We start from the raw sequence: 288,358 nt of genomic DNA, 5'->3' as shown, positions 1-288,358 counted from the left end.
AACCAGGAGCTCTCAGCTGAGATTCTGCGCTAATGCTCACATTCAAATCAGACAGTTAAGCTTCAACTAATGAACCCTCAGGGAAGACTTTGTAGTCCTTCCAAATAAACATTTTTACTGTTTTTAAATAAAAGCTGGTTGGGGTCCTATGGAAGGTCCTTAACAGCTTGACTTGCCATCCTGGCATATGCTATACAGCTCTGCTCTGGAAGAGGAAAGGCTGATGGCAGAACCCTCACTCACCCGTTCCTCATGTTCTCCCTTCACATCCTGCAGAGGATCTGCTTTCCTCAGTGGGTGACTTTTGAAGGACAAGTTTCTGACACTGAGAAGGAGGCAGGAAAAAGGACAGTAGAGATGAGAAGAAGGCATTCCCCAGGGATTTCTTCCAGTTTTCTTCTGTACATTCAAGAGCATCTCAACCTTGCTGTGTTCATTTAAACTGATTTTTCTCTATATAAACTAGATCCCATAGGTACAAGTAGGCTTATAGGATCCTAGCTCCCGACTAACCCTGCTGTCTGGAAGCTTAGAGGCTGGGGTGATTTCTGCTCACCCTTTACCTCGCTCCAGCTAAGCTCAGGGAGTGGGAATAGATACTCATCACCCTTCACAAGGGGAGCTTATTCTGCAGCCGTCTGAGACGGGACAGAGGTGCTCCATGGACAGTGCTGTGGGGGTCTCACAGAGCCAGAGCAGAGAGGAAGGAGCAGGGAGGGAGAGGAAGGAGCAGAACCACCCCACATGCTTTCCCCTGCCCGCAGGCACCCCTCTCCCTGGGGAGGGATTCACAAAGGGGTGCTGGTGGAGCTGCTCCCCCACCTTGGGCCGTCCTGCAAGGTCTCCCCTGCAGAGGCATGTCTAATGCTGCACTGGAGCTGCCTGCAGTCATTCTCACCGTATACTTTGACAATTAACGAGACAGCCTAATTTTAACTGCACGCTGCATTACAGCTCTGGAAAAATGAGAATCTTTCCACATTACATGAAGTTTCCCCTGCACTCGTAGTATAATGGAATTAGAGATAGACATCTATTAAGTACCATTCTGTCATTCATTATTAATATAGTTCCTAAAAATCTCATTTTATTCCTATTTTCTCTCATCAAGGGACATGTTACTGCAAATCCTTATATAACCCGTTAGTAAGCATAGTGTATTCTTCTCTGCATCCTGTCCAAAGAAGCCTTTGCAATGCCAGCTAGAAAGTGTTCACTGCTCACACCAAGTCCTTATTGAATTAGCCAAGGTGGGAGCAGGCACATTCACAAATAACTCCTGAAAATTGTCCAAATTGTCCCTCTGACTTAGGAAGTAATAAATTTTAAAACCACCACCAAAAAAAATATATATAAAAAAATGTAGCAGCCATGCAGAATCGTGACTTCATTGGTCTGAGTTGTTCAGAATCACATAGAAAGATATGATGTCTGCCCAGAACATCTTACAATCTCTTTGATGTCACAAACTCATAAGGGAATGACAGAGATGATGTTATCCACCTCACAAATCTATGGGTGGCTAGTACAGACTTAGCAGTTTTAATTCAAGGAAGGTTTTTGAAATCCATTTGCCTATTTCCAATTTTATTTCTATTATTCTAAAACCTTAAAAAAGAACAGCATCTGTTGCCATTTTTTTAATCTTACTTAATTTTAATGTTTCTAGGTTACAAAATTTACTTGATTTAGCCAAGGCTGTGACTGTATGGATCATACCATCATATGCATACACATATATATGCCTTCCTATCACTGCCACCTCCTACGATGCTGAGTGGGATTTCCATATGAGGAAGGACTTCAAAATTAAACAATCTCAAAATACTTCTGAAAATGTAACTGTGGTGCCACTGAAATCAATACGAATTTAGTGACTGGTTTCAGTATGATATTTGGTCCCTTCTCTCTTTAATCCATCCCTATGTGCCTTCAATTATTTTCTTTGCCCTTCTTCTGACATTTGCTATTTTGGTTTTGGTTAGGAAAAAAAAGGCAACAAAATACTGGTATTCTCTGTTGGGTTAGCATCAGACAAAGGATAAGAAGATCTGTGGATCAATTATAGTATTTCTATTTTAGAACTGCTCACAAAAATGTGATATATTAGACTATACATACAAAAACTATTTTTCCATCTTGTTTTTCTTTCTGCTGTGCAGTCCAGTATTCAATGGTATTCATCTATCTTATTTGTAAAAATATGTGGCTGATCTGTGTATATTTATGGTAGTACTTTAGTAAAGTCTATACATATTGCCTTTCTTTTAACATAAGGAGAGATGTCAGCAAATCAGCAACAGAGGGCCCAGCCTTACTGTTATTGAAATTCACTGCCAAAATTACCACCGACTTCAAGGATAGAAATGAATTTTCCTGCAGTATGGTTCAGGATTACAAAAATTGCAGTGTACTGCTTTTTTAACAGATCCATTGCACATTTCCATTCCAAAGCACTGAAGCGCAATAGATCTCAGTAATTTATTAGGAACACACATATTCAAATATATAGTTTCATAATCGTTTAAAGACATGAGCATCTTTAGCACATTGCATCAAAACACAGAGCTCTAATACTGACAAAGCTCTTCATGATCTTACTGGCATTTTTTACTGCAAAGGACTATAGAATACATCCCCATTCAAACCACATGACTTCAATTAATGTTCAACCAAATCATATCCAAGCGCTGTATTTCATAATAAAAAGGGCAAGCAGGAGTATTCAGGTTGAAAAATCGGGCCCTAATCGATAATGAAGTGTGTAATTCTTTCTCATGCAAATGCAGATGGCAAAACTGAGATTCCATTTTGTATAGGCTTGATTTTATGAAATTTCAGGGGATTCTTGGGAGATAAGACAATAGAACAGCTATTTTGAGACCTTTGCAATTGCATTACAATTAGCTTCTCAGTTATTACATGCTGAATTTGATCTGAGGAAAGAACAGTATTAGAAGGCTGACTTGGCTTTCTCTACTGAATATTGCATTACATAAACACGTGATTCACTCCAAATGGTACACAGGAGTGTTAGGATCAGATGAAATCAGAGAAATCTATGAATCTATGGAGAACCACCCCCTCCCCCTGGAATATAAACCGAATGCTGTCATTTCTAGAATAATTTTTACATCTCCTGTGCTCAGTAAGGACCCAGATTTTGCTATCTTCACTCCTACTCTCATAGTGATAGCTTACTCCAGGAATATCCCCCTTTCCTTCGAGCTGAGAACAGGGTACTACGCAACACAAGTGAAGGTGAAAGGAGCAGGCCCTAACTGATTTTCATTTATTTCAGATATGATTTATAAGATATAACGGGGGTTCTAATAAATCACGCTATAAAAATTATGCATAAATTTCAGTCCGAGGCTTTTTGCAGTGATTGCTTATGATGTAAGACCCTTTAATGATAGTAAGTTAAAATTGCATTGTAATGGCCCTTTGTAAATGCAATAAATCTCCGACTCCAGTGCACTGCGGACAGGCAGCGATGTGTGTGCTGCACACGAGCTCCCAACACAGGCACACGCTGCTGGCACACGCTTATGTAATTATGGTGATACTTCAGGAGCAGCACTGAATCTTAGCACCACTAGATTTACTTTGAGAAAACGTTCGGTCAAAACCACTGTGGTGCATGGAACAGTTTAAAATATCCTACTGCTTTTTACTTGAAAACCTGGGAAGAATGTTCCTTTTAGGAAGCAGTAAAATGGATTATTTGGTGGTAAACAGCAAATGCAAAAACTGTTCCTACTGAGTCTTATAATTTCTCAGAGACAAATATGAGTTAAAACAGGCATTTTTATCCTCACAACCAAACTGAGTCCATCTTTTTTCCTAAAGTTCCTGGATCATCTACTCAGCATTCACCAAAAAAAAAAATGAGAAGCATCCACAGAAATGCACCAACAGAATAATAGCTCCTTGTTTAAACTGCATCAGAATCCCTATTCCTGCCCACTTTTGCCCTCAAAAACCCCCACATTTAAAACACTACCCTATTCAGATACAGAAAGATCTGCTCAGTTCAGGTTGCTTATTATTTGACATGCATCAGAAACTCAGCTGCAGGTTTCACTTTGAAAATTCATTCCAATAACCCTGTTCTATTTTTCAGTTTGGATTCTTGCAGTCTTCATTACGCCAGATCAATTGACAGGTATAGATGGTGGAGACTAGTTTTGTGATTTTTCCAGTTGTTAATTAAATGAAAATCTTCAATCAAAAGGCTTCTAATTTGATAACAGACTTGAAAAAAATGAATAGGGAGAAACCTGTAAAAACGCTGAGCACCTACAACCTCCAGCGGAAGGGAGATCATGACTTATGGCAGAAAAGGACACGGCAAGGAGTTATGAAACGGTCAATAAAATCCCACCCCACCTTCTGGGGCCACAGCCACAGCTCCCACTGGTTCTAATGGGATCCAGCCAGAGACCCATGCAAACCTATTTCAGGCAAATTTTTTCAGGACAAGGACAACTGTGTAACTGCCAGAACACGCAATGCAAAAGGGCTTGCCTGCACAGCAGCCTCTGTTCTCTACTCTAAAAACAACACAACATGATGTCAGCTACATTGTGCTATTCTTGATTCCTTTTTTTTCTTTTTAGCATGGATCTCCCCAGTGCCTATAGTGTGGAGTTTTGCAAGAAATCTAGTGACATTACGTCTTAGCACTTCTTGGGAATGTGTCCCGCATACTGCGGAACTGATTTTCACTCGGGCTTTTTCAGTAAAGCGCTTGTAAGGAGATACCAAGAACAACCTAAGCATAGCTCAGCCAATACCAGACTGAGTCAATTGCTGGGGGGTGGCGGTGTTCGATTTTCTTTTTTGGGGGCTGTAGCAGATCAGCTATCTGAATTTTGCTTAAGCAACATTGAAATTCTGCGTTCAGCTGAGAGGAGTTCAGTGTTTATCCTACCAAGAAGTCCCAAAGGTGCTAGTGATTTCATTAAAAGATCTAATGTAAATTTCAAAACTGTATAGATTACTTGAAATGTTAGTTATGTCTAAGAAGCAGGAAATCAATAGTGCAAAAGTGCATTCACTGTTCTAAAGAAAACATCTTTTGGAGAACCTGCTCCACTAAGAAAAGCAGCTCATTTTTCCTTGTGCATGTCAGTGACATGGACTAAAGGCAAATGAAAAGTCTGAAATTCAATAGCAATTCTACAGCATCTTCAACTCCAAAACATAAATTTATCTTCACATATGTACTACCATCAGCTACAGCAGCTCCTAGAGTCACACAACTTATTGTCCTCAAAGGCTATCTTGGCTAGGACAGCAGCGTAAGTCTTTGTTCTTATTAGCTGATATTTAATATTCATTCAGCACAATTCACACATGTCCACAGACCTACATGGTGTGAGTTTACTAGAAAGCAAAAAACCAAAACCCAACAACAAAACAAAAAAACCAAACTCAAGCAAACAAACAAATCCCACAACCAAAAAAGACCCAAACCCTAAGATCTGGACAGGTGATTGCAAGCAACTGAATTAATGCATCTCATCAAGTGAGCATTTGCTAGCAGATCATTATCTGTGCACCCTACTTGCTTGCGTGTGTTAGTTCTGAAGAATCCTCTCAGAGGTTTCATCCACAGCATACTAGCAACACGAAGGCGGACCGTATTCATATAGCTCAGCAAATGAACATTTACAGTGGCACAAGCACAAAACCAGCACATTTTATTAGCTCATTAAGCCACATCATTTGGGTGTGCTTCAGCCCTTCTCATTTTCTCCGAATTTTACTGTGTGGGGAATCACAGAAGACGTTTAATCTTGGTACGTCATTGTCAAAATAGGAAAACAACTTTTCTCGGGTTACTTGCTTTGCATTTTTTCAGCTCTCCCTTACTCTGTGTTCTTTGCAGTAACAAGCACAATAAGGTTATAATCTCTATTGACACCTCTAAATTGCCATAAAACCAGCAAGTAAACAGTAAGCATCTCTGGGAAGAATCTACACAATACTCAGATGTATTGTTTCCCAGACCAACCTGGAATGAAGCAGATCACTCAAAAGCTGCGATTCTTCAAAGGGTGCAGTGTGCGTATAAGCTGTGCCAGCCAGTGCAAAGGCAGGAGGGCTGGGCACCCACCGTCTCTCCAGCATCATGGAAATCCAGCACTCCGTTCCAAATCTTCACTTCTGACGCCAGACTCACGAAAGGACATAGCCATGTGAGTTCAAACTTATGATTCCCAAAACACCAACCCTGCAGGTGTATTTTTTTTTTAAGTGCATATTAAAATTTCCCAGTGCCTGCAGTATTGTTTCCGCCTATGTCCAGAACTGCTGTAGTTGGCAACTGCCTTATACCAAAACCTTGTTAATGCCTATAATTTTTCTTCACTAACAGGCACAGGCCTGAATATAAGCTGTTTTCAAAAACATGCTCCAATGAAAATGGGAGATATTGGTAGTGTGAAAACATTCACTGGATGCAATAATTCAGTGGCTACGTGTTTTTGCTTCGAATGTGAAATTTCAGGTTTAATATCTTCCTCCAGCCTCAGGATTTCAAATTTTCATCTGTCTGTGCTCAAGAGACTTTCCAACTTCTGACAGCTGCATAATCCAGGCAGTTAATGAAGCTGATCCAGTCTGCATGGCATGAGGAATTCACAAACCAACACACTGGGTATGTGGCAAAGCAGCATTTCCCAGTAATGTGGAACAAAGAAGCTGTTCCAGTGTGGTACTTCTGTGGTATTGAATTCAGCAAGATTAATAGCAGAAAACAAATACATGTAGTGATATTATCAGAGACAGCGTAACTTTAGTGTGTGTTATTTTCAATCACTCAGTAGTTTGAAGCCAGTTCCTGTTAGGAAGAAACCGTATGTCAGCATCACGCGATTGACTCCATGATGAGCCACGTGCAATGATTTAGTGCAGCCACTATGGAGAAGGCACATACAAAACACCCCAAAAATTAGGAGATTATACGGAAAAGTAAATGACACGCAGATATCAATAAAACTTTTTCAGCCCAGAGTCTGAGCAGTTCTGTCACAGTGGAATGGGAGTCACTGTAAGGACACCGCATCATTTGTTTTGTAAAGACCTGCGTTTCCCAGGGCTATCAATCTGCCACTTCTCAGACTCGTCATGTAAATACAAGCATTCTTAAAAATCTCTGAAGGCTGCCTTTTCATCAATATTTTAACATAAACATTCTTTTCATTTAAATGGAAATTGATCACTTACATTTTATTACTTTTAAATATTTTAAAGTGCATTGTTACCATTAAAGGAAACTTATCTAAATTAAACTATTGCCAGGATAAATTTAACTTGGAGAAGCACTAGAACAAGTCTCTGCAAGATTAGGGCCTTTTACAGCATGTATGATTTAGCTCTGGCATTGACAACCAATGCAGAAGTGATCAATAAACATTCTGGCTATTGCATTCACTGCCTTCACGATACACATAATGCTAGTTCAAAATCCTAGTGAAAACTGTGAAGGGTATATAGTTAAATATCCCTCGCTAGTGTAGTTTACCTTATATAGGAGTCTTGCCAGGGGCTCTAATGAAGCAGAGACAGTTTTTGCAGTTTACCATCTGTTATCAAATGTACTCCTGCTATAGCAGAAACAAAATTGTATTAGAATTTAGAAGTGACAAATATTGAAAAATATATTTTCTCATTGTTTAAATAGCTTTGCTGTGCCGTCTAAAGAACAAAACGCTTGGATAATAAACACTTTAAAACTGATTTAATTAAAAACCAAGATATAGAAAAAGAATAATGATAGCGTTGTCCTACATAACTACAACACAATAAAGAGGTATAAATAAGAAGTCATGTTATATTCCACAGCTTTCAGATTTAGATTTTAATTCAGGGTAACATGTCCTATTTTTATACCCTGAAGAAGAAAAAAAAATCTACAAAAAACCACTTTGAAATATAAATGGCATTGAAAATTTTTTAAATGCTACATCTATGCTATTTAGTATAGGACCAAATTGTAAAGTACTCAGGAACTTAATCCTCGTATCCTTCTTTCCACCCTAAGTAAGGACCTGCAGGGTAAAAGCTCCAAAGAACACTACAGTTTAGCTTCACTTATGTGCAATGGACTAAAAATGAATACTTAATATTTATATGAATCATTGTCAGTGTCAAGTAAGACGAAGCTTATAAAAATAGAACCAAATCAGGGAGTGAGTTTTAAGACTCAGTGGGTAAATGCCTCTTTACGTACGGTATTGTTTATAGATATTTTTCTAAACTGTTCTGTCATCTTGTCTCTTAAATTGTTAGAAAGGGGGAAAAGAGGAACTACAGCAAATGCAGATGAAAGAGAAATCTTACTGTGAACTGTGGCAGGAATATGCGCAAAAGCCGGGAAGTTTGCAGCTGTGTTCGTAGGCCTCTTGTTCTCTGTATGTTCATTCAATATGCACATTTTTAAACTACTCTCTTGCAACAAGAGGAATGGTGTTTTCAAGACTCCGTGTTTGGCATCCAAAAGGCTCACTGCCGCATCTGAAAAAATGCTGAAAACAAGCTGATGACAAGCAGGTTTCAGACACTGGGTTAACTCCTGTGTCAGCGGTCTCGCTAAACCTTGGATATCTCGCAGCAGCACAATTCCCCTTTAGATATCAACACAGACCTTACAAAGAAGGTCACAATAGGAATTTCAGCACCAGATCCTGATTTTCATAGCTCCCCTCGAAGTCAACAGTAGCTGTTGATCCCCAAAGGTTCTTGAGCTAGGCATTGAAAACCTTTAAAAATGTCCGTTGTGATAGCTTGGTGCGTCTATTTATCACAATCTGATAAGGAGACTGCCAGGACCAATATCTGCCGGCATCATGAAGGTTCTGCGAGTCTTAAGCATTTATGAAAACACTTTAAAAAAACTTCTGCAGAAAGGGCAAGATACAAACAAAATAGAATTTTAAACAAGTATTCCGTATTGAAGTGCAAAACGCTCAAGACAACTACAACGAAAATCACCTTGTAAGAAAATTCAAAGGAAGGGGGCACGTCCACAAAACTTCTGCAGGGTTCTTGCAAATAGGGGAAGGTTATGTTTCACATGTAGACATCTGGGGACCTCATCCTTATTGTCATTCTGCTAGGAGGTGGAGAACTCTGATATAAAGCGATTACAGCCGTTTGTTCCTTAATGCAAAGACTCACATTGCGCATCCTCCACCAGACAGGAATTAAAGCTGGGTAAAGCCGCACCTGTCCTGTCCTGGGTCTGTGTGGTTATGGAATATTGCCCAGGGGGACGATGCATCCAGAGGCCTTTGGCTTGATCATCTGAGCACCATTTTTATCAACACCAATGTGAAGTACTTTTTTTGTGCTCTCTTCATCCAGCTAGGATTTTGAAGTAGCTGTATGTCTGTATGTCTGATGAGAGCACCACACACAACTGCTCTTTGATTTTTACGAAATTTCTTGTAAATATAAGCTTTTCCTGCTCTTGGCTTCAGCAGCAAGATCTAATTCAGACCAGTGAGAAATTTCATCTAATCTCTTTTTATCCTGATTGTCATAAATATGTTTTAGATGTAAGATGTACACATTTACAGGTGTGAGAATTGTGGTAAATTCAAGCAGAGATCCTAGATTTGAACGTTAGGAACAAAAGCTCTTTTTTTTAAAAAAAACAAAAACACAAGGATATCTGATCACATTGTTCATCCCAATAGCCAACCAGGTTTTATTTGACAATGCCAGTCTAACAGATGTAATTTCCACTTATGGTAGGTGTAGGCACATCATTCATTCCAGTAACTACAAACCTTATAGTAGAAATCCCTCTCTGTGGCCTCCCTTACTCCTCACTTTGACATCTTTAGCAAAAGAACAAAATAAAGATATTTCTCCTATGAGCTTGTACATGACTGTCCAGATACAGCAGCAGTTTGGTCGAAAGATCTCCCTACAAGAGCTGTAATGTACACAGATGGCAAAGGGCTCAGAAATACATTCAGAAAAATGCAGTAGACAATTTATGTGCAGAAAATCCATTCACAAGCCCTGTACCATGTTTATTGAGAGACCAGAAGCTGCATTTCGAGAAGCATATCAATAAACTTTTGGACAAAAAGCGGAAAAAAATAACTTCTCATTCACTGCCTGCACTGTATATGATACTATCTGTAATCAAGAAAAATCTCAAGATGACACGCAGCTATCAAGCTGCATAATTCCTGCTAGGGCTCATTGCAAGTGCTGACCACAGTCCTGCTCTTAAAATGCCCACAGGCCACAAAAACATTCTTAGGCCAACTCAGTAGCCCAAATTACAAATTCTTCTAGTTAACAAAACTCACCACAGGCTTGCAGCTTACGGTAGAATACATTTTTTTTTTTTAAACTAAATCTACCTTCATCAAAAAGCTAAATAGTCACTCATGGTTCTGAATCTCCCATTATCCTGAGGAAGTGATTTTGTTTTTTAAACACACACAGAAAGAGATGAGCCCAAAGTCACCCTGCATGTCACCAGCCTCTCTTCAGCATTTATTCCACAGCCTTTTTTGTCTTCCAAATGCAGCTGCTCATAACGGTTGCAAGGGAGGGAAAAGGCTCATGAATTTTTGGGGGTTTGTGGTTTTGGAAACTTTGCAGACAGGTTTTGGAGTATCAACAGTATTACATGCATTCTGCAGTTTCAGATCTAGGGCTGGTCAAATACATGTAGATAGATTTTCTTTTTGGTGAGAAAATATTTTTTCTCCCATTTCTCCCCCTCCTCTCGAGGAAGGTTTGTTCAAAGTTTCTCCCTTTTCTCCATGAGAAAAATACCGACGTTTTTTTCCCCCTAGTATTAGTTTATTTTTCTCCCCTCGCACTTAATTAAAAAGTGAAAAAGTAAAATGGTTATCAGAAAGAAAGAACAAACCAACAAAGTTTAAAAGGGAATGACAACGATAACAAGCAATGAATTGTCTGCACAGAAATTTTGCTAAAATATTTGGATAAGAAAAAAGCCTTGCCAGTTAGAACTCTGCAGGACAAATACAGCAAATATTGTTGAATATTTTCAAGGGGAAAAGGATCTTTTTTTTCCAAATTGCTTTTATAATTTCCACTGAGTTATTTACAAATACAGACCTTCCACTTGCAGTCCTTTAGCTTGTTTGAGGTAGGGTTGGTTTGTTTGTTTTTAGATCAGTTGAGAATAAAAATGGGTTATATGTAGATCAGGAAAATACAGGCTTGCTCACTATTTTTTCCTCAAATGATTCTCAGTGTGGGTCTGTGTTTCTCTAGGCCTTTCTAGAGGTGAAACCACTTTTCCTTTTAGAAAGATTGACGTCACCTTGTCCTTCTGATTGCCTCTCTTTCACCCAGAGGCTGTGGCATCAATTCTGTTTTTTAAACAGTTTAATTCTTGTTGGATAACTGATCTACTCACGGAGCATGGGATGCTATGCAGTGCAGGAACTGCAGTCATCATCTGACATTAGAAGGATGCTCTTGAAGTGGACCTTCAGAAAACAGTGGTTCCAATGTAAGCAATGAGAAGGATGTAGCAACAGTAACTAGGAGATGAGAAGAGGCTTCAGAATTAGAAGAACAATCACTGTGGGGAGAGGGAAGTCTCACCATTCAATGTTTACTAGACATTGAAGAAACAAATAGTGTTGAGACCCTGGAAAGGCAATGTAGGATGACAAATCACCAGCCTACTAGTGGAGAAAAAGACTGTCAAGAGCTTGAAATCTGAGATTGTGCAACTCAGAGCAAATCCTTTTCCAGCAAGGTGAGAACAACCTAATCAGAATAATTCAAATGAGTTAGCAATATGCCAGCACATTCTGTGTGTGGCACAAGCAAAAAAGCAGCCCTCACAAGAGCCTAGGAAGAAGGGAATTTGCAGTAATTGATTTTGTGGTCAAAAGAGCACATTGTGCTGTTGTGAGCTTGACAAAGAATAAAAAAAAAGGTTAGGCTCCACAGTGAAAAGCCTCATGTACTACCAGCAGTGCTAGCACTGGAGAAGACTGCTGTAAGGACATACGAGGATTTTGGACAGCATGTTCTGATGCCTTCCTTTTTTTCTGTGGCCTGTGAAGGTTAAACACCCTGATGGCTGGCACAAGAGCTTGGCAGGAGAGGAGAAAAAAAGAAATAAGGGCCAACTTCATCTCTTTAAGAAGTCTAGGGCAGAGACTTCAGTGTTCCAACCCAGCCAAACCAGCTTTTCCTCTTAGGAGTCCTGCACAAGAGTTGTGGCCTGGACCACACACACAGGCTCCTTTTCAGCTGTGATTCAAGATTAAATGCAGTTTCAGGAAAAACTTCAGGGAACTTGTGGAAATGAGAGTGAGCCACAGGCTCTTGCTCTGTCAGACTAAAAGATGTTGTATGGCAGTCCCTGTAGGTATTATTCTAGGCATGATTTTCATTGTGTGTTAAATGCACCCCTTCACCCTTGTTCAATCATATATCCATTTAAAAAAAGTCCAGAATAAGTGGACAATCTTTAATTGAGAATATATGCTGTCTAATGAAAAGATGTGGCTTGTTAATGTATTCTGTTCACTGAGGACTCCAATGGGAATATATGTTTAAGATTCAGTGACGGATACAGTGATGGAGCTGAAGCAACCAGGAGAGACAAGGCAGCAGACAGAAGCAGTAGGATCTTGTGTAGGAAGAACCAACACTTGATCTGACCTCAAATGTGACCTCTGGCAAGTCACAACTTCTTGATAGTGATTTACTTCTATAGTAAGGGTAACAGAACATTATTTATCTACCTCTTCTGGGTATTGTGGAGACTAATTAATGTTTGCATAGTAATTTGGAGATAAATTGGAGATACTGGATGAACTTCCGGTATCATGTTTGCTTTAAGCAGGTGAAGTGAGGACATCTTTTAGACACAGAAAGAACTAAAGTTGTTCTCAAAATAAATCAGAGGGATCAGAAGGCAATCTTATCTTTGCTTCGTTCTGATTATTCAGCATTCTTCACAAGATTGACAGAAAATGAGAAAGCAAAGCTTTCATGGATCAGGGAGGTAAAATTTAGGAGTATTTAACACCGCATCTACAAAACCTTTCTAAACAATAGTTAAAAATTAAGAAGATTCTGGTCTTTCAGATGAAAAATTAACACAAGACACACCCAGTAGAATGTGCATAACAGATTATTGAAATATCTACTAAATAACTTTTAGTAAAATAATGATGAAGTGTAGAAATGGAATACATGTATTCCCAAATAGACATTTTAAAGCAAAATATACAAAATTAAAGCACTGAGTTAATCATACCCAGCATTTTAACTGGCCTCAGTTTGCAGCAACCTCATAAAGCCAGAAAACAGTCTAAGTGAATTAACCCATTGTCTTCATAATCTGTGTAGTCTGAATAGAGATCTCAAACTTGAAGGAGCAAGTTATTCATCAGCCCTGAAGTGGCAATAGAATGAACCTTGATTTTTATCTTGGCTGTTGTCAGAAAACACGTTGCCTTCCCAGAACAAGCAGGCTAAGTATGAGATGAGCGCTGTGTCTAGCAAAGTGGGTCTCTTCCAAGAAGACCAACACCGATGCTGTGTATGCTGAAGCCTGACATATGCTGAAGCACCCTGAGCAATCACAGAAATGCACAACGCATACTGGGAGCAGTCACCTTCTTCTTGGCTGGATTGGCTTTGTCTCCAGCATCATCTTTGCATTGAGACCTCTGACACAAAGGTATCAGACAGATACTGAAGATAAGCTGTTTGGTTCCTGAGGAAACATCCAGCCAGACGTGGCAGAGGCATTGCTACAGATCAGGATGAGCGGCAAAGGAGTCAGGACAGACACAGCAGAATGACACTTCTTCTGTCACTGGCAGCCTGTTGGGACAGGGAGTATCCTCCTTATTCCCTCGAAGACTCAAGGAGTGAGGCAGATGATACAAGAGTTGCACATCTGCTTTGTAGATAGCAATCTCTGAAAATACCCTTGCAGACCACAGAGTGAGGTGGAGATGTGTGAACAGCACAAGACGCACTTGCTGGTGGCTCCTTCCACTGTTATAGTCTGGTAATTCTTGCTACAGGCGAGCAGAAAACAGCTAGGCACCTTTGATACTGCTCAGTGGCCATTGTGTTCCTCAAAAAAAAAAAAAAGCACTGCTTTCAAAGCAGCTAACTCATATTTGCCACGGTTTTGCTTCTCTATGACATAAAGGGATGGCCTGAAATTGCTTATATCCTGGTTGTCTAACTCAAGGGTTTGGTAGTGTCAAATTTGACCTCCCTGGAGCAATTCCTGAAGGTAACAGGAATTACTCTTCTTCCAAATGGAAGAACAAGGGAAAGCTGCTGGAATTTTCACAAGAAAAACCTTTCTCCTCCAGTGTTCACTGATTATAATCAATGTGAAATTAATCAAAACTCAAAGCAAAACAAACACAAAAGGCTGGAAAGCAACTTATTAGAAATATGTTCCCCAGTCAATTGCTTGCTTTTCAGGCTTTAGCAATGCTGTAATTTCAATACTTATGCAACCACCATAGAATTTTCTAGGTCTGAATTTTACTTCAAAAGCAGAAACTTCTCACCAACCAACCCCTTCAGGGCCAAGCCTAAGAACTTTTTTCTCATAAGGGGAAAAAAATAAAAAAAGAAAAAGGAATGAGCTTCCTTTTAAGTCTCCTTCACACTTTCAGCCTCCTCAGATGCCACTACTGCATCACAGAAGAAACTATCAGGCACCTTCCTTCTTGCTTACTGCAGATCAAGTCAAGGGCACTTTGAATCATCCAGGAGACACTGCCTCATAGCACACAGCCCCTGCAGGAAGAAATCCTCCTGGGAAATCAGATTCCATATTGTGCCAGGTTAACAGCATAGGTATCTCTGTCCATTTAGCAGAGACTGGAAGAAACTGTATTTGCTAAAGATACATAGCCAAAAAGCATATTTTAAAAATACACACTGTAATCAAATGTCTGTTTGTAACATTTATGACTTGGCAGATTGACTTGCACATCAGGCACACATTTTGATGGTTAATTTTAAGCCGTAATGCAGCAGAGCAGTCTTCTATCTGGCTGGTGTCTATCATTTTCAAAAGGCAAAGGAGTGCATAAATTATGTTTAAAAAGAGGTAGGCATTTTCTACCCACACCATAGAGCCACTGTAGGTGGATTATTATCCAGGAATACTGAAGAGGTAGGAAGTCTGTGATTTAACCCATTCTTTTTAGTCTCCTTGCCTGCTATTGTTTTTACTGCCGACAGCCTGAAATTATCCACGATAGGATTTTTCAGACAGTTCGGCAGCACAGCAGCTTTATTTCAGACAGTCAGCAGGAGTTAAAGCCCTAAAGCAAGGATTTTATTCTGAAATGATAGCAGGTAAGCCCTTTGGTGGCATCCAGTTGCCTCTGGATGAGGTCGGTCCAGTTAACTCCTGTTAATAATTTCCCTCACCAGACCCTGCACTACAAATGCCATATATTAGCAGAACAGGATGAACTCTAAACCATTTTACAGATGACCAGCTGGATTTTGAAGCCTATCTCTTCTGCAGTATCTTTACTACTGGGAAAATAGAAAGCAATAGCTTTCACACTGCAAACAAAGACATTTGTATGTTAGGATAAGGGCATGACCTTTAGCTAATAGAAATAGGCATAGAGATGTCCAGCTGAACAGAGCTAAATGCACTGACTCCAGCTGAGAACTTGGCCTTCTACATGGAGCTCAAAGAAAATATACTGAATTGTGATAAAGAAAAATAATCAGCATGAGTGCTGAGATCACTAAATTCCAGTGATTTGCCTACAAGTTGCCTCAGAAATAGGACCTATAAGAATAGCTAAAAAAGAGGAGGATTTATAAATGTTTCAGATGAATTTTAGATTGTTGGGTATCACTATTCTACTACTACATTTAGTATTTATGCACATAGAATAATATTTTCTTTGTCCATAACATCTCTTTTTCCAGAAATTCCAAATGCTTCCCAAAAAGGACTTAATCCTTTCAGTACCTCTAGAGAGATATGCAAGTAGTCTTCCCGTTTTCTCACAAAATGTGCAAACTGAGGCACAGAAAGATCCCACTTTTTTTCCTTGAGCTATTTAAAAGAAAACATTAACAGAAATGAGAAAGGAATCCTGTCTCCTACTGCTTAAAAAACCCGAGATTTCACTAAACAGGTCTAAACAGGTCAAAAGCAGTAATACTAAATCCAGGAGTACCTGTGCCATGCTTGGTTCCAATGGATGCTGCTCTAAAACCTAGTATTTCTTCTCCCTGAGAATGGTAGCAAAGTCTCTGTATTTTCCAGGCAGACTGGCATCTGTCACATCTTTGTCTTCTTCCCTGAACGCCAGGCTTTGCTCTCTAGAAAACAAACAAATGTCTTAGTAGACTCAACTGAGTGCCACCGAGATGCAGGCAGGGACCTAGGCTGGACCCCGTCCCCTCCTGAGCACGCTCAGGGGGGACCAGGCAAGGTGAACCAGACCCACTCTTTGGGAGTGGAGAGATGGGATACTTTGCTGTTGCGATGAAAATAAAAGCTGCAGCATGTTAATCAGAGCTGGCAATGCTTGAGGACGGGAATGAGAGAGGAATCCTTCAAGAAGGGACGGGAGGACAGAAACATTTCACTCCTCTTCTTGGCAGCAGCAGAACTGCCCTCCCCATCCCCTGCAGGTGCTGCCCTTCCTGACCTGGCCCTACTGGCCTGCAAGGTGCTCGGTTGAAAACTATCGCTATTAAACTGAAATTCACATTTCTATTCTGAACCTCAGGGGCACTCGGCAGAATTTCCACAGTCAGGCATCTCCCATAACAAAGGATACTAAATAGTACCAGAACACCTTCCCCTTCCTTCAGCATGGGATTGCCTAAGGGTCCCATTTTAAATCCCACATGTGTGGAATTTATCCCTTCACATTCCCATTTCTGCTTATAGCAATGCTTCAGTTAATCAGCTGAGATCAGCTGTCACACAAGGAGCGCTCAAGTTTAGTCTCTTTGCTAAACAGAAGTCTGGGCAATGACTTTCTGACTACCTTAAGCTCCTGAGGTCAGTCTCTGTTAAATAAAGCGCCGCTCAGCTCTTCTGGAGTTCCTGAGTAGTTGCATTTTGTTTAATAGCTGACCCCTGCCACCCTGCACTTGCTGTATAGCTGAGCTAAAATTCTAATCTGTGATCTTGTCAGGACTGAGATTTTTATTTTGCAACTATTTCCACTTTCCACCCAAACGAAAGAGAACAAAAAGGAGAATTTTCCTAATTTGTTGTAACACAAATTACAGGGAATTATTTTAAGATGACATATGAATTAAGGGCACCATCAGCATAAACCTAAATTCTGTTTCAAGACTGCCAAATGCTGCTGCTCAGGAATAGATACAGATATTTCCAAAAATAAATTTTCTGCCATGAAAAAAAAATTCCCACCAAAAAATCCCAAATTATTTAAAAAGCATACCACAGCCTTTATCGCCCTGGATGTTATTCACTATTTTCTTGGAGGGACATCCAGATCCCCAGTAAAGAATAAGACCATGCTATGCTAGCTCATTTAACTAGGGAGACTGAGATTTAATATGAGTAAAAGCACCCTAATTTATGTAGATACATACATCCATATATACATTTAAACTCTGAGAAACATTTCCATATTTTCTACAAATGTGTAGCTATAAAGTATAAAAGACATTTTTCTACATAAAATAGAGCAGAGATCCTCTCCTATCATTAACCATTGGAACCCGAAGGTACTGGGATTTTTATTAAGTTTTCATACTCTTCTTCAACCTTGAAAGGATGAGCCATTTATTTGGTTCTATAGGTGTGACTTATGAATCATTAATTCCTACACATTTCTGAATATTTCTAGAGCATTCATAAAATAGTTGTCTACCATACTCCACAGACAGCCCTCTGTGGAAAGGCCTCCAGCCTCCTAGACCAGAATCCACCAGTCAAACTAGTTGCATATTCCAAAGTTCGTACCCCTCTGTAAGAAAAGGATAACGCCAGTGGAAACAGGCAATTAAATGCTGTTTATCAATCTCTCTAGCTGTATTTTCTTCTATTGCTTATCTACTGTACCTTTTTCTCAGCAGAATGTTTTCCTATCATAAGACAAGAGAAACTAAGGCAGTACGTTAATGCCATGTATCCAATTTTAAATCCCATGCTACTCCAACATACGGAAATCAGTTTTCCCAGGGAGAATGATGCTTTCCCCAAGGATGGTTGTCATCCTGGGCCTTGTCAGCTTTCAGATCTCTTAGCTGACCAGTTTTTACTGATACTCCAATTACTATTTTTTAAAAATCATCTTTTGTCAAGAACCACCCCAAGTAAAAACAGATTGAGAATCTACTGGTTTGAGAAACTGAAACAGAAGGAGTTACAGCTCGCTAAGGCATCTGATGAATTCCAGCATATACTAGAATGTGCTACACTATTTCTATAGGAGAATTAGATGCCATGTTGCTCATATAGTGCACACAGTTATTGTGACTTTCTCAGGAGACTGACTTTACACACCTCTGGTTTGCCCCCTGTGTTAGGGGAGGCGAGCGAGGAAGCGCAGCTTTGGGTTCTGACCGAAACAGGACGTGCTGGCAACCGCAGCACTGGGAGCTCGGATCCAGCGCAGCAGCCTGGATGTTATCCATCTAATTTCAGTATCTAATCTCTCTAGACACTTATAATATGCCACTCGCTGCTGTGCTCCATCTTAGCTGATAGTGAAATCATTTAATACAAGTGGGTAGTGAGGTAGGTGACAGGCTGATTGATGGCAATGTCTTCATTTAAAGCTATACAACAACACCAGGTAAAGGTCTAGGGCAGCTCAGGCGTAGAGCTCTGCCTAAATTTGTTGGTATCCATGCAAGTTTGTCACGCCAAAGTCTGACTTAATACAACCTACTAAATCATTTTCTTAAAGGAAGTTGAGCTACTTCAAATCCTTTTCTTAAAGCAAAGAGCATCAGCATTACATGGAATACTTAACAGTGATATTATGGCAAGAAGCAGACACACACCAACACTGCCCGTGCTTGGTGCCGCAACTCCATCCTGCATATCATGTGAGTGGGAATCAGACAGACCCTTTGAAGCAAATTTGGTGTCCATCAAATAGACAAGGGAAGCCAGGAAGCACCAAAAGCACAGATAGAAATACAGAGGTGTTCCTGTAGAGAGTGGTCCCTCCATATTAATACCCATAATCACACCTTGGGAAAGCCTTTGCCTCTCTTTTTCTTCATGACACTCCTGCTCAGAGATCCCAGGACAGACGGGACCCCACAGGGAATGCCATGAAAAGTCCATTCTTGATGAGCCTCTAATCAAAGCCTGACAAGCAAGGTTTCATGTAAAGGCAAAGGGGACTGTACTGAGTTTAGGGAGCAGGAAGATCTGTTCCTTTCCTTTCATAAGGCCCTTGAGCATGACAGATTAATAATTCATGCCCACTTTTCTTAAGCCCAACTGGTTCTAGGAACAGTGATGGCAGAAGAGTCCCTGTCCACCCTTGTATTGCCATGGAGACACAACCTGACGAGAACCACAAATTCCCTCAATCCAATGGGTTTTTTAGTCCATAGCCAACCTCTTGTTCTGCCTTAAGGAAAAAGATAGAGGTAACTCAGGTCCTTTTCACCTCCACCAGCACTCTGATGGAAATGGTCCAGGCAGTTTCAAACTCTCTGTTCAGGAATGACCGGCACAAAAGCTCCTGAATGCATTAAATAAATATGCTCCTGTAGAAAATCAAAACACATTCCCCTTAATTCATGAAAGAATACCTGGAGGTGGTGGCAAATTCTGTCCTGATTCTTCCATGCTCCATTCAAACTCTACATTGTGGGGCTGTTTCCAATCCAACAGCAAAATAAGACAAGCTTTCAGGAAAACCTGTGTTGTCCAAGGTGTTCAAGTGGGCATAACTAAAAGCATTTCCCTACGAAAGGCTGACTTTATGTTATTTGCAATGAGACCAGCATTTTACACCCTTCAAATGGCAGGGTTAAGATGAAGAGAGTTTTTATGCTAGTGATTGTCTTTCTTAATGAAGGAGCTTTATCTCTCCCAGTGCCATGTGTTGTTGCAGTTTCTGTGGTAACAACTGACTGCACAGAGAAAGCAGCAGTGGCACAGAAGTCAGTGTAAATTGCTGGCATGTGAACAACAGCTACCTTGGGGTCTGTTTTACATACGTACTTTTTTGACTTGGTTTACGTTCAATTTCTGGAAGTTAATTGTTAGTGTCTACAGTATTTATTACTTGTACTTTGGAAGCCATTGAGTAAATGTCCTATGTGACATACTTTATGTGTCATATTTTGCTAATACGCAAATGCAACTTCTAATTTAGGATAAAACCCATTTGACTTTTATTCATACAGGGAAAATGCGTTTTTTAGTCCAGCCTATAAAATCAGGTGTAAAGTCTCAATGAAAATCACAAAACAGAAAATATAAAAGCATACAGTATAAAAATGTAAAACATATACATGTAAACCAAAGCAAAGATAACATGACGTGAAAGAGCAGACAAAGCTTTTTTCTATTCCATTTTCATGGAAGAAGTTGATGTGTTTTAATCTTAGGGACCAAACTCATATGAGAACACTAAAGCTGTGTAAGCACTTCAGGAGACTGAAATGAAGTGATGAAGTTTCCATTTTGAAAGAGAGTTCATATTCAGAGTTAGAGTTTCAGTAACCATACACAAGACCTTTAAAATAACTCAGGAAATGCCTTCAGAAATGAAGACTGCAATGGTTGGTGCCATTTCTTTCACTACCCACATCTACTCGCACCCTACTTCTCTACAAACACATTCTCAAAATGGAAGCAGCTTCTCAAGCACTAAGCTGTCTTTCTGCTTTGCTGAATTCCTGCAGACTACTGCAGTTTCATTGAGTAGAAACTAAGGCATCCAGACCAATTTGTTTAGTCATAAAAATAACAGAAGAATGGAAGACAAACAAGTTGCAAGGATGGAAACTCCCGAACTAGTTTTCTACCAGCTTCTCACAATCCACATATGTTTTATGAAATGTGTTTGTGTTGGCTAGGAGACAGGCCTAGCTGCTTAAAACACAGGGCACAGTCATTCATTTCTCTCAGTCCAGCTCTGAAGAGCGCTCTTTAACACAGAGATTTCAGGCTGCTATAACCACAGCATTTGCAATTAAATCGTTACCTGAAGGGTAATAGCAATACCAAACATCCCATAGAAATACATTGATATATACCAACCACTTTACAGCCCAAATCCTACTGCAGTCAGTAACAGATTCACAGTAGCAGAAGCAAGATTGAGCTATTTATGGACATTACTTGATGCACTGGTTACATGGCCAAAAACAAACAGCCCCAGAACAATATATTTTGCTTGAAAACCCTGGTTCTGCTGTTAGATATCTCCATGGCAAAGCTGACATCGCTTGTTTGTGGTACCCATGAGCCAGGCACTATAAAGGAGGTCTCCAGCTTGTCCTGCAGCACTCAAACTCAGCGGTGCTACAACTGCATTTCCAGCTGGTACAGCACACTCTTTAATATTACATTACTTCAGTTTCCAACCTGAGGTGGACCTTGAGTTGCTTTTCACAGGGGAGCCCTCCTAGGCAGTGCTGCTCTTTGGCTCTTAGTATTTCCTTTCACAACAGGCAAGAGCTACTCCCATCACCTCCTGGCTGTTTGTAGTTGCTCTCCATCATATCAGGCTGTCACCACCAGGATGGCTACAGGGCTGCAAGCATATTGCAGTCAGCGAGGGTGACGGCCCTGGAGAGGCAGGCAGCAGCCCTGCTCTTCCAGCTCGACAGCTGCTCCGCTGGGGACAGCCCCAGGTCACCCAGAGGCACCCAGGCTGCCCAGTCCCAGGGCACAGGCAAGAAGGAAGAAAGAGCGAAGCCCCAAAGGCCAAACTAAAGATGTCCCCTACGGATTAGCTTTGTTTTAACCACTTAAAATTACACATCTGCCATGTGTCAACACAGCCTTCATTTCTCCTCACTGTAGCTTCTCCTTCGTCTCTCAGTACTAGCACAAAATCTCAGTCAGTTCAGAGGGACAAGCCTGGCCCACTCCACTTTCAACGTGGGACTGTTCCTACCCAAGATTTTTAGATAATCCCTTGTTTGAAGGTAACCATCATCCAGTTCATGTCTTGGAAAAGGATGGTCTGCAGCTTGTCTATCCAGAGGCCTGATTTTGAATAAAGAAGTCAGTGCTCAGTTCAGGCATCTGTTTCCATGAAATGTGTTACCCGGTGGATGCTGAAAGGCAACGCGTAAGGCACCTGGTGGATACTGAGAGTTTTAAAGCATCCTAAAAGTACTCGGTGCTTAAGTTCCCCCAATTTAAATAATAAAGAATGATTTCAAGAGGAACTGGCACCTAAATTAACAAACCCCATTGTGGATTTGTCCTTTTAAGGAATTATACTATGGTCAAGTTTTTAAACTGCAGAACAACTTTACTACTTGATATTTTCTAAACAAAGGACAGAGATAAATATCCATTCTTTTACGAATTGCTGACTTTCATTGTACTGAAGTTAACTTTTTCAAATATGAATTAATGTAATTTGCAGGTTAACTACAAAATTGCTGATTATTTGGCCAGCATTCCGCTAGATAAAGAGAAACACTGCTCCCTGGTTTTATCCAGTTAAAGGGGAAACATATCTCACTGCTTGAGTACATAAACCGTTACCTACCCTTTGGTCTAGGCGATAAATTTTTAAAATTATGATTGGGTAATAGGCATTCCAGAATTAAAAGAGTGATCATATCCATGCCATTCCTCAGACTTAAATAATCAGACCATTATCCCAATACAAACAGAAAGAAGCAAAGCATGTGCAAAATAATCAGGCATTTCAAGATACTAATTAATATTTCAAGATGCCGTGGGTTTAAAAATTACCCCAGGTATTAATTACACTGCCCTTGGAGACCAGCAAGCATTTCATTATTGACTGCAATGGGAACAGAACCTCACCTGTATTCTGTTCTCCATACTTAACCAAACAATTCATCTGGTATTGACAGATGTCTGGGACAGCAGGACTTTTATGCTGCACTGATGCTAAATACAGCTATTGGCAGCATTCTCCCTTGCCAAGTGAATTTAGGCCATCAGAGACAACGTTTCTTTAACTACTCCTGACAGGAAGAATTGTTTCCTTGAGTATTTTGCCCAGGATTTTAAAGTCTATAATAATAATTTGCATGCTCCTAAGCTGAATGACAAGTTAGTGCTGATGTTTTCTTACGGTCTTGTTCAGAATCCCTCAGCAGTCTAACTCTTCCTTAAAATGCAGATGTCCTTCACAGTTTCCTGTGATTTATGAAGACATGTTATCAGCATAACATCCCCAAAGTCTTTCAAGACAACATCCCTGCCCCCCCCCTCCTTCATATTATCAAAGTGCTGTAAGGAAGAAAGGCCCTCAGACGAATGCCAGCTAGGAACAGGTGCCACAACTACCATCATTTGTGTAGCTGATGGTCCATTTCTCACATATTCAGATGTCACCATGAGAAAAGGAGACTGCTTCAGGCTGCTGCTGACCACACTCTGTCATGGAGCAATGCTGGGGCACACGGGGATACCCTGTGCTCTTGTGGGCAGGTCAATGATGAACAAGCACCTCAGGTGTACTACTGACATGTCATCTGCCTGCTCTGCCCACGTGGATGGTCGGAGTGCAGTCTTACCCTGTGCTTCTGGCTTAGGCAACTATTTCCTTCTGGGAACGAAGATGTCCAGTAGAACACTATATTAATGACCAAGGTTTCACATTTCTGTTCAGCAGGAGGGTTCTGGCCAGAAGCAAGCCTTGGATGCCAAGATAACTATATAAAGAACGTAACCTTAGCGATTAGGTCTTAGGATGTGGCATGCAAAACAAAACAAACAAACAAGAGCAAGAAGCAAAGATCTGGATTTATGGCCAAACCAAGAAGCCAAGAGCACTCGTGAAGATTCCCATAGCAAAGCAAAAGCAATGAGAACACAACGTACTACAAAATTGTCAGTTATTTAAGACAGAACTGGTAAAAAAGAATTGGAAAGTTTCCAAGGGATGCCTTTTTGCTTTATTATTTATAATGGCAACTGCTTTGTATAAACTACCTTACACAATTGTTTTTGCCTTCACCCTGATTTATCTTCCTTTCCTTGACAGATTCTGCCAGACCTATTTAAATAATAATTTGAAGTGCTACATGCAGATTTTTCCTCTGTCTTCTCTCTGCAGTCACATGCACACAACCCAGAGTCTTACTGCAAATTGTGTAGGGATTCACTATGCAGTTTCTCTACATAAGAAATGCTCCTTTGCTTTCAGACAGAAGAGGTTTGACTTTCTAGAATGCCATCCAGAGACACAAGAAATTGAGGGGGGAAAAATAGACATCACTACTATGGCACTTAAAGACAATTGTCTCCTTAGGGATACACCACACTCCCCATTCACATTCTCTGCTTCACCTGCATGCAGAGCTTTCAGGAACACAAGACGAAGAGCCAGACAGGGAGAACTGAGAAATGCTGAACTGGTTAACAAAGTAGAGTTTTTTGCCTTTTGAACACATTGCCCAGTTAAGAAAATAAATCAATTTATCTTGCATAGACTCTAATTAGTATTTTCTAAAGTGCTTTGCAGTGTTTGAAAATAATATGAAAAAAAATAAAGAAATTGACAAGGAGTACAAAGATACATCAATTCAACATAAGTATTAATTTGAATGCAATCTGAAATTTTTAAAAATCACTAAATACATAGAAGAGGATAGAAATGACAGGAGCTGCAGGAGCTGATAGCAATGAATGATGTGGAACAGCTGAGATATAAGTCCATTTTTGGACAACAGAACAGGCATGGATGCAGCCAGAATTTGCTGGACAGGTTGGAGTAAGACATGAGACAATTTGCAACATGCCAAATGTTGATATAAGAAGAGGACAAAGCTGAATAAGTGTATAATTTTCCTGCAGTTGACAGTAATAGGAAGCCATGAGCCTGTTATTTTAAGCAGGGTGGTCACAGAATTGCCCAAACGTTACATGCAAAACTTTTCAGTTCAAGTCACGCATATGCGCACCCCTAATTAACTGAATGAAATCGGTTGGACAGCAATTTAATTTGCCCATAGAATAATTTCCAGACTAGACACGTGTTTGCTTGGTTTTTTTTTTAATACACTGAATTCAGATTTTCTAGGATGGAAGGAGATAAAACGGATGTCAGATGTTGGTGTGACACTAAATTGAGTAGGACAACAACGGTGCTTTTGTATACACAACCTGTTAGCTAAAGTCACCCAAACTTATGGTTAGAGTCAGCAGACTGTTAAAGTCTACGTGGTGCTTGACAACAGAAAGCTTTCTTCTCCATGTCACCAAGACTTGCAGATACTTGTAAAGTTCATTGAACCAAAGGCTAAGAGCTCTCAGTATACTTGAAACCGCAGCACACTTCAAAGGTCATTATTTATCATCATTCATCAAACAAAAAGCAATTAATTTTTAATGAAAAAAAATCAAGTAAATACATCAAGGGCCTTTTTTGACATGCCACAGTTTTATGAACTGCTGGGAGAAAATGAGGTAGCCTGTAGGGAAGGAGGAAAACTGTTATTTACTAGCGAGGAGAATCCTAACAGTTTTCTCTTGTGTTGTGGTATGTAAGGTAAAACACAGCCAGATGTAACAGCAACATTCAAAAGCACATAGCTCAAATATTGCCCCCTCTCACACAGCCTATTTTACCTCTTTCCAAATATTTACAGTGAGAGTTCATTTTTCCCTCCTGCTTACCCTTTCACCGAACAAAAATAATGCTAGCAAAACACACTGCACACAATCAAAACGAAAAAAAACCAAAACAGCTAACAAATAAAACATAGTCAGAATAAACTAGGCTAGTTTAATCTCATTCTGATTTAATAAGGCTGCTTTGTTTCACAATTATCCGACTTCCTTAAGAAAAAACAAAACCAGTGAGAAACAGGCAAGCACGCTGCTTCCAAGAACCAGTTCACAGAATGGCTGGGGTTGGAAGTGGCCTCTGGAGATCATCTAGTCCAACCCTCCCAATTTGTTTACATAAATCTCTTCTGAATAGCATGAGAGGAATGGAAGGGTCTTGCAGCATCTCCCCTCTTAGGATATTCCTTTCTAGGCCTAGTGCCTTCAGAGGGACACTAACCTGGAACACTGCCACAAAGTGCTCCTGCCCTCCTGAGGTCTGGCCCTCAGGCCTCAAAGTCATTAGCGCCTCCATAGGCAACAACTCTCCAGAAAGATCACATTTGTATCGGCTTCGCTTCAGATAGGCCCTGCAACCCAGCTTGGGCGACGGGTAGAGCAGGAGAGAGAGGAAAAGTCCTTTTGCACATGGTGATAGCACAGCCTCTGTTGCAGATGTAAAGAGAGGCAGCTCAGGGACCGCCTGATGTGGAGGCAGGTGTTCAGCATCCAGCACGTGCCAAACAAAGGGGATGGATAGTTAAATGTGCCAAAAATGCTGTATCAGAGAGATCTGGAGAAACTCCAAACTCTGCTGATCCTCCCCCAAGATGCAAAATGGAAAGCACTTCGTTGCAGAATGGAAATCCCATTCCTGATTCCTCTTGACTGGGAAGGAGAGAAATACTGCACAAAGAGTAAGGTAACTTTTCCTCTTCTAAAGCATCTCTAAAATATCAGGAACTAAGGTATAATAGAAAGCCATCAAGTCTCATCTTCCCAGCCACTGAGGGGTGTGGATCCTGGGTCTGGCAGATATACAGAAGGGCGGATGAATATAAACCCAAAGGGTGAGTCTAGCAGACACTTGGGACCACAGGATAAACTGGCTTAGAAGCCAGAGCCATGGCCTGGTGGTGGACAACCACACTCCAGAAGCAGGCATGAGGCAACCACAGCAAGTGGGCATGGCTGTCCAGCTGTGGAGCTGACAGGTGACACCCTACACTGGATGAGGGCTCCAATGACCAAGAGTGAGACTTGCTCATGATCACTGTCATACCCATATGGTTAGGGCTTGCTCACCCAGCAGCTCCTACTTGGCTCCAGTTGACAAAACACTCACAGACCCTGATGGTTTTCCATGCTAAGACAGAAAATGAAAAGGACTTCTAAGTTAGTAAGGACAAAGCTATTAGCCATATCTGGAGTAAGGCTTCCCTTCCTCACCTTTAAATCCAGCTTTTCTACCATCTTTGGCACTTCTAACATGTCTGTCTCCCTGGAACAACTACATAGCTGGGACAGGATGGAAAAACATGATACTATATTTTCCAGCCACAAGGGTAAACAGGATGCTAAAATCAGATTAATTCTCACTAGGATCATCTTACAAAAAATAGCATCAACAAAACCTTTCTTAGTCCCGCGTGTGTTGCAGAGTACATCTAAATCAGGGGCTCTGTTACTGGGCTCAGTGTTAAGCATTTTACCTCAAAGATCATAGAACATTTTTTTTTCTCAGCTTGCTTTGTGAAGGGGCAAAATTCTGAAAATATGTTAGTGATGATTTTTTGACACAAAAGGAGAAGAAATTAATTAGGAGTGAGACTTTTCATTTGAATCTAACAGGAAGCAATGCTTTGTAGGGAGAGAAAAAAAAAAAAAGATAAAAAGTAGAAAGTAATTCCACTGCCATCAGCATATCATCTTTACAATTGCCACTCCACAGTATTGCATGGATCCTCTGAATACCTAAAGCAGGGGGAAAGCCAGGCAGGCAGACAAGTATGGAGGAGGGAGTACTGATGGCATTGGCTGGACCAGCTGGGTATGAACCGCAACTGAAAATGCAACAATGCCTTTCAGTGTTTTAAGCAAATGCTATAGTCTCCATAGCAGCCAGAATTAGGAGTTAATGCATTCGAGTGTGTTCTCACACCACTATTACCATGGTCACTGCATTAATTTTAGATTAGTGCCTTACTGATTTACAGGGAGTCCCAAGAGATCAAAACCAAACCACTGATCTCCCCGCTCCTTCCCTTCTTATATCTTACTGCCAGAGAATCCATAACAGAGCTGGTCAGATTTAGTCCTACCATAATTCTACTAAGTTCAATCTGAAAGCTCCACTGTAATGTGAAATTTGGTCTTGTTTACTGTACTTAAAGTTCTAAAGAGATTATTCTAAGCTTAGTGTAAATCACTATGGAAAAAAGTCTGCACGCAAGCGTGGGGATTTACAGGCTACTTAATGACTTATCTGCACTCTCCATTTCATTCTAATGAAATAACTGGAGCTCTCTGACCCTATGAAATTACTTCAGTACCAAAGAATCATTATTAAAGATACATAACTTGGATGTTACAAAAAACCCTAACCCCGTGTCCCTTGTTTTGCAGTTCTAAAACTAACTGAAGTTCAATGTGGTCCATAAGTATCAGAAAGTATTGAAAGTCTGCCAATGTCCACGGGAAGATTAGTGCTAATTGGCAGTGATCTTTGAAAAGAAATCAGTCTGGAAATGTTAAAAGGGAAATATAAAGTGGCGACTTACCAGTAAGTCATGGGAAATATCTTTGCTAAGCAGTTGCACTAATTAGAGAGAGGCAAAAGAAAAAAAAAAAAAAGAGACCCCAATTTAGCAAAGGGCTCAAGTAACTTAAATCCATATGAACTGTGTATCAAAGTTATTCACTCTTCAGAATTAAACATGTACTTCTTACTTAGCTGGACCAGGGCCCAGAAAAAGGAGACATAACATATCTCTCCCTTTCATTTTGAAAACTGCCTCCACCAGCCCGGAGCTGAGGCTGCTGAGGCACCATAACGTTAGTTATAGGGCAAAAGCCTGGGATGGGACCCTTCTCCCCATTAAAGGATCAGTGATAGGCATTTAAGATTATTTTCTGATCCCAGTAAGAAGGGAAGATATTCCAAGGTTTTTCAAAGCTGGGCAGTTTTATCCAGATACCAGCTTGCATCCCTAAGAGCCATAAAAGCCAAATTAAAGGAAACATTCCCTGATGTAGCATCCTATTTTGCACTCTTGATTTCAAAGGCAGGTATTCAGTATCCTATAGTTCACTGAATTCCTTTGTCATTTAGCAATTAAGAGAGGATTTTTCACAATATGCTCATTTTATCAACTACTTCCTCCCTTTCAGAAGGCCTACAGTAAAAGACAGGTTTCACTGAAATCAATGACGACACTCAATGATTTGAAGCTGGGTCAGTATTTCAACTCACCTGTCTTATTGAGGCTAATTTCTAAATGTGCACAAGGGTTGCATGATGGTATGGCTGCTTTATAAGAATGTGAAAATTCAAGGCTAGCGGTAGGTCTGATACTCCGATTGTGCCCTGGTCAATATTCTTCATCCGAAATGCAGACTTCATTCTCACCTCTAGCACAGAAGTATGGCCAGCACCACTTATCTGCTTGTTCTTAGACACAAGAATATCAGTGTTCTTGGCTGTGCATACAAGGTTATTTCTATATATTATAACACCATTTAAAAAACACTGAAATGTAATAACATTGTGGCACATTTATTGCTTTTAACCTACTATAAAAACCAAAACGTAAGCTTTGTTTCCCTCCATTGGTTTTGGGACAACGCCAACTCTCACTCCACAAAGTGTTATTTGCAAAACGCTCCTACCTTGCCAAACCATTAGATGTAAAACTTTTTAAACAATGCACAGGATATCATAAACCCTAGATAGGATTTGAATGACTCTACATCTCCCTTTTTTCCCATTGGAGTCATACAAGTGCTATTTAAATATGATACATGTTTTAATACACCGTCATTAGTTCATATCTTTAGTCAATTACTTCCCAAGCACAACCAAAGTAATCCTTTTCGCTTGGCGTTAAGGACTTAGAGACAAGACTGTTATGGAGGAAGAAGATCCAAGATTTTCTAGATACCCCCAGAGGAGGGATGAGGTGAGGAGTGGGGTCTACAAGTCAATTAAACCACTTTCAATCCACAGCGTTACATTAATTCTAATGTTATATTAACTGTCCATTAACTGGATTGTCCCAAACAGTCATTTGTTCATTATGAGGTATTTTTATTTCATCACTGTAATAAAAAAGAAAGAAAATGAGTAGAACCTCAAGTCCAAATCATTTAATTTTTAAAGCAGCTTGACATTTATTTCCAAATTCAAATCCATAACCCATATAATTTTGCTTCCAGGTTCCACATTTAAAACTGCAAGGAAGCATACCTACTTTTATTGAAGAATCTAACAGATTTATGCTTATTTATGCCGTGCCCTTACACACAAAATATAGCTGGCAGGATTTTAATTTCTATCAAACTCAAATTGCAGTAAGTCCTTCCAGCCTGATGTAGCATCAGTACCAAGACCTATTGTGAACTCAATCAGGACTTTAAAATAACAACAGCATCTGGTAGGAAACTTGAAAAAATCTGCCATTCAGAAGGTAAGAAAAAACCCACTAAATTCCAAAAACATTAGAAAAAATATCCTACCAGTAATATTTTCTTGGCTTTCAAGGAGAACGCTCTTCCTGCTTGAAATCCATTCACTTGGCAGACCAGAATTGCCTCGATGCAGTTCTCTACTGCATAAACTTTACATTTTTAGTCTCTTTTAATTACTTTTATTTAGACAAAATGAAGCCACTTAAGACCTGGCAGAAAATAACCCAATTAATATTTCCCTTCTCATCAAGTCTGAAGATTAATTATGCATTCTAATAAAGGCTTAAGGACTTGTTTCTAACAGCTGCTGATGATTTTCATCTTAAACCAACAATGCCTTTAAACACATGCTTAACTTAGTTGCTTGTAAAGTCCTTTCAGAGTAAATGCGTCTATTGCTGGTCATAAGAAGTTAGGCAGAGGAGATGACCAGAACCTGACAGCGAGAACCATTAAAAAAGATAAAATAATCTAACTGGAAAAAACTTAATAAAGCAGGCAACAATTCCTGTTTCTCATGTCTTAATACATTATAACACTTGTATCCTCTACTCTAGGTATTCCTTCTGGTGAGATTTTCCAAAAATTTTGTATTCCCACTTTATAAAGGAGAGAAAGTCATAGAAAAAAAGATGAAGCAATAAGAATTAAACATACCCATTTCTTCTAAAGTCTCTGAATACAAAAAAAAAACTTACCAAAAAAAAAAAAGTATATTTTTTCCCCACAGTGAGGTATATAGACACTGTGGATCTCATCTCATTGTCCTTTGCGAAAGGAAAATTGACACAGAGAATTTCAATCAAATAGCCCATGTAAAGGATGATGAAGAAATATTATTGCCTTGTCCCTAAAATGAAAAAATAGCTGTCCAAGCCTATCTGCAGCCCTGAAACCTGGCTGCCCAATAGCCAGATCCAATAAACAATCTCCTCATGAAGTTCCCATTTACTGCCAAAGGAATTCTATGTTTAATATTAAAGAATGAGAAAAACGGGTCAAAGAAGGTGTTTCTAAATAGAGTTTAAAATATAAATATATGTATTCTGAGTTCAGTACAAAATACAAAATTAGCAAATTAACACAGTTTGTGCTGCTGGTGAGTGTAAAATCAATTAGCTAGTGGAAATTAAGATAACAACTGACCAATCAACAACAAGTGTATTACTAAGGACATGAGATTTGCAAAAGGCTTGGATAAGTTAAAATTTTAAGAGTCTCAATCTATTAAACATCAGTGAAGCTAGACTTAACACAAATCTTCCATTAATCTTAATGGCAGCTGCTTGTCAGCCATAAGAGTATGTACAGTCTTCCTTCCAATTTCAACAGAATGAGCAGGACAAGCATACAATGTCCTGCTCAGCCAGGAATTCAGGGATTGTATTCCAAGTCCAGAGATTAATTAAGTACCTTCTTATATGTGTTTACAAAAGAATAACTGGTAACAGGTTTAAAAAATATACAAACCAAAAACCAAACCAATAAACACCACCACCACCACAAAACCCCCCCAACTTTTGGCACATGTAGTTTTGCATGAGCTGTTGGTCGGGAGGTAGCAGCTATAATCCCTCTGACTGCCTTCAGCTCTCTTAAGCAAATCACTTAGAAGTAATCCAAATCAGAAATACAAGACATTTTCATTTCTGTTCTTTGATTTCCTTGCTACAAAACAGGGATAACTAATCCCTGTAACTTCCCCATTATAAGAAGAGCTAAGGCTTTTAGGCACTTCAAATATTAGCAGTTTTCAATGAATTTAAATAATGGGAAAGGCCAGTGAAACAGAACTGAATCTAACCTGGGCTTCAGGATTTTACCAGCGCACCTCTGTTGCATCCACAGCAGAGTGCCAGAAAGTAGCAGCTACACATTGCTATGAGCAACACCACCATGAGAAAAGTGTGCTCTGCACCTCCTTCCCACCCCCCAAAACAAAAAAAAGGCAATGAAAACCCTGTGTAATTTCAAGAGAAAAAAAAAAAAAAAGGAAAGCAGAAGCAAGATTACCAGCCTCGTGATTTCACAGAGTAGTCAATATGAAGCTTGCTACAGTGAAGGGCAGTCTTTAAACCAAACATCATGAGAGCTCTGCTGGACATGTGCATTAAGGAGAGTTATTTTCCAAAAGAACTCTGCAGCTTTTTGTTTGCTGAAGATACGTGAAAAAGATCGGTGCCTCATGTTTTCCACCAGCAGAATGCTCAAAAAAACAACCACCACCACACAAAAAAACCCACCACACCACAAAACCCACACCCAAAAACCCCAAAACAACCCACCACCACCCCAACTAGAATCCTCAGCTTTTGTTTTTATTTTTCATGGTGAGAAACAGTTGGTTTTCACTCTGGGAGGATGTCTCAATACAAGCACAGGATTATCTAACAATGGCCCACTACAATCTCCAGGACAGCTAAGAATACCTTGATAAAACCAGTAATAACAAAGTGACTTGAAGTTTTATTTCAAAACCCTGCCAACATATGAAGCAAAACCATTATTCAAGAAATATTTTGCAGTTTCTTGATGTGGCCTTATGCTTTCAGTGTTTTCAATGTATTTCTTTTTAATTAGAAAAAATATTGCTTTCCCTCCTCACTCTCCTACGTTGTACTAGCTCACTGAAGTTCGACATTGCATGGGCTAACACGAGGTTCTTAGTTTATGCCCAGGTATTTCAATTTGGTCTGAAGCCACTGGTGCCAGGTCATTACTTGTTTTTGCGCTGTGTTCCTAACGCTACTAATGGGACGCAACCTGAATGGAAAACAGCAGGAGCCCAAGATTTAATAGTGGAAGTTCACATCAGCGCTGTAAGGGGAAAAGTGTTCTGCACTGCTATTGTCAGTAATTTTTTAAGGATCCTAAAACTGACAGGAACCGTGTTGTTTTATATTAAGACAATATACTGTCCACTGCTCTCAGGAATAGTTGAAGATCTGTTACGTTTCTTCAAGATGATGTTGCTGGAGAAGACCTTCTGTTGGAAACCTCAGTTCCAGTTTTGGACTGCTGAAATTCAACAGTGTTCAGATACAAAGGCTTAGATTAGGACCCATACGAAAGGCAGGTGTGGGTCACAGTATCCAAATTTCCTTTCTTAAAGATCTAAATGGAAAGAATAACAAATCAGGCTCAGTGTCTCCACACCCATCTCTAACTGAGAGAGTCTTCACATCAATAGAATTATTCTGGATGCAATTTAAACTACTTTCCTAGGCTACAGAAAATAAAATATGTGCAGGAAAGAAAACTCATCTGAATTCACTGCAGTGACTGAGTCTGGGCTGAGTTCCAGTCTCATTAAAATCAGAAAATCATGGACCAGTCCAATATGTTGGCACAGGCACACGAGCAAGAGAAGATCCTCCCTGCTTTCCTCATCTTGACATTCACATATGAGGACAAGGACAAGTGTCAGTATTGCCCCACATATAAATATAGCAAGAAGGACAGTACAAATAAACTGCCATAAAGATTCGTAACTGATGGTCAAAGAAAGCAGCAGGTAGCTCTTCTGCAGGTATATGTAGTTAAAAGGCTCAATAGTTTTGCTGTTCTGGAGATGCTGTTCTGGTCTTTGCAACACATATAGCCTCAGCTTTTTGGAAATCTGAAGGTGGTTGGGTGAGGTTTTTTGATCATTGGTTTTTGGTTTTGTGTTTTCATTTAGCCAGCTAAGACACAGTGAGGGAACATGGGCAGGGTATGGCTTTGAGGAAAACATCAGTGTCTACAGATCAGTTTCTTTCTCAGCTCTGCTTAGGGAGACAGAGCTGCCCAGACTCGGGGCTGTTTGCAAAGAACAGCATTCTAGCAGAGAGAACATTCTTCCCCCATTTCTATGGCAATACATGAGCTTCAACGTAACATGATCAAATGATCAATAGCTGTTCTTCTTCCACAGATACCATTGATCTTAAAAGACAATTGCTTCCTCCATGCCCTGCACTGAGAAAAGATACCAGATAGGGAAGTTGGGTATGTTTTGTGCTGTTCATAACATGATTGCTCCTGTCTGAGTGGAGATCCCTGCTGAATTAGAGCCAGTCATTTCTGACAGATCAATGCTACTGTGACTCAACTGGTTGTGAAGCTGCTATGGAATATCATCGCTTCAAAGAATCTAATACAATTACTATTACTATCCTAATTTGCTTTCTTATGACGCAGATTTGTAATGGAGAAGATCTTTTGATGATTGATCCTTAACTAATGTGAAGGAAAAAGTGGTTTGCTTTGTCCTTCAAGCCCTTTCTCCTTTCATCTAACACTCAGAGCTGTTCTCCAACTGGAAATAATGCTTAAAAAAAAAATTAAGACGTCAAAGACAGTTTCTGATACAAGTGAAGAGATCCTTTGAAAGACAATATTTACAGATGTACCCTGCACAGAGAACTTGTCATTAATAACATCATAAACCTGAAGCTGAAATTAGGAGCAGTTGTAACACGCAAAAGGAATCCATAGATCAAACTCTACAGAAGAGGAGAACGTAACGTTGCTTTCAAACTGATCTAGATGGAGCTGGCAAGGGAGAGGGTAACTTGGGTTAGAAACACAAACTGATAGATCAGGGCACGTGACTTGTGTTTTGGTTCATTTCTTTATCTGGGCTTTAGTTAAGTGATTCTTTTCATTTAGATACTTTCACAGTGACTTTCCTGTCCTTTAAAAATTCTAGTACTGTAAAAAGAGGAAGGAGGGAGAGAAAGGGAGAAGTATTGCTTGTATGAACACAATCTTTGATAAAGTTCAATTTATGTAAAATTATTCATCTGAAACTCTTAAATTGTTTTCAAACATCTATGTAAGTTATTAGAGCCTATGAGACTAAAAAGAGATATTATGCCAATTTTACTAAAGGGAATATACAACTTGGTTGAAACTCAATGGCAGAATTGAGATTAGAGGGAGGACCTCTCTTTGGAACAGGGGAACTGGTAAAAATCATTGGTTTCTCAACAATGTTTAGCTTTAATCTTCCTTTGGGATCGGAGAAATGTCTCAGAGCTAGTCTCATTCTGTTCTCCAGATCAGATAATTTTTAAGTCATGCTGCATTTTTTACCTTTTTTACCTATCCCCAATTCTTATTTTCACCAGTAATGAGATACCCCTTGTAGGAATTACAAATATTTGTCCTAAAAGTTCAAAGAAACCTCTTTTCATTCTTGAGTGGAACTTTACCATATTCACAAGATCTTTACACTACCACCCCCCAAACAGTCTATATGCTGTCAAGATTTGCCTGTGAATGTAATCCCGTGGTTACAATCAAGCAGCAGCTTTAACAGTCAGAGAGGGTGGGGGCCCATCTTAATCCATGCGAGTTGCAAAAGTTCACCATGCAAAACAAGGACAGGACAAAAGCATTGAAGTCAAAGAAAGAACAGTAAGTTGAGAAGAGGTTATACACTTACCCAAGTGAAAAAAGGCAGAAATTTATAGGGGAAATAGATACATTATATGTTCCTATGAAATGGTTTAAGTCCTGCATTTACAGTGAAACTTCTGCAGCTCAGCTCCTGCATTGTTAGCAGCATAAAAATGCTGAAACTGCTAGATTTGGGGGACATTAATAGAGCTTCTAACCCAATAAATACAGCTATTTCTGAAGACTTTAGTAGGCACCCTTCACTGGGAAGCTGGGGATATATTTTATGCTGTTAACACTGGCTTTTAACTGAATTTTCTTGATGCCAGCTGAGTGGGTCTAATTCATTCTCAACGCCTTGTGCAATACCCACTTTGTGGCTCAAGCTGGGAACACAAACACAGCAAAGAGAAAAGTGGAAAGAACAGTGTAAATAATGGAAAACTGCAAACTCAAAGTCACATTAAAATACTGCAGAAATAATTCTACAGATCTTCTAAAACAAACAAAAACCAACAAACTTGCTCACTAATTACCCTAAACTAAAGTTTTCCATGCGGTCTTTTCGGAACAGCTTATGCACAATGCCAACCTCCAGCTATTTGCAGGCTGGTTGTTGGCTGTGTCATAACGAACGGCAGCAAACCTGCTTGTCACACACCAACAGCTGCAGCTCCTGTGCTGCCACGACAGGTCCATCTGCCACCACCACCCGTGCCAGTACAAAGGGCACGATTATACAGCACTGAATAAAACACCCGAGGATGGAAATACCTCTGGCAGCAAAACATTCCCGCTCTCAGTGCTCCTCTTTGTTTCTCCTTTTCATCAGCGTTCAGTTCTCTGCCTGCTGTCCAGGGGTGCTGTGGTGAACGCTGGTGAAAATGAATGCAATGCAATATAAGGCAAGCCACAACCAAATAGGCATTCTTGGGTCGTGTCTACTCACACCCTGAGAGAAGAAGGCAAGCAGATGTATTCTTTAGTCTGATGCTTAAGGTCTAAAGGAAGAGACACAGTAAGGAAAGCGGGGAGGATTTGAGGCATGTCACCTTTCTCAGAATCCAAAGAGGAGGGGCCTGGTAAAGCTGGAACACAGCAATTTTTCTCTACCCCAGACAGAGAAGAGAGAGAGAGAGAGAGAGAGTGCGCCAACACGGGTTACATCAACTCACCGAACAGCTTGGTTAAAGAGGGACTGTTGTGTATCGTGGGAGACAATGTGACCTCTCTAAGTAGACTGTAAAAGCAAGAATCAAAAGAAGTACCAGTACAATTTCGCCAAACACTGAACTTCTACCATGTAAAATCTAATTCATTTAGAATAGATCAGAAGTGCTTTACTTCAATTGCTGTTTCTCTGAGAGAAGATTAAAATATTTTGATGGAATTGAAATTTTCTGGAGTAATACAAAGGGGAATAAAAATCAGATTTTCCAGAACATGCAAATTTAATTAACTGAAATCTACTTCAATGGAAAATTCCTGAGTGTTGCCACCTAGTCTGGAAGGACAGACACAGACAAACCCTCCACCGCTGCCAGTGTTGGGCTCCTGCCAGCCAGGCTGTGAGCACAGGGGTGCAGGGAGCTGGGGTCACAGAATCACAGAATGTCAGGGATTGGAAGGGACCTCGAGAGATCATCCAGTCCAATCCCCCTGCTGGAGTAGGAACACCTAGATGAGGTTACACAGAAATGTGTTCAGGTGGGTTTTGAATGTCTCCAGAGAAGGAGACTCCACAACCCCCCAGGGCAGCCTGTTCCAGTGTCTGTCACCCTTACTGAGAAGAAGTTTCTTCTCAAATTTAAGTGGAACCTCTTGTGTTCCTGTTTGAATCCTTTATCCCTTGTCCTACCATTGGTTGTCACCAAGAAGAGCCTGGCTCCATCCTTGTGACACTCACCCTTTATGTATTTATAAAAATTAATGAGGTCACCCCTCAGTCTCCTCCAAACTAAAGAGCCCCAGCTCCCTCAGCCTTTCCTCATAAGGGAGATGCTCCACCCCCTTCATCATCTTTGTTGCCCTGTGCTGGACTCTCTCCAGCAGTTCCCTGTCCTTCTGGAACTGAGGGGCCCAGAACTGGACACAATATTCCAGATGTGGTCTCACCAGGGCAGTGTAGAGGGGCAGGAGAACCTCTCTCAACCTACAAACCAACCCCTCTAATACACCCCAGGATGCCATTGGCCTTCCTGGCCACAAGGGCACAGTGCTGGCTCATGGTCATCCTGCTGTCCACCAGGACCCCCAGGTCCCTTTCCCCTACACTGCTCTCTAACAGGTCGTTCCCCAACTTATACTGGAACCTGGGGTTGTTCCTACCCAGATGCAATACTCTACACTTTGCCTTGTATTTCATTAAATTTTTCCGCATCCAACTCTCCAGCCTGTTCAGGTCTTGCTGGATGGCGGCACAGCCTTCTGGCGTGTCAGCCACAGTGCTGCTGACAGTGAACTCTATTCCCTCATCCAAACCATTGATGAACACATTGAATAATACAGGCCCCAGTACCGACACTTGAGGGACTCCACTAGATAACAGGCCTCCAACTGGACTCTGCCCCATTGACCACAACTCTCTGTCTTCTTCCCTTCAGCCAGTTCACAGTCCACCTCACTGCCCAATTGTCCCTGTGGGCTCTGCCTTCACTGCCCAGCGCTGGCTCCAGGGCTCGGATGCCGATAGTCAGGCCCTTCTTCCCCTCTCCCACACTGCACCTCAGGGTAGGACGGTGGAGCAGGAGATGAAATGGTCAGCTAACACTCAACTGGCAGTCCTAAGCAACACCAGATCCCTACTTCTAAGACTGCTAATCCAGATTCTCCCAATCAAAAATACTATGTTTATTCCTCCATTAGTAAGAATAGCATGAGTCAACAGACAAATACATTCACTTTTCAAGAAAGATATAATAAATGTAATTTCACATTTACATTGCAAATTCACCCACGTCAAGAAACCAGCTTTGTTTTTAAGGTAGCTGAAATTAAACATCAACAAGCCTCCCTTGCCATTGCTGAAGTGGAGCAAACAGGGATCAAGATACAAACTTAAAGCTTCACAAATCACTTTCGTACCAGATGCTCAAGATATCGAGGGCTGAGGTTGATACAGCACAGCCAGCTGAAAATTCAAAGAGAAAAACTAGGAAGCTTTGGCAATTTATGGTGATTAAGGATCTGACTCATTGATTCCAGTCCTTCTTTCCCTCTCACTAATGGAAAGCCAGAAGTTGTCTTACAAAAACAAGAAAGGGAGGCATGCAAGCTTAATTGAAGAAATGGACCCCTTGTTTTTGGTAAATACTGATCCACTCTTCTCTACATGCATTGGTTGAAGTATTTTAACTTGGTAGTCAGGATTTCATTTAATTTTTCAGTTACGTCTGGACAGATTGAAATTGGAATAAATTTGCCTTGAGCAAACTTTAAAAAAAAAAGAAAAAGTTGTTCCTTGCTAAGTGATCTCAAGAGGCATATGTCTTTATAAAACAGTTAAAGGGAAGCTGCTGACTTGCACTCACTGGGTTCAACAATTCGAAAATGATTAATCTAGTTTTAAATCTTCGAGACCCACTTATGCGACAGCAAGAGAGAAATTCAATTTTTTTAGAAACTTCCTATTTGGAAGATTAAGAGATGGAATCGATGGTCCATTACAATGAAATTTTAATTACCAGAAGTTTGGCACGGTGGTGGATTTCACTGCATTGCTTTGCCAGTGCTCTCTGTCTTTCAAAGGATCAACTTCACACCTGGCCTTCGGCTCTGGTTCACTCAGTTTGGAGCTTGCCTCTCTACAAGGTGCGCTGCTTTGGAACTGATGAGGAAGCGAACAGTCATTTGCCGTTGATAAAGACCTCATGGTGGCCTTCTCAGTGCAGCTGTATTGGCTCTCCTGCTGTCACAGGGGAGAGGGATGTGTGTGCCTCTGATTGCGAGGGCCCATCGCTCTCAGGAGGAGCTTCTGCAGCATGAAGCTCTGCAGCACGTTCTCTGTACTGACGGAGGATTATCATTGCACGCACCCTCGCTCGCCTCTACGCAGAGAAGCAGCGGGACAGCTCGTGCACTAAGCAGCTCCACGAGCTCTGTGCCAGCACACGACTCCTTTGTGCCAACTGCATTCCCAGATGGCCATTAGCACCCGGCTATCTGACTTGTAGACTTCCAAAGGCTCAGAGCGCAGATTCTGCACTCACGCCAGATTCTTATAGGGTAACTGTGACCATACCAGCTCTACCAGCAGCTTTGTTCAGATGTGGAGCACGCTTAATTTTCACGCCTTAATTACAGTGGCTAAGCATATGGTGTGTTCACTCTATTTGATTCCAGAGGTGAGACAACTCACTCGCGTATCTATTTTATACCATATGTTGTATATGGGTTTTATATTTATCAGGGTAGGATTCTCAGTTGAGATAAACCAGAGTAGGTTTAGAAATGCTCTGCTTTATGGCAAAAGAATTCTTGCAGATAGAGGCTTCAGGATAAAAGGCAGTACAGAAAAGACTGGCATTCTTATTAGTATCTGTTTTAGCCCTCCTGCGTAAACAAAAAATTCAATGATGTGGAAGCAATTTAGGAGAAAACACTGCTTTAATAGTAAGGGCTAGAGATTACATATACTATTAACTACATGCTCTCTGCATGTTCTTGCAGAGCCTACTGTGCAATTCACAGCCACTTTGTCTATTTAGGACAAAGCTCTTCCTGGGAACCTCACCCAAGAGTAAACAGGGTTACTTCAAGAATTAAAATAAACGGCTGGAGGTATATCACACTTCATGGGAATTGCAATTTCCCTCTAAGGTATGAATCAGAGAGACAAAGCCAAGGGCTGCAGTATGAGCGGGGCTGGAAAGGGGCTGGCCACAAAGCAGGTAGGATGCCAAAAACATTGTTTCTGGAAAAGTTTCTCATGCAGACCACCTCTGGGGTTCCTGGGCTGTGTCAGCCCAAGGGGATGCCTGGGGTTGGAGCTGGGATAGAGACAAAGCGGAGAGCTGCTTTTAGAGCAGTGGAAAGGCACTGCCAACCCTGCTGTTTAACTTTGGGTTTAGTTAAGGTAACTTGGATGGAAGGGTAAGAAATGCACACTCCTCTTAGGGCATCCCAGATAGAAAAAACCCAGAGAAAGAATGTTGATAAGGTTTGATCTGGAAAGAAGATACAGCCTTCTGTACACAAGCAGAGCTGAGGAAATTCAAGTACTCTTCCCAGATTGGTGGGAGTGAAGAAAAATAGCCTGTTATATTAACAAGGAAAGGCAAGTAACCAGAGGGACTTAGAGAATCACATCTACTCACCTGCAAGGAAGGACAATTTTATACATAGAGCAGGAACTAAATACAATTGTTGTTGACCTCCTTAAGAGCTGGATATAGAATAAGTCAAGTGGATCTGATTGCAGCTTTACAATTTATATAAAGAGAAGCCGATTTCTTTTTGAATAACATGCTTATATTTAGGATCCTAAATCTGTATTTGGAAACCTAAGGAAATGACCTGATTTTCTGAAGTGTTCAGCACTCAGTGAATGAGTGGAAACATAATTTTAAGAGGCTTCTGTGGGAACTGCTGGATTCAAGAGCTTTGGATGGGAAGAAGGAAATAAAAGTTTCACTTTATTTCTTAACTTTGGGCTTATGAGTCTAAGACTTGCATTTTCAGAATTCATCACTCTGCAGGAGTGTTTGGTTTTCCTTTAAATATTGTACTGCTAAAACTACTAAGTGTGTGTATTTTTAAAAAAGCTTCCAGACTCTTTTGCTACCATTTGAATAAGGATATTTAACACAAAGTAAACACAGCCCCACTTTGCTGCTATGCTAGTTTGAAATCTGAATAAAATAATTCCTACAGCAAAAGCAACGCTGTATAAAAAAGCCATAGCAAAGTCATATGAAAGCCAGTAGTAAACTACATTTGGGAACATTCACATTATGTAAAAAGTAAATTTTTAGTATCTCAGTTGAAGAAAAATAAGAGTTCTAATGATTAAGTAAACTCTGGAGGCCTCTATTTCCCCCCAAAATGGCCTTTACTCAGCAGATTCTCAACTTTTTTGAGGTTACTCTGTTCAGTGTCTTATAAGGGTGCTGGTATCAGTGTCCCTTCCATTCAGAAACTTACGTTTATCCTCTCAAGACCACAAGATTGTATAGACCTGTTTGGAAAAGAGACTGTATAAACCTACAGCCTAACTAATCCATATCAAATCACAAGGGCACATAATGAATTACCACTGTATTATTTCCTTTAATGGCATGAGAGCATTAAAATCCCAGGGTTCATTCTACACAATATTTGCAAGTGCAAATAATTTTAAAAAGCTTTACTGTCTTTCTTTAGAAGTTCTGAAAACTAGAAAAAGACATTCTCACTGCATTCTTATTTTTATTTCACAGTGAATATTTCAAAGTTTTAGTGTAATTCATAATTCCATTAAGATTTGGATGGAATCCCACGAAGAAAGTCTAAAAACAGTCCTCTCTGCACACCCTTAACAGAAGCAGTGGGGTCTACAAGTGTCATAGAGCTGCCTGATAAATGACCTGTACATTAAAGCCACTTTTTACACTCTAAATTGGGCATCTTTCTGCAGAAAGAAGTTTTACAGTTTAGCGTACTCTTAATAATATAAAATTGTCATACACGCAGGGTACCGTTATCAGCAATCACGAAGCAAAGCTCATTTTAAAAAGTCAATTGGAGTCTTACTTTCCTCAATGCAGAAATGCAACTACCCGAACAAGAAAAATACCAAGACTATTATTTTTAGCATAGAAATGTCTACAGGCCCCAAGAGCAAGGCTGGCAATGCTTTGTGATAGACTCTGCACAAATACCAGCTAGAAGTGGTCATTACCACCAGTCGTCACATTTGTAAACTGACAGGCAAAAGACAAAAAGTGGAGCAGAACAGAGATGACCCATCAAATGAGACCAGCGAGGAATTAAACAGACCCCTCAAGTCACCCCTCCTGCAACACCAGCAACTTTTAGCAGGCCCAATTTTCCCCCCCCAAGAGGCTTGTGTCGTTTCTGTGCTGTCTGAAAATGGGGGTGTCTGTGTGTGTGAAGCGCTTTCAACACCAAAGAAACACAACTTATTTTTCGACATCAGAGCCTAATCACCTGTTTCCAAATTCCCTATTGACTGTAGATTGCCACTATAGCCAGGCAAACAATTTTCTGCACTCTGAATAATCCAGTGGCATATGGATAGCGAATTCAGGCTCTCTGCTGTCTGAAAGCTTTTCTATCACTCTGGGGCAGAATTTCAAGGCAAGGTTTTCCAAGCACTGCAAGGAATATAATAACTTCGCCTTATTCGCAGTGGAAAGCACATGAATCAAAGCCTGCAACCCCTCCAAGAGCTCAGGCCAGGCTTTCCTTCTAATTCCTGACCAGTGCTTACTTGTGCAGAGTCTTTCAAGTAAACCCAACCTGAACCTATATGAGATTTACTGTTCATGAAAATAAGTAAAAAAATGATTACTTTAAAAATAATAATTTTTTTTTAATTTTATTTTTTACTTTAGCCAACACAGTTTTCCCTTAAAACAACACTAGAAGAAATATATGAACATGATATCTACTGATCAGTTTATTTACAAGACCAGTTGCTCAGTGACCATGGAGAGCTACAACAAATACATATGCATTCTAGGGCAGGTGATATACCCAAACACATGCATTGGCTGGATAGCACAATTACCTTGCAATTGTAAAGCTGCTCAAGAGTGTGATACTTCCAGTACTATAACTTCCAGGCAATGTAAAGCAGCGATTGAATAGAAAAGCTGGCTATTAAAAAACTTAATAGTCTTAAGACAGAAACCAAGCTTCACCATTAGACAGTAGGGTCCCAGCTGGGACTGAAAATTTCTTCCCTGGGAACCATTGAACTCATAATTCAGCAGTGACTGCAGTTTCTGCAATTAGGCCAAGAAGGAAATATGAATAGCCCCACTACTGCCTCCTGGCAAGGGTGTCACACACAGCAGAGGAGAGGGCAGCTCTCCCACAGCCGGCTGGACACCTTGCACCTCCCTAAAATGCGTGAAGAAGTGAGCGCTCCTCTGCACATGACACAGACCCTCAGGGACTGATACATCTCCAAATGCCTGAGAGCACTGGAGGAGAGGCTTGAATAGGAAAGGGAAAGGAATAAAGAGGAAGCTTTAACTCCATGTTTCAAAGCCATTTCCTAATGCCATTCCACCACATTACTGTACAGCCCAAACCACTTCTGTCTCCAGGATTAACAATGTGTGCTGCAGAAGAAAATAATTGCTCTTGTGGATGTCAATAAGTCACACGCACAAAGCCCAGAAGGAATGCGTCAGAAATAGACTGTTGTTTGTAGAGCCTATGCAGTGCTGCTTTGTCCACTGAAATGCAGCAAAATTTTCCATTAAATTATTGACTGATCTGCTAGAAGGGAACCTATTAGAGAGGAAGTAGATTTTCCTGTTCAAAGGTGCAAAAGTCAAATGGCAATGCTGCTTAACCGCAGAAACCCATGGTAGAACACATAAACCCAAGGGATTAGAGTCCACACAGCAATGCCCAGAGCTGACCATCTTTCACTCCATCCCTCACATAAAATACCTAGTGAAAGGTATGGAAATAACCGCTTTATAATCAGACAGCTGGTGAAATAATACTGAGCTAGACTTTAAGTGACCGTTGCCTGTAACTCCCCTTCATATTTTATATCAACTATTTCCAGCCAGATTTCTGAACTCAAGCTCACAAATCTCGGTACAGAAAGAGGACCAGCATGATCTGCAGATACAAAGCTCCCCACAGCTGGTAACGAGCCATGAGCTTGAGGTCCTCTGCACTGCAAAGGGGTGGCTTGGAGGTGTTTAAAACAGTCAGTAAACCACAGTGTTTCAGACCGAATCCTCTAATCAAAGGGAACTTCTCTCAGGCAAAAGTGCTACGGGATGAAGGTCTGCCTGACAGAAGCGGAGCCTTCCTTCACTGTAGATGGCACAGAATTCCTGTGTAAGGAGGACAAGATGATACCTACAGTGACTGCCTTCTAAAGATACTTCAATACAACAAAAGAGAAATTGCAAAAGAGACAGCCAAGTTCTGTTTTCTGCTGGGGTATGTCTGCTCAGCCGGTTCTTTAGGACACAGATATGATTGGCAAAGTCTATGGAGAATCATCTGACAACAAGACATTAGTCAGGGGAATGCACAGATGTCACAAACACCTACACTTATTCCAAAATTAACTTTTCTATTAGCAAACATTTGACGGCCTCAGGTCTGCCTTAGAACAACAGTCTGCTCATGAATGCTGATCGCGAAAACGTTACCTATTTAGTTCAGGTAATTTGATCTTAGAAGATGCTCATATAATATTAACTTGAACCAATAGGTAGAGGAGAAAAGAACGAGCTATGTAACCATGTACTCAGCACCACTAATCACTTCTCCCTTGCCTATTACCACTGATGACAGTCATTTATTGCACACAGTGATGTGTCCCGGACTGTTCAGATATGTAATTATAGTGATAAAGCCATTTCTGATGAAGCTCTGAAGGCAGTTCTCCTGCCAGGTTTAGTATTTGCTTATGGTCCCAAGGTTTAGACTCTCCTATACTAACCTTCTATATGCAATTGCACTGTCTTCCGGGACATTTGGTCAGACTCTCATCTGATGTAAGTGAACCTGGCAGCGCTGCGGGGAAGAGAATTATTTCCTTTTCCACCTGCTGAGTGTCTGGCACATACTTTCTTCTAATTAGTATTCATCTTTAGGTCTGATGAATTTGTGGGAGGGAGTTAGCTGCCCATGGAAGTCCTAATTGTTTAGAAGCCTGGACAATTTCCCTTGTAGCCTGCAACCCTGGCTTGGAGCACCTGAATTATTAAAAAATGAGACTATTATATCAATTGTCCTCAGTAAAATGACACTATGCAAACTAACATGGATCTAAGCAGGTATTTGTAGTGCTAAGCAAAAAATACGGTAAATGAAACATTTTGACAACATCTGCAAAAGGACATATATTGAAGATACCTGAGTTTGAGTGGCAGAGCTGCCACACATTTTTTGCTCCTGTTGATTCCAGGTAGAGTCATGGATTGTCAGCACTTCCTACTAAACAAGGTTATGCAAGCAGCTCTCTAGACAGCAATGACTGGAAAGTGTTGATGGTAACTATAGAACCTCCAGCTCTCTGCTCAGTTCAGCAGCTTAAGAAAAAAGTGAAATTAGTCATACGTTTTGTCTTGAAGTCAAATAAATCTTTTTCAAAAGCATCTTTTGGTAACAAACATAGTGAAAATGCATTGGTCCATGGCCTTGAAAGTGCCATTGCATGCACCAAATGCATCAGAACCCACATAAAAGGAAAAAGAGGAATACAAGCCTCAAAGAAAATACAGATCTAGGTAGCTTATGGAGTCTGATAATCCCCTACACATACTAAGTTACTACATTATAGCTCAAAGGAGTTCATCAAGCTAGCTGTATCACTTAGTAAGGATTAGAGCTCCATGCAGAAAAGGATAAGAAATATTTAAAGAAATCACTGAGGTACTTCTTAATTATGCTCTCACACTCCAGAAGTCTAAGTAGAGCCGATTCCCAGGGCAGCAGCTGAGGGGACAGAAATCCACTCAGTGCCTACTGCCCAGGATCATTTCTGAATGAAAACAGATTCACCCAAATAAAACATAACTTCTACATAATCCAGTCATTTCCAGGTCCTAGAAAACTCCAACCATATTTGGAGAAAACCTTTATTTAATTTCTTAAATAAATTTGTGGGGAAATTATGGCAATTTGGTAAACAGAAAAGTAAACAGTTCTGTAAAGATTTAGAATGTTTTCTAGAAGCATTGAAATAATGGAAGAGTCAATCCAATTATCAAATGTGACAGACCTCTAATCCCACAGGTGTTAAGTCTTCTTGAAGTTGCTCTTAGACTCCTAAGTCACTTGGGCACATTTAACATTTTATAAGTGGATACACAAACAATACTCTAGACTTTCAAAGTCACAGGGAGAAACATTTATGAATGAAGAAGAATGACAGAGACACTCAGGAATTCTGTCTGCTCTCTCCCACCTCCTGTCAGCATTGTCATATAGCATCTAATTCACAAAAATTCTACATTTTCATCTTTAGTCCACAGGCCATTTATTTTTCTTTCAAAGAAGTACCTGTCACCACTTTTACTCCTTTTAAGTCATCATTTTCTCTGCCTTTCCTTTTTCATTTTCCTCTCTTTTCTCATTTTTCTACTTTTAGCTCTTCCTATCTAAAGAAAAAGACTTTCAAAGCCAAGGGACAAAGACCATCTGTAACAGGTGTGTCAAACCCATTTCCACTGGGGGCCACATCAGCCTCACGGTTGCCTTTAAAGGACTGAATATAATTTTAGGACGCTATAAATATAGGAGTTACAGGTAATGTAACTAAAATTGCATTTGGCCCTTTGAAGGCAACCGTGAGGCTGACATGTCCACCAGTGAACATGGGTTTGACACCCCTGATCTACAACATGGGTGACTTCCACAGCCGCTATACGCAAACGCTGACTCCAACAACTTGAGTTGAAGATTTTGAAGTCAGAGTCAAACCAGCTGGAAATGCCATTAGCTTCTTGAGGCTTGGTACTAGATTTTAGACACTCAGCTGCAAATTCTTTCTCTTACCTCTCCCTTTCCCAACATTTCTTCCACTGTCAGATTTGAGGGAGTTCTTTACCTCCAATTACCCTTCCAAAGGGGGACACTGAGGCAACATATAGGGTACAAATTTTAGAAGAACATGCCACCAAATGAACTGGCAACATGATTTCCAGCACTAAGGCACACCTACATATAGTGAAAGAATCTTTAATTTTATACAGGTGCTTTAGAAGGCAAACAGCCTTTCAAAATGACAGATCTGTAGCTCAGTCTGAATGAATGCATTGGATACCACTGCAAAATAGCACTGATTTTCAAACTCTCTGAAAAAAATTCATTTGCTAGCAGTCAAAGAGCTCAAGACACATGCAGCACAAATCCCGGTCCCACAACAAATCCCAGACACTTCTTTAATCTTGGTTACAATCACACGCAGCCTCACGTCAAAAGAGAAGCTGTTAAATAAAAAAAATGTACATTCACTGTTAGAAAATAATAAGCCTGGGAGTAAAAGTTAGAAGGGTTAGAAGTAGTAGCTTCCATCAAAGGTTATCTTTATAATACTCCAGCTCGTGATTCATATAGGAAAATTGCAGTGACTTGTGAAATTCTATTCTGTGCATGACAAATGAACTCTACTGTATATTTTTTTTCTGGGAGAAATAACTACTGTACCATAGAGCTAGGATTGACTTAAGAATTCTGATTCTGGATATCTCCAAATAGAGGCCTACGTGTCTTTACATTAAAAGAATAAATAAGTGCAGTGTTTTGATAAATAGAGTCCCAGGCATGGCAAAGATCCAGGTCTCTTACAGGATGCTAATTAATGGCTCCTTAGCTGATAATTACCCCGTGCTTAAAGTTTTAGGATTAATATTTTATTTGAGTTTAAAAAATGTATACTTAATTATATTGAATACTTCATAATAAGGATTTAACTTGACCTCTCTGACCAAACTTGCACCTCAGGAGTCAGAATTGTAGAGTGGTTTGGGTTGGAAGGGACCTTAAAGATCATCTACTTCCAACCCCTGCCATGGGCAGGAACACCTTCCACTAGACCAGGCTGCTCAAACCCCTATCCAGGCTGACTCTGAATGCTTCCAGGGATGAGCCATCCACAATTTCTCTGGGCAGCCTGTTCCAGTGTCTCACCACCCTCATGGTGAAGAATTTCTTCTTAACAGCTAATCTAAATCTGCCCTCTTTCAGTTTAAAGCCATTACCTTGTCCTGTCACTATACCCCTGAAAAAGAGACCGTCCTCATCTTTCCTGTAGGCCCCCATTCAGGCCTGGAAGGCCGCTCTAAGGTCTCCCTGGAGCCTTCCTCCTGCAGGCTGAGCAACCCCAGCCCTCTCAGCCTTTCCTCATAGGAGAAGAGTTTCATCCCTCCCATCATATTCATGTCCCTCCTCTGGTCCCTCTCCAACAGGTCCATGTCTTTCCTATGCAGAGGGCCCTAAAGCTGGATGCAGGACTCTAGGTGGGGTCTCTCCAAAGCAGAGTAGAGGGGCAGATCACCTCCCTCAACCTGCTGTCCAAGTTCCTTTTGATACAACTGCCTTTCTGGGCTGCCAGCACACATTGCTGACGCATACTCAGTTTTTCATTCACCAATATCCCCAAGTCCTTCTCCTCAGGGCTGCTCTCAATCCACTTATCACCCAGCTTGTACCCGTGTTTGAAATTGCTCTGACCCATGTGCAGGACCTTGTTGAACTTCAGGAGGTTTGTTTGGGCCCACCTCTCCAGCCTGTCAAGGTCCCTCTGGATGGCATGCCATCCTTCAGCCATGTCAACCGCACCACACAGCTTGGTGTCATCCAGAAAGTTGCTGAGGGAGCACTCAATCCCACAGTCTGTGTCCCGTACAAAGATGTTAAATAATACCGGTCCTGATATGGACCTCTGAGGGACAACACTCATCACTGGTCTCCACACAGACATTGAGTCATTGGCCGCAACTCTGAGTGTGATCATCCAGCCAGTTGCTTATCCACCAAGTGGTCCACCTGTCAAATCCATATCTCTTCATCTTAGAGACAAGGATGTTGTTCAGGACAGTATCAAATGCTATGCACAAGTCCAGGTAGATGATGTCAGTCATTCTTGCCTTATCCACCAATGCTGTAATCCCAGCACAGAAGAATTTTCAAGATTTGAGTGCAGATAAGTGAGATAAAATTACCTTTTTTATTTTTAGAGGAAATCTCAGCTCTGATCTTAGCAGCTATCTTGATTTTTAGCATCTCTAGATCATTCCTTCCCAATCATCATCTCAGTTCTTTAACTGAAACTTTTTTGGGCAGGAATTACACCTGGATACAGTATTTGGACGGTTCCTAGCAAAACAAGGCTCCAGACTTGGAAAAAGGAGGAGATTTTCCCTTGGCACACAATGAGCCAGTCAAATAATTAATATAAGGTTTCTCACACTGCGAATCAGCAAATTCCCACCTAGGGACGGACCCTGCAGCTCACAGATTGTCACTAGAACTTCTGCAGCAAGGAAGAGACCAGAATACACAAATCACTGTTACAGAGTGGTTGAGGTTGGACCACTGGAGACCATCTGGTTTGACTCCTCTGCTCAAGCAGGACCATTTAAAGCCAGTTCCCCAGCAACACATCAAGACAGATTTTGAATATCTCCAATGTGGGAGACTCCACAACCTCTATCAGCAACCTGACCCAGTGCTCAGTCACCCTTGAAGTAAAAAAGTGTCTTTTGATGTACAGAGGAACTTCTCCTGTGTTTCAGTGTGTGCCCACTTGTCCTGTCACTGTGCACCACTGAAAAGAGAAAAGAGACTGGTTCTACCTTTGCATCCTCCCTTCAGGTATTAATATACATTAATAATGCCCCCTCAAGCCCACTTCTCTCCAAGCTAACTGGTCCCAACTCTCTCAGCCTCTCCTCACATGAGAGGTGAGCTTAATCACTTTTCCCATGACATCCCACACAACATAACATTTCATTTTTTTGGTAAAACTACTTAAAAGGCTCACCTGAACTACCTAAGCATTTAATTTAAAATGACCACAGAATATTTCATCTGAGTGATATGTAGCCTACACTGCCTCAGGGATGAGCAAGGAAGAACATGAGTTCTCCAGAAGAGAGTTCCTTCAAAGCACCCTATGACAAATAATCGTATTTTGCATCTGTTTGTTTTTCTCTCTCACACTTGAAAGAGAACTTTTAAGCAGAAGGCATATACAATTTGTTAAATCTACATTTTGGATACTTGCAATTAAACTATGAGGATATATTTTTTCATCAGAGAAAAATTATTTTAATAGCCATAATCAACACAATCAAATATAATCAGTCTGTCAAGTTAATCACAATTTAGAATCATTTACAATAATTTTGTACCCTGCCAGCTCACATCTATATGAAAATGATTACACCTGGAAAAGATGTGCAACTGTAAAGGCTTCTACCTCTATTTCAATAAATGTGCTGTGTTACTTATTTTCATTTTTGTTCTTCTGTATCCTCACCTTTCCTCTCCCACTCTGTTTTAACTTTTTGAGAGTATTATTCTTAGTCTTCTCCTCCACTCTCTACATTCTCCTCTTTTTTTATGCATAACTATACCTTTATGCAAATGATTAGGATAATACATAGAAATTTTATGCAATGATTAGGATAATACATAGAAATTTTCAAATAATCGTAAGCATAAACCTCACAAAAAGTGAGGCAAACATATCAGGTTTGCTTCCTAAAGCTATTATTTTGGATTTTTCCCCCAAATCTGTGTATCAGCATTCCTCATTTATCTCCAACCATGCCTGAGACATATCCTGCTGTGTTGGCCAACTTCTCCATTTTCATTTTATTCCAAACACCCCCCCAGTGCTCTTACTTTGAATCTGCCACAACCTGGATATTATCTCTTGCCTCTTACTCTTCATCTCCTCGGTCTCTTGCTGAGTTCCGCTCTTGTGTTGCTGTCATTTTTACTGCACTCTTCCACTCTCAATTCTTACTTTCTTTAAGAAGTCTTATTGTATTGCTTCAGTCCCCTTACTTCTGCCCTGCACATTAAAATACCTTTGTTTTCCACTGGCAACTAGAAATATTAAATTCAAGCTTACTTTTCTTTCTAGAGCCTCTTATTTTGTCCCTGCTTTTGAGCCTGCACACCCTCTGCAGAGGCTTCCCTGGCTGTGGCTCAGACCTTTGCCTGTCCTCAGTTCCTCCTAAGCTCCTTATCTTTGCTCCTGACACCCCACAAGTCTTTTTTTCTACTTCTGTCTTTCATCTTTCCTTTTAAACTAGAACAGCTTGTATTTTCTTGGTTAAGAGGCACTCCCATTTTTTTTTTCTTCAAAACGGTTCTTTAAAATCTTCTCAGAAACCCTTTCTTAGCTTTTCAAACAAACAGCCTGTGTGTCTTGAATTTAACAATGCCACAGTCCCTTTGGAAGGAATTAATTTCCAATGAAATGTGAGCACAGACATCTTCAAAAGATGCTTCACACTCCATCAGGTATAATCCTTTGGGTATAAATACTGGGTGGCCCTCAAGTCCACCTGCGATCGGTCGTCTTAACGTAAGATGCAAGACCAAGGTAGTTGTTCTTCAACGCTGCCATGTTTGTAACATATCTGTTGGATCTACTTCTCATGGACATATTATTTCATAAGAGTGTCACATTGATGGAAAAATCACAGGTCACTGTCAGACCCATATTGTGTGATTTTTTAACAGAACTCCTAGAAGCAGTCCAAGAAACTACCAAAATGGGCAGTTTCACGGTGATGTTTGTTATTCTTTGTTATAACAGCCTTCTTTGCTAGTCATTCAGTACGCAAAAAAAACCTCTTAAAATGCTTGCAAACGCTAATGCATATTGCTTATTATTGATTCCCCCCTATGGTGAATGGGAAGGAACAACGAGTATTATAGGAACTGTCTGCATATAAACACTGATGACAGCCCAGTCTTGGCTATAGTTCCCTTTTTGCTAGAAGGAGTGCTTGAGTTCTTTCCGAAATCTTGGTGCCAAGAGCAGACCTAAGGTTTTCTCTTTGACTGGTTTTAATTTGCAAGAGTGTCTGTCTTGAAAGCTCAAACATTTAATGTATGGGAATGGATAGAGAGTTTAAAGAAAAACAAACAAACTCAACCACACACACCCTGTGCCCTCCCCAAACACAACCTAGTGATTTGAGCATCTCAAACATTTTTCAGACCCAGATGACCTCAAGGCAGAAGCACAGGTTCATATTCTAGACATGGTTGCATTTGGAATTTATCTTTAAGGTACATAGAAGCAGATATGCAGACATAAATGTCAGTGCATTCCTACATACTTCAAGGAAACAAGATCTTGTCATTAAATCACAAGACCAAGAGTCAGAAAATCTGTATCTGCTTCCACTTCATCTCGCACTTCAGCAACTCTAAAAAGTTGAACCACATTCATTTCAGTTCATTTACTTACTGCTCTCTTTAAACTTCCAATATTTAAAATCAACTTCTGGAAATGGTACTTTCCTTGTGCCTCAGTTTCTTCCTTGAGTAGCAAATAATTCATGGGAAGAAGGGGAGGGGATGGATGACTTCAAGATTGTTTCCTTGCTGAAAGAACTCATTTCCATTGTTCTAGGGAGGTTCATGACCAAGGTCATTGCAGGCATTCTGGAGACAAGTCACTGACTTTGTGTTCTCAGCCTGGCAAATGGCTTGACAACAATAACATTTCAAAACACAACCTACCATTATATATAGCATATATATAGCAATGACATTCATGTAATGACTTGAAAATATAGTCTGAACCATAAGAATTGAATCTGCCATTTAGGATGAGAGCTATCAATGCTAGCTTGAATCCTTAATATTCCTGTAGAATAGAAGACATCATCTAAAATTTGAAGATTACATACTTACTTTCGAATTCATTCTCTGTTGTCACCTAGACTGCCCAATGTAGCCCCTAGCTCCTAATTAGAAAGGCATTTAGATATTGCCAGCACCAGTTTCACATTACATGTTCGGAAACCTTTAGCAGACTGTTAACTAGGTGCTGTAAGCCAGGTGAAATCACAGCACCACCAAACCTTGTATAAAGCAGCAGGGACGGCTTTTGCCGCAGTTCTATCTCAAAGCAGGCGGAGGGCAGGAAAGTCTGACTGGGAACAGCGAGGGAAAGCAACACTGTGATTTGCAGACCCAGGGGACTGGCACAAAAGACCAGACGAGAACCCAAGAAAGTGTAAGGAAGGAAAGAGCATAAAAAATACAGGGTAGGATATTCTGACCACCATATATTTAGCAAAAGCCCAAATTCTAGAATAAAAAGAGGCAGCAGGGTGGGGGCAGAACAACAATTTCTACCCTGCTCGCTGGACACTGCAAAAATAGGAGAACTTGACTGAGGATGAGATTTTATCAGAAGTAAATCTTCAAATGTACTGAATTAGATCATCAGCCAGTATAGGTCAATGCAGTGGAGCTCCACTCACACAAAACCCCAATATCACCACAAATAACCCACTCCCAGCACCCCCTATCCCCAGCTTAGATTATGAACTCCTCAAATGTATTTAAAAATCTTCGGTCTCTGAGAAACTTCATGATGAAGGTACGTTGGTGTGTCTTAGAGATGGCCCATGCACTCTGTCAATGTTAAAAGTGACATTCAAAACAGCCTAAAAATTAGGAAAACATAATCAGAGGAATGGCTTTTGCCAGAAAAATAAAACCTACAAGAATAAATCTTGACTTTTCCATACATGGTTTCATACCAAGAGAACAATCCTAGTTTTCTATGTAAGTAACACACTTACCTTCAATCTATGTTTCAATTTTTAAAAAGCTTAAAATCAAGTAAGTTTTCTAAGTTAAAAAAAGAGCTTGAATTTTCAAAATGGAGTCTGCTTTTCAAAAAAATAAATCTATTCTTGGTTTAATACACTAGAATATATCTGTGCGTTTATTAATATCATGGAGATAGACACCACACTACCAGGGAGGATAGCTTCTCAATGTGAATAGTGAATTTAAACATCCACTAATAAGTAATTATATCTGAAATGACTTGCGCTGGCCTCCAATTTGCATATTGAAGTGAGGTGCAATGCTTCCACCCTATTAACGGCAGAAACATTTTGGCCAGAAGGTGCAACGGTTCTTATTCATTGTATAGGCCCCGCATGACAATCCAGAGCAATGTGAAGCACAGATTTTTGTAAGTGCCACACATATTCCTTCTGTCAGATGGACACCTCACCTCGATGTACGTAAAATCCAGTCCAGAGGTCTTGCTCTTTTATGCATACTGCAGCAGATTTATAAATGGGTTTCTACTTCATGATCATTTTGTTGGGAGTAGAAGGGGCTGTCATGTAACATTACTGCTCAATTTTCAATGACATCCATGTGGCCGGCAACGTCTCTTAAAGAAAACAGGTTTTGGTGCTTTGCTTTAATGCGTCTTTATTGTTTTAATATATCAGACTCATTTTTACATGTAAAAATAGTATCTCTGTCTGCTTGGGTGCTGAGAATGCAAAAGGATAGCTGAACATTCAAGTCCTTGCATCGCCTGAGCAGATGTCAGTTTTGGGAAAGCAACTGAATATTCGTATTCCCCTGCAAGAGCTTTAGGCAACTCAATATAAAATCTATTCCTAAAATGAGAAAGATCTGCTAATTATGTGCAGAGTTACTATAAATATAGGAGAGAAAAAGAGTGTAAGTCCAAAATGTGTTCAGTAGATAAGCAATTGCTCAGTTCTTCTGCCCTTATCAATCTGAGGAAGCATATAATGCTGAGGTGGAATGCAAGAGGTGGTTAGGTAGAACACAGATAAACTTGGAGCTAATTAGAAAACAGGCTTCACATTATTCATCCACTCTCTAGTAACAGCTGTTTTGCGATATTGCTATAGGGATGATCCCACTGCAATATACTGGCTTTTGAAAGCCTTCCAAATCCTGTAAAATGTATTAATCTGTGACATTCATATGAATAGCACAGACAAATGACAGCAATTACTTTATCCTCTTTATTCTGATTTGTTATCTTTGTTTGATGCGCATAGCCTATGCCAAATATCTAGCCGTGATACTCTTATGATTCGATTTAAGATTTATTTATTTTTATTTGGTCTATTTTGGGGCTTCAGCTAATGGAAAAATGAAGAAAACTAAACAGCCTTACTACATAAGAAACAACATAACTGCCCTACTTCGACACTGCTTCAGGAACCCCAGATTTGGAGGCCTTTGCTAAGTTAGTTGTTGGAATTAAAAAAGCGATTAGGTACACCCAGTCCCACTTCGCAGTGACAAGGACACACAAGCTGCCCCAGAGGCTGCTAATCTGAGCTCTGGGTTTTGGCTTCACATACCACAGCAATGAGACCTCTCCTCTTTGGGAAATGCCTGGAAAAGCCAGAGGAAGGTCACCAGCCATATTTTGAAACAACAGAAGCAAGAACCATTTCCTAATAAGCAAAAGTACAAGGAGTTAAGAAGAAAAGAGGACTGTGATAAGGAAGGACCTGGAGGAAGACAAGGGAACAGCAAGCTCAGAGGGAGCTTTCAGAAATCTCAAAGCCCCAAGGCTCCTGGCTCTTGCTCTTTGTTTTCTTCATCCTTGTAAAGCAGCCACATTGGCCTGACTCTAATGTGGATGATAATGTTTTCTCCTCCCTGCAACACACAATTTGTTAAGGAAAATGGAGAAAATGTTTTCTTTAGAATGCTGCCTGCATTCTCCTTGAGAAAGTCAACATGCCTGAGAGATCGCTGCCATCACAGCTACATGAACTAGTACTTCATAAAAACAAATAAATCGGTGACCTGAAGCCAAGCTTGCTCAGTACAGAGGGCCCAGCCTTGCTGCCAGTTTTTAAAACAAAAAGATTTGATCCAAAAGCCCAAATGGCTTTGGATCATACGCTAAGCCTGCAGCATATCGTATGTCCCTGGCACTTTGAAACGGCATGTGAGGGGCAAGGCTTCCAACTGCCCTGGATCACAACGCAAACAAATGGCAGAAAGGGAAAGGGCAGCCCAGGACAGGAAAATCGGACAGATGCCAGTCAGTTGGGAGTGCTGTTCTCCATGGACATGGCCAAGGGGACAGGAGAGAAGGGGGTGTGAGCAAGGGGGAGAGGGGAGGACATATTTGCATTAAAAAGATAAATCATTGTGTCACATGTTGCGTACAAGGCTCAAAAATAAGTGTTTGCTGCTGACAGGGGTTCTATGGAGGTTTCTTGTTGTGCCTTTTTGGTTTTTTTTTAATGCATACATCACATTACCCCAAACTGACAACTCCAGTCAACCGTTATGGCAGAGCGGCAACCCTGCAGATCCCCTTCTGTGCATTCTGCTTGCCTGGGCACCCTGACACTTCCTTCGTGACAGCTCTGGAGACCTTAGGACATGCTCTCCCTCTAATGCACACACAGACTCCCAGTAATGCTGATCATCAGCTACCCACACGAATCACGCTTCCCCTCCACCCTCTTCTCTTTTTTTGGACCACAACAGGTATCCTTTCATGGGAACCTGCAATGCCATGTTGGTAAGTCACTCAGTCTTTCACTACGTGCTGGAGAGGATGTCTGATGTTTCTGTCTGCTGGTGCTATTCCTGGCCCAGGTTTCTCACAGAACCTTTAGAAAATTACATCCGAGAAATAGCTCTTCATAGTCTGCCACAGAAGGCAAGTGCAGATATATAGGAATAAAATGCATGACTGGCTTCTCAGATTAGATTCCAGTCATTACTTTAAAACACCTGAATACATCCAATTGCATCTTGCAAACTTATACAAAGTCAGATTTTGCTAGGCATCTTCCGAAATCCTATGGCAAATCCCATTCAGCTGGAAAGAGTTCTGGGTTCCTAAATCACTTTGATTCACTTAGAAAAATTCCAGCTCCTACATCTAACACCGTCAAATCTTTTATTCTATTTCTGGGGCTGTCACCACCTGTAAATTTGGACAAAGACAGAATTTTCTGAATGACTCATCCCTAAAAACTGGGAGCAGCAAAAACTCAGCTTCCACTGCAGAACAGCTAAGAGTACCCTCCGTTCTGGGCACAACCTTAACATTTGGGTGGATTCTGAAACCAGAGACAAGCTCATTTTGGAATACGGCTTTTAGTTGCTTGGCATCCACTGTTCCCCTCTGGAAAAGGGGCACTTATTGCAATGTGATTATCCGAACATGCCTCCAACGGTCATATTACCACAGCTTAGTGTGTCATCACTTGCAAGTCAAGTCATTACTAACCACATTTATGAGTTAAATATACTCAAGTGGATTTATACCCATGAACCCTTCTTTGCATTTGCGGTGGGTTAAGGGCACTCCCAGTCACCTAGAGCTGCTCAGATGACATCCAAAAGTCATTAGGGTTTTGGTAACTCAACAGCTTTTGATGCTCTATGGTTCTCCTATGAGAGTCATGTGCCTTCATTAATCTGTCAAGTGCTTCAATATCCATGGAGAGAATGAGCAGTATAATGCTAGGAATTGTTATTTACAACTCTCCCTTCCTTCTGAAAACAAAACAACAACAACAACAAAAAAGATTACATCCTATTTTAATGACAGCAAAGTTGAAAAAAAATAGTGCAACTTCTGTTAACTGAATCCATTCCAGACATCCTAAGTTTCTTGTCCTGCCAGGTCAGGAGACCAGCAGGTTCTGTCAACCTCCTGCTGCCTGAGCTCAGCACATGTTTTGCTTTTCTGAGCTTCTTTTCCAACTCATCTCTCTAGAGACGTTCTTCCTGCCAGGGTTTGTCACCGTGTGCGTTTACTATGTAGCAATAGTTATTTTGTCAATAACAAAGGAAATTTGCTGTTGATCTTAGCAATAGTCTTAAAATAGTTTGTGTTCATTGCTTTTCTGAAATAAAAACAACTGGAGGGCAAGTTTAATTTAAATCCAGGGAGGCACGTGTGGAGTGCAGCACATCGCAGTATGTATGTAGATGATAACATGCTTGAGCAGCCTGGCCAATAGACTACTTGCAGTAGCCCATTCATCAAGACTTACGTTCTCACAGATGATGCAAATTTAATGATGAAAAATAAAAGCTTAAAATGCCAGCTAGTAGCAGCAGCTTACAGTGAGGGGGTGGGGGAAGGTCGTGAAAGCCTGTCACCTAAACTTCATTTTACACTGGAAAAATATCTTCCTGGAGCAAGGCAAGCGCATTAATATTACAGCAGTGCTAGCTAAGGAAAATGGCTGGTTTGTAAAAGCAATTCCAACTGCAAGGGTCCAGGAAATGGAATCTCAACAGGATAAGCAACACTTACAGGCTCCTGCTAAGACGACTCCTTTAGCAAGCCAGAAAATAATTTACAAACAGGTCACAGTTTGCACTTTAGTAGCACACTTAATATGTGTTCAAAGCGTCCAATTTGGAGGGAGAAACACTGTAATTACAGAGACAGTGTAAGTTGTTCAGGCCAGGCCACAAAATGCCTGTTGTGGGTCTTTCAGAGCTTCTAGTTTTACAGGGCATGACATTAACAGAGAGCTCAGAGTGGTTTTATTGCAGACCCTGTAAGGCACATAGATTAATCACTTTCTGTGATTTTTCTGCTTACTGATTTTTAGGATGTTTACTTCTTCTGAGAGCCTGTTTTGCCATTTTTTGGTGATTTTAGCTGGTCCGAAGATAGTTGTCTATGCTTAGACTCTAAGTGCAGCTCTGTGGTGTTAAAACTAGGAACTGAAATTAAATGCAAGGCTGAAGCAACAGAATGTGAGCTGGATTCTCTTGCTTTTCCCTTAATTCAGGGTTCAGTTGCCCCTCATCTGTTTCTTTTTCCTGATCTGTCACATAAGGTAACATTCCTATCCAAGAATCTCAGAAGTAAATTGTAAGGATCAGTTTGTTAACACTCGCTTAAATCCATATAAATTGCTTTGAGCATACGAAGCACTAAGATGCTGAGCAGGTTCACTGCTATGATACCCAATTGGATCCTTACAATGTCTTGCATTGCAAAAGCTCTTGAAAAAATAAAGTCTCTATCAGTAAATGTCTTCAAATAAAACTAAATGCTGCATAGTATATAAATGGTGTGCTGTGGGTGCTCTCCATCATAATCAAACACAGGAAAGTGAGGAGAAAGAAAATTAATGCATACACAGAAGACCTCTCTCCAGAGTTACCAGGTGGCTGTTTCTTTAGTGTAGATTTCTCTTGCAAGCTAGATTATTTTTAATTACTCCACTATTTGGTGAGCTTCCCGTTTTAATTGGCCTGCTCACTGCTTTATTACACATGAAGACGGTTTGTTTTGTTTTGTTTTTGTTTTGCTACACATGCTATAGCTTTAGCAGCAGAGATCAGCTTTTCAAAGAACACCATGAGCCTGCTACACAGGCCACCAGGTGTACATACAACAGTGCTTGAATGTGTATGCCTTTGTTCAGAATTACACTGCCCTGAGCAAAACACAATCCAGCCACGGTTTGTTTTCCTGTCAGGAAGCTGAAGTGAGAACAAACATGAGACTTGCATAAAAAGATAATGCAGCTTTTCTAGGTATAATAAAAAAAAACAAGCAAATAGGATATGTCCCACCACTTATTTACACTCCAATTCACTTGTGTATCCGCGCTGCTCCAGAATACACTCAGCTAGCACGCATTTCTCTGCAGCTCCCCTACCACACGCTGCACAGAAATCACCCCTTCCACGCCACACTCAGCCCCTCTGACTCTTCGTCACTCCCGTACTGAACTCCACATTGCTAGGAGTTCTGCTGTGGCTTCAAGGAAAACTAAGGGGAGAATTTTTTTTGTCAAATGGAGTCACACCACAATTTATCCAATGCAGAACTTCTCACATCACTGCGTGACATCAGTTTGCTGTGACAACGTCTACAAATTTGCAGGATGCTGGGGGAAGGTGGATGGTATCAGGTTAAAGGCATTCAGACTGAGAAGTTGTGGATCAGGGGTAGGTGGTTGAACCTCTGTGTTGAGAGATGGGGTCTAGGGGGTCTGAGGACTGCTGAGGGGTTGCTGCTTCCACTCTCAAATATTCACTTTAGTCCATACAATTGTAGCAGTTCTGGTCATGTTTCGATGACCCCTTCCTCCCCACACCATCACCAATTTCAATTTAAGAAGGATTAAAAAGGCTACAGCATGCTGGGGAAACACAGGACTGCTCCAGGTAACAGCTAGGAGGGTTGACTTGCCTTAGAATCAGCAGAAGATCAGTGCAGACTGTTCTTCTGATGCTTCATTTGTGAAAAGAGATACACGAGCTCAGGTAGAGATACTAAGCCTAGGTATTTCTCCCAGTTTATTGAGATCATCGGTACACAGGTGAAGTATTAGCTATGAAGTTTGTGCCTTCTGCTGCCTGCTGACAAATGGCCTAGTTTGGCTAGTGAAAAACCAATGCCAGCTGTAACCTAATAATAATTAAAAAAAAAGCCTTGGACTTCACATGCATAACCAAAACCCGTCTGAATGACACTATAAACCTGCTGTTGCAGCATTTGTTCTCTCAAGAGTATATAGTTCAGCATAAAATGGAGGACAGAGACACAGAAACATTAAATCCAGTATTTTGAAGCTGAAGCCAACAATGCCAACTTGCTACATTGGTTGTGAAGTGGGAATTGGTTAGCACATGTTGTATATGTATATTTGCTTTAACTTTGCCTCTCTCTTCACCTGCAAAAAATCAGCAACTGCCAATTCTCCACCTCCCTCCTGCCAGGATCTGGCCGCTTTCCCCCAGCCCTGGCATTACCCAGTCCCGAGCGTGCCCAGGAATTGCACTGCCTGCCTCCCTGGTGGTATTTCTTGGCAGTCCCTCGTAAATATGGGACATCATGTTCTGCCCTCAGGAGACCCGCAGCATGAGAGTCAGGAACCTAGTTTAAAAGGACAGGTATTCCCTACCACAAAGGGCCAGTATTTCTGGCTGACTGTCTGTATTTAAGTGCATATTCTCTGGCAAAATAAGATAGTGGAGAGGGGCTGAAAACAGGACTTATTTGATGTTCTAGTCCTCAGGCCTGGTAAAACCAAATACTTGACAGCTGCTGCTCAGAAGGGAGGGAACAGACCAAACTGCTTGCTTTACATAGCAGTTTAGAAGGATACCTCTGTAATCACTTGCTGTCCTAGCCAGAAGAATGACAAATGGCATCCACTAGTTCTCTTCTGATAGTATAGCAAATTTCCATTTCAAGATATGGACATTTGCAGATGCAAGAACTTTGGCTGTAATACAGAGCACAGGTTTATCTCAAATGAATTGTCCATCCTCTTAATTCATCAGCAACATGCACCCAACACATTACACAAAGATTTGCATTTTTGGTATCACTTCAGCAGCTGCTATAAAACATAGTTAATCGATTACAGGTAGAAAGGATAAACTTCCCATGCACTGCAAACTCAATGTCAAACACATGATAGCGAGGAACTGAGAAAGGGAAAAGCTATAGGCTGAGTGTTTAGGAGTGAGTCTGGCTCAACAGTGAGAGGTTCACAACTATCCTAGTGACCACAAAGAGCTGTGGACAGAGCACACAGTTCACTGCTCCATGGACACCAGAAGCTGAATTTTCTACACACTGAAACAAGCCACAAAATATCTACCAGTTTCAATAACAGCATGATTCTAGCCTAGGTAGATGTTTCCTCTGAAAGGAGGAAGGTATGGCACGAATAATAGTCTTGCAGTTAAAGCACTGAACTACAAGGCCTTGCATGTAGCTCCTGACTCTGCAAGAAACTTCTTGTTTAACTCAAGCAAGTCACTTCAGAGTAAAATCATCTCCCTTGGGGGTGCAATTAAAAAATTATATACTGATAAATTGCAGAAGTAACGACATACATGGGTTTCTTATTCTCCCATGTGACTAGGAATAAATTGACCACAAAATAAAGCATTCCTTAAATTGTCTTTGTATGCTTCTAAACACGTAGGCCTGTGCAAAGAGCCTACAAACTCCATAATGTTTTTTCTTAGGCCCCTTTAGAAATAACAACTTATTTTTCCAGGTTAAAAAAAAAAAAGTGTGTGCGCTGTTTTGTAAATATAACCCTCTATGACAAAGAAGTCTATTATGAATATCTTGATGCCCAAGTTAAAAGGACAGCCTGCCAAGAAAAATTTTTATCATCCAGTTTGCAAAGTCTTTAACTATTTCCATAAGATCTATTCTGTGCACCAGCACAACTTGAATTTTCCCAGAAGAAAGCCAGTGAGCAGACTCACAAACACAGCATCCGCACGTACAGTTTGTCCTTGCTCTCCCACCAATCTCACCGTTCACCAATAGCTACTTGGGAATTTATTTCCCACGGGGCTAAATTACCTTCAATTGTGATATTCCTGTAATCTCACCAATCTCCTTTGTCACCGTAATTTGGTCTGATGTGGACATAGGGCAGATAAAACATACACACTGTACATAATTTTAAGCACACAGTTGAGAGTTGCACTCTGAATACAGCCTTAAACACAAAGTGCTTTCCTCAAATCTGCTGGATTTAGGATCACAATGAGGATAGAAAACCAAAGCAATGTCTTGGCCAACTTCACTGGACAACTATGTTCTTTTAAATAAGTTACAACCCTACAAATGAAATTCTGACACGAAGCTTGTATGTTTTAGCACTCTCACCAGTTCTTCAAATAATGAGTCGGTGAAAAATTACCCAGCAAGCCCTAACAAGCCCTAAGCTTTTTTTTGAAGACACAACATCCTTGGATATCCATAAGAGTGTTCTTGTTCTCATTTACAACCAGCATGAAATGCACTACAGAACTGACATGTCTATCAGGCTAAAGCTACTAAAGACTGGTGTTTGTGTTTTCTCTTACTGTACCATTAATACAGCAAATTAATAGAAGCATCATAAGCCTCAGTGCTCTGCTGTGCAGAAGTTGGCTGGATCCTACCCCATTTACAACTTCTGTCTTAACAGAATTTTCAAAGAAACAGACTTAATGAATCATGTTTAGTCATGCCTGAACGCTACTGACATTGCAGCTCAAAAGCAATACCTGCTCTCAAAGAGCAGTTTTGCCATATCTATGTTCCACACTAAGTTCTGGGTTATACAATTTCCTATAAGTGTGTACACAATTCCATTTCTGCGTCTCAGTTCTCCCCATCCACAAACGGGCAATTAATGCTAGCCTATCTCTTTTGTTAACTATTTTGAGATATGCTCATGGGAAAAGTTGCTTAACACAAAACTATTAATCGTTGCCACTGATTTGTAGGGAAGAAGGAGCAGAATACTCTTATTATTCTCCCCTCTCCAACTATCTTCCCTTCCCCACCTTAAATTAAGCCAAAGACCTACGAGTAATCAATTAGTAAAAGTTATTAGCTGAAACTGAGAGGCCAGTTCTGCAATTCAAAATAAGTTCCACAGGACTGATGTTTGTGTGAGTAGATCAGAACCTAGCTAATACAAGAGACAAACTAATAGGCCTCATTAATATAAATCAATATGCACTACTACTGAACCTTCAGACACGGTGTCTCAAGTTGGGCTTGTGTTCAGGAATCCTGCTGCCTCATTACACTTTGCTCCAGGTACAGAGACCAACAGCAAGAGCGTGACCTTCAGTGCCAGTGGGAAAAGGGTGCAGAAGCATCAAATCCAGTAGAGTTGCTTCTAGTACGTGTGTGGTCAATGTGGCCTTGCAACTGAAAAACCGATTTCTAGAGATCACTGAATACCACAACATAACACTGGTCTACAAAACTTTCAGGAATGCTTTGTTTTCCTCACTAATGCATTGTTTTCCAACAACTAAGAGTTTTTCTTTAACCTCAGTGTAGTTTGGTTGCATTTGATGTTCTTTTTCACACAAGCATAACCCCACCCCCCCACACTTATTTTATTTAAAGCAACAAAGCCCATCATCATGGATGAAAAAAGCCACTATTTTCTGACATCTAGTAGACAGCCTTACATATCTGAGATTCTACAAAGCATTAATATCAAACACTGCCAGAAGCATACCGTGTGCAGTAGGTTTTTAACAAACTGAAAATTAAAATGTCATTTGCAAATAGTAAGGGCATAAAAGTGTCTCATCTAATTCCATGGAGCAAGGAACAACTGGAGCAGCAGAGGGCGAAGGGTGTGAAGGGGGAGCCAGGAGCATCCTTCACTGTGGCACCACTGGGGAGGTGGGCTGAGGATCAGCTCAAGCCATTCCAGCCAGCGAAGCTTAGCTGAAAGCCCTGCAGATAGCTCTCTCTGAGCAACATGCATAAGAATACAGATTTATCTAATAAGCTTTACTGGGAAAATGAAAGCAAGCAAACAAATAAGGTTGGATAGCCAAAGACAAGTAAAACGCTGTCACACTAATGAAGTAATCTGTATCTAGACATCTTCAGCATTCTGGAAAGGAAAACCACATCTCATCAAACCCCCACCTGTGTGCAGCCCTTGCTCGATGCACGAGGCTTAGTATACTACTGAACGTACATTCCTTCGAAGTTATATGTTGCCAAAGAAAACACGCCAGGGTAGGGGATAATCTCAGATCCTTATTCTTCCATTTATGTGTTTAAAAAAAGAATAAGGAGCAGAGGATATATTAAAAAGAAATGTGTCAAAACCTAACTCGGTTCAGCTACCGTTTTTCCTTTCAGTCTTACTCCTGTTGCTCCCAAGTAGTATGTATCTGTTGCCAAGCAGCAGAGAGCTAATTAGTGCAATGTCATGTTTCCTTGTTTTCATCACTTGCTCCTTCCCACTTACATGCACACCGCTCCTCAACGCAGCTGTACAGGAAGAAATCCCAGAACAAAGAGAAAGGGAAATTGGCTGCAAGAAACAGAAGAATTGAAAGCATAGCTTGCACTTAACCTATAGAAACACCCTCTCCCACAAAGCACTTGCACTTATTAGCAAAAATCACCCCTTAAGCTTCAGGCACAGAACACACATGATCACCTCAGCCGAGCAGCTGGCGGGCTGGGGCTGGGCTGCAGACCTGCCCGCCACAGCAGCCAGCGAAAGCTGCAGCAGGTCTTCCCACAGGAGATCCAGCCACTGCAGTACTGCTGAAGCTCCTGTTGAGGGCAATTCAGAGAATTCAGTGTTTGTGCTGCAGTGAACATAGGAAAAAAGGCTGTCAGAAAAGCCTAGCAAAAGCTCCCATCAATTTATTTGCTAGAATTAAAGAGATGTGTTATTTTAAAACGACCCACTATAAACCATTTAGACACAGCACTTTCTTCCCATTTTGTGTTTCTCTGCTTCCTCTCGATAATAATCTTTTTCAGAGTTGGGGAGAGCAAAAAGATTTTGTCTTCCAGTATACAGACTAGCTTTGTATGAGCACCCTGTTTTAGCCCAGTGATACATGTCCCTGATATTGTAAGAAGACTTTACTGCCAGGCTCCAGTCTATTTCTCTACTTGAAATAGCAGAAAGACCCAAGAACAAATATTCCTCCCCTTTCACATACACATGCACAGATGAGAAAGGGATCCCTGAATGCAGAAACTGACTGCACATACAAATAAAATAAAGAGAGGGGGTTTAGAGGGTCAATATAAGGCAGCCAGAACAATGCCAAGCAGAGACTGAATGCATTGGAGACGGTAATGTCTAGCTACAGCACATCAAGGAAGGTGTTGTTCCAGCTCCCACGGCCACCATTCTTCACCATTAGCCAAGAGACTCTAGTTCTCCACCTTGTTTTCCACCCCTAGTACTTTCCTCAAATGCTAGAAAGTTATGATAAACCAGAGGCTTTATCTGAATTTCTGCTTACAAGACTGTGGCTGAAAGAATCAACCCAACAACTATTTATAACCTAGAAAAATAAACAGTTATGAAATTCATTGTGTCAGGAGTGGAAGGAAACTCCAGTGTTGCCTTTCAGCAGGAAACCAGCAGTTAACCTCTCTTTTTCACAATTCCTGATATACCACCTTCCACTACAGCAGCAGCTTTTTTTTAAATAGAAAGGCAGGTATTACGAAGCAATACCTCTCTGCTTCCCCATTTTCGACCCAATTACCTTCTATCCGAGCCATAGCCTTAATGACCTTGTCACATCCAGGGTCCCTGACCCACAAGACTAATGCAGCCAGGCCACTTCCCAAACGTCTCCCAAACAGCAAAGCCTGCTGGCATTTTCAAAGCCTAGAGAGGAAAGTTTGGCCACGTGACTACCATTAAACTTAAATGAGAGCTGAGAAGAGAAAGCCTCTAGTCCATGTTGAAAATATTTAATCCCCGAGAGCAAGTCAGAAATTCAAGTGCATTTAGAAGAGCATGACACTGTAATAAACACATTGCATGATACCTCTTGCATTCATGAGCCACTAAATCAGTCTAGATATTCTTTATGTTCAGACGGCTCCACCACGGCGCTGCAGTTCCCTGTCTGGCAGGCGGCGGGGAGGGCTGGGGAAGTGCAGCGTAGCTGTCAGTTGCAGCAGACAAGAACATCTTGTACTTGAGCTGCTTGTTGACTAGGTTTGAAAGGCAGATAAACCAGCAGACTAATTAGCTTTTTAAACCGTGGTATTGAGAAGTAAAATCATTATAAGTTACTATCAATTTACACATGTCTGTGCACAATACCAAATTATCGCCATTAATAACAACAATAACATTTCAACTCCAACTCAAATATCAGAGAAAGGGTTGATATTCAAATTAAAAATATTCTGATCTGAACTGAGTTTTGAAGAGATCCCAGCATCCTCCATCCTTATTTTTTAGGCAATCACCACTAAAACCAAGAGACAGTTCTGCAGGCTGGAATAACTGAAACTAAGACGACAGGTTGAACTAAGTCAATATATCCATCTTTGCTAAACAACTGACTAAAGAGGTTAAAAAGTACTTTGCAACCATCTGAAGGGCATTTCAACAAAGGAGGGAAAAGCTAAGCAAAACAAAGAGGCATGTAAATAGGAATAATGGGATGAAGAAGTATGATGGGTCTTAAAAAAAATCCAGTCTGGAATCCCCCCTTCAATGAAAATGAGGTCCTTCCTTCTAATCCCCTGAAAGACCCTGGAAAGGGTTGCAGCAGCATGTACAAAATATACCTTTTAACATTTCTCACTTCCAAGATTTGTAAGAATAATGTCTTATCTGATATGCCAAAAACCCAGGGTTAAAGCAACACCTATTAACTGATTTGCTCATCTTTAATACTAATGGAAGTTGTCTGTGCATGTGAAGAATTAATAGGATTTTCTGAGCAAGCAGCAAAGAGAATGACTCATGCTGATGGTCATTACACAAGAACACTGAGAGGACTGTAGCATTACACTCATGAGCAAGCATATGTTGTCCAGAGAAGATAAGCCAAGCACCTTCAAAATACAATGGCTGCATTAAATCCCATGACATCTGCCTAAATATCTGCAGGTTTTTAAAGGCAGTTTCTTAGCCTTGCCAGTCTTACAGCATTGCTGACACCACTACTCAAAATAAACAGATCTGAAGGAACTTTCTACAACTCAGGTTTTCAGTAACTCAGGCAAGTCCTGGACTTTGTGGCACATCCATACCAGGACACGGGTGTGTAAACCTATCTCAGAACTTACACTGAACTCTGCAGTCCTCAAGTGTTTGTTAACGAGCAGAGACCACCACAAATTATTAGCAAAAACAATAAGGGGAGATCCTGAAAAAAAACATGATCTGTTTTAATAACAGGCAAACCATGCTTTCGGGCCAAGAAATTATGCATATTATCCCAGGAATAAAAGTTACTAAACTATAAATAGTAACAGATCCACTACTAGTATTAGAAAAGACAAACCTAGGAATACGCTTGTTTGCATAAGTTGCAGTTGATCTGATCTGGTAAGACTACAAATGTCCTAATTTGGTTTTAAAAGTAAAATCAATTGTAAATTTATTTAGACCAATTTACCTGCTTGCCTGTTGTACATCACTGGGCCTGTATTGATTGTTTGAGATAGAACTCATTCCAAATTGTATTGATTTAATTCATTAGGAAATTTTTAGCAAAACATATTTTGTGGTTTCAGGGCAGAAGTACATAAAGCTCCATTTAGAGACTGCAGCACTGGAGGCAGGGGTATTGGGAGGGGGCAAGGGTTTCTCCAATGAGTAAGATTTACAACCAGTAATAATATGAATCATCTGTTTCTGATAGAAGAACCACTTTCTAAACAATAAATGAGAAAAACTAGGAGAGAAGAAAGCCTAGATACATTGATAGGGGGAAAAAAAAATCCAGTTGGTGAAATAAGAATGGGGTGAATAATTCATAAATAGTATAGTGTATTGGTTGTTTTAACAGACATTTTGATTTATGGATTTAAGTGCCTAAAATAGCTCAACAATTTATAAAGCATCTTAAAATCAACAGATCATGAGTAGATTTGTCTGGCTTTACAGCAAGGCAGTTGAACTGCATTTGTTACCATGGTAACTGAAGGTACCTCAGTTGCCATGGCTACAGCTCCTTTAAAACACGGTTGGCAATTCCTCACTCCCCAACTTTTGTGACTATTTTGAAAAGGGAAAAAAAAAATCCTAGTACTATGTCAACACTGGCACTGAGACAAAAGCTCTGCAAAATGCAAATTTCCTCAGCCCACAAGGCCAGGTTAAGAATAAGCTAATTTTTCTTCTGCAAATCTTTCACTGAGAGACTGTGTCATGAAGAGCTTGATCATCACATATTCAGTGCAACGCCTCACATCAAAAAACAGCTCCACTGCTCACTGGAAGAAACGGTGCAGAAATGGACTCCTACCTCCTTGCACTTCCTCTGTGTATCAAGGTTTCCCACAACAGGGCAGCTGTCTGGATTGACTAATGAAACATGGGAAAAAGAGTCAGAAACCCTAGGTTCTTGTTTCTGAGGCAAAGGAGGTGGCAACAGGGAGCACATTCACCTCCCCTGACTCCAGTTAGTAGCTCAGACAGGCTTCCGATACAGCCCAGAAAGGGCAGCTTTACGCAGGAAACCATTTACTAAACTCAAATCAGGGTCCTCTGAATTATCCTGAGGTTAGAGGGACATTTATATTGCTAAGTTGCAAGTAGTGTGTTTAGGGAAGTTGCTTGCACCTAATGCATCAAGATGAGAAAAAGGCTTTTCCACCTTTCTGGAAAATTGCGTACCTTGATCTGAAGCACAGGGCACTCCAGGAAGAGGTCACAATGGGAAGCTGCTTCTTTCTCTTCACTGAGGTTATGCTGCAAGTTAAATATAAAAATACATCAAGCTCTGACTAATCAATAAATAATAATCTTTAAAGAATAATCACAAACTTTTATTTTGGCACCTTTTAGTTACCCAAGTAACTATACATTTTAAAATAAACTTTAATTTTTCCTTCCTGGGAAGCAGTTTCTTGTGCTCCCCTACAACATTCAGTTGCACATAGTTCGTGCACCAAGCAGGCCTGTGGCAGCACACAATTGGCCACAAATCACTCAAGAATTAAAAACTGAGTGGGTGAAAATAACCCCTCTGGGGTGAATGCTGGTTTCCATCCTTGCTGGCTGACAGAATATCCAGCTTGAGTGCAAGTCTCCTCTGTTCTTTCACTTCACCCTCAGCCCCCTCTCCCCAGCTCTTTGTTTTCTGTAGCTGACTGTATTCACCTTACTTACTATCCACAAGTCTACGAATTGCTTTTTTCAAGAGCAGTCAGCATTACAGACCATTTTTTATTTTTAAAAGATCTTATTCATAAATAGACTTTTGTATGTAACCATTTGCACAAGCTCTTCTTTAAGCAAAGAAGGGCATGCTACAGAAAGGACATGGGACAGCAGTCTGTCTCACATTCAGGAGGGAAAAATACAGCTCATCTAGATGTTCCCAGAGAGAAATTACATTATTGGAATCAATGCATGTCTAATGTCAGTTCATTTCAACCATTTTCCCTTATTTTTTAATGCGGTTTTGTGCCTATTATATAGCAATAGTTGCTAGGAAATATTTCCTAAAGTGATTAGTGATTCCTGGTGATTCACAGTTAATGAGTCTCCAAACAAAAATCTCCTTAAGGGCCAGATTTTTAAAAGCTGGCAGTCTGATCCTGTTAAAAATATCTGACAAGAAATCACAGGGTTGAGAACTTCAGAGTCTTGTGACAAAATACTGAAGTCATTAAAAGGAGTAGTGGAAAAGTTCTCACCCTTCTCTAACGCAGAGTGGCCATTTCTAGAGATACTGATGTAGCAGAGTTGCACAAAGAAGAACAAAACCCTGAGAGCCTACACAAATCTACAGCACTGCCCACCATCCTTTACACACCCACACCCCTCCTCACCACTTTCGCTCTGCGCTGAGATTCACTGCACCCCAAGGTTAAAAGGAAAAGTGACCCAGCTGAAATGTCATGACTCGATGGCTTTGAACTCCGCAAACACAAGTTCAGGAGGACCGTATCTTGGCCAACAGACATGGTATCCTAACAACACGTCAGCACCCAGAATCTCAAAAATCCATCCCTGGGGAAGTCTGGGTATTATTAATAAGACATATATTCTAAACAACATCCCCTAATTTTGCCCCAGTATAAGACCTCAATACTAGTAGCTGTGTGGTCAAAGTTAAAACCGCATACCCAAGAAATACAGGCTCTAAGCTTTGAGCCTCACAGCCACCTAGTCTGTGAAACAGAAGTAGTATCTATTTGTTTTGACTTGCAAAAAAAGCTGCAGATTCGATACCTATATTAACATTTCAATAGCACTTTGAAGGCATAAGGAGTTCCACGCTGTTAAACGCTATGCAATATTTCAGGTTCTTTGTAGCACAGGTAGATGCATAATATTCAAGCAAAATTATTTCAAATGAAGGGTATTTCCTTTATATTGGAGGATAGAATTCAGAAACTAAGTTGGTTCTTCAACCACAGTTCACATCATACCTGCATGTGCTCTTGAATAAACTAAAGAAATGCAAATACACCATGGACGATACAGCCAGCATGTAGCAAACAATAAAAGATGAGAGGATCCTATTATCCCACAAAATGTTGAGTGTACTGCAGGATGCAAGCTAAACACAGGGGCATAACATTGCTAACACACCTCTTAAAATACTGTACATTTCTTTCATCTTATGGAGAAAACATTTTCCTCTAGGCCCTGTCTATGACTTACCTTGTGTTCCTTTTCTGATCTTTCCATCTTTCTTTTAACTTTGACTGCACAAGAGCTTGTTTTTAGAAGTGTTTGCTTTTTGCTCATGCAATATACCTCACAGCAGGTGTTTAAAGGCCTCCTTTAAACCCACCTAAAGGAGATTAACAGAGCGAGATACTTAGTGCAGCTCCCCAGCACCAGATGAAATGGTAGCTCCCACAGTAGCTACCTACAAAGGGCTCTTGGGAGACCTTTTGAACTGCTGTGTGTGGCAAGAGGACAATGCTGTGCCCTGGAAAGCTTCTCCTGCAAGAACATCACAGCTGCTAACAATGAACTGGCATCTGGGTGGGGTGGTCACTACACCTAACCAACACCCAGGTTAGTACAACAGGTGTTATATGTGACTCATCAGTTTAGCCTTAAATACATCAGAATAAGGACTTTTTTTTTTTTTTTTTTTTTTAAAGTCAGTCTCTTGAATTTAAACACAGAGGTTTTGCATGTCTATAGGTAGAAGTTGGGTACACTGAATACACACAGTAGGAAAAAATATTTTACCAGGGAAAGAAAGGATGATACAACCCTCTCCTCTAAATCAAGATAGTGCTGTTAGCAAGGGAAGTGGGAACATGCACTGACTGTCCATACCCTGATAGGTGCTCGTGGGTTGGCAGGTGCCCTCACCAGTTTGGACTGTAGCTGTCCTATCTCTTCTGGAGGTTTTCTGTGGTCACAGTATGCCTTGTGATGACTGGAAGTCCTGGACGGGGACATGATTTGCTACAGTATTTTAGAGGTACCTTCACGGACAAATAAAGAACTAGAGCTTCTATGCCAGGCCCAAAGTGATTCTTTTTATGTAGGGAAACTCAAACTGGGGAAGGCCTCTTTGAAACATAAAGTGCTGCTTAAAAGATTTACTAGAACATCGTAGAAAACAGGAAACCTAACTAGTGTTGTCAAGCTCCACAGCAAAAGGATGTTTTCCTTGGTTATCACAGATGAGAGCAACAATTTCTTAAGGCAAAGATACAGAGAGTATTCAAAGAGCTTAAGGAGATACCCTAAGATACTTATAACAGGCTAAGGTGCTCACTATAGAGAAAAAAATACCTTTCCCTAAATATAATTTTTAAACTTGACCACAAAATAGTGGAAACTCACCACAAAGAAAACAGGCCATTTTCCATGAAACATAAGGAAAGATTTATTGTTGAAGTAAAGTACATGACCACCTGAACAGGAGGCTGGAGCTGGCACAAAGTGGCTGTTGTATGTCTGCACTTGTTTACTGCTGGCACATTTAAGAGTCAACCCACAGAAGCAGAGGCATAAACACTCTCTTCAGAGAGACAGTAGAACTGATGTTGACAAAGGGTGTAATACAATCCCAGATATCACCACCTTAGCCCCTTTGTTCCATGATATGGTAAATGTGGAAACAGAGCAGAGGAGGGATATTTAGTTAGGAGACTATAGCAGGTATACATCTTGTACCTGGGAACGCATGAAGCAGAACTCCACAAACGAAATTTATTAGCAGTAAAAGTGGAGTCAAGAATTTGCGCTGCAGAGGGCTTGTGTTCAGGTTTTTTTAATAGGAATCAGAGTGTGTCTTGTGCAGCAGCACTGCCAAGGAGATCAATGGTGTCATTATTCTACAGGACAAAATACCTGGAAGCCCATACTGCATCTCCAGAGCTGGGAGTGAGGCAGTGAGCCTCTCAGCTGGCCCCAACTCTGTCCTTCTGGCAAAGCCTCCTTCCAGACAATGGTGTCCCCAGTGTGATGCCTCTCTGCCTGGGAAGAACAGCCCTGGCAGACCTGGAATACAGGAGGGGGCATGTGGCTAGCAGAAGGAAAGGCAACACAGAACAGGAGTCAAGGGCTAGGAAAAGCCCTTCCTCTCCTTGTTTATAAGAGGAAAAGCCATGGAAACACAGTGCTGTGGAAAGAGTTACAGGAGGGATTTGTGGCTGCAGAGATCCAGTGACACTGAGGCCATTTCTGTAAGGCCCTTGGTCCCCACAAGCAGCCTCTGTGTTCCTCTGGGTGGCACATCCCTCCAGTTCAGGGGGTTCTTCTTAATCCAAGGCCACCTCTAGCAGGTAGCTGCCTTGGCAGGGCTGTGCACAAGGGAAGAGAATTGGCCCCTTTGCCAGCTCTGCATGCTACAGCCAGGCATTCCCACAGCCCTTGAGGCAGGTATTAGATACCTAATATATAAACATATATTGATATTTAATGTATTTCTATGTGTGATTTAGAATATTATGGTTTTTATATATATTATACAATAGTATGATGTCTTATTGTGCCTATATTATAAATATGATGTAGGATATTATATGCAATGTATACCATATAGTATTGTAATAGAATACGGTATAACTAATACATATGCAAATATATATTTGTGTCTGTATTTATAATTATATTTATATATTAATCTGACTCTCTACATATATATATATATACAAAAGATTGATTCTCTTTATTCCACCATCGGTGACACACATCTTCATATACACTTAGGATTTTATTACTGAGTGGAAATTTGCAGGCACTGTGCCACAGCAAGTGAATTTTAAAACTCTTCAGCTGCTTGTGGGACTAGCACTGGGGAAGAATCATGTATTTTGAAGGCATTACTATGAATACATGGATTACCATTCCTAAGGCAAGAGATCCTGTCTTGTGAGCAACATAACACCTTACTAAGAACTTGCTCTTGAAAAAAACAGCCAGCAGTCACTGGGTCCAACACCTTCAATCTTGTTGGACTGAGCCAAGACAGACTATATGACAAAGGCTATTTTGGAAGCTGCCTCCAAAAAAACTACCAAAACAGTTTTCTAAGTTATTTGGTCACAAATGTGGATATCTAAAATGGCTCCTAGCCAGTCAAAACCTAGTCTTGGCAAAGATTTTTGTCAGTGGAGATTTTGTATAAGCAAGGATGCTCCCATCTTGTGCATTATCCTTGCAAAAATTAAGCTGTGCAACAGACTGCCTAACTGGGGAATTAAAACATTCTTTGCTTTCCAAAATATTTGCTTTAATAGTTGTTGGAGTTTCTTAATGTTTTATAGCAACTGACTAATGTATTGGGACTGAATAATTTAGATATTTGATATTTAGGTTTTGTAGAGCAAAGACATAAAAGTCTCAATATTTTGTAACATATTTAGGCCATTCAGGAGCTTAGCAGGGATTTTCTGCTACACACTGCACAATGGTAAGGAAGGAATTGTGGCCATAATGCTTTAAAAATCAAACTGGTAGCTATGTCTTAAGCTCAGTGACCACTATGGGAGGAAGAGTGTCTACAACACACTGTTAGTCATGCTCTGGAAAACAAAAAGGTTAATGAAAAATTGTTTTCACTGAATAACGTGAAATTGTCTAAAATGCAGCAGTCATTGAAATGCCTGGGGTTTAACACCTCCTTTTCAGCCACCTGGTTAAGAAGCCTGGCTTTTCAGGGACTCCACCATCTGTGACATCCATCCACATAAACTGCAGTGAAAACGGGAAATTGAGAGCTCGACATATAGTGACACCAAAGGGATCCCAGGACTTGCAGTTTTTCAGAGTGATGAAGTTATTTTGCAGTTACTTTGAGTGCCTCAGTTCTGACAGAGGGTAAATACTCAGCTGCTCCCGAAATTTAAAGCCCTTTGGAACATCACTCACAGAGCGGTCAGAAACTGAGGTTTCAAAAATCCACAGTCAAATATTAAAAAGGTTGGTTTGTGCCTCCAAAGAGGAATCCTGTCACAATTACTTTTGCTACAATATTGCTGTGGGAGAGAAGCTGGATTATGGGCCCCCCCATTGCAGGCACTGCAGACCCAAACTGCTCACCTCTGGGGGCTGATGCCTTCTGGATCTTCCCCTATAGGAGCTGCCAGCATCCTGTTCAAGAGTGGTTATATAGCCAGCCTACCCACGTTTTAAACCACTAAAGATTTGACAGCCAGTTATTTTAATTTGTCTTGAAGCAGAAGCATTATTGTCTGAATACAAATGTGATCTGGAACACACTCTAAATATCTTGGCTTAAAAACCACAGCGAGAAAAGTCAGTCTTGTATGTTAGGTTAGGAAGTTCTGTGTTCAGGATAAAGCCTTGCTGTGGATTTCAGGTGTTTCCTTGTGGAGTTTTGCACTCAATACTTCCACACATTGGAGTGTTTCCTCTTGCAAAAAATAAGCAAGCTTATTCTAATGGAGCTGGACACCATTGAGCACCCTCTGCCTGCTTCATACTTGTAACCATTTCATTCCTTCTGTGCTGGTGCACAGCTGAGGCTGGTGGATCAAACCCCACTGAGAGTGGACCCTGACAGGCTGCAAAAATATGTCTCCTGCTCTATGAAATGCTTCTAGCACCACTCGAAAAGTAGCTTTGGGAGAGGCTGTACTCCGTATAAGCATGAGCATGTGAATCAAGCCACCTTTAGGCAAGTCACACTGCAGAAGCTGTAACAAAAAGAGAAAAAAAGAGAGTCTTGCTCCTCCACAAAGAATCCCAGGACACATGTAGCATACAGCTACATTCAAGTCAAAGGAATGCCTCAGCAACTCTAAGACAGAGGATCTGTGTGTGTGTGTGTGTGCACGCATGTATGCATGCAAGAGAATAAAACCTGTCAATCAATTATCTTTGTAGCTTCACATTTCCAAAATCAAAATGTGAGGTTTGGTCAGAGATACATACCTAGCTTCATCTGGCTGCACTTGATCCTAACCATGAGCATGTGTGTGATTTTTTTGTTGTTTGTAAGGAGAAAAAGAAAAATCACTTCTAAACCATAGGAAGCCTCAGGACTAATCTGATTTTGCAAGTCTTTGTGCTTTCCCAGTGGGATTCTGCCCAACTCTAGTCAGGAATTCCCCTTTGTCAAGGAATTGCGTAAGAAGTGCCTTTTCCCACAAGGAAGGACTGGCAGCAAGTTAGAGAGGAAGTGTGATTTTCTCAGGAGATAAAATAGCATCCAGAACAAACGTGGTGAGGCGAGATCCTCAAAATCCTAACGCATGACACTACCATCAGTCATTGCTACAAAACTCTCCTCTTCAGTTTAGAACAGTAACCACACAGAGGCCAAAAAATGTTACCTTCTGCCTAACAGAAAAAGACTGAAAAAACTAGCAATAATGGGCAACTGAAGTTCCCTGCTTTCATTTGCCATGTGTTAGGTTTATGTTCCAGTATATAAGATGTTACACGACTTTCTCAGTTTCTTTAATTCTAGAGTATTTGACAGAACTGACAGCATGAAAGTGTGTGGCACCATCTGAAAATAAGATTAATAATTATATTGAATTTATGCAGCAAACGCATGAGCATATGAAAACGGGAATCTAGGACTCATAGAACATTTGAATGTTTCATGGTCATTAGCTTATAAAAGAAGGAAAACATCTGCAGATTTCTAAATGCTTAGCTGTAGATGATGGATAGGATAAAAGTAAACAACCTTAAAATGTAGCAAAGATGACTTAGATTAGGCATTGGGAAGAAAAAAATACAGGAAAAAGAAAAGGTGAAGCACTGGCAGAAATTTCCTACCGAATTTCTAGAATATTCACCATTGGAGGTCCTTAATAACAGCCAATATAGCTGGCTTTCAGGAATTATCAAAGACCATGCTTTGGGACAGGAGCATGACGTTTGGAGGTCCCTATCAAATGTACGTTTCTGCAGTCCCTCGAAGAGACGAAGAATCACTTTCAACACTTACAGCTCCTTCTGCAGTGTCCCATATACCTCACTGCAGAAGCCTTAGGGCCCTTTTGGATCAGAAATCTATGAATGTTAAGATAAGAATTTCTCATTGAGCTATTGCTCAGCAATATGAAACATTTCTTACTCCCACCATACTGTCTTCATACAGTTCTCAGTACCAGCCAGACTAGGGAGCTAGTGAGGAAGATGCAAAATAAATTCACATCTCTTCTGTGACAATGTTCCTATTAAATCACAAGATTTAATCTAGCATAGATGAAACTGGAAAACTTGCATGTGACCTAGAAAGAACCATTGCAACCTTTGCCTGGTGACCAGCTGGGTGGCCATGTGGTCACAGAGAAATGCTGCACATACCACACTTAGAGTTCTGATGCAGTCTTGCTTATCCCAGTAACTACCTTGTCAAAGCACATGGCTGCCTGCTAGGACTAACATTTGAGAGATCTGCTTCTAATTTATTTATTGCAATGTCAACACCGAATAACTTAAGCATATTTTCCACAGATGACTGTACATTTTTTTAACACCCTGTTTCATGTCTGTGTGCCGCTAAGCATTCCAAGATTTTTTTGCAAGCTGTCATATATTTTTTGGCATTACATAACCATTTCATCCATGAGCTGCTAGTGGACTTTTTGTCTGACTCTGGAGCAAGCTTTGTCTATCTGCAAGCCTACTTCTTCCATTTGTCTCAGCTAAGAAACGTGAATAATCTTGTGAGTGAACCAGTATGTTTGCTGATGTGAGCTTCTGTATTGATTGTCTTATCATCTCACTTAAAGAAGGCAGATTTCCAACAAGTCATTTCATCCTTCACAGAGAAGAGCTTGCTGGTAGCATCTGATTGAGCCCTCATATACTTATGTCACACCTACAAAAGCAAAACTGGATTTTTCCCCTTGCAAATAATTTTGGTTTCATAATCATTGCTCAGAGGACCTCGAAACATCTTACTTTAGGATTCTGAATGAAATATTGCAGAGATTGCTTTTTGAGAGATTCCTAGCTTTTGCCCACTTCCGCAGCATTATCTGGTTGCTAGAGTCATGTGCCTACATTTAGTCATTTGATCAGTCATACACATACAATATTTCTTTCAAAAATTCAGAAGAATAACTTGCGCATTCAAAATGAGTCATTTGTTTGAATCAGCGTCCATGTCCTTAAGAAAGCCTGGAAAATCAGTCTTGACAGATAATTAAGTGGTTATAAAGCTAAGTATTTTAAAGCAGCTTTCTTTTAACCCCTACTTTGGCTGAGATACAGCAAAAAGATTTGTCTCTAGTGCTAAACGTTTTGGTGATACATGGACTAAGTTTTAAATGAAGAGTGGTTAAAGTACGCAAAGCTTTTTGATTCAAGTCACGGATAGGCAAATGTTGGCAGCTTCATGCAGGTGTAATAGTTTTCAGAGAAAAACCTTAAGCAGATGAACTACTGTAAAAGAAAGTTGGTATTGGAAGAGATGCCTTGTGAACGGAAACCACGGGGTTTTAGGCAGGTCTAGCAAAAAGCATGGGGCTCTGGGTATATTTGAATTACTGATGCTTTGTAGAAAACCAACTCATGGGTTGCCAGTACCAATCTGAAACTCTTCTGATACTAACTTGTTCCTGCAAGATGTCCAGCATTTACCAGACATAGACTTACTGAAAAATTACTGGACTTGGGACTTTTTTATTATACTCCCTGCCCACTCCCCAACTCCCCTTCCTCTCCCTGCCAAAAAACCCTTCAACCCCAACATACTAGATCTCACTAGACTCATAAAATACTTTTCCAGAAGCCCCACAGCACTAATTGCTCTATCATTTCTCCTTTGGAGACGAAGATGCATGGCAAGAGTGCTCTCATCTCTCATTTTGGTCTTGGCAAGACATGGGTTTGCCTATAAGAGAGGCAGCAAATCTCATGCTGCTCAGAGGCCCTACTCACACAGACTAAAACAACAACTGCTTACTCCTGTGCTTTGTTGGTTCAAGAGGACCAGGAGGGTAAAGATGTAGTTGTTTAAATATTTTTGTAATTAAAACCAAAACTCACCAGAATAGATCAGTAGAGAGTGCCACTTCTACAGAAAATTTCCTGATGCTTCAACAGCTGTAGTTCAAACAGAATGCAATCTTCTTCTGCCTTTCACCCACAGGATCAGGGAAGGGTTGAATTTCCTGATTTCCCCTGCAAAAGGATGGGGATTAAGAATCCCTTTTTAAATACTTCTGTTAGCAGCTGCAAAGGGAGAGGCTACCAAATCTTCTCTGAGTATGACCTGTTTCTTTTCTCCCATCTAGCTTGAGTCAGGATTGTTAAATGATTCTGGGCAGTATTAAAGGAGAAGGGCACCCATCTGTGGCATGCAGCTTCTACTAACCCACTCTGAATGTGTGATCTGGAATGAGTTATGAATGGCGTGTCGTGTAGAACTCTGTTTCCTAGAAAACAAACTCTGGAATTACTGCAACCTGACTTGCAAAAGCGGTGCTTGCTTCCACTGCCACCACCTACTTTTCTTGTTATCTGTGGCCCAAGGTCTCCCTTTCCAAGTCCTCACTCCAGGCATACATTGGGCTGGACACTGGGCAGACATGAATTGCAGACAATCCCAAACCCCAAGGAGTTTACTATCTCAGTTTTTAAAAAGTGGACGAAAGATGGTGCAAAAGATGCGGGCACACATGCCTGAAGACTAAGAACGTGTCAATAGCAGAAGTTGTAAAAGAGCCTCAGTCATCTGATTTCTGTCCCGGTGCTTTCATCACCAGCCTTCACTGCCCATCTGCATTGAAGCCTGGTAATTCCAGGCGATATATCAATGAATTCTAGTGGGTTACTGGGCTTATTTGTTTAAGACGAAGAATAAAAAAGGTTTCTTATCTCCAAGACCAGAACTATCTCAGAAATGTAGGGTAAAGTGTTGTTTAAAAACTGATTCCCAGAAGTAAACAGACACATCTGTGTATTCAATACTGTTTCGCCCAATCCTCAGGCTTTTTTTCTCAGTGAGCCTAGCCTCCTAATTGTCATGTATTAGAAGGTTTATTTGTGTTTTTAAGGTAGTATGACTTCTGATTTCTTTCCATTATTCTTGAGAGGCTAGGTCTAATTCTGTGACCTTGCTCCTTTTACAGCTATGCAAAGCTAATGTGAAACGTTACTATTCTGCATTAATTGGCACTTCGTATTCACACTGCACTGGCCAAAATGGCTAGGTTAGACACAGGGTAGTGGAGACACAGGGAGAAGCAGGCCTTTGACATAGGCATATACATGACAGATTTAAGCAGAGGCAATATAAATTAGATTTTTAAATTCTCCACTTCTGGGCATGATGTCTTTTAAACTCTTCCAAAATAAGCTTACTCAAACATATCCACTATTAACAAAAATTATTCAGGAGTGTAATTTCTTCTCTCTCCAGAATGAAGACATTTTAACGTAACCTATATTTTAATAAAAATATCCCCTTTTAAAATCTCCTCTCTGCCTTCCCTTATGGCTTCTGTGGTTTTGGACACTCTGAGGTTTTTTTTCAGTTGTTATTAGAGCCAGAAAAAAAGCAATGGCAACAGCATCTCTAGTGAAATAGGAACCATTCACATGTGTCAAAGCAGATAAAAGAGTTTTGGTCACTTCAAACACTTTACCTAGGTATTTTCTTTAATAATAGAAAATTTTAGCTGCCATTATGTAACTCTACAGCACATGACATTGCTTCATAAAATCCTCACTCCTTTCCCTGAGCTCATTCAGACACGAGGAAGAAGAGATGTAAGGAGGAAGAAGATTAAGAACCACTAAATAATGCAAGAGCAATCCATTGGTTTGATTAGTGTTCAGGCAATTATTAGTGAAATAAAAAGAGATAGCCCTATTTTCAAACATGTTAGAATGTATTATCCATTGTCTTCACTAGATTTTACCAGCATTGCTCATCTCTGGACTTGGCAAGCTATCACGTTAGGCATGACGGCTGATCTCTGTTGGCCTCTCACGGTGGGCCAGAGAGAGCTCTTTTTTCAACCCCTTTGGCATGAATGAATGCTGGTCTCCTTAGAAAAACACTGAATTTGGTGCTATTGGATTTTGCTTACAGCTTGCTAGATCTTATATCAGATCATTAACAAAGAAAAATATTCAGAAGCAAAAAGAGGTGGGGGCAATATGAATCGGGAATCATAAACTTAAATCTATGCTAATGATATATTACATGTTCATTTGCTGCAAGATACTAAATGTATGTGTCCCAAGCAGCTGCAGGTGATAAACCCATCAGAGATGGGTGCCAGTGAATGAATTGTCAGGCCTGATTCTCAAACATTTCTGCACTTCTTCGGATCAGCCAAGGGACTGGGGAACTGTTACAGGACCTTTCTTTAAAGGCTGTGCTCCATTGTTTTCTCCTTTTGGCCGGTGCAGAGTTTCTTCTAAAACAGAAAACAAAGGCCTTTGAATATTGAAACATAGAATGACTAAGGAGAATTTTACTTCCCAAATATAAATCAGAGTTTAGGATTAGATAGTAATTCAAGAGAGAAAAATAATGAAATTTGAGAAGTAGTACTGGGATTCTTCCTGTCAATACCGTTGCTCAGACATGTTTTTTTGAATTCTTGAAAGCAGACGCACAATTCCACAGCTGCAAAGCATTCAAGAACATGCCTGTCCCTGGGAAAGGGCGTTGGATGTTGTTAAATACAGAAAGATGGAAGGAAATGCTTCACGTTCCTTTAGCAGGTGCTTCCTGCCCTAATGAACGGGGGACTAAAAGTTCTCAACTCCCCTCTGAAGCCAAGATGTGCACACACAAGGACTAACAGCATGAGAAATCATGGGTGTGATGTTCTCTACTGATAACAACACTAGAATGTACCAATACAGAGAACTTAAATGTCCTGTTAGAATTGGTTATTTCTTCCCTTTAATACAGCAAAAAATCACTTTTCAAGATACTTGCTGTGCAAGGTCAACCTGAAGGTTGTCCTAAGCAGGAAAAACTCACTCAGGAGAGATATTAATATACACCAAGAAGAGAATTGCATTTTGAGTCAGCATAAAGAAAGGGGCCTTTTTCACAGACCTCTTAAAATGCAAAATGGTTCTGTTCCCCTCTGCTTCTTGTCTGTGAGTTCTACCTGACTTAATGAAGTGTCAGCATTTCCTTCTACAGCTTGAATTCTCAGGGCTCCATGAATCTATGGTAGAAATCTGCTCCAGGCTGAAACAGAGCAGACATGCTGAGGCTGCTAGGAACATTTTTGCGAGCTCTTGGTGCAAGATGCTTTTTGTTTCTTGTTTTACTTATACTCAGACAATTGGAGTATTAACCTTTATTTAATTAAGCTCTGAGTGTTAACAATATCATACACAAACTGACTTTGACCACTCTTCAACTTATTTTTCAGGGGGACTGCTGATATACTGAAGTCAGTAACATTAAAATGAAAGCATATAGAACCTGTACATGTTTATCTAGGATCACAAAACTCATGACAAACACCAGCTGATATTTTTTTTTAACTATTTTACAGATGGAGAAACTGTGCACGGGGAAATTTTCCTGTTTAACAAGAGAATCTGATAAAAAGCAGTCCTACTTCTCAAGTTCCCTAACCTGCAGATTGTTCATCTTCCAGACAACTATTTATATTAGGCATTCATTTTAGCACATATCAACACATATATTAGATCATCACATAACAACGGGTTGATAGCTTGAAGCATTTAGGGGGAGGTACTGGGCTTTTTAAAATCTGTGACGATGGCTAGGCTCTGATCTCTTTGGCAACAAAGTTGGGTTTGAAAAGAAGAAGAGCCTGTTTGCATCTGTATCCTCACAAACTTATTTGCTCTTACTGACCAAACGTTGGAACAGAATGCCCAGAGAGGCTGTGGGATCTCCAGCCTTGGAGACATCACACCTGGACTGGACAAGAGCCTAAGCAACCTGGTCCAACTTTGAAGCTGTACCAAATGACCTCCAGAGGACCCTTCCAACCTAAACGATTCTGTGTTTTTATTCTCTGCCAGTTTCTCTGTAACCTGTTAAATGGTTCAACCTCGAAACTGTGGCAAATCTTTGCTTTTGACTTTGTTTGCTAACATGGAAGTTCAAGCATAAGTCTGCAGGAGGTGTACCCAGAAAAGCGGACAGGAGGAACTTCTTGATTGCAGGCGAGCTTTGGTACCTTGAAGCGTAGGTTATTTTTAACTGGTCTGTTCCTTCAGCAGGAATTTCTTTTAGATTATTGCACTGCATTTACTGGCAACAGACAATTAGAAGAAACTATTTATTGTTAACCTCCTTTCTGGCTACAGTGCTGAAAAATTGACATTACGAATAACACGACACTATAAAAATATTTGAATAATATTTTCATTACCACAGTTTGTCACACTCATGAAGACAGTGAAATAATATGTTACACGACACCTCTTGTCAAGGTGACACACAAGACAAACAAGAAGATAACAGATGTAAGGAATGAAATGGAAAGAGGTACTACCATTACTGTACCATTCCAACACACAAAGAGACTTCTTAGATATATGCAAACTACTTAATTGATTAAAGGAGGATTGAGCAGAGGAACTGTGGTTACAAGAGTTGTCAATTTTGGCCTGACTGTACCCTTCAATTATCCTGGAATACAACCAAGAGATCTCCTTTAGGCTGAGGAAAGCCTGAGAAAAGCTGAGAGAACTGGTGTTGTTGAGTGTGGAGACAAGAAGGCTCCAGGGAGATGTTATTGCAGCCATTCAGTACGTAAAGGGGGCTTATAAAAAAGATGGGGACAGACTTTTTAGTAGGGCTTGTAGTGGTAGGGCAAGAGGTAGTGGTTTTAAACTAAAAGAGAGGAGATTCATACTAAATATAAGGAAGACTCTTTTTATGATGAGGGTGGTGAAAAACTGGCACAGGTTGCCCAGAGAGGTGGTAGATGCCCCATCCCTCAAAACATTCAAGACCAGGTTGGACGGGGCTCAGAGCAACCTGATATAGTTGGAGATGTCCCTGCTCATTGCAAGGGGTTTGGGCTAGATGAGCTTTAAAGATCCAACCAAAACCATTCTATGAAAAGCAAGAACTGAAGCAGAAAAGACAAATACTCCTACGATAAACACTCATTGACTTAGGGGCTGCCAGCACCTTCACTGTAAGTTGATTAACCAAATTGTAAACCAATAGCCTTAAAAAAGATTCATCTAGTTCCAGTACAAGTCTTACGCTGTAATGAGAAAACTTCAAGAAAACTTTGTCTGGTAAAATCCCATAGATCTATCTCCTTTTGGACCAGCTGACAGGCTCACTTGAAACCTCTTTCTTCCCTTCCCTGCCCCCCACCCCCAAAAGATCTGGAGAAGGGAACTGAGAACAGAGAAGACTTGTACTCTAGGAGAGCTCAGTTTGATATGTGGCTGTTCCTCAACCTGCCCCAGGGATTTGTCAAAAAGCCTGATGATGTCAAGCAGGACTGCTGCTTGCTGTAAAGCCCACCTGAGACTGCCACCAGTATTTACCAGCACCTTACTGAGATCTGAAATACCACAACTGTCACTAACCCGGGAGCAGGAGTCAGCCACCATACCACTGACATAATGCTGCACAAAAACTCTTACGTGACTGTTGTCCTAGAAGGTGTGCTCAGTCTTCAGGAAGTAACAGGACCAAGTTCAGGAAGGTACAATTTCAACACATCCTTAACCTTAAATCCCAACAAAAGCTCTGAGATTCAAGTGATTGCATAAATTTACACTCACACAAAAGTGCTATCTGTACAGGAATGGACGTTAGCATGTACTTATATACTGCTCTCCCTCCAAGTTTGAATGTTAGGAGGTCTTTGCAGGTGAGACTTGGCATCTTAATCCCACAGGAAGAAGGCCTGGCATTATATTTAGTTTTAATACAGCTCTTGTCTCTCCCTGATGTTTCAGAATCAAAGCCCCTGTACTTAACCTACTGTTTAACCTTTCTCTCATATCTTTCTTTCCACAGTATGTGGCATTTGCTTCTCTCTTCTTCATTCTGGTCTCCATCACCACCTTCTGCCTCGAGACCCATGAGAGATTTAACCCCATTGTGAACAAGACAGAAACTGAATTCATCGGGAATGACACCCAGGTGCGGCACTACAGGGAAGCAGAGACTGAAGCCTTTCTCACCTACATCGAAGGCGTCTGTGTGGTCTGGTTTACATTTGAGTTCTTGATGAGAGTCACTTTCTGCCCAAACAAGGTGGAATTTATCAAAAACTCTTTGAACATCATTGACTTTGTGGCCATACTGCCTTTCTATCTAGAGGTTGGACTCAGTGGCCTGTCTTCCAAAGCTGCTAAGGATGTCCTGGGCTTCCTGCGCGTAGTCCGTTTTGTGCGAATCCTGCGAATTTTCAAGCTGACCCGCCACTTCGTTGGGTTGCGGGTCTTGGGACACACTCTCCGCGCCAGCACAAACGAATTCTTGCTGCTCATCATATTTTTGGCATTGGGCGTCTTAATCTTTGCCACGATGATCTATTATGCTGAGAGAATAGGTGCTAAACCAAATGACCCTAGTGCCAGTGAACACACACACTTTAAAAATATCCCCATCGGCTTTTGGTGGGCTGTTGTCACCATGACGACCCTGGGCTACGGAGACATGTATCCTCAGACTTGGTCAGGCATGCTGGTGGGGGCCCTCTGTGCTCTCGCTGGTGTGCTGACCATTGCCATGCCTGTCCCTGTCATTGTGAACAATTTCGGAATGTATTACTCCTTAGCTATGGCTAAGCAGAAGCTACCAAAGAAAAAAAAGAAGCATATCCCGAGGCCACCCCAGCTGGGATCCCCCAATTATTGTAAATCTGTCGTAAACTCTCCACACCACAGTACTCAGAGCGACACTTGCCCACTGGCCCAAGAAGAAATTTTAGAAATTAACAGAGCAGGTAGGAAACCTCTTAGAGGAATGTCCATCTGACCGTTAACCTCCATCCCGTGTAGTGATTTAAGATTCAGCCAGACTGCTTTCTTAGAGCAATGGGTAGCACATTTATCCATTCTAGTCCCACCATCACACAGTGAATAATATGTGTGAAGTCTAGGTTGCAGGGACAAATGGTACAGTGGAGGCTGATCAGCAAAACTAAGGATAAGAGCACGCTCTAGGAGCCCAAACTTTGGTCCTGGTTAAGGGCATACAAGTCTCAAGATTTCTGAAGAGCTGTTACATCTAGTGGAAGAATTTTGAGAGTTCTACAGCTATGTTGCTGGACTGTGTAATGCATCTCAGAGGCTCCTGAGAGCTGAATGCTTCATAGAGCAGAGTAGGAGCCAAGTACTCAGCAATTACAGAGTTTTCTGACAAAACAGGGCTGGAATTTGAAACAGCCAGATGCTTTCTCATTTGTTCCCATTTGGGACCTTTCAGCTGTTTTAAATGGCAGATATTGTACATCTCATTACAGAAACTAGGTGCCTAGTAAGTTGAAGGGACAACTATACCACCATGCATATTCATGAGACAATCCCGTCTCTTTCTGATGATTAACTGCAAAGTAGAACAACAGCTCAAATTCTTGACACTAATGCAAAATGACTCACTCTGAGACAAGACTAGATGTAAGGATGTTTATTCCATGGCATGCAAATCAATCTATTCTATAATATTCCACTAGAATTTAGCATTTAGAACTATAAAGAGTTTTGAACCACGTTTTCTAAAACATGCTCCTTTTGCAAGTATGGGTTGGTGAGTTACAGCTCTTTCAACCTCTAGCAGCAAAGGCCAACTGGAAAAGGTCTGACTGGTCATTACTGGTCAGTTCGGCCTAAACAGTGATCGCCTCTTAATATGGTATTCTTATTTTTAATTACACTGATTCATGTTAGCAATAGATGAAACCGGAAGAAAATCAGTCATACTAATTCTGTCGGGAGGGGGGAGGGAAATGGAAAAAAATACTAGTCACCGTGGAATATATTATAATATCCCATGGCTAGTGGTTAATTATGGGAATATCTCAGTTTTATGAGAATCCTCCTATAGCACATAAAGTTACGGGGCTCCAATTTGATTATTTAAACCCCATAATCTACCTCTACCCATGGAATATCATTATTTATTCTATGGAGTAATTTCGAAGTAGATACGTTGAAAAGAAAGCCAACTTCATTTTTGGCAGATGTTCCAGCCAAGTTGCATAGTAGACTTTCTTCAGCCTATTCAGAATATCCCCCTGCGTTGTATTAGAGAGATTGCCAGTCAAGTGATTTTAATTAATATCTAGTCAAAAAGAAATGTTTTGAAAGAGCTAGCATATACCTATGATGGTCTTGTGTTATCATTTTTTTTACTTTTAAGAAAATTCAAATTTTTTACTCATTGTGAGTGAGGTATTCTCTCGTCATCTCATAGCCATGCATGTTGATGTCATTGTGAGAGGCACAAAGAAAGTGAGACTTTCCTTTGTGTGTGACTTCACCAATGCCAATGCTAATTTTGGAGGGGAAGAGCTGGTGGGAACCTTTCTCTTCTTTTCTATTCTCTTCTCTCTTCTTTTCTTATTTCTTTTCCCTTTTGTGCAACTATGTAAAATCCATTCAGAAGGTGAATACCTTTCATTTTTTTTTGTTAAAGGCTATTCCATTGCAACAGGCCAATCACAATTCACGTGACTGATAGACTGTCTCTTTCCTCTTGTATATTTGACGCATAAGCGTATGGTTTTATCATCCATTCCCTCAGGTTGCAAATGCTTATCACAACTCATGTGCAACAGCAAACTTCCTCGTAAGTAGATGTCTTTGTGGCATCACATATCAAGAGGGAAAGAGGGCACAAATCATATTGTGTGTCTCCTACTGTGAGCAATATGCCAACTACCCAATTGTAATGCGCAAGAGATGCCAGACTCTGGAGTACTTTAGCGGTCAGCTACAGAATAACTTTTTTTCTCAGAAATCCCTTGCTTTATAAAGTTCCTTGCATTACCTACCCTGGTCCTCTTTGGGAACTAGAGGACTAAGAACTCTACGAGTTCAGTGCAATTCCACACTGGTATCCTGAGAATACGTGTAATTTTGGTTCAATGTGGAACTGTTTTGCCATCAGCAGTGCTCTAAAATCAGCTGTTACCACAATATCGATGAAGTATTGATAGTAACAGCTACTTATCTATTTCTGCAATAATTAAGATAGACTATTTTTATATACGTATAGAAGCATATATATTTTAAGAAGTAAAAAAGCACACTTATACTTCAGCTAACAAAAAGGACTCAGTTGCTGGAGTTCTGTTTCTGATAATTATTATGCACCACCAACAGCAAAAAATATTGCCTGGATTTCTTAGCTTCCAAAGCTTCCAAGCGAAAGATCTATATGCGTGCAAGAGAAAAGTAAAATTAATAAGTAAGATCAGAACCAAACTCTTAAACCAAGATCTGCATTGCCTTGGATATTGAGATTCACTTATGTAATATGAAGTATTCAAAGGCATCTATTTGTTCCTGAAATGAAATTCTGCACATTCTATGAAAACAGAAACTTGCAAGCAGTGAATGTTTATCATATTGTAAAACATTAGGATTAGTTAACAGCACCTAACTGTAAATAACCAGTGAACAATGCACTAGGAACACAGAATGGGTGCCTAATGTTTCTAAAATAATGCCCAAGTTGTCCAAGATATTTCTTGTCATTTTTAACTGTAAAGCTTCAGTGTGACAGCATCTAGGTGATACAAGGTAATATCGTGTATATCTAACACGTTATCCTAAAAAACGCCTATTTGGCTGCTCAGGTGTAAAGGACATGACATGAAGTTATTAATTCCATATATTACGTGTGGTAGAATGATTAAACACTTCACAAAACTGTGATGAGTATGAAATAGTTCCACATGTGACTACCTCTCTATAGCCCCCTCGCGCACCAAGGCAGCAGTGCACAGCTGGTCTCAGCCCACACAGGCCGGGCCAAGGGGGCTGCAGGGAGAGCTCTACAGAGCTCTGCTCTGCACAGCCACGGCCCGGTGCCTCCGCTCAGGCCAAGGAGCGCTTTCTGGCACGGACATGCAAACAGCAGAACTTTGCCCACAGGGTGCACAGCTGCTGCCAATGATGCTATGGTCATTTGTAGGCAAACTGAAGACGGTTTGCATGTAGATTGTGGTAGGTTTGAATTGAATTTTTAAATTGTCCCCAGAACTCTCAGCAGCTCAGTCCTGCACTAATCTACACCTGGCAGGAGGGTATCTTTAAATAACAGCACTTGATTTTAATTTGATGTAAAGAATGTCAGAGTTTGATTCTACCATGCCTCCCTTTTACTGCAGCAACCCTTCCTGCTCTCTGTCCTCTCTGATCCTGTCCATGGGTGGCTGGGAAACCAGCAGGAGGTGAGGAAGGACACGTCAGAGTAGAGGATGACAGAGTCACTTCAGGCAGGCCTTCACCAGCAGCATTAAGAAAGTAGAGATTTCCTCTATACAAAAAAATCTTCTTCAAGGCAGTTTCTGATGTCTGTAAATTCTCAAGATACAGCCTATATAGTGCCTGGAGGAACTGGGCCTGATACAAAGGAGCAGATCTCACCTGACCAATTTGACTAAAACTCCTAGACGCAAGGATATCTCAGAATATAAAGGACCAGGTGTCCCTTCACTTAAAATAAACACACCAAGTTCTAGCATCACTGTGCCAAACTATTAACTTGGTCATGTTGCAGTGTTGTTTACAGGGCCCATTCAAGATCAGGGCTTCATTTTGCAATTGTTATGTATGTGGCAACTACTATATTACAATCACATACCCAACAGGCTAAGTAGACAGCAAAGAGAAAATGGAAGTAATCTCCAGTATTCTCATTTGACACAGGGCTTAATTTAATTGAACAAGGTCACTTGAAAGGTCTGTGACAAAGCCACTAGTTGAACATAACTAAATAAGCATCAATCAACCACAGTCTGCTGTGCTGCAGTGTCTTTTTTCTAAAGACTTTGAGTATTCCAAACAGTCAGTATCATAACAGAAGCAAAATGGGGGAAAAAAAAAAAGGCAAAAAAAAGGCAAAAAAAAGCAAAATTTTCTTCAAACAGAAGCAAACCAGAAGCAGCCAGCTTCAACCACTTAAACTTAGCTGATTTCTGTCCCAAACCCCAATTATTGTGAAATCTCAGTACACATAATGAAATACGTTAAGGTACAAGTTTGTACAAAAACCTCAAAACATGCAAAGCAAATCTTGAAAGCTCTCAGTTTTGATTTGAAAGTGTTACTCAAGTCTTCAGTCCCTCTCTTCTGTGAGGTAGTGTGCTTACCTGAAGGACAGGTTGACTGCATGGTTATAGTCTAAAGTTGCCATAGGATAAAGCTGTGAATGTAATTTTCCAACACTGTAAAAGAAATCTAGAATATGAATGGAATTCATAACTTCATTTGATGTCTACGGTACTGTCTGGTGCCACAGAGCCATGGTCTTAAGAATGCATCCATAATACATAAGCACAGGTTATTTTGGGTTTGTTCAGAGATCTACCCTTTTATTGTTTTCATATATGCATTTAAAATACCAGCACACACGGTGTTCATATTGATTTTAATATGGCCAAAATAAGAATTTCTCACCTCTCTGATCCTCTCTGCATGCAGCTTCCCTGAAGCTATATTCCAAGGATGTCGTATCTTCACACAATTGTATTGTGCAGCCTTTTTCACAGTGTACTGCTGGCAAAATCCTCTACTCATTGCATAGCTGAAAAATATGGAAGATATATTACTAGATTTCAGACACCTAAGAGGAGAGGGAAAATGTCTGTCATTACTAATACAGTTTTAGCTTCAGAAAAACTTCTGTGGTTCTTACCTGCCCAAAGAACAATTTTCAATAACCCACTCCCTGACTATCCCTAGTCTGAATAGTTAAAGCAATCTCAGTCTGTCACTGGCAGATGGGAACTACATAGTTATAGTGACTCCAGTGTACCCCATGGTCAGATGAACTGGAGCAAACTGTGGCGTTAGGAACCTATTATTTCAAAGTAATTTCCTGAGAGAGAGCTGATCTCCTTTTAGAAATAATGTGGAATTACCCATCTCAGTTTTATTACTCATGCTTTCTGAAGGAGCTGCTCTTTTCTCAGGGCTTCATTTTTCATCCCTTCTGTCACCATAACCTAAATAACCTGTATTCCTTGTGCGACACACCAGCTCTAACGTCAGAAGTGTGCTGAGCACTGTAATTCAAGTGCCAAAGCTCAGTGGGAACTGGGAACTCTTGGCAGTTCTTGTTACAGGCCCATTATATGCTGCCTAACATTTCATTGTAGTTTGTGAACTTCAGTGGCTTTTATGGATAGCGAAGCATTGTGAAAGCCATAGGTATCTAGTCATGGTGGTGGTCCTTCAGTCCATGGGGAAGCAAATTCTCTGATCAAATGCCTTTGAACATTCAAAGAAAAAAAAATCTCATCTAATTTTAGCATCATCAAACCTTTGATCCTCTCTGTAAGATGGACAGTAGACAGCAATGTAACTGCAAAGAGTTTAGGTCTGTTTCAGCTCAAAAGACTTTCATGTTTAAACTTGTTGGATGTAAGAAATACTAAAAAGGCAGTGGAAAAGGTAATAGGGAGGTGTTTTTTCTTTCCTCCCATTACTTAGCCTTCCTAGCCTTTGAAAATTCAAAATTCGTCACTCCAAAATAGCAAATGAGGTAAAGATCACATCTTAGTATCACTGGAGATTGAGTCCTCTGGATCTAATGTAGAAATTGTAACAGCTCAAAATAAAAGGAATAATGCTAATTTCTTCTCATCTAACTTAAGATGCATTTGCCTGAGGTCCTCCTTATATCAGAAGAAAAGTCAGGCTATCTCAGAGAGTAATTCACTCATCTATGATCTGAATTGCCCTGTGGGGGTGGCTTTCTGCAGCTCTCGCTTAGGATCCTCAGTTAAGTGCCTGAAGTTAGGTGGAAGCAATTTGGATCTATTCCTTGCCCCCTGCCCTGTGTGGCATATCTGCAATCTCATAGCTGTGAATCACAGGCAAAGCAGAATTTATAGCTAATATAATGTAATACTTCATTGTATGATTATTCATTTGTCATTTCCTGTAGAGATACAACTGGTGGGTGTCACTTGTACTACAGTGCCTGTTTACTTTAGAATTTGAGTAAAAAAATAACATCCTCTAAACCAAGTCATTTGAAAACAAACAGGAGGAGCTATGAATTCAAGCACAGTGCTCTGGGTTTCTTTTCTCTGGCACTATATGAGACGTCAAAAAAAAGGAAGAAAAAAGAAAATAAATCTCCCCACACGCCCCTCTGTGGTCTGGCCACAGCCAGCGATGAGTGTGTGTAGGGGCAGGACTGCACTAAGCTGAAAAAGAATCGTAGAACTAAATAACAAATCTTACGACTTTTCATAGCTTAATAACTTAATGCGCACAATGCACTTTTAGTGATGGGAAAACACAGATACAAGCACTCCAGCCAAACTAGGCCAACTTGTGCCAATCCTCCAGCACAAGGCAGATGTAAATATGGTAAATCTTTTTCAAACACGTGCCTGCTACTACAGCTCCCATGCCATTTGGGGCAGAATGCATTCCTGGGATACAAAACTGGTACTCTTGGCATCTCTCCCTTCTGCTGTACTGAGCATGACTGGTGTTTGCAGGATAGATACAAGAAAAAGGCACCTCTGTGCAAGAAGTACATCTCTGCTGTAGTAGAACTAGACAGCTGGGATGACTTACCTGTTACTACAAAAGGTCAGGGACAAAAGACTTTAAAGCATGAGGTCCCAGTTCTGTGCCCAGTCCACTTGCTTATATCCCTCTAGCACACAGCCAAATTAACAAGCAATCTACCATTCCTGCTGTCATTGATCTTTGTATTCATCCATGCTCCATGTCTCAGACACCTTCCATACTGTACAGATCATCATACTGTATTCCTCAGTCAGAGCGGTAAAGTCAGATTGTAGCGTGACTCACCTGACTGCATTTTCCTGCAACCTCTACTTGACCTGTCAACAACCCACAGTGTTCTACAGAGTATAGTGTTAGTGAGACTCTCGGAAGTCCAGGATGGGTATAAGTGAAACCCCAGAAGTGTCAGGATAAAACTAGGAAGAATCTTCTAGAGCTTTTTGCAGTGCAGCGATTCCAGGAGCAACAGTTCTCAGTGCTGCATTAAGCACATATCCAATAATACCCATAATAGCAAGATGCACTGGATCTACTTAACTAGAGCTCCTGGATTTCCTCTAGTGGTACCAATAGGTAGGCAGCCAACATACTGTCACCTCACTTCAAGAAGTAGTACCTCTCAAAGGTGGTATTTTCTGGGAGTGACGTTACTATGTTGGCCAGTTAGTACTGGGAGAGGCGGTCACCACCGTCACTGAAGTGCCTTTACTGGGGGACACGGCTTCCTGGAGGGACCCAGGTCAACACGGTGGTGAGTAAATGCTGAAGAGGTAGGTTGGGTTGGAAGGATTCCGCGTATTCACGTAGCATACTAAATTCTGCTCTCGTGCCAGTGTAAAGTCCATCAGTGTGATATCTACTTACAAGAGCTTCATAACAACTTTCAAAATATGCAGTAATTTAAAGATCAGGAAACTTTAATAAAGATACCTAGAATGAATAAAGGTTTTTATTTTAATGGCCTTAGAATATTTGGGTAACTAAAACTAAGTTGTTGTATAGGAATCTTAATTCTTTTACATGTTCCTCACATTTTCTCTCTCTTTTTCTCTTTCTCTCTTTCACTCTGTTTGTTAACATTTACTTGTTATTACTGTACGTTGCTTGCAACTTGTGTATGTTACAGACTGTCACATTTTATTCTGTGAAGTTTTTCTCCAATTCCCATCAACCTGAGCTCCATGTTGGGCAGCCGAGGAGATTACTATACAGTTCTTTAGTGCAAAAGAACAAGGAATGTCACAGGCTATAGGTAACTTCAATGAGGTTGTGACACAAAACCTGATGCGAGGTATTAATGCAAAGAGTAAGTACTTGGTATGACAATAGAACTACTTAGTTAAATTACCTTCTTTTTTTTTTTTTTTTCAGATAGTCTGCATGGAAAATTAATTTTCATTACTCTCCAGCAGAAAAAATTCCCAAACCTACCAATTTAGGGTTCTTTTCACTGCCATTTTGAAAACTGGTGATGCCCATGCTGATGCATCATTACTCATTTTCAGAGGTTTAAACCCACATTTTCTATGCTGTTCTTCTCTGTGTGATACTTCCTTCCATACTTTCCAAGCCTTCATTTCACCATTTCATCATCCTTTGTCTGTGGTTTAATGTATCTTCTCTATAAATCTTTTTTTCTAATTTAATATAGTTATATTCCTTTCACTCCAAGGACCTGATTTAACACCAACAAAAATGAGGCCCTGCCCATGGGATCCACATTTCTTAATCCTGAATGAGGCTCTGGAGCCCATAAAAATTGATTTCTGTAGCTGAAGATGGTCTGGCACAGAAGCATAATTGTTGTTTTGCTGAATCAGGTCCTGAAGAAAGCATTTTGTTTACAATGTCCCCCAATTATGCCCAAATGCTGCTCTGAAAGAATGATAAAAGAAAGCTGATAGACATTTCTGATAATTTTCTAGAGGGACAGCATGAACTTTATTGCTACTAATCTTGTCAGTAAATTCTATGTTAACTCAGAAATCACCATAGCCATGTACTAGCTCAAGAAAAGCGTATTTTTCTCAGTGTGCAGTTCCTTTGGTTCCTGGTTCACTATTATGCTTTGACCCTCTCTCAATCAGTGAAGAAGCACAGCAGAGTTTAGATGAAGTCTAGTATAAAAAATAAAGTGATCTATACTGGTGCAATTGATGAGTGGCCAATGAATATTAATGGACAGTAAACACTGTCCAGTCAACTAAAACAGAAACAGCTTGCTAACAGGAGTGAAATTTGAATTAAAGAGACTCAAGAGAGTAGGGAATTGAACTGTAAATATTTCCTTCCCTTCCATACTATCAGAGAGAAATTTAGGGATATAAAGTCAATGGGTATTTTCAAATGCTGAGCAGCTCGTAACCCTCCACAAATCAGAGTAAATGTCTTTGAATACTTGGATTCATCCTCTTAACTTCATCATAAGCATTTGCCTAGCACAAGAGGTATCAGGCAAAAGTGATGCTGTAAAAATAGGATGCATTTTCTCTAGAATAAAGACAGCTGGGAAATTCTGTCCTGCAGTAGAAACTATAGCAGCCTCACAGCTGCTGAGCTTCCCCCTTCCACCTAACAGGCTTGTAGCTCAGACAAGCTAGAGCGCAGTAGTTCTCCACTGTCACCTGGGCCATACCACCTCTGTTCCTGTACCATCCTGTCACTTGTCCAAGAGCCAGGGAAAACCATCAAGAGAGTTTCCCATTGCCCACATAGTATGACACAACTGATGTTGTTGCATTTACAGCCCTTTTATATCACTAGAAAAGTGAGAGAGAGATGAAAACCAGAAGAGTAATTAACTTAATGAACAATGTACCATTACTTCAGGGATCCAGTTGTATTAAAGGCCTCTGCTGTGAGAGATCTCATGGAGATCCTTCTTCCTAAGAGACCTCAGGCAGCTACTGTGCGTGTTTGGGTTAGCAACAGCGGTTTAAAATAGGCAAGTGAAAATGACCCTCAAGCTCTGAATGAGAACCAAAGGACACTCTCCATTGGTCAGGAGTGGGACTATCCACAGACCATAATAATGGCAATCCCAGCGCTATATGAGCACAGTTGAGATCTAGACAAGCTGTAGATTCATTTTTAGGTGTACATGGAGTGGTGGTGTGGAATGCAATTTTAGTCAGATAAAGCCTCGCCAGTAGAAAGATCTTCATCTTTCAAGCAACTTCCTTTCTCAGTTCTGGCCCAGTTATGCATTCAACTGCTCTACCTCCTTCCTGCTGGGCAACCCCTTCCCTTATAAGAGGGCTGCAGAACCCTGAAGTTCCCTGAGCCTTTGCAGATTGGCGAATGTCTGTTCAGGGAGGTTGTAGGGACTCAAGCTGGGTCCTTGTCTCTTTTAATCCTTAAGCAAGGGTAGCCAGGAAGAAGACAGCCTGTGTTCTTCTGGAAGAGACTGCCTGTGACCTGATGTGACCAAAAGCAACAGCACTATATCTCTCAATTGCTGTGTTTCTGACCTAGGGCTGAGAAAACCCCAACTTCTTTAACACAGTATCAAAGAAACTGGCATGGTTCAGGTATCCAGATACTGACTTCTGAGTAAATATGCATGAACACATGCTATGAATTGTGGAGTTGCTCTCAGCCCTGTTTCAGTCAAAGTGGTTACAACCTACAGATGTTCCTATAAGGACTGGAATGGCACTGGATATCCAGTCCTGTGAGGACAGAAAATGGTCCATACTGGAAGTGCCTTTCAACTCATCCAGTCTTTGGGGTAAGTGACCACTTCACAGCTCTGTAGACACATGGGAAACAAAAGAGAGGGGACAGCTACAACCCCAAGTGGAAACAGTGTGAGTTGGGACTATCCCTGGCTTGCACAAAATTGCTGAAGACATCTAAGGTAAGAAGGGTAAACCAGGAACTTGTTTCTTGGCAGGTGTTGGAGAATGGAAGTGTTTGCTTAAGGAAAGAGGACTGAGGTGACTTTCCCAGGGCACGAACCACTTCTGTACAAGTGCCACATTTCCGAGCATAGACTGAGGTCAATGAATATATCATACAATTATGTCCACCGATACGCTGAACATAAGATGCTGTTCAAGCAGGTGGAGATTCAGTGTCAGACTCTAGGTTATAATCAAAATAATCAAACCCAGCAGCACTGGTGAAGTCACTGTGACAGTGTGCAACCATTCACTATGACAAAAGAGCCACATACACATAGGCAGTCTCTACTGTGCTCCTCCACAATAAGCAGAGTATACTAATGCAAAATCCAGCAGTTCTCCTAAGGTTTGTTGGGATTTTTTTCTTTTTTTCAGAATCCGTCATCCCCCCCCAGTTTAGAAATTCAATGTTTGCTTGGAAATACCTGAGGCATTTTAATAGTACTTTTCTGCAAATGGAGACAGATGAGATGAGAGAAAAAGAAAGTGGAAAGCACATAAATGAGGTAGTTGTGAAACAAACTACTCACCTGAGAGATCTGCTGAATACCTTCTTTAGCCTCAGCAGAATCTCTGCAAGAGAATGTTTAAAGCTGGTGCAGTTAACTAGGTATGCACAGACAGGACAATTATGGAGATATGGTGCCTAGCGGAGAGTCAGAAGATTTTGTTGTTAATAACCCCTTTTGTAGTAGTGGGCAAGTCACTTCACAGCATGGTAGTTTTACCCATCTGTAAAACATAGATGCTAACATTGACTTTTTTTTCATGAAACAGAACCTGAAGAACAAAACATGCAGTACAAGCCTAATTCAAATTCTGCAAGCAGGAAAGAAGACACATGTGAATTTGTTAGGCCAGAATCAAGCCTTAGAAGTTTTAAGAAGCTAGAAGTAGTTGTCCTTGGTATAACTAGACCGGTGGTCACCAGACAGTAATAGTTTCAGTAGTTTTGCTTTATCTGGAGTTCTCTCAAACCAAAGTCAATCTTAGAAAAAGCAAACATGCAAATTGAAACTTGCTAAATTGACCTAAAATAACATCACTTCATTCCATCTTCAGACACCATTCCTGAAATTGTTTAGCATGTAGATTTGCTAATGAAATAATGGGGAGTTCTAGCTGTGGGCTGATGACCTCAGTCATGTTTTCTTTATTCCCATAACAGGCCAGTCACATATTTAATATCACATGATTGCCAAGTCCTGCCTTCAGAGAATTAGGTGCTGCGGATAGTGGTTTGGAACACAACTACTCTACTTAACACTTGCTTATATAGGCCAGCAACAGATACAGTCTTCTGTGCTCGTAATTTCTCTGCTTCCTAAACATTTAGCAAAATTGCCATTGTAGATTAGCATTGCTATCCAGAATGTGATCCCTAAGGCATGGCACATACATGGAATATTCAAGGGGCATTAGTAGGACAGTTCAGTAATTTGTCCATGTTTCCAGCTGCTCTTTTCTCTTGCTGTTGAATAGAAATAAAATAACCAGGTTGTGGATTTTCAACAAGTATAGAGAAAAATTGGTCAGTGCTAAGGGACCCTGAGCAGGCTGCACGAACAAGTTCCTGCTCAAGTTGATCGCGATGTATAATGCAATTTAAGAAATTAATTCCAAGAAGGTCCACTTTCTTGTCATTCAAGCACAACAGTCTGCAAGCTGCTTCCAAAATCATGAATGGTTGTTACCAGTGAGCAGCCTGCCCACAACCACTCTGCCCAGAGGTGTTTTAAGCTCCAGAAATGGACCAGTGCCCCTCCACCACTACCAGTTTAGTTTGCAAACCCAGGCTCAGGTGTAGCAGTGGGAGTCTCAGAGATTTCAATGCAGAGCTCTGCTGACACAGCTGCCTCCTGCATTTCAGGATTAGAGTCATCAGCTTGTAGCAGTAGAGGCTTAGGAAGAAGCCCAGTTCTCTGCTCATCCCCATGAGAAGAACAGCTCTCCTCAAGCACAGTTAAGTGATTTTCAAATCAACAGCTCAGTATCTGCAATGTCGTTACTATGGCAGCTGTGCCACGTTTCTGTGCAGAGTGGTATTAAACAGCAGTGAGTATTATGAACAGAAAAGAATTGCAACCCAGCGTAACCTTAAAACTTTGGAATCCTATTGAAATTAGTGTCTACAGGTATCACAATGCACCTATAGCTTTTGCATTTAAAAAAAAATTGAGAGACCTAATTACTTCATTGCTCACAAAACGAAACATTACTACCTCCCTTTTTGGGGACATAATTGGCTAATTCTGCATGGAGCAGAAAGGAGGCAGAGGTTAGATCTGCAGAAAAGTTTGTTTATGTTGTGACAAACCAGTGAAATCTAAGTAAAAGGCATAGAATGCAACTACTGGCGCATGGGCAGATGCATAATATGTCATATACATATGTGTGTGTGTGTGTGCAAAGCAACAAGCGCAACTTGAAAAGGCTTTTGCCTACTGCTCGTCATTGTTGTCCGTCTGAAGCCAGAGGATCAGAATCGTATCTCCAAACTCTACCTAATGTATTTTTTGTTTTGGGCGTGTTTTATTACTTGGCTTCAAAACTATTGCAAAATAAATGACACTATCATGTAGCATTCAGAACAAGCTAGTACACGAATCTGGAAGAAAGACTGAAATTAAGTCTATCCATTGAGTTTGTCTTTCCTTAAAGACTTGCAGGACCACCCATTGCCTTACAGTGTCTAGGTTATAAGCATTGTGCAACCGAGGTGTAGGATGCTGCCAATACCACTCAGTTTACATATCTCAGCATTTGTGAAGCTTCAGAAAGCATATTTGACTGTTTTTTCCTCCCTTCAACCAAAATACTCATATCAAGCTGTGCCATATTTCGAGTATATTCTCAATACTCTAATTTGCACTTTAAAACCCTAAAATAAATCCCACACTAAACAGCACTTTAAATTGTTTTATAAATGTCAAACAAGTCACACAGAGAAAACATACTATTCTCAGTCTATCCTCATGGGAATGTGTGGAGCAAAATGGGCAAATCTGACAACCTATTTTCATTATTTACTCTCCAAATTCATGGCCTGCTGTAGTGCTTTCTGTATGTAGTATCCCATGCTGGCATTGCAAGTACTGTATGTGTTTCAGAGAACACCAGAAAATGGATTGCTTTTAAAAAATCCACATTCTGATGTCGTATTTCCATACGTAATATACTCTGTGTGTCTACAACGTGTACAGCCATTCTGCATGACCGGTACTGGAAATGCCATAAAACAATCTGTGTAAATTTTGGGGAGGGGGAAGAGCAGGAATTTTCCCCTCAGTGATATTACACACAGGTATAAATCAACACAAACAGAATATACTCAAATACTAATAGACAACTCACAGTCCACTGCCTCTCCAAAGCTCTGAGCGACAGTAGGCTTCATGACAAACGAGTCATTCATGTGCCATCCAATGTCATGCAAAAACATAATCCGATTTCTAACCGCGGTCTTCTGCTCGCAGGACTAGGAACCAATGCACGCCCGTTTCTGAAACTGCCCCTCCATGTGGAAGTACAGGTGGCTGCTGTTACACCTAACGCGATCATGTTTTGTTTCTCCTCCCACTTAACAGACTTTATTTTATTTTGGTGCAGTGCACGTGAACGCAGTGTCTAGGACAGATGTGCTACCTTTTATAGTGTCGCTATAGAACTCTTTAGCTGTGAACCCTTAATTTGCAGATGGAACTCTAATAAACAGTGCATAGTGTTTCAATAGCCTTCTGCTTATATGTTTGAAGATTCGAAACTGAATGGGGAGGTGGCCAAGGCGGCGCTGGCAAACGAAGACTGTCCCCACATAGACCAGGCTATTACGCCTGATGAGGGCCTGCCCTTTACCCGCTCTGGCACTCGGGAGAGATATGGACCCTGCTTCCTCTTATCAACCGGGGAATATCCCTGCCCGCCTGATGGAGGAATAAGAAAGGGTATGTAGCTGGGGTCCTGTAACCATGTAGTTAGTAACCGTTTTAAATAAATAAGAGAAAGTCAGCCGTAGTTGTAGCACGCAATAGTGCGCTTGCTGTAGAGATGCACGTTTGGGCTGGAAACCACCACCTGATGTCTGCATTTGGAGTTTCTAACCTATTTTTTTCAGAAAGAAAAGCCTGAGGAGCTGTAACTACGCCATGCAGCTATGCTAGGCAGTCAAGTCTTCCACCCCAGCTGGTGCAGTATGCGTTAGTGGAGGATGCTCTACAGAGTCCTTAAATTAGCTCATCCTCCAAGGAGAGGCCAATTAGCACTTCATAGCAATGAAGGTTTGCCACTTGGAAAGCTCACAGTTCTTACCAGACTCTGAGGAGCACAGGCTGGAGGTGGCAGACAGAAAAGGCAAAACACAAAAGCAAAACATCCTCAAGGACTAGGAAATAACTATTCGGCTACCTTAACAGAGCACTAAAACAAATTATTTGAACATTCATAGCTGCTCAGTTCAACAGAGAAAGAGAAGCATACAAAACATCTGTTAGCACAGGTGCCTTACAATTGGAAAATAATCCATCTAAAATCACTTTCATAAATAAATCATTACTAGTTAGTTTCTCAGACTTCTGACAGCTTCAGATCTCTCAGAAGTAACTGCATTTTAGTTTGCTAATGGTCAGAATAATGTATTTAGCAACAGAAGTCAAATCAAATGAAAAAACCTTCCCTTCTTGAAATAAACTGTTTTGTTTAAATAACTTAACATGAGGAAACCATACAAACCAAAATTAGAGTTACATATATATGCATCAGAGTTGACAAGGAATGGGAAAATTGGAAAAGAAATATCTTCAAATCAGTGTTTATCACTGGTGTGCTGTATATAGTATATGATATAGTCAATATTTTAAAACTGCAAAGATTGTATCATGTAACCATACACTGTGTATGGAGTATAGAATTCCCATGTGCCATTGTATGATGGGCAATAGTTATAGTAAGTGCAAGTTATAGATAGTGTATGTATTTATAAGTTTAGAGCTTATCATCAACAAAGATATAGTTGGACCACAAGACTTTCATATGAAAGTATATTCTCTAAAATTTACCTTTGTAGCAAAGTGTTTTACTTGATTCTGTATTGGATAAGCATTGGCCATGTTCATTCAGCCTGGGCGAGTTCGGGTGGTTCCAGTGGATCAGGGGAACACTCCAAATGGCACATCCTTTGGGATGAGGAATGTATGGTTTTCACGATGCACTGCAACCGCCTCTCGTTACTGAATGGAACAGAGGCTGGTTGGCTAAAGAGTAATATACGTCAGCATATTGTTGGCCTGTTTGAAACACGTTGAGAGCATCTTAATTGTTGTTCCAACAGAATTTCATCCATAGTTTGTGCAACTCTCTGTACACTTGCTGAGCTGTTTATGTGCATGTCTGAAAAAGAGGTGGGGGGGCGGGAAGGGAGGGAAACCAAATGCATGCAATTTTGGTTGGGGTTTTTTTGTTTTGTTTTTTAAATGCTGAGAACAACTGAGTAGTATCTCTATAGCAACAAAATAAATTCTATGGATTTTGCTGCCTTTTCCCCCTCCTGCCCCCGAAGATACCAGAAACCTTAATCTTACCTGAGGTCAAAATGCATTAAGTGGAAGGGAGAGGTATGTGTGAGTGTATGATGGAGACAGAGAAAATCCCTCCCACTGACTCTTTTTTTTCTTTTAGGGTACAACTATGTTGCTGCCTGTAGGATCAATTACATAGCCTGACCATCCTTGAGAAATTATGATTTTTTTAAAAATACATATATTTTTTAAACTTGTTCTAGTGGCCTTCTGAGTCATGTTGCAAGCGATACTACTCTCGGCATGTCTGTGCATGCGGATGCTATTGAACTGGCTACAATGTTGACCTCATTCTTAGTCCATTCTGTCATTGATCCAATGCTGTACTTTGCATTTTTCTTTTAAATGAAGGTTACGAAATGTCACGGAGCCTTAACAGCATAGCTGGCATAAGTGGAAAAGCGATAGGATTATCCTCAGTGTCTGCGCCCTACAGCTCTCCTAGTCCAGTGAGACGTTCTTGGTCTCCCATCCCATCTATTTTGTAGCATGGATCAGTAGCAGAGAATGGTCTAAAAAGCTTTATTTTCAATTAGCCTATGCTATGTTGCATATAATCCAGGTGACTAAGTCTGAAGATGCAATGTCTCACAGTAGCACCTGCTGGGAATGGTGTTACTCCTGATGCTAGGTGACAACACTCCTAAATAGCACTCAGATGACAATAGGCAGGCACTCGCGTAGTACTGGTGGGCCATACGTGCTGCATGGTATCAGTACATAGGATGAAGGGTAGATGCACCAGAGAGTTTCCTTCCTCGTGCATCCTGCTAGTCTATGCTTATTTTGGCTAATGGTGGATCTACTGGCTCTGTATGGAATGGGTTGGGCATTTAGTTGATGCTGAAACATGCCAACGATGGAAGATTTTGCTTTTCTCAGGATATTTTTGAGCCATAGGAACCCTGCAGGAGTTTGAGGAAACAAGCACAGTAGGATGAAACTTTGCATGGGCGCCTATTTTAAGCTGAAAGCAATACTCAGACACACTGTAGAGAGGTCTCAGTCTGGCTGACTGCATGGAAAATCAATCCTGTTGAAGAAGAATATGGCTGCCTCTGCATGTAGCTATTTCACCTTTTCCTCCTTACTTTAAAACTAAGATGCCAAGCTTGATGTGAAAAGCGCAGGGAAGAAGCTCAAGTACTGATTGTATTCTTTACATGCAGATCTTTGCAAAGAAAGTCCAGTCATTGCTAAATATATGCCAACAGAGGCAGTCAGAGTGACCTGACAAGGCAAGATGGAGATGAACATTGATGGCTAATAAACATCTGTGTGGAACTGTGCAGGCACAGAAGACCTTCTCATTTGGACAAAGTTAACTCGCTCCATGCAGGTTTTATGGACGATTCTTCATGGTTTCGGAGTTGTACCAGAGATGCAGGCTTTTTCTACGGCCAAAATGTAACAAAACTGTAGAAGATCCTTTTTTTTTTTTTTTTTTAATCTATTTTTTTTTGTTCCATAGCATGAATTGCATGAAGACAAAAAGAAAAGAAAAAAAAAAAAGAAAAAAAAACACAAAACAAACAAAAAACAGAAAACAAACAGAAGAAGAAAAAGCAAAGTTATATATTTTCTTTCAAAGCTCTTTACTTTTACATACATTGTTGTAGCCAAAATGTAAAACATTATAAAATTGTACATTTCTTTGCTATGGATCGCTTCTTTTTGTATACAAGATACAGAGTAATGGTTTTAAAAAGTGCAATCAGGCAGTCATCGGTCATATTGACCATGCCTTCACAGTTCATCACACCAACATGGAAATCAAGAACTTTTAATCCAACTAGAAGTGTATAAAAATAAGAGAAACTTTTTCCTGTCTGTTTTTGTTGGCATGCTTGTGACACATGGGACCTTCCTTCGGACCTGACAGTAACAGCTGGTCTAGATTTAATTTTCCAGCTCTCGTTATGTTGTATTTTATTGATGTATAGATCCAACGTAAAGACCCTTCATAAATTGTTCATATTAAGTAATCAGTATGAATTTTAAACAAAAGAGGTGTTATTTTAAAACTGGGACTTATAGTACAAAATCAGGAAAATACTCAAGTATAAATGGTCTCAAAGTTTAAGAAACAAGACAACAGCATTGTATGCAATTTAGTACTGAGTAAAATGCATGCACAATGTTATGCAAAACAATTCTAGCATGAAATAAATTTTGTATCATGGTTTCAGTGCCTGCTGTATAGTGTAAAGGGGAATCCTTTTCTGAAGCGATCAGGGGTTTCCAGAGACTTGCTTCTAAAATCTTGAATAAATACAGTGTTCTCAACAGAAATGTAGGAGAAAAGCTTGGTATTGCTTTGGTTCTACAATGCTAATTTTGGTTAGTAGATAGTAAATGAAGCCTGCAAACACTTGATACAAACGATGTCTCAAGAATTCACACCATTAGTAATTTTACAAGGGAAGATTAAAAAGATGATTAAAATGATCTACGTATCTTCCTTTTCTTTCCCCAACAATAATAAAAGTTTGTCTTTTTAGCTGATTAAATGAATTCAGTTTTTCTTACTTCTTTGGGCCCCGTCCTTCACTTGTTCTTCACTGAGTCGCAGCAGTCCACCTCATATGAAACTCTGAAAGAAATCCAGGTGTCCCAGTCATGCTTCATTTGCTACACAAAATACGCAGCTGTAAGAACTGAGAAACACAACGGGATTAAATTTCATTTTAGATGCCACAAATTACAACTATGGACAGCATTCTAGTTGCTTGAGCATTTTTGGTAAAGTACTTCTATAAGGAAGGACACGCCTTTATACTTACATGAGAAACTTCAAAAGAGCTGTCGACCTTCCAGGGAAGCTATGGCACCTGCGACTGCTGATATAAATGGAACTGTAAAGGAATATTATCCCTATTGTCTCTAGGAAGTAGACATCAAGCCCCCCAAAACAGAAGAAATACACTCATGGCTCTGGTAAGTGCTAAATTATAAACAAACAACAAAAAAAAACAACTTCAGCTGGACCTTGTCTCCCCAAAACTCTACTCCAAAAGGAAAATCAAGGAAAACCTCAAGCTGTGTTTTAGGAATAGAAGAAAAGCTGATCATCTGAATTTGTATGTAATTAGAAAACTCCTTTGTAGTCCCTGATGAAACATTATGTACTTGATTTCTACTTGAGTTGACTATCCATTCTCCCAAGAACTATTTTCCTCACACTGTTTCTATGCTGTTATTCTCAGCTGATAAATGGGCAATTTCCTACCTCCAGAGGCAAGATCCAGGTTAATCCAGGATCCAAAAGTTGTCTAATGAACAACTCTTCTTCTTTCAATGTATTAAGAATCCAGAAATAGGTTTATCTGTTCCATTTTTTATTTAACAGTAACTCAAGGGCCCAGCATGAAGGCTGCTCAAATTCTTCATTACCATAAAGAATATTAACAGTTCAGCCCTGTAAATCCTACATAAGTCTTTGCCTTCTAATGCACTTTGCATACATATGAGCCTTAGCTAACAGGTTGGGTACATGTGCCCTAGAGCAATTATCGTTCTGTGCTGCTTTTTAAATCTACCAGTCCCATTTTCATTTAGGTACGCCTCTCAGCTTATTCTGATTTGAGGTAACATATCTCTTGGGTGACTTCTGTAAACCCTTCAGGAACAGAACAAGGTTTCCCATCCACTGCCCTTCAGGAGATGCTCTAAAGCTTAAGGGCCATCTGACCCCAGAGGTCCCCTTGCACAACAGTGGCAGCTCTGACAACACAGGGAAAGAGGGAGACAACTGGAAAATTTCAGGACCTGTTGTGCTGAATCCTGACACTGAATCCTAAGAGAAATTTACCCCATCATCTCAGCTGCCTTACATTTAAGGAGCTTTTGCTGGGGTATTATGATTAAAACATTAATTCCTTCAATCCTGCCCATTCCCAACACAGGAAGTATACATCTTGATTAAAGCACTAAAGCTATACACACGGGTAGATTCTGACCTGAGACTTGCAATAATGCCACCAACTACTTTTGACTTCCCACCATTGTAAGTAAGAGCAGAAGCACATTATGTAGTTCAGTCACACTCTACCTCTTTACAGCTGGAAATGAACATCTGGGTTTCCTCCTCTGCAAACTCAGCTTTCGGCAATGGACCCCCAGCTATAGGACACGATGCTGGTCCTTCATCTGAACCCACTGGCAACTGGTGGTTTATTAGTTGCACACCTCAAGCACACCTTCTACACATACAGCTTTTCCTCTGGCTGCATGAAGATACTGTTTTTTTTTCTGGACCAGCCTGATGTGCCTTCACAACTACAATTCCAGACAGCAAGGATCTGAGATGTGGTTTCTGTGCTCTCACTCCAACAAAAAAAAAACTAGCTAATACCGCTGTGATAACAGTCAAGCGCAGTAGTCATTAATCTGGATAAAGTGATTTTTCACATAAATTGCCTTCTCTCTCCTCAAAGTTTCAGGCTCAAAAAGAAAATACATCACTGAAACAAATGGCTGCTAGGACAAATGAGCAGACTGAAATACAGAAAAGAGCAAGCAGGGCTAAGGCAAGGGCATCAGAAAGGAACTGAGCAGAGAGGTGCTTCCAAAAAAGATATCCTGAAGAAAAAAACAAGTGCAGTTTTCACCTTGCCACTTTGCATATACTTTTTATGGTTTCAAAACAAGACAACCTACCTCTCTGCTTTCCATATATATCCTAGAAACAACTTAGTCTCTGAGCTCACAGACAAACTAACTTCACTTCATGAAAATGTGCTTAAATTATGCAGACTATTTTCAAGTCAATCACTTATTTGAGTTTGGGCATAAAATACCTGTCTGCTCAGAAATCCCAAAGCCTCTGCATTCATCTAGGACTGTAGGTGCAACATTTCTCTCTTAGGGGAATACAAATGCTTATTTGCAATCAAGAATAATATTTGAATTCAAATTGAACTTCAAGTTAGAAAATGGATCCAGAACTGCAACTTTTGACTTTCCTTATCTGACAGAACAAATGCTTTAAAACTAAGGACAGCCATCTTCCCCGATGGAGAGACCTATTCCTCAATTCAGGCTGACCAAGCCAGGTTTTCAACCCTCAGCATTCTCTTAAGCTTTTAAAAAACTTTATGCAAGTACGTAGGTCCAAACATCTTCAGGTATCAAAGGCTTCCACTGGTTTCTCTGCTGCCCATGGAGCAGGTTAGAGATTCCTTAGTCAGCAAAAGGCAAAGTATCGCAGTTGTTTTAGTTCAGATCACAGAATGGTTAGGTTTGGCTGGAAGGGACCTCTGGAGATCATCTAGTCTAGATATCACTCTAAGGTACCCAACACACCTTCTGGACCCAAAGGGCTTAGCAGGGGCAACACAGCCTATACAGGGGCTCCTGACCCTGAGTCATACCAGAATGACCGGGAGACACATGCGTTGAGCCCAAGCAGATAAGCTCGGTAGGAACCATGCTTTACGGTGGTGGTGTCAACGCAAGTGAGTGACTGGAGAAAGAGTGGCAGTAGCACAAGAGGTTGGAAATGTGGATGAGGACACAAGATGAAGAGGCAGATGAAATATTTTGCAGGCAGCTGGGAGAAGTCTCCTGATCACTAGCCTTTGTTCTTGTGGGGGACTTAAACCTAGTAGATGTCTGCTGGAAACAGAACACAGCAGAGAGGAAACAGCCTAGGAGGTTCCTGCAGTGCATGGAAGGCAACTTGCTAACACAGCTGGTTAGTGAGCCTACCAGGGAAGAAGCCTCACTGGATCTGTTGTTTGTAATTAGAGAAGGACTTGTGGGTAACATGCCAGTTGGAATTCGCCTTGGGCATAGTGATCGTGAAATGACTGAGTTTTCTATTCTTGAGGAAGTAAGGAGGGTGGTCAGCAGAACTGCTACTTTTGACTTCTAAAGGGCAGATTTTGATCTGTTTAGGAGGCTGGTTGGCGGAGTCCTTTGGGAGGCAGTGCTGAAGGACAAAGGAGTCCAGGAAGGCTGGTCTCCCTTCAAGACGGTAATCTTAGAGGCTCAGGAGCAGGCTGTCCCCATGTGCTGGAAGGCAAGCCGTCAGGGAAAAAGACCGGCCTGGCTGAATAGAGAGCTGCAGCTGGAAGTTCAGAATAAAAGGAGAATTTATAACCTTTGGAAGGAGGGGCAGGCCACTCAAGAGAAATACAAGAAATCTGTGAGGTTATGCAGGGAGAAAATCAGATCGGCCAAAGCCCAACTAGAGCTGACACTGGCCACCACTGTGAAAGACAACAAGAAATGTTTCTATAAATGTATCAGCAACAAGAGGAGGGCTAAGGAGAATCTCCATCCCCTGATGGATGCAGGGGGAAACATAGAGACAGAAGTTGAAGGAAAGACTGAGGTACTAAATGCCTTCTTTGCCTCAGCCTTTAATAGTCAGACCAGTTGTGCTGCAGGTACCCAGGCCAAAAGACAGGCATGGGGAGCAGTATGAAGCCATAATAATGCAAGGGGAAATGGTTAGTGACCTGCTACACCACTTGGACACCCACAAGTCTATGGGGCCAGATGAGATACACCCAAGGGTGCTGAAGGAACTGGTGGAGATGATCACTAAGCCACTTTCCATTACCTATCAGCAATCCTGTCTGACTGGGAAGGTCCCAGTTGACTGGAAGTTGGCTAATGTGACGCTAGTCTACAAGAAGGGCTGGAAGGAGGATCCAGGGAGCTATAGACCTGTCAGTCTGACCTCAGTGCCGGGGAAGGTCACGGAGCAAATCATCCTGAATGTTATCACGTAGCACATACAAGACAACCAAGTGATCAGGTCCAGTCAACATGTGTTTATGAAAGGCAGGTCCTGCTCGACCAACCTGATCTTCTACAACAGGGTGACCCAAATAGTAGATTAGATGAGCGAAAGGCTGTGGATGTTGTATACTTAGACTTCAGTAAAGCCTCTGACACCGTATCCCACAGCATTCTCCTGGAGAAGCTGGCAGCTCATGACCTGGATGGGTGTACTCTGCGATGGATAAAGAATTGGCTGGGTGGCTGGGCCCAAAGACTTGTGGTGAACGGAGCCAAATCAGCTGGTCACCAGTCACAAGTGGTGTTCCCCAGGGCTCAGTATTGGGGCCAGTTCTGTTTAATCTCTTTATCAATGATCTGGATGAGGAGATTGAGTGCACCTTTAGTAAGTTTGCAGATGACACCAAACTGGGTGGGAGTGTTGATGTGCTGGAGGGTAGGATGGCCATACAGAGAGATCTGTACAGGCTGATCATTGGGCCAAGGCCAATTGTATGAGGTTCTACAAGGCCAAGTGCCGGGTTCTGCACTTGGGTTACAACAACCCAAGGCAGCGCTACAGGCTCAGGGAAGAGTGGCTGGAAATCTGCCTGGCAGAAAGGGATCTGGGGGTGTTGACTGACAGCTGGCTGAACATGAGCCAGCAGAGTGCCCAGGTGGCCAAAAAGGCCAACAGCATCCTGGCTTGTATCAGAAATAGTGTGGCCAGTAGGACTAGGGAAGTGATTCTGCCACTGTACTCGGCACTGGTGAGGCCCCACCTGGAATACTGTGTTCGGTTTTGGGCCCCTCATCCTAAGAAAGATACTGAGGTACTAGAGAGAGTGAAGAAGAGGGTGACGAAGCTGGTGAGGGGCCTGGAGCACAAGTCTGATGAGAAGTGGCTGAGGGAACTGGGGCTGTTTAGCCTGGAGAAAAGGAGGCTGAGGGGAGACCTTATTGCTGTCTACAGCTTCCTGAAAGGAGGTTGTAGCATGGAGGGTGTTGGTCTCTTCTCCCAAGTAGCAAGCGATAGGACAAGAGGAAATGGCCTCAAGTTGTGCCAGAAAATGTTCAGATTGGATATTAGGAAAAAATTCTTCCCAGAAAGGGTTGTCAGGCATTGGAACAGGCTGCCCAGGGAAGTGGTGGAGTCACCATCCCTGGAGGTGTTTAAAAGGCGTTTAGATGAGGTTCTTAGGGACATGGTTTAGTGCTAGAGTTAGGTTACAGTTAGATTTGATGATCTTGAGGGTTTCTTCCAACTGAAATGATTCTATGATTCTAAGATGGCTCTGGAACATGCGTTATGCAAGCAGGAGAGAGAGGAGCATATGAGAAAACAACAATTAGTGGTGAGGGGAAAAGAAGAGCGAGGAGAGAATGAAGTAGAAGCAGTGAGGCTTACCTGAAAAAAAACATCAGGAACACTCATCAGGACCCACTATAGCCTAGAAGGTAGAGCCTTGGCCTGAAACTCAGGATATGGGAATTTTATTCTTGGTTCCACTGTGGACATGCTGGGTTACACTGCTTGGGGCTTCTCAATTTTTTTGTGCCTCAGCTTTTGTTTCTGTGACATCATCCCTTTTTAAACTCTTCTGAGGTCAAAAGAGGAAAAGCAGCATTTAAGTAGAAAAAGTTATTATAATCTGTCTACTTGGAATTAAGGCACCAAAGGAGAAGCATCTCTCAATTATTTAAAAGATGCCATGTTTCCTTGTCTGCAAAAGAGCACAATGCCCCTATGGAATCCCTTTTCTTCTGTATGTTAAAGCAGAGGATTATTATGGAAAACTATTTAGCACCCACACAGTTAAAATGACAGAGCATCTTCATTACTGATTGGCAACTCCTCTGCTGCCCTAATTTAGGTACCACGTCTTCATGCTTTCAAATCAGTAAAAACAAAAGAAAAGCTAAACTCAGTTGATATTTGCAGCAAAAAACTAAAATCATGTCAGAACACTGAAAATCTCCCAAATTCTTGGCCCCACTTCTAAATATATATTTAAAAGAAGTTAAAATGAGGTATTGATGAGTAAAAACTGCCTGCGCATTAAAACCAGGTGAATGTAGAGACAAGCGACAGATGAATCTGAATGAAATGCACAAACAGCTAAAGAACGTTCTTTACTTCAGCCCCTTCAATCTGAGTTACAAAATAACAATGGCTTTAGACATGCAGTTTCAACAAACTAACTTCAGAGGCACATTTGGTAAACAACTCCCTTTACAGTTATTTTTTGAGACATTTATCCAACAGAAGGCCGTTTCCATACAACCAAAGCAGTTTAATTCAAGGCTATTAAATAATTATTTCTAACCTGGAGCAAAACATCAAAGACCATCGTTTATCAGGAATTAAGAAAAGCACAAAACCTAAAAGAAAATAACAAAGCATGTACTACCCATTTTTTTTGCACATAAATCAAGGTATTGATATGTCAAAAGTTCAAATGTCTGGTTATTTTTGTGTCAGCTAGAGTTTTCAGCAAATTCCATGTAAGCTCCATTTTTCTACTGTGTGCATTTTTAAGTGCAATCCAAACCACACATGATGATTCTGTACCACAGATCACATCCATTCCCAGCCTTTGGAAAGCAAAACTTAGGTTTTCCGCTGCAGTATTTTCTTCTCCTCTTTACAGAATTTTCAGCTGCTCTGAACTATACGCTGATAATAAATACCACAAGCACAACTCAAATACTGATGAAAAATTCTGGAGCCTTTTTTAGGAAAATATCTACCTAGAAGAAAATGCACAAGACTTGCCATACGCTGTAAAAATACCAAAATTGCTAAGAGAACACAAGCAACTTTTTGGTGAAAACATAACATAGCAATTTCACATACAAAGATCTGTCATCATCTTGATTTCTAAAAAAGGGGGAAAGGAAGTGGAAGTCCCGAACTTACTTAATTCTTCTTTAAATTAGATCCAGAGTTCATGGAATTTAATGGAAAAAATAGTAAGTATTTGATTAAGTGCTGGACTAGGTCACAGGCCTGATCTAAAGATTTCTGAGACTGGAAGGTGAAGACAGACGTTGCTGTTCCAACTGAAGAGAACTGGAAATTTCAAGATGTGCTATGAATGAGAAAGAAAACCCACTGCAGCTCAATAATTCATGTTATTCGTAATAAACAGTGGGACAGGGGGAACAATAACATCCAAGAAATAGAATAGCTTGTCCCTCACCTCGCTCCCACCATACCAGTAGGCTGGAATGCTGCTATCCCTGTGTGATTATTCAGTCTTCAGGACCTGTATCTTGAATCTGTGCTCTTCCTCACCCCTCCTTTTCCTTTCTGTTTTAGCTGACAATATCAGGCTCTCTACTGCCATTCATCTAAGTATTTTTCTGTGTTCACCTTTCTCCTGTACATTCAAACTGATCTCCTTGTCTGTTTTCCATCCTCAAGTCTTATGACTCAAAAAATGTCATATGCAGCAAAATCAAATCAAATTCTTCCCCTCCCCCTCAACTTCTCTGTGCTCAGGCATGTAGCCGAGCAAAGCCTCCTGTCACTCATGCAGAAGTGGCCTTTATGGCAGATGCAGATGGCAAGAACCAGTTAGTCACCAACAGGACTGACAACACACAGATAGCGGAAGGAAGCCAGTGTCATGTAAGAAATGGTGACTGTGCAAACGGGAAGGAAGTCAGAACTGAAATTTTCTTTCAAATGAACACACTTCAGACACAGGGTCTGGCATTCTAAGCAGAAAAGCATCTATTAACAGCCACTCAAGAATGCAACGCAAAGTCAAATAACATCAGTGACTGGCAAGCAGCCTAAACAAATTATCCAAGAGCCAGGAACTTCTGACACAACACACTCATCTTCCTACCAACATTCTTAAAAATGGCACAGGAGAGTCTTGCACAGGTGCACATGGAGCTTGCATGAGTAACAACTGGAGATGCCCTACGATTTCAAACACCAGAAGTACACAAAACAGCTTCTTTCTCCCCTTTCACCCAAGAGCCTGAAAGGTCTCTGGTCTGAAGGCCGACAGTTCACAACTTCTTCTCCAGCAAACCTGTGATATTAAGTTCCCCTCTCACTCTTCATGAACGTCAGCTCATTGGCAGGTTTACTTGTTTTCAGAAAACGGGAGGAGAGAGCAGCTGCCCAGACACCTGCTTATCTTGCTCCAGTATTAGATATATATTACAAACCTTGTCTGTTTGTTTGCATGTGAATATGAACACAGAATGCTCACATAAAAGACTTGCTTTGTTTAAGTGCTGAAGACCTGCATCAAGAAGTCTGCCTCTGCATACACCGCAGGAGCACTGGCATAGCCCACTGGCTCTGCATTTTGCCTTGCAGAGACGGACATTCTCCATCAGGACATCAGGAGGGAACCACCACTAAGCTCTGGACACCAGCAAGCACGGGAGTTTCTCCACTTGATGAGGAACTTTCCACTGTGTGCTCCCTTCCTTCCAGTAGAAAGCCTTAGCTGACTTTGTACGATGTTTTATTCTGCAAACAAAGCGTACTGACATACAAAACAGGGCATTCATTTCTGAGTGAATGAGCAACAATTTGTTTTTGACATTCAACCATGTACCATCTACAATGCATTATTATTCACTTTTCATGCTACAGCAGCATCTAGAAGTCCTGACTGACAACAAAGCATTTAGTACATCAAGCTCTCAAGACAAGTCATTACTTCCCAAAGTTTTCAATCTATACAGGCAAGGCAAAGGAGAGAAAATGCAGTTCTTGCCCTTTCAAAGATGAAGATCAGATGCAACTATGAAAACACAAGATCAGGACCAGGAACAAACCAAAGTATTCCTTTCTTTCCTCCTTATCCCCCCAGGTCATTCCTTGCTTTTCCAAAAGTGTGTTCTTGTTACAGATGTGAAAAATTAACAACATTTCAAATAACCGAGTTGCATTTATTTATTACACAATTTGTTGAATTCCTCTGAAATGAACTGCAGCAACATTCATACACATTCAAAATACATTCAATACAGTAACCCCTGTGTCACAGGGCACACATACTAGCTGTGGTTAGTCAAGGAACAGAATTATTTAGAAAGTATGTATGCTGAAACAAGATAGCATGTTCATTTGGTACACAGATTTTGGAGGAAAACAAAGGTAGAAACCTCAGACAGAACCGCCAAAAAAAAGCATGACAAGCTGTTCAGTGCATTTAAGAGGCTGTGGTATCTAGAAAATGGAACTTTACAAAAGAAGTCTCAATTCTGCACTTTTCGCAGAGGACCCATTTGATTATTCTTACAGATTCCTTCAGTATCCATAATACAGTTGTTACAATCAGTGTCATAGTCAGTTCAACTTTCTCATGCATTGAATAGAAAAAGAAAACACCAATGAAAATTAGGCCATGAGCTATAACAGCTGTAGAGTCAAGGGGGGGAAACCCTCACAGCCCATATTGCCACCTTAGTTCCTTCCCCCTCAAGCGTATGCTGACACATCATTAGAAAGTCTGCCTGTCCAATTTCCTAAGAGCCCTTCTCTGAGGATTTTTGTAATTCTGTAAGGCTTCTTCACTGGCAAGCTTGCTTTAAAAATTAAAGCACTGTTAAGCAACAGTAGGTCTCATTAAAAGGTGGATTTACCACACAGTAGCATTCTCTACATTTAGAACTTGAAATACTTCAAATACCAAAGCAAATGCAACTATCGTGGGAGGCAAACATCCAGTTTAATGGCATCCACTGTATTTATGTGAAAGACAGTTTTGTAAATAGCTTTCAAAATTCTGCTCAACATAGGCAGCTAATAATATCTGAAGATAATATACACTTTTTCATTTCTCCTACCAAAACAAGTGTTAGGCCTGTGTTCTCTGCTGAGCACTCACCTGGAACAAGTGCTGTGGGCATGCTCTGAACAGCTCAGCTGGGCTGCGAAACGGATGTGAGAACTAACTTGAAATTATCAGGAGCATTCTGGTCTGTGTCTTAGCTGGAGAACTTGTAAAAACTTTCTGGTTAGATTTTGATGTATTCCTACATAACACAGGAGCTATGTCAGACCAAACTGTCCTCAATAGCTACAACTGGACTTAGGACTTTTGTCAAGAACTTTTCTACTGTTTCCAAGAGCCCTCAGAAGCTTTTCTTCCCTAAGTGGTACCTTCAGAAACTTCAGGTTTGGTTTGCAAGTTAATGATAATTCATGTGGATCTGCATCCCTGTAAATCTGTAATAAACTGATGTCTGGCACAGAAGATAATTTCTCAGAAATAATGCTCCTTTCAGAATTTAATCAAGATATAGCTAGTTCAGAAGGGCCTCATTTTTGCCAGCCTTCTAAATTATATCTCCTTTTTTTTTTTTTTAAATCCTAATCTTCTGTTTAAAATGTGCGTATATGCATCTATTTATGTTCGCTGGCATTTCTCTGTGATGCAAGCTGGATTTTCTGAGATGCTGGAGCTCACAACTCCAGTAGAAGCTGGCAGGCACAACAAGTGCTCATCATGACAAAGATACAATAATAAAAGACCAGAAGGGGCCCTGTGCCTCCACCTTCTCAGACCATTTCCTCAGACCAAATTTATACATCAATAAGCGATTATGCCGTCAGTTTCTTCCTCAAAGACTTCTCAGAAGAACAAGTAAACATCATTCTTTCTTTGATGGTACTGTGTCATGGCAAAATGTCATTCTATCTGTGGGTAAGAAAGTCAATTTCTGTGAAAAAGGCCCATGAAACAATTTAAAAAAATATTATAGGTTTTTATGCATATTCTTTCCTTTTAGTCTTAGAAAAAAATCTCTTCTGCACTTTCCAACTAATGTGTAAATCATGGGCAATCCTCTTGTAGCACTTCTGAGCTACGCAATCCAAAAATGTCCATCCCCATCTGTGATGCTACGATTTCAGGTGTGCTGAGTCTGATGTGGAGTTTGACAAAGAGCCATAGAATGTCCTGCCCCGCATCCAATTAAGATCTGTTTTGCGTAACTAAGAGCTTTGATAGGCTTCGGGACGTGAACATTTGCTTCTGTGCCATCACCACACATCCCATGTTCGTTCCATCCCCAAGACAAGCATCGGTCACCTAAAAGAGAGGATACAAAATACAGAATAAAGACCACAGAAAGACAACAGCTTTGGTCAGTTTTGGGGAGCAAATTCATCAAGTCATCTTCTAATTAGGTTCTAAGAAATTCTGCTGAGGAAAAATCTTCTGGTTCTCTTGAAAATGTAAATAAATCCAAACGAACTATTCTCTGTCTTGTTCCATATTGTTAACAAAAACAGTTGAAAATCATTAAGTAAATACCTGGTTTAGTATTTACACAGAGCCCACAGAAATTTCTCTGCAATTTAAGGACCTTCCCTGAAATTATGTGGAATCCCTGTCTTTCAGGATCTCACTAGTAAGGAAAACTATAATATCACAAACCAAGCTTAGTCACTCTAATCATTCACAGCATGATCTGTAGGACTGGGGAACAAAGAATAACAGAGCAGCCAAATCCCATTTCATTCCGATTTTCAAGTTCACATCTCACTCTTTTTCCTTTAAAAACAAGTCTCTGGCAACTTACTCTTAATCATCCTATCTCTTCTGCTTGCTTTGACACCATTTCACTGTTTTTATTATCCTTATTTTCCCCTCATTATTATTTATTTTGAAACATCTACTCTTTTATATCCCAAATTGTGATCCCTGTATTATTATTATTACCCTATAGTATTCTTCCTTGAAGCACAATATGTAAATTTTGTCCTATAAATGGCTGACATAATAAAAAAATCCATCAAAAACCCCTCTTATTCTGCACTACAAGAGATATTTCAGCCCTATTTTCTTTTCTTTACTTGACAGTCACAGACTGTGCCTGTGAATTTCTGCAATAAAAAGAAAGTCATCCCACAATATAGTCATGTTTCTGATGCCATTGTTATTTTTGAAAAGCAGCCGGTACTAACAGCATGAAGCACCATTCCGGAGTCCAAGTAATGAGAAGAAAAACGCCAAAACTCACAAAATCCAATCCCAATCATAATTCTAAAATAATTTTACCTTTCAAAATTCAGAAACAGATTATTGCAAAGCAAGCAGGACTGTCTTTCTCTCCTGCAAATCCAATAACATTTCACTGTCTTCTGTTTTCATATTAGTATATTACATTTCTCTTCTTCTGTAATTAAGTGCAAACATTACTTAAGTCAGATGTAATTAAGCAATGACTTTTAATTTTCTTGACAACAAAGTGCCACTAGAACGTCACAGAAGGGTAGATAAATCTCACCTAATACAGCAGTTCTGTTATTCTTATCTTGGAAGGCAGCAGGTTTTCTTATGCCTATGCACACACAATATTGACAGCCCAACCTACATCACAAATGCACATACATGTGCTGCAGAAAAGTACTAAAGAGTACATGTGCAGTATATCCTATTTAAATATGAACAGATCAGAACATCTAGGAGGTTAATTGGATTTTTTTTTAAGGTTCCTGGTAAAAATATTTATGCAAATATCAACAAGCTGGAAAAACAAAACCATTGCAAACCAAGACTAAAGATACATCACAGAACAATTATTAAGGGAAAAAATTCAAAGAAAGAAAACCAGCTGTACCTAAGAAAGGCATCCTTTCCCACAGTTAACACACGGAACCTGCAGAATAAGCCTACTTAGAGTGGGAAAACTACCAAGTTTAATGAAAGGGGACTATAACATGCCCTTATATTAATAAGATGTCTGTGGTAAGCTTTTTGTTACTAGCCCACGAACAATTAGTACAACAACTTCCATGTTTGCATAAAGACTCACTACATCAGAATAAAGGATTTTTTTTTTCATCTTGTTCCATCAGGACAAGACAGAGGAAACCAGGAAGTTTTTTGGTCGCCTTGAATTAGAAACTGCTCAATGGAACACAAATGACATAATAAATATTAAATGAAACAGTGCAGTAGGATATTAACCTTTCAAATTCAGAAATATGTCTAGTCAAACATCTTTTGAAAAACATTACAGAAAAATTTACAAGCTAGGAAACTCCCAGACAAGAACATCTCCCTTAAAATATGGATCACTGAGTATTTTCCAGCCTTTATTTCTCCAAGCCTGTAGAAAAGCCACCAAAGAGATCTTTCTACATGACTCAAGGCTACTGAAATAGGCCAAGAGTGAAATTTGGTAAAGAAAAAATAGAGTAACTAGGACTTATGAATGGTCTTCTAAAAAAAAAGTCTGTGTGTATATGGAGAGCCAGGAAGAAACCTGAAAGGATGAAAGGGCAGCTGACAGATGCAGAATGACAGCCTACAAAAACTGTTCTCATCACCGTCAAGTCAGAAGTCAAAGCTAAAAGGCAGAGAACTATTGTTGCAAAAATAAAAGGTACACTGTACCACATCTGCCTGTAGAAGATTTAGAGAAAGGTTTGTACATGTAAAAGCCGGCTGCTAGATTTGTGTCAGAGAAAACAGAATTTGCTGAAAACACACAGAGTACATTTTTTTGTAATAACTGGGCAAAATGACTGTGGTGACACTGCCCAGGAGGGAACAAGCAGCAATGTGAATCACTGGCACAGGAGCTGAAGTCAATGAAGAATGAAGATCGAAGATAATGAAACACCTATTAAAAAAATGACATAGAAGGCATATCTGCAGAGTTCAGGAAAGGCCTTCATTAAAGTGAACTAACGGCTAGCCTCTGGACAAAGGGCACCATTTCATTTCATTTATTTTTCCTTCCCACACATCCCCTCTCCTTTTTTTTTTTTCCTTGTTTTCTTTTCAATTGCTTCTATTCACAGTTTATTGCTGATAAAAACCTTAACACAGGCCCAGTAGCCCTACAGCACTACATGCTTTCAGAAGAAAATTCAATTTTTATGCCTGTGCCAGACCTTCCCAGGATGAGAGACCATTAGAATTATGTGTATAAATACAGCTATAAATTGCTTCCAACTACATTTAAAACAAGCATTTTAGCATGTTCTCAAAACAAATTATTTGTGTTCGGTGAGGTGAAGAGGGAAACCTGCTCCATGTCACCAGTTAAATGAAACAGCATAGTACATCACATTCACTTTTTCCTTTTTAAAATGTAGATACTCAAAGTACAAACAAAACCACAAAGCTCACATGGCAAATCAGAGTAATCTCAATGGAATTTCATTAAATATATAAAAAGTAGAGGAATAAAAACCTTAACAAATCCATCTGGTTTGGCTGCTGCCCTCCTATTTGCAGTAAGTATGTAGGCTTTTTTCAAAGTAACTGAAGTGACAACTGCAATGCACTGGTTGATTAAACTGAATTAAAGTACTTCTAGGGAAAACAAAGCTGCAGCATATTGGACGGAGGACAGGTTTCTGGGGAAAGTAGAAGATTTAGAATCGGTCTTCATTGCTGAGTATTCTGTTCTTCCAATGAGAAGAATCAGTGTTAGCAAATAAGATACTCTGGGTAAGATTCACTGCATTTAATTTCAGCCTCCGAAAAATCAAGTAACTCATCTATAGATCATCTAGTTTTCATCAAGAGCCAATGAAATCATCTACATCTCTCCAACATGCAATTCATCTTATCCACTGGTGTCAAAAGCAAATCTGTCTCACTCTAGTCACTACAGAGGGAGACCAAGTGATTGTCTTAGTCTAGGCGTATCACTTTTAAACAGCTGAAGACAGGTTATGATAAATCACACCCTCACATTCAGTCTGAAGGTAAAACAAGGAAAACTGGAAACAAGGAAGCTACAAATATCACTGCAGCCTAGTTTGACGCTACAAACAGTTTGCTTCTAAACCAGCCTGTGCCCTGGAGGCTCATCAACTGCTGTCTTTAAAAGCTTGTCTCCTTTCTGCTTCTCCTCTCCCACTCTTCCAAGCACACAAAGGAAGTTGGCTTTAAAGACAATCCAAGTATGTTGAAGCTGAGCTATTAATCAGACAGCTTCACATTTTAAGAATCCATTAAAATGTTTTAGAACAGCTCTACTGTATAGGCTCTGTGGTCTTAGCATACTCCACAGTATCTCTTTAAAAAAAAAAAAACACACCTTAAATTAGTGTTACTATACACATGGTTATAGATAAAGTTACAGTAGACAAGAGATCAGCTTAGGGCAAATCAAATGACTTTAAACAGCATCAGGGCTGGACCATGAACAAAATGTAGGTGTTTCAGTCATCTCCCCTTGATGAGTTGAAAGCATTCAAAACCTCCCAAAGAACAATTTAATGCTATACAGAAGGAGATTTAGACCATATTTCTCCCAAGGGGTTAGAAAACCACAAGTGAATAAGCCTTCCTGTTTTTTCAGGACATCTAGCAATCCAGAGTATCATGTAAAATAAAATGAAAGAAATATCCTTCTAAACTTTTGTTAGCAACAATCCTGTCATTACTGCAAAAGATTTGTAATTTTAGATTATAAGAAACAGGGTTGATACCAATTGTTTTCTGTAGAAAATCATGGAAACATACTAGTAACTAAAAGGAAAGTCTAAGCATTCTGTAAGATGACATGATCCCAAAACATTATATGTAACCTCCAAAAGTAGAAAACAACTAAGAGGTTGATATAGTGCCAGTTTTATTATGGAACTACATTTATGCTCACATTTTCAAGGAGCAAGCTGTTGTGCCCTCCAGGCAGCCCATCCAATTGCTGCTGGACCACAACTCTCAGAAATATGTGTCCGACTTTACAGTGAGTAAGCCAGATAAAAATCACAGGCATTGCAGTGCTAATATAACATACAGATAGGAAACAAGATACTTTTTTTTATACTAAGTACAAACTCATGATGCTAAAGACAAGCTGATGCCAAAGTTAGCCTGCGGTCAACAACCTGTCCTCACTCCACCTTTACATCATTAGTAGCTCTCCCCAGGCCGCAGACCTAGAGCACTCAGTCCCCTCCCCTGAAGGGGTTTTACACAAGCGAAAAATCAGATGACTTTAGGTTACGTGTCTGTGGTTCATCCTGGTACCTGGAAAGAACAACTTCCAATGGCCTCGAACAGCTGCTCATAACAAATGCATGAAGCCTGTGTAATATGGACTTCTCTGACTTAGTGCTCTAAACTAATATGTCATGTGAATTATTAATTTTTATAGCAGAAGCACTGTCTTGCTAGTTGGACTCTGCCTATATTCCTATTGTGTAATACAACAGGCTCTTCAAACTAGGTCAGGGCCTCAAGGCCAACTGTCAACATATCCAATTACAGCACGCAACTAACTACTGAAGGGAGTCAGAAAATCAACTTGAGCATGCAAGATGCCTGGTATGGCTTAAGGAGCCATGGTGCTACATGGAATATAATATAATGGAACAATAAGGCTACACATCTCCTTTGAAATTAATTTCATTTGGGAAAGTGTAATTTCTAGATTCTCTTTGAATATCAGTATGTATCCTACAAATGGCAAACAGAAGAGCAGTACAGAGCACATCTAGTATTTTCTATCCTCATTTCCATAGCATACAAATAGCGAGTTATAAAACAGGAAGAGGAAAGAATCATGTTTATGATAATATAATTTCTGAGTGTGCAGTGAAGGGCAACGTAGCACATCTGGCACAGCCTGAAAACTGTGTATGAGGACAGAGTCCAACATACAGCAATGCAGAGAAATAAGGAAAGATATTTAAGAGTGGCACTTACCAAAAAAGGCCTTAGCAGTTTCATACAAACATACTGTGCATTCTCCTATGTGCTGTTTTAAGCACCAGCACTGAGCCCGTTCCCTAGAGGTAGTGCTATCTTGATACTATACAATGACAATAGAAATCTTGTTCTGTTCTCACAGCGCACTTCAAAGCAGGAGCTGAATGGCTCACTGCACAAATTAATATGCATCTATTTAAAATAATCACTTCACATTATATCAAACAAACCACAGTTCAGGTTACCATTCAGGCTAGTTTATGACAGATTTTGCTTTTTTCTTCTCAGTTATACATTGCCATTTTGAAGATAAAAACATGAGGAAGAAATTCACAAAACTATATCCTAGCATTTAAAAACAACATACTTGCAACTACAGATTTCTTAGGCCGCTGTACCATGACAGTTTCCGTGGTGAAACTGAAGTCCTTAAGATGAAGATGTTTGCTTTGCTGTGAGTACGTAGCAAGGAGAGAAATCTATTGGAAGGATTAACTGTTTGCATTTCTGTTTTCACAGGGAAACACAAATGGTACTTTTATGACTAAAGCTCACGTGTGCTGCACAAGGTTTTCCTTTTGGTTTTACTCAAAAAATGTCAATTCCTCCCCAACAGGAAAGCATCTCCAACTCAACACAGAACAAACCCTGGGCTCACGACTTTGTGCAAGACTGAACGTATCTGGTCCACTGACAGTACATGAGGATTATATCATACATGAAGCAGCTGCAGTGCAGAGAGGATTAAGCATTAAAGATGCTTTTTTTTACACCTGCAGAAGACAAGAAAATCTTTAAATTTTGCTGTCTTAAGCACAGGACAAAAACATCTGACAGAAATTAGTTAATGGAGAGATTTTTCTTGAGGCTCTGAATGTGGCACTAATGTCTGCTCCATCAGAATATCAGTCATGGCAGAGAGTGACATTCATTCAGGACTTATATCACTGCCTCACAAAATGACAGGCATTAAATATGTCACAGTGCTTCAACTTTGTGTGGCCGGAATGAGACAATCGTGGTCTCATCACAGAGCCAGAGACCGCAGTCTCATGACAACTTGTATGATGTGAAACAGAACATGCAGAAAATACCTTCTACTACGTGCTTAGCCAGAGGTTGTCCATGCAAAATAAAACTGGATGACGCAGTATGTCAAAGCACATTTAGAAGGGTGCGAATTATTCAAGTGTCCCAGGGGGACCATATGGTGCCATGGCCATTTGCACCCTTGTATTCTGGGTATAAAGCATTACCATTTCAAATTTACACACACTTTTAAACTGATGGAAATGATTATACAAAGAAAAGGAGGGGACAGCTGAGATTCATTCTGACCTAGAACATTACATCCAAGACCTGGAATTGAATGGCATCTTCAGCTCAGGCCTAGGAAATGTAACAGGTGATAAAAAGTTCTGTGATGAATGTAGAAGCAAGAATCTGACAAACCCTTCAAACTGCATTACAGTACCACATGTAGCTCTCAAAGCACTAAGCAAATCATAGAGCAGGAAAAGGTACAGACAGCAAGATGAGCAACGGCATGCAGGTGAAATGGTGCTTCCTCCTACTTTGTTGGCTTAAGTCGGAAACAAAAGACCCCACTGGGTTCTCAGGAACCCTCTCCTCAAGAAAGAGCCGCTGGGTTGGAAAAGAATATTTTGGAAATGCTTTGGTGCTTAACACATTTTATACAGCAACTCTTTGTATCATACATTGGTGTATTTACCAGTGCGTAGTCTTACGGTGATCGTGCAGACCAGGCTATATACAGTCGTCGGTCCTTGGCAGCTTATCGAAAACACTTACAACAAAAGGTAAAAAGATATTCCAGGTAGTCACAGTTACCTACAATTTCATCCTATCTGACTGCTCTTCTCATCCCCTGAAGGGCTGTTTACACTGAACAAAGCTAAGTGTTTTGTTCTGGGGCTTGTTTCCGAAGGTGTCCTTTTCTGCAGATCACAATTCTCTAACTCAGAATCAAGAATTGAAATGTGTAAACCTTCCATATGGACTTCATCTGTAAAACAGCTTTGTGTTTAAATGGGCTTTACTTTGGCCTTTTCCCCTTTCATTCCCTTTATCAATTGCAAGTATGCATTTTGATCAAGTTTCAAGACACATGATATGGATGTGCATTACTGTTGAGTGAAGTCTAGAAGAACTGCTTGTTATTAAACAAGTTAGGGCTTTTTTCCCATGCTTAACAAGTACTCTGAGGTGAAGTCCAGAAGTCACATAAGCTAAAGTGTTAGAAATGCAAAGAGAAAAATCAAGGAAACAAGTGGTCGCTGAGGTTCTCAGTTTCCTTCTTTCTGACTGAACTAGTAGATTTTCTCACAGCTCCACAAACATTGCCTCAGAACAAAAGTAGTTGCAACTCAGCAGTGATGTTATTAGGATGCCTTACTTTGCAAATTTTCAAGTTGTACTCTTAGCGTAACACAGTGGCTCAGATGACGGCTCCCCTGCAAAGCGTCAGAGTGCAGTTTTAACAGTGGCAGCACTGTAGTACATGTGTACCCATGAGAGCTTTAAAACACCTAGTTTGGTACAAGCTATAGCATAGCTGTAGTTGGAGAGAGTTCAAGATGAACTAACCCTCCTTTCTGGGCAGGATTTGCAGATTATGTTCTCTCTGTGCTGCAACTGTTGTACTTGAGTTTATCTATTTGTATCTGGTTCAAGTGTGCCTATACCACACTGTACTGTAGTGCAAGTGCACATCTAATAAAACTCCCGTGGATCATGTGCCTTGTCTGCCTTGGTTTTTGTGCCTATTGTTACAGGGATCCTTGTGCTCGCCACTGTGTTTGGGTCTAAAAGGGTAACTCAAGAGCTGCTCAGATACAACAATGGTTGGGTTGCTTGAGCAGACCCAACCTAGAAAAATAACAAAAAGTGAATGACTTGGTAACTTCCCCACATTAATGTTGCTGCCTCTTAAAACCATAATTCCCCTCTAATTCTTATAACATAGTTCTGTGGACTAACAGGTTCCTTTTCAAAGAAGAAAACAGAAGGATGGTTGACAAAGCTGTGACAGAAGATGAAAACAAGCAAAAAAAAATAGCCCACAATTCAGACTTCAAACACAGACCTTAAAGAGATTTCCTTCAACTGTGTGCACCAAAGGCAAATCACATTTGCTCAAAGGGGCAGATGAAACACCATGTTTTTACCCGAGGTTGACCCTACAGGGCTGGGCTTGTATTAGATTTTAATTGTAAGTAAACCAGTATGTGAATACTAAAGAAAAAGACTTAAAATAATTCCTAAACAAACCACAAAGTAATAAACATCACAAATTACACCCTCACTCCCATCTATGTGGCTAAGCCATTTCTGTGATTTCAGAGAAGCTTTTCAGGGTCTAGTGTAAAGCAGAACCCAAGCATTCTAGTTCTTCCCATTTCTTACGGGTTAGGAAAAGATCAGAAACTTTAGCCATATCTCTCAGTCAATAGACTTATACAAAGTAAGGAGCCAAATAATGTTTATCAGAGAGAAGACACAAATTATCTTTCCTCTCCCAGGTAACCAATAGCCAGGAAGACCAGGGCCTTAGGAATAACACCTCCATTTTTTTAGCTGTACATTTAAAGCATAGTTTTGTATTTTAGTAAGAGTTCTGGAAAAAAAAATAGCAAATCATCAATATTGGATATAGAAGAAGTAGTGGGAGAATAGGCTCTGTCACACATAATTTAAAAGTATGCAATATACCATAAGAATTTAAAATGGTCAGGAAGAGAATCAAAATAGACAGCTTCAAAAAAGTGCCCAGAAGGCAGGATTGGATCTGGTTCTCCAAACATCAGTTCAAAATCGTACATGACTGTTGAGTGAAGTCTGGAGGAATTGGTTGTTGATATTAAGCAAAGAAAGAGTTCTGCCATCAATATCTGTTAAAAGTAAAGACTAGTTTGCTCAGATTAAGACAGGTTTTGACATAATTATTACTTTTCTGGTACAGAACAGAGATTTTTGGGCAAGATATAAAGCACAGCTTAGTAACTTTTACTTTTTTATATCTGTATGGACAAATTTCACTCTATTCTTCTTTAATTGTATTCAATTACCTATTGAATTTACAACCCTGTAATTCTCGTTGTAAAAGAAGTTGTTGAGTTTCAATACTGAGCTGGAAAAACCCAAGCACTTCAAGCAACACACAGGGCTAAAGAGACTCCAGCCATGAAGTGTAATGGAGCACATCTGGGTGTGCAAACACAGCTTGCACAAACTCAGGCCACTTAGTTGGGGAATAACCCTGCTGCAGCACAGCTTCCCCGCATTTCTACCTTCAGCCTCCCCTGTGGTCAGAAGTCTGTACACCTACTCTTCACACCACTCCTCCCTAATCTTCCCTAGAAATCAGTAAAACAGGGGAAGAAATGCAGGCAGAATTTGGGATGCCATTGGGTACCAGGTAGCACCATGTGAGTTGTTCTGATTAGGAATGGCTGCAGAGGGTTCAAGGAACGTTTTAGGGACACTCACCATTTTGCCTCTATTAGTGTAAGATGCACCTAAATTCTGAATTGGGGACAGCTCCTTTAGTAGAGAGGATGTATCAGGTCAGTCCTTGGAAGAAGGCAACCACAAAAGATTGTTCCAAGACAAAAATCTCCTGCAATTAATAATGCAGACAGAGATGTTTTCTGAAAGTTTCTCCTCTAGTACAGTTTTCTGGACCCTAGCTAAACAGCCACAGTGCAAACAGCATTCATGCATCAGGTGCAGGGATCTGAGGCTGGAAAGTAAAATCTGTCTTTGGCACAGTGACAGGAGGAACAGCTGATGGAAAGAGGGATTCAGAGGCACCATGCCAGCTCCAGAAGGTCAGAGGACCAAAATGGACAATGCAAGCTGGGTCCCTGAGATGCCATTTGGCACTATCCCATCTGATCCTCTGCATAACCTCAGGGAGAAGAGGAAACTAGCTGGAATAAAGACAGGAATATTTGGCACCATTTGGGAAGGACTGTATCTGCCAGAGACCCAGGATAACAAAGTCCATGCATAAAGTCAGTTTCGTCCATCTTACAGTTGACACCAGACTAATCACAGAGTAGGAGCAACTACAGAAAGCAACCTAGACAGAAAGCTAGATAGAAAATAATTAGTTAGAATTTCAGTCCATATTTGCACTATGGCAAATATTTATCATTACTCCCAAAGAAAAAGTAATAGCATGAAAGGCTTTTAAGTTATGGAGGATAATATTAATGAGAAAATAATATAAAAGACTAAAATCAAATCATTCCAAACTTCTGGTGAAACAGCAAGCTTCAGTTTGCACCAAGGAAAGCAATCCATGATACACATATGTGTCCACAGGACTTGGGGCTCTGAGCAACCTGCTCTACTTGCAGATGTCCCTGCTCATTGCAGAAGACTTGGACTAGATGACCTTTGAAGGCCTCCTCCAACTCAAACTATTCTATAATTCTACAAATATAACATACAAACAAATGAATGTTATACAAAGTAGTTCTCACTAACCTTCAATATGAATACAAGAGAAGTTGAATTTATTCCTTAAACTGCTGGAAAAATGAACAACCAAATATGAAGATAACAAAGGCAGACAATGTTGAGATGTCTTCTTAAAACTTTAAAGCTGTTTTTCTCTGACTCCACTTCAAAGGTCCTGTGATTACTTAAAGCTTGCTGAATACCAATAATGAAAATATTTCTTGTGCAGTACAGCCAAGAGATCTTTGATCTACAAGATCACTTACTAACAGAACTACATTCATGGGTGAACCAAAATGCTGCTTTTTACTCTGGAGGCTTCTTAAATCTACCCAGGAACAGGCAAAGCAAGAATATGAATTTTAAGTGTCCAATCAACTTTGCAGAAGCGAATTATGTTTCCAGATCATTCAAACACTTAAAAATGCTATCTTTCCCCAAATAAGAGCCTTTTTAAAATGATTTTTTGGGGGGTGGGGGTGAATTATCAGTACTTTAAAGCTCTCCATGTATCTTTTGACACAGAAAATTAAAAATAAAGACAATAACCTTCATTTAAAAATACTACAATGGATACAAGAACCAACCAGGTCAAGGTATTTTTGGATGACCACAGTCACCCATTGTCTTTATAAATTTACTGTCTAAAAAAGAGAGTAAAAAGAAATACAACACAATTGGCAATACTCCGCTTAACATATGTGTTTGTAAAGTATTTCATGCACATATACATACATGCAGACATGTATTATACAGAAAACATACATATAATTATAGATCTTGCATAGGCAAATAGAGGAGACATATGTCAGAAAGACTTAAGTCCATATTGTAAAAAACTCTTTTCAACAGTGAAGTGACGTAACTTTGAAACTGAAAGATGCACTGCCCATTTGCCACTGTGTCGTTACCCGCTCACACTTCACTCCATCACCCTTCATGGCCTGTAACACCCGCTCCAGGCCCAGCCATCTTTTGTGGAACTCTTTGCTTACCAGGTTTCATGCTTTCGGACCTTGCATTAGTAGCAATGCACAACACGATTTCCTTTTCAGCACACATCCCTCTGCAGATGGTCACTACTAATCTGGATTACCTCAATTTCTGGCAGTGGGATTCAGTTTGCCTAAACCCAAAACATCTGTGGTGCGTCAACTTACATATATGTACATATATAGGCATGTATCCATCCTTCACCTAGGCATCTAACTCATTTCATGCTCAAGAGACAAATGCACTTTTAGAGTGGGGTGCACCTGATCCAAGGCAAATACCTGAAGTCAAAATAATCTTTATATCACCTTTTTAAGCATCTTTTCCTCTGTACTGCCTGCAGGTATCTGACTAGCTCAGACATAGTTTAAAGATGACAAATCTTGCCCAAGCTGTCCAGCCCAAGCTGCTTTACCAACTTGTTTTCAGAAGACATTGAGCTTTCTGAAAAATCAGATACTTCAAAGGCAAAATCTGAAACCCACTGAGATTTCAAGTGCCCCCAAAATCGAAACAATTTTGAGAACTCAGATGTAAACTAATCTTCCAAACTGCCACATATACACCGACAACTCAAAATGCTGTCCAGTTAACAAAACCTTCTATAGCATGATCATCAGCACTGCATTAATGTGCCATTTCAGTAAACACCATGCTCTGTCTTTATACTTTAGCTACATCTTTTGTATCTAGATGGTTCAAATACACACTACAGGAAAATAAAAGAAGCAAAGTTTCGATTCAAAGGCAGTTAAGGTGTGTATGATTAAATCTAAAAGGGACCTCATAAGTTTATTCAGCCACTTGATGGATTAAGTTTGTATCCAATTTCTGCATGAGTGCCTATTACTACGGAGGAAAACCATTACAATTCAGTAATTTCTTAGGAAACAGAAATTATTTTTGTCTAAGTGGCAGCCCTTTACTGTTTACAACTGTCTTTAAATCACTGTGTTGAAATATGGTTCTACTAATTTCAGCAGCTCTGATTTTCAACACGTCTCCTAGCCAATGTGTCTTGCTGAAAGGTTGCTGATGGAGCTAAGTGTTTACTTCCCAGCATGAAAGGCTATCCTTTTCAGAAATTTCTTAAGAGATCTTTCTAATTAATCAGTCTATGGTTCCCACACCACTTTATTTCATGCTTTTTTTTTAATTAGGTTGCGGAGGTTTTTGTTTAGTTGGGCTTTTTGTTTGTTTCAGAAAGATCCCAAAGCTCTTTCAGGCAGAAATGTTTCTTGCTCTCTCTCTCTCTGCAAGAGATACTTTTTGTCTCTCCAGAGGACAATTAAACAATAACAACTTTGTATTCATTCCAAAGCATAATTCTACTTTTGAAGATTTCGTTTGACTAACATGAGACTGACCACAACTTTTCATCCACAAGCCAACGTAAGTCAAGTTCAGCCTCATGTCAGTGTGCACTGGCTAGACCCAAGAGGGGCAAAAATTACTTAGCTGACAGTGTGGTGAGGGAACCAGTTCTCCTTCAGGCTGTCCACAGGCATGGATTAAAAGCTGCTTCTCCAACTGGTAATCAGAATATATCTTAATGGGACTTAAGCAGTGAAGGCAAGCCTTGATGGGAATGGTAACGGGACCAATTGCTTCTCTTTGAAATGAGAAAAGAAGCCATGAGGAAAAACGTTTGATTGTAGTTGAGAGCAAAAACCTGAGTCATGACTAATTCCTTCATTTCCAGCTATCAGTTTCCTCTACTAACACTTTGCTCCTCTTAGCTTTGTGACTCTAAAGCTTCTTCATTATAGAGGGAGAGTTACCCTGCACAAAGCAAAACTATAATCCTCCTTCCAGAGCTCTGAAGGGATCTAGTTAGATGTGCCCTCCCGACAAAGGGCAGAAACCATCACAAGAAGCAGCAGACAGTGGGGTACCCAACGTCAGAGAGCTGCCTGCATTACTGGCCAAAGGCCACTCACCTGTCCTGATGTTGCTACGTTTCCCCACCTCATCTTGACTATTTTTATTATTTATACAGGTATCTCTTTAGGCCAGGGAACATCTTTCACCGCCTCCTCTACTACATTGTCTGACCTCACCTTTAGCCTATGGATGTTATATAATGAAAATAATGAAAAAGAAAATCTCTGTTTTATTTAATCATCCACAGGATTAGATTCACATTGCTTGTAAACCTAGAACATAAGAGTAAAAACCCTGCAGTGAAGGCGTTATTGGGTCCTGGAATCTTGGCTCATCTGTATATTTAGAACATACTTGAAAAATGAACATTCAAATTTAACATGAGACATCATGCACTTACTTAACTGTCCTTTCTCACATGGTGACTGATATGAAATAAACCCGTCCTACTTTATTCAGTCATAAGAAGAACTCAAGGAAGGGAATCATGAAGGTAAAAACTTTACAGGCCTGATTTACAGAGAAGTTCCATAGAAAAATCTCCTCTGCTTTTGTTTCCCCATCTACAGACCAGGGACATTTGTCCATCCCAAGGAAGATTTTAAAAGTCTACAGTTTATAGCAATAATTCATACCAAATCCTTAAATAAATGGCCATATAGAAAAGAGATAAGAAAATATGTAGTGAATGTAGAACTCAGTTAAGTTCAGTACAGAGAAGCCATGCTAAAAGCCATTTTAGGGTTTCTGAATGCATATAAGATCTGTCGAAACAAAATGCTATTCCTAAGAGTCAGTGTTGATTTCAATGCTTGTGCTGTAGAAACCTGAGGAGTAAGCAAAGCACCAAATTCTGGAGTCAGGAAAACAGCAGCATTCTGTGAGCGTGACTTTTCTATCTGTATGGAGGGGTATGACTCGGAGAGGTTTAAAGACAACTTAGTCCCTCTTTCCCTGGAGCTGATATATGCTATGAACTGAGATTCTTTTTAGTTCACTTTGATACTTATTTCTTATCGTGCCTTTTCTGCATACAGTACCTTTTGCCCCCCACAAAACATGTCCTTTGTCCCCTTTCCATGCTATCCTCATCCACAAAGCATTTCTGCAGACCTCTGCATAAAGAAAGCATTAGCTGCAAGTATATCAGAGCAACCTAGAATTTGCTATATACCTGCACACCAATACTGTCTCTTTCAATCTTTCTCTGCCAACAAAGGATTTTATGGAATTGCAGGTGGTTTACTTTCTGTGCAGGAGGCTAAGAGCCGTACTGTGTAACTATAGCAACAACTACTGTGAAAGCTTTCTTTTATTGACACGCCTCACATAACCTCATGGAAAAATTTATACAAATGGAGAAACAGAAAATTCAACATCCCGAAGGCCAAAGGAAAATACTGTGGTGATCTGCATCTTTATGCATTCCTTAAATATTTTCCCCATGGTAATTTGCTTCTTTTACTGGATAGTGGTAACATTAAAATAGCGTTTTAAAATTCACAGTTTAAACAGTAATTTAAGCCTCACAATGCCAAAACAGAAGATATGCATGCAATCAGCTCACAAAACACCGTAGCACGTTGCTGTATTTGACAAAGATTCATCACCGGGAAACTGACGCTACACAAATGGAGAGAAGAAATAAAGTGCATTTTTTCATACGTAGTAATAAACATTTGCATAGGGATATACTGAATTTTTCATCTCTTACGGACAAGACAAAAGATGCATCTTTCTAAAAGATATTTCTCTTGATCAAAAGGATACACTTTTAAAAGGAGTTTCCTGTGCTCTCAGCAGCTGAGAACTATGCGAAAATGATACTGAGATGCTCCGCCGCAGTCTTAGAAATCTATGACTCGACAGACAAGTTTGACATTGCAAATCCAGTGAAACAGTGTCAAACTCACAGCAAAATATGAATATGTCAAAGTCTGAAATGCCCTCAATTATCCAGGAAAGCTACCAAATCTCTTGTGTTCAGCTTGAAAATGCCACCTCTAAATGTGCTTCCAAGGCCACGATCTGCAGTGCTGGAAAGTTGGTCCTTGCTAATGGCCACCATTCATAGCCTTAATCTTTACTATGTCACTTCCATTTTCTCCAACAACTCACACAATATGAATCAAAAACACTTCCAACAATTTTAACAGTAACCACCAGACTGAGAACTATTCTTGCTAGAATCTCGACCTTATTGACAAAGTGCATTTGCATGGTCACAGGAATAGCCACTTTTGCAGTCAACAAATCAGATCAAAACACTTCACCCCAGTTGCCAGTTACTTCCCATTTTAAGCCACAATTTATTTCTCTAAAAAAAAGCACAACAATTCCAATGACCCTTTTATTCCAATGATCCTTCAAAACAAAAATATTTAATAACAAGGTTTAAGGAAAACGACCAAGCTGTTAATATAGTGCTTCCAAATCTAATATTATTGCAGTGTACAATGCAATCTAGGCTGCCTGAAAAGGATGAAAATGATGTGTTGCTATGGAAACAGGAAAGCACATGTTGAGGTTGCTCATCCCTGATGGGCTGTCCCACCAATATCTTTAAAGCCTGCTAATAAAATTTTAATCAATAATTAGAATCAAGTGAATTTCACCTCCTGTTTGACACCAGAATCTTGGTTCAGATGTCATCAATCTCTTTTAATGTTTCCTGCATCCAGCTATGCCCTACAACATTACGAACGAATTTATGCACAAACAAAAATGTCAACATGCGCTTATCCAGTTCAGCTACTTAAGATGATTATTCCACCCAGCAATAGATACCGGCTTCAAAATTTAAAATCTTGTGCATGTAAGAATGTGCTTTTTCATTTATAAATTCATGTGCTACACCTCCCCTAAAAAAAATAAAAATAATAAAAAAAAAGAATCAATGCTTCAGTTATTACCAGCTTATGGCCATTGACGAAGGATATGCCCATTGAGAACGTGACAATTACCCCAATCCTGGACTTACCACTCACCAACTCCCCTAAACATCTGCAATTTCCTAGAAAGTATAGTTCCCATCTTCCCATGATTTACCCACAGACAGATCATCCAAAACACTAGGGATTACAGAGTAAAAATGCATTTCCAGACAGCCAAACAGAAAACAGGCCAAGTTGTTTGCTGGCAAAACTCCCCTTGTTTCATCATTATAATAGCAGAGATCCTGGCTCCAAACATGCAGCCATTAATTACCTGTACAATTAACTACACCTATTTGTTATTAGATTGGGAAATGAATAAACAAGACTTTATTAATGTATTTTGCTAACCTATTAAATCATTCTTCATAAATAACTAAATACAATGTTAAGAGTATCAGAGCATGCTAATAAACAGTTAACAAGCTTTGTATTATGGATCATAAAACCTTAAAGCAAAGCTGAAAAGACAAGAAATCCATACTGTGAACAAAAGAGGTGCAGAGCAGATTTTTTAAGAATGTAGTCACACATTATAAATGTTGCTTTTAAATTTTAGTTCATTTCCCTTAGTGTATACAATATTTCCCTGTTCTGGTATTCCAGGTGAAGGACTCCAGTGGTCCATTCTGACAGAAAGAAAACCAACTCCCATACCTACCAACCATGAATCTTTATTGCACTGGGATCTTGAAACAGAATATTAGAAATGCCAGTAAGATACAAGTGACAATAGGAGCAATACCTCCTTTAAAGAGGACACAATTCACTGGTTTCAGCTTCAGAGATTTAGAGTAGGGGTGATTTTCCACACTGCTCCCAGAATACACCAGCACTTCCAAGAATATGGCCATCTCTCTACCAGCTGGTATATTTGGGCTTTAAGTTTTCTAGAAAAACCCTGACACTAATCTCCTGTTCAACTTTACAAGATTAAGGTGTTTGTTATTTTTAAATTAAATTTGAAATGCACCGACTTCCTCAAAGAAGAGGAACAACTCTTCCATTTCCTTTTCCTGGCTTTGTAATTATCATGAAGACATGAAAACTGCAGGCACAACCCTCCTTCAAACCAGCGTAGGCATTATGCAGTAGCTACACACATAGCATCAGCTTGCAGCTGAACCTGCAGATGTTTCCATTTTCCATGAGACCACTATAGTATTTTAAAAAATCCAAACCCTTTTTTTTAGGACCAGCATTTCCAAAAATATACATAATTGCACTTTGCCCACCTTGGGAATGCTTAGCACATTCAGAAATCCATTTTGAAATTCTGTTTTGTTTTTACAACAGAACATACAATATCAGATGAACAGTAAGTTAGGACAATTTACCTTTATAAATCTTACTTAACCAAGGCCTATAAAATGTATTCCATCAAAACTCAAAAATAAACATTCAGTTCTTGATGAAATATATATATCCAGAAACTTAAAGGAACTAAAATTGTTTTCATTTTCCGTCTTTAATGGTTCTATTTTTGAATGCAGACATATTTTTGACATATCACTGAAAAGTCAGCATTTTTTTCCAAGAGAAGACAAAAACAACCAAAAAGTTAATGGAAATCTTAATTTATTTTTTTTTATGGCTACAATATTTTCCAATTGCTTTCAGTTTCAATGCACTTTTCCTCTCCTAAGGTATCCACTGTGATATTTAAAAAGCTTTATTTGCTTACAGCTAAACAGATGATATTTACTCACATTACAAAACTCCTGTCGCACATCGCTGGCATTATGCAACCACCTTCTCTTAGGAGACATTATATACTGGGGACAGCATGTTGGGACAGTCACACGCTGTCTGGAAGGGCTCACACACAGTACATACATGTTGTTCCTTCTCCAACCACACACACAAAAAGTAAAAACAATCATTATACATTTTTATCCACAGGGTAAAATACAGCCAAATCTTTGTTTTGCTAAATAAGTACCTTAATTTACCCCTTCAGCAATAAAAAACAGGATCTCAGCAATATAGTTCCCCTTGGCTCAGAGGGTTAATAGGGCAGCATTTCATCCCTGTTAGCTGTCAAGGGCTTGGTTGCTCCCCGGGCATCTGCACTGGCCACCCAACTATTTTCAAACGTCCTTCCATTGAGGCACATCTCTCCTGAGCGTCAGTCACAGTTATGAATCACAGAACACATGCTTCAGATGCAACCGCACTAGCTCTGGCTTTCAACAGAAAATCTGGGAGACAAACAGCTTACAGAAAATGGAGAATGACACAATGACATTTGTAGTACAGTGACCCCAGCCTCTCTTCCTTGAGAAGTCTTCCTTTTAGTCATAATGCTTTAGCTACTTCATGTGGATTTTACTGCCTAAAAGCCAGCGTGTGGCTTCCCGGTTCTCCTTTTCTCCATGTCTGTATTTTAAACCCAAATTTTGTTCAGAACTTTCATGGATCCCAGACACAAACAGCCTCAGGACATGGAATAATTTAGGGCTGTAAATTTAGGACTGTAAGTAATTTAGGACCTCTGGAGATGACCTGCTGCAGCCCTCTGCTTGGGTGCTTACTGCTGTGCCTTCAAATTCCTGCACTGCTGGGACACACTTTGCACCAGGCGCTGGATGCAGAGAAACTGCTGGGTGCAACCGGGTAATCTGAGACAGCTTAACTTTTGCTTCTCTCAACTAAACTTCCCATTTTTTCAAACTCATAGGATCTTGCTTTTTCTCTGCTAGTGCTTCTCTGCAGAAAATAATCCTCTTTCTTTTCTGAGAAACTCAATGTGACTCTGCAAAAAATCCTATGCACTAGCAACTCCCAAATTGTATCATTTTCAAAGAGGGTTGGGTTTTCAGCCTTTATGCTTTTTGGGTTTTTTTTTAATTTGAAAAGCACATAGGAATAGTTTCTGTGGATAGAGTAAAATGTACCACGTGAATCAGGCAGATTGGCTTTCTCATTGGACACTGACAGGTTGCTATGATTCAGACATTATGCATTAATATTTAAATTTCCACAAGCTACAGCTATGCCAATATAAGAACAAACGTCAGAAGGTCTGTCTATTCCAAGATCCATCTCAGAAGAAGGTTGACAACACACCTTGAAATGAGGTTCTGTTTCTGTCTATTGGAATTTGACAGATTTCAGTCACTTGCATAAGAAAATATTGCCAAAGAAGAATCCAACAGTACAGTGAATTTTGCAAGAGCGCCATAACACTTAACTCCACCCAGAAAACATACTCTGCAGTACTACTTTTGCCTTCTTTAAAATTTGGCAGACCTGGCAAACAGGAAGATTTGATAAGCTCCCTCTAGGTCAGGGTATCAGAACCACAAGGCCTCAATGTATTTGGGTTTGGTTTGGGGGTTGCTATTTTTCCTTCTTAAGGCAAGAAACCATTATGCTGATTCTGATCTTAAACACTGCATCCTTAACAGTGTGACGACAGGGGAAAACAAGATCTACAGTGTCAGCCACTTACATGTGTTCTCACGTAGTCACCATCTGTTTGGTAGTCCCAGAAGTCAGCAGCTCGTATCACAAAAAGCACTGTCATATCAACACCCTGCTGACACAGGGACCACAGAGTGAGGGACCAAGCCCACCAGCTGCTGAGCCATCAGGTTATGGCCTCAAAATGTACCAGCAAAGAACCACTAAAGCATAGTCCTTCAAGGTCTCTTCCTTCTCTTCCTTTTTGCAATTACAGGCTTTCACTGATGATGACACTGCTGCAGCTTACACTGTATAAATTTGCTAAACAACTGCAATTTTACAAACTTGCCAGTCCACAAATATCTCTTAACTGCATGTGTTTGCAAGAATGAGTTTATTGGGTGGGGGGGATGAAAAAAAACAAACAACAAACCCACACAAAACACAAACACAATAGGGACAAAAGCTCAAGTCCTTGCCAAAATAAGCCATTTGCCCTTTATTCAGTACAGTGACTAATTGTTAAGTGAGTCAAATGGGACTTGGGAACCATTCTGAATGGCCGAAAGGATGTCTCCCAGGGTCTTATGGAGGAACAATCCAAAACTTTGCTGTAGGGTAGGATGCAGTTTGCTTTCTCCAGCTTAACTGGCCTTTTTATGTGTGTGTGGGGAAACTCTGGCCTTTGTATCCTGTCCGTCCATAAGGCTTCAAACAACACAGTGGGCCCTTCATGACCATATTGTTCAAGCTCTGATACCATGAGAAAAATACCCCTGATGACCAAACTGCCTGTACATGATGACAACATATGCAGTCCCAGTGAAGGACTTGGAACTGGCATCTGTGAAACAGTAACAAAAATTTCTGTCATCTCAAATGGGAAAAGGAACAAGTTCAAAAGGGATAAACTGCTCGTTCCTTTATGTGTACACACATATACAAAAAAAAAATATATTTATATAGAGATGTAAATAAAACTATGGATTTATCAAACCATTATTCCTTGGCATAGCATCTTATTTACCTTAAATGAAACCAGAAATTATTCACATCTGCATTATTTCTGACATTTTAAGCTTCCACTTGGAAATCTTATAATATCAATTTGTTTCATAGGAACAAGAGGACCTGAAAACCTCCAGCCTCATGCTTGGGTTGGTCTTGCCAGCAGAGATCACAGCATCATAGAATCATTTTGGTTGGAAGAGACCCTCAACGTCATCGAGTCCAACCATAACCTAACTCTAACACTAAACCATGGCCCTAAGAACCTCATCTAAACACTGTTTAAACACCTCCAGGGATGGTGACTCCACCACTTCCCTGGGCAGCCTGTTCCAATGCCTGACAACCCTCTCTGGGAAGAATTTTTTCCCAGTATCCAATCTGAATGTTCCTTGGTGCAACTCAAGGCCATTTCCTTGTCCTATCACTTGCTACCTGGGAGAAGAGACCAACACTCTCCATGTTACAACCTCCTTTCAGGTAGTTGTAGACAGTGATAAGGTCTCCCCTCAGCCTCTTTTTCTCCAGTCTAAACAGCCCCAGTTCCCTCAGCTGCTCCTCACCAGACTTGTGCTCCAGGCCCTTCCCCAGCCTCATCACCCTCCTCTGCACTCTCTCCAGCACCTCAATGTCTTTCCTGCAGTGAGGGGCCCAGAACTGAACACATTATTCCAGGTGGGGCCTCACCAGTGCTGAGTACAGTGGCACAATGATGATGTAGTGTTTGCATTCCGTAATTCCCTTTGGCAAATACACAGATTTGTTTTCACAAAACCACACCAATTATTTGTATGCTATGTATACATATGCCTTTTTTCTAAGGCTAGTTCTGGAGCACTTAAATCTGCTCGTAAATGTAGAATGAAATTTTTCTAGGCATGCAGTTCCTTTTCTAGTAACTACTATTTGATAGCTGAACTGTGAAGTCTTCCCTCCTCCCTTTCCAGACTTGTAAAAAGAGGGGACTCTGCTCATTGGAGGTATCACTGAACGTAACTGTTTCACTAGTGAGAACCTTGCTTCCCAAAAAAGTAGCCCAGCAACTTGCAGAAGTGTCGGCATGGAGACAGAAGCAGAGAATCCTGGAAAAGCCTCCAAGATTGTTCAGCCAAGTTTACTTTTTGATCACTGAGCTCTAAGCTCGTAAGCAGACCAAGAGAGCAGACAGCTCATGCAGTCTCACTTTATTGTGACCTAAAGATTATACCAGAATAGTACTGATACCATTTCTCTTTTGGTAGTATCAAAAGGACCCCTGCCAGGAATACCAGACACTGTCCTGCCCTGTGTTCCCAAAACTCATCAGCAGTATGTAACTGAATAACAATGGCAAAAGCTGATCATTAGTAATTCGGAATCCACTTTTATGTTAGTACAGCAAGAAAGCCGCTGCACTTCACAGTGACAGAAGGGCTGGGTTGCTGGCTCAGACCAGGCAGAGACCACCATGGGAACAGTGTGGGGTTGTGTGAGATCTTTCCCTGCCTTGTGCACTGGCCTGCCCTCCAGGCATTGCTGCCATTCTCCTAACTTACCTTTCTAAAGCTAATCTGAGCCTTGATCTTGCAACCACTTTTGGGGCAACATAGAGAGCACAAAGAAACAGAAACACCATGGCCAAACCCAAAGAAGATAAAACAACCCAAGGGTAGGCGGACAAATAGAGGTACTGAAGGATTAGGGGCAGCCAGAGCAGGTTCACAGTCAGATCTCCCTGGCTGGGGACAGACAGGCACAGGACAAACAATGAGCAAGCAGAAGTTTAACAACATAATATTAGCCAAGAGCAGCAGCAGATGAGCAGACTTTCTTCACACTGCAGGGGATCAGAGATTATTCAGAAAACAGAGGCAGATTCAGTTTGATACAGTAAATTAAAGGGGAACCAAGAGAAAAATTGGGGTCAATCCAGGATGCACATGGCATTCTCATTGACAAATAAGTAGACAACAAGATTTTTACATTTCAGAGGTCTCCAGAAATGAGCAGCACCCAGCTCAACAGATGGCTTTGAAAAAACGTCCTGTTCACTTCAGAGCCTCAGTAGGAGCTGAGCCCTTTCAAAATAACTGGAACAGTCTCTGGCTATCAAGTAACCACCAGTGAAAGAGGTGAATTTGCTTTCATAGCATTTCCTCTGGTTCATTCCAAGGTTTCCCTGCTCATTTGTATATCTTCAATTAAAACACCATTCTTTTTTCCTAACTGGTCTTGCAGTTAGCAGCAGGGGAAGAGAAGATTACAGACAAAAGCACTCAGTAATTCAGCCTTAGAAATGCATCTGAATCTGCAGCTCCAGGGCTCTGACAGAGCAGCACTGAAAAAGCCTGCTGCTTCCCTTGGTGCTCAAGGACAGCGGGGTACATTGGTCTGTGCATTTGTATTCCCTGCTACTGCATCGGCCTGGCCTTTCTCCCTGCTCCCCCAAGCACAGACATCATCTCATCATCGGAGAGATGACCTGTGAGCAAACCGCATTGCAGCCTGCACTGGCTGGGAACTGAGCCCAAGGTGAGGGAAACAACATGTAACAGAGCTACACAAACAACAGACTTGTACAGCTCTTGACATGCCTCGATATCAAGGCATATACTCTGCTGCAGTGAGGACTCAGCAGCAGATGCATAATGTTGCTGCAATCTCCAGAAACACCCTTTGTCTCTGGCTGTATATGTAGTACCAGAGTCCAGGCTCGTTTACTTTAAAAAAATAATGGAAAGAAATGGATGTATTGGTAGAAAAATATTTTCCTGTGCCTGTTGCAAATCTGGTATCTCTCGCTGACCACAAATACAGAAAAGAAAGTATCTGGGAGAGAGAAGATAAGGCTTTGCTAACAGTCTAATTTTCATTTGGAAGTGAAGGGAGCCCTCATTGAGAAAAAAGGCAGAGGAGATAAAGATAAGATCAGATGCTGAAAAGGCATTCATAAAGGGCAAGAGGGAAAGGGGGGAGGAAATCAATCACAACTACAGACAAGATCAAACGGCAGCATACCAGTAACAGCCGTATTTCCTTGGGAAAAAAAGCTGCAGGATGAAGAGGCAGCACAGCACCATGCCGTGAGGAGTTCTGCTCTCCGTACCCACTGCATAGGAGAGTTGTTCTTTCTCCATAGCAACAAGATACTTAAAAGCCAATCTGGAGACTGAAGACCAGCTTAAAAACAAAATACAACATGTATTGATTTATTAACTCTATTTTAAGCCTCAGCTGTGAAGTACACAGGATAGCATTTGTTTAGCCTGAGGAAGCATCCTCACAGAAAGCTCTCTCCTCCCCTCATACCTCCCTGCCTCAGAACCAACCCTTGGTGTGAAGCAAACCATGGCACTTACACATGCTGCCTGCTCTTAGGTAATGCCAAATGCATCAGGCACAAACACACCTTGCAGCAGCCTGAGGTGCTCACAGCTGAAGCTTCCCCGCTGCTGCCTTTTGCAGGGACTGCAGGAAGGCACCAATACCTCCCAGCCCTTCTCACAGGACTCAGGGAGGGAGGAAGTTGCAGCGTTTTGCTGAAAAAATAAATTGAAAACAAAACCAAAAAAACCCCACCACAACACAAAAACAAAACCAAAAACTTGCTGTTTAGTAGTTCCCAGCTCAAGTCACTGTTTACAAGGGCTCAGGATACGCTCATGTCCTGTCCTTGAAGTCTGCTTATACCTGCTTGGAAATGGCTCTGCTTAGGTACCCAAGTGACTTCAATAAAGCCATTATGCTGACTGCATTGGCAGAGTTCTGGAAACACTATAGACCTCATCTCTTCCTCAAAGGCACCTATGGAGCAAGCACAGCAAATTCCAGAATGCACCAGGATTATTTAGGACACTCATCAAGTTTTGGGTGAATGGATCGTACTGAAAAAGCTGTAGAACAGCTAGGGTTTCAGTCCCAGCCTTGGCTTAGCTTAGCTGCTGAGATTAACTTTCTCATGGAAGGAGACAATAAAAAAAAGTTATCAAGTCACAGTTCCTTAACAACAAATATCACAGCTATGTTTTGGTAGTTAATTATTCCAAACAGCTAAAACTGCATCTTTACACGCTAGCTCCAAACAAGAATCTTAATAAAACAACAAATCTTCCATTACACCCTCCTCTATCTTACTTCTCCAGTAACGAAAAGAGCTGGAACAGAAAAGGCTACTCGGAATTATTACTGCTCAGTCCAGGTACTACTCAGTTAACCTGATGATCTGCCAATGGGGATTTCTACTCTTTTCCTGCAAAGAACAAGCATGCAGCAGTACTGGAGTTACCTAGAACAAACACAGCTGAACACACGTAGCACTGTCTGTACTCAGTTAGGAGTGCTTTACAAATAGCTAGACAGCGGTAGTGCAGACAAGGCAACTCTGATGTATTTAGCGTCTCTCAGGACACAGCATTGCAGGCTGCTGAGGACACATCAGCGGAGAGAAGTGATTATGCAGCACCTAAGCAGGGAGACTTCTGTCCAGTGGAAGAACAAGAAAGCACACAGGGTTTGGAAACGCAAGCTAAAACCCCTAACTGGCACTGAACACTGAAGAACTGGTGGTAAGTGGGCATGATGATGCAAACAGAGCAAATGGAGAAAGTTGTTGACCACACAAAACCACTCCAAAATACGGTACACTGTGCCAATTTTGTTTGTTTAAAGCTTCCCTTGCACTGCAAAATGTTATTTTATTTGAACGTCCAGAGAACTATGAATAGGAAAGAAAAGCATGTTTTCATGTTTTATCCAAAGACATATTTCCAGTGTTTGCCATGAAAGCCATCTTTTGAATTTCATATTAATATTAAACATGGTTGTAGCTTAGATTCACCCTCATCTTAATGAGTCATAAGTTTGGGGTTTTTTTTTTCAAAATTCAACTTTGCCTTGCCTTAGCACGATTATATTACAGACTTCATCTTTACATCTGCTAAATCAAGAACTACAGAAAAATCTGATCCACATACAGTAAACATCCATCTAACAATTTTTTCTATGGTTAACATGGTTGAAGGAATATGTTAGATTTAAAATACAGAAATTTTCAACCAGCCAATCCTTAGCCAACTGTATTTATTAGTAAAAAAAATATTTATGGGCCTTGTTTTTTCATTTCCTTATGCAACATCTTATTCAAGAATAAAATATTAATTTTTAAGGCACTGACCCTTACGTTTGAAAAAAATTACTTTCTCTGACTAGAAAATATTTCTAAAAGCTTCATAGAAAGGATAAGAGTAATGTTCATCTGCACAGATTATTAAGTAGAAAGAAAAGTATCAATCAGCTTGTCCTCATAAAACCACATGTGCTAACCAAAGCGTGTTTCCTATACCATTACTTTCAAATGTGGAAATATTTCTTTTAATAAGTAGTTTCAAAGGTTGCAAGGAGCAAATGTCTGTGGAGTGCATACAAAGTTGTTCTATTTTATTCTGCTTAGGTTACCTTAATGAACTCAAAATGAAGGCACCCAAAAAGCCTTGTAGGAGGTTAGGAAGCAACACAGCTAAAATACATGCCACTTTTGGTATTTCTTTTGACAACCAGAGTGGAAAATAATGGCATTTATGAGTCTTTAGCTCAGAGCTTACGGCAGCCCCTGAAAAGCAATGTTTCCCACACAGCCAAGTTTTACCCCAGCTACAGAAAATTCTCTTGATCAGAGAGACAGAGGTGCTCACCCCAACCCCCATTCCTATGTTCTAAATCACCCCTTACACAAACAGGCCTGAAGATAACATTTAACTACTCAAATCCACTTCAAGACGCTGCAGGACAGCAATGCGGAGAGCAGTGGGTGACTCTGGTGAGCTGCCCTGCAAGGCGTGGGCAGCCAGCAGATCCTGTGCATGGCCAGTTCCACACCCTGCTGTGTCCCACCACCTGCATTACAGCTGAAAGGTGACAGGGACATCCTTGGCAGGGCAGTCTCCAAGCCAGCTGGGGTGCTCAGAGGGTGCTGTTCCTAGGTGCTCCTAGGCAAAAACACTGCATCCACAAGGAACCCAAAACCAGCTCACACCAAAGTCCTGATCAGCTCTTGGAGCATGCTCTTAATAAAAGGAGTCTGCAAGACTCTTCAGGATCTTTGCCTCTGCCAGCATCACGTCTGCCTTGTGAGGCCTCAGCCAGCCCCAGGTCTCTCCCGCCACTAAGCCAGGTTGGTTGCCATGCTGTGATCAGACATAGCATCTGGTGGTGCGTCCTCTCAACGCTGATGTCACTCATGCATAGGTATCCAGCGCAGAACAGAAAATCACAAGGCACAGGCTGTAAATCACGAGGGCTTAGTTGTTCCATCTTCGGAAGTTTAATTACCCTTGATGATGTTATCTTAATTAAATGGTAGTTAATCTAAGTTATATTTAAGCCTTGAAATGTGAATATATTTTAAAAACTCTTGATGATAGCAAATCTGAAGAGACAGAGGAAGGAAAGGAAAAATACCAGAGAAAGTAGGGTGGGTTGAATTTGATGAATGCAACCGTACTTGTAAATACAGGCAATTACAGCTCAGGTCTTTCCTTGTTTAGGGTTGTCTAGGTGAATCAAATTTCTAAGGGGAAAATGGGAAGGTCTCCAAACAAAATTTGAAAGCAGATAAGCAAAACATAAAAGGTAAAATTGATGGTAAGAGGAAAAAAACCCAAAACAATACAAAAAAGCACAACAACAAACAACCTGTCAAGTCAGAGATTAACAGAGAATCTTTGAAGAGTCCTGCTGTGTCCATAGTTATTTACACTTTTCTGGCTCACAGAAAACAGTGGTGGTCTTGTAAAAAAATTTATAGCTATCTAGCAAGGTGCCATGCACACAAGCCAGAAGACAGCTTGAGAGAGTTAATGGGGAATGAGACCTTTCCAAAGAAGGAAGAAAAAAACTAGCTAGCCATTTAAGAAATCGTTTCTTGTTTCCTCAAGGACACGGGAAATTAAATAAGGACAGCACAAAGGAAAACTGAAAACCAGAAATTACAGCTTTAACTTGTTAAGCAGGAGGTACAGTTCTGGCTGTAACTGAATAGAGGGAAGTCTACTAAATGCAGATGCTATCATCTCAGTATCTGAACAGGGAGAGCCACTTGATGTTCTGACCCTTCAAGCTTCACCCCACCCTACCAACAGCTGGGATCTGCTGGGGCACAAACCAGAATTCTGGGGACATCTGGAAAAGAAAAAAAAACACAGGAAGAAATGGCATTGACAGTGTTTGGCGTTATTCTATAATTTATCCTGACAATGCCTTTACATCCCTGGTATGGGGCATACCGGGACTGCTTTCCACCCGCACCTGTTCATCAGACAGCACTCAGAACATGGGCTCTGCCCTGGGACCTTCATGCTCACCACACTGCACAGCAGAGAACAAGACCTGCTTGGGATCCCACCCTCCCCTGCCTTGCAGTGAAGCCAGGACCACACTCAGAAGTAGCAGTAGTAGTAGTATGTAAGTAGCACCGTTCTGGAGATAGCATGCAATCAAGGCTGCCTGAAAAGGTAATAGCATCTGCTCATCTATCCTGACCCCTACACTGCAATACACTCCCCCCAGGCCTCACACGGCCTCCCAGCAGCCAACGGGCAGGAGCGGGAAGGACTCCCATACTCCTCCATTGCTATTCCCATTTGTTTCCTGCATGAGTCCCTTAAAATTGAGAGATCTTTCATCCTTTGTATCTGAAGGACTTAGCTAGAGTGATTATCATCAATTATGATAAAGTGTGGTAAAACAACCATACTGCCGTCTTCCTGGCAGGCTGATTTCTACCTGAACATCTACATTTTGCAACCAACATGCCAAGCTTTGACTCTCCACTTACAGGCAGGTCAGCTGCTCGTGGGCTTGCTGCCTTCTAAGCAGAGCTAGGAAGACCCCATGTCCTCACATGCCTCTCAGTAACCCACACTGTTTTGCAAGGTAACATCCTGAATCACTATAAATTGAATTCCAACCTTCCAATCAGAGAAGCAAGTGCACCTATAACCTTTGAAAGCAATTAAATCTACTGCCTTTGCTAACTTTGGGACTTGAATGTCAAAAATTTAGTAATTACTTCTGTTGGCTTTTGTTCTGCCATGAGCTTGAGATGGCAAGTTTCACTTTCAATGTGTGTCAGAATCAGTTACCAAAAAGAAGCCTCTTTTAAAAAGAGATTCAATAAAAACAATCATGCTCCCGCTTTTTCCCTTTGGCAGTACAGAAAAGTCTTTACAAAACTAAGATCTGGCTTCGGTGACGTCCACACTCTCCAAGCTTTTTGTTAATCTTGTTTGCTAACTTCCTTATTCTCATTTCAGACGGGTCTGAGTTTGTCTTTGGATTTTAAGAAAAGTATTTCTTTACATACACAAATGGAAAAATTGTTCCTTGAATGTAGACAAAAAATAATACTACAATACTCCATATTTTTCAAACCAGTCACTCAGGAACATCTTACCAACTCAGAGCTGCTATACACAGAACCGTGATGAGGCCCACAGACAGTGGGCAAGATAACAAGGGACATATTTTTTTCCTTTGAGAAACTGTTTTGAATCTGAGCTAGAAAAAGTTAGACTTCACACTGAAGTAATCAAAGAAGCCCACTTCACATTTACACAAATCCAGCAACCAAAGCTGGCATGTAAGCGTTTGTAAACACAAGTACCGCTCCAAAATGAAAACCAGAAAAAGTGGATTCATTTGCTGGAAAAATCATGAATGTTGTATCTTTATGGGCCATTTAAAATATTACCTTACCTGTAAATATACCAATTACATTAGACTATTAAACTAACTGAAACTGAAAGGAAGAAAAGCTATTGTCCTCCAAGTGTATCATTTTAGTAAGCAAGCCACTTTGGGAGTTGAAACCAATTTATATGGACAATCCTCTAGTGTCTTTGAAAACAGAAATACCATAACTAAACACAGGAAAAGGAACAGTATACAGTATGCCAGAAATGCTTAATAAAAAAGTTTATCTCTGTGAGGAAGTGAAGGTTCAGTGGTCTATGTGCTTGCAGAGATACAATTTGTGTTCATACACACATGTGCATGAAAGACAGTACAAAAATAAACGCCTAATCTGAATTCAGAATTAGATGCAGCCAGTGTCAAGTGAACATTTTAAGAATTAACTAGCTATTCTTGGTGCTTAATTTGAGACTCGTTGAAGGACTACAGCTTTAGGACAAGCTCCTCCTGTCCTCTGAAATTATGCACCTTCATTGCCCATTACTGACTCTTGTAAGCAAAAACTGAGGATTCCCAAAACAGCTAGTTGCTTCTGGGAACAACAACCTGATGAAAGAATAAAGGAAGCCAAATGCAGCTTGTAAATGGGGAGACACTAGTAATGTTAGTGTGAGTCATTATTATTATTTTGTTTTCTTCTTATTCTCATCCAGTCAAAGCCATTATCTTCAATTAAGGAGGCATATTTCATCTTGAAGATAGAGCAACACTCAGTCATACTAGGTAACAACTTGAGATCTGTAAGAACCTAGGAGGTTTCTCTAGGAACTTGCACTAAGTTCTTGGGACCATTAACTTGCTGGATGAACACAACAGAAGTCCCAATGCAAGACAGCAAGTCCCAATGCAATGGTGATGATCAATATGCTGTGGCGCTTAATCATCGAAGAGGTTTTGTGTAAGAGTAGGAAATGATGTGTAGTTTCAGATTCAAGACCAGTAGAAAAACTAAGTGATACAGTTAAAGTATCTAGGTTCACATAAAGAAAATCAATTGCATAGTGGAGGGATCAGCTCCTGTTCTTGAAGGAGCTATTGGACCGTTCTGACACCTGAGTGGTATCAATTGCTGCTTTACCATCTGCAGATGCTGCAGCGTTGTGCTCCCAAACAAAACTTTGTTAGTACTGGCTGATTGCTGCTAACTTAGCCTGCAGCATCCTGAACAGCGTTGTGTTGACAGGATTCTTCATGAAAATTGCATGGCAACCCATAACTTAGGCATTTAAAAGTGTGCTGCAGCCCCAACTTAAAAATAACAAGGAGGACAGAGCTTTAACTGTTACACATTGGAGATTCAAGATAATAAAGAATATCTGAAATCCAAAATGAGCATAGAATGAGTGGGCTTCCACACTGGGGACACACAATTGTTTGGCCTTACCTGAAGTTTGCAAAGAAATTTCTTGAAGATTTTATACTTGTCTGTACACATCCAGAAACTCCCACAAGTGGTCAGTACAAAGAGAATGTTTAATAGTATAGTCTCATTTTTCATGGTACATTTTCTTCTTGCCATCCTACAATTTTAACAATTAAAAATCTAAGGTAATTTTAGGTAATGGTCTAAACTCCTCCTTGGTCCTCCTGTCACTCTGCACAAATTCCCAAGATGAAGCAAGCTCTGCCGTGAGCTTTGGGAACACAAGATCAAAGCTCATTCTCATCTTGTCCTGTAGGCTGTCACCATCCTGGACTGAGCAGCACTGGCTGCAATACAGCCCTCCTGGAGCAGTTGGGATGTTCCCACCTGCCTACAGAAGGGATAGATCCTCACGTGTGATGTCAGCAGTGTTCCTGGAGAGAAACCCAGTCACAGCAGCACAAAGCCATCGTAACGCATTGCTTGCCCATGAACTTCCTTATATCTGAATAAATGGAATACTGGAACAAAGGAACAGAAAGAGGAGTAGAAATATGAGTTCTTTCTAAAATCTGTCACCTTTGATATGGAATAGAGGATTTGTTCTAAGTTTGTTGTGTTTTTAAATGAAGGGTACTAACTTATTCTGGAGTGTAAAAAGAAAGACTGTAGCAGAAACTTCAGTAACAAAAAACCCCACAAGATAAATCTGGCTTACCTCCCAAACACAAAGCAAACTGTCATTAAGTTACCCTCTATGCATAAGAATTGAAGTTGAGCCCAGTCTCTCTCCTTTTTTCACACTGGATTAGGTGATAAGTTAGCCAGAAACAATCCAAAAAAGCTCCAAAAATATTCCTTATATGGCAGACATTTTTGAAAGCTCCATTCTGCCACTGATTTTGGCAGTTTTGAGAAGAATCTGTCCCATTTTTCCATATCAACTTTTTCCTCACAGTACACTGACTTTGAGGGGGTGCAGCTCTCCTGACATCATTACACACCCTGGAAGTCGAGGCATTATGCCAAGGCCTACATCTTGTACCATTTCTGCAGTTACCCTAGTATGACGATACTAAGAAAAAAGCCTCATAAGCAGTCCAAAATTATAGACAGCTCCCAACTGAATAAATATTTTAAAAAGAAAACAACATCAAAACCTACTCAACAGGAGGGAAATGTACATAGTGACATGCTGCAGTTGTGGTGAAGAGCAGGAAATAACCAAACTTCTGCTATCCTTAGTGCTGACTCACCACATTCTGACTGCAGGATCTGATATCCCTAAAGATGCTCAAGTTCCTGGAGATGTCTCTAATATAGTCAAGTCCCTCCCTGCACAACATGTCACCTAGAACTGAGACAAAAACCTGTGTTCTTGAGTCCTTAAGAAGGCGACTGATACCATTCTGGGGGTCAAGACAGCTACTGGAAGAAGAGTCGAAAATAACAGGCATTAAACAGGGCTTTTTGTTGCTATGGGCAAGTGTGGTCATATCAAGACTGAGCTGCAGAAAGTGATTAATTTGACCAGCATTCTCATCTTTTGTCTTTCCTGGACTGAAAGCCAATTCTCTTAGTAGTATCCTTCTCCTTTACCCCAAACCAGCAATCAAACTCTTCTCAGCAAACAAACAGCCAGGGGCCTGGGCGACAGAGGAAGCAACAGTAGAGACATCTGCCCCTTGCTGCTCCAAGCCAGGGGCAACAGGGGCCTCTCATGTTGCAAGTAAGATCTCATCTCAGGTTAGACAGAGAAGAGCCAGTCAGTAGCAGCAGAGTGTTCACAGCTATAATGAAGACAAATGAATATTAACAAAACAAAACAAAAAAAAATCACATCCTAGATCTCATGAATCTGAGCCTTCTTTATAGCATGTGTATGTATGCATTTGTGTTTGTAAGTTAAATGCATGCATACATATCTACTCACATACATGCTACATAGGTTCCCCAAAATAAGCTTTTATATTTCCAGCCTTAATCTTCTCACCCAGAACAGACCAAGTTTCCTGATCTTCAAGGCCAACTGCTAAGCTTATCTGCTGAAACTAACTTTTCCTGATATGTCTGTTTCCCAGGAGGACAATACTGGTTTGACGCAAACTCACTCTGATCAGCCCTACGCCAGTAAAAGTCATTCCTGCCTTTGTCCAAATTAGTATGACGCCTCTTAAATTATGGAGTGAAGGTCACTTAACATATCCCGGAGCAGGATGAAACTCTGGATAAAAATAGGATGACACTGTCGTGGTATTTACCAGACAGGTTCAGATCAGTTTCATCCTCCATGTCTCTGCTACGTTTTGCTACCTAAGTATATGTTTACTAAGATAAAGCTTATTTAATCTACCTGAAAAAGTTTATAAATACTACAAATCATCACATGAAGACTTTAGAAATAAAGCAATATACATATCTCACCTTTTCTGCTATACCATAAACCCTATTCTGCATAACAAACTATCCACAGACACATATATACAGCAATATTCATATTTCACTATAGCGCACTCTCTTCAGTCAGTATCCACAGAGTAACTGACAAAGAGAAACATGGACCATTATTCCAATTTTGGACAGTAGGTGTAAATGAGAGTTTGACATTGCAGGTATGTATCAGTTGGGGGAAAGTAGAGAAAAAATAAACTGTATAAGAGGGATCATGAGAGATTAATAATTACAACTTGCTGACACTGACTGGAACCAGGCCAGCTAGCAGGATCCATGCTTCCTACCCAGGCTCCTGCCCATCATATCCACATGTTTATGGGAGGTTAAAAGTTACGTTATTCACCTTCTTTCCTCACAAGACCTTTTTTTTTTTGTATTACACAGACAGAGACCGTTCTCACAGAAAATACATGAAGTAATATTGGAAGTGTCAGAGCCCACAGGCAAAAACAGATTTGTCAAAATATCACAGTAGCCTCTTCTGCCACCAAGCTGACTTGGGGATTCACTCACCCCACCTGCTACGCCATTACAGGACTGGATGTCAGCATAAGCCAAAACTGTGTGGGAGAGAAGGGATGACATAGTCCTCACTCCACAGCCTTTAACAGCTCTGCCTTCCACCTGCAGACACACAACCCAAAGATGTGGGCTAAGAAAGAAGGGGAACCACATAAGAATTCCCCTACACTTTCTTTTCTTCTCACTTTTAGAGGTGTCTTTTAGAATGAAATAAATTCCTAATACCTAAATCCACATCACTGTTCGAATGGACCCAGGGCCCACACAGGGACTTCTGCCCTCTGGCCAGAAAGACCTGCAATGCCACAGAGGAAAGGGGCTGTACCCTGGAATAGCATCTTCAGCGGCAGACAACAGTGGTATTAAATCCTTCTTTAAGTGCTGCTTCTCTATGTAGCTGAAAGCATAAAGATCCTTGAAGAAAGGAATGTTTGGAGACCATACTGTTTGCAAGCTGTCCAGGAAATGAGTCTTTCCTACAAAAAACAACGTTTAAACTACAAGCCAACATATTCAGGATCTTTGATTTCTTACAAATGTTATCTATCTTTACCTCTCACTGATCTGCATATCTAGACTTCTCATTCTGCAAATGTAGGTTGAATGCTGAGTGCTTTTTATATATATATATATATATATAAAGTGTTTCAGAAACGAGTGTTTGCTTCATTCTTCGTAATGTAATTTTTAAAAAGAGATTTTCTAGTTCCACACCACTATTTTGAACACAGAACACTGCATATATTGCAATAAAAATAAAGTTTTTTGTGTTCAAGTAATAATACAGACAAAACCTAGGTTATCACAGCCTAAGTGGATTTTTCTGTAGTTTGTAAAACCATAGTATGAAAAACAAAGGCATGAAAAGGGAGGGCTGAGCTTCCCTAACATTTTCATGTATTTAATTTTGAAAGATAAGAACATCCCTAGGAAAAGCTCATCCAGTAGTGAAATCTGAAATGAAAAATGACCACCCAGAAGTAAAAGTAGTCATACACAATTAATGAATTCATACATTCAGCCAATAAATCAAACTAGCAAACCAGACTCTCTTAATTATGCAGAGAAACATTTTTTCAATGCTTCTTATATTGTACTTTGCTCAAGGCCTACATTACCAATTGGTTGTTTCTCCAATTCTTAAACATTTACAATACAGTTTAATGTTATTTAAAATTCAAGTGTCAATCAATAGTACTGTTTAGGAACATATTGTTCTTTCAAGGTTTCTAATTCTGAATGAAATTAATATCAGAAGATTTACTTTATGTGTCAAAAAAGCCTGTGAGTACTCAGTAAGTTATTAGTGTATGCATAGCTTCAGCTTTCCAGAAAGGGTCCTAGATCTTCTGTTTGTGGGTCAAACATGGTACAGAGATCAGATATTCAGAAGTTGTCACTGCCTGAAGCTCTCACATTTTCTTTCCACCAGGGACCCATGAGGCCCTTGTGTTACAGACTCAAGGATAAGTTCTTAAAATTTTTTCAAAGATGTTTTGAAAATTTTCACTTACTCTTCAATATTGTGTGCAACAACAGGCTAAATTAAAAGAAACAGTAACTCTGGAAAAGCTCAAAGCAAGAGACTATTGGGAAAAGAAACAGCTGGCTGACTGAGGGTTGAAAAACTGAGCCAAACCTCTTTGCCTTTCAGTTGCAAGGGTTTGTTTTTTTCCCAAAAGCTCATCTACTATCGTCCAATAATTCTCTCATCTTTCTTCAGTTTTCACATAAAAAAAACAGAGACATCCAGATACTGCTTCTGTTCAACTTTGCAACCACATGCTTCAATGCAGGACCCACATGTGTTCTTTGTAGAAACCCATCGTCAAATTTAGGTAGAAGAGAAAAAACCAAGATGGTTCTAATAAGACTGGATCCTCTGCACGTTCCAAATGATGGTCCCACTCAAAACTTTGAAATCTAGAGGGCCTCTGAAGGACAGAGCTGCCTGACACTTCCTGAACATCTTCTTTCTACCACACTCCTTCGTGCTGAAATCATGTTTACTGTTTTGGGTTTTTTTCCCTTTGGATACAGCTTCTACACACCTGTGACCTAAACTAGCACCGAGCACAAAGGACTGTGCTGATTCTCTGGGCTAGTTCCAACAGCAGGGTCTAGCTAGTGCCAATTACTTGTGCCAGCTTGGTAATGAAAGGTCTCACATATTCCTCCCTTCCAGATTTCCACTTTCTCGAGGAGGGCAGTGAGGAGAGCCCCTACAAGGTGACTCATGATCAAAACCCTGCCTCCAATTACAATTATTGCAGCTAGGATTCCTGAGTGAACTTATTAATCGAACTCTCTGCACAGCAAGATCTTTAATTTGACATAAATCCTTTCAAGTCACCTCCAAACCTGGGAATAAAACCAACTTTCCTCCTCCCGAACAGTTCCAACAATAGCCAAAACCCTCCCTGCATGCTGCAAAATGCTCACGTACTCTTATTCGTAATTGATATACCATTTCTAAGCCAAATTTTCAAAAGGTAGATTGCACCTTCATGCATACACTGCTGCGACCAAGTCTTTAGTCCACACTTACCCAACACTTACCAGTATTGCATGCCAGCACCTAGAAATCCAAACGTGAACCAGGACCATGCCACATTAGGCCCTGTACAAATACAGCAAAATTAATGCATGCTCTCTGCCCCAAGAAGCCCACAAATAAGAACTCAACTAGAAAGGGGACATATCTGCACCTGAACATAAAATCATGTGTAGTAGATACACTCAGGTATGTGAATCTGAGCACCCGGAGAGCAAAATCAGGTCTAAATACAAACACAGCACCGTTGTGCTTCTTTAAACATCTTGCCTGTGGTATAACTGACATGGATTTTTGGCCTGAAGATGTATACACAGATTTTGAAACAAAAATTTTTCCAGGTGTCTTAAAACAGATAAGTCAACAGACCCACAACAAAAAACAGAAGCTAACTACACACATTAACGAGCAGCAAGGCAACTTTGCATACACTGGACAAACCCCTGATACTCATCAATTAAGATGAAGCACAAAAATAGCTTCTTCCTTTTCTAATTCAAACTTCTCCTAGGAGGATGGTGAATGGCAGCTTGGAGCGCTGTGCCTGGCTGCTGCTGGTTGTGTTTGGCTCCGTAGACCAGCAGAGCAGTAGGCAGGAGAGCAGGAAGAGTTCGCTAAAGCACAAAGTGCTTCTTTCACTCAAAAAGCCTCAATTTGACTCAATTCATCCTCAGTTCGACTCAGTTCATCCTCAATTCAACTGGCTTCATACTAGAACAGTAGGAGGAATTTAAAGCAATAAAATATAAGGGAGGGGGGTGAAAAACCCTAACAATTATTATTTTGTAAAACAATTTCTGTTAGGCAAGTCAGTCAGCTTGCTGCTCCAGTAACATTTGCCCTGTATATTTTGACTCTAGCAATGTTTGCATGGTTAAAGACACTCTGCTCCCCAGGTGGCACGTAGAGACAGCTGCCCTTAACCTGGGTGCAGACGTTCTCCAAAATTACTTAAAGTATATCCACCTACACCTGCCCTGGAGTTCAGCACAGAATTTCTTAGCTCAGGCACAGCAAAAAAATATCAGTTGTAAGGGTCCCCTCAGGACATGGTTACTTTGCTGGGCAGACACAGGCTGCTACTCCTTGCAGCCACACAACACCATTCATCTGTTTCTTAGACAAGCTGGCTCCTCTAGGCAATACACTTAGGAGTGACATGCAACACCAGAAACACTTATTTGCAGGCACCGCTTTGCCCCAAGAACTATCAGAGCCTAAAGGAAGAACAGAGATACATTTTGTATTTTCCAGCTAGGGCATTAATTTTGCAAGTCCTGTCACACTACCAGCAATGCTCAGAATTCATTGCTTACACTGTATTGTAGGGCTGTGCTTCCACCCACTTCAACAACCCACTCCTTACGACCATGATATGATGGAGGGGGCTGGGACAGGAGCATCTCAGTGAACACAGCCGGCCACTACACAAAAGAGCTTAAGAAGTATCAATTAAGCGAGAGGTAGAGGGGCAAGTTTCATCTGTGACTTGGCCTGAAACTCAGAGACATGGTTTCTATTCATGGCATTCCTGGTGAACTACTAGTAGGTAACATAGGCAGATCTCATCATCTTTCAGTGCATCAGCTTCCCCATTGCTCAAACACATGTGCATGCCCACAAAAGAAGAGAAAAAAAAAAAAAAATAATAAACTGGCTTTGGACATACATAATGTGAAAATCCTATGTTTTCCACCTCTGGATTACAATAACATTGTTCAAGCAAACTTTGGAGCTACTTGTTCTGCAAAGTCTTTACATTAAAAAAGGCCTGGGATTTTCAGAGTGATGACAAGTCACATTTTCCACTCTTAGCTTTTTGGCTGAAAGACCCCGAGAATGCAGAAAGCCAGGATTTTCCTTTTGAACAGTGCATAGCCAGACCAAACCACATGGCTTCTTTTCACACACCTCTAGGCCAAGGCCAGTCCAGAGATTTCCCATTAAAACCGTACTTTGGGAAGATTAAAGTTTGGAGATGATTAATCTATATCCTTCCCCCCAAAGCCCCCAAAGGAGATGACATATCATTATCTCCATTTTTCAAAGGACAAAGGGAAGAACAGATGATGGAGGTCACTTGCCTCCTGTCAACTGAAACACCAGCAACAGCACCAGGAACAGGATCTACTTCTCCCGTATCTCAGCCTGGTGTTGATCCATGTGGATTTTGTTTTGATTTGGCTTTTTAAACTACCGCTCTAAAGATCCACCTGACTCCACTGCTGCTTCAGACACAACCTCTCTTACCTATTTCGGTTACTGGTGCCCCAGGGCTTAGCAGAGCCGACCCGTGTGCCCCGGGTGTGGCAGCGGGGGCGGCCGCTGCGAGAAGCGGGACAGCCGGTTCCACACGGCCCCGCCACCGGTCACCGCCCACCCGGGCAGGGGAGCTGGGGGCTCCTCGGGTAAACGTTCTCCATAGGGAGCCCTGTGCCACCCAGGCAGCGAGGAGCGAGGGGAACGGTGTGCGGAACAGCCCCGCCGGAGGGGAGAAGAGCGGGGCAGCTCGGGCCAGCGGAGCCGGGACCCCCCTCCCGCCGCCCGGGCTGTGGGGAGGCGGGAGCGCGGGAGGGACCGTTGTGGCGGGAGCGCGGGAGGGACCGTTTTAGCGGTCCCGGCCCCGCTGCGCTCACCCTGCGCCTCCCGGGCAGCGGCGCTGGGGGGGAAGGAGCTGAGGTGAGCAAAAAACCCAGCACCTCAGTCAAAGGCCGTCCCTTTTCTATGGAGCACAAAACGCCCACTGCATGGCCAGTTTTGTTTCCTGTGTACACGATGCACAAGGTCATGGAAATGTTTAAATTTAAAACTCTCCTTACACTTGTACATAAAGCAGAAAGAAGCTGGAATTAATTACTCATGATCTGAAGAGACACTGAGCATCGTCACAGAACCACTGACTTTCTCGCCAGACCTTCTACTGTCATTTTGTCCAATACTGCAGTTTATTTCTCCCCGCCAGCCTCCATACCCTTCCAATAAGCAGAAAATAAATTTCAGCACAAGGCACCATAACACACCAGACACGATCAGACTTGTGATACCTACACTAAACATGATTTCACGCTAGAGAAAAAAATAATCTTCCCAGCTTATTATTTTCGTACAAATTGGGTTTTGATTCAGTCACGCTGAGAAAACACAAGGAAATTAAGACAAGCAAGAGTTCTCAAAAATTAATTGAAATAAAATAGTTCCTAATGGAGAGTAAAAGTCTAAATCATTCTCTATATTTAAAACCACCATTGAAAGCTAATAACAAAAGGATGGACGCAGTTACCTTGTGAGTGCAAGCTTTCCATTTTACAGTAGTTAAGGAAGAGAGCATAGCACAGCACAGATACTGGGCAGGCCCATCATCTATAGGGTGAGAGAAGACAGCGAGGGTGGACTGTAGTGTTATGAGCACTTAAGAAGAGAAGCTGCAAGTATTTGTGGATTTCTCCCCTTGCACACTTAATAAATGCCCTGCTCACCTGACTCAGCTCACATATGCTGTGAACAGACTGTGAATTGTCATGAACTCCCAGCTCCCATAATAAGTAGGATGGACAGAAAGACCAAATGACTGAATTTATATTCAGTGATATTGTCAAGCTTTCTTTTGCAAAATGAGGTTAATAACAACAACAACAACATCATCATCACTGTCCTTTTCTGTAGAAGGTGCAGGATAGCGTAATCTTACTAAAAGATGTCCCTCAGAAGCACATTACACTACAGTGATTATGGAATGTGATCAAAAGCCCCCTCAAATTTCATAGAGTGTTGCTGAGAATACCTCCAATGTATTGATCCTACTGGAGATAGTGTTTTTTAAATGGATTTAAAATATCAAGTAACATGGCTCTTTATTGGTTCAGGTTTGCAGTGCTTTTTTACAATACAGAAACATCTTCTCTGTAGAAAAATACAGAACTTAGAAATGCAAATTACTTAGCTGTTTATTAACCTTTTTTATTCTAGAGAAAAACACACAGCTAACTTTCAATCTTAAAAAAAAATAAAAGCACCCAGGACAGTCTGAGCTCACAGTTTTTATGCCAGTGGTCAGTGCTAGAGCTTACTTTCCTTATAAATATGGTATCAAAGTGTTATTATCCAAGGATTTTGAAGCACTACGAAAACTCTGCTAGATGGTACTTCATCACAGTCCCAACTAGACAGGTTGAAATATTAAACACGTTTTGCTAGGACAGGAAATGAAAGTCAGGGAAAGTTTAAGGGCATCTCTCCCCCACGTCATACAACCATTTCTGTGCTTCACAGCACAGCGTGAGGCAAGAATGGACAAATGAGCACCAGCACAGGCGCCTACATTCACACAGCATTAAGCAGCTCCCGGGGAGATATCTGCTTAGTTCCAAAGCAGGAGAACTGGGCATCCCAGTGCCTCTCACCAGGGCTCATTAGGGCTCATTAACTCCTGGAGAGAGCTTCGGCAACAGCCTGAGCCTCTTGCAACTGTACTTCATTACGTGGTGTGACACACTGATACCGATACAGCTACAGCCAGGAGTGAAGATCATTTGCTTCCTGCTAAGCATTCTTTTTTCCAGGGTAAAAAAAAGACTTTAGGGCCAAAGCTACTATTTTTTTCAGCTGTTTATAGGGCATCAACATGCACTGCTTTGTGACCAGAGCTTATAGGAGCAAGAAGTGCCTTCCAAGTTTGCTCTGAAATATAATTTCAGAGAAACCAAAGAGGTCTGGAAATGCAAAGGTCAAGTAACATAATACTAGAAAGATACTTAGACTGCTCTGTGCCACAAGAGCTGGCTGAACAGATCCTTCACAAGCTTCCTCCAAGAGCCCATAAACTCCAAGGAACAGAAGAAAGCCATGCTTCATCTTTGACACCCTGAGAGGAAGACGCTAGCACTCGCCTGCATAAATCACTGAGAAAGCAAACTGGTAAGAAAAGTGAGCTAAAAAAGCGCATAAGAACATCTAGAAGAGTGGAAAGAAAAAGAAAGCAAGAACTGCTTGTCTCATGGACAGCACCGCAACATGACATCTCCAGCAGTGCTAAAACCAGCTTTGAGCAGTGGCTTCAAAACACTCTGCTCCTTAGTTGGTTTTGCCTTCCATAGACCCCTAAGCAAAGCAGTTACTTGTATTCTTCCTTCACTAAAATAAAACTTAGTGCTTTCGCTGCAATTGCTTCACAATAAAAAATTCTAACACTAATCACGTGATAGTATTGAATCGCATTTCCCCCATCACAGAGTTTCTATACTGTAGAAAAAAACAAGCCCCACAAGTGAAGGGGAAGACTGTTCATTTATCAGTCTGCACTACCCCATCCCCTGACCTATTTTATTACTAAAAATAGTCCCTCTTAGGTCACTGCTGCAAATTGAATTCTGCTGCTTCATTGCCCACTGCAATCTCACGGAACTGCATGCTGCCTACACACAAAACACTAAGTAGGTTAACTTATTCACTGCCAGGGATGCAGCCAGTCTTCTCATAGGGATAAAAAGAAAGACACAAATAATTTTGCCTAAAATGTTTTAAACGTTTCCTGCAATGCAGTGGAAGTCCAACCCAAATTATTTATATTGCATTGTGAATATAAACACATAAATGCTTGGCTTTCCACTTGCCCACATTTGCAATATGCTTTCCAATGTTTTTCGTGCAACATATGTTTTCAAAGGCATTCAATGTTACAAGCGATGGAAGAGCAGCTCTAATGACCTCTAATATCCAAAAAGCCTAAGAGAAACAACAGCCAAGTCTTTCTCACCAAGCCTCCTCACAAAGGTAAGTGCAGGAAGGCACAAACCAAGAGGGAATAAATCAAAATGTTCCACATTAAAAAGAAAGCACCTTCTTTCAAAAGGCCAAGACTCTCTATTTGTAATTCTCAATAAAAAGCATCTCATAATTACCACACTATGAAGTGAGCTGGCAAATTTTTATCCAACAGACAAAACACAGCTCAGAGAGAGGAAGAGGAAGGCATGAATGTGACACAACAAGAACTTATTACAGGATCCGAAGCAGGAGACTGAAATAGGTATTATCGACCACTTCATGCTTAATACTGAACAAACATATAGAATATGTTATGTCCTTGCTATTTCATTTGAGTTAGATAGAATAAGACTAGCATAAGCATCTTTCCCTGGGCTATTATCACATCTTCATTTCATTACTTCAATAGCTTCCTAATCTTAAACAAACACACCCCAAAACCAAACACAAAGATCAAAGACAATTGACTTACTTCCTGTCAGCTTTTTGCTTAAATCACTGCAAATTCAGTTGGGAATTTCTTAGTATGCAGCAGATGCACACAGAGTAGAACCATTCAAATGATTTGTGGCCTCATTAACCTAACTTTATTGTGTTTTAGTTACGAAACCAAGTTTCTCACTTCCTGCTATTCTAAAGATAACTTCTGCCAAATCTGGGCTTTCTTGTCAGAGAGAAAATCCAATGTCTTCAGGGGCCAAAACAGTCTCAGCTCTGCCTGAGTGTCAGCTGGTGTCATTTACTGAGATGCCTGAGGCACTGTGGGTCACAACTTGTGTGAGAAACCCATGTCCTCCCCAGCTGATAAAGATGAGCTGAAATACGTGCAAGCCCATCCCAACAAGGAGAACCACACAGCCTCTTGTCAAGGATCCATGAGGTGTGTTCACAGAAGAAAGAGGGAACCAGCCTCACCAGCCAAGAAGAAATGTCCCATTGTTCAAAAAGTCACAGAAAACACACTGCAAAGCAGCCTGGGTCTGTGTCTCTGGTAATCCTGAGCTCCAGATTATCAAGGTCTTGCTAGAGCTTGACTATGGTTTAAAAACAAACCAACCAAACAAAACCTACCCCTTACCCCTCCCCCCCATTTTCTTTTTTCTAGCTAGTAGGTCAAGGTGAAGTTGGTCTGCTGATACGTATTTCTCAAAGGTATATTACCCGCTTCAGTATCGTCAAGTCATAGGGTACAAGTGACACACCAGAGGTACCTGACATATGTGGACAGTTATTCTTAAATGAACATGTTCTTTTCTGAAAGACCTGTTACTTACTGCAATGCAAGAGAGATGGGTATTAAGTTATTTACAGAATCAAGACATGGAGTCCTCATTACTTTTTATGAGAATAAGCATGTTTTTACAGTTTCAGCCTGCATAACTAATGAGTCTTCTCAACAGGATGTTCTTTTAGACCTTTAGTTTCTGAGATGCTAGAGCACTAACTGTCATTTATTTCTTACGAGAACGAAAGAGAGTTAAGTTGGAACACTTTTAATGCAGTCACGGCACTTCAAAGATGCGTTACTTCGTTCTTTTTGACCTCTCCCAGTAATACTTCTGCTGTATAGCATCTTCCTCTATTAGAAATCCCATTTACAGAAACAAGGCTATTCTCAGAAATATATGATCAAAATACACTGAGGTCATATGATATGTTATTTAACACATTGGATAACTAACAGCAAAGTCAGCTAAGTTAGTATTAGCAAGATAAATAGCAACAGTAGTTAAGCAATGATGTTCTCAATACAAGTGAAAATAGACTACTTGTGCTGCTTTTCTACAATCATAGCACATGAAACTAAGACATCATTTGCATAAGTATTTAACTACGTAATTAACAGTATGGTCAGCAGAGTGGAAGAATGTGAACCTTCTCAACTATAGTTAATATCACACTTTGCAACTCAAAATTTATTAAGTTTGCATACTGATTGAGTACTTGCCAAAACAAAAACCAGAGTAATGGTTTATGAAGCTCTGAAGTCTTCCAAGACCTAGCAAACCTGTTCTTTATGGAGCATTAAGATAAAATCTGTGTGGCTTTCCAAGTGCCTGGATCCACTAACATGGATTTAGAAATGCAGAGCAAACACATGCACGACTGCTACTGAATATTTGGGAAAGAGTAGGATAGATGTAGTTCATTTTGGGCTAAATGTCAAAGAGAAAAATGAAACTAAATAAGATTTTTCAAAATATATTTCAGTCCCAAACCATGCGATTTACCATTTAAAACTTCAAAAAGTTCATCATTTAGGATGGCTTCTGATAATCAAGTCTTCTGTGTTTCAGCATCTAAGAAAGTTCAGGACACTTAGGTACGAATGAAATTAACTGCCCCATCAACTTCTATAACAGCAAATTATAAATCAAAGAAATCAAAGTACGAAGACAAAAGAGGCACTTTGGAGACCTGAGCAAGCACTCAAATTAGGTGAAGTGGCATGTGGGTACCTAACTCAATACGATATTTTTACATCCACAGCCCATGCTTGGTCACTTATGCAAGTGGCAGGCACCTCAGCTCGCCTGCTGGAATGCCTGTGGAGAGCCAGGCACAGGTCACTGCAGCACTTGAGTATTCTGCACTTCGATCTTCACCTCTGAGTTGTGAAGCTGGTTTTGAAATGGAGGTCAGGGCTGGGAAGAACAGAAGCTGTTCCTTGTGGCCAAAAAGTCACACCCCCTTCTTTTCCAGGAAGGAAAAATCCTCGAGGTTGAGGACTCCCTGGAACTAGCACTGCTCAGAATATACAGGAGAGTGCATGAGGCTGTCAGCTTATATTCACACTTGGTCAAAAAAGAATTAGCTGCCATCTCACGCTCCATTTTGAACACCTGCAAACAAATGCTAAGCCAGCAGGATACCTCCTCCTGCTATCAGCAGTTTGCCTCATGCTTGCTCTCCCTCTCTTTCTCCAGAAGCGCTACTTGAGTGAAGAGACCCCTTGGAAACCTCCACATTTCCTAACACCTCTGAGAACACTTGTAAGCTAAGCTGCACGATACAGGTGCCAAATCATCAGTTGCAAATCCATCTCATCTGCCTTAGTCTCCAGCAGCTGTGAAATTAAAAATAGCTGTCATAGGCAAACCACGACTGAAGATGAGAATGTTTGTTCATTTATTTCAGGCTGATAATGGTGTCACTGTTGACATGTTTGGGCTCTGAAAGGAGCACTAATGAGGAAACGGACAGAATTATAAAGGCAGAATATGGAACACTCTAAAATAGGAATGCAAAAATTATCCTCCTTTTAAATTTTCATGGAAAATCTAACTAGCCATGACAAAATAATATGCTTATTTGTCTCTTTAGGATGAATTCCTGATAACCACAGCAGAGCAATCATTTAAAGTAACATTTGCAGCTCCTAAAAAAAACCCCAACTTTCTCACCCTGACCAAATGAGACTTTTTTATCAGGTATCAAAATCATATGCCATCATTGCCTCCTCATGACTTGAGAAAGACATGGTGAATAAGAAATGGAACAGTATTACTGCAGAATATGCTCTCCTGCTTTGGGTCACTTCCTGGCAAATTCTGACATTTCACAGAATCATAGAATGGTTTGGGTTGGAAGGGACCTTAAAGATCATCTACTTCCAACCCCTGCCATGGGCAGGGACACCTTCCACTAGACCAGGTTGCTCAAAGCCCCATCCAGCCTGGGTTTGAACACTTCCACGGATGGGGCATCCACAGCTTCTCTGGGCAACCTGTTCCAGTGTCTCACCACCCTCATGGTGAAGAATTTCTTCCTTATATCTAATCTAAGTCTACCCTCTTTCGGTTTAAAGCCATCACCCCTTGTCCTATCACTACATGCCCTTGTAAAAAGTCCCGCTCCAGCTCTCCTGTAGGCCCCCTTTAGGTACTGGAAGGCTGCTATAAGGTCTTCCCAGAGCCTTTTCATCTCCAGGCTGAACAACCCCAACTCTCTCAGCCTGTCCTCACAGGAGAGGTGTTCCAGCCTTCTGATTAACTTTGTGGCCCTCATCTTACAAGACACTTTCAGTTCACAGGAAAGGAGCCTTCTGCAAGAATGACAAGTTACATTTTAGCTAGTGTAGCAGCAATATTATCTGTGTAGCATGTGTATTTTTCCTGTTATGTTGTCTATAAAACACTAAAATATAATTCTCATTTTGTGAGCCAAACACAAGGTGGGGAGTATGCACAAAGACTGCTATGGAATCCACTTGCTTCATTGATAAAACAGCAGTAGTTGCTCTGTACCTGCACGTGCAAAGTAGCTATTTGGGAAGGAGAGGTGTTATTTTCATTAGGTGAATCCCTGTGCATTAGTCACATATTTGTCAGATTTCCTCTATTACTAATTAGCCATGTAGTCAAACCTTGGGTAATCCAAGGTCAGTTCTGCCTCTTGGGGCTGCAATCCAGGTTTCTTAAATCCTTGGCACGGTAAAGAGCCATCAGTGTGACCGAAATGTCCAAATAATTTCTGAGTTACAGCTTCCCACCACTGTGCCACAGGGAAGAAATACCCCTGAAATGTCCAGCTTCACTGAAACGCTACCTGACATCCAGGAACAGGAAAACATCCAGATTACGGTTGCCTACATCCAACTATGAAAAGCATCTGTGGAGACTTTTGGATAAACATGCTTCTAAAACATACAGAAATAAATGCTGCTAAACAGAAAAGCATCGGGCATAATTTAAGTTGAACTACACACTTGAAGGTACATTTAATTATCTTATGAGGCATTACACCCAAGCAAAGGCTTGAATGTTGAGACATAGCTGACAATGTGGCCCTTCAAACCGGATCTCTGCAAAGCCTGTAAAGAGCCCAGAGACAGATAAGCCTATAGATTGCAGAGGGGAGATTCTCCTGCTGCCCTGCAAGGTTTGCCTCCATCTAAACTGAAACTGTAAATATAAACCCTAAAAATGAATTCATATTAACACAGCTCATCACTGGGATTACATAGGACTACACTGTTTTTCAGACACTGCTACATCCCACAATAATGCAGGACTGGCATTTGGACCACAGCTTAACACTGATGATTAAATAAAAACTTGCCACTGAAGCTCAGAGGATGTTCCAACCACTGTAACATATTTCACCTTTCTAGTTTCATCACTGCACTTAAATATTGCATTTGAAGAGTAGAAATACTTCTGAAACGTAAAAAATAAGCAGGATCATCACTGAGATTCACTTACTAATTGAAGGAGAACCTTAGTTTAAGAAGAGAAGTCCTTTAAACTACTAGACTTTTGGCCTAATTCATGTCACTCTTTTGTTAAGTTACATGGAAGTATGACCGTTCCAGCAGCAAGAAGCTATGTAAGAATGAATTGTAACAGCTTTATGGAGAATAACCAAGATTTGCATACACTGCTTATGTGTTCATGCAAACTTTTGTCATTCTCAGGATTATAAAATGCATGCTGGAATCCTCACTGTGTCACTCCAGCTATTGGGCTTCAATTTGGCAAAGATACACAAAGTATCAGACTCTTGGAAATTACTTATTCCACCTCTCTACCCAGAAGAAAGTGCTGTGTTTTCAGCTATCACATTTACACAAAGTTTTTACATGTTTCGTATACAAAAACAGTATATTTCCCTCTTCTTGTCATCTTTATGATGCTCATTTCAACCTCACATGATAAAGATAAAAGGCACAGCAAATTTGGTACAATCATTCCCAGAGGAGAAATGCTTTGCTGGTTTGTCAGGAAAGTAAAGCACCTTTTGTGCTTTTCACAAGCCTATTTCCCCCTTCTCCTTTTTTGCTGCTGTTCTGGACCAACCCACTGATAAAGACAGAGGATTTTCACATGCTGGAGGCCAAAGTCTTTACTTATTTACAGACCACTGCTCCTTTTGTGCAATGACTTGTAGAAGACAGCCGGTCGTTCCAGTTTGATTACCATGAAGAGCAGCAGTACTAATGCATGACAGGAAAGCCCAGGCTATTCTTAAGGCGACTTCGTTTTACCAAAATAACAACATGGCTAAATATTCTAAGCAAAGTTCCAGTTTGAGTCTGGAAGAGAAACCACAGATGATCCTGAACAGCAAGAGATACTCAGCTTTAAGAAGGCATCCAGGCAATAAAAGACTAGAACAGTTTCGGAAAAACACAAATAAGGACAACGAGAAGAAGACACCTAGTTCCCAAGGGTCGTAGAATCATTTCAGTTGGAAGAAACCCTCAAATCATAGAGTCCAATCCCTAAGAACCTCGTCTAAATGCGTTTTAAACACCTCCAGGGATGGTGACTCCACCACTTCCCTGGGCAGCCTGTTCTAATGCCTGACAACCCTTTCCAGGAAAAAATTTGTCCTAATATCCAATCTGGACCTTTCCTGGCACAACGTGAGGCCATTTCCTCATGTCCTATCACTTGCTACTTGGGAGAAGAGACCAACTCCCTCCATGTTACAACCTCCTTTCAGGAAGCTGTAGACAGCGATAAGGTCTCCCCTCAGCCTCCTTTTCTCCAGGCTGAACAGCCCCAGTTCCCTCAGCTGCTCCAGGCCCCTCGCCAGCTTGATGAGTCAGACGAGATGAGTTTTAAAGAAAGGCTTGATTCATATTTTTGTGAGGTAATAGTAGAGAACTTAATGGCTTAACATCCAGATCAGAAGCTCAGCTGTACTTTTACCAAAAAGATTAAATAAGCCATCTTACGTCCTTCATAAAGGCCATCACCTGCCTCAACCAGAACCTCAGATTGTTCCGTAGTGCCCCACAGAGAAATCTACTGTTTGGAAGTGATCCGAAAAAGAGACAATTTACATCCAAAAGTTATTCCTGTACATCTGTTTTCACATCTCTGTAGGCATACAATAGGTATGTAAACGGTCCACAAATCTGGGTCAGCACATCACACACACCTACAAAATTATCTAGATGCTTCCTTTAAGGGTTAAAATAATAAAGCATTGCCTGGGTATGCCTGGTTCTGACATTAGAATTGGCATAAATAGTTTACCATTATGAAATGAAGGAGCTGCAATCTGGATGGAAAGTAAGAAGCAATTGAGGAGTATTAACATATAATCATCCTGCATCACCAGAACATGAAAACAGCAAAAATTTGAAAAGGAATATCCAAAGCCAGTGATCAGTCTAATACACAATAAGGACCCTGATTATCTTCCACTGTGATGGAATTCAGACTGCCTCAAGTTGGACCCACAAAGACTTGTGTGTACAAAAAATGAATAATCTTAAAATAACTCTAAAAAATCTTGGCTGAAGTCCCTCAGATTCCATGCAAGTGTCACACATCTCATTTACCATGACAGTGTACACCTGAGACATTCCAGAACAGTGAGGCAACCAGCACGCACCACCCATGTTTTAAAGCTGCCAGACACACGTCACAGAATCATGTTGACTAGTTCTGAAAGAGACTGAGCCCTAAAGTTATACTTAGTTATAAACTGTTGGTGGCAGCTGACTAGATTATAGATGAGTGACACACACACAAAAAAAGCCCACAGACAGATCACTGCACCACGCAATCCAGACTTAACTTTTCTGCTGTATACTAACGTATCACATGTTTTTGCACTGTTTTGTCAGCAATTTCCTTCAGCATAGCCTCTCTATATTTAGGGACAGAGAATATACCTATTAGATCTACCTCAAGCTGAGGGGAAAAATGTAATTAGATGGAAGCAATTTCTGCTAAACATCTCCTTGCTTAAATTAAGGGAATAAGAACTTTTTTTTTTAATTTCTGCATCTAGAAATGCCCTTCATTTTTGCACATTATGTACAGAATACCAAATGGAGGTGTGTTATACTATAGAAGGCATTTATTCATCAAGTCACAGCTTTGCAGTACTGTGGCATCATCAACATTTTGCTGCCATGGCCAAGTGTTTAACAGCTCACAACGTGACTCAAACTTGACTTCAAGCTTGATTCTCCTATCCAACACTAATGCAGCTCAGTAGACTATTGTACAGTGCTACTGTACAGGCAAAACTATAGTGAGCTGTGATTATATTTGTTTTGATTTCAGTGAATGGTCTTATCCAAAAGCTGCTCTTAAGAGTCTTTCCCCATTTTTTCATTGGCACTTTGCTTTGACAGAATGGAGTTTCCTTTCCTTAGAGTGAGAAGGTGGCAGATGGGAGAAGGAGGAGGATCCAAGCAGGCAGAGAAGTAGTACACAAGACTCATGCTGAACTTGTCAACAGAACAAGGTTTCTTTACTACAGTGCTTAAAAATAATTAAAGTGGCTGCTTCTTTATTCAGCAAACCTACAAGGGCTATAGAGTAGCATTCAGGCTTTTTTATTTTACAGTATCCAGAACTTAATTAGGAAGCATCTTGCGTGGCAGTTAACTTGATCAGCAGCGTCCTAGTAAGACTGAAAGAATCCGAGTAACATCTAAGTGACAGCAAAGCATTATACTACTCCTGCTGTAAACGGCAGGCAACACAAGGCTTGGATGTAAGCAGAATACGTTTTGATCCCTACCTCCTTCATTAGTAGGTGGCAACATGATTAGGGGGAGCAGCTTGAAAATAGGATGAGTGGTCTTAGAACAGCAAGGATATAAAATCCTGATACCTTTAATGTTTTTCCTCTTTTGGGCCTATGAAAAAAACAAATCGCATGAGCACTAAGGTTATGACTGGCCAGATGCACCCAAAAAAGCAGCACAGATGAACAGCTCTGCTTATGTCTGCATTCTGGCACAGGCAGACAGGGAGACTTGCCTGGCATTCCTCTGCAGGGGAGGAGCAGGAGAACTGCGCTGCTGTGACTGTAGGAAGACTCCAGGTTAAATAAGCATGTCTAGAAGTTGCCTCCAGTACAAATCCTTTCATCACCCACCAGAAAGTCCTATAATAGAGGAGACTAAAGTCACATTCAGTGACCACAAATCAGATAGTAAGAGAATCATCCAGCAACTCATGGTAGGGTACAGAGACTGGTGAGACTTGTCCCCCTCCCTGTACAAAAGTAACATAAACAAAGTATTTGCTTTTCTTGCCTAAGCAAACATCTACTTCCAGGAAAAGGCCAGAATTACCCATGCATTTGGTTTATATCATAGAGAACCAGTGAGTGCTACAAATGGACCACACATAACACATCATCCTGCACGTTCAACGTGAAACACACATTAACATGATTAATTCATATGCAACTGTGATTTTTGCTACAATCCCATTTGGAGGGCTCAGTTGCAAAACTCCCCTTGAAGTAAAAGTCACAGATTTGATCAACTATATTACCTCAGCAGGGAACAGCAACGAATTATGAAATATTCCAATGAAAAATAGGGACCATTTTATTTTACAGGAGTTGCGAGTAAGCATTTTTTAAATCAATATCACAAAAAAAAAACATGTTGGCAAATGTAACAGCTACCATGTTTCTGTTAAAACAACGGAATTCAGCATGCTACGCTGCACAACAGCCCCTACCCTTTGAGCATACATACACCTTTCACCGCTGACACATCACACACCAAGCATCCCATGTGTTCATTTAGAAGTACAAAATGTTACAGGGCTTTAAGAGACACACCTTTAATCTCATTTAATTTAAAAAGACCTTGAAATGCTCGGAATTGAAAAAACAGTACTAGAGAAAGCATACAGGAGCAAACAGTTCAGGGGAATAAAACAGGAAGTTTGAAAGCCAAAGCAAATGTACCTTTCAAGCCAAGCGAGCACCCTACCCAGAATTAAACTATTACATGGATTTGTGTTGCTTGTCATCCTGCCCTTTATCTGAGATTTCTCAACTCAGCAAGACAGCAGCTGGTGTCACTGAAAATCAAAGGCATAGAGAAGACAAACTCCAGTTTAGTATCTTCGACACTCACAGCAAGGCAACTCAGATTCATGGGTCGTGATGGGTTAAATATTTTTTTTTAAATAATAGCAAAAAGTCTAAAGAAGGGGAAAGGAAGATGATTAATGAAGTGTCCTGGTAGAACAATTTCCCCATGTTTTATTAAGTTGTTGTTTTGAGCATCATCCCCAAGCAAAAAACAACAGCAAAAACCTCATCAGGTTCAGAACCCTGTCTATTCGAAGTTCTTGGGTGACAAAAATTCTTTCCTACAGAGAGAAATGGAAACTGAAATCTTCTAGCCATGCATGTCCTTCACTCACCAGGAAACTATTGCATCTTGCCTTACAGAGCATCTCATTGGCAGTGGTACTCTGGGGGATACAGAACAGCCCGATTCTCTTTTACAAGGTAAGAGGAGATTTGAGAACAGCTTATAGATTTTTAAGTCACTAGCACTGCAGGTCACATAGTATCAAAACTCTGAGAATCTGCTATATTCTGCAAAGTTCCAGAGGAACCCAGGTCTGGGAAGGCCCAAGGAATGGCCACAGAGAACACGGGCGGTCCCTCTCGCAGCTGGTATAAGCTTGGGAAATTCCACGGTGGTTCAGCACCACATCAGCTGGCTGAAGGTATTTCAAAAACAGGTGAACAATGGCTGTAACCTCACACTCACAGAACAGCCCAACAATTTCCAATCAGTGCTGTAGTGCAAACTAACAATATTTATGCCAGAATCAATACATCATGTATTATATTCTCAAGGCAATTATTCCATTAGATTTATAGAGGGGAAGAGTATTTAGGCCAAAACACTTATTAGGCTACCGACAATGTCACTACCTCGTCTGAACTGGGGGACAGGGGGTAGAAAAATCTATCAAATCTATGAAGAAAGACTCAGCATACTGTTGTTTTTCCTTTTTTTTTTAAATCACTACAGTTTTTGGGGAGTTTTGTTGCAGTTGTTGCTGGTTGGGTTTCTTAAGAATTCTGACGGGTGTGCTACCATCATTAGCAAGTTTAGAGCTACCACAATCAAATACATCAGTAATACAGGCATTATGCTCCTCAAAGACAAGACCTTTATATATAGCAGTAATTTCTTACTTCATTCAGCTTCCTGCTAACTACAGGTATGTTTGAAATGGTGCCCTATACATGCTTGACCCAGTGCCTCTTTGATTTACTTCATCAGCATGAATATATCAACCCTTCTCGCTGCTCCACAAATGTTAAGTATGCTGTGTGGAGTGCTTCCTAAAACCCTGTTCAGCATAGCTTTCAGTCCTCCTCACTTCCTCACTGTTCAAGTAAGTCCAAAAATCTAAAAATAAAATGAGGCAGACATTTATCAGAAATAATAAAAGTCCTGGTTTAGCCTGGTTGCTCCTCAGAGACTGCAAAAAACACAGGAAAAAGCACAAGAGTGAAAAGAGTCTCAAAGTATTTTTTTATATTTTAATTACTTTGTTACCTCCCTTCCATAAAGAAGTGTTTGAGTGAAACAAGTTCAGAAAGCAAAGACAAGTAAAGGGTAATTTTTACAAATATGCCAACTTTTAATAGCTGGTTTTACTTTGTTTCCCTAATTTTTTTAAAAATACCTCTCCAAAGCCAATGGTTTTTAATAAAATGCTTTATTTTTACCCTGAAAGCTTGTTCCAGGCTTGCAAGCTTGAATGGCTTCTTCTTTATTATTAGTAAGTAAAATCTCTGGATTTTCTCCACTACAGTTTCTACTACCTTCAAGTTCAAAGTCCTAATTCATAAAGTGGGGAAAGAGGATCTGCCCTTTTGGAAAACTGGAGAAACAATTCCCTATCCACCTTGGTTTACAAAAGCTTCAAGAAACCTGCTTTGATGAACCCATTAAGTCCTGTGCAATTACAGGCATGCAAAGGATACCTGTATTGCCCCAGAAGTGTCCCTGTTTCATCATCAGCCTTGCAATATTTTCATATGTATCCTTACAGCATCATCTCTCAGGCCTATGTCACTGTCAGCATCTCTGCCTTCAGCCTTAGTTTTTAAAAGATTTTTATGTCCCTCATAACTAAAAGAGAGCGGTTGGAGAATGTGACAAAAATGCATTGTAAAATCCAAAAACTGGGCAGCAAAGATGACTCTGAAATGTGCATTTGTGAAAATCCCCAGCTCATGGTCAAGCCAATCTCAGAAGTTCAAAAAATCCCTACTTCAGATATTTTTATTAAGCAGAAAGCTACCTAGAGTATTTAAGATGGTGTCAGTAAGACACACACACAATCAAAAGAAAAAAGCTTCAGACTTTATTCACTGATAGTGGGTGTGTCAGGATGCAAACCCCCCTCTCTCCCCCTCCCTCCTTCACTATGGAAGGAGTAGGCACATCTCCCTCTCTCTCTGCTGTTCCAGGCTAACAGCTGCTTTCGTTTGGCCCCAGAGCCCCCTGGCCAGGGCCACTAGGAGAAGGGAGTGCTGAGGCCCCAGTGAGCCACTGGGGGCCTGCGACCAGTGTGGGGATGTTTGGAGGCTTCAGGGGCACCCCACAGCCAGGGTGGGGCTGCAGAGAAGCTTCTAGAATGCCTACAGTCAGATCTGATCAGCCAATTTAAAAAATGGGACTCTCATTGAGACTCCGCCCATTGTCGCGGGTCTCTTGGAGCACGAGCAAGATGCTGCCGCCGAGAGCCCCCTCCCCGGAATGGAGACTCCGCTTGCCTCGCCGCCACGGGTGCGAGGAAAACTTCTCACAGGATTGCGAGTGTATTTATACCTTCTGTGCACATTTGCACGTGTAACTTTCCGTGCTCAATATGAGCACATGTAAAATTAATCCTCGCATGATCGCGGGTGTATTTTCCTTCCATGCTTCCACATAAGCACGTGTAACTTTCCATGCTTAATACAAGCACGTGTATAAATTATTTCCTTGCACAATCGCGAGTGTATTTTCCTCCCGTGCTTCCACATAAGCACGTGTAATATTCCGTGCACATTTGCACGTGTGTTAACCCTCGCAGGATTGTGAGTGTATTATAAATTAACCCTCGCAGAATCGCGAGTGTACACTTCCCGTACTCACTGTGAGTACGTGTATCTCTTTAAAAATAATCCCACACCGTGTTCAGGCAAGTGTGTACTCCTTCGGGACTTCAGGGACGGCTCCGGCATTGTTTTGGGTGAAGCCACATGCATGCACACTGTGGACCGCCTGTTGTATTAGTTGCTGCCCCTTAATAATTTTCCTCAACTGATATCCGAACCTGTATTTAAGTCACTTGTGGAGTGCTAAAACCCTGTTTCTCACTGGTTTAATAAAAGTTGCTTTGGACCCTGTTGTCCCTTAAACTAACCTCGGGGTGCCTCTGTGACATTGTGTAACAAACCAAGCTAGGTCCCACATATTTGTGCACTGACAGAAATACTTCTTAGTGCTCCTTAAAGGAGCTGGAGGCTGAGTACACACAAACATGGGGGTGTCAACCCAAGGCTGCACAGCAAGATGTTCAGCCCTGGAGAGCCACAATCCCCCAGCACAGCATGGGCACTGCTCATGCCAGCTTTCCAGATACAAACCCCCTTTCCCTCCTGTCAAACCTTGAGTTGCAAAATTTCTACTCAACGATACACTTAGAAGTTTAAGTGTTCAGGTTGTTACCTGTACAGAGCCCAGGATTATCAGCACAGCTTACTTAGGCGTCGCTCAGTAGGACAGTACTGAAGCCTTAACTTGTCGGCGCTTCCAAGTGCCTTCAAGCTGCTTTGCTGGCCTTGTTGCTTTTACTTTGGTGAGTATCTCTCCTACATGATTGAGATGACTCCCTGAAGCCAGACATTTATCCTTCCTTTTATTTCATTTCATAGCAAACAAGTACATAATCTTTCTTTGGTGAACAAGGGTGACTTTCTTTTTACTCCTATTTGCTTCCTTGAAAATTCAGATAAATGTGCCTTAGATATATTGGATATATTTTTCTTCTGCTTTAAAGTAATTGTTCCACTTAGAGCCTGCGAGTAAACAAATACAATGAAATCTAAGTTGTTTTCTAAGTACTTAGTGTCCATCCAGTGAAGCCTCTGAGAAAGGACCGCGTGCATCTGGACTGCAGCTCCTGCTCTTAAGAGCCTTCCCACCCTCCATAATTTTCTAAAACCAGGTGGAATGACTTTTTCTTTTCACCAATACCTGCAAGCAAGAGCTCTCATTCCGCTTCACATGAAATTCTTGCTTGGTAGCATTTGCTGGTTGTTTGCTAGATGCATATGACATTTATCTCCTCTAACTGCCACTCGTATTTCCCGCTCAATGGTTTTAGCTGTCACCAGAGGTTAATATTGCACGCTTGCCTCTTGCCCATCTCCTGCAGGGTTCTGCAGAATGATCCCTGTGGATGTGATATGGTGTCTCGCAGGAAACAACCACCGTTGGTGCGCAAGAGCTCAACTCTAGACAACTATAGGCTGACACCATGGTCATATGTAAAGTTCAATTAAAAAATTTACAAGAACTGTGAGCTTTTTATACAGAAAAATAACAGTTTTCATCTTCAGAGCTTAAGCAGCTCAGGAAACCATACTGTAAACAACATGACAAGGACTGCATTATTACCTGTTTACATGCCAAATTAAGATAGAGACACACACACACAAAAATTAACTATTTTAAAATTGCCTCTCTGAGGGGAAGGAAAGTGATTGCAACTATTGTTAGTTGTAATGCAGTATTTGAAAAAAAAAGAAACCAGGTCCCGTTATGATAGGCAGTACTAAAATACACTAAGAGGCAGTTTTTATTGCAAAGATGTCACAATCTGAATTGACAAGAGAAGAGAAGAGAAAGATGAACAAAGCATCTTCCAGAGTCAAATCACTCAAAACATGCATCAATACAAGCCTGGAAGAGACAGTCTAGGCCTCATTCCAGTCACAAAAGATACAGTGCAGCCAGATCCTATAATAAACTCCAGGTTTCTTTCAAGGGGTCAAGGCGATCCCTTTTTTTTCTTGTGAATCTAGTTAGCTTTTCACAGCAAAATACCCTTTCCTATAACCAGCAGCCACTGACATTAGGCAATTTGTTTGATACAAAACTTTTTTTTAGCCCTATCAGAAGGCTTTTCCAAATGCTCAAATTGGCATTTCCTCATTTCTCTCCTCATTACCTTGCACCCACAAATTCATGAAATAGCTGGCAGCTTGGCTTTCCATTAGCCCTTGGAAAAGAAGCTCAAATAGACCTGAGGATCAGATTTTGTGAGGGTAATTTGATTACAATAACAACAACAACAAAAAATTCAGCTTCTGTCTTACCAGAGGAACAATTAGTTTGCCCAGAGCATGAAATAGTCTATGGAAAAGAAACAGAAAGCAAAAAGACACTTGAATGGCACTGTTAGGGCTCGCTGGTATCTAAAGGTGACAGGAAAGCTGTGGTGTCAGGTCTGTATCCAGCTATGCAGACAGCACTCAGGTGCTCAGTTAATGACGAGAGCAAGGCTGCTTTTTCACAATTAATATAACCACTGCGGTTTATATTTCAGAGAGCTATTTGAACAGTTAAAGGCGCATAAGAGCTAAATAAAATACAAAATGGCTCTGCAAATGTAGAAGGCCAACATATAACCCCCATGGCAACGACGACAGGGATGGTTACTCGAAGTCCTGCAGGTGCCCTTTAATAAGCAGCGAATGTGATTAGTGCTGCAACACGACTCCTTGCTGCTCTGCCAGGAAAGCTTTACAATAGAGACCTGCGCTGCGCGGGGAGTTTTCATGCATAATAAATAAAGCAACAGAGGAGCAGACTGAGGCTCCTTCCTGAACACCAGTGCCCTCCGCTGCATGTGCTGAAGATTCCTCCAAATACCACAGCAATATGAAAAGCGAGAGCGAGGATTTATGATTTTTCTCTTTATGACAGACCGCTGAGTCCCCCAGGAGCGAATGTCAGACACATTACTACATCTGCAGCTCCACGGGGTTGCTGTGAACATCTAAATAGCGCTGTCAGCGTGACGCAGAGATCCGTCCATCAGCCCGCAGAGGCTCCTCTCCCCATTGGTGCTCACTCTGCCAGAGAAATACGCCTTTCATAATCTGTTACCGTGCTTCCTCACCTGATGCTTTATACAGTAATTCAGTTGGAATCATGGAACTTCACTAAACGAGCGTGACCTCATTAATTAAGTGGTTCCCACATAAGAACTCTTCAGCTTCCTATTACAAAATGTGGAAACAAAGGGTTTGGGATGCCATTGACACCACCACCATTTTAGGATGCGTGTCATCAGCTCCGTAAGTTTGGGATCACTTTGATCGCATTTATTTTCCAGCTCACAATTGCTACATTCTATCAGTATAAGAACATAATGAGCAAATTGTAACAAATCATGGAATAATAATAATAATTATTATTATTATTATTATTATTATTTTACTGCTCCTCTAACACTACTACAAACTTTAGTTCAGATCATTTGAAGCACAACCTGCCATTTGAGTGGGGAGATGTTTTCTCCCAATTTCCTCTACTATTCTTCCATTCAATTCAGTATCGCTGATTACTCTCCAACTGGATGAATTGCAGCTTCAGAGGGATATGAATGCCCATGCTGTGATATTTACAGCAGTGGTTGCACCTGAGCTACAGAGAAGACAGAATCTTGAAACATATCACACGTTCTAAAATACAGCAAACAAAAAAGGCGGCAGGAGACAAATCTAACCCTTTTCTGGAAGGCCCTGTTATTTAGCAGAAAGTTGTAAAGTGTTTTTTTTAAATGTTGTATGAAAATGCTGCTGCACTGAACACACTGAAATGGAGCTCAGTGTGATAAGACGGGGACTTTTCTCCTCATATGTCACTTGTGATTCCATGTGCAAAAGATGCTTATGGTGCGGTGGCCAGCCTGGGCATTTGGGGTTTGTGGGGTTTTTTTCAGTGTGTTGTTCTTTCATTTGATTTAGGTTTTGTAACATTAGTTACATAGTACCGTCTCTACTACCATTACTCACGGGCAAAAAGCAATGCTAAGTAGCTAACTCGAAAAGAAAAGAAGCCCAGAGCAGACAGAGACAAGTGTCAGGGGAGTAACTGCACAGTGACAGTGACATAAAGCCCAACATCTGGTGAACGCTGGTGCACGACCCTCACCTGCACCCTCAGTGCCCCTGTGGGGGGGTCACTGCACAGCGGTATCAAAACTGGGATTTGGGGAGCATCTCATTGAAGGAGGTTTTAAATTCACCACGCAAAAACATAAGACAGCCCTGAGCAGAAGTCAGAATTCACCACGCTGACTATGAAGGTGCAAGGAATAGCCATTTGACACTTGTCCAAGCACTTTTCCCCTTCAAAACACCATACCAGAAGATATTTACTTGAGAGGTCTATGCCCTTCTCTTCCAAGTACACAAAAACATTTGAAATGGCCAAGTTACCCATCACATAAGCAGAAGAATCACCAATCAGATTTTGTGTCAGCCACTGCACTGCTGTAGGCTTGCACAGACCAGCTAAGAAATAACTGCTTGTAAACATGCAGTGAAGGGAACCCAAATTCCCCTTTGAAGGTTGCTTTAAAGATGGACTTTAATTGAAACTAATAAGCTTTTAAAACTGTTTTTAAAACAAGTACTTCTCCCTACACATCCCTCCAGCATCTTTCTTTTAGAAGATCCTTATTGGTTTATACAGGTTGAGCGAATGGCTAAAAGCAAGATCAAAAAGGGTTATTATGCTTTTCCAAGGTTTGGGGGAGCCAGACTATAGAAGGGGTATCCTTGTAATGATTTTGTTTGGTTGGTTTTTTATTACTTCAAGGAGGCTTGAATAAAATTTCTGGATTTAACTTCTATTAAAATAAGCCATTTGCCTTTGGAGGCTCTTCAAAGCTTTATGTCCAGTGTCCTGTGGTTGCAGCACAGTCAAGACATGCAAACATTTTATAACAACTCTGCTTCTGCATACTCAATATTGCTTGATTATTTAAGCTGTAACATTGCATGAGCTGCATGTGGCACGCTAAGTGTTCTCTTCAAGGATAACTATTCTGTTTTTAAAAAAAGGAGGATCAAAGTCTACCTGGGGAGCAGGTACAAACTTGATAAGAGCCTTTGCCATAAATATAATTTTAAATCACATACTTTTTAGGGTAAGAATCAAACCTCCTTACTTTCTCAGCATTGAAAACACTATAGACTCCAAGCCTGAAAAACTCAGTTTTGTCACAGTGATTTAGCTTAATTATGTATTTCAGTCACTCAAAGATTCTGTCTTAAAATCACAAAATTCAGAGCTGCACAGCACAGCTACCACACTTGGGTTGAAAAGCCAGCCTTGGTTGTTCTCAATATGAACATACACAGTTTACAGTGTTGGAAGATGGTTTTCAGATGTGAGATGTTATCCAACATCTATATTAAATAACTATTCCTTTTTTTCCAATCAAAAATAGGCTGCCTCCCATGACAATTAATCTTTGATTGAGATGAAAAGTGCAAGGTTTTTTCTTATTAGGCAAGGATTTTAATTTTCAAGTGAAAGCTCATACCAACATGAAAATTATTATAATATTTGCAAATTTTAGAATTAGTATCACAGGACAACCCCAAACCACAACGAAAAAAAGTGTTTTCACCAACAGCTGGAAGTGAGAATGTTTACATTTTTTCATGTACTATTACTTTAAGTATAGAAACATAGGTATATTTGGAGACATCTCACACCTCCTTTTCCTTTATATGAAACATTTACCTCATGATCAACTAAAAAGTGAATTTCTTCCAATTTACCCGTGCAAAAGGAGTCTGTGCCATCACAGTGAACAGCCAAATTTTGCACTGACTTCAGTAGAAGAAAACAAGAGAATTCAAATAACTGAGCCGTACAAATGGATGCAGACTGTATAAACTAACATGAAAAAAACTAACTGCTTGCTACCCCTACAAATCAGTTTCTATCATCAGCAAGATGATTGGAACACAACTTCAACATTTGTGAAATGACTCATAAATCTAGCCTCTCTGTCTTAAAAATGTTTCTATCTAAAAGATGATGCAACAACAAAAAAAGCACAAATACATTTGTATATAAAACCAGAAGTGGTAAATTGAATTGTTAAAGACTTGCTTTTCTGTTTACCTTTCAGACTGAAATAGCTCAAGTTCGATATAAGAGTCAATCACTCAAGCATTTACCAATTAAGAAAGAACTGATGATACAGTTGTCCTAAATAAACTCTGCTCGAATGATAAGTTATTAGAAAATTGTACAATCAATCAGACCTATTTGCAGAAATCTGTGTGATATCTTTAAGGAGTATAACATTGACAGCTTTGAATGAAGAGTGACTGGAGAAACCCTACCACAAAATGTTCTAAAAAGTCAACCTTTAAAAGCACATGTTAAAATTAATTTCAGGCATAAAATGTATCATAGTTCTTCAGTTAAAAAAAAAAAAAGGTAATATCACATCTCTGTTGCCTTAAAATAAAGTCAACTAGCTTCCAGCAATGATAATTTTCCCATTGAACTGGATCAGTGTAGCATACAGCTTAGACTGGCATATGATGTACATTACACATTTAAAGGTCTTAGTTTGCTGTAACTTACTTCTAGAATTTCTTTCTCCTGCCCATTTTTTTTTTTCCCCAGATTTCTGCCTAGAAGGCTTAAAAGGACAGAAGGAGAGAGAAGGTTGTTCAAACCCAATGCTTTGCTTTCATGCATACTGGAGGAATCTCCTAGCAGTACACTTTTACTTCATCAGTTCAGCAAGAGACACAAAGTGATTCTTCAGATTGCTCTTCAGTCGACATTCAGAAGCACCAGTTTAACAATAGGGGTATGTGAACACGGAACAAGTAGGGAGAAACTAAATGGAGAATCTTTTCTTAAAGCTAGCTATAAACTAAGCAGAACTCAACAAGTTTGCTACAAGGTTTAATTGTCGAAGGATAATAAGAAAATATACTACAGCATATATGGAAATATACTACATATACAGAACACCATCTCTGTGGCCACTTAATGAAACTGATAGGACATAAAATGCAGACTGGATACCAAATAGCTTGTTTCTCCACACCTGTCATACCACACTCAAGAAAATCAAGGAAATTCTTCACGTAACATCTCAACACATCAGTCATGGCAATCAAAAATGTCCATGTGGATGGAGTGCTGGACTGAAACTTAGAAGACTGTTTAATTTCCAGCTCTGATTAGCATAGAATTCCTTTCTTCATCTGTCTCACCTTGTCTGTTAAATGGGGATAATTATGCTGACCTCCTTTATAAGGCACCTGAAAATCTACAGTTTAAAATGTTCTTAAACATGTCATTATAAATAATATCAATCGTATCAAACTCCAGTTGTCAACTCCTCACATGAAAGCAAAAATCTAATTGTTCCTGGAATTAATACACAAAATTCAATTTTTCCACTGACATTAGCATCCTAGTACTTTCATCATTATAACAACAGCTGCATTATACTAAGATGCACTAAAAAACCTGTCTACCATTGACTGACATTTTGAAGATTCTCTAAGCTCGGAACAACAAAAGACCCAGGATTTTTTTCCTCTCATTGAAAATTTCTATGTTAAACAAAGATACATTTGACCAGCTTCAAAGCTATTCTGAGTCTACAGCTTGAATTGTTGCAATAGCTCCATTCTAAAACAGGCCGTAGCACTTTGCAAATGTATTTTGCTGTTACATCCATCAACCCCTCTCTGCTTACAGGGGCTGGTCAACAAGGGCAACTTTTCAACATCACCACTTATGCTACCGGTGTCTCTTCTTTCCCCTACATCTATATGTTCTTTTCCTCCTTTCAGCTGCACACAATGCCCTTAATCACTCAGTATGTTTGATATGCACATTTTTCTTTCATCTCGTGCTACTTAAGGGTGAGAGGATTTGATATAAAATATAAGTACTTACCAACTACTGCCAGATTATGCTCTGAGCCACATGCAATCTGAAAAAGACATAAGAACGAATAAAGAGAACCTGCTTACCAGTAGAAAGACAACCACAATTATGACAGGAAATTAAAAATTAACCTGAAACAAACAACTGCAATTTGTAGGATGCAAAATCAAGGTTGAAGTGCTCTGACTTTTAAATGAAATCTCATTTGTAGTCTCACTTAGGGGCTTGATGGCAGGGGGGGTATGTATGTTTGTTTTGTTAATGAACACCCATTTTCTTTTCAAAATGCAGTCACCCCTGACATTTCAGTTTTTAGCAGCAAGGCTGGCCACAATTCTGAAAAAAATAAAATCACACTCTTGACAAGATCCACCTGATCCAGCAAGACTATTCATGGGCACAGAGCAAATGCAGATTAAGTCTTTGCAAGATCAGAGCCATATAGAGACATCTGGGAATCAAAAGAGTGATGAAGATCTGTATTTCTCTCATCTCTGCTGTATTACCAGATGATCCCTATGGTAAGTGTACAGGCTCAGTGTGATGAACCTAAAGTGATATGATCCCTATGGTAATTTGTCTAGAATGGATTAAAAATACCATAGAACTCAACTCTTCTATTAGCATCAGGCTGGTTTAATTTTTAAAAGATGCCAAAGTAAGGAAACCAATGCAAACATTTTCTCACAAGCTCATTAGTGATGGAAATCACTTCTGAATTTCTTTTCAAAGCAAACCCATATTCAGGCTATATTTTTTTTTCTTTGCAGCTGCTTTGAACACGTCAGAGTTTGCTTTAAGTTGCTTTAGCATATATCACCTAGTATCACTCAGTAAGCTTCCACAAGTTCTTCAGAAACAACGGTAACACAAGCACTGACAGCAGCCTGCTGCTCTACTGCAAGGGCCTGTCTCTCCCATTGAATTATTTTGCAATGTCGCTGCTGGCATGATTAATTGTCTGATATAACGCACACATCATCTTACACAAGGTTACTCTGCTGAGTGCCCTAAATTTCAAATTTGAAACACAAGCAATCCCCTCAAAATCCTGTGACCAATTCATTGTCTTACACCTAGTTGCCAATTACACGTACTACTGAGCTGCATAAAATAAGCACGTTCTTCTGCTTCTTAAAAGTACATTTGCAACGATAAAATAAAAAACACAAGTATATTTTTTTAAAATGTCCATATTATCAAATTTTTTATGGTTTGTGCATGCATAGCTTTATAGTTTTCACATAGAAATGGCTGCAATCATCTCAACATCTGCATAACATAAAACCACAGAAGTTTACCAAACAGTCCTTGTACCCAGCTCACTGTGCTTGAGCATTTACTAGAGAAGAGATACCCAAGGCTGATGCACACACCAGCTGGAGCAATTGTGTTACAAATAACAAATCGCTACTGCTCACCATGTACCTGCACCACAACTGTGACATGAAAACATCCGGTCAATGACATCCTAATGAAACAATGGCAAAGATGACAAAACAGGCTCTTTAGGACAGAGATGCTCTGCCAAGACACTAAAGCACTTAGGAAAACGGGGCAAGAAAAATAATTCAAGTCACAGCCTACTCTGGGATGGACTCATCTTCAGAAAAATCAAGATGAAGCAGCAGGGAAAGCAATACCTTTGCAAGGGCACTGGCAGGGCTGCATCTTCTATTTCACAATATAGCAGACCGGCAAAGCTTTAAGCCCTGACTGCTCAAATGCATAAATCATCGCCATAGCCTGTATCATTGTCCTCGCCACACATCAGAGCCCTATACAGGAGCAGGGCTGGTTGCTAATGCAAATTCAGTGGTTAACGCTCCGCAGCAATGCTTCTTGAGTTTAAAGGTTGGCGCCATGGAAACAAGATCCACACACGGAAAAACACACAAAGGCTTTCTAGCAAAAACCAAATTCTGCATCTTCACCAAGTGCTGAAAATTGGAGATACTGAAGCTGCTGCTAATAAAATAAATTTTATGTGAGGTGTGAATAATCCTATCTCAGCTACTTCCCTAGGAAATACACTAACACAGGCACTGATTCAAAAGCATTGGTACAAAGGAACTGCTCAGGCTGGTGGCTCGTACTTGCTGCCAGGATCCCCCTCAGAAACACTACATTTAAAAAAGAAAAAAAGAAAGCACACACCCAAACAAGGTGTTGTTTAGAATGTAACACATCTCCTGACAAAGAAGCATTTTCTTCCCATATCTAATAGCAGCAGCTACAGAAACGGCAAACCAGAGAAAAGAACACCGGTGACCTCAAAAAGCTCTGCACCCTACTCACACAGCGGTTACCCTGCCCACCACGCAGAGCCACCCACTAGCCAGCTTATCCGCTTGTAAGGGCGTCAGTCAAACAGCAGTGGGTACAACCAGACCAGGAGCTGCCATATTACGCAGACCCACCAGCTGTGGGGAGCTGCCCCCACCTGAGCCACTCGTGGCCAACACGTTGTGCAGATCTACTCGCTGCAGCTCTGGAGCCTGATGGCGTAAAAGCTACTGCAAAGCACAAATTACAAGTGCTGCTGCACCTCTTTTGGGTGGGTAAAAGCCACCCCAGTGGAAGTGTTAGCTTTGCCAACGATGACTGAAATCAAGCAAAACAGCAAGCTGCTGAAGGCAATGCCCTGGATTCACGTGCGACAGCCCAGAGCAAGGACAGCGCACGCCGCGTACCAGCAGCAGTCCTGTGCTCCAAAGAATTTGCTGGATTGAGAGCACGAGGTTCACCACTTCTGCCTTATTGCCACGTGTCCCCACCTGACAACACAGACTTTGTAGGAACCCCCAAATAAAAAAGGCCCTTAAGGGACTCTAAAGTTCGTAGTCTGAAACAACAGCCTTACTCAGCATCTGTGCTGCTTGCTACAGGCTACACTGTCCAGCCGCAGGGTTCCTGCTGGCCTGCACACCTCTGACTGCAGAGCTCAGAAGGACCACAGCACCGAGGTGAAGCAAGGTTGCCTCTGCTTCATAAGCAGTGCTGCCTTGCAGGTATTTCATAACATCTTTTTTACAGTAAGCTTTGAAATGTGACACCACCTTTTCTTCATGACTCCCCACAATAGGCAACAATCAGCAAAGAACACATAATTTGCTGGTACAATTACAGACAGGGCAGAGAATGGCATTGCTAAACAGATGTTTTATGCTTACATTAGATGTAATAAGCTCTGCAGTCAGTGCAGGTCACTGGGAGAAGCCTGGTATTTACTGCAGCAACCATCATTTTCTGGCTACTTCTCTTCTGTCCCCACCCCCAACATGCTGCAGAGAAATTAAATTCCAACAGACATCTATCTGCGTGCTCCCAGTGGATAAGTACGTTCAAGGGTACTTATAAACACACAAGAACGCTTTCTAATGGGGCAATATTTTTACATTCTCTTTTAATTGAAGAAGAAAAATCACTAATCTTAAAGACAAATCAGAGCAACTACTAGTGAGTGAAGTATTCTGTGAGCCTAAAGAAACATGAGCCCCTACGCAGAAACAATTCATATTAAAGTTTCTGCTCTGTTTAGAGGAAAATTTGAGAATAGTTTTGCAAGGATATTGTGATCTCCATATAAATGATCTCAAAGCGTTTTACGAATGCCTGTGAGACAGGAAAAGAATGCTTAGGGACCATTTTACTCAGAACTCATTTACCTTATTATCCATGTCCTTTCAACCATACATAAATTGTTTGTTTCTTCCCTTAAATTGTGTGTTAGCAAGCTGTTTTCTACCTGGTGACGGCTGCAGTTCAGATCCATCCATCCAGGTTTAACACATGTGGTGGGAAGCAGCCAAGGGCCCAGCATTTTATTAATCATAAATAGTCAGGACATAAGCTGCATGAATGGTGAGGAAACATTTTAGCAAAGCAACCACTAACACCGGGCAAAACACCAACATCTTTCTGCAGCCTGCAGATATGCCTGTGGCCCAGACTTAACAAAAATTAATTGATTGAATGTAAAAGCAGTGGGTTGTACAAGATAGATAAAATTAAGATTAAAATATTTTTATATATTTAAAATATGTGAAGTATGAAAAAAATTAAAAACATGCTTAATATGTATTATATATCCATTCACAGATATGTGTGTATATATATAAGAAAATCTGTGCTTACATAATATATGTATGCATATTAGGAAGAGAAGGTTATCAGAAGATGTTATCGGGGAAGACGGTTCAGAGGAGAGTTTAGGGTAAATACAGAGCACCTCCCTCTTTCCTCTGGGATAGAGATCTTTCTGAAGAACAGCAACCCCTCCTCTTGCTCCCCTACAGTCCTATCAGGTAAGAAAGTGCTGTTCTCTCCTTTGTAGACAGTAAATAAACATATACAGGATAAAACTCATGAGGATATTTAGACATACGATCTCCCATTGATCCAAAAAGTAATTAAGAGACAAAATATATTTTGCCAACCATCCCCTAAGGGACTTCCAAGCACTATAACGAAAGAAGTCTGACAAAGCATATAAAAATACAAGTTTTAAGCTAGTACCTTGGCCACAAGGCTATTCTCTCTTTTCCTTCTGTACTCCCATGGCTCAGACTGAGGATCTGTTGTGCAACCCATCAGGAAAAAGACTGAGTCACAACTGAGGCAAAGCAGCCCAGTGCTGAGGGGACAGGACAGCATGGGAGGTTGCAGCGAAGAAGCACGGAGAGCTGGACTCACAAGGGGGATTGCAGAGTGAAAATTCTTAAGTATCTGAACATCAGAGTACTTAGCTAGAACAGCAAAAGGACCTCAACGCCATTTATTTTTGGTTTACTGCACTATGAGTTCAGGTTAATTCCCTACAGTGCAATTACTTTCCAAAACATTCAAGGATATAGAGGCCTCCATCGCTTCTCAGAGCACTTAAGTACTTTCACCCAGGACTTTGTATTTGCCTTTAGCCATAGAATCTCATGTCTTTTGACAAAATTCACTGTAAGGAGATTGCCAGGGCCAGAAGACGGCAAAGTTTATTCCTTCTGGGATCATAAGTCCTAAAAGAAGGAGACAAGGTGATTGAGAGACTGCAGATCAAAGCTTACGTAAGACAGAGGAATCTGCTCTCCTAGAGCTGTTCTTCCATGCCCTTGATTAATGTATCATAACAATGATTTGTACTGTTTGACACACTCTGCCCAACTACATCTGTATGCAGAACTCTTCTGGTAACGAAAAAAATAAAATAAAAATAAAAGGAATTTAATTAGCAAAGCTGTCCTGCTTCCAATGGTCCTTCACTAGGAACTCTCTGTTCCTCTTCTGGATCATTTGACTCCTGATTGAAAAGAAAGCAGCTTGCTAAACTAGTCACATTGCTTGGCAAGCACAAGCCTAAGTAGACTTTAAAGCAACACGTTAGTAGCAAACCAGTCAAACTGCACCAAGAACAGCACATTGAATCTGTTCTGAGCCATTGGCTGCATCAGTTGAAAAGTGAGAGGCCCAATGTCCTACAGATCACAGGACATTTCCATTTTTCATCAAGCTAATAACCTAAACTTCTACTGAAGGTGCATTTTTTTGTTGTGTGATTGGCTTTTTAGTTTGTATGTAGCTTTATTTTACACTATAGCAAAAAAATTGACACAGAATTTAAAATGAAGTCTGTGTACTAAGGCCTGGACGAAAACATTCCTCCTTGAGACACACTGGACCAAAAAGCTCATGTGCCATGTAAGTGGACCTGTGCAAGCATGGAGAAGGAGATGAAGCACTAAGACATTGACAGGATGCAGTAAGCTTCCAAAAGAGAGATTTTACAGCTCTCTATAGCTTCCAGAGTTATGATCTATGCCTTCCCTGCCTGAAAAGAACCCCAAGCCTGCCTCACTTGTAGCACAAGACACAAGATGCATTTTCCCCATGCAGCATCTCCCTCGCTTCTCCACGCACCATTTCAGCATCCCTTCTCCAATCATTCAATATCCTGACCTGCCAGTTGTCTTACAGCCACCAGAAAGCCAGCTGGCCAACTCCAAGATCTTGCCTTTACACCCTCTGTACCATAACTAACACCTATACAAGTCTCTGCATGCATTCCCTCTCTATGGCAGTGACCATACATGAGAAACTGCTACGCTACCCACCCACTGTCTGAGCAGCACAATTCAGGAGCGGCTTCTCATGGATGACACGGTGCAGTTGCACTTCTCCACTTCAGTTGGTGCAGCGTGGGCCCTGGGTGCTTGCAGTAGATGGAAACAGATGTAATTTCAAAGCAACAAGAAACCTCCTCCAGAAAAACACCACCACCAAAAAAACCAACCAACCAAAACAAAACACACACAAACAAACAAAAAAAAAACCCACACACCAAAAACCAAGCAGTCTTTTAATATCAGGTAGGAAGTACCACAACCACATAATGCTATCATTAAAGAGTCAGGCATAGGGGATGGAAATAAAAGGAGGAAAGAAAAGCTACTTTTTAAAGCAGTCAGCATTTCCACAGAAGGTTTACATCACAGCAGCCCGTGTGCACCCACAAAATCTACTCGCAAGACAAGCGTGGTCACATTGAAAAACTTAGATTTCTACTGTTTGCATCAAACTGAGGCTGACTGGCTGGCTTGAGATGTCAAGCCCAAGTAAGATCCATGTCCACCAACAAAATATCCTCATCATCAGATGACTCTAGCACAGCACAAAAGTTGCTGAGATCCCAGTAAGAAAACCCAGTGAGATTAGGTTTGAGTATAGAATGACAAGAATGTAGCCAAGACAAGGGTGATAAAAATCTTCATAAGTCAGCAAGGTCACCTGGCTCTTCTCCATTGCCTGAAGATTTTCCAATTAGTTCTTATATCCTTCTTCAGCTCTCTTCCTTGGGGTTCAGAAAGCATTAGCATCTTTCATTCCAGGAAAAACACGCTCTGTCACTTTCATATCCCTCAGCCTCACTAGTCTGTCAAAATTTTCCATTTCTGCAATCAAGACCTGAGCCACAAACCAATTTTTGATTATCCTTTCATCATTTTTAAAATGAACCAAGTCATGGTCATTCAATCCCAGCTGGTTTCCTGTAACAGGATCCTTCCTCAGTATTTTGTGAAAATTAAGATTAAAGTATCCCTTCTGATTGATAAAGAAACTGTCAATAACATCAGCCCTGACTGTTAATGTGTACGTACTCCCAAACCTACGTCTGTGCAGTGTAAATCCCACAAGGCCAAATCCTCACTAACATTACAGATATCTCTATCCACATCCAAATACAAACTAGATGAACATGGACTTCAGCAGATGCACAGTTTTTACCCAAGGGAACTTGTTCACCATTTTTCTTAAAATGATTTTGATTTAGGTTGTTTCATTCACAATTCCCAGCTCCTTGCAGTCTCAGTGCCTCTCTTTCCTAAGTTAAATTAGAAGCACTAAGATGAATACCTTCCAAACTATTTAGGCTGGCTTTGGGGACTACAACTAGTTTGCTCTTCATTTGAGGCCAGCAACAAACACCGCTTGGACAGAAGAAATGAAAGAAATCAAAACCACAGAAATAAAAGTTTCAAAGCCTCATTATACACTCATCTGACTACTATCAACACACACATCCTTACCATCAGATTATTTTGATGTTTTCAGGTCAAGAATTGTAGCTTGTAGCATGCCAAAAACCTTGGGTGCCTGTCGTTTCTTCCTATGCTATTTTACACACAAACAGCAACAAGAAAATATTCATTATAACATTAAAATGTCATCATTACCTATCTGAAAGTGCTAATTTCTAGTACTGTGAACTTAATGAAATAAATGCTTCTATTAAACAATGATTGCAGGCAAACATTCTGTTGAAGTACATATCGTCGTTACCCAACATTTTATAGGCTTAGAATAAAAGTCATGACAGCACATATTATTTGGCAACAAAACATCAAATTCTACTTAAACAACTATTCCCAAGGTCCTTTTGTGGATGCATAACTGCAGTTTTAAGTTTTTCAAAAGAATCTGGGCTTCACATCTCTTTCCTTGTGGCAAAACAGTCCATCATTTTTAATCCACTTGGAATAATTCCTAGAATATTCAGTGAAGCTGGAGAGAATCAGAGTAATCAAAAGTATACATTATGGGAACTTGGCTCTCCCCTAACCATGGTGTTATTGCAAGCAATCTCACTACAATTCTTCTACATAAAAAAAAAATAACACAGAGAACTCGGCATATACAGCCTACAAGATTATACAACAGCACAAGCTTTGTGTTTTTGTAGAACCGGAAGGAAAAAACAGCACTGCTTATGAAGTTCATACCCTCTAACAGCTGACTGTCTGGCAATTCTGTTTGGATATTGTGAAGAGGCAGACACTGTTCCTCAAGGACCCTCTTGAAGGAGGGAAGTGCTGATGGCGTGGCCATGGCCGCGCTGCCTCAAGCCAGAAGCCTTCACCTGCTGAGCCCTGTCCAGCCACATGTCCCAGAGGGAACTGGCCCCACTGATGTGAGCTCTGACTTTGCTGACTCTCTAGAATTCTTCTTTTTCTACCTTGTGTTTTTTTTAAACCCACTTACAGTATTTTCTTCTTTCACATGCTTTTCACCTCCACTATCCTTCATTAAAAATTGCATCCAAAACACCCGGCAGTATTGTCAGAAGAATATTATCAATAATGTCATTAAGGAATACTACTCCTATTGCAAAGCGCAGAGGCTTTTTTTTTTTTTGCTTCTTCCAGCAATGCATCCAAGTTTATGATAGAATTTTGAATGTCTCAGTTCTTCTTCACCCAGCATTGGGATGTGGGAAGACTAATTTTCAGAGAAATTACTCAATGTTCAAGGAAGCTGTCATGCACTAACTGGATTGACCTTTCGTTTCACTGCTAGCCCTGTTGACCGCTGCAAGCACTGCTCTTGCATAAACTGGCAGTTCATAAATACAGTGTCACTGAAGAGAAGAAAAACGCTGCTTGATCTCCAAAATATTTTATGTCCTTCGAAAGAAATAAGCAGGTTACTGAAAGCACAGAACCTCTACTGTGTAATATCATTTGAGGCATCCCTCATTGGTACCAACGCCTTTGGGAAACATTATTCAAGATAACTATTAGCTGTTCAAGAATGCAAATCTTTGCCTCATTTCCAGCACAACCCTCACTGTCTCTCCTTCTCCCACATATATGCACTTAAAAATGTTATCGACCTAATTTACACTGAAAAGAACACTAGCACATTAAGAACTCCTCCTAAAATATGACAAAATAAACAACAGAGGAACAGAACACACGTTTTCCATACACTAATGACCTCAACTTGAGGACAGAATTTTCTTGGTTCATTTACTTTCCAGCAGAGCTGCAGGCATGCAGCTTCCGTAAGGGTTAGCCTTGTATAAAAACATCAAGCCATGAATTTTGCTGACTGTCCGATCCTTTACCTCTCCAAATAAATGGTGCTTATGCCTTAGGGTGTCATGTAACTCTGCTCTTCAGTGTTGGATTCTCTCTTTCTGCAGCACTTGGTAACAGTACAGCACCCTGCAGCAAGCCTTCTGGAAATAAATAAAATGTAAACTTGCTAAGAGTCCAACGCAAAGATGAATAGAAAAGTTTTTTTGGAAAAGTAAGGATATCATTTGTAAGGACTCAAACAGAGACAGTCTTAATGTCAGTCACAAAGGAAGAATTAGGAGAAAAACCATGCCTGAAGTGACTCTACAAGTGACTCTACTCTATAAAAAGGCATTTTTATTAAAAAGCAGAATTATCATAAAGTCTTCAAAGTTCTAACTTGAACTTTTTTGAATAAAATTATAGCCAGGGTGCATTCTCCCAAAAAAACATCCATTTGTCAAGAAAACAGCTGTAGGACGAGAGCAGACAGAAGAACAAGTCACAGAGCCTGGGTGCTGCTCCACTGGAGTGAGGTCAGGGCACGTCTGCTCTCTCGGAGGCTGGACCGTGCATTGGGGCTGGAACACGCCAGGCAAGCCGGCAGCCCACCAAAGGACCTCCATCTATTCACATTCAGGAGAACCATTCTTTCATCTCAGCTGAGTTCTTCTTTAAAACCACACATTCATTTCAGTTTATTTTGACCTAGCAGCTGCCTAATTACAAGGCATTTCTCTTATGCACCATCTTTCTTGCACAATATGCACTCCTTTCAGTCTTCACTACCTTCGAGGCACAATTCTTTCACACCAGTACCAGCACATCAGTTTCAAACCACCTTTTCTTCTTTTCTCCGGGAACACATCAGGCTGCTCAACTCCAAAGGCCCTCAGTCTTGCCAGTGGGGCAAATGCTGCAGGGGCAGAGTAAGCCGAGAGATGTGTCCCACCTCATGTGCCAAAGGATGCACTGACCAGTCATTTAATTCACACTGTGGAACAATTTTTCTTTTGACTAATTTTTAAACATGACAACTTTTTTTCAGTTTGAAAGAATGATGCAGATACTATAACCATCACAATACCATTCAAGCCTAACTTTGAAAAGAGTGGTTTCACAAGACCAACTAAATGCATACTAATTTATCCACAGAACTTGTCTATACATGCTGTGAACACACTTGCAAGAAAACAAAAGAGTACAACCTTTTCTCCCCAAAAACTCACACAATAACACTCTCTGCTTAGTAATCCATGACTGGGAGTGGATATCACCCAACATCAATCATCAGGGAACTGCTGGAGAGAGTCCAGCGCAGGGCAACGAAGATGATTAAGGGAGTGGAGCATCTCCCTTATGAAGAAAGGCTGAGGGAGCTGGGTCTCTTTAGCCTGAAGAAGAGGAGACTGAGGGGTGACCTCCTTAATGTTTATAAATACATAAAGGGTGAGTGTCACAAGGATGGAGTCAGGCTTTTCTCGGTGACAACCAAGGATAGGACAAGGGGCAGTGGGTTCAAACTGGAACACAAGAGGTTCCACTTAAATTTGAGAAGAAACTTCTTCTCAGTAAGGGTGACAGACACTGGAACAGGCTGCCCAGGGGGGTTGTGGAGTCTCCTACTCTGGAGACATTCAAAACCCGCCTGGACGCCTTCCTGTGTAACCTCACCTAGGTGTTCCTGCTCCAGCAGGGGGATTGGACTAGATGATCTTTTGAGGTCTCTTCCAACCCTGACAGTCTGTGACTCTGTGATCTGCAGTTCATGCCAGAGAAGAACTAAACACTCACCAGCCATTTTTTGATGCCTCCATAGGCTGAAAGACAGGTCTGTCTTTCTCAGGAGCAAATACTTCCTTGCTTAAGAAGCCAGCAGATGAGGTGTAGCTGTAACAACTGTAAGTATAAAGGCTTTAACCAGTTATAGTATAAACAGACGATGGCCTTGGAACCACCACAAAATGAGAATGCACTTGCTGCAGTGAGCACACTCCCACAATTGTGGAGATTTCCACTAAGACACAAGGAACTAACGGGGATAAAACTCCACAAACAGTTCCAGAAACGTGAAGCTCAGTTTCTGAAGAACTGTGGTTATGACAGCCAAATTCAAATATGGCATTTTGGCAAAAAAAGGACTGGTAAATGTTTTTTTTTCTATATGGGACACTAACACCACTCACAAGGCAACAAGTTCTTACAAATTTAAGCTTAAGTCCACATAATATCCATATTTTTACATTTTCTTAAACTTATGTGAATAATCCTATTATAGCAGTATTGCACAATGGTGCCAGATTGGCATGAACTATAGTAAATATTTTCATTTTTTAACTATGGCTCACCAGATTCTTATTCTGGTTTCCCTACTATGGTTATAAAAGGATCACAATTGACTGCAAGAGACTTATGCCCAATTATTATTTGTCTTTTTTATTTCCAAATACTGCCACAGACAGAGCTATACCTTCCAGAATTAAAAAAAAAAAAAAAAAGCAAAAAAAAAAGCTTTACTAGAACAAATTTTGAAAAGCTTTCATTGCTCACATCCACTTGCACACTGACTGCAAATGCATGTAATTTATGATGTGGCAATTCTCGCTTGTTTGTTTGAGATCTTATTTTCAACCTAGTGGAATCTCTTGGTCTATTTGTGTTAAAGACATCACACATGTTATTGAAAACTGCCCACAAAGGAAGTAGGATGTATAGTGGAAGTCTTGCAATGTGAATTCATTTAAAGTTGTTGAAATTAAACGATTGTGAATGAATCAAACCTCCAGAAGAAGCTAATAAAACTTGGTAAATGGGCAAGACTGAGACAGATAAAATTTATTGTGGTCAGGTACAGCATAATAAATCTTTCTGGATGCCAAAAATAATAATTTAGACTGTTCACATATACAGATAGATTGTAAATTACGTGGAACCTCTCGGGGGAACTATCCAGCATCACTGCAGATGACTCACCAGAAATATCTGTTCAATATGTAACAGCAACCCAAAACCCAAGAAATTAGACTGCTTTAAAGAGGGAGACGGTATTGTCATCTTTTCACAGACCAATTATATCTTGCAGTTTCATGCTGACACTCTCAGGAAAAAGGGACAAGTAACAGGAACATGTAAAAAAAAGCCCAAATCCTGCTGAAGACCCAGTTATTTATTCCTCAAAACAGTGGAAACTAATAGCAGAGCATCGATATTTCAAAATCAAGCCTTATACAACGTGCTAGTTAGGAGCAGCTTATATGACTATTCCTAGTAGTAGCAAAATTACTCCTCTTCATTCCAGGAAGACCCCGTCAGTTCAGCTCCCTACAGCCCCACCTAGCAGCCCAATTCCACATGTCCATCCTGCTTTCACACTGCTAGAACCGAGGAAATTCCGCTAGGAAGGCTCCACAGCACTGTGCCTGAACCAATGCTGTACTCTAGAGTATCCTGGAGTGGAATAAGCAGCAAGGGGCTGATGTGCCATTACTAGGGATGACATCTATATCTGTATTACTTTGGTTTGTTTGTTTTGAAAAAAAAAGGCAAGACTCCCCTCTTTCATTATAAGATATCTTACTTTTCCAAAGGAACCACACAAGAACCGATTTGCTTTGCACAAGAAGCATTATGGATCTTACTGAAATATTAAAACCTACCATGATATCAAATGAAGATGAGACAATTGCAGGTCTGTTCATTTTCTAATGTGAAGAAAACATCTCTCTAGAACAGACGCTGTTTCATACAAGATATTTTGATTTAGATAATTCCAGCTATTAAAACAAACAAAAAACACACACAAAAAAAACCAACAAACACCACAGAACCCAAGCCTTCAAGCATCCCAGAACAACTTCCCATTAGTTTGATTACTCTCATTGTATATCTTCTCGCTCACTCACATTGTGAACCCATCATATCTATTCCTCCTTTAATCAACAGAAATCAAGCTAGGTCTCATCAAACAGAGGCTAGATTACATTCCTTCCATATTCCAGCATAAGGTTTTGGTTCTTCTCCAGTGTTTCAATCTTTTTCATAGGTTTCAAGCTGTTTCTTCTTACTGTTCTTGAATTGTTTAAATCAATCCCATACTGGACACAGCATAAAAGCAGCATAGGCTGATGCCCAGCATACCTTCCTAACAAGCACTTGCCTCAATAATAGAATTAACCCTTTGGGCCACACCGCAATGCCACAAATCAAATTCTGATGACATCCAGCCCAGCCCTCACACATTTCAAAGATGCTCCTGCGTGACCAGAGGCAAATCCCTCCTCCTGTCCCTCCCACCTGCACTCCTCCTGCCAGTATGTCTGACCCCACACTTGGCAAAGCTGACCTGCCTGCTGTCTGCCCTCCCAAACTAGACAAACAGGCCAGATTTTTTATTCTTTTAATACTAGTAACTCCACTGGGAACACATATATTTGATAAAGACTTCAATTTACAGTGATATTTATAGGACCTCTTGCAGACAGTTTGTAATTTTTTTAATGGCTTTTTCATTTTGTGGGGTTTGTTATTGTCATTTTGTATCATTATAATTTCCTGATCAGAATGGCATACACTGTCTAGCCAACTGCCTGACAGAAATCCAAGTATATTACAGCTGCATTTGAAAATATAACTGTTACATATGCATTTGACATGGATACATTTATCAAACTTTCATCTCATAAAAATTAGGTATCACATTAGTTTGACAAGATGTATTTTCCATACCCACATACTCACTGCGAGCAACTATATTTTAACCTTTAAACCTTTATTGATCAAAATTCATGTCAGCCGTGCCATTATTTTGGCCACACAAATACCAGGCTGACAGGCCTATAATTATTTGAGTCATCTTGTTCAACCTTTTAAAATATTGGCAGGGCATTGTCTTTCAACCAGTCTTCTGAAACTGCCCTGACATTCTGGAAGAAAAAAATCAGTGTCAACAACCTAGAGAGCGCTTTGGCCATCGCTCTTAAAACTCTGATATGGAAAAGTTTCAGCCTTGATTTTAAAAACTGCTGGTACAGAGAAGGGAATATCATCACTGTACAATACTTCAGCTTTTTCCTCAAATACAAAATAGAAATTATTACTAATTTAAAATTTGCTTTGCCAGAGTTTGTCGTTTTGCCAATAGACATATTTAAGATGTCTCAGTATTGACAGTGCATAGTCTCCTCTATTTGTTTTTGAGAGCAAACTCACCCGCATTGTTGCAGGTCTTTTCCCATCGCTATTAGATGGAGCTGGTCATCCCGCCATGCGATTGCTCTTGGCAGCTGCGGTCAGTGCATTGTGCTCTGTTTCAGGGGAGTGGAGAGGATTTCCCACCTGCTGGACACCCCTTAAGACCTTTTATTTCCAACTTGTTAATGACTGAGGAACAGGTAATGCAGTTTTTAACATAAAATACCCTTTTCAGTCCTGTAAGTCTACTTGATTCTTCCTAAATAAACCGTAGCCATAGATGTTCACGTTGCCACCACACAGCTTTTCCATAAGGTTTCGCACTGAATTATCTTGTTGCATCGTGGCTTAAATGAGAGTATTTTATTCTTTGACGCAGACTACAAGGAAACTGGCTGACCTAAACAAGGTGGGGAGGGCAGAGATGCTGCCAGTGACTTCCTGCATTAATTCATCTTTCTTCCTGCTACTCAATAAGATTACAACACTCCCACATGCACAGAAGTCAGGCTCCCATCCTCCTGCTCTTAAATCACATTTTCCCTTTTATTCTCACAGGGTGGCTCTGTAACAGCACACAGGAATCATCAGGACAAACAACACAAATTTTAAAATATTCACTTCATAATATTTACTTATTATAAAAAAGAATCAATACTTTAACAAAACCTCCTGAAGACAGGAACATATCCTTTAATTAATATATCTAGAGAGTCACTGAAATAAACTGATCAGAAATCCCTTTACAAGACCTGTTTTCTTTTCAGTTTATAAAATATTGCTTAAATAATTCCAGCTTCAGCTGATACAACAGTCTATGCCACTAGACAGAATACAAAATGATAGGAATTCTGAAGAATGAAATTCCAACATCTTTTATTAAAGCAGCAGCATTTTTTGCAACAGATGAACACTACTACAGGTTAAAGTCAGCAGCTCACCAGACTTCACCCCTAATTACAAACCACACCCAACTCTCATGCATTTGTAATTGAAAGTGGCAGCCCCTCTTTAGATGAAGGTCAAGAGGCAGCACTTCTCCCTATTTCAGAACCTGGTGGACTCATTTAACCTGAAGTGACATATGCGGCCCAGCTAAGAACAATAAGGAAACCCCTTCCGGCATATTCTCAAACCTGATTAAACTGAACCATCACTGCGTGACAGCTAAAACCTACTTCATCTGCCTTGAGTTCTTGGGCCATCAACTTCAGAAGCGCTTTACTCTCACAATGAAGGTCACTGTGTGTGAAAGATTGAGAACTACAGTTCAAGCATCTTGAGAAGGAGGTGAAGTGTACATACTCATGCCTATACACAAAGCTTACACACTGGCAAATACCATGAGCATAGGAATTTAACAGTAGCTGAAGTTTTTGCCATTCTGACTTGAGTGCTCTCTGGCCAATGTGCATTCCTGGACACAGAGCGTTAACTTGAGATTGTAATCCCTTCAACATCCACTGGTGCACACAGACTCTAACGTCGACTCCTTTGGCCAGTCTTTCCCGTATCTGCTCTACAGATAAGCTACTTCTGAATGGTGGTGGCATCTGTATGGCACGGCTGCCCTGTTACTACCATTTCAAATAACAATGGGAATTGAAGCATGTCGCTTCCAGTGATGCCAAACGCATTTAACCACTGCAGTCAGGGAGCAGAAAAAAAGAACAACGTCTGATATTCTAACTATTTCAATATAGTGGAATATAATCTTCTGCAGCAGATTTCACCTCAAAAATATCTGAAATGTTCCAAAGTACACAGTATCACTTCAATTCCAACTACCTGGCCAAAAAAACCCCTGGAATGGCAGTTTTAAGCAGCTTGCCATTTCAACCTAGTGGTGAAACACCGTGGTACTTACCAGATAAGGGAGAGCTTGGTTAGTCACAATACCTTTAGAACCACACAATGTGAAAAATATTTGGATAAAATAGCTTCCTCTTATTTTTAATGTTATATTATCCAAGAAAAGTCTATCTGTGAGTGAATTCCTATTACATTTTAATACATTAATTTCTTTTCAAATCCCTACACCTTTGTCTTCTTTGCATACAGCATACAACTATTTTTGGTACAGAATGTCTGAAACCTTTTTTTTTTTTCTTTTTCTTCAAAGTTTGCCTCTCTTTCCAGTTTCTCGAAAGAGTATTTTGCAAGACTGCTGCTGGAGATGGAAGAAATCCATTCCAGAGCTCAGAGGGTCAAAATATTCTGTAACTCAGCTGTTGGGCATCACTCATCATACGTGCTGGAAGATTCTGGCCATTCATTCATTGCTGAATTCTTCACATCACTTGTGTGAGGCGAAGCAGAGAATCCACAAATTCCACACAGACAAAATAATCTCTGCCACGCACATTCATGTGTTTTCTTTTCTTTTTTTTTCTGAACGGCTTTTCTTTTTTCCATTCATTCTCTCCTTTCACCTCTGCAGTCTCCTACTTACTCTTCTTTCCGTGTGCACACACAGGCATTCTGACATAAAGGACATCTTCCATTCCTTACAAGGACTGCAGCCCACAAGTAAAAACTGCTAAGCTAAGCTGTTGTGGAAAAAAGATGTAATAAATGAGCAAATTATGTGTCTGTGTGTGCTTCAGATCACTTGTAAGTGAAAATAAGGAGTAAAACGTTCTGCAGACTTTCCCGGTTGACTTTACTCTGTAGTCTGCAAGGGTAAAAAAGACATCCTAAAACTAAAAGGGAAGAAGGACTGAAAGTAAAGGGGAGAGCAAAGTCTCTCTTTTTCCCTCCCACCTTGCAAAATTATCAGGTTTTTTAATACTTCACACATACTGTTTCCCCATTTTTGTTTTTTCTCCCCTCCCCGTCCTCAATTCCTTATTAAAGACCAACAAATCTTGTATGCAGGAGAAAACAGACTACAACTGCTAATTTACCCATATAGAAAAACATATTTAGCATATCCTTAAATTTATCATTATTAGGAACACATATAAGCCCATACTTAGAAGCGAAGTTTCTATTTTGGACCTTCCTGACTACAAAAGGCACTGCTAATTTTAAAACAAGCAGAAATAAGAACAAGCTCAAGAACTATGCTGCACCTTCATTCTGGTTTTATTAAAAACAAGACCAGTTCTCTTTCAGTGAATTTTCCTTTCAGGTAAGTTCTTCTAAGTATCTCCTAAGTAACTGCACTTTTCTTCTAAGTAATTGCATGCTTTTTGGACACTGCGCTCCAAAGCTGATGACCAATGGAACGCAGAAGAAGCTCGTGTTTAGATTTATTACTATGGTAACCAAGGTTAACTGATAACGGGACATATTTGCAAGAATGGGCGGACAGAACAGATGACTAAAACTGACCAACTGAGTATTCCATCCCATACATGTCATATACCCTATAAAAGAGGGAGATCACAAGGGTGTCTTGCTCTCTTCGACCATGGCTGGCATCTGAAGAGGACCCTGCCACCCGAGCCTGTGATCCAAGGCCTGAGACCCTGCATCCCTGAATCCAGCTCCGGGTTGCTGTGAAGCCCCGCACAGGACTTGCGGGTGCCTGCCCTGCAGCTGCTGGAGCCACGCCAGCTTCCAGCTCTGTCACCACTGGAGGCACACCAGATTGGTTTTGTATATTTTGTATCATTTTCTCTATTTATTAGTAGCATTAGTAAAGCCTTTAAAACCTTTCCAACTTGAAGTCTCTCTTCCTTCCTCCTTATCACTTTTTCCTATTTAAGGGGAACGTGAGTGAGGGATTAACAGAGAGTATCTGCCATGGTTTATTGTCACCTTGCAATTAAACCTTGACAATCTTTAAAAAGAATAAATTCAGTATATGACTGTGATCTACAGAGTGCAGAAATTATGCTTCTTAAAATCATTTTAAATGAATTATTTTCCATGTGCTTTTCTACACAGGCTCCCCCCTCTTGACTAAAAGGGAGCTAAGGCTGAATTATCTATGAAACTGCCTGAAGAAAAAGGTTCTTCCAGGTCAGCATGAAGGGTAATAGCATTCACCTCAGCCCCAGCAATTAAGGAAATTGTTTCCATCTCTACAGGCATCAGTCTCTTGAAAACTGAAGGAACAATGTATTCAATACAAACATGAATGAAATGTTGACCAGACTGAAAAAAAGATTAAAAATATACTTGGATAACAAAAGACTCTCTTGGAGGGGAAAAAATGAATAGCGAGGCAACGCATTAAAATTATTTCCCTGGCTTCCATTCAGATGCTGTCCAAGCATAGCTTCATTGTTTGGCATGTCGCTTGCATCTCCTCATGTCACCTTCATTCTCTCACTCAGATAACCTACAGATAAAAATATACAGAGCCCTATTCTAGGATTCAGCAATATTAACCCAGTAGCCAGAAGCAAAAAATGGGGCCTTCTTGATTCATAAAGAATTTTTAAAGCCTCTGTGAACTACAGAGCGTAGGGAGGGTAAAAGCTTACATCAAAACGAGGCATATGACTCTTCTGGGTTCTCTTACAAAGCAAGACGTGTTCTTTCTCCATGGTGAAAGGGGCTTACCAGCCTGCTGTGTCTGCACATTCCCATGGGGACATGGTGCAATGGAGGAAAGGGAACGCTTAATCCGAAATTCATTTCATCAGCCTAATATGTTTTGGACTAATTACAGAAAATTATTTCCCACTTCACTTCCACATCAACGAAATTTTTGCTTCTCAGGCCTCTTTAATGCATAATATTGGTCCCCCTCTGTCATCTGCCACTAAAACACAGCCAGCACGGAATAGGAGAGCACACACCTCAAACTGTTTCACAGAAAATAAAAAAGGAAAGAAAAAATTTAAAAAACAAAACAAAACAAACAAACAAAAAACAAACAAACAAACAAAAACCCCACAACCTTATTTAGGTGAAATTGCAGAAGGAGATTCTGGTTGGCGGAACACCCCCCCCACCTTCCTCCTCAAAGTAGCAGAAACAGCATCATCAAGCAGATATTATTATTATTATTATTATTATTATTATTACCATTATTATTACCATTATTATTACCATTATTATTACCATTATTATTATTACCATTATTATTATTATTATTTTAGTTTAAGGGAATGATGACGTTTTCTGGTTACAAATCAGGAATAGCCAGCTCGCTGCCCAGAGGTATGGATTAGGGCTTCTGCTGACAAACTGTCTTTTCAGCCCACCTTTCTGGCATCCCTTGTGTGCTCCTTTTCCAAGCACCCCCCCACTGTGCAGCACACAGCTTTTCCAGTCTTCTTCTACTGCTCATCACTGCCACCTCACTGCCACCGAAAAAAAAGGCTCCTCTCCCTCTGCAGAGCAAGAAACAGGACATGCCCTGCTCTACTGTTATGTTGCTGTCTGCCTCTGCAAATCATCCTGGATTATCACCATGGAGCAGAGAGACTGAGATGCAGCAAGACATCAGCATCCCTCCCATTTTCAGCACGGTTGTCTTGCTAAGCAATATCCCCAAACTAGCAGAAAACCAAAGGCAAAATAGGAAGGATGAGTTTGATAAGGGAGGCCTTATCAGTCTTCGCTGCCTTCAAACCTACCAAAAATGGGGGAAGGGCAGCACTTTTCAAGGCGATGCTTTCCCACACTGCGGTATGTAGGAGCCAGACTCCACGAAGGCGCACGGTGCACACAATAGACACGGTTGCCCTGGCAACAGCATCGCAGGGAAATTTTCCAGTGAAGCTTCTCGCTTTCTACCAAGGTTACTTTCAGCTTAGCACAGAGATCCGTATGGATCAGACAGCATCTTGCACCTGTCTTGAACACGTCTGCATGAGATGATGTGATGGCCGCACCGCAGGGAACAACACGACACTCCACAAGTTCACCAGTGAACTGGGTGCTTAAGCCACCCAGCAACACCATCTGACAGCAACAGCCTGCAAGCTAATGGATTGTCACCTCACAACAGAATAAAACTGATCTGTTGTAATCAAGTGTTCTTTAATCTTTGGTTTGCTAGCTTAAAAATTGCTAGCTTTAAAGAAAGATGCACAGCATGTTCCTGCCACAATTCTTCCCTGCAACAAGAGACTTAAGTTTCTAATACTGATCAGCACCTCAAAAATATCCCAAGTAGAAAACAAAAAGTAAACCCAGAAAACATCTAAGCTGCCTATTTTATGCATACTTTTATCCCTTCGCTAATGCAGTTAACAAGCAGTCAAAGTATGTGGTGTAGCATGTCTTGAAAAAAAATGATCACAAAAAATAATTTCCAAGCTTAAATGACACCGGTGAGTTACTTTACCTTGTTCAATTTCGTCCCCTTGTTTTTTCAAATAAAGAAAAATACATTAATTCTTTTCCTCCCACAATGCAAGAAATGTTTTCTCACACAAATATTTAAACAGTGATCAACTGTCACTCCCAAACAAAAAATAAAAAATAAGGACTTGTTCAAAACATAAACCAAACACCACTCAAGAACACACTTCCCCATCAGCTCCTTCTGCTTAAAGGAGGAACAAGTTTTAAACCTTGCCCATTGCAACTTTTTGGCATGCAATCTCTTTTGTCTGAAGAGCTGCAAGAACAACCCCCCCGCATAACCAAATGGCAAGACAGAACCGTTTCACAACTTGCTCGCAAGACACAAACATCCAAAAAGAGAAGAAGTTGGCAAAGAATCAACACTAATCAGATTGAATAGGACTGTTTCTAAATTTATGTCTTGCTATCTTAAAGACAAAAGATGTATTTCAAGAACATACTGCTATGAAAAACAATAGATAATTTCAGCACCAATTGTGTATATATAGTTCCAACCAAGTGGCTGTCATGCCGTACCAGATAGCTTCATTAGAAAAGAACACTTCGGGCTCCACTAGAAGACGGGCAGTTAGGAAACCGTCTGCTACTGAGGGCTGCAGAGACCAAGTTATACATCCATATCTTGACAGTTTGGGGAAAAGAATCATGTTAGCTTTGACAATTTGTGGAAAACCTTCAGATTTCTTGGTGCTCTGCTAATAAAGGATATTGCAGAACAGATATTAAGTTTACCTCTGAGAGAACAGACAAGCATAAGACAAAAGAAGTCACTGTGACAATTTAAACAGGAGCAAGCTGAATCCTCCACCATACAAAGTCATGACTGGGTATCCTAAGGGAGATGCCGTCACTTAAAAAAATGTTCCTGTTGCAGGAATAAATTGGGTAAAGGTCTCCAGCTTGAATTAAGAAAATAAGACTATGCAATCACACTTGTCCCTGTGCTCTTAAAAACTTCACATACACAGCAGCATAAGACAGAACCAAATCTCAGAAGCAACACTCCAAAAAGACACACAAAAGAACTGCTTTAAGATGCCTCTCTTCACTGAGTTGGAAGGGGCCTGCTGGGAAATTCAGGAAATAATTACTTTTTTCTTTCAAGAGATGTAGCTTCTTGCTTTTCTTGCTGTTCTTCTTGTGATCACCACCTTCACCCACCTCACAAGCTACTCCCAACTGGAGACCTTCCACCCAGGAAAAAACACAAGCAACCAAAACCCATAAGCCGTTGAACGAATTTTAAATTAGCTATTTGCAACATCAAAAATTGAAATGTGGTTATTAACAACCCCTTATTAAAGGACCATTTTTGTCTTTCCACTTCTCTGCTCAACTGAAATTGTCAAAAATAAGCTCACTATGAAATCAAATACAAAGGTTCAGGATAGCAAAAGGTCCCAGAGGAAACTGATGTTAAAGAAGCTTAAGGCAACTAAGTACTAAGGTTGGTTTGTTTCTGTTGCTGTTTTTAAGATCGTAGGCACCAAGACTTTGAATTAAGGCTTACATGGAAAAGATAACCTACCTCTTACAATGGTACACATCTTTAATGAATAAAACTAGGAGACAAAGCAAAAAACTATGTAGGCAGAAGGTAACTCTTGGCAGGCCTCGGAGAAGGGAAGTAGGTAGCCCTCTGTTGTGCACATTTACAGTGGCCTTAACATGGAGAGCATGAGAAAAATATAAACGAAATTTGTGGAGTACAAAAAAAACAAACTCATCATCTCTTATCACCAACACCTCTGCAGAAGAAACTCCATTTGAAAGGAGCATTGTTGCAATTTCCAATTAGAAGAACAGGAATAGCCTTACCTTAGTTCAAATACTGTAGAATATTAACAGTAAATACAAAATCATGAAACTAGGGATTTGCATATTAAGTTATCTACTGGATTTAAATCTGGGTATATTAAAAATTCTCTTCTTCTGAGAGAACAAGTAGCCTGATTCTCCTCACTCAACTTCTGACCAAGGTTTACAACTGTCCGGAAGGTTTTCACCTCTAGCCTAAATAAGTCAGTGTTCCTCATCACTCAAACACACATCCTAAAAGCAAAACACAGGGAAAAAAAATGTTAGCTTGTAACAGAAGTCTGCCACCCCTACTCACATATTTATGCCTCTAGGGCTGAGCATAAGGGTGGTAGAATTTAAAGTAACAATGAGGATATTAAGGACTCTGAAGTCAAGTGATCAGAAGCGGTAGCACACTAGGCACAGGGAAACTGTAGTCTAACAATGCAACTATCCCACTGCCTCTAAAGCCATCGATGTGTTAATGAAGTGTCCAAATGAAGTGATGATCCAGCACTGCCAATACAGCTTAATACAGCAGTTCTGAAGAGTAAGAGTTTGCATCCAAAACTGGAGGGGAAAGGGTCGTACGTTAGTTATGGGAGAAATTCCAAGTCCACAGAGCCTGAAATTAGGGATTGCGCTAGAAAAATTTGTGATTTGCCATACAACTTTTCAAGCAGACTGTTTTAGTTGCAAGGTCAGAAACACCAAGTACAGATCATTAGTAACTGAAGTTAAATTATTTTAAGATATTCTTGGCCAACACGGTGTTACGGTAAGTGTTCTTACAACGAGATTTTGCTGAGAACAAGAGTTTGCATCTCTGAATTCAAACTGATGCAAAGTTTCCTGAGAAAATTCTTGGGTTTAATATGGATTTTTCCAAGTTTTTGATTTGTGGTCTTTAAGTCACCAGTACTGTATTTTTAATTAGAAAGACAACTGCTAGTAAGCTGATACGTATTTAAAATAAATAGAAATAAGATAAATTTTGTGAAACAACATTTTTTACTACAATAAGAAAAATAAGGGAGGAATTTACATAATACAACACGCAAGCACAACCTTAAACCAAAAGCCAATTGTAAACTTAGGAATTTAGCAGAGGAATTTCCAAAACCAGTGTTTAAAAGTACCTTTTTATTTTTAAGACAAAATGAACATGAAAAATTATTTTGAGAGGCAAGTTCTTGAGGAACTACTTGTGGTACTCTAATGTATGAAAGACTACTGAGAGCACTTCTCTCAAGCAACCAGAAGGGCATATCCACAGTTCATTCTTAGGTTCATATGTGTGTTATGCCATCAGTGCCTCCCCAGTCCCAGACAGCACCTTTCAGACAGCACCTTTTCATCAGAGCCGGTGGCTGGGCCCTAGAAGACCCCGCAGCCATGGCTGCAGAATGACATGCAACCTCACACCCCAGCTTGCGAAGTACAACCCTGCTGCGAGTAACCAAAAAGAAAGCCAGAGAAGAGGTCAGTCTTTCTCCTTATGGGGGATGCTCACCAGCTGTCAGGATTGAACAGGGCAAACACTGTTTGCCTGCACGGCAAGCCTGGAGAGCTTAAAAAACAAACCAAAACAAAACCACAGGGCCACAAAAATCCTCACATCTCCTCAAAAATCCAGATTTCTGAAGAACTCGTCTACAGGTCTGCCTACAATATTGTCAAGGGAACTAGTCTTTCCAGAGGAAGAGCCAAATAATAAGATTTTTTTTTTTTAATGAGGTCTGATTAAAATTTAACACAGTTAAATAACATATCTAGGAGCTCAAATAGCCTACTTTTAAAAATGATAGTAAGTGGAAACTGCAAGACAAGCAGCAGCTTTAAAAATCAGCTTCTTTAGATGTCTAAAACAGCGCAATGGAGTATGGTTTATGCCAGAGTTTTAAAAATTTAGGCTACTACCTGCTCATTCCTACCCAGACTGTCAAAATGCACTGCACAAATACGATGTGGTTTGGGTGCCTTTCATTATAATAGTGCTTTTTTAAAACAAAACTTGTATTCAAAAGAGCATGATCAAGCTAGTAATTTGAATCAGCAGAACATCGCTTAGGAGAAACTCTACTTAACAAGTGACACAACTGCAGGCTTCAGGAACAAGACAGAACAAGTAGTTCAAGTCCCGAAAGTGTGCAAAGACCACATGCCATCTCACCTTCTCCTTTGGTTACATTAACTCCATATCCATGATTAAAAGCAAAACAAAAGAGGAACTAAGAGGAAAAGCCTTGAGGGATTAGTGACACCTTTACTTGGTATTTACGCATAAATAGCATATAAAACACTATGTGATCTTGTCCATGGCCTGTGGTACACGCTGTAAATTGTCTTCATAGAGTGTCCTGAGTTGGAAGGGACCTACAAGGATCACTGAGTCCAACTTCTCTCCCTGCACATGACAACCCCACAGTTCACACCATGCGTCTGAGGGCGTTGTCCAGACTCTTCTTGAACACTGTCAGGCTTGGGGCTGTGACACCTCCCCGGAGAGCCTGTTCCAGGGCTCCACCACCCTCTGGGGGAAGAACCTTTTCCTAATGTCCAACCTGAACCTCCCCTGGCACCTCTTCCTGCCATTCCCTTGGGTTCTGTCATTGGTCACCAGAGAAAAGAGATCAGCGCCTGCCCCTCCTCCTCCCCTAGTGAGGAAGCTGTAGACTGTGATGAGGTCTCCCCTCAGTCTCCTCTTCTCCAGGCTGAACAAACCAAGTGACTTTAGCCGCTCCTCATACAACTTCCTCTCCAAACCCTTCACCAACTTCAGGTCCCTCTTCTGGACACTCTCTAGCAGCTTAATATCTTTTTTATCCTGTGGTGCCCAGACCTGCACACAGTGCTCCAGGTGAGGCCGCTCCAGTGTAGAGCAGAGCGGGACAATCACCTCCCTGCCCGGCTGGCAACGCTGTGCTTGGTGCACCCAGGACACGGTTGCCCTCTTGGCTGCCAGGACACACTGTTGGCTCAGGTTCAACTTGCCATTGACCAGAACCAGCAGGTCCCTCTCTGCAGAGCTGCTCTCCAGCATCTCGTCCCCCAGTCTGTATGTACGGCCAGGGTTGCCGTGTCTCAGGTGCAAAATCCAGCATTTGCCCTTGTTGAACTTCATGCAGTTGGTGATCGCCCAGTTCTCCAATTTGTCCAGATCCCTCTGCACGGCTTCTCCGCCCTCAAGACAGTCAACAGCTTCCCCCAGTTTTGTGGCATTGGCAAACTTAGCATTCAATCACGTCCTGCATCCAAGTCATTTATGAGGACATTGAAGAGCACTGGCCATAAGATGGGTCCCTCCGGAACCCCACTAGTGATTGGTCGCCAGCCCGACATAACCCCATTTACTAGAGCCCTTTGAGCCCAGCCCGTCAACCAATTGCTCACCCACTGCATTGTGTGTTTATCCAGGTGTGTGCTGGACATCTTGACCAGGAGGATACTGTGAGAGACAGTGTCAAAGGCTTTACTGAAATCCAAAAAGATCACACTGACAAGCTTCCAATGGTCAGTTAGCTGGGTAACATTGTCATGGAAAGAAATTAAGTTTGTTAAGCAGGACTTTCCCTTCATGAACCTGTGCTGGCTATGACAAATAACTGTGTTGTATTTCAGATGTTTTTCAGTAACTCCCAGAATAATCTTCTCCATGATTTTGTCAGGCACAGAAGTGGGACTGACAGGCCTGTAGTTGCCAGGGTCATCCTTGTTGCCCTTCTTGAAGACTGGGACAACATTTGCCCATTTCCAGTCATTTGGGACCTCTCCAGATTCCCAGGGAGCTGAAAAAATCATGGAGTGAGGTCTCGCCATGACATCAGCCAGCTCTTTATGTACCCTCCAGTCTTCTGGAGGTGAAGTCATTTCCCTTTGGAGTAAAAGCCAGGGAACGCTGATCTTGCTGCAGTCAGCACGTGCTTGCTTACCTTTCTGTGTTTATGCTCACTGCTTCAAGGCTCGTGAGCTGGAATAGCTTACAGCACTGGATAAATGCAGAATTGGATAGGTTAGAAAAATCTGTTTAATGCAAGATATGAAAGCAGGGCAAAACATGAGCCATCAGATGTTTGATCAATTCCCAGAGCAGCTGATTCTGAAAAGCCGCAGTGACACAGAGCGTTGCCTGTTTCAGTAATCTGCACTGGGAAATTCACAGGATTTATCTGCAATGACCATAGTTGGGAAGGAAGTTCTTTCTTATTTTGATTACTCCACTGAGCTATCACAGTAGGACTGCTCTCAGATTTAAACGAAAAACTAATGCTGCTAGAGTCCATGATTTTTTTATATATTCAGTTCCCTAAACTGTCTATGCCACTACAGTAACTGAAGGTGTCTCAATCTGAGGCATTTATTTCCTGTCTTTGAAATGCTATTACTGTTATCATTCATGTGTTACAGAGACTAGAAATTATGGCACTGAGGATGACTCTTTTTTTGATTATCCCAGTTGCTTACAAACCAAAGCCTTGTTTTCCACAGCATTTTTCAGTAGCATTCTATGAGCATCTCAAAGTAAAGCACAAAGTCTTCAGTGGTCTGAGCACCCCACACAACTGATGTGCCTAGTTACAATGAGAAAGAGTTACTGGCAGAATAGTCATTTGCCCTGTCTTCATGCTGTGCCAATGGGGATGTACTACTTCTGCACAACAATTCAAGCCAAGATTAATGGAAGCAGAGTGAAGATACATGACCATGCTTTCTCCATTGCTCCGCTTGTCTTGGGACAGAATGGCTGTAAGTGTCCCATCTCCCTCTTTCATCATGTCTCAGAGATCCAAAGCTAAAGACGAACAGGGTGGCAAGTCATGAGCTACCTTGTGTTTCCTCTGTGTTTTAACTCAATCAATAGCAACCCTTCCAGTTACGTTAAACAAGTGTTTGGATATACACCCTTCACCAATGCAGTGGAAACTTTAGGAAAAGCTGAGAACGTACAAACCTCACAGGCTTGGGCACCCGAAATCTGAAGGCCTCCGAACCAAATCCTCTTCCTTTTTCTGTATTAATAATAGGATTCATACTCCAAAAGATTACTGAAAAACATTCCTTTTAGTATGGACCTTTCCCAATTGAAAACCAAACAACTACCTCTCTGGCTTTCCTTCCTACTCTTAGGTCTCAAATCTCAAGTAAATGTCAAGAATAAAACAAGATGAAAGGTATTCCTTCCCACACAAACCAAAAATAATGAAAACAATTACACCTAATTATGAAATACACATTTGGTTTTCTATTCAATTAACATCCCCTGCTTTAGATCTCCTCCTATGGTCAGGACATAGATGAGCACACAATATAACAAAAGACTTCTAAAATGGACTATTTTGAGCCACAGTAATTAAGATCCACAGAGACAAAGACAGGCAGCAGAGGAAACAGAATTAAAAAATTATCTTTTTGGTTCATTTCACCATTTCCTCTTACAATTGAGCAAGAATTCTTATAACTGCTCCTTTGGGATTTTTCTAATCTCCCTTTCTTGTGTGTTTATCATTCAATCTATGAAGTTTCCACTTTTCTGGTAATTTTGGCAGGTCCCACTGCTTGCTTAGAGATGTTTCATTTTTTTATTGCTCCTTTTCTGTTTGTACTGCAATTTTATTCTGAATGTCACCTCCAGTGAGACTAGATTTGCAAATGAAACAAGATACACTCAGAAAAGCCTTTTTAAACAACCACGCCAATGTCTACAGAGTAGCATACTATATGCTTTTTTCTCTCCTAGATCTGAAAAGTGTATGAAAGACTCCACGGCAACATTTAACACCGTCTCACACGGAACAGCAAGTCTCTAGCAGTCCGTCTTCACGGGACAGGATGGTTTTGAGCTCTGAAGGTAAAAGAATGTTTTTGTGGACATTTTTGTGTAGGGAAAGAAGTAGTAAAATGGGTACTGCTACAATCACCCTGCAAAACAAGTGCGTATAGTGAAAGAGAGAAGGGAGAATAAAAGCAGCAGCATCTTCGTCTCCCAGACACACTGGTTATCCTGAGCACGTCCTCAGCCATCTCCTGGTTATGTTCTGTGAGACAGTGCCATGCTGTGGACGCTCGGCAGGCTCTGCAGGTACAGTAGGCCTCTCTCCTGACCCACTTTCCTCACAAATCTATTTAGCTCTACGCTAGTGATGCTCCTGGCATGACAATCAGATACTGCAGCCTGCAGTGCAGTTCGTTACAACACATTCTCAAGCTCCTAGTAAATTCAGTGGAAAAGTACTGTATCAACAGAGCCTAATTAAGCTGAAGTCATTTTCATAAACTTGCATCAAACGCCAACAACAACAAAAAGGTGTTAAAGAGATTTAAAAGATGCCTTTTTATTTTAAATCTACTAAATATACTAGGCATAAAGTAAATCCAACAGATCTTTTCTACTCTAGGGCTGCGAAAGAAAAAGCTATTAGAGCTGGTACCTTTTTCTCTGGATTATCTGATCAATGTAATAACTTGTGCCACATAAAACCTGCTACAATTTCTCCCACTGTTGCTTGTTTCTTGCTAGAGGGGGCTCCACACCTTAATGTCCAGTTAAACTGTAAACTTAATCTCACTATCACTATTAAAGTTATCTTCTTACATGCACTAGAACTAAATTTCTCCTACAGACACAGCCAGCTGCAATTAACTTCAGATTTTACTTGCATATACATATGTGAGGGTAAAATTTCCTTTTTGACATTCACCGCTATACCAGACAGCTGGGACTGTTCTGGTTCCAAAGTTAAGATCTAATATCTAGATATTTCTGAGACCAAGTAATTGAAGGCTGATCATATTCCATTTATCTACAGGAAAGAGAGTCATCTCCCTTCCTTTATAGGGAAATATAGTTACAAATGGCCATAACCTGGGACTCCGTTTAAAAAAAAATCCAATTGCCAAGCCCATAGGTTACATGGTACTAATTCACTATACTACAAATCTATACTTCCTTCCTGGGCACTGAAGTTAACTGCAGAGTTCTGCAGTGAACATAGCCAATGCAGGTGCACCCCAGGCACATTAAGTGCTAGTATCTTCCACGTAGAAAGCACTGAGATATGAAATATGTGAGGGTCTTACCAACTCTCTCTTTGGCAATACACTGTTCCTTATTCAGTGGAAGATTTTTGTACTTGCAAAACCCAGGCCCTTGTCAAGAACAAGATTTGAGAGTTATTCAGAATTGTTACAACAAAACATTTTAAATTACTCAATATTAGAAACACTGAACTTGAAACATTCTAAAATTAGAACAAACTTATGGTTAGCATTGACAATAAATATAAGTAAAGCAGCAGCAAAAAATTAAGCATGGCAACATCAAATGGTTCATAAGAGACAGAATGCCTTACAGTTGTGGATCATTTATAGATGATATTACGTAAGAGAGAGAGCACAAGGAACCATTATTCACAAAGCAGTCCCAGTGCACACTATGGACAACCACAAATTCGATCCTTTGCAGCAGTTTATTCATGTGCAATATGCCCAGTTTTGCTGGGAAGCAAGAACTATTACCAAAAATTCCTGTACCTTGCCACATGCCACACAAACTGACAGTTTTCTGTACTTACACTATCATCATCACACTAATTTACTGAATCAATTAACGATTCCCAAAAACAGACCCCAAAGTGCTTATGTAAAATCTCCACAACAAGCAGTCTGATTATCCATTAAGTGGGGCAACACCAGCCAACAGCAAGAAAAAACAAAATTAAACATCCATCAGAATGTACAATTCATCCAAATTTCATACCACAGGCTCCTATAAATATATAAGCCATTATAATAATTTACAAGGTAATTCTATTTCATTATCTTGACTAGAGAAGGACCTCTCATCTTCAGATGGAAGATGCAATCCAGACTTGCATTTTTATGCCTAAGGAACCCTGCAAGAAGCATAGCTTACATGCAGCACCCTTAAGCTAGCACCTGTGTAGACACAGAAGAAACTCAACACTGTAAATCTGCTGCAGACTTTACCTTGTACCGACCAGTGGCCTATACCATCACTACCCATGAGCAGCCCACCTCTTAGACCAGAGTTCTCAACCTTATCTAATGTACTCTTCACTCCCACCAAGTATTTAACATTTAAACCAGAGACACAGTGGACAGAATTCAAACAGGACTCTCCATGAAGGATACAGGACATTTGTTAGTGACTTATGCACCATAACTCCCAGACACCTTGTCAACAAAGGTGTTTAGAGGTATGTAACTTCTTTGTTGCCACCTACAGACAAAACTAAGCAATTATTTTGCTGCCTTGTTATTTATTAAAGAGGTGATAGGATCACCCTCAGGGCAGTCCCAGGGCAAAGAGTCTAGCAAATCAGAGATCCTCTTGACAGTTTTTCCCTAGGATTAAATCTTACATCTCATTAATTTTAGCTTACTGAGCCATGGACCACAGAACTACACCTAGACCTTAGCAAGTCACTTCTCTAACCTCATGTTTGTTCGATTCAAGTCGAGAATACACAGAGAGGCCTGGGAGTTTAGGAAGAACAAATGAATTATTGTACTGGATCAACCCACCCCAGTGACAGGTGTTTCACAGGCACATAACAGAAAACCTCACTAGACAAGTTACAGAATGCAAAGTCTATTTTTAGAGTCTATAAAAGTTTATATCCTTTCAAGAGACTAGAGCGATTTTTGTTTGCTTTTCTATATGAACTTGGAAATTCTCAGTATTAGCATCCAAACATTCATTGACCCCTGCTATGATGGATTTTCTTTTCAAAAGCATTTGTTATTGTTGGGTTTAGGTTTGCTCTTTAATGAAACAAAAGCTCTCTAAGAATCCAAAGCTCCAATCTGAATTGTTAGTGCTTGAACATCTGTTTAAAAAGTTCTGGCTGTAAAAGTGGAACAGATTCCGGTTTACACAGAAAACTACGTAACTAATAGAAACCTGGCAAATCAAGAAAGCACTTTAGGGGCTATAATCTAAGATGCTATCATTAAATTGCTTCTTGGTCCCAGAGTAGGAAGTCAAGAGTAAAACAACAAAAAGAAACACTGGTTTCAATGGTATTTTTTAATGCTACTGTGTTTAGTAGGCTGACTCTTCGTTGATTTGCAAATCCGCACATGCCCATGGGAGTGGGATCTCAGACATTTAGCACCGTGGCAGATTTCCAGCTCCTGGCAGGAGGGTTGTTTTTCCCCATGAATCAGCAACTGTCCATCACACTACAATCTGTGAAGCAAAAAACCCACCTCATCAGCATAAACTATATGCATGTACATGTGTATACATCAGAGAGGGCTTTTTGGTCTCTCTATATATAGCCCACACACGAGGATTGCCATTTGCACAGACAAGCACGTACATAGTCCTTAAAGCCAACCACACAACAAAGTGCCTTCTCCCGCCTTCTGCAGTCACACAATGCTTCCATAATGCAGCACTTTATTTGCATTGTAAGATTTTAAATGCTACAGTAAAGAACAAAAACATCAACCCATCCTATTTACTGCTTTCTCCCCATCAATGGGCAACTCCAGGTACCGACCCCGCTGCCTGTCTGCTGCTGAGGAGCCAGCTGCATTTGTATTTTCAGGTAACGCTTAACCAGCAAATGCATTCTAAATGCCCATCAGCAAGGAAAACGAGAAGCAAATAAGTTACGTTTGAAACATCTTCCTGAAACATGCTCTGGAATTTTAAACAGCTCCCTATAACACAGATAATACTTCTAAACGTGATAGCAAATGAGATGAATGCTGCCCTAGTAAAATGAACTTATTCTCAGAAATACTCTGACAAGAAAATCAGGCACTTTGGAAATATATTACAGAAACATATGTAGTAATAATTCTTCATTTTATTTTTTTTATGTCTGTCTCTTTTCCTGATACACAAGAGATTGCAGTATTCTTATTGTATGGCATCACTGTGGTAATATTAAATAACAGATTTGCCGGCTGAAAAATGCCACTTTTTAAAGGATGCAGGGGGACAACTACTGCGATCAGAAATTCACTGTTAAAATTTAGGAATCTTCCTTCATTTTTTTTTTCCCATCAACGATTCACAATGTAAACTGCTAGCAAAATTATATCCTGATCCACTGGATGAAGTAGTTCAGCAGAATGCCGGGCTCTTCAGTGTTTCCTCTGTCTGAATTTTATGTCCAGGGTATTGCAAAATTTACCCAAACCATATATCTTCTCCAGAACCTAATCATAAAACCTACACCTCATGGATACAAATTCATGATTTGAGGCTATAAATTAACTCAGTAAACTGGTTTTGTTTCTTGCAGCATTAATTTGCACATGGACTGAAAATCATTGAATACAGAACAGCCAAACTATCAAACTGCAGCAGTATCATCGACAGCAAAGCATACTCTTCTAAATGCAAAAATTTATCTTATTATTAGTTGCATAAGGGTGATCTATGTTTACACAGCTCAGAGCTGGATTTAAAACCAATTTTAACAGCCAACTGTTTCAACTTGCACGTAAACAAACATACTGCATTTCTTCATTAGCTGGAATTTGCTGCAGTCTGTCAGCCATCTGTACTGTCTTGCATTCTGCTCTCTATTCAGAGCACCACTATCAAATGTTGGTGATATAGTATTGCTCTCTTTGGAGACATCACGACTACACTATAAATAGTTTAGAGACATAAAACACTATTTCTAACAGTTGTCTTAATATCTGCTTTCTCAGAATGCATTAGGTTGTTCTGTTTCTCATCCAATTTTGGTTCTCCGTAGCTTTTTGTGGATACGAGGAGATTTTATTTTGGCTCTCTCAGAGGTGCAGAGCAAAAACTGCAGCCCAAGCACAACTTTATTCAACTTCTGCACCCTCCAAATCCTGGATGCAGAGGCCAAATCCCAGAGCATAACCCTGCAAATATCTGCACTGCAGTCACAAGGGTGACTGCATAGTGCAGAACAGCCGGGCTGCTGTTAAACCGGCTGGTTTGGGCTCCAGCCGCAGTGTGGGAGCAGAGGGGTGCAGCCCAACTCACGCTCCCCAGATCACAGCCCAGCCAAACCCAGCCTGGAAACTAGTGCTGCGTTATTGCAGCTTCACACTGGAGCCCAGGAGCCCCTGGAGACTTGCAGAGCTTTGACTCACCCCAGCATCTCAAACACCTGCACAGCCCTCACTCGGGCACTACGGTTCTCAGCTTAAACTGACTTGTGCCACCTCTCTGCATCCTTTTCCTAGGGTCACAGTTGACGCAGTCATAGCCCAGGGCAGCCTTGCGGCCCCTTCAGTTTCACGTGCCAGAGGCCTCCCTGCCGGCAGCACTGACCACTGCACCCCAGAGACTGTCAGGGGTGTCCCAGAAGCCAGGGCTTGTACCGCATGGGTCCCCTCCAGCCTGCAGGCAGAGCCAGGGCTTTTGGGGCTGCTCTAAACCGCTCCAGCTCTTTCAAAGAAGGCAGAGGAGACTACAGCACAGCTGAGGATGTCACACAGGCAGTTCATCTACTGATTTGAGCAGTGTGCACTACTTTCAAACTTCAGAGGACAGGTGACAGCATCTTTAGAAGAACATAGCTCAAAAATCCAAGTACGTAATAAGGGCTTTTGTAGCTTGCCAAGTTATCTTTTGTTTTAGGAAGTGAGGAAAACTGGTAATGAGACAAGAAGACTCACAAACACCTTAAACTTTCTTTCTTCTAGGGACAGCAGAGCACTAGACTGTTACTTGTATAAGCAATACCATTTGATAAGTGATGCAACACAAACCACAAAAGTTACTTGATGTTGACATTGGTTGTCAAAACCAAAAACTGCCTATTTGAATATGCCTTTTCGGTTCATCCAGTGGATGAGGTTGTAACTTTGCAGGAAGGACTTGATGCTCTGCCCTCGAGTTGTCTCCCAGATTTACATCATACTTTTGATTTCAGAACTGCGGTGCTATAAACGTGCCTTCCTATAACAGAAAAAGTTTGAGGCCCTCCAGAAACAGAACAGAAATAGTGTGGCCAGCAGGACTAGAGAAGTGATTTCCCCCCTGTACTCAGTACTGGTGAGGCTGCACTTTGAATCCTGTGTTCGGTTTTGGGCCCCTCATCATAAGAAGGACATTGAAATACTAGAGAGAGTGCAGAGGAGGGCAACGAAGCTGGTGAGGGGTCTGGAGCACAAGTCTGACCAGGAGCAGCTGAGGCTGTTTAATCTGGAGAAAAGGAGGCTGAGGGGGGACCGTATCACTCTCTACAACTACCTGTTGGTTTCCCTCCCAGGTAACAAGAGGAAATGGTCCCAAGTTGCACCAGGGGAGGTTTAGATTGGTCATTAGGAAAAACTTCTTCATGGAAAGGGTTGTGAAGCACTGGAACAGACTGCCTGGGGAAGTGGTTGAGTCACCATCCCCGGAGGTGTTTAAAAGACATACAAATGAGGTTCTTAGGGACATGGTTTAGTGGCGGACTTGGCAGCGCTAGATTAACTGTTGGACTTGATGATCTTAAAGGTTTTTTCCAACCAAAACGATTCTATGACTCGTAGCATACTTGTGTAACACAACAGAGCTATTCCTGATCGGGGTGTCAGAATTCTGAACACTGATTTCGGATGTAAAATCACTTACCAAGAAGTGAAGGTGCCTTATTATTAGAGATTCATTTCCATTTCTTTTCTCAGTTTCTGTTTGAGGACAGTGTGGTGAAACACTGTCTAATTTTATTACCCTGTCAGTGATTTAGAAAGGTGAGCACGACTCGCTGACAATCAAACCATCAGAGCGAAAGTTTGCCATCCACTGCTCCCTGATAAAAACACATACTTGGTATGCAACTGAGAAGAAAAGTTCTACAGGTTTCTAAAGACATCCTTCTGGAGAAGTTGGGGGCTTTTTTTAGTAGCCATAACATCTAATAAATTTACCACTGGAAAACTTTTCCCAGCTTGTGGCTCCTTTTCTGGAAGAGCAGCAACAAAAATGCCTACACCCTTGTGTCCAGATCATTTTCAGCAGAATTTAGTGTTCATTAAACAAGCCAAGCTGCCGGCATGAAAGCAAGCTGCCAGAGAGGCTCCCAGCCACAGCTCGCTCCCACAGAGCTGCAGTACCGCTGTTACAACACAAGCAAAATTAACTCTGACATGCAAGCATTTAGGTGGACGGGATACAAAACAGTGCCTTCAATAGCTTCTTTTCCCCTGCTGTATCTACATTTACCAGGCAGTAGGTTCAAAGAGGAGGCAGGAGGATAGGAGAATACAGGTCTGTTCAGTTCTGCGGCTGAAAGAATGAAAAAGGGCAATACTATTGCCAAAATTTTCCAACTCTGTTTTGGCACATCATATCTCAAAACCAGCCTGGTCTAAAAATTTCAAGCATGTTTAACTCAAGAGCCCTTGACAACATCTAATGCACAGGCTATTTATCACAAACTGAGGTGCTTATTTTTGGACTTCACCTTGGAACAGGAAAGACTGACTTTTGTCAGCACCAGAAAAGCTTATAAATCCTGCCAAACATATCAATATTATGTATATCAAAGGTACCTTAAATATACTGCAGAGATACCCACAACTCTCTGCAAAGTTCATTCAGCATTGCAAAGAGATGTACAACCTTTGAACTCCACGTGAAATCAGCTCGTGTTGGTAGCCACCAAGACGGTCTCTACATGAATAACGACTGGTTTTAAAGCTTTTAAATAACTAATATGATTTCTAATGTACTTTAAGTGTTAAAAAAAATGTTCTATTTCTTTTTAATGTTTCTTCTTTGCTCATCCCACAGGTCTTACACACACAATGAGACTACTAACTGAATTAACCTTTTCAAGCTCCAACAGCTACAGAGAATTTTGGAAAGTTTGCAAACCTGCAAGAGACATCCTTTGTAGTGCCAGATTTTATGTATGAGAAGATAACAATTTTGCACTTTCTCACTTGCCCCAAACCTGTGTAATGCTGTTACACAGAAATTCAAATTAATAGGTATCATGGAAAATTACAGGTCCAATGGCAAGCTGCGTTCATAAAAGTCCTTTTATAGTGCCTTTGCCTTTTAACAATCTTACTCCACTGTGGCACACTTTCACTGCCTTCAACTAAACCGGTAAAGCACCTTTCCAGCTACACATGTCAGACGTATCGCTTTAGTGCTTAGAGCTGTTCAGATTTCTACCTGGTTTCAAAGCACCCAACACCAGCTGTGCCACCAGCACGGAAAGAATCGACAACCAGGACTCCTCACAGCTGGCGGTAGTGCTGACCCTGCTGTGTCACTCCCCAAAAGTCTTCAATAAAGCAGCCTCCCTAGTGAAAATCACAGGATGGCATCTGCACCAGCAGTGGGCCACCCACCTCCGTACTTTGGCTACTTGCTCTACACACACAATAGTCAGTCCCTTCTTCTATCCGCTCATATTTCAACCAAAACACTACCTGGTTTTGTTTTCCAAAGCTTTCTATGTAAGCTCAAACGTCAAAAATCCTTCTCTGAAAGTTTTGCCACTGTTACAATACCTACAAACAAGGAAGAAAAACCTGATAACAACACACACTTCACGTCAACTGCAAACCACACGAAATGTCAATGGGATTGTTTCCTTCCTGTGTGCCGCCAGCAAGCATCTCTGTATACTTAGCCAGTAAAGAGCCTAAGAAATAGTATTTTTTTGTTTGCATCTGTGCACTACCAAGACTAACATCTTACTGTAGACATCCCAAGCCACTGGGAGACAAAAATAAAAGACAACTTATTTTGAATCATTACAGACTGAAAATTCCACGAAAACGAGATTCTTCTATTCAACACCAGTGATCTGTATCAATCACCAGACTTGGGCTCCTTGGGATTTATTTGGTAACCTTCCACAGCACTAATTCAATGCCAACCAGATTTTCATACCACCATTTGCAGAAGGTACCCAAGCAGCCCCACAAAAGTGCTTCACCTGCCATGAAAAGCTACCAAGTGCACTTCCATTCCTTATTCTCTCCTGCAGGTGGAAACTATACAGGAAGTAAATATCAGCTACTCATCATGCAGCGAGCCTTGAAAACCAAAGTCAGCTTGTAGGAAAACACTGGTGATTTGCAGACAGACAACTCTTCAAACCCCAGTGATTTCATCATGCCAAAGCCAGCCCCACAAGTAACGTGGTTTAGCAGAACAGCAGCATTGCTGCTCTCACAAAGCATAGAAAAGGTTCCTTGTAGCTGTCTTGCAGATTTTTCAAAGAAAAGTAAAACCTGGGGCTAGATGCTGTTTCCCCAAAAAACTGATTGTGAGCCCTTTAATTCAAACCCAAAGTAGACAATCCAGGCATTAGTAGAAAACAAATAAGTGAAAACCAAAGGCCTTATTTGTGGATCAAGCCGACTTAACACATCAAGAGTAATTAAGGTAAAAAAATTAGCTTTGGGTTTAAAGGTTCACATATACGACTCTGAGAAAGAACAGAAATAATGGGAACTTCTTCAGACAAGCAAAGATCCTTAAAAAGAACTGCAGACAGTGTACATGATTCTAGATGACTAATACTGTAACTCAGAAGAAACACTCAAATAAAAATGATTCTCATGAATCACAACAGTCTTTTCCAGGAAACATTTTAATGATGACAAAGTCACATCTGTGTCACCTCTAAACAGCTCTGTCTCCTTTCAGTTTTTTGTTTACCCTTGCAGAAGAACACAACATTGCAGACATCAGGTTTTCTAATTTTCTGAAGAGCAGAGGCTCTGTTTTTAGTGAACTAATTTCAGTAGCAGATCTGTCACACAGACTCTGCATCTATTACTCCTCAAAAGAGAACAGAGGACAGTGAGAAGGGCATAGAATTAAAATTATTCTTATAAATTTAAAGCAAAACTGTCAGCATAAATCAATATGCCTTAATTTTATATGACCAGAGAGTAATTTATGCTAGAAAATGGCACATAACTAGAGAAACAGCAGAACAAACCCTAAAAATCAAATTATCATTCGAAGCATCCAGATCAAGGGCTCTGATTTTCAATGTATGGATATAATTCAACTGCAGAGTAGCTTTTCAGCACATTTTCTCCTTTGCGAACTTTGGAATATAAAGAAAATAAGAACAAAGAGGAGCGGACGGCTAATTTTAGTGCTTTTGGGCTAAAACAAAATAACAAAAAAGAACCACTGAACCATGAAGCAGTTTTTTCCAGGTTGCTATTTCAGTTACAGCCCTCCTCTCCACAAGCCGGTGCTGGAAAGAAGATGCCAGCTTCTACCCCATCGGAGTGACACAAGCACCTCACTGTACCCAGTGGGGCACACTGAGATCTCTGAACTGCTTACATAATGCTTCTATACATTTTGCTGCACCCAAATCGTGTATTACAGTCAACAAGAAAAAAATGCATGATTTCTTTAATTTCCTTCTCTCTCATTTGTTGTCTTCCTAGTAAGAAGCTTCACTTCTGCAAACCAAACCTGATTTGAGCCTTGCCCAGTGCATTTTAACAAATAACCTGAAAACTCATCCTTCTTGCAGCTTGTTATATTACAGTACTGAAGCTTCCTAAATCTGAATTTTGAGCAGGTATGGAAACAGTTTTGAGGACAGAAATGAGATCTTAAGATCACAGGATAACTCATATTCAGTAGGACCTCAGGTGGTTTCTAGTCTAATGCCCTTCTCACAGCCAAGTCAGCTATGAGATCTGATGACATTGCTTGGGCTTTATCCAGAGGAATCTGGTACAACCTCTCTGAGCAGCTTGTTCCACTCCTTGATTGTCCTCATGGTGAAAAAGGATTTCCTTAGATTAAGTCTGAACCTTGCATTTTAATTTGTGTCCATTGTTTTCCATCCTCCTGTGCAACTCCATCTTCCTGATGAACTTCCTTGTAGGTATTGGCAGGCTGCTACTAGGTGCCCTTGAAACCTTCTCTTCTCCATGCTGAATAAGCCTAAAAAGATCTTACTTGTAAGATTTTAATCTATTGGTTTCAGTTAACAGTAAACAAAGTACGGAGACCACCTCAAAAAAACCTCAAAACTCTTAAAACAACTACATGGTTTTCAAATAAACTCTAATCATCTCAGGTGAGGCGACTTTTAAACTCTTATTTTCCAAGGTCAGTTTTCTTTTGTGTAAGTATTTACTCAGAACAACCCAGCTTATGTTTCCAACATCATCAATATTATTCAAGGGTAGAACAAGTCTCCTAAAATTTAAGGATGAATGGGTTGGGTCTGGTCACTGTTTCAGAATAAAGTCAATTCAGAACAGAGGGCACACATGGATGTTTCTCTCCTGAGTGGTTAATTACTTTAACAAATCTGGGCAACGAAACAGAAAGCTGAAACAGAAAATGTTATGCTGCCTTCATACACAGCAGCCACAGCAACATTAACATATACTGGGTTAGGTTCATAATATTGCTGTTGAAGTTCACTCTTCTCTAAGGAGCTATGTGCTATTACTCTGCAACCTTCACAAGAATAAATTATGCTTTCCCAGCATTAAAGACCCATTAACATGACATAGGTCATGGGAAATTCCAACTTCAAATACTTACTGAATCCAATAGATCAGAGACCAAATCAGTATTAGAATGAAGAAGAAGGTTACATTAACTAAAATAAAGCTCTTTGAAATGATGAAGTAATTTTTCAGCAACTATGATAATACATATTTCAGTGGCTTAGACATCAGTGAAAGAGTCATTTAGACACAATTTCACTTTTAGTCGTTTACTGGAACGCATAACCCTCTGGCCTAATTCCAGATTTCTCAAATTCAATTAAAAAAAAAAAAGTCATGTTAGCTTGAGCAGCCACTAATAACCTTCACCACACCACATGAACTGTAAGCTGCAACAAGACACACAGAGCAATACATCAGAATATTTTAAAACCGTCTTCATTTTTTTGTGCTCTTCAATTACATAAAAAAAGACTTGACAACAAACATTTATTTCTCTCACCATTTCATTCACCACATTATTAGCCAATTTCATTCACTTGTCCCTAAGAGACAAAGTCAGTATGCTTATTCTTGCTCATAAGTAAATGTTTAATTCCTTAAAAACGTTTAATTCCTTAAAAACATTTGCATTTGTTTCACTTAATCATCTTCAGCTTTACCTTACTTCTCAAATCAATAGGCCTAATCAAGCATACTCTGCACAGCTGAATGTAAAATTGGATGTTTTCAAATGACAACTACAATATTTTTATCCATAAACACTTTAAGAACTCAGTTGAAGCCACAATAGTGTTGCGAAGCTAGCTTAAAAACAAGAGGGCTTTTTTAATAGACAACATAGGGCTGCAAACTTTCTATTTCACTTTGGCATTAAAACCTGAAGTTTGAGGTTTTCAAGATTTTTTTTAAAACAATGTTTCAAGAAATATTAAAAAAAAAAAAAATCACAAGATTTGCAAGAAAAGCTTGCCTTAGCACATGTACACTGCCTCTCATAGATGATCACTACTCTAACTGCCTTAAATGAATCTCAGATGTATCTCTCGTGTTATCAACGACAGCCATCAGGAACTGAGCGACCATATGGCCTCACACTAGGTATTGTGGAGCTCCACTGACTCACAAGCACCTCTCTGCATCAGCACCGGACTTGACCAAACACTTCTGCTGCATTTCAGGTCTCCGGTCAAGAGTTCTGTAGAGCTGTGTTGTCTACAAACAAACGTCAAAGGATTCTATACAGGAGATTTACTATGAAGAGTTATACTACACATAGGAACATTTGCTGGCTTTTTCCTCATCCCTTTTATTCTACTCTGTCCATCAGGGACCTAAGCATTGCTGCTGTTAAACCATGTGGGTTTTACCCCTCTTTCTTTTGTCAGCTCTTTTCTTAAGATACACTTTGAACTGTGCTGCTGCTCCAAGACGGCGCACCTGCAAGGCTTGTTTGAGAAGCCTGCCCACCAGGATGGGACTCAGGGCAGACAGCAGGTGCACAATGCTTCCCGATTTTAGCATGGCAAGGAGACAAGAGCAGCAGTATGAACAATGGATTCTTCGCAACTTCTAGATGGGAAGATGCAGTTGGGCTTGCTGCATAATCAGCTAATAGAATAAATTTGTACAGTCATCTAAAACCACTGGTGCATTCCTTCTGCTCTCCCAGGATCACGCAGTTTGCCTTGCTGTGACTGGCAATGTGCTGGTCTTCAGTTCTTCACTCATCTCCATCCAGTAAAGCCAGGCTTGACATGCATTACAAAGACAGAAAGACAGGAGAGAAACATTTGGGATTTTTTCTACACGTAGCAGAGCTTATGCTTTGAGAAAGAGGTGCAAAGTGCAACTATTGACCACTAAGTCTTTTATTCATTTCTGCAACTCCGGTAGCAGAATCTGCCTGGGAGGAGTAAGGGAAATGTGCTGCTGCATTGCCAGAGAAAGGAAAAGATTATTTAAACATCAGGCAGGTCAGCTCTAAAATTCAGCTGAAAAGTTTGACACTGATCCAGGGGAAATAAAGCGCTACTGCATCTCACCTTGAGGTATTGCCCTTGGCTGAAGAAATGGTGACTAAAAAGCCATGCCTTCAGGTTTCTGCAGTACAGAAGTTTCTTCTCTTCAAAAGCAGGAGGATGTATAGTATATAGGAAAAAAGTGTCCTTGAGATAGTGACTGGCAGGCCTGATGCTATCGCCCAGAAGGTCCAAACAGACTGCAGACCTTACAGAATTTTCAAAAGCCAAGGACACCTGCTTATAGCCATTGGAACACTCCTTTTCCCAAAGTCTGGAGAAGGTCTTTTCTCTGAGAAATAATGCGCTGAAGTATCCCAAGATTGATGATCAAACATACATTTTTAAAAAGGTAGCAAAGCTGTCTGCAGACAGTCTCTCACAGGTGCAGGTCCAGCACTGTGACAAATGTGAACAGTGTGACCAGCTTGTTCAGGTGTGTGGCGCTGGCTGCCCAGCAGCCACACCAGATGGCTCGCAGTAGGTCTACGCAACAACAACTCTCTTGGGCAAGACGGCAAGAAAAAGAAACAGAGGAAAATACACAGAAGCAAAATATCTCACAAAGAAGCTTCAGCTAAGGCATTTGTAATGATTACAAGCTGGCATGAGAGATCTCTGTTAAATAAACTACAAGTGAAAGCAAATTACCTGAACTGCTGGGAGATGCAACTCAGACAAATATAATAACCATGGCTTTTCTAATATCAGTTCTCTAAAATCAAAGTATTCTTCTTCAGTTATGCCTAGGTATATCTAAATTACACGTAACAACACAAGCACAACACCTGTATTTTTACTAATTCTGACATCTGTGTCTTACCATGAATTGAATTAAAAACTACTACGTGAATGACATTAAAATAGCCTCACTGAAGAGGAAATCAAGAATTCAAATTCATTTTGTTAGCTCAAACATAAAACTAACTTATCTTCACCATTCCAAGTGTTTTAATGCTGCTTTTAATGAATTTTCTTCCTGAATATATGCCAACATATAGTATTGAATACAAAAGAAAATACGAAAGGTAGATGGAATCCATTATTTTGTATATAATACACTTCTTTCAACAAATGTGTAAGCATACAGAACAAGTACATCACAATTAATCCCATTTATCAAACATGAATAAGAGGATTTCAGAATTTGGTCCTGATTTCTGAAATTATCAAAGTTGACTGCTTAGTCCCGTAATAACAAAAGAAGAGAAAGCAAAATGTTTCTCTTTCAGTCCCAGGACCCAGAGAAAGCACATGCAGTCTCACTGAATGGGAAGAGATGGTTCTGAAGCATGTTATCTGTTGCCAAAAAGATAAGAAGCAGCAGCATAATTTGAAATCCCTGTAGTAACACAGGTATCTAAAAGAAGCTGTCAGCAAATAAAGTGTGAGGTGGAGAGTACAGGCAAAAAAAGGTTGAAAGAGCAACCTGGAATGTATGTTTAATTTCAGCAGTGGTACGTCAGTAGTCCCTCACGTATTTAGCATTACTAAATTTGAAGTCCTCAGACAAAATGACTTTACTAGAATGCTCTCTGGCATGGCATGCTGAGCACGAACTCAACACAAGTGAATAATTGCTCTTTTCTCACTGGCTTTCTGCCAATCTGACTGCTAACAGAGACCTCACACACAAAACCAGCCATCCTTGAAAACCCTGCATACCGTGAGTCCTGGTGCACTCCTGACTCATTTGGCTACAAGACTTTGTAGATGTCTCCATGTACCACGCCAAAAAGCAAAACAGGACGCTCTACCATCCTCATTTGTTGAGGGGGTGGGGGTAGGACACGTTATCTCTCAAACATGAAAGACACTAAATTCACATCATATCCTATTTCATATTTCTGAACAGCTTCTCAACTAAGCTAACACAATTGAATCTTAAGATTATTAAATAGCATCACCATAATTCACAAATGCCACCTTAATCTTTTTAAATAAAAAGACACAAGCATTTTGCTTTTCATGCCCCTCCAAGCAGTCTGTATCTCAGACTTGCTGTGGCAAGGGAAAACAGAGACAGCAAATTAATCCTCTAAGACTTAATGCAAACTGCTGAACCAAACGAGAGCCTTCTATTACTTTGTTCCAAGTATTCCCTCATTTTCTGAAGCTGCAAATCTCAACATTATGTTCTGTTCAGGAGATTTCAGTCTAACATCTAAACTGAACACAAAACCAAACCAAACAAACAAAATAAAATGAAACAAATTTTTACTCCTGACCATGTAAACACAGTTCTATAAGTGTCTACATTTTTCTTAGCCTCAATTCTGGGTAATGGAGGTCCCAGATACAAATACTGAGTAGAATCAGCAGTATCAGAGAGGAAAAAGTCTTAGAAATATGCAATGAAACTTAAAAAGTGATTGTCATCACAGACTTCCATTTACTCATTTGTTTAAGGTTACTTCTATTTCCACATGATATAATAACCATGAAATAATATTTTGTATTCTTTTAAAACAGAATTAAGAATCAAACCACAGCAGGTGCCATGAAACAGCAAAAGATTGTGAATTTTTATTTTCTGAAGACTGGCAACATCCCCTCCCACCACAACCTGTGACTTGCATTCCCAATGAAAACATTACATTCACTGCAAAGCAAAAAAAACCTCAAGATAAGATCACTGATAATACAACTTACGCTCTCAAATACCCATATCAGTGTTGGGAATAACAATTGTTTTAATAAATGTTCTCCTTGTCCAACAATTCACTCAAAACCATGAAATAAAGGGTAGGATCAAATAAAGGCTTCAGACCTGAATCAGTTCTTCACATCAGTACTTGAGAGACTTAAGGTGAAAAGATTGCCTTTTGCCAACTTCTCTCCACATCCCTTATATCATGTACTGTATCAAGCAAGGCGGTGTTGGAGCAACCAACACCACACTGCATGAAACCTGTGTGTTTGTCCAAGCTGCCAACAGCCAACGTGAGAAGTTACTGTAATGCTTTCCAGACCTCAATTCAGGAACACTTGAACCACTTCTACGTTTGCACTGGCCACAAAGCACATTCACTTGCTTTAGCTGTATGCTAAACTGCAAAGTGGACCATATTTTTAGGAAGCTGAATTCTAAGAGCTTTTATTTATATATATATACATGTATATATATGACAAGCACATAAGATGGAGAATCAAGATGACAGCTCTTTTCTCCAGCAAACACATTAATTTCACTGGTATTTCTCATCCACTCGGTTTTCAAGGTTTCCTGACGGCATGAATGCAACTACAGCACATTGCTCCCCAGTCTGATGTGTTGAACTCACCGCTGCAGGTACCACAGCTGAGCCCTCGGGAGGGGCCAAGGGCAGGACTTGGGCTCACATAACGCCACAAACGTCGCTTGAGCTCAGCCGGATCGCGTGCAGACAGGTGGAAACTTGTGCTCGCGCGGTATCACGGCAGCCTCAATGATCCAATTCGCTGAGCCAACTGGAAAGATGTCAGTGGCAGGCACTGGAGGAGAAGAGCCATCTCCCTATGTGGTTCTCATGGTAAGGAAGAAATACATTTAAACCACGTTTTTGTAGTGTTCCCAATAATTAAAAGCCTTGCAATGCTTTCCATCTCACTTCCTGTTCTTATTTCCTCACAAAGTTCTGAAAAATTCTTGTAACTGTGCTCCCAAAAGTCACAACATTTTTTTGATAATTGTAAACCAATGACTGTCTAAATTTTTATATATACACAGCTATTTGCTCTAAAAGTTGGTGCTCTTTTTTTCATTTTAATTGCATTACCACAGTGAATCTTTAGGAAAATCAGGATGCTTTCATTTTTGTTTTGTAGTGGTTAAATCCTAAAAAAGAAGCAATAACAGATCAAGAAGTCAAAGGGAAAAGATAATCAATGCACCGTTTGCAATTTCTGGAATTTACTTTTGCGACTTCAAGTCATAAAACTCTTTCCCAAAACTACCAAAGAAAAAGGGGTTCCCTCCATCCAGACATTAAAAAGGGGACCAAACAGAAAAGACATAAGAAGGGAATAAGATTCAAGAATTAAAAAATCATATCCCATGCTTGCACCTGTACAGAAAACAACTTACAAATACAAAGTGCAACATCTTGTCATATACAAAAAGCAACAGAATTGCATATTTATATGCACCTGCAATGTATCTTTCATAGAGCACTTAATCAAATGTTGGACACCATAATATCTCTGTCTAGATCAAAGTGGCTGAAATCTGTTAGATGAAGTTTGTTAGACGGCTTTCATCCCTTCCCTCCCCATACACTCTTGTGAGTTCCAGCAGAGCCTGGTCTTTTTCTTCTTTTTTTTTTTTTAAACTTTTTCTTTCTACAGAAATAAGCTAAAGTGTCAGGTCTTCAAAACTTTGAATGGGTTTCAACTGCCAGTGGAGGCTGCAGGTAAACCTCAGCAACTTAGAAAAGCTGGACAGAAAGGATTTCCACTGAAAAGTGATCACCAATAGCAAAACTGGCTATTTAATGCTTGCTAATTTAACACTTAAGAGTAAAAACATTGTCAAACAATGTTCTGGAAAAGCAAACACACTGTAGGAACCCCATACTGGCTACATAAGCACTTGTTACCGAGGAAGGGATTGTTCACATCAGCTCCACACCTGGGAAGAGAAGGATGAGTGGAAAAATGGGAGCCCAAGTGGTAAAATATAGGAAGTGGCATTTTTGGAACCAAACCTCTAAGGGACTATCAATTTTTTTTTCTCTCTCTGATAATGAAATAATTTTAAAAAATTGTAAGGTTTATATTTGCTTTTTCTATTATTAAAAAAAAAACCTGCAAGGCATCAACAGGAGCACAGGTCTCAGTGATCTTTCCTAGTACCTGATTACATATGATATTCTTTGAATTTATAGAGACCTCAGCAATCAGCTGCCAGGAGACTAAGAATAAAACCTTTGGCAGGTTTTGAAACAGGAGACAGTTTAATAATTTGGTCCTCACAGGATTAGATGCATCATTTTTACTTTTGCTTCTCCTTCCTCTTCCTCCTTTCACAAACAATTTCTGTTGGTTGAATGCTGGCACTGGAGCAAAGGCACAGACTATGCTGGACCACATAAAAAAAACACATACAGAGTTGAGAGGCGGCTTCTTCCTTTGATAACTTCAGTTTAAACTAGAGGCACAAGCAGCCAACAGGCAAAGGAGATGAGCCACCAAGTGGGAGGACAAACAGGTACCTGTCATTTAGCAGACAACCCAGTAAACCAGGCTTTGAAACTTGCTGCGTGCCATGGCACAGCAGCAGCTTTAAGCATCACAGCAGAAACACAGGTTTCTCTCTTTTCTGAATCTTTTGTTAAACAGTGGCTTTAGAGTAACTTACAGCATAAGCACAAAGGCCAGAAAGACTGGCAGGGTTCACAGCTTCAATGACTCATTGATAAATGAAAGCTGGAAACATCAGACAAATGAAAACAAACACCATCATCGGCGTTAAAGCACAAGCCAAGTTCAAACGAAATCCAAAAATCCTTAAATTAAAAGCCGGGAGAAGCAGCCTGTGTGCTGGCCAGAACAGCACTTGATGCCTCAGTGAGTTACGGCCCTACAGTGACAAATGAGTTTGAAAGGACTAATGGAACAACTCAATAAACAGGTAGAGTTGGAAACACTAAGATCTCTCCCATTTCATTCATCTGTAGTACACTACCCAGCAGCCCAGCATATTTTCCAGCTACGTAATGCATGCTCCCTATTAAGGAATAACTTTTTGGAAGTAACATTCTTAAGAAGAAGAGACAGAAAAACAATGAACTAATGAAATCATTTCTACTAATACAAAAAAGTAAACAATTAAAGGGAGTGTTCCATCAAACTCCTCTGAGGGTAACCTGAATGATATATTTCTCCTTGAGTTTCTTCCTTAAGATTCCACTGTTATATAATAGAACTTGTCAATAAGATTCCTCAACACAAAAGAAAAAGGAAACATAAGGTCAAGGAACTTCTGGTGTAAATGTTACTTAAGTTCTGAATTCAGCCAGGTAAAAAACAATCTAACTCTAAATCACCATTTTTGCATTATTTTTCCATCCGTATGGAGGTATGAGATTTATTTGCAGAGGATGCTGTAAACTGATAGCTTTGTTCCAGTTCACTACAGTTTCTTATTGATTTTCTCTCGTTTTAGCCTGCATTGATTTGTTAATCCCTTCTCTGTAACAGTTCTAATGACAAATTGAGAATGAAAAACAGCATGCTTTAGGGCCTTTTCCACCAACCTCTTGCTTCAAACCATATTTTCACTTGGATTTGGAACAGGGCCATGCACATACCCTGGTGTAGACCTGATTCACCTCAAACTAGGATGGGTACCTTTTACATTGAAACCTTTCTGTTTAGGCTCCTCATGGATGAACAAGACAACTGAGACAACATCAGTGAGGCAGAACTGGATTTCTGCACTAAGTTGTCACCTTCCAAGGCTGCTGGTCACGGGGGCTTTGTCTTAACACAAAGTACATTTTTAAAGCAAATTTTAAGTGCTCCCCATGGTTGGTTAGCAGACATTAACTGCATCATGCATGTGAATGGCACCAGTGAAGGTTCATGGCATTTGTTGGTGCAAAGAAATACTTCAGAGGAGCAATAAGCTGGATCACAAGCTTGAGTGAGTCACAGTCATGGTGCACTGTTGTTAGAACAATCCATGCAGGATGGGACCCAGTCAGTATTTTTAATTTAAGAAATAAAGTATGAGCACAAGCAGGTCACAGAGTTAAAACAAGATAATTTAGATTAGTCATTTGGATATTAATAGATAGGCTGATTAAATACAGCCGCCAATTTGGTCTCATTGTTAGGGCCACATTACTGACAGCTCATGCGTGTATGCACAAGCCATGGCTACTGCTGCAAGTAGTTTGAGTCTCTCTCCATTTCCCCAATACCTCCAAATGAGGTATTCATTTGGAATTGTAACTGCGGCATGCTATCAAATGGAAAACAGATGTATGAACTATGAATATTAAGGCTTCACCCGCACTCACATTTATACCACCTCGGTCACAACATACTGTGTGGGTCTCCAACTCCTGACTTCATCCCATGTCAATCCTCTCCTACTTCACCAAAACTGTAGGCAAATCAACCCTTCATGGGCTCCCACACAGGTTACAAAGCAGCCTGACCCCTGGCTGCCAGCTCAATGCTACACTACAACCCCTGCAGAGCAATTCTCATCATTTTAAACCAACTCTCACCTGAAAAAGTGAAAACTGGAAAACCTCTAGTTTGTATTCATGCAGCATATGCTCTCTGGCACGCAAAGGCAGTGCGAGAGTTCTCCTTTGCCATTCACTTGGTGTGAATTTGATTTCCCAGCTCCCTTTCTGCAATACCAGCTGTAGAAACTGGTATGGGTGATAGGAAGCACAGTTCTGGGAACAAATATCATCTCCTCTTTGCTTTCCAAAAATTACACACCTAGAGCTGGTGATCTAGGCTCTGCTTCTAACCACAAGGAGTAGAAGAAAGCAAAGCTCCTCATCCTCTTCACCCAGTGTTAAATAGCTAAGCTTCACCAAATTGTTTACAATAAAATTGCAACTAGGTTATGGTTTTCATGGGGCAGACTAATAACTTCCAGAGTAACCTCTGCTGCCTAACACACTGGTATTCCTAACTTCCAGAAAAGGCTTTGCTGTGAGTGTTAAATATCTCTCTAGCCAGGCCATAAGATACTCTTTACAAACCACAGCCATGTCTTAATGGGATTTTAAAAGCACAGAATAAATGGGATGATAAAACATTACATTTGAATTTCAGCAGTTTGTTATTGCTCTCGATTTCCTGCAAGGAGACCGACAGGGAGAACCAAGTGACCTAAGAAGTAAATCCCATTTTCTCATTTCCTGTGATATAACTGTAAACTCCTCTCAGTCTTGCAGCATTGCCAAGATTAGTGTTATTCTCCTACACAGGGCGTGCAGATCACACAAACACACCTCACCTAACACTGTGTTTGTATTTTGTATGCGACTGCAGTTTCATTCTTTTGATACATCCTGTTTGGGTTTCTTTCCCCCTAATGATAAATTCAAGAATTTGGTCTCTATTTTCATCCTTAGCTGAAACATCTCATTTGCACAGTGAGTTGTATTCAGAATCTACTTCTCCATGATCTTTATTTTCCTTTATTGTCACTCTATATTAATTGATAAGCCAAGAACTTGATTTCCACTCTTGCCAGAATATTAAAGGGACCAACTCTGCATTATCATTTTTATCATTGCATCTCTAGAACAGCATAACAAAACCAACCTGCACCAATCAAGGAAAATTCAACAATGCCATTTCTCAAAGGACACCAATCAAGACCAACTTTGTAAAATACACCAATTCATGACAAAGAATAAAACATATTGTGCTACTTGCTTACCAAGTGAGAAATTGCACATCACTTCAACTTAAGAATGAGGATAATTTAATTAATTGGTCCCGAAGGTCCTCACAAGGTCCTCAGGAAAAGACAAGCCAGGCTCTCTCTCTCTTCCTATGGGGGTCTCTCCTTATGAAGAATCACTAGATGAACAGATCTAACAGCATTAAACAAACATCCAGGAAAAGCAACACACACTAACTGAAAAATAACACAAGTACTAGTCTGACCTGTCTGGAGAGTGCAGATATCAACAAACTTGCCCTTCTAGTGATATCACGAGAGAGAAAGTTCAGTGAGTAAAGGGCTGGAGTAGAGTATGTAATACCTAGGTTCTCTTCTCAGCTTTCCAGCTGACTTTTTGTCACACCTGAAATCATGTAATTTCTCTATTTCCACTGCTATCCCTTGCTTGTTCTCATTATGAGGTGTAAGTATTGCAAAGTAAGATGTACCTTTTACTCTGAATTTTGCCAGGACCCACAGCTGTTTCTGGGGCACAATCAGGAGTGCCCCAGAGTGTCAGGAGTGTCAGCAAGCTGGCAAATCAAAGAACAAGGAACAGAGTTTACTGAAATTTTGTTTTTTCACAGAACCACTTCTATTGAATGTATCCTTGGATTATCTAAAAGTTATTGAGCTTGGAAAACTAGAGAGACTTCTTTGTATACACCTCCACCCCTATCACCTTAAGTGTTTTTTTTTTAAGCAACGTATTGGATCAGTTACTACACATACGTTCTCAAATTCTGAGCAGTAAAATCCAGTTAGGGAAGTGCGGTTTGTTATTTCTGTCCCACAAAAATACAAACCTCTTGCCTTGACCATTCAAAATAAAGAACTTAGCCACAAATATTTACAGTACCCAGTCAAACAACTAAGTACACAGAAGCCATGCACACAGCACAGAGATTATGTATATGCAACCCTACCAGGTTATTTCTTTTAATACTCTTTAAAGTTTCAACTACAGCTTTACTTACGAAGAGGTCTCTGACAATTTCCCCTGAGAAGGCAAAAAATACAAAACCAGCTGTCATTTTTGGTAAACCAAAAGATTCTGTTTTCAATATTACCGCATCTGTATGTTAAGGTAATAATTATGCTTATACACTAACCTAACAGTAATATAAGAATCAATCAATTAATTATCATCATAGCAGGTATCTTAGAATTATCTTATAGGTATATACTTAATATTTTGCAACAAATGGTGAAAAAAGGAAAAAAACAAGAACATATTGGAAAAAGTAGCTATCTTTCAAATACTTAAACATGACACATTACTGCAACTGAAACAAGCGGCAACAAACTTGACTGCAAAGGGTCACAAGAATGTGTGTATTAATGATGGCATTCCCTGAAGAAAAGAATCACACACAGGTTGTATGTATACCAACCTGTATTGCAAGGGATGAACGTACACACTGGAATTATGGGCCACAGTAGGATCGGGATAAACACAGCAGATACCGGCTGCCTCAAGTCCATGGGTTATTTTCATTCCCTGACACAACTTGCCCCCACATCCACCATCAACATTTAAGTTGTGTGATAGTAAAACTGAGAAGGGAATTAAGCCCAAGAAAACACATATGCAACAGTGACAGTATAACACAGACATTTTTTTAATTTCCTAACTGAAATTTCAAATCTTCCTCCACAGAAAACTCTAATCTAGCGTAGTTTGCTTTAATTAGAGGAAGGATATGATGAAAACATGGCTCCATGTGAACAGTGCTGCATATCCAAAATGACTATAGCCCTTCCTTCCATCCAGGTAAGCAAGGAATGTTCAGCACCACACAAGGACTTCTCATTTGTTTACTGCTGCAGCAAATCTTTGCTGCAACGTGAATGACATGCTGAACATAGCACAAACAGAAAAACGATAGCTATTAAACCAAAAATAAGAAACAGACTGGAAAAGCATTTTGACAAGGAGGAAACATTAAACCAAGTCTTTGTAGCATTTGCTAAATACAGACGCTCATCATATTTCAGGCCATTTGTATTTAATTGTCCTTTCATCTGAAGAGCGGTGGATGTGAATGCACATCAGGCAGCAGATGAGTCAGATGTGCTGAAGAGGTCCAATCAAGGACGTCCCACAGCACAGGAGCACTGCATGCATAATGTCTTGCACAACTGACTTCGGCTACAGCCCGAAGTTTCTTTTCAGTGCCTCATCCTATTCCATGGTGGTTATGCACCACAGCACAGAGAGAAAATAACAAATAGACCTGCAGTCACATAATTCAAAAAGTTTAAACACATGAGACTCCAGGAAACCTGATGTCCACACATTCTTTTTAAAGCTGCCAGAAGGACATATTCAGATTCAGAATTATCTAAAACTCAGGCTTTTGTTCTTCTGTTATTTCAGTTGAAAGAAAAAAAAACGTGCTCATATTTCTCAAGGTCAATGCTTCCTAATGAATTTATCAGATCAAACTCACAATGGAGTAGGTCACTCACAACACTGCAAAAATCAGGTTTTGGAGTGCTAGACAGACACAGACATTCTAGCAATTTCAGCACAAAGAACAGAGGATCCTTGGTGGAGAAAGCAGGTAAGCCATGGGCATGGGGACAAGGAGCAGCACAGGAGGTTAAATCCACTGAGCTGCCCTTGAGGTAAACTGCTTTGCCTTTTATACTGCTCTCTAATCCTTGGATTAGTTTGCCCATTTTGGTTTTAACAATATTAACTGAAGTGCAGAGGCAACCAGCAGACCACAACTTTGCCAAAAATTCAGTGGAATCATTAAAAGTGATTTATAAAAGTAGACCGTAAATAAAAATCATTAGTTGTAACCCTCAACTGCTAAACTAGCTCTCTGCATTAAACACACAAATTGGAATTGTTAATTCAAGGTACACGTGGAAAAGAACTCATCTTCTCTGTATTTCTTTTAATTCAGTTCTTAAATCAGACCTTGTCTCCACACAACAACAAATGGAGAAAAGGACAGCTTGTGTGTAGACAAAAACCAGCTCACACTCTACACAGCCTACATACTGCAATTTAATGCATTTTTGAGTATAAATTCTAGCTCTGGCATTATTTCGTAATCTTGAAGTGAAGCAGTTTAGGCTCTTATTATCTACTTTTTCCTTCCTTTTCTCATCAACACAGCTCCTCTTAGGGTACAAATGATGCTAGCTCTTGATCACACTCTTCTTAAATCATCTTCACGCTGTTAGTTCTGCAAAGAGTGACGCCTGCTCCAGAATGCTACCATTGCTAATCACTCAGATCAGGTCTCTCACAGGTCTATAAGAAGGAACAGTGCTGAGGGCAGCAGAATGAAGATGAGATTGTTTTTCTTGTCCTTTCCAAGGAATATATCTGAATGCATCCCTTTCCTTCACCTTCATGGATCACTCGTACTGCAAGCGTAAGTTCTCCTGTGCAAAAGCTATGGCTGCTTTAGCTTTGTATTGTATAAAAAACTACAGAACTACATATTCGAGGCATTGCCCAAAGCACAAACGAAAAGCAGCATTTGACAGATTCAACAATGGCGCTCTCTATACATATCTAGTGACAAAAACAGGGACACGCATCTCAAAACAGGTAAGAAAGCTGTTTGAGATTCAGTGGATTAAGTACTGACTAAACAAATTATTCAATACTGCAGCATCCTGGGCGCCGAAGCTCCGCTTCACATCTCCTCACAGAACACTGATGATGGGAACAGGCAGTGGTTGACCCTTCTAACCAAAATCTCACCACGGCAGACTACCAGGAGGTGGAGATGCAGCATGTACGCTGCAGCTGAGGCTGTCAACCTGTACTTACCCCTTGCATTTTGACTGCCAGCTACCCCGCAGGGAGATACAAACCTTTCAACTGGTTATCTGCCCAGACGGGATCTGCACATTGCCTGCCATAAGGTCAATTGCCATATGCTGCCTCTCAGCCACTAAGAAGCCGAGAAAATAGTTTGTAGGCAGTACAGGTTGCATTTTGGGTCAGACTACAGCAAACTTAAGTCTTCTTTTTGATCACCTTTATGCTTGAGGACAAATCCTTTTCCATCAAATTCGCTATATGAAAAGAAAGCCTCCAATGTTACTCAAAGATGTCATAAGGCACAGAAATATTCTATGGCTGTGGCATTATTATTTGTCAGCTAGAGAAAGGCCGTTGGTTAAACTGTCACAGAGGGCTTCCCACCTCATCTGCTAGGCTGTACTGCAGGTGCAGCTATCTCCTGCACACACTGATATCCGAGAGAACTTTGCATCTTCTGCTAATGGTAACTCTGGTTCCACCAAGTAAAAAAAAAAAAAATCAGTTCCTGAATGCAAAAGCCTTTTAAGACATTTGAAATAATTTAATCATATTAACTTCTGAGCTTACAGGAAGAGCAGCAAGGGCTTGTGCTGTCGCATTTGAAAAGGTTCTATTAGGAAATTGTTCTGATTATTTTAATACACACACACACAAAAAAACACCCTAGGAAAAATGTGGTTATTTTCTTCTTTACCTGAGATGCTCCGTTTAGGCAAGGCACTGAAACAGGGATGTTACACAACAGCTCCAAGCGTTGTTCAGACGCTCTACACGCCTCCTGGCCATCAGGAACCATTGCATGCCTTCCAAGTTGGCCATAGTCTGCTCTCCCCCAGGTGAATACCTTGCCAGTTTCTAAACACAAAACACATTTCACAATTACTTATTCATTGGGTTCCCGAAACATCTGGATACCAATCCAAAACTAGAACAACACTTTTAAATGTATCTTGTTTAAAGCTTCAAAAACCTAGTGAAAACTTACTTCCAGAAGCAGAAAAAAACCCCACATTAAAATGAGCTAAAGATGTATTATGATGTACTTCTATGTAATTGCCCAAACTTCATGAACTTGCTTTCTAGCAGAATAACATCTCTACAGTGGCCCGAGCTACAAATAAAACCATCTCAGTAAAGCTGCATAACCCAGACTTTCCACATACAATATATACATTGGGGCTACACAAAGGATGTATTTTTAACTTAACAGAAGCACACACAAAACAGCTTATTCTGAAACATTAAAGGTTCTTCTCTATTCCCAGTCTTTGCCATGGAGACATCCACCACATGTCCTGTATATAAGATACAGTTTAAGTTTTCTGATAAAAGTTGCCTTCTGTTACAGCTTCTGTTAGCAGAATAACAGCCCTCAGGACAGCTACCAGATAGTCAGCAATGCCACCTCAGGTGTCACTGAGCATTGGAAGTGCACAAGTTTGTTTTTATAGGAATCGCGCATTGGCCAAGGAAAGATAACTTTAAATGAAATCAGCACTATATGGATCACCCTTCGCTCCATGTATTATACCAGGTTCACTGCTGCAGGACTGACACACAGAAGTTTATTCTCCAGTATGAATAACATCCAACAAGAACAAAAAAAACACCACTACCACTAAACACAATCATACTAAGTAACAGCTTTATTCTCCTAATGAAGATCTCTGCAGGTAAGTCATGAAAAGCTGTCCCTTCTGGGCTTCCAATTAAAAAAAGTTACATAGTCATAGTATCAATATAAAAAGTATGTTCTCAGCTTGGTTTTGACTAGAAGCAGCAACCTGCATTCCAGCGCAGAAGGAAGCCTGCAATGACCTCGAGTCACACGCACACTTCAGCCAAGCCTGAAACTCCTCTCCAGAACTGAACTCAAGACATCAAATCATAAGCCAAATGATGCGGATCTGAAGAAAATACGATCAAGTCAAGCAAGTCAGCTTGAACACAATCCCCTTGTCAGTCAGTACAGACATATCCCACAGAGGTGTCAGGACAGTGAGGGTTTTCTTAACACACACCTTTGGAAAACTAAAAACCTCCCTTTTCCTTTGGACGCTGTTGAAATGTCTTGAAGGGGACACAGGTGGGTACTGCTGTTTTTTGGCATTTGTGATGATAATGTATCCCATGAATAAACTGGAAACCTCTAACTCTGAGTATTTAAACAGTCAAGAGGTATATGTATTTTCCTTGGAAATCTGCTAGGAGTGGTATCTTTTACTCCAATCTTTGCAACATTTTTTCAGATGCATTCTTTCAGTTTACTAATAACGCTTCCCCGGAAATAATTAAGTGATTAAATTAGTTGTCCTTTTCTCTCAAGGGCACAAAGATTTCCTTTGGAGCTTCCTGTTAGTTCAGGGCAAAGTTCAAACCAGTCACATAGTATGTTCAATACAACTGAAGTCTTTCAGTATAGTAGTTTCATTTTTTTATGTTAAAGCATTAAAACAAGTTTCATTAAGAGGACTACCAGTATACCTTACAGTATAATATACAGCAGTTTGCAGTTTAAAAAACGTTTGTTTTAGAGGTAATATATTTACTTCACAATTCGTATAGATCTCTGCTAAAAACATCCGCAGCTACAAAAACGTTGCAAGAAATCTCCTACACCTGTATGTTACACAGCAAATTCAAACGTAGACTAACATTCAGGTTTTTACATCAGACCAGGCTGCTGCACCTATCCAGAACCCTGTTAGTGGGCTGGAAAAGGACAGGCAGGCTGCTCTACTTTGTATCAACTATGGGAGCTGAAGCTGAGTTTTATAAAATTGAAAGCCTGAAAAAATTTCTGTAGTATCTAGTCAGATCATTAATATACCACAGGCTCTCAGGCACTAGCCATACGTTGCTGTATTGATGCCAAGGACCATAGTTTAACTAAAGCATTTCAACTCTCAGAAGCCAAAGGCACCCAGTGCCATAGGCAAAAATGTCAGCAACCCACAAAGCCTCTGGAAAGGCAAGTAGTGTATTTGGTAACACAGACCCAGATCCTAATATGCAACCTATAGTGCTACCCAGTACACAGGGGCAGCAGAGATTCCTCTCAAGTCTGACTTTTGGGGAAAACAGAAAATTCTTTCCCCAACCAAACCTAGTGCTCTGTCTGAACCCAGGCATGAACAAGAAACACCAGCCACTCATTTCACAAAAATGATCCTTTGCATCATCACATCAGGGGACTGCTCCTCCTCATCTCAAGCCTTGTCTGCTGCTGGTGTCAGGACTCAGATGAAGGCAATCTGAAATCCTAACACACACCCGACCAGTTACTCACCAACAAAATAGTTTTTCTGCCCTGCTGCTGACCAGCAGAAATCAGGGAGCAACTGACACAATCACCTTGATGACAAGTTGCCAGAGCAAGTTCTGGGCAAAGCAAACACTCCTGTTCCCCTCTGCCAAGGGCCTGTGAAAGGTGGAGAAAAGTGCAGTGGTCTGCAGCTTCCCTGACTGCAGGATCGGAGCAAAACACCCTGATCCTCTGGTCTGAAGTCAAACTCAACTGCATCTGTAACTTCCCCTTATGAATTAAGGGCTATGGGGTCCATCATCCACCTCAAGCTGCTGTCTCCATGCTTAACTGTTTTAACTTTTCAGAAACCATCCCTGTATTCAACAGCATTCATTTGGCTAACTACAGTTGCCATCAGCTGCTTATTGTGTCTTTATCAATGACTGGAAAAGCCCCTCTTCCCACTACCTGGTGTCTTTTCCACGTGCCAGGCTCTATACAATTTGGTCTTTTTTTTTTCTTCTACACTGTGGATGTTGTTCTTATTAAGGTTCACTCTACACTTCTGTTATTGGATCAATTTTTGAGGCCCTACAGTGAAATTTCAACAGTAACACCAAGTTGAAATGGAGGTAATAGAACAGGAAACAGTATGGTCCCAGTGGTTTTATGCAGCCTTACAAAGGCTTTGAAGTATGCTCATCTGTATTACTGCAAATTAATTCAGTAAATTCTGTGGAACTGAAGAATGCAAGCATATTTGAATGATTAAAAACCAGATAGCAATAATGCTTACCCACAACAGAACACTTTCCATTCAGAGTCTGTTTTCTTTCACTGGACAAGCAAGCACAGAATTACTTACACATGCAAAACTAAACAGAGACTTTAGAAGAACATAAACTGTTTCTGTTTACAAACACAAATAATTGTTAATAAGGTTTTCCTTTTTGCCACTATAAGGGAAACAAGCTTCAGGTGCTTATTGGTAGGCAAACATGGAGAATATCCATCAAAAAATTAAACACAGACTAAGTTTTTGCTTTTAGAAAGATCTTGGTTGCCCAAACATTAGGTGAGCCACCTGTCCCTTCCCAGTGCTCATCAACTCAGTTCTCATTTCTAATCAGCAGAAATTTACTCCCCAGACTTGCTCCTGTTTGGCAAGTGTTCCCCTTCACATGCTCAGCCTCCTGCTAATGGTCAATCATTCCTAATTTTCTGTCTAACACATCTGCCTAGGAATCCTCTTAACAACAAAAGGTTCTGTGAGAGAACCTAACAAAAGCTGATTTAGAAATGTCTTTTCTATGAAATACTGATTATATTTTCAGAAAAAAGAAAATAAAAACAAAACAAAAAAATCTGTCTCAAGTGGAAATTTCATGCTGAGGCAAACACCAGTGCATGGAAAATTCCAGCCAAAAAGGTTAAAGTCTCATCAAAATCCTAGGCAAAAGAAAGCACTGAGTTATGACAGAAAGCATTAAGCAATTATAATGAGAGGTATTGCTACTGTGCTGCTTATAATATAGATGGTATTTTTAAGTGTTCTAAGAATATTTGAGAAAAAGACAGTCATAAAGACTAAGGAGGCAGCAGGATGAATTACTTAAGAATGAAGAGTGATATAATAAGGAGTGTTGGTCTAATATTAGAATAGAACAGATTTTAATTAGAAGTCAAAAAAACATACACAGTGATGAGTCAACTGGACAAAGTACACCAACCATGGAAGTGGCTGAGGCATCAGAAAATGAAATATTACATACCAGACTTTATGGAGTAAGAGGGTACAAGAGGCTGGAGTTATTTCTACAGCTTGTGTGAAAGAAAGAAGCATACAATGTTGGAAAGCTTTTCCAATTCTTCTAAGACACTAACAATACTCCGTATGACCTTGATCTTGCCATGTGCTGAGCATGGAGGCTCCAATTCCAAAACATGCTTCAACTCCTCAACTGTGAACATCCACACTGTCACAGATGACTTCACTGCCACTGTTCTTTTTCCAGTAGGCAAATGCTACATCAAATAAAGGCCAGAGGGTTCAACACCAGTTAGAGTTAAGGAATGATAGACATAATTCATGCATCCTGTGTCATTGCAGTGTACTGCTTGAATGAAACAGTACAGGAGTTCAGAGAGCTAGAAGAAAAGGGCAGAAGTCAGAAGATTTTTAAGAAAATCTTCCCAACACAGCCCTTTAAGCAAAAAACACATACAGCAGTATGCACATCATTTGAGATTCAACATGGTCACACAGATCTAGTTTCCTCCTGCTCTTTGAACTGTAAACACAGCAGTCTGCATCAGTATACATACAGCAGCAAATCATCTGAAACACATGCTCACGTCCCTTGCAGAATACGGATGAAGGTATGTGCATATTCAAGTGCTTGCAGCACTACACTGGGCACTCTGCTATCAGAAAAAATCCTCTGCATTTTCTTCACATCATCCTCCCGTCTTTATGTTATCATAAAGCACAGACTGTTGAGAATGGCCTCAAAAATTACAAGTTCACAACCTTCAGGGTATTGCAAATCCAGCAACGTTGCATAAAACACTTCTAGTTGCTTCTTGCCTGATACTATAGATCTCACTGTGCTGCTTTATGGAGCATGTTATTTTTCCCTTTTTGCACTTGCACCCACATAAGTATTTGGAGATAATGAGCAGGTTGGTTTCTCAGTAAAACACAACAGACAAATAGGAACATTAAAGTTTACTTATTTATACTAGATTCAGATTCATCTTTATATCAGTTTTCCTGTTTTAAGATAATATCATGATTTGCACTAGCTTTATCTCCTTGAAGTCTCTATTTGGTATCCAGGCAAGCTTTGAACTATCCTTTCATAAATCCTAGATGAAAGAGTTCATCTAGGCTATCTCAATTCATGGTTGCATTAACAATTACTTTTCAAATGAAGTCCTGATACTCACACGGAATGCTTAATCTCATTCAGACTTGAAACAGGAAGTTCTATATTAAATTCCTAATGCTTGCTTTCACGTGAAAATTCAAAGGAACAGGTATTAAAAACTGAAATTTAGAGGTTGCCTTTACCTCCTCCCTGCCCTACAACTGGCAAACGAACACACCTCTCCCACAACTACAAATCTCTGCTGTCCCTCAGAACAATCACTAATGTCCTTCAACCATTGCGAGAAACTTCCTCATCTGCCTTAGAAACAGGCTCCGTGCAGGGCAACCTCACAGATGAACATTCATCTGTGCATTCCTAATTCCTTCTTGGCTGCAGACAGCTTTAATTCAGCAGCTGGAAACCAGGCATCACTGCCACACCTGCAGACTAACACCTTTACCTCTGCATGGTTTCAGTACAAAGCAGGGTCATGGGCTCTGACAAAGGTTTAAATGGTCCCTTCATCCTCTTACACAGGAGTTCAGTGAACCAGAGCTACCTACATCTTAACTCATCTTCTTTCTATAACCTCCTTACAGACTTCTGTATCTTTATATAACAGCACGATACTGATTTTTTTCCATATTCATTTATAATAGCTATTAAAAATGTATCACTTAAACACAAACCTTTGCATAGTATTGAGGTCATGCCTCTTCAGGAAAATTCAGAATAAACAGCAAAAGCATTTCAAGGATGTTGGCAATAGAAGAGTACAGATCATTTCAATTGCCACTTTCAGCCTTCTGCAGTCACAGGCTGCAATACACATCCAGTTCAGAATAGTCCACAGAGCATCTACCCTACATGTTGCAGTTCACAAGGGTTTCCAAGCACCCCATAAATAGGTTCAAACCTGCAACAAAAGGCTACAAGTGCCACAGGAAGAGACCCATAGGGGCATTGCCAGTCCTCCTGCGATAGCTATGGATTTGTCAGTTAAAGCTCCTATACTCTTAGAGTACACCAACAATTTCTGCCATTCTGAGCTATATCAGATATCCCCAAGTCTGGTGACCAATTTAACCATAAGCATATAGGCAAGACAAACCAACGAGACACCTAAGGGACTTCACATGAGTAGAATCAGTATGATTCAGCAAACAACTGGGACCCATTCCTATTGCTCAAAAAAAAAAAAAAAAAGAAATTTAAGAAATCAACCCAGAAGACAATTATGCATCATGAAAGAAAATTCATCCAACCAGGAGGAACTGTATTGCATGGCATTAATGTAAATAGATACAACATAAGGAAACAGCATTCAGTCTCCCTGCAAAGCCTCCTGCAGATATCAAAACATTAAACATCCAATGACTTGTATGATAATGCAATGTAAACAAAAATACTCAGCTAGGCAGGTAAAGCTATGAGAATGTGGGAAACTCTCCAAGAGAAGATAATGGGCCTGTGACATCCTTTTAGGACAGAAAAAAAGGCTCAAGGCATAGACTGCGAATTCCTTTGGCAACAGTTTACACCAAGACAGCTCAAGAAACTTTGGACCTGAATGGTTGTTTTCAGCCCTAGGCCACCAGCCTTCATTGTGCCTGAACTATTCATGACAGAGAAAGTAAACCAAGCCAAGGAATTGATCTGGTGGAAAAACAGCCCTGGGAAATGGGAGTTTGGCAACAGCAAATATCACCAAAGGCAGTGCTGTATGAAGTCAATGTAATATTCCGTATGATAGAGATCACTTGCAGTTTTGCATGACATGCTAAGTTTATCATGCACTTTACCAACAGATCCACCTGTCGACACCATTTGACAGCTAAGCAGCTTTGACTTTCATTAAAAAACAGTGTAAGCTTTTCCTTTTTTGCTTCCATAGTTACACCAAGTTACATCTCAAGATGGGCAACATCAAGTTAATGGTATTATTCACATACTCAGCAGTGACTTACTTCACTGCTTTGAAAGATTGTAAAAAAACAAACCCAAACTTTTGAGTATGGCAAATTCCAAGAGTCTCCAGATACCTTGGAAGTCCTGCCTCTGGTTTTGGGTTTTACATTGGATAAAGGCTGTTTTGCTTTCAGAGGAAAGACTGGAAACATTAAATACCACATGAAGCTCTGAATAAACTGAAAGAAAAATTAAAATGTAAGTAGTAAAATGCTTACAAAGTTGTGTTCATACTGCTGATATCAAACAAATACATGATCTTGAAGCCTCAAAAATAAAAATGCAGTCATCGAGTCCATGCAATCACAAAACAAAGCTGGAGAAGGGGAAGCCGGGGCACGAGATGTTAAAGTACCTATCACACTTTGCATTCATCTTGCAAAAGGAGAAATTTCTCTTCTCATTTCTCTCCACTCATGATTAGAGTCATGACTGCCTCACCAGCTGTGCCTCTGGCTCATTTTAAATTCAAACTACGATACATATCTCACTTTTAGACTTTTAATAGCAATGCCTTAAAATGCAGATTGCTGACTAAATTTAGTTACATGATTAAAACCAAATCTAACTCATCTCTACCCAGCAAACAGAACTGCTGCATTCAAGGTTCAATAGAGGACTTAACTCTTCATCTACAAACAAAGTCCTAACAAAAAAGAAGAAAAAAAAGAAAATCAAAGCACAATTCAGTGATGTCTTTAAAAAAGCAGGATGCATAAAACATTAACAAGCTATGGAAAACTATCTGCAAACGCATCATAGTATACCATAGGGTTTTTGTTCTGTACTTCTGCAAATAAATTCTGCACTATGCTACTACAGCAGAATGAGTCATACACTTTTACTGACATTCTATATTTATATCTCCATGCCCTTCTGCACCGTTATATGCTTTCCTCCATATAGGCCTCTTTAACCTGGAATTTCCTTTCTTCTGCAGTTCCGCACCTCCTCCCCTAACACTGCCCAGAAAACTGAATAGATATTACTTTCTAAGCACTTACTCAATTCTTTGTGGACATCATTTTGAAGAAACAACAGCCTTGAACTACTATAACACAAGGCATATGTTATTATAATATATATCATAATTATTTTCTTTTGTCTTATTTCCTTATTTCCTTCCCCCTTCTCTGTAAATGGATTGCTCAGGCATTTATCCTCTCTGAGGCAAGGTCCAGGTCTTATTCCATTAGACTTAACACAGTACAGTGCTAACAGAAAATCTTATTCAGAAATTACAATATATCCATGTTTTCTAGGTCATTTTATGAAAAGCATTACCTGTAGCTTCAATCTTGCAAACACTTGTGAATCTGTCTAATTTGAAGAAAGCAAGTGATCCTGCTACTCTCAATATTCCACAGCCATCTGAGCCCACCTAAGAAAGAACAGGCATCTGTCTACAAGAGATAAATAAAGGTAATCAAGTTCCTAGGGTTAATATTAGCCTTGTCAAAAGACTCGAGGACATGCTGTGGAAAGATGGACACAGAAATATTACAAGAAATGCTGTGGAATGGCAGTCTGAAAAAGAACTGGGCACTCTTGCTGTTGTCCACAAGATGCATTCCCAAGAACAAATATTCACAGACCATTTGCACAGAGACCTCTGTGCAAGATAACAAGCCTCAGACATACATGATTCTGAATAGTAAAAATCTAATATTCACAAAGAAATAGGAAGTATTATAAAAATAGAACATTAAATGACCAGTCCTGGGACTTGCTAAGTGTCTTTAGCATTCTCAGCAGTTCCAGGAGCAGCTGAGTTCTACATCCAATGGAGTCGAACCCTAACTGTGTGCTGTTCTTAAGAGATCAAGTACAGAAACAAAATGGGATCACAAAACCAACGATGGCACCTCCAGACCCTCTCAGGAGATCACCCCGCTTGTTCAGCAACTACAATTGACTAAGACAGAGTGGGCTGTTCACCTCAAATAATGAGCAGCTGTAACTGCAGTGTTCTCACTGACAGGAGGAACAATACAGTCTAAAAGAGGATGGGAAGGAAAATTCATCCCCTTTGAAGTCAAGAGATGAATAGTGAGCAATAAGGTGATGTATTCTGTCAGGAATATTATCCCCATTTTTCCCTACCCCCAAGAGAGAGTTAAAGAATACGGGGGGGGCAAGGGAGTGGGAAGGAAAAAAATATTCCACCTCAAACTATGTACGGGCAAGAAGCTTAACACCCATGAGACTGCAGGGAGAGGGGACAAAGGCACAAATAGTTGCATAATGGTGAAAGTATCTAAATGACAGTTATGTTCTGAAAAAATTCCATCATCTACAACAGCATGCTATCAGCTAGGAGAGTTCCCTTTGACTCCTGCCTTCTGTTTTCAGCTCAGACCTCTAACTCATTAGAATTCACATATTAAGAGATTAACTGTGAGATGTTTTTAGCATTTCAAGACACAGAGCATGAGGCAGAAGTTTAGGTCTGGAAGTTTAAACATTTAGAAACATTTTAGAAATGTTACTACCTATGTAAATACAATGCAAGTCCCCCCTGTAATGAAATCTGAAATTCCCTGCAAACAGCAAATTATACTAATGAAACATACCTCTGATGTTTACTAAAGGAAGCAACAGGTGTCCACAACCACCTCCATATAGCTCTAGTGTCTGTATATGCTTGCAGTGCCAGCATATCTACATTTCAGGTTTATTTAACTATGTATATGAAGAGGGTCATAATGTAAGTATTGATGTGCTACGCTGCCTGTTAATAAGAGGGGTTTTGACTTGAAAGTGATAGAAAGGAAAAATAAGAAGATAACTTTTCTCCTTAGGAATAAAAAAGGAGCAACAATGAAGATAAGAACAAAAGGCTCCTGGCTCTTCACAGCCTTCTTTTCCCTGACATTAAAAAGGATGTTGATTGAAAGAAGCAGTACCCTCCCATTCATTCTTCACAGAATACAGTGAGATAGGGCAGCTTGTAAAGGTATCACGAGTTTTCTCCTGCTCTAAAGCAGGTGGCCAGGTGGAGAGGAGTCACTGCTCTGCTCTGAAGCGAAAAGCTTAAAAATCAGACGCTGAAAAAACATTTTACATGTCAAGTTTGTGTCTACAGAGGATCTGTTCACTGCAGAGATTTGAATCCCAAGGGCATGGGACGACCTGATTTTGATGAACGCTGCTCCAACACGGCTCTGGTGGATTGAACTTTAAATAACTACCCTAGATTTTTAAATTCGATACATCAGCAGTTTGTTAGGTTTCAGCCATCAGCTTCTGCCTTGTGCATGCCCATGTTGTTCGGAGTTTGGTTGGGCTTTTTGTTTCTGGGTTTTTTTTCTTCTTTTTAATCTCTAGCAAAGTGAGCAAGCAAGAGGAGACAAGCGCAGGAGGATTTAACACTCTCCTTTGTACTGTGTGACTTGTCAGGATGTTTCTTCAAACCAGATGAACTTCTAGAAATTCACACTGCGCCCTTATATTGTCTCCATAGCCTGACCTTCTCTTCTGGCAGTTTTATTGTCCATTTTCTTTTAAACGAACTGCTTCAGCTCTAGTCAGCTGTGTCGCTAGCAGACACAAGCCTGAAAGAAAACATTTGTGTACAAGCAAATTCCTACAAAACAACCACTGGCTGCTGTAAGGTCCAAAACTTAAGATGAGAAACACCAAACTGATTTTGGGTTTGCTTACCATTTTGGAGGGGAAAGGACAAGTAGGAAGACATACTCTTAAAGGAGTTTCTGCCTATATATATATATGTGTGTGTGTGTGTGTATATATATAGTGGGCAGCTTTGTAAAGGAAAGTTTTTAGAAACTGTAGAAAAATAAGATTTCCTATAGTCGTGATAAAAGGATCTTAGCAAAACTGACAAAACACTGTCCCTGAAAAGATCTTTGTCTTCACAATGTTTTGTATAATTTTTCTTTTAACTAATGACACTGAGTACAAGTGAGAATTAGTTACATAAGGAAACCCCACCCCTCCTAAGGTTTCTATTCTGCATAACACTGGGCAGAGAAGATAGCAGACCTGAACCAAACAAGTTCTTAAATCCAGCAGAATATTCCCAAAACCTGAAGTGCATCCTAAGGGACAGAGATAACTGCAATTCCCCTTTACCTGCAGACCTCAATCTCAGCTGTTTAGGATCCACACAGAATATATGTACCTACACTGAGAGACAGTCCTTGCCCTGAAGTTCAAATAAGAACTACAAAGAACAGAGGGAGTTGCACCTGAGTTTCAACTAGCACGCCACAAACTTGTCTTGAAATAGCTCCTTCTCTGCTACACAAAAGAGGACTTAAAAAACAAGTGTGCAAAAAAGCTTGCAAGCTCCCCTTTAAAATTTTCCTTGGGGTAGGAATGTTTTGTTTGCTCTTCAGTTTCACTGAGACTGAGCCTCACTCACCACCAAGAGGTGTCTGCTCAGCTGCCGCAGGCCAGCGCTGGGTCATCCAGTGCCCACTGAGAGCTGCTCCTCTTCTCCAGACTTCAGGTCTGTTGATTTGACCCTCTCTAGCGTTTGGTTGCAAGCTTCTCAATGTAGCAGGTTAATCTTGCTACGTGGTGTTGGTGCCCTGACAGTCTGTGCTTCTACGTGTACAATTGTTAAAAAAATGAGTATCCAAAATATACTGCCAAAATGAAAACTTATCTGGAGACAAATATCAACATAACTCAAAGTTAAACAAAACCAATACACGTTCCTACTACATAGTCAGAATTAATCATAAGGTTTGGATTTCAACAATATTTATAAGTAAAGCAATATTTTTCATGTGCTGTAATTAAAAAATCATTAATCTTTTATTTAATGAAATCAAGCCATAAAGCAGCACAGGGAAAAAAAAATAGAAAGAATACCGATTTTGCTTAAGGAACACAACAAATGTTAAAGGATATCAGCTACTAACCACACTTTTGTATGCACTAGACTCAAGTGCTAAAAGATAGATGTCAGTCATGGTATTTTCAGAGCACTCAAAAATCCCACTAATTCAGCTGAATGCTTACAATCATAAAAACGTTAAACCCCTATGTACTGGAAAATACCCCATTGCACATACTTTGTTGAGACAGAGATACAACTGCATGTTACAATAGCACAGTCTCATTCCTGGCACTCACACATGGAAAATGTAACAAGTACATGTGGCAAAATGAAATTTTTCATCACAGACTTGTGTTAGGTTGTTTTATGGCTCCTCACAACTGGAATAACTTAAAGAATAAAAGCCACCAGCCTAGCTACCAAATAAAACAAATAGATACACTCTCCTGGCAGATCCCATTATACTTCCCAAGCATCAAAGGAGTAAAAGCCCTACAAGACTACAAATCTGGAACATAAAATCCACAGCTGTTGAGGTATCTCCTGTATCCTGTAGTATCTTACCTCAAATTCACTATTTGAAAAGTACCTCAAGGTAACCATGACAAGAACAAGACAGACAGGCTTTGTGGTGTTTTCTTTTTTTTTCTTCTTGTTTTTTTGTTTCTTAAGAAAAAAGTCTCAAAAGGTATTCTTTTTCAGAAGTGCTCAACTGTCACTAAGCTCTTTAAAAGCACATTATCTATGTTCAAATAGTAAGATTCATTAGTGAGCATTAAGCCTGAATAATTAATTACTAAATGGGAAATGTCATTTAAAGGTTATGAAAACAAGTATTCAGCAGCACAGATCGTGTACACATAGGCAGCTTCTTTCAAAAGCTGAGCTTAGGAATGCTTAGCTTAGTAAATGCTTAGCTGTAAATGCAGTTACTTGAAAATGCAGTAGTCATTTCTCTTGTACACGTGTCCAAAGACCAACAAAACTAAGAGGGCAGAGTAAATATACGTTGTGTTTGGGAATCAGTTGCCATAGAAATTACTTCAACTACTAAGTAATGATTGGTTTCAGCTTCCAACTTTTTATTCTATGCAAAGTGAGGGCAAAGCACTTCTACCTTACTAAGTATTTGAACTGTTTGTCTGAGAACATGCATATCCACTTTGCATAACTGCAGAATTTCTGAAGTGCAAATTCTCCCTGTTTGTCTGCTTCACATCAATTCTTCATACTACTAAGGGCTTTGAGTAGCCCAAAATTCAACCAATCCCATCACCATTCCACTACATGCAACTTTGTCATGTGATATAACACTCAAAATTAAATTGTCTCTTTTTTGCCCCCATCCACCCCAGATCTCTCAGCTGGAAGGGGCCGTAGAGAGCAACCCCCTTACCCAGTCTTCACGTTCATGTTTTTTGCTGAATATCAGCCTGATAAAGAACCATCACTGTGGATGGCTGCTGGGACCCACAACACACGGGAGCCTAGACATTGAATTAAAAGCTGCAAGGCAGAAAGGAGCTGACCCAAGTTATACAGTCTCTGGTCCAGTCTGTCAGAGCAGCAACCAAATAACAGTGGTTTTGTATGTTACTTATTCCACATTTTATCCTTCTCTAGTAACGTCTATGAACGCAGAACTTGGAGGCAACTTATGACAGAAGTTAACAGAGCTGTGAATTTTCTCTTGCCTTTACCTTTGCTTCTTTTCATCTTCAAAACAGTTGAATGGACAAAAACGCTAATACAATATGAATGAAGTCATTTCAGTATGATTCAGAAGAAATGGTTTAACATCTAAAAAAAAAAAACAAACAACCAACCAACCACCGAAAAAGCTTACCGAAAGATAGTGCCAACAGCTCCAGCTACAAGTACATGACACTTATGGTCAAACTCTTGCTCTTCAAAGGAAAATTGTATCAGCTTTGTATCCTGGTTACACTATCGCTGTGAAAGGGGAGATGTTTCCAAGAGAATCATCATCATCCCAACTGCAACATTATAATTTGCTTTAAGGGAAAAAGAATAAGAGAAAGTAAAACCCCAAGAAATAGCTCCTAGTCAACAAGTTGCCCTTCTCAGCCCCCCAAAACTACAGCTCTTCTTGCAAATTGGCTCTCAAGGTATAGAATATTGAAAAGAGCACAAATACCATATTTACATTGTTCATGTACACAAGCACCATAAGAAGGTATTATTTTATAATAAAAAAGGAACCTACCTCTGCTGAGAGTCCAGGTAAAAGCCTTTCAGCAGAAACACAACCCAGATAGGGCCCACACATCACAACCAGGAAGAGATTTTTTGTTTTCCAATAGGAATGGTACCAAATACAGACAAGAGCCACTGTCACACCAGTGATTACCTTTTTGTGATCAGCTAAGCCTGTCTGCAAATGCTTAGGGATCAGGGGTTTCCCTTTTAGCTTTTGCATTCTTTCATAAATTCAACTTAATTTACAGTTCTCAGCCTGTTGTTCTTGGTATCCTTCACTGCTTAGTACCAGCCATGTGCTGTCAGTGAGGTCCCATTAGAACTTTCTTCCCTATAATCTTAGGCATACTTTCTAATGTATCTGACCTTGTTTATTATATTTGCTAAATATATGGCTAGCCATAAACTGCAGCAATCCAGCCACAGAAACCAAAGAAAATAAACTAAAACAGAAGGGAAAGAAAAAAAAAAAAGAGTAATGAATCCCTTACCTCACACGCTAATGACCTGAACAAAATCTATACCACATCCGCATTTTTAAGGTTCATTTTTCTGAAAGCTTTTTAAAGATCGAAGTTCCTTCAAGTTAGGACAGCCACTCACATTACTTAGGTCCACAACAATCACTATTTCCAACAGCAAAAGAGAAGATATGACACCAAAAAAAAAAAAAAAAAAGGAGAGAAATTCAATATAATATAGTCCCTCTTCCCACATACATGGTCTAAGTTAGAAATGCTCCAGAGTGTAATGTTGAATGATGGCTGAGTCATTCTCCAAGATCCTCCAGTCATGGAGTACTTACTAAAATACATCTGAACAGGACTAAGCAAGCACGAAAGGAAGACATGGCCAGGAAAGCCTGGTCAGACCAGCCTTGTGCACTGCATCTTCCTCTCCTGCTGTGGGAGAGGCATTTTGTAGGCAGGCACACACATAAGATGAGCAGAAAAGATCTGCAAAATTTGTCATTGCTCTTTTCCTCCTGTTTTACAATTCTTGCTGAAAACTCAGCATTTATCAAGAGCTAAATTTAACACAAAATCCATTTAAATTCTACTCTTCACAGACCATCTGAATCTCCATTTTCCAATAGACTCACAGCATAGCCTATAGGGGAAATTTCAAATAAATATTGAGATAAGTTTCTTTGCCCTTAATGCCAATCACTGAAATATTTATTTTACAATTAATAGCTTTAACCAAAGTTAGTGATAGCTTAGCGTCTTCCCGAGACCTCTCTCTTCACATACAAAAGATATAACATGGTATGGCACATGCAACTATTTACTGACCAACTGCTAGTTACTAAGAACAAGGAGAGGCAAAAGCGGGACAGTGACCAAAGGAACAGCACAATTACTCAAAAGATGTTGTTAGCAAGCTTCTGTGAAAAACCTGCCCATCCATGAACAATTCTGAACACTTGATACTCACCTTTCAGAATGTGCCTTCAGTTCACATTGAACCTACCCTCCTCCTTGGTAACCAAACTATAGAAAGAATTTCTTCAAGACTTTAACCAAAGTCGTGTAGAAGTAACTCCCACCAGGGAGCAGCAGAGATAGGAGTGTAGAATAACAAAGCAATAGACAGACACACACACTTTCTAACTTTGTAAGTTTAAAAATAAAGCCAAGGAATGACGCCAGCCCATGAAGCCAAGGAAAATTACAATCCCTTCTAGCTATTTACAGCTATCTAAAACTCAAATCCATACAATTTTAAAAATAAAATCCAGGATGCTTTAATGGTCAGTGAGCTAAAAATCTGTTAACTTGGTAACAAAAGCTGATACTGTAAAGAAAAAAAAAAAGGACTGTATAAGCCAGAGCCAGCCCACAGGTTTTGTTTATTCAGTTCTTGCTAAAGGAATAACAAAATATATAAGAAACATGTTTGTGTTGTAAGACAGAACTAAACAAGAAGTGCTGACACACAGAGTAGGATGTAAAAGGCTTCTGTTGTGCTGGTGAGCCATAGCTGCTGGAGACAAAATCTGCTGTGCTTCAAGACAGCACACACAGAAGATCTACCACTTACTGAGATCCACCTTCTGGCAGAAAATCTTCCCTGACATGCAGTGGCAATTTGGCAGCCTAAAGAACAAACTTCTACAGCAGCTCTGGCAAGATCTCACCCCCCATCTTCCCCAAAGACAAGGTGTTGTAGGTTTTGGCTGCTTAAGTTCCATTTGCAGAAACCTTCCATAAATAAACTGTCTGTAAATTTCAGTTCCTTACGGTTTGAGGAAAGAATTCCCATCAAAACCCTGAGAACAGATAACAACACTATGAACTTCCTAAGCTGCTGAAGAATAGGGCTCTTCAGATCACTAGCTCAGGTCTTCTGGGTTTCCTTGTTTTTTTCTCTCCCATATATTCAACTTCATTTAATTCTTGATTTAGTCTATGTGACTGACCGTATCCCTGATCCCATGAACAAAACCACCAAGCGAATCAAGAACATCTACTCACAAGAAAACACACCTAACTTCAACCTCCATAGTACAAAGAAAGTACTAACACTTGTTCCAGGCTGGGATATCTGCTCAACCTCAGCCTCAACTGCCAAGGCAAAGAAAGCACAGCATATCCTACCGGGTCCTGCAATTAAAATGAAGATATTTAATCTAGGTAGCCCAATAGCACAAGAACGCAGAGGAGACAAAGGATCTTACTGTACCTTGCTAAAGGCAAGAAGGTTAAATGTCGATAGATATGAGGAAAGGAGGGTGTTGGAGCCCAGCTCCAGAATTGCACATTTCCAAAGTTGGTAATTGCAAAAGTCTTCCCTTCCATGAGAGGTTCCTTCCTGAGGACTGGCTGAATCTCTATACAGTGGGCCTCACAGAACTCCCAAAGTTGCGGCTACATAGATACAAACTGAGCCACACTTGAACAAAAAGTAGGAAAAATGATGCCAAGAATAGAAAAATGGAGATTCCATAAGTCACTAAAGCTTTTCATTCTTCACCATTTTTTCCAAGCATCTGTAAGACTGATGACATGGAATTTCCCCAACTTGGGGTGGAAGGAAGGGGTAAATCAAGGTTTGTTCCCATCAGCAAACAGTAAAGAGGATTCAAACCAGTTGTTCCTGTAGGCAAAGCAGACTTGCTGACCAAATTGCAACAACAAACTAATCTCATTGGTGCAGAATTCTGGATTACTGAAAGAAATGGTTGAAGACCGTGTAAGGAATCTGAACATCTGTCTTCGCAGCTCTCGAAAGGGAAGGATTAACCTAAAGAGGAGCTCCTTCTAATGAGGACGTTCCCTCCCGAAACAGGAAGGGCTGCCCAAACTGTAGTGCTTCAGAAAAAATAAAAATGTCTTTGTGGCAATTCATTAGCTTTACTGTGTCTGCCTCAAAGTTTTTGCATTAATGGGATGATTCATAACCGAAAAGCAAGTTTATGCCAAAACAAAAGATTTCTTTCATATAAATTACTTAACAAAAATCAACTCTCCACATTGATATATTCACAAAAAATAAGTAGTAAGTTTTGGTACATAATAGACCCTCCTACCTGGGTCCTGTAAGCACTCCTAAAAAGCCCTAGAACAAATACAAGAAGTGCCACAAGGACTTAACGCTGGTAACATTTTCCTGTCAGATTCCATTTGCGATCTCAATTCAGCCTTCACCTTGTAGTTCTTGTTCATGTGGCTATTTTTCTTTTTTGTCTTAAGATGGAGTCTCAGCATTGGAACAAACTATCAACAGCAGAAGCAAACCTTCCACTCTCTCCAAGTATCTTAGCAGAGCTGCCAGATCTGCTTGGACCCAAGTCAAAAAAAATACTGGCCCACCAACCCCAATGTAAGTGCAAACCAGGCAACTACAGCACACTCATTCAGCCACCTACACATATTCAATAGACATTCTTTGTTGCTTTCTCTTATAGTACACAACAACTACAGTATTTATTATGACAGCAAGGAATGTAACATGAAGGCTCTGAAGCATAAGATCCTACTGCTCCATAACATGGAGCTGCAGCACTGTGAGGAGGACGTGAGAACAACCATGCACCATAAAACCATAGAACCAACAACACAGCAAAGCAAATGCATTTACCAGATTTCAGTTAGAGTTTACTTAGCCAGAGACGGATTGGACAAAGTCTTTTATCTCTTAAACACTCATTTTGCAGGTCTGCTTCAAACGGGTTCAGGGATTCGTATCAATTTGCAGGTTTTGATTTAGCTTATTTCTACAATTTTACCTGTTTTCCCAACACCCAGCATCCTGCCAAATGAAATACAGCTACCTCCCATTATAAAGAATGTCAGAGGGTTCTGTTTCAAACCGTTTGACTGTCAGCTATATAGCAGCTAAAAACAGGAAAGGAGAGTCCCCATAAGATAGATGCCTTACGGTATCACAGACAAGCACAAAACATAACAAAACCAAGAGTTTTCAGTACTTGCTATACTAGGGAGCTGCTGAAAAACTCAAAGCAGAGAAAGTATGCTTTCCAGTATGAGGAAGGCTGCCAAGTCTTGATTCAAAAGAAAACTGGAAAGGACCTCTAGTGGGCTGAAACTGCAGCGCTTGGGTGCCAGAGAGCGATGTCCTTGCCCTTCACCTCCCTGCGGTGACACCACATCTACTGCATCACCCACCAGAGCAGCTGGAGCTTCACTCAGTGACTGGCGTTGGAATAAGAACACAGAGCAATAAGGCTCTTTTCCAGACCAGCTGATTGGAAATATTCCCCAGTCTGCTCTCAGTGTTTGGAGGGACACATTTCCATTTGCTTCAGAAAAAGAAACATGAGACGGGTTCTGTTTTACCATGTCACTAACATGTCAGACCACTTCAGAGTGGTTTTATGTGGCCAAAATGACATGACATAAGAGGACATTCAAAGATGCACAAATTCAGATGCACATTTGGAATGAGGATTCAGAACCCTATTCAGACTATGTCAAGGCATTTTGTTCCTCCAAGACTTTTTAGCTGTAGGCAGTTTTTCACAGGCAGCAGAAATATCATTTTAACTGCATTTTTAAGGTAACTCCTTCTGGGTGAAAGAGCTTGGAATTCTTTATTTGAGCTCAAACAAGGCATAATTTCATGTGACGGTACATGAAAAACAGATTAGTGAATGTATTCAGAATACTTAGATAATAAAACAGGCCAGATTAAGAAAGCTTATTTATTAGACATCCCAGTTAAAAAGAAAATAACTTGTTTTGAATTGAAGTTGATGATTCACCTCCAAGTCTTTAAAAGACTTCTCTTGCTATATTTAGGTTTGCCTTCAAGTAAGATTGGTTCTATCCTTTCCCAAAGTAGCCTAATTTACATCTTCAGCATTACAGTCCACAACTTAGCTCTCTTTTAAATGATCTAAGCAATAACCTCTCTTTCAGCCATTACCCTCAAAGGGTTTGTATCAACTTGAGAAGGAGCACAAATTAAAGTTGACATTGTTGAGCACAGTGATGCAAGACTCATTATCATTCAAAAACATCACCTGTACTGCAGCAGTGCTCCTTGTGCCATCAAGCAGAGTGCTGGAAAGGACACAACCATTTCACAGAGTGGTTGCCTGAGGAGAATAATACTTGCCCGTGGAGTCTGAGGCCAGAAGAATGCATCTGCTCTGTCCTTCACATAGAGCATAACAGTAACACCCCGTCATAAGTGCAAAACATGCCTCAAAGTCACTCAGGACAAAAGCATTCATGCAGAAAACAACTAACACAAAGACACTAACAAGTTCATACCTTATCAGAGACCTGATCAAAAACCGGGGTCTCTCAGCCTATATATTTTGGACCAACCACCATCAACTAGGACCACAACTAGTAGCAGATTAATATAACTTATTTTGAAGGAATACTGCAAAAGTGCTGCAAAGCCTAATTGTTTGCCTGTCTTCTGTAGGAATCAGTAAGCAAGGCAGAAAAAGCAGCAATTGTCTATCCTGAAGGATTTTTTGAGTTATTTTACAGTAAGATTGTGTACAGCAAAAAGAGTTCAAAAGACACCTCATTGATTAAAAAGAATAAAGAATCGGACCTGATGCGGATCAGCTAAGCGTCAGGATGAAAGACACACCATCCTATGAAAACAGCCCTTAACATCCTTAACTCAAGCAGTTCATTTCTGAGGAATTAACTTCTGTCGTAAATCAGTTCAGATTCCAAAAATAACAGCAAATAAAAAGAGAGTTGACCAAACTCTAAAGAGAAATTACAAGAAACAGGACTTTCAACTGAGTTGCCGAAAGAGGTAGAATATGACATATGAAAAGTGATGCAGTTATTAAAGAGATTTCAGGAGCAACTAAAATAACTTGTTAAGGACAGAGTGAGGAAGAAATAAATTTTGTGTATTTTGCCTTAGGTTACAATGCAAAATTTTGCCAGTAGCATGAAGGAAAAAAAAAAGCAAGTCTTTTAAAACAGGTAGTTTACACAAGAGGGGAAAAGATATTTATATTACATTCCTTCTTTTCTGATAACAAAGTTGGTAACTTGCTTGGACTCACTTTAAAAGTGTCAAACCGCTGCATCCATCAAACTGCCCACTATTCCTCCAGATGGTTGCTTTTAACATTACCGCCTCATTTACTTTCCAGTGTTCCATTAGTTCTGCAGTCAAGCAGTGCTTATCTGGCACATAAAGATCAAAATGTCATTTTGAAATGGCAAAATTTGTGAATTAATGCATGTACAGAGTATCCAGCTTTTATACACCCAGTTTCTTCCTGTGTCTTTCCAAAGAGAAGTTTTAATTTACTGTCAAGATAGCTGCAATTATGAATGCTTTGCTATTACTACTCTGACCAGGATTAATGTTCGGGGTGGGGGGGGGGCGGAATAAATCCAAACAGAACTCTGAGGAATTGTAACAGCCTCTTAAAATTCCACTATATTCTGTTGAAAACACAACACCAGACTTCAGATACAGCAACATAAATGTTAAGTTAATAAATTTTGCGTTGTACTGAGACTAACAATTAGAAAAAACTTATCCATTCTTTCAGGCAGCAAAATCCCTACGTGCTGCAATGTCTTTCCAAAGTATGTTCCTACCTTCCACAATAAAGAGTCTTCATAATACAATATCCTTTCCTTCCATTTTCCTATGCTCAAAAAATCCCTCTTATTTTGCTTCCTTTCCACTAATTGTGGAACTCTCCAGACTAAAGTGCGCAGCAATTGTTCATATTGGCGATCTCCAAAGCAGAGTGCATGCAGCCCAGGGTGTGCGCAAGACAATCCACTGGAGGGCGGGAAGAAAATAATCAAGAAATTAACTTTTATTTTAATTTATTTTAAAATTAATAATGGGTTTAATTTTGTTAATAAAAATATTTTAAGTAATGTTTATTTCATCTTTATCTCATCCTTTTTAAAATTTCTATTGTGCATGTTTTATAGTTTACATAACATATTACAATAGTACATGTCTATAATTTATAAATAAGCATAGATATATTGAGTGTGCATGCTCAAAAAAAATTACTGATGGGGTGCACAATCAATAAAGTTCTGATACCACTAGTTTGTGTGACTTCGGCACCAAGAAACTGAAGCAGCATTTCTCCCTTTGCTAGAACGAAATAAAAATAGGACAGGAAGAAATGCACACAGGGAAAAACTTTCAAGCAGGCCGCATTTTTCAGTCACTTAGCTGCAAGTTTAATCATAAGCAGTGAGTGATTTTTCAGAACGGTCAGTGTTTAGCTCACACTATGCCTAGCAGTTGGGCAACCCTTGAAAATCCCATGAGATTCTGATTGGTATCTAGAGGCTGCCAAAGGCCATTCAAAATCTTATTTAGGATGATATAGGTTCAGTTCCATTGACTTTACAAGAGATTTAAAATTCTAAATACAGAAAATTCAGTTTCAGCAATAATTTATGCCACTGCATCGCCTGGTCAGTTTTCTAATACAGATGTAAAAAGCCAGCCTATTTTTATTTAAATTCTTTTCAAACATTCACAAAAAATAATACCCCTGCTAATCACTTGACACTTTTTTTCTTCTTCAAATCACCTACTAAAAATATTCACTTCATTTCTGTAAGGGCCATCGATAATTATCAACTAAGTGAAACACTAAAGTTACCAAAACTTTGTAGAAGTTTTCCTCAGTGGTTACGCATTACTAAGAAACAGCAAAGCAAAGCAAACCATGTTGACAAGACCTTCTTTTCAAAAATTAGGTTATCCTGTCTTTTTTCTACCATTTCTGTTCCAGTGAGAATGACACTAGGCATTTTATTCAAGAATTAATCATTTTTAGATAAATTTCTACATTCCACCTGAAAAGTTTTCAAGCAGCACGTAGCACTGATCACAGCTCTGAAATTTTCAGTATAGTGTCCTCTAAAAATCACAGTTCAAACATTTATTTTAAATAGCTAAGAGAGCAGCTAGAGTAATGCGGGTTTTTTACATAGCATTTCTCTTATGTACTTTGATGTCAAACAACAAATGCTATGAAACAGAACACTTAACCAATTTGTTTTTCTAGTCATGCATCACATCCCTCCAAATTCTAGCACCAAGTTCAGAGTATACAGTAATTAAAACAGACAGCTTTTTCACAGAGCAAAGGACATTAGTGTGTGACTGTTTCAGGATTTACAGCACCAATTTAATAGAACACTTAAATACATGCTGACCTTTGGGCATCCCAGAACTGCATTTAAATAAAACTACTCATGCTGGAGGCTTGAACCAGTACCCATAATTACAGAACCCAGTAAATAATAATGATAACAGATCTGTGGCCACTTCTGCAGTGTTCCTAACAAACAGGTTGTACCCTGACAGATCAATAAGCTCTTCAATCTCCAATGTGACTCTAGGAAAAATGTTTTCATCTGTTCTTTTCCTCACCTGGCAGTTTATACAAGGCAAAAGCAGAAATGCACGTATGCTACCCCTGCTAATATAACTCTGGCTGTTCTGTTTATTCCGTGGAAGACTTTCTTCCTCTTGTTAGTTTTAACTATCACACTACATAGTGTGCAACAGGAAAAGCAAATAGTGCACACTGTTCACACGTGAACACCACAATGTAGTTTCCAATGTCTCTTACCTTTCCATCTCACCATTCCTTCTGCCTCCGTATTTCACAACAAAGCAACAACATAAATGCATTCAAATTACCTTCATCACATCAGCCATCCTTTTACACATAAATGTTATTACTAAATAGCCTTCCTCTTATTTCTTCCAAGGAAAGAATCTAACCCTACAGCCCTCCACGTGGCAAGCTTTCATAGTGTCCTCACTTGAACAGTTCCCAGCTTCAACACTAAATCTTCCTTCATTTCATCTTTAGGGAATGCTCTTCAAGTCTAATGATGCTTCTTTTTACTTGTCTTTTCTAAATATGTTTTGGGTTTGACCACAAACACACAAATGAGCCAGCTTATTTTAGTTAATCGACTTCCTTCTGAACACATGATTTTGTCCTTAAAACACTTGACTAAAGAAGAGCAGCATGAAAAGCCAGGCTCACTTTTTAAGTACAGAAAGGTTAGTACAGTTGTGCAGAGCTATGTAACTTATCTCACTCACTGCAACGAGACCACGTATTCTCAAATGGGATGGCAGAAGCAGATGGTCTCGGCTACGCCTGTTCTTAAGTTCCTTAGCTAACACTCAGGTAATGCAAGAATGGTACAAAGCTATGCCCCCACACCTGTCAGACACAGACTTGCTCAGGATTATCTTTCTGCCTCCCTAATTCCCGCACCCTGCGAATTTTACTGATATCTTCCTGCCCAATATAGTCACATATGTTGGAAGCTGCAGCCATATTTTCCTACCTCTCTATTTTCTGAAGCAAGTTTTCCACCAAATTCTTTTCTCTCAAAGAAGATGTCATAACTCACCCAGCAGAATTATCTTTAGAATCTCATATATATTCTGGTATACCAGTAACGTGACGATGCAGAGAGGCTTGCATCCCTCTAATGGGTACATGCAGGTGCTACTGCATTTATGAAAACGGTAAGCCCTCCAATCTATAAGTATAATAATACTTCAGAGACAGAAGCCAAAGGATGTCTGTCTTCATCATTTTCAAGAGAAAACCACTGCTCAGGTGAAACTGCAAAACTCTGCATCACTATCAGTGAGAAAGAACATTGTGAGCATGCAATAAAGACTATACTGTTTTGGTGTCATATGTTACTGCTTTTTAGGTATCCTACCTGTTTGCGCCACCAAGTGGGTCCAGCCACTCCAAACTGCTCCAATCTTTTCATGTGAGAAAAATCGAGTCTCAATCTTCTTGGGCTCAGCAAGAAAGACCTCTTTGCTCACTAGCTGCCCGTGTTTGTTGCTACCCCAGGCATACAGGTGTCCTTCATCTACAATCGACAGAGAAGTAAAATTTGTTGAAAGTGATATATATAGAACGCCACAAGAAACAGGCTCCGTCTCAACTCAGTGATGCTGAGGAAACAACAATGTTTCATTCAATTTGTGTTTCCTTGGCATGCTTTTTCCTACCATTCTTTACCACGTATGTGCACACTGTATCAGAAATATTTGCAAGGGCATTAACAATACAGCCTGTTTTCTGAGGGCTACACTGATTCCCTGAAACAACCAGAGCTTTCATGTCAAACTGCCTAGACCTCATTTCTACCATGAGTCCCTCAAAGAAGACTGAGAGGCTAGGTTTTACCCCCACCCCAAAGCTTTGATTCAGTCCAGTAAATAACTTTCTGAATTGCAGCAAATAATTTAATCCCCCTCCAGCACCTGGGACTCTTCAAAGCCTGACTGGCTGCTCCTGCTCTGCATTACAGTGTCCCAGCCTCTCTACAGGAGCTACAGACTCCTGGCTCTGCTCACAACTCTCCTGCCTTCTTCAGCTTGAGCAAATTCAGTAAATCCCCAAAGCAGGGACAGCCTTATGCTCCCTGTCTCAATCTGCACAGTCAGTTCCTAAAAGAACTGGACACACAGCTATGAACATAAAACTACAGCAGGTACCACCCATCACAATGCAAAATTAAAATATTATCATGCCTCAAAACAATGCTAGACAACTAGTGAGAGACTTCTGTAAGTAATTACTTGTCTTCCCTCACCCCTTTTCTAGAATAAGCATTTGTGCAAGTGCACGTTCCAGGATTCCACCCACAGGGATAATTGTATTTACAGAAACAACCACATTGCTTCATATGTTTCACCAGTGCAGGTTGGAGTTGCTCACAGCCTAACAACCAATTGACAGTAACAAGATGACTGCTCAGATGAGTCCCTCTGCAGATGTTACATATCATTAGTTCCATCTTTTCAGCACAAAATTCTTCTGCCCAGGTTCTAGGCTAGGCTTCCATGTTAAAAAAAGAATAAAAAATCCACAAGAAATGCTTAACAGAACATGAGCTGTCTCAAGCCTGCTGAAGTCGTTTGCCATTCCGTACGAGCTGTAAGCATAAGAAATACATCTTGCACACATAAAGTACACGATCATGTGCCCAAAAAGCCTGGAAGCCATATCATTTCCAACATGGAATTGTTCAGAGCACATGTCCACAAGACTCAGGGCTTCTGGAAAGCTCAGTTCAGCACTGAACTCTTTACGAGCAGCATGACAGAAGTAAATCTTTCAGAGGGAACAGCATGACTTAGGCTACAATATATTTAACGATCTCAGTTTTGTAACAGTAACGGAAAGAATAAGCCAAGAAAATTCCACTATACTGTTACCATAAAAAACAAGAGAAGAGGAGTAGTAGGGGGGAGGGAGAGACAGTACTTGTCAAGTTACATGTTATTGACAGTCATCTGTGGGACTTCCCACATTCCTCATTAAAGCAACACATCAGAAACGAAAAGGAAAAACAAATCAAGCTATTGTTTCATTTGATTTCTCCACTAAAACTGATAAATTCCTTCCTAGAGTGAAGTGCTTACACCCTCCAGAGAGAAAAATAAAGAGGTGACAGAAACAGCTTGTTTCAACAAAGAAAAACATTACGGTCACGTATGTTTCCACAACTAATGTGCACTGCCTCTGTTACCTCATTTTCTTCTCCAGAAGGCATGTTTGCTTTACCCTGGAAAAAGTCATATGGTCAACCCTAATTTCTTGAGTAGGTTTTAACAAAAATTTAGACACTAACACTTAGTGGCATATTCCCTTCACTGGAGGGTTCAGGCCAGTTTGGATACAGGTCGATTACCATCCTTTTTTTAAAGGAACTGCAATTCGTGTCAGCAACAACCCACTTCAACAGTTGTGTCAAAAACCGGCCTGGATTGCTGGTGTTTCCTACCAGCAGGTGGCCCATGAAACAGAGCCAAAGAAAACTGCATTACAGCGTGAGAGATTCCTAGAAAAACATCTCCATTTAAATACTACACTCTGCAGTAGTATCTTTACTATATCAAGTATCTTTAAAATAAAAAGTATTTTAAGTAATGATGAGTATTTTGCAGGATGAAGGGGAGCAATTGCATCAGATTATTAAAGTCTTTGGCACTCACTTTGTTAATCTTGGTCCTCCTGGTGCCAAATAGACCACTCTCTTAAATAAAAAGCAGAAGCATGAAAGAATAATCTGTTCACACTCTAAATACAGAGTACTAATTAGCTAAAGTAGACTCTATTTGTCCTTACAGTTCTTCACTAATCACACATACACTTTGCACCTCAGAATTCAAGATAATTTACATGTTGGAACATCTCCCCCCATACAACTAAATCTCTGTACATCTGAATACGCAAATACTCCAGGTGCTCCTTTAATGATGACAGAGGTACCAGATGGCTGCATATTTGCTAAGAACTTGTTCCTATAAAGTTTGGCAAAGACTTGTCGTCATAAGGTCCAATATATTTTCTACACTTCAAAACCATAAGGTTACAGGCTTGAAAAGCTATTCAGTTTCCCCTTCTCCCAATCTGCCAAAAAAGTCTTTATTAGACTTTCATTACTGGATACTTAATACCCCAGCATGGGAGCAGTGCTCAAAGATCAAAGAACAAATGTCAGACATTATGGAAGTGCCTAAGTGATTAAAGCAATTTCCTACTGCTTTAAATAAGCCTTGTGCTGCTACGTTACCTCACACAGATCTGCACACTTACATTAGAGCCACCCAAGATAGCTCCAGACCATCTGGCATTCCTGCACAGCACAGACCCATGCAGGGGCATCAGCTCACGTAGCAGAAGCAGGACAGCCACAGCACTTTCTTGGGACACCCCCAACATACCCTTTCGCCAAGGACAAAATGGTTGCACTGGTTGCACCATCCACTCATCCAGAGCTCCCAATGGGGCATCATGCTGCAGCTCCAGAGACTTACCCAACCATGTCCTTCGCAGCTTTCTACCATTTACCCTTTCTACCATTTACCCTTTTGCAGCTTCTAACCATTAAGAGCCCAAACTCTTACTTACTCATAAGAGCGAAGTCACACCTGACCCCAAGAAAAAGAGCACAGAATTCAGAGAATGAATCCAGCTCTTAAAAAAACATAAATCCCCAAAAATTAAAAACCACAAATTACAAAACAATTAACCAGCACTAAGCAAGATCAAATTTTTATAGTCTAACGAATGTTTCCAAAGTACAAAAACCTTTATAGGCTGAGATGAGGACTTTCACTTCTGTACCTGTGAGTGATACCGAATGACAGGAGCTTGCAGCAACTGTCTTCACCTTTATATCTTCCAGGCCTAGAGAAAAATTAGTCTCATCAATTTTGCATAGCAGGTGTCATTTCATGCACAGACATGCATACAAGTGTAACATGATGATGATGAATTTTATAACAAAAGCCTCTGCTTTTGGACCACAAACATTGCAAGACTATAATTTTCCTCCACAGATTATGACCTTGTACACCCATTCTATCCTTCAGATACTCCACTACATGTTTATAATACCAGGTTGCATCATAATAAAAGGATGCTACATATCACTCCAAATTATATTTCTGTTTTATCAGCCTTACAAAGGGGTCAGAGTCCTGGGTTACCTGTTACTTCACAGGGTTCCTTTGCTGTCAAGAACAGGGGAAGGGTTTTCCCTGGGTTTGCACGCTTCGCCTGAGCTGCCATGCCAGTTCCCCATTGAAGCACCAAACCGCTCTCTTTCCAGAGGAAACACAGATAGAAACAATTAAAACACATCAACCATTAACGAAATCACGTAACTCATTAATCAGTCTTAAAGGTATATTCACGTCATTTTCACTTATTCAAATTATATTTTAAAATATCTTTATGCTAAAAACATATGGATAACTCTGGTGAAGATATAAAGCAACAAACAGTTGTAGTCTCATATAGGTAAGAAAATTAAGTAACCTGTCTCACCTCTGAGGACTATATTAGGACATTACTGAGGACTCAGTAACGGATGTACCACAGCTGTGGCACCTCAGGAATGGATACAATTTATTTATTACTATAAGTTCTTTGCACTTTCTTTTCCCTGTTCTGCTCTTCATGACAATCTGTTAGTGCAGTCCAGCACACTGAGGGAGTGAAGTCACTTGTCTTCTCCTGAGGAGCTTCCAGAGACTTCACCTGGCTCTGAATCAAGATGTTCACTGAGTGCAGAGTGCAGTGAAGCTTAATTCCCAGTATTCATACACACACACCAGAGAGTACACTCTTCTCAAGCATCTCCTTTGCATCTTCAGCTGGACTCCACTACCTGGAATCTACACCACAGCTCATGCAAAACCACATCAAGCAAAAGAGCATTTATGGTTGGTTGTTTCTAAATTTTAACACAACCATGGCAATTGGAAAGTTTTGATTTATACAGTTATTCCATGAACAAACTCAAAATCTGTAAGAACAGGAAAAATATTTAGATGTTATGACCCCCCCAAGTACACACACAGCAGACAGTGGAAGAAAGATCCAGAGGACCAAATATTTCAAAGGCATGTGGGTGAAATTAACTTTGAGTAGATCCTGTCCCTCCCCATCCCAATAAAAAAAATCATTCTTGTGATTTTTCCAGGTGTTGATTTCAATTACATCATTAAAAAAAGGACACATTCCACATGCAGTTCCATTTTGAAACAACTTATACAAACCTAAACCTAACATTTTGCATGATATAATTAACTCAAAATATTAAGAAGATATTTTGATTGACCAGAAATATTTTTTCCAGAAAAAGCCTCCTTTTGTGTTTTGTTTCAGAATAGGAGAAAATAAATCAGTAAGTTTTACACTCATCAGAAAATTAACTTGTTAATTAACTCTCCCTCTTAGTTCTTGGAGAACACTTCTTCACCACTAATTTCCAGGAAGATGTTTCCAGTATGTTTATTATTCATGTTAATTTGTACCAAAATCTACTATAAGACTTTCAGGAGTATTTTCCCTATGTTATTTTAAATAAATAGAAGATAAAATAAATCTAATCTTCCTTACCTCCCTCTCCTCATCTAAGTCATTAAAACTCCATTTTATTTGTTATGGAAATGATATTAAAATTATGACATATTTACCTGTAGCAGCAAGGGCATGTCTCAGTCCTGCAGCAACATCTACCACCTTCTCTTTGAGAGACTACTCAAATAAAAGAAAACTCTATTTTAGTTGCTTCTTGCATTTAGTGCCCCTAAACGAAAAATATGCCAAAAAGAAATGCAACACTATGAAAATATACTAGTTCTCGCAATTTCAGCCTGCATGTCATAATGCATGTTAACATTTTATATCAAAAAGGAAGTAAATTTTGGCTAATAAAAATTAGTGGGAACGTCTAAAAAACTAACCAACCAACCAACAACAACAACAACAAAAACAACAAAGCAACTGAAGCAACTGGATGTACAATTCTGTGGCAAGAAATAAAAGCCACAGTGAAAGTTTTCACACAAAAGAAGGAACTTTGGCAATACAAATGTTTATTTCTTAATTTTAACACAGTGTTCCCTAAGAATTACACCCAAACTTCCACAGCAAATCCCAGTGACAAGCAGTAATGAGTTTCTTCAAGCTGTTCAGCCTTACCAAGTCCTGCAATCACAAACAATACCACTGATAGTACTACCTACACCAGTGAAGGTTGCCCAATATGATCATGCAAAAGAAAACTATACCAAGTCATAAGTGTATAAAATCAGTGAGTTGAGGTTGCACAAGGTACTTCAATTCTGTTACTTCTCCACTTCTGAGTACTCTGCAAATTCATTATTCTTCTCACAGACATAACACTGTTTAAAATATTAATAGATGGCATCAAGCCCAAGCAGTTAACAGGATAAAAACCAAAAGAGAAAATATTCTAGATGAATGAATGGTCTCCACGGTCAGGTAGAAGACAGATTCAGATTAGCATTGTCAGTACTACCATTCTACTATACCGGAATGATACTCCCAGGAAACATCAAGGATACAGAAATGTCAGGTGAGTCAGAAACTTATTTAAACTTACTGGCTTATAACTAACAACAAGAAAGCTTTTCTGATGTTACAGAAGTCTCAGCAACTACTACTTTAAAAGTTTTAAAGCAATTAATTTGAGGCTATATTCTGAGCTCCCCAGTCACACTCAGCAGTACAAGTATCACCTACACATCTCACCATGGACTCCCACATGACGTACAGGAACGACATGAGCTACGCTGTCAGAGCTTTACAACTGAAGATACTCAACAACAGAGAAATTGTTATGTAACTTTTCAACCTATTTCACTGGAAGCTGATATTGTTTGGTAAATATTGGGGGTTAGATAAGAAATCAGTAAATGTACCTGTCAGTTCCTTTACATGCAAAAGTAAAAATCATTTTTAACTCAAAAGTGGTAAAATTAAAGTTTATTCTCCCAGGTCTAGTTTTCCTGCAGTTACATACTTTATCACACTATTATTATATTGGGGGTGACCCAGCTTATTTTTTTCTCTTTTTACAGCCAAGAAATAATACCACAGCCCTCATTTGGGTAGAACTCTGACAGTTATAAATACACTCAAAAAACAACACATACTTGAAAACCAGAACAAGAAGCACAAGAGCAATAGATCAAAAGAACTGGCATAGCTAGTTTTGTTGAACTGCATCATGCAGTTTGTTTATTTCAGGGGTGGACTGTTTTTCATTTGTTTTGAACTGTTCAGCACAAACCTTCAACAAGGTACAGTGAAGGCGAATACCCTTCACATAGCAAAACATATCTAGTATCTTACAAACTTGAGGCAAAACTTCAGCTGGAATAAATTTGCACAGTTTCACTACCTTCAGTATCACTGCATCATTTGAGCATCTGATTCATTCTGCAGATGTTATCAAAACACATTATGAAATGTTATGAGCCCCAGAGAAAGAGACAACTCGCTGTCAGAAGTGGACAACTTCATACAAGAAAAGCAGTCTTAGCTTATTATTTCTGGGTCAATTACTGTCTTTGGTCCTTTACTTTCTAAGTTTACTATAAGAGTAACTCTATAAAAAGTAGTAACTCTATAAAAAAAATAGTTGAAGAGTCTGGCTCAAAGCCCACCGAGGTCAGACAACCTTTTTAAGTTGCCAGAAGCAATATAAAGCACATAGCTCTAAAGCACAATCCCTTTTAAATCTTTACCTCAATCTTTTGTGGAATCAAGCACGGACCTGAAATTTGAGGAACTCCTAATTGTCCAAAAGAGTTAGACCCACAGGACAGAACTTCACCAGATCCTGCAAAATGAAGAGTCAGAGCTCAATTAGTAAATCTGTGAGCAAAAGCAAAGCACTGTGACATTCTAACATGCAAAATATCATCGCTGAGTAGCTCAAAAAAGGACCCAACATGTCCTGTTACAAAGTCCCTGAGGCCACATGCTTCTGGTCTGACACACCATTTTCAGTAAAGGTCTGAAGTTCACTGGGATACAAGAAATGCGGAATAATTTAGTTCACAAGGCAAGTATCTTAAAACCAGTAAGTGCCTGTGCATCACAAAAGCAATAGGGCTGTGGAACTTTCAGAGTGTTCCTTATGTCAACAAATTTCTTCAGTTCTTACAGAGGCAGATTTACCTACTAATATAATTGTAAAATCCCAGCCACAGGCAACTTGTTTTACACCAAAGCCGGACACAGCAGTGCACAAAGTAAAATGCAGTACATCATCCGTGTGATTCAATCCCAACTGCCCATGTCTGTTATGGCCACATACAAAAAGTTCTCCTGCACCTAGAAGAAGAAGAAAAGAAAAAAAGAAATCACATTTCACTTCACAGACTAAAAAGACAAGCATACATCCATTATCTTGATCTGTTACATTAAATAGGTTAAGAAGCAGTCCTCACATAGCCAAAACATAACCACAGAAGATAAGCAAAACAGGAATTTCCCCTATTTCCCCCAAATATTAAGTTAATTGGCATGGGAGAAGCCTGTTTTGCGACTAAGAACTGGTAATTGCTCAGGAACAGAACCCACAGGTAGGTGGCAGCATCAAATCAACAGGGAAACGAAAAAAAATGTTTAGAAGTCACACACTCCTTACAAGAGCAACGTTTTTACCAGTGATAAGTGCAGAATGTCCCCCTCCTCCAGTAATGCTTTTAATGTCTTGACATTTGCAGGAAACATCTTTCAGTGACTGAGGTACCAGCACATCCTCTTTATGACCAAGACCAAGTTGTCCATAGCTGTTTGCACCCTTCAAATACACACAGAAAAATAACATATTTAAAATGTGTTAATAGAAAGAGAGAAACATCTGCTGCCAAGAGTGAATAAGCTCACTGGGGAAAGGTCACAGGTTAACCTGCCAGTATTTGCTCCTGAAAATCCCTCAAAATGGCAATCTTCATTCTTACTGCTGTCACACAGGACCCCCAAAATTCCAGACCAGGACTGTCCTATATTTGCTATCATTAAGGTTGCCCTTGCAAGCCCAGTATTTTAAGAAACATACTGGAATACATCCTGGTAAGACTTTAACTGCAGGCTAACAGTTGCTAAGGAGGAAAGCTTTGTTATCAGGATGATTACCACCCATTTAATTTTAACGTTAATGCTTCCCATTCATCACTAAGATCTTACTCCTGCCAATGCTTTCTGGCAGTCCACCTCCAAAATGAGACCAGAAAGACATGTTACCTTATTCTGGAACCCATACAAGTAAAATAGAAACACTTATCCCTCATTAACTAAGTTGTCTAGCTTAAATTGGCCAAATGAAAATATACCAATTGCAATAATTACAAATTTATAAGTACAAAATTATATTCATTAAACAAATCACATAAAGCAACCACTGACAACGAGGTAACGTGTCAAGGAGTTCCTCAGCCAATGTAAGCTGTTAAGTGTCCAACATTTTGAACAGCAACCCTCACCCGCACAGGTGGACTCAGGAACTTTCCCAGCCCACACACGGCAGTAACAGCAGTGCTCAGCACCCACACTGCCCCCCGCTAGTGATGCCCAGGAGGCCTTTCCCTGCCTCACCTGTGCTCCCCCTGCCCAGCTGCTCTCTGTTTGCCCCCTGCACCCTGGCACAGCACCTGGTGCATGTTAGAAAGACATTTGGTACCTACTCACAGCCCAATGCTTTTGTCTAAAATGTTGTGATTTCTGTAGGTACAAAATGTTTATTGCTAAATGTATCCTTTTAACCTACACCAGCTGCTGCATCAGGGTGTGGGGGGTAAATAGTTACAGGTGGCTGAAATGTCAGGATTTGAGCTCAACAGGCAGACCAAGTTGTTGTCTCACAGTCACCACTAGTGGTAGACAGTTTTAGAGTGCATTACTACCTCGACATAATTCTTTTTAGACAGTGTATCATAAGCTCTCACTTGAGCCTACAACTTGTGATGAATTTTCAAGCCTTCAAAAACAGGCAAGCTGGAACAAGGTACAGAAAGAAAAGAGGTGCCTGGGGAACTGAAAGCCACATGTGTGGACCATAACGCTAACAAACCTGTCTTCAGTCACCTTTCTGAGGCTGATGGGTTATTACCAAACACAATTACTACCAGGTAAAAGAAGCTAACAAGGAAAATAGATACCCATTTAATGGCTTTTAGACCCCTTTGTTCATCAGGTAAAATCATGGTTCTGACGCACCACCGCCAAAAAAAAAAAAAAAAAAAAAAAAAAAAAAAAAGAAGTATTTATTTGGAAGAGCTCAGGACGTCACGCAGGCCACACACCTGAAGTGAACGGTGGTTCCGCCGGTGCTCCGGCCGAGCGGCGGCAGCTCCGTGAGCCCGGGCCCGAGCAGCGCCCCGGCCCCGTAGGTACCGGCCAAGGCGCAGCCCGGCCCGGCGGGGCAGCCGCCGCACCACAAACCTGCAGCCTCCCCGCGAAGCGGCAACGAGCCGGTGAACCGCGACGGGGCGACGCATCGCAACTGAACCACGGCGCCTGTTTTATTCTTCGGGGCAAGGGGAACCTTGGCCCACCCGTCCCCAGGGAAGCGCACCCGGCCCCGGTTCCCCCGCAGCATCCCCAGGGAGGGCGAGCGGCCGGGCTCCGCGTCCCGCCCGCCGCTCCCTGAGGGCCGCGCCGCTGCGCGGGGAGAGGCGCCACCTAGTGGCCGCGGGGCAGGAGACGGCCCCAGCTCCCCCCCAGCCTCCCCTCACCGCGCCGGGCACCGCTCACCCAGGCGAACAGCAGCGGCTCCATAGGGCCAGCGATCCCTCGCCCTTCCCGCCGCAGGCCGGGGAGGAAGAGGCGGAGCGGGGGCGGGCTCCGGCGGGGCCCCGCCTCACCCGGAGCCGCCGCGCACCGGGGGTTCTGCGGGGAGTGTGGCCGGCGGGTACCGGTGGGCAGTGCCGTGACGGCTTCGCCTGTTGAGCGCCCTGTCAGGGCGGGAAGGACCGTTTGACCCTCTCAGCACCCTTGGGAGCGCTTGGGGGTGGCTGTGGCGGACAGCGGCCGTCCCGGTGCCCCCCGGCCCCCAGCGCTGCCGTTCCGCGGACAGCACCGGCAGCTCCAGCCCCGGCTGCCGCCTCCGCGGAAACTCCCGAAAAACCCGAGCGGCCGGTCCCGCCGGTGCTGAGGAGCCCCACGGGCGGGCTGCGGAACCGCTCAACACCACCCGCTCCGAGAGGACAAAAAAAAGACTAAACCTTTAGAAAAATGAGGGGAAAACAAATCACTTCTCAAATGAATTTATACAGTTACGAAGGGAATTAAGGCACATGCGTGAAATACTTGAACCATGGTATAAAACATATAAACCCTAAGTCAGAAGTGGGTGCTTTGTTTTTATTGCTGCAGTGCTGAATGAAAGGGTTTTTTGCTTGCAAAAATTAACAACAAGTAATGTATTTCATTGACATTTAAAACTTCCACAGTCGTTCAAAATATTTAAATTATTGCTGTTCTACATAGCCAGAAGGTTTGGATGTGTGAAGCCAAACATACATGTTGTTAATGCTGCAGAAATGCATCTTCCCTGTATTACTTTTAGCAGTTTACTTAAATTTTTGCTACACAAGTACAAATAAACAATTGCTGTTTTTCCAAACTATTCATTTATCAAGTATAAAGTTTCCTACTTGAAATGTATACATAGTTCAGACAAAGGTTTGAAGTAACACAGACCTATGTATATTTCAACAACACAATAATCCCAATGTTTTTTAAAATAGAGCTGAATATTAACTTATCACAGAAGCAGACAAAATTGATCCTCCCTTACTACTCACTTATAATAAGGTTTCTTTAGAAAGACAAAGCTCCTAACATCTATTTTAAAGTGTAACAAACTGCAAATGTTGTGGACCATATTTCAATGTCTTAAATGCTCTTTAAAAAGTTATGGTGGGTTAATAGTCACAGAAAAAAAGAAAATTAAAGCATCAACATTTGATTTAAACAATGACTATATTTGGAAAGATTGGGCCAGAGATTGCTTATGGAGCAGATGTGGCCTACTAGAAAGCATATGAAACTCAAACTGATTTTCAAGCAGAGGTTCATGAAAGTCCTTTCAAGTTCTCAAACTCCTGGGCTGGTATCTCCAGTGTATTTAAGTTTTCAGTCCATTTTTCCAACGACCTTCACAGCGGCAAGTTCTGAATTTCCCAATAAGCTCTACCTATGAAGAACCAGTGCCCAGCATGCTATTAAATGCACCCTGCACCTCACAGATCTTTCAAATATATCGTATATCCTGTACGTATATTCGTTTCATTGACAGGGCCAGCAGAAAGAGGAGCCAACACAGCTTTATACAGATATGCAGGATGCTTTAAACTATGAAGTCCTCAAAACTGGGAGGTTGGCTACTGTGTGATAGAGACAATTCAGCAGGACACTGCTTCCCACCACTTGTACAGTGCTCTTTGGAATTACATACACTTTATGCTACAAGGCAGTTTGTTGCATTCACAGCCACAGAAATCCAGTGAAATGCTTGGGCCTTGCAGTTATCATTTGTTTGATGGACAATGGAGGCATTCAGGCCTAGTAAAGAAGAAACAAAACATACCATTCTGCAGCTTGTGCAGGTCCAACTGAACAAGCAATCAATAGGATACTTAATGTTACAGAAAGCCAGACTAGACTAAGAACTTTGGCTGTCATTTTAAAATTTGATGTTATTTTAGAACCAATCAAGCTATTTGAATATTAAATTGTAATTTCAAAATTGTTTTAGGCTTTGTGCTAAGTCATACCTCATATCTTGCTATAATTTTGCTAAATTAATTCAATCAGTTCTGTAAGGAAGTTCTTCCCCCAGGTGCAATATCAAGGACAGCAACAACAATCCTCTCTGAGCCAACAGCAATCTCTTAAACAGGATTAGGATTTGATGCAGCAGCTCTGTGACTCTGCTTATACTAGAAGCAAGCCAAACAGCACATCTGAAATTCTTTGGGGGCAAGACTGATCCCTTTGAAAGTTAGATTTGACTCCCTCAATTTTGTCATGAACCTCCAGCTATTTGTGTCCTGGTGCCTGCATTGTAATCATTCTACTTTTAAACTTAGTAGCATAGACTTAGAAGCACAGATTACTATGGCTTCTACACCATGAAGTCTGCAATGCTTTAAGATTAGTAGCATAGATTCCTGGAGTCAGAAACAGACATTTCCCTATGGCGAATTATTCCATTATTGCCTCACAAACCACCTTCTGCAGCACCTGGTCTCAACCTTGATCCACAGACCATACTTCTGCTCCAGTCTAGCGCATTCTCTGCTCCCCCATCAGTTTCACAAAGGCAACTCCAGGCCTTTTTTTATCCAAGGAGGTGGGAGGAATACATTCTGTAAGGGACTTCACACAGAGAAACAAGATAAAGTGATTATCCTTATGGGCCATTCACTCTTCCATTTGTAAAGGAGAAAGTTCTACATACAACACATTACATGCCTAGAAATAAATCAGCAGGGAAAGGAAGGAGTGCACCACACTGCTGACAGGGGTGTTAAACTTCCAGCTGCTTGCCCATCTTGCTGAGAGCATCGCTGACAATGTCCAGCTCATGACGTAGCTCATTCACCACACTGGCAATGCTCTTCGTGTCTTTCAGGATCTGCACACTTTGAGTATATGGATTGTACTTCACACCAAATGGGCGCTTGATGGTTTTTGCAAACTCTCTATTCAAGTTAAAAAAGAAGAGAGGGAGTTATAAACAAAACACAAAGGCATCCTCTCCATGCAGTCAGTATCAAAAACCACTTTTCCGAACTACTTACTTGCTTAAAAATAGTTGTAATTGTTATATAGTTCATCATCTTTCCCACCCAGTACATAGAAGACCAAGCAAATACTAATCTCAGCATTTCAACACCATGAAAGATAGTTGTAAAGCTTTGGTAAGAATAAAAGGGTTTGGTGCTGCTCCTGAGAGATGGGCAAAGTCAAACCTGCTTTTATATAACAGGGGAAAAAAGAATTCCATACCTCATCTTCTCCTTTGCTTCTTCAAAACTTTCAGAAACAAAGTAGACCTCCTGGAAAGTTGTAATGAGGCATTCTTGCTTGCAGGTGACCTTTGGATCAAAAGGCTTGACCTTGGCACTGCCAGAGAGCGAGTGCTGGTAACATAACATGTTACCGATGTGGCAGAGGAACATCACCACCCAAACAAATCACAAGGAAGAGGACATGAGGGATGTAGAATAGATTAAAAAAAAAAAAAATGAAGTGAGACCATACTTAGTGCATTGCTTCTTAAAAATTTTATCTGCAGATGAGCAGTGGTTAAAGCTTAACAAACAATAACTTTGAAGTCATATTATAGTCTGGGTGAAAAAGGGATTCCTCAGACACAAGGGTCATATGTAAAAAAGAACAATATTTTCAGAATCTGGTTAAACCAGCAAAGATTCATTACGAAATTAGTTAATTGGAACCTAAAGTTAAGAAATACCAGCCAGCTAATGCTTCCTGTGAAAGACATGAGAGCTGCTCAGTAATGGTGACAGTACATTTGCTTAAAGTCTGCTAGTTATCTAGGAGTTGTCAAATTATACTTCAAAAAACACAGGGAAAAACAATGACAATAGTAATCAGGTACAAATAAAAGAGGTAAATAAGCAGTAGATATTACCTTGAGCTCACTAATTGAAGAGAGCAAGCCAGCCCCATAAACTCGTAGCTGTCCCTCTTGCTTGCACAAGCCAAACTCTACAGTGAAGAAGTAGCACTGAAACAGAGAATGGAGTAAAACAATCCAGCCTTCAGCAAAGATACAATGGTGAACTAGATGGGGGCATTTCTTTTTGTAGGTAGTGTCAAATAGTTGCAAATATCAGACGGTCATCACTTGTGTATCCTTCTCAGATATTTAAAGAGGAGAGAAGCCAGAACGGAAGGGTGAAGAACCACAGGACTGCATGTTTCTCATAAGAAAAATTGATATTACAGATCACCTAGCTAGGAGAGAAGCTATTAATATCAGTAGGAACATCAAGATGTGAGTCTGTTTTGACAAATACTGTAATGACTTGACATCGTCAGCTTGAAAGAAACACTGTCTAGAGAGGATCTTTGAGCAAAAACTTCAGCCCACTACAGTTTGTTTCCCATTTGATTAGTGGCCTGTAAAATTAAAGACAATTAGTTTGCTGGATTTCAGGATTTCTGCAGGTATATGGAGAGAAACACTATTTTCATAGATGGCTTAATTCTGCTCCTCCTGAAGGTAGTAGGAATTTCACCACTAGATATATTAGGTGGGGAAAAAAATTAAAAAGCAGCACGCCCATTCTTTCATAACTGGCATCAACTATTTTTCATCTAAATTTAATTTGCACCTTAAAATATTTTGGCCAAAGCATCCAGAAACTGACATCCAGGAAATAAGATTAATTTCTATTATTTTCATTAACTAGCTGAAAAGTATCTGATGCTAGTGGTCATCACATTCAACGAAAACATCATATCATTTCAATTCATTCTACACATTAAAGAAATAGATTACTTTTAAAATAATTGAATCATGTTCCCAGAAGTGAAAAGATTTTGTTTGGAAGAAGCAGACCATAGAATTTCTATCTGGAAGAAGTGATCTATCACCAGAAGTTGCACCCTTACTTGATAGCCAAGTTAAGAAAAATACCAGTCATATCAACCTTAAAACGCATTTTTTTCCTAGTGTGGAAAATTGTTATATGCCCTAAAAGACAAGAAGCCGTGAAACACATAGGTCTAGCAGCTGATGTGGCTAATGTTGATACAAAGCTCCAAATTTATTCGATGGTGTGGGATCAGCCTAGTAAAGCATGAAGCTTTCAGTGGATCACCAGACACTGAAACACTCACTGTTGCCAGTTTTTGGACAGCCTCATCTGATGCCCCAAGTGAAGCAAGTCCAATTTCCTGGGAGAACTGAGCAAAACTGGGTTCAGCCAAAAGAGGGACATGGCCTAGGAGCTCATGGCAGGTGTCACTGGAAAAAGAAACAAAATAAGAAACCTCATTGTCTGTTTTTGTGGTAGAGTCAAAAAGCAGCACCACTGAACAGATACAGTGTCTCAGAATCACAGAATCATTTCGGTTGGAAGAGACCCTCAGGATCATCGAGTCCAACCATAACCTAACTCTAGCACTAAACCATGTCCCTAAGAACCTCATCTAAACACCTTTAAAACACCTCCAGGGATGGTGACTCCACCATTTCCCTGAGCAGCCTGTTCCGATGCCTGACAGCCCTCTCTGGGAAGGATTTTTCCAGTATCCAGTCTAAACCCCATCTGGCACAACTTGAGGCCATTTCCTCACGTCGTATCACTTGCTACTTGGGAGAAGAACCCAACGCCCTCCATGCTACAATTTCCTTTCAGGTAGTTGTAGACAGTGATAAGGTCTCCCCTCAGCCTCCTTTTCTCCAGGCTGAACAGTTCCAGTTCCCTCAACTGCTCCTTGTAAGACTTATGGTCTTTAACTTGCATGAAACTATGTAATATCCAAAAGACAGTCATCAATCACATTTAGCTGAAAGCAATTGAGCAGGTCATAGCAGCTCTATGTAGGTACATAAACTCAGATTTTCAAACAAAGCTATCTAAAATTAAGATATGAACTCCACAATGTCATCAGTAAGAACTCTCCTATAACATGCTGTACTTTTGAAAATACCAACCTTATGGCACTTGAGCACGCTAAAATTTCATTACATTCAGCATGAAGCCTGAGCCTTCAGCACCTTAAATAAGTTTTCTTGCTGGTGTGCTTAAGCGGCTTTTAAGCTGGGCTCTGAGCAGTGAGATTCAAAACTCTCTCAAATTCTACCCCCAAGATTTAACGACTCACGGCTCTGGTGTATAAAGAGGGTCCGAGCTGTGTCTAACATATTGAGTGCAGTGAAAAACTCGGAATGCTAATCCTGCCAAGAAGTCTCTGGGCGATAGATATCCAGCAACAGGGCGAATGGTAAAACCTGTGCGTTCTGAAAAGGAACAGAGGAATTGTACATTAGTTTTATGTAGAATTGCGCAATGTTCCCACCTTTCCTGCTACAACTGGGGTGAAAGCCACAGCACTCTCTTGGCTCAGGAGCATGTAAGAAAATCAGACACAATTAGAAAAATTAGGCCTAAGCTTGAGAATGACTAAGAGTTAGTAAAAATATCCCTGTCTGTGTAAGTGTATCTGCTACATTTTCATGCCTAAAGCAGACACAATACGGCTAGGTATCTCTTTAGGCAGTCCTAACAGGCTCTTCAGAGGAAGCACTGCCCCTCAAATGTCACTTTTTGTATATAATCAAGACACAATACATTAAAACAGTGTTGGCCAAAAGGCCTCTTAAAGGACTGGAATGAATTACTAGCAAAAGTGACCAAGGATATTTTCTCGTGCCCACAAAATAGCAATGTGATTTGCAATGGACCTTAGTTCCTTTTTACATAAGAAAATTAGCATGTTACCTTTCAGAAAACAAGACACATCTTCCAGCTGGGGGATATTGTCTTCTCTGTACCCACAGTATTTGGTGAGCAAGGGTAAGTTTTTAAGGTACTCTCTGCAGGCATGAGTTGGGTAAAGCTTGTTAAGCTCTCGGTACACAGTCCCCCAAGTCTTGATCTCCTCCTCAGTGAATTCAATCTTAGGAATTGGGTCACCACTACAGGGAGAAGAAGAAGAAAGGACATTCCTGGTAAATCACTAATAACGGATGACTCATTTACCTACTATTACATACGGTTGTGACACCTGGTCAGGGTGTATTAGGCCCTGTCAAATACAGAGTGAGATCTGGTCTATGCCTGAAAGAGCTTGTAGGCTTGTCCTCTTCTCCACCTAAATCAACTGACAGGAATCTTTGCATTGGCCTCACTAGAGCCCGAAAGTTTCAGTTCTGTAAACAGTTTCTTAGGTGTTTAATGCCAATAGTAACATTTAAAATACCTGTATAACCTTTTACAGCTTCAGCAACTGAGAACACATCCGTTTCCCTGTTGGACTTCCCTGTCTGCAATTACTTCCTGTTACCTTTTTGATTTGTTTTAGAAAAAGAGAATTCCCTAAATCAACAACACATTGCATGGAATCAGCTAAATATACACATTAGGTAAAAAACATACTTCTATGCAGAGCAGACAAGCATCTGTCTGAACCTATTAATTGTAGTCTGTCTCCCCTACTTAGCCCTTAGGATCTTGATTAAAGTGGATTATAGCAAGTGTGTGACCTAAAGCCCACTGAAAGCAACAGGAGTTACACTGAGCTTCCACTGCCAGCCAGGTAACCAGCAGGGCAGATGCTTTCCCAAGGGAATCTCTGTTACCAACACACTAACAATAACGGGTTCTGTGCTGTGGTAACCAGTTGCATTAATACACAGTGCAGAGCTCTAGAAACCCACCATTTCTAGGTCATTTCCAACAGAGGAACTTGGCGCCTAAATTCAAGCAGGCAACAGCAACATGAAATCATGTTTTGAAAGAATTTACAGCACTGGGCTATGAAACTCTTACTGCTTTAAGAGCTCCTTCCCCCAAGCAGCTTCTCTAGAAAAAGAAGCTCTTCAAGTTTCTTTTCACAGAAAACTTCTTATCTACACATCACATGCAGTAATTTGAACCAAAAATGTCAAGTATTAACATTTGCCCAGAGAGTTTACTCACAGTGGTCAATGGGCTATATACTGGGGTTTGCCTCCCCTCCCTCTGCTTCGCAAAGGAGACCAATGTAACCCAGTCAAGTCAGTATGTCCTGGCACAGGCAGCTGTGCAACCTGTTGTTCACCTCTTCCTTTGTTGTACCCATTTGCAGAGGAGCAGGGAGGGACCAGAGTCCAAACTCACCGTGCTGCAGGAAGCGCACACTGGCATTGCTGCCCATCTGAGGATCAGTGCTGCCGCAGGTGCTATTAATGGCCGAGCAACCATGAGCTGATCCTCAGACTGATCAGAGGACCAGGGGCTGGAAGATGGCCTAGATCTACCTTTTAATCTTGTCTTACATCTCCCTTTGTTTTAGCCTTCCAGCTCTGATTGCCAAGCCAAGCACATCTCAGTGAGATCTGAGCCCAGGGAAGGTGAGCTCCTGCCAGGCCACTCTGCTGTTGTTTCTAGGCACCCAGAAACCTTAACTTGGAAGAAGTTGAGCTTACTGTTTATAGTTCATAGCAAGGTCTGCAAAATACTTTCGCCTCTTGCGATAGACATTGTCTTTGAAACCCTGGAGGGAAGGAGGAGAAAAACCAAGTTAAATGAGTTTCCAAGCTGCAGTACGTAAATTAATCAAGACACTTGAAATTTCTTCAGTCGGGAAATATAAAAGCATGCTGTGTAAGAATGAGAAGACAGAGCAGGAATCTCATAGCTCTCATTTAAAATGTTTAAGAACTGTGAACTAGGCAAATACTCCAATTTGAGTAAGGATCAGAGGTTTTGTACATGCAACTAAATATTCGTTACACAAGGATTCATTTTAGTCATATCAGGACTTAAACTTTGTTACTTCCTTGATTATTCTAAATTACAGAACAAATTGCCCATTTGCACTGCTCAAGTACCAATTTGTCTGCTCCAACTATAGAAAGGAAGAAAGAAAGAAAGAGGAGAAAACAAGCCCGTGTCACAACACCCTTTTTTTTTTTTTCTTAACTTGTATGTGACCACTCAGGGCCCAAACCTGGAGCCCTCGCACAGGAAAGCCTTGCAGAAAGGCGTGGGAGCTGAATTCAGTGACAGCCTTCCCTGAACTAGGAAAAAGATGAAGCCCCCAGAAAAGGTGCTCAGACACACAGAGGCGCCATTGAGGGGAAGGAGAGGGAGGAGGAAAAGCTGCAGGTTTTTTTTTTTTAAGTAAGCTCCACAAAGTACATTTTCACTAAGGACTGGGTGTAGCAGGGGGAAATACTTACTGGATGGTCAGCATCCAAATCGGACCCGTACATCAGCACTCTGTTTGCACACTTATCCAAATCTGAGATCTTCTTTGGAAACCAAGGGACATTCTCCATGTCTAGGGAACACATGGAATCCACAAAGTTATTAATAACGCCAAGCATGCTGAGGGAGGAAACGCCACTTTCAAGTTTGGCTATAAATTAAAAGGGTCATGAATAAGACAAGGGAGTCCACTGCCTATCTGGCAGCAGCCTACAGCTCAGACTTCCTCCTCTGTCCCTGCCACAGGCTGCCTGCAGAGCACAGCCAGCTCCAAAGCACACAGGGGAGGAAACAGTTAACACGGGTTTTCTGTGGCCCTTAACTGTTACTGCTGTTAGAGCAGCATCTAGAGACTCCCGCTGAGGCTTCACACTCTGCTGTGTGAAGCATCTACAGAGCCAAGTGTGTAAAGGTGCAGAGGAGTGATTTGCCTGTGGTCCCTGGGCAGAGTGGGAGCAGGTTTCAGTCCTCCCGTCCTGCTTTACTGACCATGGGAAACACAACGGTGCTGAGTGGTTAGGTCCCTCAGAAGCATCCAGGTCTGCTGGGGGATTTGTGGGGGCAGAGGAAGAGAAGGAGGCCCTGCAGCCTTAGAGATGCATCATTACAGTTTTGCTATCAACTTTTTTTTATTATTTTTTTTAAGCCCAAGAGCGTTTATAACCAAGCTCTTGGCAGAGCAGTTTTTCTGCCTCGATGCTCTTCAGTTTTCTTACAAAGGGCAGAGGGAGTGTTTAGATTGAAATTGCCCTTACTTAGGGCTAAAGTAAGCCATTTTTATCAAAGAGACCAGATCTCACCTTCCCCTACCTACCATCCTGCACCAAGCAGAGCGGCTGAGAAATACACGGGACCAACTTCTTGCTGCCCTGAATTCAGGCATCTCTCTAACTAGAAGCAAAGGCAAACAGGATGCAAAGCATCCTAAAGTTAAAAGGCACCTCTTTCATGCTAAGATAGGTAACCTGTTTCAATGAAAACTGGTAAAGGAAAAATAATTCAATCAGGAGCTACATAAGAAAGTTGCAGAACCTCATTGATGCCAGTTGTGCCATGCCAGTTGTGCCAGAAGGGATGGGAGCACAGACAGTGGACATGCAATTTGAACTGTCCCAAAACAGCCTCGATTCCTAGGTGACACCAGCCTAGGTGACCCTGCTCATACCAACCAAACTACACTCATTCTCAACACAGAAGCATAAACCTGCTAGCTATTGACTGAAAACACCACACAAATGCAGGTGGGGACACCATAAAAACACTTCAAGCCAACACATCCAAGAAGCGCATTTGCATCAGGACTGCCTTTTGTACTTACCGTCTTCCTGGACATTGAAATGCTCTGTTGGGTTCATAGACACAACGTTGACATGGGATTTCAGGAGCTGGAAGATCTCATTCAGTTGTTCCCTGTTACTGTCACAGTCAACAAAGATCTCAAACTCAGAATTTCGTCTCTTGGACTTCCGTGACTCAATGTGTACCAGATTTACATGCTTCTCCTGTTTTGTAAGAAGTAATGTTTTCAAACAGATTGACTGAAGATAATTGACTAAAAACTACAATTTGTTTTTCAAATGAATACTCTATTGCCATGGAATATTCACCACCTTGTGAAGCTATTTTGGTTAATTGGATCTCTTGATAGCAGTTTGCTTATTGGAGGGGGGTAAAATGGTTTGATTTTAAAAAGCCTCCCATTCACAAGAAAATGAAAGAGAACCTGTGTTCTTTCAATTTCATTTACATTCAGGAAGCACAGAAAGACACAGTCAGGACCTTTAAATTCATAGACCTGTTTCTTTCATCTCTTCCATAGGAAGCTGATTAGCAACTGGGTCTGGGGAAATTCACCAAAATGCCAATCAAGTCACCATATAATTATCTCACAGGCAAGCAAAGGATTTAAAAGCAGTAGTTTTCAGGGCATAAATTTCACTTTTATTTGAAAAATTGTTTAATCATACATCTTATTTGAGGAATATAGAGAAAATCCCAGTCTAAGACATCCAGCACCAGAGGACAGAGCAGAGTGGCACCGCGCATATTCCTCATGCAATACCTGCCTGGCAGTCGAAGGAGTGCAGCTGTGCAACTGCAGTTCCTCTGTCACCCTCAGTCCGCTAGACAGGGTGACAAGGGCACTGGACTCAACCCAGGGCAGGTCAGCACCACAAGTGTCCACTTGCCATTGGCAGGAGCTGCAGACCCACCTCTGACATGTAGAAGAAACAAGGAGTGCCAGTCCCCTTTTCATCAGGAGAAAAGACAAACCTACTCAGTCTTTAGTTGGTGCAGACGATATAATACATTTTGTGAAGATTTTCAGCCAGCCAGTATCTAATTTCCAAGGCATAAATTTGCCTTTGTGGGTAATTTTCAGTGCAAACTGGGCACCAGGCTAGGACTCAAATCCTTAATAAATGTATGTAATTAATCCTAGTGTGTTCCAAAACTTATCTCCACAACTTAAAAATATGGACCTGCTGTAGCAATGTGATGATTACACACCTGAAAGAGTTTTAATGCTTTTACAAGTCCTCCAACTTCATTCTTCAAGGAAAAAATTATGGCTGTTCTTCCTCTTTCAGATGCATGGTCTTCATTCTCTTTGTTATCTTCAATCATTATGTAATTTGACTTATTTAGCTAAATGCAAACCAAAAAAAAGATTTTTTTTTTTATTTTAATGGCTAATAGTGAAAAAGTGTAAAGTTTAACATTTCAGTTTGTCTTGGGGTAAAATTGTGCTTTTACTGATCAACCACAAAAGGAAAGGTGCCAATTAAATCATTACACAATAACAGGCATAAAGTTAGGCACACACAGAATCTGTGAAAGCTGAGAATGAAACAGATTTATTTTTTTAGTTGAATGATTTTATAGACATCTTTAATCATTTTCTAGAATGCAGCAAATGTTTTCAAAGTACAGTTTATAATTAACACTGGTATTTCAGGGGGAAGGAGTTATAAAATTTCAGGAGAAATAAGTTGAACAACATACTTGTCAGCAAATTAAATGAACATTGGTAAAGGGAATAATCCAAACCCCACAGGATATAGGTAGGAAAAAATGGATCAAGAAATAGTAGATTGGAACTGAAAAATAGTTGCCTCTCTAACTACATAACCATAAAACACTGCTTTTAGAGAGAAATAAAACAAAACCTAAGGACTTAAAACATTGTGCTGACCAGAACTGGTTGACTATAAAGACTCTGATCAGCCATAACAAGCTGTTCCACCTGTCAGGTCCCCAAATTCACATGCCAAACCCTTATAATAATCACCCAAATCACACACTAAAAACTTTCAGACATCCACCACTGCAGGACCATATAGTTTTGTACTTTACTAGTGATCACACTCCTGACTGTGATGAAATCAGTGAATATCAGAGACCATATTCTTAGCTACATGGAGCCAGGCCATAAATAGAGGTAATATAAAAACAATTAAGAATGTGGAAAAAGTGCAGTAAAAATACAAGGCTAAGAAACAGAGGCTGTGTCTCGTGTCTTCAAACCTTGCAAAAAGAAACAAAAAAGGTGAGGTTTCTGAAGGAGACAGTGAGAAAGAAGAGGAACAAGGAAGGCACATTACCACTGTTTGGAATTATCTCATTTGACACAGATTTTAAAGATAAGACTATCTGGTGACATTTTTGGGAACAGAAAGTGCAAAAGTGACAATGCAATCAAAACACAGCAGTTCTGTTGATTGACTTCCATGGTTTCTCCAACTTTAATCTCTTTAAAATGGATAATTCTGAACATCAGGTATTTACACCCATAATAGGCAAGTTTAAAAATAATAATAGTAATTTAAAAACCGCAACAGATTTTATATATCTTTCATCAAAATGTACCCATTTATCTTTCAGATTAAGAAGGCAATCTGCCTAACAAAATAAAATTATTTTTATTTTAAATTGAATGGTTTATAATAAGGCTGACATTAGATACTGCTCTAAGAAAGGTTTCAAGCAGGTTACTAGCTGCGAGCAATTTTGGGGTAGAGAGGTGGTATCCCATGGAACAGGTCTTGCTCCAAGCCCACTGATGCTAATGGAAATACTTGGATTTCGGACTGGGTCCCGACCTCTAATGAGCTGTCACTATATGATGAGCCTGGACAACAGTGTCAGCCCATCACACTGTTCCTGATCTTCATCAGCCTGAGTCCAGACATCAAATTCTCTGCTGAAAGGTGGTGACAGGTCCTGCTGAGCAGCCTAGAGCTTTCACTGCCCACCTCAGCAAGCGTCAGGTCAGGATCACAAGAACTAGGAACAGGAACTAGGCAAGAGCAGTCCAAGCAGACAATGAAAAGCTAATAATACCACAATTACATATAGGTCGTTGGTTGTTTTCTCAAGCACAGAGATCGCCATTTGTGTAAGCCAAATCCTACTCAGATGCTCAGATACCCAAATGCTGTAGAAAAAGCTGGATGCAAAGAAGTGCCCGTTACAAATGGAGTTAGATAGTGATCTTCAAAGACAAAAACCATTGGGCTGTTTCATATATACAGCTCATACGCAACATTTTGGCTTGATTCCATGTTCAGGATCATTGACTTAAAACAAGATCAGCTTACGATATTGCATGCAACTACGCCAACTCTCATAAGGTGCACAGCCAGGACAAACTACCTGCACTGAAGATTAATGTTCGTATTTTGCTAATTCAACTAACATTGTGTTTAGCACCAGGTGACAATATTTATAAAGGAGTATGTTTAAGAGACCAATGAAGAAAATACAATAAAATACAGTGTGTTCTTACAATGAGTTCTAAAAATTACCTCTAACTTAAGCATTTGAAAAAGCTGCAGAAGAGAAATTCAGATGCCTGCAATGCCAAACACTCGCCACTTACCTCTTTTATTCTAAACCAACACTAATCTTTTGCTTTCAATTAAAAAATGGACTGAAAAACAGGCCTGCATTAATGCAACAACCATTTTGGTGCAAGACAAAATGCTAATGCAAAACCAATTCCTCTCTCCCAACACCTTTGCTTTCACTTTATTCTGTATCAGTAATTTAGCTCTAATCAAATTTAACACTTTTCCTTTGCATGGTAACACTTTTGAGCTTCTTGGAGGCTGAAGGGGCAATGAGTGTTGCATTGATACTTGTTATTAGTGATGTAAATCATTAACTGATTTGCTGTCAGCCTGACTTGAGTCTTAATTAAAATACACAAACACAGGGATACTCAAAAGCTCTTATTTAGATAGATATCTAGGTGTCTTCTGGTTAAAGATCACTCCTTTTGGAACCCATAGCAATTACCTTCTCTTTCTCCCCCTCCCCAAACAATATTCCCTGCAAGTTAGATATTTGAAGGTGCATATTTTGTGCATTAATTCTTTCTATTAACAGATAGCCAAGATTTAAAATTATCCAAACATACTTGTCTAAAGGATAAAACATTTTAAAGCCATAAATTGAAGACAAAAAAAAACTTTTTAAAGTGTATTTGATACAGATTGCCATTATTTGTATTTGATAAAGTCTCAACAGGCATTTTATATCCTCTTCCCTCTTTAAGTAGCTGCTACTTTCTCACTGTCCTTTTGACACACTTCTTAGCAGGGAAGGATGAAGACTTGATCTTAAGAGTGAGCACAACTAGATGGCACATTACAGGGATATTTTTCAGCCACACCAAAGGTCTTCCTTAGACTTAGATAACAGACACCGAACTGAAAGCTGTGCTGAATAGTTTATTTGGCTTCCAAAGATCTGAGGGATACAGCAAAACAATCTTTTATGAAACTTTACTCCATTACACTCAGCATCCTTGTCTTCACAAGGAATGTTACTGACTTTACAAACTGCACAGCACCTGTAACTGCAGCCAGCCCACAAGCACTGATTTTATCTGATCCTCACTGATGCGCTGAGCACATTCTCACTGGAACGTGAAATAATCCAGGAATGTTTTTTTCTGGGGTCCTAAGCAGTGGCACACCACAAGTTACTTTTGTTCTACATGTCATTTGCTCGCATTTGAATTTTACTACTTTTTCCCCTCTGTCCAGAAACAGCAGCACAAAGCAGCCCTATCCCAACCCCAGCAGCACTGAGCACCCCCCCGATGCCAGCGGAGCAGCATCTCAGGGCAGCTACCGCTCTCCAGGTAACCGGCGCCAGAAAGCTCCCCTTTTCCCCCAAACCACCGCTCCGAGACCCGCAGCAGCGGGACGGCAAAGCCGCAGCTTCACCGAGGCAACATTTTTCCCGCCAGCCAGACCCACCCCCGCCTCGCAGCGCTGCGCAGGGCCGGGCCCCCCAGCCCCTCACCTGTCCCGCCGCCTCCCGCGGGCCGGGCGCCTCCAGCGAGCCCCCGCGCCGGACCGCCGCCTGCATGGCCGGGCTGGGCCGGGACCGCCCCGCTCAGCACTGCCCGGCACCAGCGGCCGCTTTATGGAGGGGGCGAGAGCCGCCCCTAATCGCCCTCTGCGGGGGAGGGAGCGGGGCGGGAGGAAGCACCGCCCGCCCCAGCTGGGGAAGGGGCTCCTTAGCTCTCTGAATAAATAGTCCCCGCCGAGAGCTGTTTGTTCTGTTGGCGGGGCAGGGATGCTCGGAAGCAACTAACAAAAGATGGATATCAGTGGATACATTACAAATGTATAGAGTCATAGAATGTACTGAGTTGGAAGGGACCCACAAGGATCATTGAGTCCAACTACTGTCCCTGCATATGACAACCCCACAGTTCACACCATGTGTCTGAGGGTGTTGTCCAGTCTCTTCTTGAACACTGTCAGGCTTGGGGCTGTGACACCTCCCTGGGGAGCCTGTTCCAGGGCTCCACCACCCTCTGGGGGAAGAACCTTCTCCTAATGTCCAACCTGAACCTCCCCTGGCACATCTTCCTGCCATTTTCTCGGGTCCTGTCACTGGTCACTGAAGAAAAAGAGTTCGGTGCCTGCCCCTCTTCCTCCCCTTGTGAGGAAGCTGTAGCTGCCATGAGGTCTCCCCTCAGTCTCCTCCAGGCTGAACAAATCAAGTGACTTTAGCAGCTTCTTCTCCAAACCCTTCACCAACTTCATGTCCCTCTTCTGGACACTCTCTAGCAGCTTAATATCTTTTTTATCCTGTGGCGCCCAGAACTGCACACAGTGCTCCAGATGAGGCCGCACCAGTGCAGAGCAGAGCGGGACAATCACCTCCCTGCCCGGCTGGCAACGCTGTGCTGGATGCACCCAGGACACGGTGGCCCTCTCGGCTGCCAGGGCACACTGTTGGTTCATGTTCAGCTTGATGTCGACCAAATGCCCCCTAAAGCTGCTGCAAAAGTGCATAGTTCACAATGCAACTTCAAAGAGATGCACAGTGGGTAGACGTATTGAGTTCTTAACTAAAAATAACAGTGTGTTTGTTGCTGTGAAAATAAATTGCAGCACATTACTTATTTTCTAAAAATCTCACACACAGGAAGAATAACTACCTTTCATTTAGCAGGAAAAAGAAAATATATATATATATTTATCTTATATATAGTGTCATTTATTTTCTGCACACATCTAGACATATTTTTATATTTTAGAGACTATCATGTTTTTAGACTCCAATAAGCCCAGTCCTCACTGTCCCTTCTCAGGTCAGACTTGGCAACAACATTAAGATAAGGGTATTTGTGGTACATAGTAGGAGTGGCCAAAAGGTTCCCCAGGAACGTAATCCCTTGGAGGCTTCAGGGGTCTGGGGAGGAGAGATTGATTGTTTTGTGTTGGGCATGGGGCTGTCCAAAATACAGAGATTCTCGTCTTTTGTTACGTTCCTTACAAAAACCTGCCTTTCAAATAAATGCTCAAAATCAGCAATGACTAGTTTTACCCTAATTTACTCAAGGGTTTCAAAAATCTCCAGTATTTTTCTCTTCAGTGTCTAAAATATTGAAATCTTTATTCCAGATAGATCTCTTAGGCACTGGTGTAACACAAAGGATAAAATGTACCGGTGAAGCCAATAGACAGGCTAACATCTAACTAAGGCAGACACAGTCACTCTTGTAGTGACACCTCCAAGGGTGTCAGTGTCTTCCATGTTCCTAAAAGACACTGAAGTTCAAACAATCCTGTTTCTAAGAGGACTGAGGGTGACTAGTTTTGCCCTTCAGACATAGCACAGGGTTGAAACAGTACGGCTATGATAACATAGCTCGAAAAGTTCCAATTTGTTAATGGGATACATTTTGTGAGCAGATGCTTCAATTTTCCCTTCATAAATAAAATGCAGTATTTATTCATAGAATCATAGAATCGCTTCAGTTGGAAGAGACCCTCAGGATCATCAGGTCCAGCCATAACCTAACCTAACTCACTATGCACTTCACTGTGTCTTAGCTCTACAACAGACATTTAACTTCCTTCTTGCAGAACAGATCTCCCCATCAAACAAGCTGACTCAAAAAGCAAACAATTCATAGGATCTTTATCCAGAACCTTACGCACATGAGAGCCTGATATTAATAATGAATCTGCAAACATGGGCACAATAAGATATTTATGATAGAATATGACTAATCTGTCAGTTTTCCCTAGCTCAAATGCAGCAATAATAAGAACTAACTTGTCATTATGCATTTTTTTAAAAAACTACTCACTAGGTAGCCATCTAGAAGCTCTTCCATTAGAGGTAAGCATCTTTTATTTGGAAATGTGGGCTCAGGCTGGGTTTCCAGTACTACCCAATAGCAGCCAGGCTGAAATTCCTGTGCTTTCTTTTCTGACAAATATTGTGTTCATCCTTGATAAAATTTGTGAGAAAACACAAGATTCAGTTCTCACTCACATGTCCTCAGGCATCAGAAGACAGATGAGCTGAGGTCACTTTAACTGTGAATGAAGGAGTTTTTATTATTATTTTTTTTCATTACTTTTACTCGGATCTGCCTTTCCCTCTCCTTCAAAGGCTATAAGCTCTCACAAGGTGCACTGGGAAAGCCAGTTTATTCTTAGTGTACATATGTAGATTATTTCAGTGTTAAGGGACACCGAGGTCCTGCCCTACGGCCCAGACCTGTAAAGATGCTCAGCAAAGCCTCAGTCACCCAACCACTTCTGAAAACCCACTTTGGAGCCTCACTCTCCAGGAGGCAACGGAAGCAGTGGCGTGGTTACCTGAAGACCCGAAGCACATGGATGGACACAGGACAGTCCAAGGGGGCACCTGAGCCTCATAGCACACAGGAGCTGTGGAGGGGATATAAACTGGGCTGCCAGTTATGCCGGATTTAAAGGCACTTCCTACCTCGGAGGCCCCAGTCTGATAAACAGACAGGAGTGTTCTTGCCTCCTATCCTCGCCCTGTCATTTCCAATTTGAGCAGGAGCTTTCTGGGACACTGGTCACCCCTCTCCCTCATACCTAATGCTGCGGAGCCT

At 40.5% G+C, this 288,358-nt stretch overlaps 3 protein-coding genes across 5 annotated transcripts in view; 1 reads left to right on the top strand and 2 right to left on the bottom strand.

Moving 5' to 3' along the window:
- The window catches only part of KCNC1 (potassium voltage-gated channel subfamily C member 1), a 109,896-nt gene extending 4,847 nt beyond the window's left edge, over positions 1–105,049 (top strand). The window contains exons 2-4 of one of the 3 annotated variants that reach the window (XM_082059051.1): positions 85,397–86,330; positions 100,763–100,951; positions 103,750–105,049. In XM_082059051.1, coding sequence (XP_081915177.1) covers positions 85,397–86,330; positions 100,763–100,951; positions 103,750–103,814 — 1,188 coding nt within the window. In that variant the 3' untranslated portion in view covers positions 103,815–105,049. Of the gene's footprint in view, positions 1–85,396; positions 86,331–100,762; positions 100,952–103,462 lie in introns of all 3 variants that reach the window. The other 2 variants (XM_082059052.1, XM_082059053.1) reach the window with 2 other exon arrangements.
- A 9,168-nt stretch (positions 105,050–114,217) lies between these two features.
- On the bottom strand, positions 114,218–269,858 carry SERGEF (secretion regulating guanine nucleotide exchange factor). Its single transcript, XM_082059054.1, is given in 12 exon segments — positions 114,218–116,231; positions 116,234–116,379; positions 179,826–179,862; positions 234,751–234,911; positions 259,371–259,529; positions 262,799–262,861; positions 263,164–263,277; positions 264,658–264,718; positions 266,737–266,831; positions 267,173–267,328; positions 267,662–267,800; positions 269,753–269,858. Coding segments are annotated over 12 exon segments (1,197 nt in total). The 5' UTR covers positions 269,777–269,858; the 3' UTR covers positions 114,218–116,189.
- Positions 269,859–271,376: 1,518 nt separating this feature from the next.
- On the bottom strand, positions 271,377–281,598 carry TPH1 (tryptophan hydroxylase 1). The gene is made up of 10 exons (XM_082058081.1): positions 281,467–281,598; positions 280,274–280,457; positions 278,928–279,028; positions 278,172–278,239; positions 276,484–276,680; positions 275,867–276,002; positions 274,877–275,003; positions 273,663–273,758; positions 273,014–273,147; positions 271,377–272,706 (listed from the first exon to the last, which is right to left on the bottom strand). The coding sequence occupies exons 1-10, from the start codon at positions 281,581–281,583 to the stop codon at positions 272,532–272,534; spliced, it is 1,335 nt and encodes a 444-aa protein (XP_081914207.1). The 5' UTR covers positions 281,584–281,598; the 3' UTR covers positions 271,377–272,531.
- Between the last annotated feature and the right edge of the window lie 6,760 nt (positions 281,599–288,358).

This window comes from Streptopelia decaocto (assembly GCF_964273445.1).
Source record: "Streptopelia decaocto genome assembly, chromosome: 7".
NCBI lineage: Eukaryota > Metazoa > Chordata > Aves > Columbiformes > Columbidae > Streptopelia > Streptopelia decaocto.
This window is presented reverse-complemented; position numbering and strand designations above follow the sequence as displayed.

What these genes read in the sequence shown, in the direction of transcription:
- TPH1 (XM_082058081.1), bottom strand. Translation starts at nt 281,583, where the DNA reads ATGATTGAAGATAACAAAGAGAATGAAGACCATGCATCTGAAAGAGGA. An exon ending in CCTCTTTATACACCAGAGCC is followed by an intron (nt 275,004 to 275,866) that starts GTGAGTCGTTAA and finishes TTCTTTTTCCAG; the next exon opens with TGACACCTGCCATGAGCTCC. An exon ending in CTTCAATTAGTGAGCTCAAG is followed by an intron (nt 273,148 to 273,662) that starts GTAATATCTACT and finishes TTATGTTACCAG; the next exon opens with CACTCGCTCTCTGGCAGTGC.